Below are 245,937 nucleotides of genomic sequence, written 5' to 3'. Positions count from 1 at the left end.
GCACACAGTTCAGTTCAGGCAGGCAAGTAAATGATTATTATGTAGCGTGGCAATTGAAATAATTTAGGTATAAAGGTATGTTTTAGGTGACATTAGAAGGATGTCAGAATCACTCGTTGTGCCTGGAGGCATTGAGGAACTGGGGCTATCTCCAAAAGGTTGAATTGGTCTTTACTGAGTAAACATCAATGGAAATAACGTTCTAGGCAAAGACAATGGCACATGAACATAGGAGCCCAAAAGACACACTGAACTCTAGGAAATGCCTGCAGTACTGGCATAAGCTGGAAAAGTGGAAAGAGTGAGCCTGTAGAAGTAAGCATGATCCAGGTCACAAAGGAGAGGGATATTCTGCAGAAGAGTTTGGTCTCGATCTATAGATGACAGTAAGCTAGGTGTCTTCTGTCCCTTAGCTTCTCTGATTGTTCCCAGCTCTTACACACCAGAAACATGGATAACGCATAGGAACGGTGACCAACCATCATTCTGGGCTAGCCTCGCTTTCTCCTGTGGGGCTTAGCTAACCCAGTAGCTCTGATTCCTGTGGTTTTGCAACAGGATACTTTGTGCTCACCTGGCTGACTCCACGTGGCATTGTCATCCAGCTCTAAATTGTTTACCTTTTAGCCAACTCTCAGAGCCACCCTACCAAATCCCATCCCACTCCTGTCCCACCTGTGAATCTAGGGAAGAAAATTAGATACCAGTGAAGAGGTGTTCAGGAGGGTGTGACAAGTTCAGAAGTTCTGATAACACTGTGGGGTCATTGGTGAGTTGTTAGAAGCAAGTTGAATGTGTGTCAGCCAAGTGCATATTTGGGAGGACCTGGATACAAATCTGGGGCTCAGGGCCAAGGTGAAGATAGGGATATAGATTTGGAATTCATAGCCATACTGAAGATATGTGGATGTGATTAACCAGGGAGAGGTCTTGAGAGGGTAGAGAAGACGGACCAGACCAAGCCCCGAGGGACCTGATATTTAAGAGGGGAAAAAAAGGAGAACCAGAAAAGAAACAAACACGCAGGTGAAAAGATATGCTGATACACCCATGGCCAAGATACCCAGATACACCCATGGCCAAGTACACTCACAAGGAAAGAGACAGACACACCCAGACACAGATGATATGCAGATTTGTGTTTGGACACCTCCTTCTAGGACACATGGCAGATGGTAGTTCTGCTTCCCCTTTGTGGTAGGTCAAAAGCTTTGAAGACAGAGGACAATGACTCATCTCCATTCCTGACTGGGTGGTTCATCAACTCATGGTCTGTATGAGGTTCAACTCCCCAATCCCAGCCCAGGGCATTCGTACAGGTCCTTCTCTGCTTACAGGAGGCAGCCTAGGAATACAAAATCCCAGTGTTGGGGTGCCTGGGTGGCTCAGTCGGTTGGGCATCTGACTTCAGCTCAGGTCACAATCTCGTGGTCTGTGAGTTCGAGCCCCGCGTCGGGCTCTGGGCTGATGGCTCAAGAGCCTGGAGCCTGCTTCCGATTCTGTGTCTCCCTCTCTCTCTGCCCCTCCCCCGTTCATGCTCTGTCTCTCTCTGTCTCAAAAATAAATAAACATTAAAAAAGATTAAAAAAAAAAAAACAAACAAAATCCCGGTGTCACCCTTCCTGTGAAGACATCCATTCCAGAATGCCTCTGTCATGCTGGAGCCCACTTGGGCCTGGCAGGTGAGCCCTGGAGTTGCTGGTGTAGCCCATGATGCAGGGTCTGCTCCTGGAGCCTTTAGAAAAAAGACAAAGATTTTAGCAGGACTCATCTTTCCAGTCACTCAAGGCTAAATTTTTTTTTTACATTTATTTATTTTTGAGAGACAGAGAGAGACAGTGTGAGCAGGGGAGGGGCAGAGAGAGAGGGAGACACAGAATCAGAAGCTGGGTCCAGGCTCCGAGCTGTCAGCACAGAACTCACAGCCCGAACTCACAGACTGTGAGATCATGACCTGAGCCGAAGTCTGACGCCCAACTGACTGAGCCACCCAGGTGCCCCACTCAGGGCTAAATTTTAATGCTGTCTTGAGATAGTATGTGGGTCAGTGTCCCTAAGGCCATTCTGAGCTCTTTGGTTGACTTCTGGTCTTGGGGACAGACACACCTGGGTTTTTACTCCTCTTTCCTTTTCTTTGTCTGTTGACAAGGGCATCATGAGGCCTTGACACCTAAGTGGATTTCTCTGACTATAAAGCTACCAAACCAAGGGTCTCCTAATGTGGTTCAATACCAGAGATGCCCCAGGAGGGATCCCTGATTTCAATTGGGTGTATGGGATTGGATGACCTCTAACACCCAAGCTTCTAGAGTCCCTAGCTCTGTGAAGTTCAAATGTTTTAGTCAGTCCTATGTTGGGGTCACCCAAGTTCAGCTGTCTCACCAACCTCAGTCCATCACCTTCCCTCTCCATCCAGACCCTACACTCTCAGGGTTGTTTTTTTTTGTGTTGTTCCTTCTTCCTTGTTGGGATGTTAATATGAGGAAGTAGAAACAAGAAAGGAGAGCTATCTGGGGTTTGAGCAAGAGGATAGTCTTTGAAGAAAAAACACAAAAACCCTAGATGATCCCACTCATTAAGCCCCAGAACCCTGAATGAGTAATTATCCCCTTAACACCAGTGCCTGAGGAACAGTCTTAGGGTAACAGGCCAGAGCAGACCCTCCTGTCTCTTCCTCTCAAAGACCCCATCTTCCCAAGCAGATGATGTCCCCTGCCCAGGCCCTTCTTCTGTTACCCGACTCAGATACAACCATTCATTCATGTAACTGGTATTTATTAACCACTTACAATGGGCCAGGCCGTATCTGGGACACAGACATGAACAAAACAGACCTTCCCTGTCCTCATGGAGTTCACAGTCTAGGGGGAACGGCCAACGTAATGACCATGGCCTCAGCTTCCCATTTCCATGCTGCCTCCTCTCCTCAGATCTCCCTAGACCAGAACATTGGGCAGGGACAACAGTGACTGGTTGGACTTTCTCCAGGGGATTCCTCCTAATGGGACCAGGGCAAAGGCAGCGAGGTTGAGGCACCCCGTGCAGGGGCCAGGAGAATTATTTGTGTTACCTCAGCCCTCTCCAAACCCTTTCCTATTCCAGCTCGGCTTCCTGCCCCCCATCAGGACAAGAGAGGGCTTTGGGAGCATGTTGTGCTCATATATTACAATAGGGTTTAGACTGCAAAACAAAAGAGCTAGAATTGTGCCCATGCCCCTCTTCCCACCCCCGACCGTAATGGCTCCCCACCCCCACCCCCCACCCCACTTAGCCAGGCTCAGAAAGGGAGGGAAGGCAGCAGTAAAGTGGGGATGCTGAGCAGTTCTCCCATCCCTGAAAAATCTGCCCATTCTTCTCCGTTACTAACACAGACACACACGGACACATACATATCCCACTGGGCAACAATATCCAAAACTCCATTGTGCAGAGAAGTGTTATGAGTGATCTCCACTTGCTGCAGGATGAGCCAGGGAAACAGGCTCACACTGTAGAAGGAAGACTGCATTAAAATCGGCAGTGCCACATTTAAGGATTTCCAGAACAAGTCTAATTTAAGAAAAAAGGACACTGAACCAGGGTTGCCAATTTTTTATTTTGACGCGTAAAGACTAAAAAAGGGAAAACAAATGCTATCACCATCAGTTTGTAAAGGGAAAAAAAAAAATTTTAACCCTAAAATAAGAAAAAGAAAATCTCAGAATTGAGGCCAATCCTTTAAATAGACTTCAGCTTAGTGAACGGGGCCATATTACTTATATTTTTCCCATTTCTTCTAGGCCAGCAGCAGGCATTTGGGCACCATGAAAAATGAGGCACAGAGAGAGAGAGAGAGAGGCACTGGCCACGGCAGTGTGGATGTCATAGAAGCAGCTCTGGAGGGCAGCAGCGCCACCCAGTTTCTCTTGGGCACACGGTTTAATCTTTCTGAGTCTCCATTTCCTTTGGAGAAATGAGTAGCTCCCTTAGAGAGTTTTTGTGGGAGTTTAATGAGAAAAGTAAATAAGGTACCTGATCTGAATAAGTGCTCGGTATATAGTGCTTACCCTCCTCTGAGGGGCGGGGGGGGGGGGGCATTTATCTGCCTGCAGTGACTTAGGCAACAGTCTTTTCCGAAGAGAAGTGGGACTTCTCAACATTCCCAAGCTTTGCAGTGCATCAGAGTCACTTGGGAAGCTTATTAAACATACAGATGACGGAACTTCACGCAGGAGTTCTGCCTCAGTAGCTTTGGGGTGGGGCTCCGGCATCCGTGTTTTAATGAGCTCCCCAAAGGATTCATATGCACACTGAAGTTTGAGCACCTCTGTGCTGGATACAAGCATAGAAATCAATAAATAGCTGCGGGGACTCGTGATGAAAGAGGCACCAAAGAAAGGGTTAACCGAAGGGTAACTTACACTACCCGCAGCCGCAGCCGCAGATGTCTGAGAAGGTTTCCCAGGGCTTGGAGACTAAGCCAGGTCTACCAGGCAGAACAGTGGATATGTGCAAAGACATAAAGGTGGGACAGAGTGTGACTAGGTACGTCTGGGGCATAGGGTGCCAGGGCGGGTGGTGGGAAATGACGCAGGAAGAGGTGTGTGTCTGGGCTCTGGATTGTGGCGGGCCTGCACTGCCAAGAAGTTTCAAATCATGATCAAGTCCAGGGAGAGCCGTGAAGATTTGCAGATGGGGGTGAACGAACAGATTTTCACTGTAGAAAGCTCATTTTTTGAAAGCAACCAGTATGGAGAGTGGGATGGCACCGTCAATACTGGGGGCAAAGAGAACAATCAGGAAGCTGTCCTAGTAGCTCAGGAGAAAGTTGGAAAAGATGTAAGTCGGAGTAGTGGCAGTAGAGGGTTGAGAGATGATTGTTTTAAATGTTTGTTTATATTTGAGAGAGGGAGGAGGGAGAGAGAGAATGAGAGAGCACACGTGCACATGAGCGAGTGAGGGGCAGAGAGAGGGAGAGTCAGAGGATCCAAACCAGGCTCTGTGCTGACAGCAGAGAGCCCGATGACAGGCTCAGACTCATGAACCATGAGATCATGACCTGAGCTGAAGTCAGATGCTTAACCGACTGAGCCACCCAGGTGCCCCAATGAGGAATCTTCTAAGACTGTGGACATAGGTGCTTGGAGATAAAGTGCTTAGCTGGCCTTACATCTTGGATAACGAAAAGCATGGAGAATACTGATGTGTCAGTTACCGTAAAGTTTCTGTTAAACCTATATTTATTTATATCCTGTCATTATAAACTTGAGTTTTTTGTTTACTATCAAATGACTTTTATAATAGGACAGGTTGGTTTTAATGGTTTCAAGGATTGCTGACTAACAACCTTGAGACCATAAACATATTTATAGGAAACTACTTTTGTTACAATGTTTGTGCTGTGAAACTGGGTTATTTACTCAAAGTTATATACTGTGTTTATCCTAAGACTTTGAATTCACCCCCCAACTTGTGATAATTATCTCCCTATGACTTCTCTACCTTATGATTCTGTAACTTTACGAATAAAGGTGACCGAACTTGTTTATTAGTAGCCTTTGGTATTTGCCCTTTTCACGCCTGTATCAATTTGTTCTTTGTTTGTTTGTTTGTGATAATATTCCATTTATGGCCGTGCTACCATTTGTTTATCCACTCACTTATGGAGAGATGGTTTGTTGTTGTTGTCGTTTTTAAAGTTAATTTATGTTTGAGAGAAAGAGAGTGTGTGTGAGCAGGAGAAGGGCAGAGAGAGAGAGAGAGAGGAACAGATGATCTGAAACAGGGGCTCCGCGCTGAGATCATGACCTGAGCTGAAGTCAGACGCTCAACCCACTGAGCCACCCAGGCGCCCCTCAATTTGTCCTTTCGTAGATGTCATCTCAATTTAAAATCATGAGTGTAATTAATTGGACCTGCTGATCTTCTCCCCGACTAGACTAGAAGTCCCATAAGACTTGAGACCATGCCTGGTTCTGGCCATCGTTGTACCATCAGTTTTTAACATAGAGCCTGGCACATAGTAGGTTCTCAAAAATACTTGCTGGATAAATGAATGAATGAATGTTTGAGTATACATGCCATATAGCCCGTCGGGGTCCCATGGAGGGAGGAGAATTAGAAATGATGAAGGTCAGGGGGAAATGATGAAGAGAGAGAAGGGGAAGGACTGGATATTGTGGCCAGAGGGAAAAACTCCACAGTTAATGAGGCGGTGACGTTGTTGACAAGAATGGAGATGACTAGGGGCACCCGGGTGGCTCAGTCAGTCAAGCGTCCAACTTCTGCTCAGGTCATGATCTCACAGTTCATGAGTGCGAGCTCTGTGCCAACAGCTCAGAGCCTGGAGCCTGCTTCGGATTCTATGTCTCCCTCTCTCTCTGTGCCCTTCCCCAACTCCTGCTCTGTCTCTGTCTCTCTCTCTCTCTCAAAAATAAATAAACATTAAAAAAAAAAAGAATAGAGACGATTGTAAAGTAATGGTTCTCAAACAGTGTCCCTGCAGGACTCCAGGGATTCCTAAATGTTCTGTGAACTGGCCTGAAAGTGGTTTCGTACCACTAAAATAAAATAATCCTGGGCTTGTTCTTAACTGTAATTTTCTCAAATTAAAATTTCAGGTATTTTTCTTAAATTTTAAGTCCTGCTGTCTATTATCATACAAAGACCTAGTATATAGTGGCACATCATGTAACACATAGTTAAAAATTAATACGTCCACACTTCAGAAAGTCGACAAATAATAAGATGACAGTCTGTTTGAAAATACCTGGGGAAGAGGTTTGCAGATAGAAGGATTTGTTTTGAGGTGCTATGGGTAGGGAGACCCCATACTACAGCTCTTCCTAAAACATCTTAGGACTGTGTTGTAGGAGTGCCCAAATATAATGTCCCAAGAATGTCTGCATCTGGCCAGAGGAGAAAGGTCAGCTCTTTTGGTGGCCACATTGCCCTACCTGCTTGGGCTGAACTTGTTGTTAATTAAATCCAAAATATTTTCTTCCAGTCTTTGACTTTGCAACTTTTCCCCTCAAATCCAGGGCTTGGCCTTTTTCCTATTATGTTTAATCTCTGTTAGATTCCTGCCCGTGAAAGCTTTGTGGATCTAGATTCTGGCAATAAGTTCCATAGGTCCTGTCCATCCCCTCTGCCATGGGCGGAATTGTATGCCTCTCCAAGTTTTTCTAATGAAGCCCTAACCCCCAATATGATGGTATTTGGAGATGGGGCCTTTGGGAGGTAATTAGGGTTGGGTGAGGTCATGAGGGTAAGGCTATCATGGTGGGATTAGTGCCCTCATAAGAGACGCCAGAGAGGTTGTCCTCTCTCTCTGCCATGTTGAAGAGACAGCTAGAAGACAACAGTCTGCAAGCCAGGAAGAGAGTACTCAGCAGAACCCAACTGTGTTGGCACCCTAACCTCAGACTTCAGCCTCCAGAACTGCGAGAAACAAAACATCTATTGTTTGCGTGACCTAGCCTATGGTATTGTGTGACAGCAGCCTGAGCTAATTAAGCACTGTCTTCGTCCCAGTATCTCATGACTTCATTATCCTCAGCTGTCAACTTCTTTGTCATCTAGTTGCATCACCAGGTCACATGGTTACTCACTCTCCAGATGCCCTTGCATTTGCTCCACAAGCTGCCCTAGGTCCCACCTGGCCTCCAGCCCCCCACCTCCAACAAAATTGAATATGCCCCACTCTGGGTCCCTCCATCTTCCATAAATCAAGTTATAGAAGGCAGAGAGAACCACTGACGTCTAGCAAATCCATTGAAAACATAGGCTCTGAGGTCGGAATGTTAGGGTTCGTGTTCCAACTCTACTTCTGTTTACTATCTGACCTTAGGAAAGTAATGCAACATAACTGTGCCTTAGCTCATCCCTAAAACCAGGTGATTACATGAGTTAATATAGCTGTGCTACTTGGAATGGTGTCTATTACATAACAAGGACTCAATAATTGTTACCATTATAGTACTCTGTCTCAGGCACAACACCGAGCGCTTCGTATGTTACATCTTATGTAATCTTTAGATCAACTCTGTAAAGTAGGAATTACCATCTCCTTTTACAGATAAGCAGCACCCCAGTCACTCTATCATGTTACCCTCTTTTTATTGTCTTTAATGACACCTACAACCATCCCCACACGACATAATTTATGAGTTTTCCTGTTGTCTGCCTCCCCAACTTCCCTCCACATCTGCTGAAATGAAAGCTCTTGAAGATAAGGGACTTTGTTTTGTCCACTACGTAATTCTATGCCTAGTAAGTTCTCAATAAGTATTTTTAACTAAACGTGTCATTGCATGAATGCATTAATTAATTAGTGAAAATAAGGAGCTCGGGTAGAGAAAGGCCACGTTGCTAGTCTAAGATCACACGGCAAAAACTGGGAGAGCCAGGATTTGATGTCAGGTGTAGATGGTTCTCACACTCCCTGCTTGTTCTACCGCTGCTTCCCAGCGCAGCAGAAATGAGCACAGGCGGAGGAGCTGGTGGGAGGGGTCCGTAACATTCAGCCCCTTAAGCCACAGTTTCCCTCTCTCCTCCCAAAGGTCATGTCATGCAGCTGGTAAAGTCTACACTGACATCCAAGGCGCCTTCAGGACCTGCAGCCCAGCCCCACCTTGTGTATATGACTGGAATGCATGGAACCGGATAGGAGCTCACCAAGTAAAGAGAGAAAACCTCAAGCTATAGTCATTGGCCCCAGTGCAGGTGTCTAAAGGCCCAGGCTCCATTCCGGGCTTAGCAAGTCAACTAACCACTGTGAGAATCCATGTAAGTCATTTAAATTCTCTTGGCCTTTTTTTTTTTTTTTTCCTTTCGGTCATTCGTGCTGATGGCGTGATTTTATTGACCCAAATAAGTAAACAAACTCACAAAAGAGGGAAACTGCTTTAATGGCAATTAATTGTCAGAAAGGCTGCCTTAGTGTTCGTTGTGCCTAAATTTTAAAACGCGGCATTTGGCAGGAATGCTCCAAAATCTAAATGGAAAACATTATGCTTTATGGTCAACTAATTCAGCTCCTCTGAGGACATTTGGGAGTGCATTTTTTGCAAGAAATATAAATTTTTTTCTGATAATTATTGCACCCAAGCACGGTTCTGGTAAATATATAGATAGATATAGATATAGATATAGATATAGATATAGATATATTTTATAAGTTAGAGTACTAGTTTGTGATATTTCGCCTTAACATTTTGGATATTCTCTTTTGAGCTTTATATACACAATTGTGGTATGTCAGCCCTTGTGTCAAACTTTAGTTTCTTCCCCTGTAAAATGGGTCTGATAATTCCTACCTCACAAATGTGTTGAGAAATTCATGTGGAATAAAGTTTGTTGAACACTTGGAAGGAACATGATACATAGTAAGCTTTCAACAAATGGTACTTGTATTAGTTATCTATTTCTGCTTAACAAATTATCCCTAAACTTAGCAGCTGAAAAAGATAGACCTGGATTATCTCACTGTTTCTAAGGATCAGGAATCCAGAAGTGGCTTAGCAGAGATAAAGAAATCTGGCTCAGAGTCTCTCATGAGGTTTTTGCCAAGATGTCAGCTGGTGGCCTGGGACAATAGTCATCTCCATACTCATCACACACTCCCAACCTGTCACCTGGTTGCTGGCAAGTTTCAGTTCTTGGTGGGACAGAGGCTCCTTTTTTTTTCTAGTTTTTTAAATTTACATCCAAGTTAGATATAGTGCAATAATGATTTCAGGAGTAGATCCCAGTGATTCATCCCCTACATATCATACCCAGTGCTCACCCCAACAAGTGCCCTCCTTAATGCCCCTCACCCATTTAGCCCATCCCCCCCCCCACAACTCCTCCAGCAACCCTCAGTTTGTTCTCTGTATTTAAGAATCTCTTATGTTTTGTTCCCCTCCCTATTTTCATATTATTTTTGCTTCCTTTCCCTTATGTTCATCTGTTTTACATCTTAAATTCCACGAGTGAAGTCATATGATACTTGTCTTTCTCTGACTAATTTCACTCAGCATAACACCCTCTAGTTCCATCCACGTAGTTGCAAATGGCAAGATTTCATTCTTTTTGAGTGCCGAGTAATACTCCAGTGTGTGTGTGTGTGTGTGTGTGTGTGTGTGTGTGTGTGTGTGTGTGTCTCACATCTTCCTTATCCATTCATCGCAGGACAGAGGCTTCTTATCCTTGCTATTTGGGCCTCTCCGCAGGGCTGCTCACAACACAGAAATTGGGTTCTCCAGAGTGACAGATCCAAGAAAGAGAAGGAAAGTGGACACTCCAGATGGAAGCCTAAATCATTCATAACCTAATCTCAGAAGTGACATGGCTTCCCTTTTGCCATATGCTGGCCCCGGTACAATGTGGGAGGAAACTAGACAAGGGTGTGAATATCAGGAGGCGAAAGTCATGGAGGCACCTTGGAGACCAGCTATGACCATATTTATTATTGCTCTTATTTCTTCATCTGGTGAAAATTCACTTTCCTGGACCCACCTCTAGAGCTTCTCATTTAGTAGCATGGACGTAGCCATCAAAAAGCCAGATGATTTTAATACCAGTAGTCTGCAGACAGCGAGGAGTTATCCAGTGGAGAGACTAAAGCACAAGGTCAGCAAATAAGGGAAGCAGAAACGTTAGAAAAGAATTTTATGTTTGGTATTTAAAAGATCAGAGTCATCACAATGGGAAAATTCAGAACTTTACTGGACTTCCATACCTGTTTAAAAAAAATTTTTTTAACATTTATTCATTTCTGAAAGAGAGAGAGAGAGAGAGAGAGAGAGAGAGAGAGAGAGAGAGAGAAAGTGTGACCAGAGGAGGGGCAGAGAGAGGGAGACACAGAATCCAAAGCAGGCTCTAGGCTCTGAGCTGTCAGCACAGAGCCCAACACGGGGCTCGAACCCATGAACCATGAGATGATGACGTGAGCTGAAGTTAGATTCTTAGCTAACTGAGCCACCCAGGCGCCCCATATACCTTTTTATTTCTCAATTACTTAAGTGGTAGGAGGTAGAGTCTATGTTTTTCAATGTTTAGGGCCCTGTCTGGAGTATGCACTTTGAGACCCACTGTTCTCATTCTAAACTCTGTCTCCTGGACTAAACTTCTTCCTGTTTCCCTCCCTTAGCACTGCCCATACCTCAGGCCCCCCTGCATTTCTTTTCTTGCTACTGTTCATCTTCTAGCCTCAGTGGCTAAGCTGACCACGAACTCTTCGTGAAATTTAAAATGTAAGTGAGGTCCAAGACTGTGTTAGTTGAAGAAAGGTACTCAGGTGAAAAGAGGTTTCAGGCCCTGCCCTGTGCTGGCCTCACTCACCTAAAGTTTTTATGAATGTCATCTTGTCCTTGAGCTGCCCAAGAAGGGGCCAGTGGGCAAGTCCACCCCCCAGCAGCTTCTTGAGTCCTGAAACTGTGAGCATCTTCCCAGCTTACGCCAAGGGAGGCCAGGCCAGGCGTCCTGGAAACCAAAGGTTTTTTTCTAGGTGTTCTGGACAGACCTGCCCAGCTTGCTACTGCCTGATGACTCACTCCAACCCCAGAGGCTGAGTCCATTTCTTTTTCTTTTTTTTTTTTTAATTTTTTTAACGTTTATTTATTATTGAGAGACAGAGAGAGAGCATGAGCATGGGAGGGACAGAGAGAGAGAGGAGGAGACCCAGAACCCAAAGCAGTCTCCAGGCTCTGAGCTGTCAGCACAGAGCCCGACATGGGGCTCGAAATCACGAACCGTGAGATCATGACCTGAGCGGAAGTCTGACGCCCAACCGACTGAGCCACACAGGCACCCCAAGGCTGAGTCCATGTCTTTCTCCGTCTTATTTTTTTTGGATACTTTTCCTTCTTTCTGTTAGTCTAACACTGACATTCTCTGTTTTTTCAAACTTCTTTTTTATTTTAAATTTCTAAGGTAATACCTGTCTGTGGTAAAGAAGAAGAAGGAGGAGGAGAAGAGTGCACAGTAAGTTTCCTTCCCATCCTTCACCCCCTGCCTCCCTCCCCAGGGAGAACCATTGTGGATGGTTTCTTGGATATCCTTACAAAATGTTCAATGAATTTATAAATCGGTCTCCTCCCTCCCCTCTCCGTTACACACAAACTGGAAAAACTATGTATGATGATGTTCCTCTTGCTTTATTCACTTGGCAGAATATCCTGGAATTCTTTCCTCATCAGTGTATGTGTGCTGCTCACCAACAGATGTATATACCACAGATCTACACCATTCATTAAATGGCTGCATGGTATCCCATTACCTGGATATGTTACCACGTGTTAATCAGTCCCCATTGGGTAGATATTTAGGCTGTACTAGGTTTTGGCTAGTACAACAATGAATGTCTGCGTATGAGCAAAGCTGTTTGATAAATCCCTAAGAAAGAGCTAAATCACTGGCTAAAGGCAGCATGCATTTTTGATTTTGATATTAATCCAAAGATGATGCATCAGTCTCCACTCACATAGTATTTCCTCACACTTTCACAACACTGAGTGTTACTAATCCTTTTGATATTTTTATTTTTGCCAATTTGAGAGGTGGGAAACATCTCATTAGGTTTACTCATTTAATTATGAATGGGATTCAGCCTCTTCTCACGTTTATTAGTCATGCATAAGCTGTTCTTTCTGTGACCTGCCTGTTTCTTCTTTTGTGGTTTGATTTGAGATCCTTGGCAGTCACAAGGCCCTTCCCTAGACCTGCTCTCCACACACCTGTAGTCCCTCCCCCTGTCCTGCTCGGCTCTCTACTGCCGCCTAGTGACAGGGGTTGGATTTAGCACAGTTCCTCCCAGATGCTCCAGTTGCAAGCTCCACGCTGGGGGTTTAACTCCCAGTTGGAATCATGCCCTTAGTTCCCAAATAAAAAAATCAGGACCTCTAGTTAAATATGAATTTCATATAAACGACCAATAACTTTTTGGTTGGTACCTACTTATTACTAAAAACTATGCATGGTTTATCTGAAATCCAAATTTAACTAGGTGTCAGGTAATTTATCAGGCAACCCTATTCTAAGGCCTCCCGCTAAATCTGGGTCCCCATCGTCACCACGCCTTACCTCCTTTATTCTTAGCAAGTTCTACTATGCCACATTCCAACCTGGCAGTTTTCAAAACTATGGTTGCAGGTGATACATAAATCACTGTGGTTAAGACCTGGGCTCTGGATTTGAATCCTGACTCCGGCCACGTACAAGGTGTGAAATCTCATGAAAGTAACATCTTCTCTGGAGCTCAGGTTTCCTCATCAAGAGAATAATAATGTTTTCCTCATTGGGTTGCTTTGATGATTTCTGACATTAAAACTACCATTTATTAAGCACTTTACATGTGTCAGTTCCTGTTATTATAATTAGAGTAAAAACAAAAACAGCAATTATAAAGACACATGAATACTGTGGAAGCATCCAGAAGAGATGAGGGAGGTTGCCACTGGGGGGGGGGGGGATGGGGATGGAAAGGGGTGGGATAAAAGACTGCTTTTTTAAAAGTTTTTTTTTTTTTTTTTGAGAGAGAGGGAGGAGGGAGCGCAAGCAGGGGAGGGGCAGAGAGAGAGGGGGAAGAGAGAATCCCAAGCAGGCTCCATGCTCAGCACAAAGCTCCACATAGGGGCTCAATCTCAAGACCGTGAAATCATGACCTGAGCTGAAATCAAGGGTCAGGTGTTTGAGCCACCAAGGACTACTTTTATTAAAAATAAATTTTCTAGGGGCGCCTGGGTGACTTGGTCGGTTGGGCGGCCGGGCGGCCGACTTCGGCTCAGGTCATGATCTCGTGGTCTGTGAGTTCGAGCCCCGCGTCCGGCTCTGGGCTGACAGCTCAGAGCCTGGAGCCTGTTTCAGATTCTGTGTCTCCCTCTCCCTCTGCCCTTCCCCTGTTCATGCTCTCTCTCTGTCTCAAAAATAAATAAACGTTAAAAAAAATTAAAAATAAATAAATAAATTTTCTATTTAACTTTTATTTTTTTTTAATTTTTTTCAACGTTTTTATTTATTTTTGGGACAGAGAGAGACAGAGCATGAACGGGGGAGGGCCAGAGAGAGAGAGAGACACAGAACCGGAAACAGGCTCCAGGCTCCGAGCCATCAGCCCAGAGCCTGACGCGGGGCTCGAACTCACGGACCGCGAGATCGTGACCTGGCTGAAGTCGGACGCTTAACCGACTGCGCCACCCAGGCGCCCCTCTATTTAACTTTTCAAATGGAATGCATGTTTGTATTACTTGGTAAAGAAAATTTTTTTTCTTAATTTTTTTAGGTATGAAGGCTCAGAGCTCTGACTGCATTTTCTGTGACCTTTATCTTCTTCAGTATGTCAGCTTCCCTTGTGATAGCAAAGTGGCTACAGCCGGGCCAAGCCTCACATTAGCACACTTAACAACCCAGAGCAGTCTTCTTTCCCTGTCATTACTCTAAAGGCCTGTTCCAAGAGAATGCCAAGGCCCGACTGCAGGGCCCATCACTTAGTGTCTAGTAAGACCTCTCTTCCTGGCTTTCAGATGGCCACCTTCTTGCTGTGTGCTCACATGGCCTTTCTTCTGTGTGGACGTGGAGAGAGAGAACTTTTGAGTATCCCTTTTTCTCCTTAGAAGGACACCGGTCCTGTGGGATTAGGGTCTCACTCTTATGACTTCATTTAGCCTTAATTACCTCTGTAAAGGCCCTATGTCTAAATATAGGCACACTATATTACACTGGGGACTAGGATTTCAACATATGAATTTGGGGGGAACACAATTCAGTCCATAACAAATACTGAAGCTTCTTCTTTAACCTAAAAGTTCATTTTTTTCCTTTTAATTCTAGGGAAAAAAATGAAGACATTTTCTTGTCTTTTTTTTTTAATGTTTTTTTTTTAATTTTTTTTTCAACGTTTATTTATTTTTGGGACAGAGAGAGACAGAGCGTGAACGGGGGAGGGGCAGAGAGAGAGGGAGACACAGAATCGGAAACAGGCTCCAGGCTCTGAGCCGTCAGCCCAGAGCCCGACGCGGGGCTCAAACTCACCGACCGCGAGATCGTGACCTGGCTGAAGTCGGACGCTCAACCGACTGCGCCACCCAGGCGCCCCAATGTTTATTTATTTTTAAGAGAGAGAAAGAACACAAGCAGGGGAGGGGCAGAGAGAGAGAGAGGAAAACACAGAGTCTGAAGCAGGCTCCAGACTGAGCTGTCAGGGGCTCGAACCCATGAACTGTGACATCATGACATGAGCCTAAGTGGGATGCTTAACTGACTGAGCCACCCAGGTGCCCCAAGACATTTTCTTAAGTTTTAAAAAGACTGTGGGCCCTAGGCACTGTGCCTACTATACTTGAGGAATACATACATGTTCCTGCCTGATTGGTCTGAGCTTGGATACACAGGGCTTTTGATTCAATCACATGGGAAATGAAGGCAAGGTTGTGCTGATTAGATTATGGCACTCACTAGAGCTGGGAATAGGGTCTGTCCCACCCAGATGGAATTTCTGCTATACAATCGTAGAGGGAAAGGGGCAGATGCCAGTGAAATAATGGAAATATCCATTGCAGATGTGAACAATTTACAGAAGAAGAAAGAGAACAACAAATTATCAATTAGCATATGAAAAGATGCTGGCTAGTAATTGAGGACAGGAAAAATAAAAAACAACAATGAGATATTTTTCACTCGTCACACTGGCAAAAATTTAAGGTTGATAATGTCCAGAGCTGATATATAGGGAAAAGAATGCTCCAGTATATTGCTGGTGGAAATCTAAGTTGGTATGCACATTCTGGAGGACAATTAGGTAGTAGCCATCAAAATTTTAATTGTGCATACCCTTCATCCCAGCAATCCAATTTCTCGGTATCTAACTATCTAACATAGAAAAACACGAGGAATGTTTGCACATAAAAGCATGCACAAGGATATTCACCACAGCATTGTTCATGTTGGTAAAAATGTGTAAGAAGCCTTACAATTCATTAACAGTAGTGTGGTTAAATAAGCTATGCTAAATACATTTTATGGAATATGATGCAGCAGCTATAAAAAAAATAAAGTACATCAATATGTACTGACATGAAAATAGCCCCAAGACATATTTTAAACAAAAAAAAATTACATGTACATATGTACATATACAAGCACATACGTAGAATGATCTCATTTCTGTAAACCAAACTGTGTTTCCAAATACACATATTGGAGATTTGTATTGATATGTAGATATTGTATACGTTGTGCCATATATATATATAATATATATTATATACAATATATATATTACATATATACTATACCTTAGGCATAATTGTGCATATAAAAACATCTCAGAAAAACCCACAGCAATGTGATATGGTAGGTTCCTTTGGTAAGGAACGTGAAACTGAGTGGGGCTGATGGGGCTTTTGTGTTATTCACACTGCATGAAATTTTTTTACATCAAGACTTGTATTCAAATACTGTGCAATACTTACATTAAAAACAAAAAAAGTAACTTGCCTAAGGACACATGGTTTTCCCTCCAGCAGAGCTAAGATAAAAGACTAGACCTGTGATTGGCAAAGACCCAGCTCATCCCATTACTGACTGGTCACACAATCTCTCTGAGTTTGCCTTTCTCCACCCTCATGTCTCTCTCCTTTTCCTCACCAAATTTCTTCAAAGACCATAGTCAGCAGTCCTTTCTCCCCACCCGCCTCCATTAACCGCTAGTCACTCTGTTCTCCCCAAACCACATTGCAGAAGCTGCTTATAAAAGCCTTGCAGTCAGGTTTGGGGTTGCTTAATTACTGGGGGGAGCTCTGCGTGCTGAGGCAGCTAACCCCACAGGCCTCTGCCTCTCACTAAGGATAACAAAAGCACCACTACAGCAGCTCTGCTGGTCCAGAGAGGCCATTCCAGAAGGATGTCTCCGATTGGAGCTTTTCATGTCTGTAAAACGACTCTCCAGAAAGGAGTAAATCAGGCTTTCCTCAAAGACTGAGGATCCAAAAAAAATCATGCACGTGAGTGCACATTATAAAGTGGGGAGAGCTACAAGACCACTGGCTGCCAGGATCCCTTTTTTAAAACCTAAAAAACTTGGCTTGTTTTGAAAAGGCAGTGCATGCACAAGGAGAAAAATTCAAATAGCCCCAAAGGGAATGAGGTGAAAGTAAGCCTCCTTCCCTCCCACTTGTCCCTGACTACTCTCTTCCACAGAATCAACTGTTTTCTGGATCGCCTCAGCACACATCTGTTCAAAGTAATCTTTGTATGTACAAGCATAGATGTGTGTGCATATACATCTATATTCATTTTTTTGACTGCCTTAGTAGCACACGTTGCTCAACATCTTGTTTTCACCTAACCATGTATCTCAGAGACTGATATTGATTGGTTGATAACCGTGTATCTCAGAAATACGCATATGTATAGATCTACTTCATTCTTTGTAAGAGCTGCATAGTTTTCCACTGTAAGGTTGTACCAGTATGGTTTATTTTTTTATTCTTTTTATTTTACAGAGAGAGATAGAGAGCAGGAGGGAGGGGCGGGGGGGGAGGGAGAGAATCTTAAGCAGGATCCACTCTCAGTGCAGAGCCCAACACAGGGCTCGATCCCACCACCCTGGCTGGGATCATGACCTGAGCCGAATCAAGAGTTGGACGTTCAACCAACTAAGCCACCCAGGTGCTCCCAGTATGCATTTAATTAGTCTCTTTCTAATAGACATTCAGATTGTTTTTCAAACCATGCTGTAATTAATAACTTTGTTCAGTTGCCATTGCACACATGTGCAAATATTCTGGTAGAACATATTCTTAGGGAATTTCTGTGTTAGAGTAGCTATATTTTAGACTTTTGACGGAGTGTAGTATAGTAGAACACCGCCTGGAGCCAAGTGTTGGCTCTGCCACTACCAGTTGGGTGAACGTGGACAAGTCCCTTAGCCACTCTGGGCAACAGTTTTCCCCATCTGTCGTAGTACCTTCCTCATAGGGTTGCTGTGAAAATTGAATGAGTTAATACACATAAAACTGCTTAGAAGAGCACCTGGTGTGCAATATACACATAGCACTGGCCTTTAGTATATTACACTGATTATTTGGTCAAATTGCCTTCAAAGAGGCTAAGAATTTTTTTCCCACCATCATGTCTTATTTCCCTCACCCTCACTCCCCAACATTGCTTCTTTTCAAACTTTTTGAAGTTTGTTAACCTGATGGGTAAAAAGGGTACCCTTTTAATTTTAATTTTAATTTTCATCTGATTTTAATTTTCATCTGATTAAGCTCAGTTGCTGAATTCAGTGAGCTTCATGGTTCCTATTCCTACTGAACCTCCTTGGAGCATGTGACATTTGCATTTGAAGACCAGACCTGTTAGGTTGTCCCTTTCTCCTTGGCAAGTCTTCTCTACTGCTTCCCAGAACACTGCACTCTACTCCTTTGGTTCTCCACCTGCCTTTCTAACTGGTCTTTTACTGGTTCCTCTTCCTCCTTCTCTCCTGCCATGGCTCTCAAGATCTTCTCAACATGGCTTCACCTACTTTTCTGGCCTTATTTCCTATTCTTATTTCTTTTAAATACATCACCTACTTATTCTCTGAACCCTTGTAGAAGCTCTCCTGCCTCTGTCTCTGCTTATGTTCAGACTGGAATTCTGTCACTTCTTGGCTTGCCACGTGAAATGCAGGACACCCTGTTAAATTTGAATTTCAGATAAACGACTGTTTCTAGTGATCTTATTGTTTATCTGAAATTCAAATTCAGCTGGGTATCTTATTTTGTTGCTAAATCTGGCAAGCCTATCCCCAGTACTTTGTACCCTAATGCAGTTAATACATCATTGTTACTTGTGTTCATACAAGAATGAAAGCCCTGACCAGGCGAGGGTTGGGTCTTTCCTTTGTATTGTGTGTAGGGCTGAGCACACGGTAGTTCCTCAGGAAATATTTGCTGAATTCAGTGATACACATTTTCTTTTATTTGGGTATGGGAAAACTCCTTCCTCTCATTCCTTATTTCACTCCCACTTCCAGCTGCTGTTCTTGAAGATTCTGAGTAACTATATATTAGTTACCTAATCCAAACCCTCTTAGTTTATCTATAATTTTATCTGTATATATTGACACCAGTTTAAATGGATTAATTGATTTTTTTTCAACGTTTATTTATTTTTTGGGACAGAGAGAGAGCATGAAAGGGCGAGGGGCAGAGAGAGAGGGAGACACAGAATCGGAAACAGGCTCCAGGCTCTGAGCCATCAGTCCAGAGCCCAACGCGGGGCTCGAACTCACAGACCGCGAGATGGTGACCTGGCTGAAGTCGGACGCTTAACCGACTGCGCCACCCAGGCGCCCCTTAAATGGATTAATTGAAATATGAAAAGGTGGTCTAGCATGGTAGCCGATGTCTCAACAGATTTAAGCCTTGGCTTCCCCACTAAGTGTACAATATTAATCCACTTTTTTTCATTTATAAAATAGTAATGAGAAGTGTCTTACTATAGGCACTTGTGATTTAATCAGATGATATCCAGGCCAGGCACTTAGTATATAGTTAGGGCTCAATATATGTTAGCTATTATGACATTGAATATTGAAGACTTTTCATTTAAAGACTCATTCATTTGGTCCCAAAATGTGGAGGCCTTTTGACAGTAGGTCTTTTTGCTTTATTTATTGAGGTATAATTGACATATAACATTAGTTTCAGGTATACAACACAATGATTCAATATTTGTAGATACTGTGAATCACAATACGTCTAGTTAACATCTGTCACCATAGTTACAAAAATTTTTTCCTTGTGATAAGACCTTTTAAGATCTACTCTTTTAACAACTTTCAAATATGCATCGTGTTTTTATGTGGATGAGCAGGGGACTGTGCCAATGATGGGAATAGAAATGGGTAAAATGGGTGTGGTCCCTGTTCTCACAGATCTTACAGTCTCGCATGAGCAATAACCACAGAGTTAGAAAAAAAAAAACAACCCACAAATATGTAATTACAATCCATGAACGATTCCACAAAGTCAAACACTGGGGGCTATAAGAATTTACAAAAGGGGTCCTGACCTAGTTCAAAGAAAGCTTCCTTGAAATAATACCTGACATTTAACGAATACTCAGCATACACCAGTGTATTTGATTGCTGGGGCTACCGTAACAAAGTACCACTAACTGAGTGGCTTAAACAACAGAAACCTATTTTCTCACCATTTTTGAGGCTAGAGGTCTGAGATCAAGTATAGGCAGGGTTGGTTTCTTCTGAGACCTTTCTCCTTGAGTTATAGCCATCTTCTCCCTGTGTTTTCACAAAGTTTTCCTCTGTACCTGTCTACGTCCATATTTCCTCTTCTTATAAGGACACCCATCGTGTCGGATTAGGGCCCACTCTAATGACCTCATTTTAACTTAATTATCTTTTCAAAGACCCTATCTCTAAATATGATCACATTCTGACATCTTGGGGATGTGGACTTCAACATATGAATTTTGGGGGGCACACAACTGAGCCCATAACAGCCAGGTACTAATCTATAGTCCTTACTTGAGTTATTTTACAGCCATCTTATCCTTGTTATTTTCTACATTAAACTGATGTACAGAGTTTAAACCTTGCCTAAGGTCATACAATACCTAGAAATCAACAGAACTGGGGCTTAAACCCTGATAACCACTCACTAAAGGCTTATGATGCTGAAGGATGAGTTAGAGCTGGCCCAGCAGTTTAGAGGGAACATACTAGGCAGAGGGAGAAAGGGGGAAAGGACCTGGAGTGGAAGAGAGCCTGACACATACAAAGAAGTGAAAAAGTAGAGCTGATGATGTTACAGAAGTGGGCCAGGGCAAGTCATGGCAGTCCTTACAAGCCACAGTTAGGATTAAAATTTTGGTCTTTATCCTAAGAACAATCAGAAAACACTGAAAGAGGATTCTACCTGTTGAATAGAGCAAATCACTCGAAGGAAGTTCAAAAATCTTAGTGTTAATTTTTTACACTCGAGGCCCCTGAGGTCTGCTAGTTTTTTCAGTACATTACACTCAAGCTTCTACCTAATCTACTTAAAGTAGGTGGGCATGTATTTGAAAGGAATGCATAGCATAGGTGAGCTGTATGCTATGCTGGGCTCCCCAGAGGGAATAGGGGAATTGAAAATTCCAGGTCTGTCATCAGAGGAAGACTTCATCTTGGTCTGTTGTTTGGGCAGCCTTAAACGGAAAAACGTAGTCAGGGCCACAACTCAGCATTAAAACTTCAGTTGTAAGGAATAAGACCAGCTTTGCCTAATATTTTTAAACATCTGTATTGATATATAATTGGAAAATTCACCTGTTCTAAGTGTACAGTGACTTTCAGTAAACTTACAATCATCACCACAATCCAGTTTTGAAACGGGCTTTCCATCACACTGAAAATATCTGCCCTGTTAGCTGGCAGCCAGTCGTGGCCTGTTCCCACCCCAGGTCTAATTAGCGTTATTTTACTGAATGAGACTTTATAGGCCCCAGATACTCTTAAAAGGAACCCAAGACTGGACTCCAAATTAATATGAATATGGGCCATGTATGTTTCGTTAGTGCGCAAGTATGTTCAGACTGGGACTGTATGTAAAGAGTTCCTTCATTTATCCACTACATGGAGCTTATTATCTAGATGGGGCAAAAGCACCAAGCCTGTGTCTCTATACACGAACGACATGCATGCATCTGCGCAGGAGGTGAGCACACACCATGTGCCAGGATGTGATGAGTAATGTGTACACGAGAGGACTAGTCGGTGCCATGTGCGCCTGCGCAATTTCGCGAGCGCCTAGAAACCGGTAACTGAAACCCCCTGCCCGAGATCCGTTGGTTCAGCTGCTGGGGCCCTGCCGTTTCGGACCTGAGAGCCCACCCGTGACACCCAGCGAACCCAGGCCTGGTAGGTAACCCCCCACCCCCTCGCCTTCCCTACTCAGAGGTCACAAGAAACACCAAGATGGTCAGGTCGCGAGCCCCGGCCTCCAGGGAAGTGGATCTTTCCCTTGGCCACACCCCTCACTTTACTAGGCCGCATCTCCTTGGTCCGTCAAGGGCCTAGTCCCGCCCCTTCGAGCCGACGCCAGCAGCCACGTACCACGTTTCTACGTATCTGGAGCCTAAAGGCGGAAGTTACGCCAGGGACTCGAGAGCTGAGCGGCGGACCTAAAAGAATATAGGCCGCAAGAGGAAAGGGGGCGGGCAGACGGCATTGGAAGGCGCCGGAAGTGGTCGTGGTGAGGAGGGGTGGGAGAGGGGTGGGCCAGGCAGTTCACTTGGCTGTAGCTGGGCGCCTCGGTAAGGCGTACTTTCACTTCTTTCCGAGAGCCTGGCCCAGTGTCTCCGCCTCTGTCAACATGGATTTCAGGGAAATTCTCCTGATAGCTTCCAAAGGACAAGGTGTCAACAACGTGCCGGTAAGTACCAGCCGGGCACCAGTGTAGGAGACCCTAATCTTCAAGTTTGGAATTTCTGGCCCGTGGAACTTCCAGGCATCCGCCTATCGACTCCGGGAGAGGGAAGACCTGGACGCCTTGTTTGCTTTTCTTGGGCGTGCATTCTTGGGGAATGGGTGAAAAGGGGCTTGAGGTGCGAAGTGGCAGCCTTCCGGCGAGTAGGTTTCTCCGGCTTAGTCACCCCTGCAACGTGGACTTTGCAGTGCGGGTGTTTTAGAGTTGTGTGAAGGCTGGTGAGTGAAACCGTGCCTGGTACATGGTGGAATCCAGCGCTAGTAGTTTCTGGCTTTGGCATAAACTTCAGCCCAAAGGATGGAAAGCGTGTACGTTGGGGAGTTTCAGGGGTTTTCGGGATGTGGTCTGATAGCCTTTTGGGTGAGTTCCCGCCTAAGATGGGGTCAAACATTGTGTGATTTCTCGAACAAGTTCTCTGATGAGATGACTAAATTAAAACCTCCCAAAGATTTAATAATACCTTATGTATTGGGAAGAGAAGTTGAGCAGATTCCACGAAATCCTTGGCCAACAGAATGGGTAAGTTATTCAACTTCCGTTTACTTGTGGCCTTCCAGCTTTGCCTTTGTTTGAAATCTATGTCCCATTTGCTCAGTAATTTTGCGAATTCGCCCGTATTCGCAGAGCGATGTAAGACTTTTAAAATCTACACGCTGAAGTGGTGGAGAGTGCCTAGTCTGCGGGGTGTAGCTGTTTTGCATAAACTAATCATTTCTGGATCCTCAGATGGTACCCACAGCACAGCTGTAAACCGACAAATTGCATTGTGATACTTGCGGTTTGAGCAGTGAGGTATAGACCTCGAACAGCTCTCTGTCAAAGTCAGTTCAACTGGAATTTATTGAGCTCTCACTATGTGTTCTGCATTTCTTAGATTTTTGTGTATTTGCAGTGTTTTGTTTTTCCCACTTCTACACTTTTCTTGTCTTCTGAGTCTGGCCCATTCTTTTACCCTTTGAAAATATTGATTTGAAGATAGTAAATTAATTGGTAAATGAAACTGGTATCTGTCCGTTTAATATTTATTAAATTCCCATATATTCATCTTTCATCCCAAGTACGCTGAATAATCATCCCCCCTAAGCCATGAGCCCGAAGATCTGTATGTTGAACTTATGGGCTTAAACCACTGAAACCTTGAACAACCAAATTTATTTTCTGCAAATTATGTACATTTCCTAGACAGGTCAATATTGGATCCCGTAACCATTCATCTTTGCATAATTAGGTCCATATTTTATTCTAGATCTTCCTGAATTTCAGTGGAGGTCAAAAATAGGTAATACTAGCTTTGATACCCAGTAATATTCTGAGGGAGAATCAGAACCAAGTTACTCTAAAAACCAGATATTACAGAGCAGAAGATTTCAAAATCTGTGTATGTTATAGAATATGTACATTATCAACAAATCTATTAAATAACAAAGATTGGAAGCAGAAAAGGTGAATTGGTGAGATCATTTAAAATTTAATAAACGAATATAGGCATATATTTTATGAAAGCATACTTTCTCCTCCCCACCCTCAACTCCCACAAAAAGCTAGAAAGCCTAGAAGTTTGATTTAGTTAGCATTCTAATCCTTTTCTTTTTACGTCAGATGAATGTGTCACAAAAGAAACTATTGAGGAACAGAGCAAGACAGTTAAATTTAATCCATGATCTTGCTTTCACTTAGTTTATCTAATTATTCTGTTACTTTGCTTTATCAGCTCAAAATAAATAAAGCCTCTGAGAGCACACCATCAATTGTGATATATTGTACAGTGTAATAAGCTGTGGCAAAGCAGGTATCCTTGTAAACCATCATTCGAGTCAAGAAACAAGAATTCAGCCATACACATGCACCCCATGTTTGGCATAAGCTGTATTGACTGAATGATGGTCTGAGAACCACAGAGGCTTTGCATCCCACTCTAGTGCTTCGTTCATATTTTCCTTTTAGCCATCTTCTTCCTCACCTTCCATTTCCATCTTATCAGAGCTGATGTTGAGATTTCAGTCTTCATTGTTCCTATGTCAGACTTTGCTACAGAAAGGAGCTATGGTGACTAGCACTGATTAACTCCAAGGAAGGCTAAAATATAAAACACCTGGACAGCCACTTTGAATTTTTGTTTTTTAAGTTTATTTATTTTTGAGAGAGAGAGAGAAGAGAGAGAGAGAGAGAGAGAGAGAGAGAGAGAGAGAGAGAATCCCTAGCAGGCTCTGCACTCTCAGTGCAGAGCCCGACGCGGGGCTCATCTCAAAACTGTGAGATCGTGACCTGACCCAACATCAGGAGTTGACTCTTAACCAGCTGACCCCAGGTGCCCCTCCAGGGCTTCACTTTTAAGAGGTATCTATTGTGTCTGGTTTGAGAAGCAATGAACATTTCTGTAATGGAAACTCTTTTCTGTTGTTTCTTTTCAGGAGAAATAGTTATTTTTATAATGTTTTATTAAAACAAAGGAAGGATTGCATCATGCCTAGCAATATTAGGCATGCTATCATTTCCCAGTGGAAAACTGAATTTAAAAAACAGCTGATCAAGGTGATGTAACCAGTTATCGTCGCAAGCTCTGTTTATATTTAAAGGAGAAAAGATATTTTTGGTAACCTCGCACTTGTACTTAAAATTTTTCTCCCTGGTTCCTCTAGCGAAAACCAAGTATCTTGATTTGATAGAATGGTAGAGCTTAGAATATGGATCTTGTAGGTTGTAAGTAACTAATTGATGACTTATGTGGCTTTCTCACAGTCATACTGTGAAAATCATCCCGGAGAAGATGCTGTCGCTCTGGTGTGATCGTCAAATCAAAAAGTAAAGACGAAGCATTTATGTGGTACTAAACATATGAGGGTTTGGGGGCTATAGCCCCTTGAGGATAAGAATGTCGGTACTGGAAAAGGGGCTCAGGGACTTTAACTGGGGTGGCAAGTTCAGATGTCCTGAGGGCCAGGTAGATAATGTAAGTTCTTAAAGTAGCCTGGATATAAAATGATAATAATGGAAGCTCTTGAAGTAGTCTAGATATAAAATAATAGGTGTCAAGCTCTGCATTCAAAAGAAGCCTACCGTGTGCTACAGTAGTTATATTTCCTTTGAAAGAACAGTATGGGCCAACAAAAACGTTTCTGCAATCACTTTGCAACTTTTGATTTATTGGCTGTAACTGGATTGCTCCCATGCTTGGATCTGAAGAGGAGTTTGCCAGGGTCTGAAGTAGCTCTGAATTGCTAGCCTGGGGGGGTAGTACTATTTAACCAGTGTTGGAAGGAGAGGGTCTTTTAGAAACTCTACCACCAGAGATTGTTATTTTTCTTCCCGTCACTACCTAAGAGAATCTCTTTCTGAATAATAATGATAACAACAACAACTGCCATTTATAATGCTTACTTGGTGCCAGGCACTGTTCTAACCATTTTATGTACATTGATTAATTCAATCACTGTGATGACCATATAGGAAAGGTTGTTTCATGGATAAGGAAACTGAGGCCTAGAGAGATGAGGAAACTTGTCTGAAGTCATTCAGCCAAAAAGTGACAGGGCTAGTAACGGTAGAGCAGAGAATTTTATACAGGCTAACTGGCTCCGGAGTTCTTGCTCTTAATCATGACCCTGTGCTAAGTGAAGAGTCTATTGGATATGAGGACGGTTGTTCATTTAATAAAGCCTGAACCCATCCAGCTTCCTACCCTCAACTCCAACCCAATATATTGCCTTAGGCAATAACTGTTGGTTTTTATGGCATTTGTCAATGTACAGTAAAGTCTGATGGGAGAGAAATTTAAAGGGCAAACCAACAGCATTTGGAAATTGGTGGGTAGAGAGAGACTTACAGCCTGTGGTGAGAGAGTGCCAGTATGGTTGACAGAAATAGTCTGAGGGTGAGGGTGGATAAGATAGAAAGTTAAGTGGTGGACCTATTGGAGGTCATGGCACCATCCAAGAGGCAGATGGAAATTTGGGAAGGGTGTTTAAGATTGAGGTTAGAGGGGCACCTGGGTGGCTCAGTCAGTTAAGCGTTTGACTCTTGGTTTCGGCTCAGGCCATGATCTCACAGTTCATGCGTTCGGCCCTGTGTCTGTCTCTGGGCTGACAGTGCAGAGCCTGCCTGGGATTCCCTCTGCACCGCCCCCCCCCCCACATCCCCCTACTCGCTCGCTCGCTCTCTCAAAGTAAACATAAAAATTGAGGTTAGAGCTGGATGAAAGTGTTGGGATTAACGTAGAAGTAAAACATATAGTGGGAATACTCTTGGACCTGAGTCAGGAGACTTAGATTCTAATTCACACTCTGTTACAAATTGTGAGTGACAACCAGTTAATACACACTTGTGCTTTTTGGGCCACTTCTAACATGGAGGTTGGGCTAGGGACTCTGAGGTACCTATCTGATACTACATTTTATAATCAGGTATATTTTTATAAACACAATAATAGTGAATTTACATTTGACCCTATAGCAATCCTGAATAGCGTGCTTTTTGACTGTTTTATTTTCATTCTCTTAACCACCCAGCTAAGCAAGCCTAATGCAAACCATTCATTTTCCAGGCCTGCATTTATTACCTATGATGTTTTGTGAAATTGTGTAGTATTATTAAACTCAAAGATATATTCTTTGAATATTCCTAACTCTAATAATAAGTCTCTAATATGTATAAAGCCATCAGGAAATTTATATTTTCTACAATTACAACAATATGTTGTTCTCTCCTGAGTAAAGAACAACTTTCAAGAAGGGATTGACTATTGATTCCAATGTAACGTATTTGGTTAACACATATTTCCAGAACAGAAAACTCCTCATTTTCCTTATCTGACCATGACAGTATAATTCCAATGCAAGGAACACATATGTCTTAAAGTGAGTTAATGTTTTCTAGGTCTGTTGGCTTCAGAATTACAAATCTTGGCAAAATCTCTGATACTGTATTTAAATGGCATAAGCTTCACTGCTGTGGATCATTCATTGGGGTCCAGCAGAATGACTGAGTTGGCTTGCAGTATAATAAAATGGATACACTTAGGATAAAAGAAACTCTTGTCCAGCTGCTTTTCATGAAGCTCAAACAATGAAGCAGCCTGGTGCCTTGAATCAGATTCAGAATTGGTGGGTGCATCTCAATGTGCTGCTGCTAGAGCTAAATGTGACCATCTGATGCAGGAGAAAGTGCCAAATAGTTCTTCTGCTTTATTAAATAGAATATAATGTAATCCCGGCCTGAGGCTTTTTATTTTTATGTTTTTAAAAAATCATTGTTCTCTACTGGGCTACCCCTTTGGGTGTAGGGGATTATCTATTACAATATTCTGTTACAACAAATCTCAGATCTTTCAACTGAACAGAGTATGACTGCAACCCCTTTTAAAAAGGTCTGGCTAGCTCAAGGTTAAGAAGATCTATAGCCCTGTACCCAAGAGAAATGATGTTCACACACACAAAAACTTGTACACAAGTGTTCATGGCAGCATTATTCATAATAGCCAAAAAGTAAAAACAAATACCCATCAACTGGTGAACAGATAAAATGTGGTAAATCAGCACAGTGAAATATTCAGCCATAAAAAGAAATGAAGTACTGATCCATGTTACAAACATGGATCTTGAGAACATTGTACTAAGGGAAACTACCAAGATACAAATGGCCACTGTATCAGTCAGGGCTCCCCAGAGAAGCAGAACCAGTTGGATTTATTTTAGGAAATTGGTTCATGTCATTGTGGGGGCTGGCAGGTCTGAAATTTGTAGGGCCAATACCGTCTTCTCTGAGAAAACTCAGTTTTTGCTCTTAAGGCCTTCAACTGATTGGATGAGTACCATCCACATTGTGGAGGGTAATCTGCTTTACCTCAGGTTAGCTGATTGTAGATGTTACCCACACCTGCAAAATACCTTCACGGCCACACTAGATTAGTGTTTGATTTAAATAACTGAGTGCTATAGCCTAGCTGAGCTGGCACATAAAACTGACCATGGCAGCCACACATATTGTAGGATTTCGTTTTGTTTCTTTGAAAGTTTTTATTTGAGAAAAATAAAAAAATAGAAAAGCCAACACTGACATCAAAGTAAAATTACATTATCTCCATTTAAATTTACTTAGGTATTACATAATTGTCATTTTAAGGTTCTAGGTATATTCTATTTTTACTCCAAAAGAGTTAAAATGATACCTTTGCTGAAACTGAAACACTTAATAGTCATAGAAACTAATCGTTTCTTAATTTTCCATAAGCCAGGGAAATAATTATAATTTCTCAGTTCAGTGATGTAAGGAACTAACTTACAGAGCATTCTCTCAAGGATATTTTCTAGGCCTTTGAAGGGGTCTATTTTCAAACTTAATAATAGAGTCAAGTGAAAATTAACAATAAGTGTTTTCAAATTTGAAAAATCTTAATATTTTGTATAATCACTCATATGTAGCCATTTGTCTATGGCCTGTAAATTTTCCCTTATATTGTGATAAATATTATTGTATAATGGTACACTGGGTACATGATTTCATTTATATGAAATGTCCAGAATTGGCAAATCCACAGAAACAGAAAGTAGGTTGCCAGGGGCAGAGGGGAGAGAGAGAGGGAATGGGGAATGACTGCTAAAGGGTATTTCTTTTTGGGATAATGTAAATGTTCTGCAATCCAATAGTAGTGATGGTTGTACAACTCTGAATGTACTAAAAACCAATGAATTGTACACATTAAATGTGTGGATTTTATGTGCCTGGGTGATTTGGTCAGTTGAGCATCTGACTCTTGGTTTCAGCTCAGATCATGATCCCAGGGTCATGATCCCATGGGATTGAGCTACATTGGGCTCCAGACTGACAGAGCGAAGAGCCTGCTTAAGATATTTTCCCTCTCTCTCTCTCTCTCTCCCTCTCCCTCCCTCACTTCCTCCCTCCCACCCACCCACCACCTTTGCCCCTCTCCCCTGCTCACTCACTCTCTCTAAAATTTAAAAAAAAAATTGTTTTTAAAGGATGGATTTTATGGTATGTGAATTGTGTCTCAAAACAGTTAAGAAAGAAGAATATTTCCTATGGAGATACGGGACCCCCCCCTTTTTTTTTCTAACCCCAGATTTCTAGGTTTTGACCTAAAGTTTGCCTAAGAGAATATTTTAATATTTTCCTGGTATCTGCTTTTGAGTGCATCAAGCTACAGCGGATGTAAGAAACTGTTAATTATGACTCAGCTCATGTCAGTGAATAAGATTAAGCCTCATCAAGTTAGGACCTTGCCCTTCTTGTTTCCTAGCAGACCCATGAAATGAGACTTTTAATAGATTTATTGAATCCCTTCTACATCATAGGACAGAACAAAAAGTACTGCAGAGTTGTTGGGGTAAAAGTAAAGTCAGCTTGACAAATACCCTTGAGTATTAAAGGTGCTAAAACAAAAAAGCTGAATTTAAAATTGGCAGTGTGAGTGGTTGAAAATAGGTGGATGCTTTGAAAAAAGCTAAAGTGAACAAATCAGGATTATAGATGCTGGAGAGGATGTGGAGAAACGGGAACCCTCTTGCACTGTTGGTGGGAATGCAAACTGGTGCAGCCGCTCTGGAAAACAGTGTGGAGGTTCCTCAAAGAATTAAAAATAGACCTACCCTATGACCCAGCAATAGCCCCGCTAGGAATTTACCCAAGGGATACAGGAGTGCTGATGCATAGGGGCACCTGTACCCCAATGTTTATAGCAGCACTTTCAACAACAGCCAAATTATGGAAAGAGCCTAAATGTCCATCAACTGACAAATGGATAAAGATGATGTGGTTTATATGTACAATGGAATACTACTTGGCAATGAGTAAGAATGAAATCTGGCCCTTTGCAGCAACGTGGATGGGACTGGAGAGTATTATGCTAAGTGAAATAAGTCAGGCAGAGAAAGACAGATACCATATGTTTTCACTCATGTGGATCCTGAGAAACTTAACAGAAGACCATGGGGGAGGGGAAGGGAGAAAAAAAAGTTACAGAGAGGGAGGGAAGCAAACCATAAGAGAGTCTTAAATACTGAGAACAAGCTGAGGGTTGATGGGGGGTGGGGGAGAGGGGAAAGTGGGTGATGGGCATTGAGGAGAGCACCTGTTGGGATGAGCACTGGGTGTTGTATGGAAACCAATTTGACAAAAAATTGTATTTAATATGAAAAGAAGAAAAAGCTAAAAGTAATCTTTGCACTTCTTTTCTGAGTAAATCTGAGAGCCTGAACACCCCACTCCCTTGTTTCTTCTTTGAGTTCTGCCTTTCCTGTATTTTTATGTTCCTTTTTGGCATTTTCCAAAATGCTGTGTGTGTGTGTGTGTGTTTAATGGTTATATTTTAACATGATTTGCAGAAATGTAACTAGCCCTCAAGCCAATCATTTCATGGATATTATTGCTTGAAGTAAAGCTATAATAATAAGTCATAGTGTTAGGTCTATATATTTTCTTAAAATTAGTAAATAATAGTGCAGATGGTATACTAAAAGGGCAAAAATCATGCAGGTGTTATGCAAATGACTGAAGCTTAGTAAACTGTACTCCATTGACGCCGTTGGTGCCTGTATGCAGTCGTGAGTAGCTTTTCAGCTAGTCATATCCCATTACCTATCCCTTGAAGTCTCAGGTTAGGAAGAAATATGTCTATCCTGAAGTCAAATTAGGAAGTGCTTTTTGCTGTAATATGTAGATAATGAACCAGTGCTGTTCAAGGTAACACTAACATGTATATTGGCATTTGAGGCTGGGCGGGGTTGGGGGGGGGTGCTTTGTATAAGCTTTGATTTGGCAGGTGAACATATGGACTAGGTTGTTGGCAGGGACAAGAAAATCTTAAGTCTTGGCAAAAAAAAAAAAAAATCCATCTTTCCTCTTACTAACTTTTAATCTTACTAACTGGATAGGGTGAAGTGAGTATATGTCTCTGCGTATGAGTCTGTGTATATCTTATGCAACTTGAGTCCTATTCATGGTGGCTCTTCCATTAAGAAAATATAAACTTTTTGTAGATAAAGCTTATGTTTGAGGTTCTTGTAAATGAGGACAATTTATATATAGGCAGTTAGGTAAAGCAGTATTCTCTTTCTCCTCAGTGTGCCCTCCCTCTCCTTTTCTTCTTTAAATATTGGGCTCCAATCCACAATGGAAAGCATCTACAACTAAATTTACAAAGATAGGGACTTATTACTGGGTTTTATGGTGATTCAACCAAGCTGACTGGGAGAGGAATCTGGGTGCTCTCTTTTGGGATTTCTGTCAGGGATGTGTCAGGTCACAGCATTGCTATCGTGCAGGATTTTCATGCTGGATTAGGGCCTGCTTCACTGGTGAACTAACTTAGCTGGAACTTCCAGTCTGTTTCGGATGTCTTGTATTTGGCTAGCCACATAGTAAGCATGGATCCTTGGCTTTCCTCCCAAGAATTTCATGCACATTTGGGGAGTCTGTTTTTTTGGTTTTTAAGTAGCTGGATTTGTGCTCAGGGGGGTTAGTGTTTCCTTTTTAACTAGCACAATAACAGGTTTAGTGGATAAGAATGTCATCAGCCTAACAAAAGAGGGAAAGCATTTAAAAACTTATTTGCTATCCATAGATTGATTTATTTATTTATTTATTTATTTATTTATTTATTTAATTTTTTTATATGAAATTTATTGTCAAATTGGTTTCCATACAACACCCAGTTCTCATCCCAACAGGTGCCCTCCTCAATAACCATCACCCACCCCCCCTCCCTCCCACCCCCCATCAACCCTCAGTTTGTTCTCAGTTTTTAGGAGTCTCTTATGTTTTGGCTCCCTCCCTCCCTAACCTTGTTTTTTTTTCCTTCCCCTCCCTCATGGTCTTCTGTTAAGTTTCTCAGGATCAACATAAGAGTGAAAACATATTCTATCCATATATTTAATGTGCAATAGTCCTTGAGATGAATCATCCTGGTCTGAGTTATTCTGTTTATCATACTTCTCTTATGATAGATACTTATACAATGGAAATGTTTTTCCTGTTGTAGTTCAAATTAACATTACTATGGTTTTAGTCATTTCCCAGTGTAGTTACATAAAAATCAAAACCCAGATTAATATCATCTGCGCCAGGATAAGATTAGTATTTTTGGGGTGATATGGAAACCTTTCTAATTATGTAACAAATATTTAATGAACATAAGAGCTGTGGTTAAAAGTACAGAGAATTGGGCACTTCTTGCTGCTTAGATTTCCTTGAAATGCTTTTTAGCTTTGGTTTGCCACCAGCTTTGCCTATGGTCAAAGTAAAATCTCAGTGTTTTATACTGTAAGCAAAATAACCTGTGTAGCTGTGAGTCTTACTAGAAAATAGTCTGGAATAAGGTATTCAGGAGAGAAAACATTTTATGAGTAGTTTTTTCTGTTTGTTTGAAAAGTTACACTTTGAAATGCTTAGTTCTAAAGGTCGATTTTTTTTTTTATTCAGAATTTTTAAACAGTCCATTCCAAGTGATGATTTCTTTTTAAAAGTCCCCCAGTCCAAGTACCTATTTGGGAAAATAACATAAAAATAGCATTTCTCTGAATTCTTCATGTGTGCATTATTTAGGATGTTACAAAGAAATTCTGTACCTAAAAACAGTCATGCATAATCCTATTTAGACCAAAATTTTATAGCTAAGCTTCCATGTTAGTTATATGATCTCTTATTCAGAATCCGTTTTTCAGTCAGTATGTAAACCTCTCTATTGCTTGGTACAATGCCTTACACCTAATAGCAAATACATTTTTAAAGTTGAATTGCTTTTAACTTTAACTTTTTTTATTTTTAGAAAAGGTATAGTTTGGCAGTGGGGCCTCCCAAAAAAGACCCAAAAGTCAAGGGTGTCCAATCTGCAGCTGTTCAGGCTTTTCTCAGACGAAAAGAAGAGGAGCTCCGGCAAAAAGGTACATATCTATAGCTTTATTGTCAATTTTAAAGTCTTCTACCTTCACAACTAGCTTGTACTTAACTAGCGGATGCTTGTAGTAACTTAATAGGCTAAGGGATTTGTGTGCCTGAGTCAGCTGTATTTAGAGCATATTACATGTGTTCTCATGCTGATCATTTGTATGGATGTTATCTTTTATTTCTTCTTAGTGCTTTTGGGGATAGCGGCCATATCTTGCAATTGGCCACACTTGGTCCCAATAAGAACTCCATTCTTTGACCTTCATTCTGAATCTGCTTCTACATATTTTGTATTTTAAATTTTTTAATTATCAAGAATGCTATCTTAAAGGTTAAAAATAGGGACAATTTTTGAAGACCAGCAAACTTAAACAGTAGTTTTACCTCATGCAAATGACAAGGAAACTGATTTAATACATTTACGTATTCATTTATTCATAGTTAATAATGACTGTGAAGTGGTTCCTACTGTTTCCTTAACTTGGTATCTTTATTTGGTATGAATTATTTTCTATATTTAAAGCTAAAACCCCAGTCTCTCGCTTGCTTTGTCATATTGAAAACCCCATATGTAACCCACTCATTATGTAAAGATGACTCAACTGATACTTGTTCAAAGGACTTCCTCCTTTGATTCCTAGATGTCTTCAAACTGTAACTTGAATGTTGCCTGTGTTTTGGCCACCTACTGATTTCGGATGAACATACTTGAGACCTCCAGACCTTGAAATACTTTGTTCTTGTTTTCTCCATTTTAGCTTTAGAGGAGAAAAGGAGAAAAGAAGAACTAGTGAAAAAGCGAATTGAGCTAAAACATGATAAGAAGGCAAGAGCTATGGCCAAGAGGACAAAGGATAATTTCCATGGTTACAACGGGATTCCCGTTGAGGAAAAGTCAAAGAAGAGGCAGGTGATGGAAAGCCACACTAGCCAGGGAACAGAACAAGAGTATGGGATGGAAGAAGATGATGAATTCTTAGAGTACAATCAAGCAGAGTCAGAGCAGGAGTATGAGGAGGAGCAAGAACCTCCCAAAGTTGAAAGCAAACCAAAGGTCCCCCTTAAAAGTGCCCCGCCACTCATGAACTTCACTGATCTACTCAGGCTGGCCGAGAAAAAGCAGTATGAACCAGTGGAGATCAAGGTAGTGAAGAAAACAGAAGAGCGGCCTATGACTGCAGAAGAACTTAGGGAGCGAGAATTCCTCGAACGGAAACAGAGGAAAAAGAGAGCTGAGACAGATGCAAGACTACCTCCAGCCAAAAAGGCACCTTCTCAGAAAGAAAGTGTGGGCACAAAACTTGGCAAGCACCCTTCCTCCAGGGGTACACCCCTCCCTCATGCTGAGAAGAAATCCAGACCCAGTACAGCCAATGAAAAACACTTAAGTGTGTCTTCATCCAAATCCATGCCAGGAGAGAGGACCAAAGCAGGATCTGGCAATTGCTCCCAGCCCTTACTTCGAGAGGGCCATGACAGACCTGTTTTCAATGGGGCTGGAAAGCCCCACTCCAGCACCTATTCACCAAGTGTCCCAAAGACTTCTGCTAAAGGGCCTCAGAAATCTGCTACTGAGCACAAAGCCAAAAAATCTCCTCCCCATCCTAGCCATTCCAGGCCTGGGCCTGTGGTTACCCCACACAATAAAGCCAAGAGTCCAGGTGTCGTCAGGCAGCCAGGCAGCAGCTCCAGCTCAGCTCCCGGGCGGCCCAGCACAGGGACTGCTCGGCCCGCAGTTAGTTCTGGCCCCATGCCCAGGCGCCAGAATGGCAGCCCCAGCTCAGGACCTGAGCGATCAGTCAGTGGGACCAAGAGGCCAGCCAGTGACTTAAATCTCTCTGGACGGACACTCAGTGGTACAAGTGGCCCTGGGCATCCTGCAAATAGCTCAAGTGGACCTGGACGACCCACCCCTGGCTCAGGTGATTCTAGGAAGTCTTTGGGCAGCTCTGGTGGCCCTGGGCGGCCTGTGAGCAGTCCGCATGACCTCCGACGACCAGTGAGTGGCTCTGGCCCCCCTGGGCGGCCAGTCAGTGGCCCTGGGCGGCCAGTCAGTGGCCCTGGGCGGCCAGTCAATGGCCCTGGACGGCCAGTCAGTGGCCCTGGGCGGCCAGTCAGTGGCTCAGTTCCAGCCGGACGGACGGTCAGTAGTTCAGGCCCTGGAAGACCAGTGAGCAGCTTGGGACCTGGGCGAACAGTTAGTAGCTCCAGTCTCCCCCTAAAACCCAAGTGTACCGTTGTCTCAGAAACAATTTCTTCCAAGAATATAATTAGCCGATCCAGCAATGGACAGATGAATGGAATGAAGCCTTCCTTATCTGGCTACAGATCTGCCCAAGGTAAAACTGTCCTTCACCCTAAGGATATTGACTTGTTACTAGGAAATTGGAAAGAGTACTTTGTTTTACATAAACTGAGACCCTGTGAACCCTTCCCTGTGCCCTTTAATGTACTCCTGTATTGATAGAATCCTGATGCTCTGTCTCTCTTTATGCCTGAGAGTCCCTTTAGTGATCATAACTTGGAAAAGGCTTTACAAAGAGAGTTATCTAGGACCCTCTGTGTTCACCCCTGTAACGTCTCCAAGTGCATGAAACTTGGCTATGTGATTTGTGAGACAGGATGAGTGAATATGCCTTATATGGTTCAATGAATTAATTCATCTTTACCTTCTCATGAGAACTAGAGAGACCTTTCTTCAAAAGTTGGAGTATATTTGTAAACTTGAAGCCTTTGGTGCATTATTTATTCATCAGATACTTTTTAAGTATCCACAATGTACCAGGAACTGCCCTTGTGTTTCTGCTCCTTGTAGTGGGCAGCACATCAAGGCCCTAGCTACTGGTCCTTTATGAATCTACTTAGGTAAGATTCCATGCTTTAACTTCTTAGTTCGGCTAGAACATTGGTTCTCAACCAACGATGATTTTGATGCCCAGTGAACATTTGGCAGTGTCTGGAGACATTTTTGACTGACACCACTGGGCCCAGGGGATGCTACTGGTATCTAGTAGATGGAGGCCAGGGATGCTGCTATTATACTATAGGACACAGGAGAGTCTGCTCACAAAGAATTATCTGGCCCAAAATGTCAACAGTGCAGAAGTTGAGCCGAGCTAAGGAGACAAGCCATGCGTATTAAAAACAACTGTAGATCAATAAAAGGAGTGTCTGTAATCAAGGACTAGAAAGCAGTTGTTCCCAGATGCTGTTCTATTGATCATTGCCTGTCTTTTGCAAAGTTTTATTCAGCCTTTTGGCAAAATGACAAAATAATGATAATGTAGTGATTTTCTTTTAAAGTCAGACTTACTCATTTCAATAATTATCCATAATTCTGGGAATCTTTCATACTTTGTTGGACTTCTAAAAAAAAAAAGGAATGAAATTGTGATAATAGATGGTAGGTTGTTACTTTTGGTGTCTTTTTCATGGCAGAATTAAAAGTTAGAGATCCTGTAAGCTATTTGTAATTTTCTTTTTATCAGTCTTTTAAATCCAGAAGGAAGGCAGCTGTTAGGCTACAAGATGTGACAGATGCTTCTGGTAAGCCCTGGGATAAACAGAAATTCTACTCCTTGTAGACAACATGAAGCAGCAGGGGTGATTTCGTAATGAGTCCATGCTATGGGCCAGTTTGCTGGCTCTGGTTTTTGAGGATACTGTCTTAATGAATTCTTAAAATCTCAGTTTATGTAAAACTTTGTTGGGACTATTTTCAGTTTTAATGCTCCTATAAATAATGACTTTTCTATTCTTAGGTCCTCAAAGGCTTCCCTTCCCTAGTGGTTACAAAAGGCAACGAGAATATGAAGAGGAGGAAGATGATGATGAATATGACTCTGAAATGGAAGATTTTATCGAAGATGAAGGAGAACCTCAGGAAGAAATATCCAAGCACATTCGAGAAATCTTTGGCTATGACCGAAAAAAGTAAGGCTATAGGTGGTTTAGATAAATGATATACTTATTTTGAATGACTCGTGCTATGGGGGAAAAGCAAACATTAATAGCAGAGGCATTGAATAAAATTCTTAATTAGGAACCATTGGATGATTGTTTAAGATTTACTCTTTTGGCACCACCTAACGGTTAACTCAGAATTTTTTGTGTGGTTGCATGCCAAAAAATACCTTTTTAAACTGTTGCCCTTGTAAGATGTATATTTAATGAGAGTGAAGCAGCTTACTGGAATAGAACTAGATTGGCTTTGAACTCAGAAAGCCATCCACAGACCCATGTTGAAAGCTAGTCTGATCTGACATCACAGACCTGTGTTGAAAGCTGGTCTGATCTGACATCTGCTTTTCTTTGATGTAAAAAGCTTTAGTGCTCAAAAGTGTGGTCCCTGGACAGCAGTCAGTATGGGACCAACATCACTGACATCACCTGACAACAGCGTTAAGAAATGCAGGCTCTCAGGCCCTACTTCAGAGCTGCCAAATCTAAATCAGCTTTATACGGTTCCCAGGTAATTCAAATGCACATTAAAGTTTGAGAACACTAGTATAGGTGAAAGATCAGGGTTTGAATAGAAGTTCTACCACTTCCTAGCTGGATAAACTTGAGTAAATTATTTTCAGAATGACATCTGGAAGGATTAAATGAGATAAAACAGAAGGGACATATGTTTTATATGTAAAACAGAAGGGACATAGTGCATATCGGTTGACAGTTGCCCTCTCCTTTAAAGCCATGGATATGAGAAATTAGAAGGCAATCCTGAGAAAAAGTGTTTAAAAAAAAAATTTGGTAAAAAGAGTAGTAAAAAGAATTGGAATAAAAATCAGATTTAAAAATCTAATATTAATGGGGCACCTGGGTGGCTCAGTTGGTTAAGTGTCTGACTTTGGCTCAGGTCATGATCTCCCAGTCTGTGAGTTCAGGCTCCGCATCGGGCTCTGTGCTGACAGCTTAAAGCCTGGAGCCTCCTTCAGATTCTGTGTCTCCCTCTGTCTTTGCCCTTCCCCCTCTCACTGTCTGTCTCAAAAGTAAATAAACATTAAAAAAAATTTTTTTAATAAAAACCTAATATTAGTAATGTCATTGGCTAGTTGTATGTTCTTGGTCAAACCATTAATCTGCCTGCTTCAGCCTGTGTTCTAAAGTCCTTTCTCACAAAGCTCAAATGAGATTAATATGTACAAAATGATTTCCATATATAGTGTGCTTTCAGGATTTTAATATAAACTATTCTGTAACTAGAGGCGAGTGAGGTGAGTAAGCATTGTTGGATTGAGTACCTTCATTGACATTAGATTCAGGAATAATTGCCTTCAGGGAGTAGTGAGGGCTCATTTAATTTGCCTTGACTTCAGAAACCCACTGCTACCTGTCCTCTGCCTCTGTCACTCCTTGCCAAAGAAAGAAGAGTAATCCTGTGTTTTTTATTAGTTATAAAGATACTGATTTTTAAAACAGGAGGATGCAGTTCCTAAATATTTGGGAATTTGGGTGTTTTCCCTAACAACATTGATTTCCTCTTATCAGATACAAAGATGAAAGTGATTATGCCTTACGTTACATGGAGAGTAGTTGGAAAGAGCAGCAGAAGGAAGAAGCAAAGAGGTAAGCACAAAACTGAACACATTTGTGCAGAAATGTCCTAATCGTTCCTTTCTGTTTGCCGCTTCAGTTACACCATTGGGAGCAGAGGTTTGGGGCCCCTCGCTTCTGAATTCCCATCCTGGTTACTTGCTGTGGGACTTTAGACAAATTCCTTAGCCTTTCTAAATCTGTCTTCTTGGGGCACCTGGGTGGCTCAGTCTGTTAAATATCCGACTCTTGATTTCAGCTCAGGTCATAGTCTCACGGTTCATGGGTTCAAGGCCTGCGTGAAGCTCTGTGCTGGCATTGTGGAGCCTGCCTGGGATTCTCTCTCTCCTCTTTCTCTGCCTCTCCCTCCCCTGCTCTCTCTCTCTCAAAAATAAACTTAAAAAAATTTTTTTTTCAATCTGTCTTCTCATGGGTAAAATGAGAATTTACTCTTTTTACCCATTGAGGTATCACATTAAGTATACAAGTTGCTTAGTGCGGTGCCTCACCTATATAGGCACACAGTCAGTGCTGGAGGCCTCCTCTGATCCCATTGTAACAAGTTCCTTGTTTTTCTTTCCCCGTCTTTAATTCCCTTTCTACATCAAACATATCTCAGTCTTGCTGACCTGTACCACTGCTGGCCATAGGGACCTGATGAGGAATATGAAATTCTTTGTCTAAATCCTATTTGGCTACCTGATAATAAAATTCATGATAAGTTCTTAGGGTAGGGTAACAAGAGATTGCTTTGTTTATAGTGTTAACTTGGTAAGATAATTCCCCTCAGTCTCAACCCAGAATATTAAACCTCTTGCCTCTTGCCTTCCCTTCATGTAACTACATAAAATATCCAACTAAGGTGATGCGAAGGGATAAGAATAGAATGTTATTTATTGAATAAATTTTCTTTTATTTCTAAAAGCCATTGTGATAATTTACATTTTATTACTTTAATGGGAATGTTAAGGTATTTTATGTTGAGGTTTTATGTGAGGTCTTTTTTCTACTAGAAGTTGAATCAGTGGCCGAGGCTCCTAGTAAAAAATATTCCTGCTAGTTTGTTTTCAGTGGTAAAGCCTTGAGGCGTTTTTAATGCCTCAGCACATTCCATATGAGCTCCCAGTTGAAATTTCATTCTTAATTTTTAAAGAGTGTGGTAATGTCATGTATATTGACAAGTACTTTTTTTCTTTTTTTGTGCGTGACAGTTTAAGACTAGGTATGCAGGAGGACTTAGAGGAAATGAGACGTGAAGAAGAAGAAATGAAGCGTCGAAAGGCTAAGAAGCTGAAGAAGCGTTAGCTGCTGCTTTTATTATTTTTGTGAAATTCTGGAGACACTCTGCTGCCAGGAGGTCCTGCCTTCAGAATGAAGAAGCCCCTTTATGATTTTAATTTATACTTGGGTACTCAAGGAGAAGGAACGCATACTGTTATTTGCAGGCTGTCATTGGAGCATAAAGTATTTTCAGATACTTTCCAGGGTTAAATCTAATGCAGATGATAGAATGCCCAGTGAGCGTGCTTATGAAGTTAACTGTTCACAGGTGCCCGCCTTGATCCTGATGAGCTATGCACTCTAACGGGGGCTGCTCACTGTCAGCCAATCTTACATTGTTCCTTTGCTATTTTGAAAAGGAAAAAAAAAAAAAAAAAGGATTGCCTCTTCATGTTCTGCTGATGTGTGAGTAGAGCACTGCCCAGCTCCCAATCAAACTTTGTCTTTTAATGAGGAACCTGGCCCTTCCATGAATGTTGCCAGCAATAAAGTGACCTGTCCTAATGTATATGTTTGGATTGAGAACTTGAAAATGTAGAGTAGGCTCTATAATTATCGTATGGATGTCATCTCTGTGACTTTGAAGTAAAAAGTAGAATAAATTATATCGTATTTTACATTATTCACGGATTGGATGCCGAGCATTCTTATTCACTAATTTAGGTGGTAAGGCAATTAACAAATTTTTTTTTTCCAGTTAAAATACAAGTTATGCCATTTAGTTTAAAAATAATGTTTCCAGGTTTTCCTTTCAAATTTACTGTTACATTGGCTTTAGCGTAAAATAGACAAGGTCACTGTGCTGATTGATTTTTATCTAAGAAAAGTCATTTTTATACTGAAGAAAAATGCTTATTTTATTCAAACATTAGATTTGGAAGAGTAATAGTTTAAAAAATAAGGAAGTGACATGTGAGACTCCCCTCCTCCCTCTCTATAAAGATATTTTGGAAAAAGGTGCCCCTGTACCTCTTGATGTTAACGACTGCATTTTATCTTAAATTCTTTAGCAATTAATGCCAAAAGCCAAAAACTAAATTCACGTGTATTGAGAGCACCACCTTCTCTTTTTGCCCATATTGCACTTTTATTTCAAACTATGCACTGTGAAGAGATTTTTTTCCCAGGTAGAAAAGGACGTTCCCTGCTACTGGTGCTTTACCGGGCTGTGGAACTTTCTTCATTCTCACTTTTTTCCAAGTCCTATTTTTACACTTGAGATCTCTTAAGCCTCAAACCCAGGCAATTCCAATCAGGCTGACCTAGGTTCTGGCTGGAGAGAAGCCAAGTCTCAAGGAAAAGTCAGCAACAGAAAATGAGATATGATGACGCTAGAGAGCTTTTGTCCTTAATTCTAAATGTGGAGGGTTGGGGACAGTGGGACATAAGCTTGAAGAACAGTTCCAAAAGTTGTTTTGGTGTATTCCTTTTTATCCATAAAGCTTTCTTTATTCTCCAAGTTTGGGTGGTATACATTACTGTTGTTACCTCCCTTGATGGGACAACCATTTGACCTAGTCCCTTAAGACTCTGACTCATTTCGAATTGAGTTTCACATTTCGAAAGTGCAAGCATTTAACTTTGAAGCTGGATCCTCTGAAAGAGGTCTTCATCACCAGGAGTAACACTCTAATGATCTACATAGAATTGTCACACTGGCAGAAAATCCTGTTGACTGCCTCTCACCCATCTCAAAATATCTTCAGTGAAATTGATTTAAGGGTAGTGTGGTGTTCCACGTAATAAAACAGGTTTGGAACATTATTTCCTTTGCTGTCACTTTTGTGCTTCCTCCCGCCCCACCCCTACAAAAGTTGTTTTCTGGGCTATATTTTTTCAGTATTTAGACTCTTTGAAAATCTATTACAATCAAGTGCTTATCATAGCTGAAAGATTTCTGGTGGCTTAATGTTTACTAGCACTTTACTCGACGTGCAGTTATTTGTACAGAAAGGCACCACTGTGCTAGATAAAAGTTCTAGAACTTCATAGGAAGAGTCAGGTCGTGTCCTTAGGCATCTACCACTTTTGAGTGTATTTCTTCTACAGATGTTGATTATATTATTCCTCGGCATCAACATTATAAAAGGGCACTTCTGTAGCTCATTTAAAAAGAAAGTCCTGAGAAAGTCTTTTAAATTAATCTTGGCCTTGTTTCCAAATCCTGTCTTCCGTTTTGTTCTGCAATTCCTGACGGCTCTTACAAAAAGCTCACAAACCTTTGAAGAAACTGGAATAAGCTGTTATTTTATAAAGGTTTACAAATTAAGTGCTTGGTTTTTAATGTATCCTCTACTGTTTTGATTTTCAGATTTTATTAATTCAATATCTGAAGATGTGCCTTTTATTGGGTAATGTTAATTCACGAATGTAGTAATGTTATTTCACGATTGTAATGTTACATGATCATGGGTGTGGCATTCTCTAACAGATGATGTGAAAAGAAAGTAGTTTTCATAAAACTCATATGGCTCTGATTGCACAGTCCCACTTGCTTTTGATATTGCTATGTCAAAGCAAGGGGCACTCTTCTTTTAAGGCTACTTTCAAAAACTTGTCTTTGTATTTTCTCTAAACTATAAATGCAATTACGTCCATTTGGAGGCCAGGGTACCACATGTCACAGACAGCCTTACATGTGTGCCATGAGAAGGTTCAAAGACTGTTAACAAAAAAGAAAGTCTATAGGAACTCGAAATATCATTTTTTTAATGTTACCCCAAGATTTTCTCCAAGAAATTACTGTTTTGTATTTTGTAACTTAAAAGCAGCTATTAGTACATTTCTGAGATATAGCAGGAGACCAAAACATGTTTGGAAAGAGAATAAATATATGAAGAGAAACTGGTTGGTTTATTTTCAATGTGCTGAATATATTAGACTACTATTTATTTTGTGAGTGGATGTGATAAAATAAATATTCAGGTGTTTAGTGTATGATTAAGAGTGGGATATAGATTTCTTTGAAGTTATTAAATCCATCATGTCTTTTACATAATGGACAAATCAAGTTTAAAAAAAAAAAAAACATTTACATAGTTTAGCTTGTTTTCTGGTGCTGTTGACCTGCAAGAGAATCTACTTTTGCATATACAGGTGAAAGTTTTGCAATTTATGTATAAAAGAAATTGTAGGCATTAAAAATATTTTATTGATATTTTCACTGGTTTGCATTTATTTACCAAAACTCAGATATTCCTTCTTTCATCACCCTGAACATTTTTCCAGCTAGAAACCCCAGTAGACTCATCAGACTTGACATGGGGTGTGCTTCCTTACACACACACACACACACACACACACACACACCTGTTCATTCCCTCTGACGTACTGACCTCTGCTAAACCCCCACAACTGACCCATCTCCCCTCACCCCACCAGCTTAAGAGAGCTACTCTGAAGGCCGGAGAACTGTTTGGAGGTATATTCAGGGAACCAGAGGGAAGAAGAACTGGGTGTATAGTTCCTCTTGTCAAGAAAACAAGCAAAGGTTCTGATCCCCTGTAATAAAAGAGCTTGAAACAACTGACAAGATGAGTCCTTTGGGATATTCAGGAGGCAAGTTGGTATAGCCACGGAGCCAGAAAATGTAGGCACTTAGCTCAATGGGATGTGTTGAGTCTAGGTCATATAAGAAGCCTTATAAGAGATAGTATCCTGGATTCAGGATTCCAGTGTTGCTAATGGATTTTGAATTCACTTTTCTTTCCATAAAAAAAAAAAAAAAAAAGGCAATTCATTCAGTGCAAAGGGCCACTTAAAAATAGTTTAGCAAATGTGTGCTAAATAGTCCTCAACAAAATGTTATCTACATAACCAAAAAGATCTACTTTGGTGGTAAGGATGCACTTCTGAATGATGGAACTATCAGTCATCCCCAAGTAGCCACAGAATGGGAAAGTTTCCATACAGTTTATTTTAGAAGTACTTGTTCTTGTTGGATTCTTCCCCCTCCCCCCCCCCCCAACCCCGTTAAGGTCAGAAAATTCCAAACCACCCCTAGAGAGGGCTTATGAGGAATATCCTAGGGCTGAAACACCTAGATTAATTGCATGGGTCTTAAGTTTCCATACTTGGTCTCAAACTCAAACTGCATCATATTGAGGACTGAGCACTTAGCTTTTGTTTCTATGTATGCATGCTGCCCTGTATTAGCAGTGGTTACTGCTAAAAGAATCATCAGGCACCTTCTTGGCTATTCAAATGAAGGGGGCACTTGAGCCAAGAGATAGCCAAGATCTTGGATATTCCAGTCTCTTGTTTGGCTCTTTTCCTTGGCACATAAAAGTATGCCAAGGAGAAGGCCTGGATCTTGATCTTGACTCCAACCCAGAGCTGTGCAGCTGGTAAGATACTTGAGTCTCTCAACTTCATTTGTAACCTTTTGTTCAATGAGGCTAGTGCCCAGCTCAGAAGCTTATAAGAATTAAAGTAATGTTTAATTTAGTATCTAGCACCTCATATTAAAATGACATCCCTTCCCCCACACAGTGTAAGCCTTCGGTTCTTGATAACAGCTGTGAAAAGGCCACAGAAGGTTGTTGGTAACAGCTGAGAAAAGGCCACAGAAGGTTGTTGGTAACAGCTGTGAAAAGGCCACAGAAGAGTATCCCCAAAAGATAGGCTTAAAGTTGCTGCAATCTCTAGCATTTTCTGAACGTTTTTTTGACCCTGGACCCTGGATGCAGGAGGAAGACTACACCCGGGAACTAGGTCAAAGGAGCTTTAGAGAATTTCTATCCCTAAGGATTCAGAATAGGGGGCAAATTGAACTAGGTATTTTAGTCTAAGACTTTAGTCTTAGAGACTGAAACAGAGGCACCCAATCACGTTCGTCTAACCCAACTACCCTCCCCCATCTCCCTGTTTTGAGCTAACAGAATATCAGCTCTTCATCTTAAAAAGTACGGTAACTTTTTACATAAAATGTGACAAAATAATGTGCAATTACTTTATGCGAAACCAACAACAGGAACTCTACAGCAGGCCAGGTGAGCTTCAGAGCTGCATGACTTCACCAGGATCATCTTTGCTTACTTCCACCGGGGTCTGGGGGGACAAAAGTATGTCAGGTGGGCCTTCTCTAGTGTCTGCCAGAGTGTGCGGCTGAGGTAATTGCCTTCCTTGCCAAAGACAGGCAGAAGTGGTTCTGTCCAATTCTGTCTCTTAATGTCTCTGACCTCCACTGCCAGAGGGGCTTAGCCATGTGGGAGGGGACAAGAGGCAGAGAAAGGACACATATCCAAGGTCTAACAGGAAGAGAGAAGATTTCTAGCACCAGAACCATTTTATAGACCACCCTTTACTTGATGAGGGAGAGTTAAGGGTGGGTTGCTGGTCTGGGCTGATTTAAGAAATGGGACTGAAGACCCCAGCACTGAAAATGGCCCCTGAGCACAAGACTAGGTCACCCATGTCAGACAGCATTGCCTGAGTCTTTACCTCTCTACCTCCAGGTTATATAAAACTGAAAAATGTAAGAGTAAAGACTCTTAGGAAAATATGTATAAAAGAAAGACGTGAAAGAGGGAACTCTCAGCGAGCAACAATAGAGGCAGGTAAGCTACCACCACTTTCTTAATCAAGAAAAGACGATTTGTTTCTAAAGTTGGATTTTGATGCTCAGCTCATGGATCTGGGGGAATAAATTTCAAAGGAGGAACAGAGAACAAAGTTGAAAGCACACTTACCCCTCCTGGGGGATACTTATATCCTTTCCACATGGTTCCTGCAATGAGAAGCAACCATAAAACAACAATCATTGTGGGGCTTCTTGCTCACTGGTGGGATGTGCTGGGGAAAACAGGTGGTTCTGAAAGGTGTGGCGCTCTATTCCTTGAGTCCTGGGAGCTGGGCTGTCTTCATTCCAGACCGGATGGCGGATCGCCCAGCATGATAGCTCCTGGCTGAGGGGCTTCGTGGTCTAGTGTGAACTGAAATGGCTGGCCATGGCCATTTTAGGGGGCAGAGCTCAGACACCAATTGTGACATCAGCTCCTGTGACCTTGGAGGGACCCATCAGATCGAGTAACTATGGGACAACTGGCCAGGGTGCCTGGTGTGTTGGGGCCAAAGAACCCTTAAAAGAAGGGCCCTGTTCTCTGGTGACTCTACACGGTCAGGATCTAGCTGGCATCAGAACTTTATTAACTCATCACCTGTCAAAATATTAACTGTTGCTTTCATGCAATCAGATGCAAAAAGCAGTGCCATGCAAACAAAACAAAACAAAAAATACCCTGGATTAATTGGGAGGATTGGCTAGGTATGCTATGAGCAATTACTTTATAGACTATCGTTAGGCTATTCGCAAAAAACCAAACAAATGAACATCTCACATTTCGCGAAATGTCACAATTAAACCCTCATCGTGTAGGGTTCCCTTCCCTGGAAAGGGAAGAGAGGGCATTAGGCTGTCCTGCTCATTTCAAAGCTGGAGAACCTGAGGCACAGAACATTTCCAGTGGCTTGGTCAGGATCAGGGTAGCAGTGCCTCAGCTAAGCAAGTGCCCAGGGCCTCCATCTACGTCCCCACCCCAACAATGATCTGACCGAGCTGGGTCAACACTTGCATGGAAATTCTGGGGCCGATGGAAAAAAACAAACAAACAAACAAACAAACCCTCATGCCCTGCTCTCAGTGTACCTGGGGTTAGGACTTGATACCACTGCTTTCCAGAGTAGCTTCCCAGAAAATCTGCTCCTGTTATCAGTTCATTACTAAGACTCTCAGAGTAAAGTTTCTTTAACAGTGGGAACACCTTTGAAAAACCAGATCTGAGTGAAAGGGAGTGGGAGGGAAGAAAGCCAGGAGACGGTTGTGAAAAGGATACTGCTATTCCTGTCTCCTAAAGGCAGGCTGGTCTAGTGGAACGAGTGCAAGAGGCTGTTAAGTCCAGAGAACTATGCTCGCATCCCAGCTTCTCAAAGGAATTGATTTGTATGGCCTTGGGTAAATAGTTGAGGTTACTGTCACCACTAAATCTTTGTGGACCCGTTCATTATTTTGCTTGGTTGTTAAGTTGGCATTTAGTAAATGCTTTGCATCAAATGCTTTACATGAATTCCCAGATGCAAGCCTCACAAAAACAGTAAGATACACAGATATCTCCGTTATACAGATGAAGAAACTGAGGTTTAGAGAGATTAAACTTTCCCAAGGTCACGTAGCTAGTGAGTTGCAAAGTTAGAACTTGAACCTGTCTTGGGATCTGCCAAAAGGGGCGCTAAAAACGCTGGTCCGACTTACTACAGAGTTTGTGAGAAAACAAGTTAATAGACAGGAATAGTCTTTGGGAAGAATACCAGTAAGATGTGCTTAACAAATCTTTGAGCCTTGGCCTGCTGTCCAAAGCAGTGCTCACTGAATTCTCTTTCCCCACCACATATCTCAACCCACTTCCCTTTCTACAGTTTATTGTTTCCCAGGGGAATATAAACTTCCTACTGAGATTTCAAGGGGTTGCCATGTTCTCTGGAAAGGGAGGAATTGAGTCCAGCAGACCTGACCACTCACTCATAGTTGTGGTTCTTCATCCAAAGCCAGGCTCCTCAGTCGTGTCTTGCTCTCCTGAACAGGCCACTTCTCTTTCCACTTCAGAGTTGGAGGCTGAGTCAGAAAGAAATTTAAAGGCAGAAGCGGTTCTACTTGTTGGCCTAGCAGGTAATTGCCTCTGTCTGTGACCGTGACTGTTGGAGGTCCCACCAATGCCCACCTTCCCTTTCTAGCCGGCGACCATTGATCCACTTTGCCTGAAATCCACTTTCTCCAGCAAACCCCTTATAAATTTAAAATAAGTAATGTTATGTACCCAAGGGGTGGGTGGAACTTAAAGATAATCCCAGTGAGTTGAGAAGTAGCCTGGGAAGCCAACTTTGTTCCCACTGCACCCTGACCTCTAATTAGTGATGAGGCCTCAACTGTCTTTCCCATTTGGTCAGAAACCCTGGCTGGGAGGTGGAGTCAGAGCCAGGACTGACTACTACCAGGGATTCACAGGCAGGGTCATTACTTACCGTGAACTCTGGAAATGTGCCCATGTAACATGCAAGTCCAACAAAAAGCATCCAGCCAAGCACAATCATGATAACAAGTAAAACAATGTCTGAGACACAATTGCACAGTGAAAGACTATTCACCAAGATCTTGGCAAGGGAGTGCGCTCATGAAACCCTCAGTTGGCAGAGGTCTTGCATGGCAGTTCCAGTCCTTGGCTCCAAAGGATCCGCAACGCCCTAATGGAGAAGATGAAGTCTAGTAGGGCATTGTGACATCATTGGTCACATGGCCCAGACTCATAACATGTCAGAGATATTGCCCCCAGACCAGTGGTTGAGTAGCAAACTAAACTTTTTGTATGTATTCCCTCATAGCAACAACAGGAAGTAGGTATTATTACCAAGTCCATTTTACTAATCAGAAGACTGAAGTGTAGAGACCCTAAGTGACTGGCACTAGGTCACACAGCCGATGCTCCGTGTGAAAGCCCGGACTCAGGGCCCAGCTATCTGTTAGGAAGCTGGGCTCCTTAGACTACAGACAGGGATTCGGTAGGGTGTGTTCCTAGGTCTATGAAGCTGTGAAGGGAATAAACTGAATTCTATGGAAGTGAGACATCTCTTATTTCGGTCCCTGCAAAGCCCTCATCATCTCAAGGGCTCTGTCACCAGCATTTTATACCATTCTTCATTACCTTTGGTCAATAACTCTCTGCTGGTTCTCTTCTCTTGGCCTTCAAGAAGCCACAAGTATCCTCGTCCTTCCCTCACAAAAACCTGCAACTGATGCTGTGGTTCCTTCCTAACCTGTTTTTTTAATTTCCCTTTATGACCAAACTTTTTAAACAATGGCCCACACTCAGAGCCTTTCTTCCCAATCTCCAACTTTCCTCCATATATCACATTATGACTTCTGGCCCCCTCACCACTACTTAGATGCTCTCAGCAGTTACAAAAGATCTTTTTGTCCCAGTCTAATGACCTCACCTTCATCCCTTTGACCTCGCTGTACTATCACAATGGACCCTTCTCTCCACCAGAATTCTTCCTACAGACACACCTCTCTATTTATTATTTTGATATGCTCTTTATTCTCAATACTTTTTTAAAATATGAAAATAACAGGTGCTCATTGTAAAACATGGAACCACCCAAAAGACATATAAGAAAAATTTAACAACCTCCCCATTTTTCCCCCTCAATTCCCACCCCCATCATGTAACCAAGCCTGGTGTGTACCCTTCTGGCAAAGAATCTTCCATCAGCTTGCAAACATCAGTACACATGTAGAGGGATATAGAGGGGTTTTGTTCAGCGTTGCTTTATCAAAGGTGATCAAACTACCTATGCTACCGCGCAACTTGCTTTTCTCCTGTTCACAATAATACATCATGGACAGGCTCTTGAGTCAATGGATAAAAACAAAAAAAATCTAAACACATCCTTTTTTTTTTAAATAATAAGCTTTATTGAGGTATAAATCACATATGATAACATGCATTCCTTTCTAGTGTGTAGTTGATGAGTTTTGAAAAATGTGTCAATCTTGTAACTACCACCACAATCAAGAGAGAAAATATTTCAATCATCTCAACAAGTTCCCTGTACCCCTTTGCAATCAGTCTCCTTCCCCTGACCTCCCTGCCCCCTGGAAACCATTGATCTGCTTTTGCATTTTCCAGAACTTCATGTAAAGAGAATTATAAGCTCATTCACTGGCTTCTTTCACTGAACATAATGCTCTGGAGCTTCATCCATGTTGTACAGTAGTTTGTCCTGTTTTACTGAATGAACGTATGTTCCATTAGCTGGACATAGCAATTCATCAATTTACCTGTCAAAGAATATTTGGGTTGCTTCCAGTTTGGGGTTATTATGCATTGAGATGTTATAAATACTTGCGAAGTTTTTTCTGTGCGAACATAAGCGTCCCTAGGGTAAATACTCAGGAGGGGTATTTGAATCACATGGTAAGTGCCTGTTAAAAAGCCTTTATCACCAGTTGTCAGCAATTTCACTTTGATGTGACTATGTAATTTTCCGCAAGCTTCTTCTATCTGGGGTTCGATGAGCTTCTTGGAACTGTGGGTTTAATGGTCTTCATCAAATTGGAAAAATATTCGGCTAATACTTCTTCAAATACTTTTTCTGCCTCCCTTTCTCCATGACCTCCCGTACACGTCTAGGAGACCAGTAACCAGGACAAACACGTCCCACGGCTTGCTGCTACTCTGTTCATTTTTGAGTCTTTGTTTCTCCTTGTGTTTCATTTTGGATAGTTTCCATTGCTGTCTTTTTCAGGTTCACTCGTTTTTCCCCTATAGTGTCTTAATCTTCTGTGAATCCCATATGATGCATTTTTCACCTGAGGTTGTAATTTTCATCTCCTCAAGTTCAATTTGTGTCTTTTTAAAAGTTCTTTCGTTGGGGCACCCGGGTGCCTCAGTCGGTTGAGCATCCAGCTTCGGCTCAGGTCATGATCTTGCGGTTCGTGGGTTTGAGCCCCACGTTGGGCTCTGTGTTGACAGCTCAGCCTGGAGCCTGCTTCAGATTCTGTGTGTGTGTGTCCCTCTCTCTGCCTCTCTCCCTCTCGTGCTCTGCCTCTGTCTCTCAAAACTAAATAAATGTTAAAAAAGTTTTTTTAATAAAATAAAAGTTCTTCCATTTTTCTCCACATCATGCTCACGTTTCCCTTTGCATCCTTGAGCATTTTTATAAGATTGATAATAAACATTTTAGGGACTGCATGCGCAAATCTATCATCTCTGTCATTTCTGGGGTTGTTTTGATGGTTGGTTTTTCTCCTTTCGTTATGGATGACACTTTCCTGCTTCTTTGAATGCCTGGCAACTTTTGGTTGCATGTTCAACATGGTGAATTTTACAGGGCTATGTGCTGGACTTCGTTATATTCCTTTCAGTAGTGTGGGACTTTCTTCTGGGATGCTTGGGATCAGTTTGATTCTTCTGGGGCTTGTTTTAAGCTTCGTTATGGTGGACAAAAGGCAGCTTTTGCTCTGGGGGTAATTATCCCCACTAATGAGCTACCGCCCCTCTAATGCCCACTGAGCGTTCTCTGATGCTGTGGAATTTTCCACAACTCCTAGCACCTTTGGGAGCTCCCAGAAGTGCTTGGCCTGCTGTTTCTGGGCAGTTCTTATCCTGCCTCATGGAGTTTGAGCCCATCTACGCACCAACTCAGCCAAAGACTCACAAGGACCCCTACGGAGATCTCCAGAGTTCTCTCCCTGTGGAACTCCTTCTCAGGACTCCATCCTGCAAATTCCTGGCACTCTGGCCTCCTGTGTACCCTGCTGTCTTTCTTTACAACTCAGCAAGACTAGTCTCGGTTCAGGTGACCCCACCATGCTGCAGTCTGAAAACTGCTTCCGGGCAGTAGGCGGGGGCAATTTTAAGGCCCATCTCCTTTATTTCTTGTCTTTCAAAGTTCACATGCTGCTGCTTCTTTTGCAAGATCTGAAGACAATTGTTTCATAGGTTTTGTGCAGTTTTCTACTTGTTTACGGAGAGAAGGCAACTCCCGTAGCAGTTGGTCCTTTCTAGGCTGAGGCAGAAATCTAACTTATCCTTTTTTAATTCTTACCTAATACTCCACACTTATTTCCTCTTTCTCCTAACGATGAATAGATCGGTCAAGAGACAGAAACTACACAGCAATTTCCACAGAGAAAGCTTAATAGAGAGAATTATTAACTAAGGAAAAGGTAGAAAGCTCCCCATAATACAGAAATAGTGTTTCTAAGGAGCAGCCACCACGTCTAGGGCTGAGGCAAAGCACCCAAGAAAGAAACAAACTTGGAAGAGTCCCTCACCTCCAGGGTGGAGATCCAAAACTTGTTGAGTATGTGGTGGCCAGGACTAACTGGGTGGTAGAGACATCCAGTCAACTGCAGGCCAGACCTAACAATTAGAGAACGACCCTAGATGCTGGTGGAATTTGCCGGGAGTCTCCAGAGGGGGTTCTGGGAGGTTTGCGGATCCCTGCTGAGAATCTGGCCTCTGGGTCTGCCAGGAGAATACACCACGAAGCCACCCTGTGGGGTGCTGGTGGTGGACCTCAATGGCAAACTGTTTTAGTGGCAGGGGTACCACTGAAACTCAACGCAAAACAGCCCACAGAGAGGCCACTGAAACTCAACAGGGGTGAGCACCACTGGGTACCCCCCTTGTGCCACTGGCAGCCACACAGCACAAGAACAAAAGCACGCTGGAACCAGGAAGAGAAGTTTCTTCCTCCTACAGTATCTCCCCAAGGCCCTCCATTGATAAAACTTAGCATCATGCCCACGAGCAAGGAACAAATATTTACAAGGTCCAGCTCCACTAGAGAAGAGCAAGCAGTGAATGGTGAACTTGGAGCTGAAGGGTGATAAATTCATAACTGACACAATGTACATCTAGGTTTTCTCCAATTTTTTTACCACCGTAAACAATGCTGTGATTGCCAAACAAAACTCCTTTGACAATTTCTTTTGAGCACTGCGGGTTTTTTTACTTGTTAACCAGTAAGGCAGCAAGAAGATAACAAAAAGGGTGTTCCAGGTCAGATAGAGTATGAAAACAGAGAGGATATATAAAATCCTTACAAGAAAGGAACTAGTTTAGGAAAGAAATATGACAACTTCTTTTCTTAAGGTCATGAAAACAGGGCCATAAAAAGATGGAGGATGCCTGTGGAAGGATCGCCCAAGATGCAACATTACGCTGTAGGTCAAAGAACAACAAAAACTCCATGCATCTAAGTAAAGGATACTGGCTTTTGATGCACCCGTTTTACAAATTTTTCATGAGGTCCAAGTTGCCTATTTTTTTCTTTTGTTGCCTCTGCCTTTGGTGTCAATAGCCAAGAAATCACTGCCAAATCCAAAGTCATTAAGTTTTTTTCCCTATGTTTTCTTCTAAGAGTTTCGTTGTTTTAGGTGTTACACTTAGGTCTTTGATCCATTTTGAGTTCATTTTTGTATACGGTGTGAGATAAGGGTCCAATTCATTCTTTTTTTTTTTTTTTTTTTTTTTTTTTTTTTAAGGTTTGTTTACTTTGAGAGAAAGAGAGAATCCCAAGCAAGTCCCATGCTCAGCACAGAGCCTGATGCAGGGCTCAATCTCATGACTGTGAGATCATGACCTGAGCCGAAATCAAGACTTGGACACTTAACTGACTGAGTCCCTCAGGTGCCCCAAATCCAGTTTTCCCAGCACCATTTGTTGAAAAGACTGTCCTTTCCCCCATTGAACGGTCTTGGCACTCTTGTCAAAAATCATTTGACCACATAGGCAAGGATTTTTTTTCTAGGCTGTTTATTCTATTCCATTAGTGAGGTACTTAGAGAAGTCAAAATCACAGAGACAGAAAATAGAATGGTCTTTCCAGGGGCTGAGGGGAGGGAAGAATACGAAGATATTATTTAATGGATATGGAGTTTCAGTTCTAGAAGATAAAAAGTATTATGGACGTGTACAGAAGTCATGGCTGGGCAACATTATGAATGTATTTAATACCACTGAACTGTATACTTTAAAATGGTTAAGATGGTAAACCATCTGTTATGTGTATGTATCACAATTTAAAAAGGGGGGAAACTGAAGTAAATGATAAGGATACATGTGTCTGGTATTTGGAATACCAGTTCATCCCTGAACAGTATGTCTGATAGGACTAATAACTATGAAAACAAAGGATTATGAATAGAGATCTGAAGCAGACCACCAAGAAAAAAAATCTAATTTTAAACGAGCCATTCTTGTGATTTTTCTCAAGCTGCAAACAAAGATGCAGAATATACACTTTTCCCATTTCTTAGTTTGGGGGTCTTTTTTACCCTTTTAATATAATTAATATTTTTGTACGTGCATCTTGTGTACTTTTTTTCCTCTAAGACAAATTTCCAAACGTCAAGTTATAGAGTCAAAGGTAGGTCACATTGCTTTGCCCAAAGTTTGTGGCTAATTATGCTCCCACCAACTACATTTTCTTAAACTAGTGTCCAGGGATGGGCTTCAGTGCATCCATGAACATTCCTGAAATTGAGCACAAAATGGATTGCTTATGTTGGCATTCACATTTTTCTGGGACAAGTCTGTATCTTTCAACAGATTTTTTTTTTTAAGGCTGAAACTCAAATAAGGCTGACAACTAGTTCACTATAACATCTTCTCCCTATGGCTGTGGTCACCCTACACTTTCATTCATTCAGCAAACTTACCAAATATTAGAAGACTGAAGGTATGCATACGTTCAGGCATACTAGGCACTGGGAATACAGAGATAAGTGAGATTTGACAGCCATCTGCCAGGATCTTACAGTCTTTGGGGATAGGAAGCTGGGAGGAGACAGAATTAGTTGGGTATGATAAAATATCCCAGGCAGGCATTAAGGCACAAAGCAAGGAAGATACAATGTGCTTGGGGAAAAGTTGAGTTTCAGCCTGGTTAGGTCACAGGACCTAACAGTGACAATTTCTGGGTGTGTGTGTGGGGGGGGGGGTCCTATCAGAAGTCAGCCAATGTTTGCACTACCCAATCTTCCTCTTATGACTGAGTACCAATAGGTACAGAATTCTAGCTCGCTAGAGATTACTAATCACAAAATTTCATCACAATTTCACACACAGAGAAGCAGCAAAATGCACAGATTAGGGACATGATCTCTGACACCACCTTCTGCAATAATTTAACCTGAGTCTTGGTTTCCCTGACTGTAAAATGGAGCCAATTATACCATATATCCTCTCTTTTAAGGGGCATTCTTTTTCACATTTTAGCTCTTTTCAAATAGGTATAAGTGTTAAAATGGGTATTTATATTTAATTTTGTAATCTTTTCTCTCCTAAAACATTGTCAATACATCTCTTACTCAACAGGATCTCAGAAACAGGGAAATAGGTAACACAACACTAAACCTCAGTTTCCTCACTGGTAGAAATGAGATGATTCTATCTAGGTCATAGAGCTTTGTGAAGATTGACTTTGATAAAGCACATAAAACTCTTAGCGATGTACCTTCCACACAGGAAATGATGGCTTCACACACACACACACACACACACACACACACACACACTGGCATAAAGTGCTCACAGTGTCTATAAGTCATTCATAGTGACTAAACCAGAAGAGAATTAGCTGTTTGGATGGAAGGTGTCTTCCATAAAAGGTTCCTTTATAAAAAGAAGAACGTTGCTCAAACCTCACTTCTAATCCTTGATTAATGGATTTCTGACAAGATCTGTTAGATCCAAGAGGCCCTGGAAGTCCTATTGTTTCCGAGGTTTGTTAGATCTGCCTGAACTGCTCTTACAGGCCTCTTATCTTTCCATCTTCTTACCTTTTTCTCACCTCCTATGGTCTCCTGGCTTCCTCTCTTGCCCCACATACAGTCTCTTCACAATGCAGCAGTCAGACCTATTCTTTTAAAACTTAGATCACATCACTTCTCTGTTCAAAATCCTCCTTTTTCTCTCAGGGTAAGAGCCTTCCTTTTTCTCTCAGGGTAAGAGCCTAAGAAAGAAAAAACTAACCCCTGACATCTGGGAACTGGTCTGACTCATCTAGGAAAGCTCTCAGTGTTACTAGAAGCTGACCTGGCACTCACAGCTACGTTGTTATTCTCCTGATGGATGAAACAATCTCACAGAACACAAACATCAGAGAGGGTCACTCAGACCATGATAAAATGAGACAAAATAAGACCACTTCATAATTCTGTCTAAGCAGAGACAAATCAAGGTCATTGTGCGGCCCATGTAATACTAAACATCCTCTTCTGTCTGCTAGTGAGTAACTGCTACTTCTTTACCAATTACTGCTTTAGCCTTGCTCCAATTTGCCCATCTTATATTTACGGAGATATCCAATCACAGAATTGTCTCTGCTTTGATAGCACCCAATCCAAAGTGAAGGGTCACTTCATTAAACCCTCTCCCAAGTCACCCGAAGCCTCAATCCTACGATAGGTCCCTCTAACACAGCATTACTGAACAGTCCCGATGGTTTTCCATAGCGTCTGCGCCCTCACTGCAAGGAATAATCAGCCCAACCTGTTTAAGTGTGGGTGTGTTCAATGGGCTCTGGCTGGAGGGCAGTGACAAGACAGAGTCACAAATGTCTACAAAGGCACCAAAGTGGTTCTCAGACTTCACCATGCATTAGAATCACCCAGGTTTGTCAAAAATAATTGCTTGAATCCCCCTTCCCCCTAGAGATTCTGATTCTCTAAGTCTGGGGATGGGGTCTTAGAATCTTTCTAGCAAGTTCCAGGTGATGCTGAGGCTGAGTCTGGGGGCCACACTGTAAGAATCACTTCCCTAAACCATCTGTGGCTTCCCCTTATTTCTCTGACTTAGCCTACTACCGTTTCCTCACCTCTTACTTCATTCTACTCCAGCCACACTGGCCCCCTTGCTGTTTTGAACTGAAGCCTGTCTTAGGACCTTGCTTTGAACTGAATGCCCTCTAATATAGAACACCTACTCTCTCACCTCTCAAGGAGACTACTCTGATCTCCTTACCCTGCCTTTCCCCACAACACTTGATTACCTTCCAGCATACAATCTAATTTACTTATTATATGTAGTTTTGCTCTCCTCCTAATAAAAGAATGACAGCCTTAGGACAGGTGATATTTTTGTCTATTTTATTCACTGCTGTATCCTAGGACCCAGAAAAATATCTAGCAAGTTGTCAATGCTGAGCAAAAGTTTGGTGAATGAATAAACACACTGCCCAGCCTCTACTTTATTCTCCTAATTGAGTCACAGCATTCCAGCCTTTGGCTCTTCCTGTAAATACAGTCACCCTCCTGCTTACACACCCTTCTGACAGTTTCAGTACCTATCTTCTGAGACTTTTTAAGCTCAGTGGCTCAAGACAGGGATAATGCAGGAAAGTAATTCACAAACCAAGGACACCAGACAAAGCCAACAAATTGCATCTCTTCGCCCTCTCTCTGTATACACCCCCTCTCTTGTTCTCAAACTCTTTCTGACCTAGCTTTTTCCTCTCTCTCTCCCACCAACAGTTATGGCGCCCCACCTTAAAAAAAAAAAAAAAAAAAAAAAAAAAAAGGCAACTCCTCCCCGCATGCTGCACCAACCTTCACATCTTCCAGTTTTTCGACAAGGCTCCTCCTGACTCCATTTTCCCTTTCTAGCTCCCCGAAATTTTGCTTTTGAAGTTCCGTTACCTCCTCCTTCCTAAATCTAACTACAATTTTTGGTCTTGATCTTTCTCAATACTCTGCTGAATTTAACACACCCTTCTAGAAACTCTCCTCCAAAACAGCGCGAGTTGCTTCTACCTCCTTTACTGCTTCTCCTCGGGTCTTTCCTATTCCTCTCCTTACAGATGTCCCCAAGTTTCCTTCCAGCAAGCTGGGTTGTGACCCCCTGGGCGCTAACGCCTTTCCGACGGCGCTCAGGGTCCACGCTGGGGCGCTGGTTCGACTCCCGGGCGGAGCGGCCGCTGAGCCTGGGCGTTGGACGCGGGCGGACTTTCGAGCCTGGGAAGGGGCGTGGCCTTGGACAGCTCTGGGAGGCTTGGACCTCGGCGGCCTCCGTCCGGGAACCGGCACGGAAGGAGATCCACGGGCTGGGTCGCGCAACCTGGGTCCGGGACGTGGATGGAGATGGAGTTCGACTGCGAGAGTCTCAGGCGGCTCCTGGGAAAGGTGCAGGCAGCCCGCCGGACCGGGTCTGAGGGTCCGGGGTGTCGGGGCTGAGCTATCTCCTCGTGGGGGTTCCCAGACTAGTCGCGGCGATTGGAGCGGAGGCGGCCAATCGCCTGTCCAGAAGCCGGCTCTGGGGAGTGGTCCCTGGGAGGCCGCGGGCTTCTCTCTCGGGAGCCCTACATCCCTCGGGTCGGGGCTGTGGCTCCGCCCACGACTCCGAAACCCCTGCCCTCCACGCGGTGTGAGTTCTCACGCCACCAGCGTTCCGGCGACTTAGCTCCCAGCACTCGCCTGTGCCTTTAACCACGCCTTTCTCTATGTTGAAATGGCCTGCCCCCCTCCCTTTTTTTTTTTGCTTTGCAATCTTCCCTTCTGAGACTCAGCTCAGTTGTTACTCCCTGCAAGATGGAATGACGCCCTTCGCTCCGCTTGCCTTCAGAAGTATGGATTATCACATTGTGGAATAATTACTTATTTACAATTATTTATTTACTCATGCGGTGAACTCTGACGGCAGAGAGGGTGCTGTTGCCCTTCCCTAGCACTGTGCCTGGCCGGAGCAGGGGCTTCTAAATAACTGTGCATTGAATGAAAGAGTTGAGTAGATATAGGAATGGAGACAGGGCTTGAAGGCCCAGAAGAGATCCTCTTAATGTTTGAAGGGTTGAGCGGGAGGCCTGACCCAGAAGTCTAACCTACGTTTCTAGGGCATGACTAGCTCCAGTTTCCAGGTTAGTCCAGGCTCTTGGTCCAGTTTCTTTGGCTTCCCACCAGTGTATTTTCTGAGGCAACCCCCTTTTCACCAGCTTTCTTTCTTTCTTTCTTTTTTTTTTTTAAATATAATTTGTTGTCAAATTGGCTTCCATACAACACCCTGTGCTCTTCCCAACAAGTGCCCTCCTCCTCCTCAATGCCCATCACCCACCCACTTTCCCCTCTCCCCTGCCCCTCCATAAACGCTTAGTTTGTTCTCTGTATTAAAGGGTCTCTTATGGTTTGCCTCCCTCCCTCTCTGTAACTATTTTTTTTCCCCTTGCCTTCACCCACAGTCTTCTGTTAAGTTTCTCAAGATCCACATTTGAGTAAAAACACATGATATCTTTCTCTGACTTATTTCACTTAGCATAATACCCCTTCAGTTCCATCCACATTGCTGCAAATGGCAAGATTTCATCCTTTTCTTCTATCCAGCTTTCTGGTTAAGTGATTCTTAATGCTTCCTTAAAACTTCCCTGTGCAGAAACCATACATGTATGCCATTTTGTTGGATTTGACTTAGCTGGGGCAGTTTGTACATCTGTGCGGGGTTGTGAAGCCTCATGAGTAGAAATGTTTATTTAAGTGACTTGAATGATTTTATCTACTGTGACAGGTGCAGATGTATCATCTTGTAGGAAGAGAAGTATCATCATGCTTACGATTACACCCTTTGTGTCTCCTCTTCAGAGAACCACTCTCTCAAGTTTTTTAAGGAGGGGAGCATGATGTATTTATTGTTCAGTGGGAAGAACTGTTAAAGTTGAGAGTAGAAAAAGAACTTCATAATTTTTCCCTCATTAGATTAGCATAAATTAAGATAATTTAGATGATTTGGAGGATGCACTTGCCTCAGCCACACTGCTGGTGGTTAAATGGTTATTTAACCATTTTGAAGAACAATTGGGTCTTGTTAATTTGATTATGTGGGTTTTATATCCCCTCTACCTCTAGGTGGCTACCATAGAGAATTCATAGTGTATGAAGCAACAGATACCTGCATAATTATTCATAACTACAGAAACAACCCAAACGTACATTAACAGAAGGAAGGATAATTTGTTGTATATCCACACAATGGAAAACACTACTATGTGGCAATGAAAATGACTGAGCTACAACATGGCAGCAATACAAATGAATCTTAGAGACATGATGTTGAGTGAAAAAAAATTGGAGGGTATATGCAAAATTATGTTTTGATAAAGCCAACAAAATTAAAATTAAAAACTAAACAATAAATATGAATACTAAATAATGTGTTGTTTAGGGATGCACGCACATGCATGATAAAACCAGAGGACAAAAGCAGAGGAAAGTGAATATACAATTCAGGGGAGGCAGTTGAGTGGTTGAGAGGAGTAGTCAGACAGATGTAATGGTGTTGGAGAGGTCTGTGCTGTCCAGTATGGTATCCAGGAGCCACAGGTGGCTATTTGTCAAAACTAGCTAAAATTAAAAATTGAGTTTCTCAGTCACACCAGCCACATTTTGTCAGCCACATGTGGCTGGTGGCTACTCTATCAGACCTATCACACATAGATCTTTTCCATCATAGCAGAAAGTTTTGTTAGATGTTACTATTCTAAATCACATGTGAGTGAGTTGGGGCATGCTGTTCATTCTTCAAAATTAGTTTATATGTTTGTGTATGTGTGTATTTATATATATATATGTACATATATACACATACACACATGTGTATATATCCTTTAATTTGTTTTAGATATTAAGTTTAGAAAGATTATCTGGTTCCCTAATTCGTATTTCGCACATCCCTCGTTGGGTTACCTCGGACAGGTAACTTAACCTAGATTTGCTCTGCTCACTCGTAGAACAGTAAGTTGGACTTGATCTGTAAGATACCTTCCTGTTAACAATTTTTTTTTAATGTTTTTGTTTTTAATTTTGGGAGAGAGAGCTAACAGGAGGAGCAGAGAGAAAGGGAGAAAGAGAATCGCAAGCAGGCTCCACACTGTCAATGCAGAGCCAGACGTGGGGCTCAAACCCGTGAAGCATGAGACCATGACCTGAGCTGAAATAGAGTTGGAGGCTTAACCAACTGAGCCACCCAGGCGCCTCCTGTTAACATTTTTTTAATGACATGATGCCACGAAGTATTCCTCAATGTGTCCTACATTTGAACATAGGTCATATAAAAACACTCTTACGTACTTTTCATAAATATAAGTGTACGAAATAAAAATACTGTAGTATAGTAGATAAAGCTAAAATTTTCGTAACTTCTCAATTTTCTCAGTGTTACTGACTTTTATGACAGTATAATTATTTTAGCTTTTGAATCTCACAGGCCAATTTTCCTCTTTAGTGGCATGCCTCCACCCTTTAAGCACATGGGATTGTCTGAGGCACATTTCCTTAGAGAATGTTAGGCAGACTTCTCTTCGGTGTTAATAGGAACAATAATGGAATGTGTGTCTTAATATTATAATAAGAAGATATTCTGTTTCATATATAGTGAAAATGATGTGAAGAAAAATTTTTAGGACAAACAAAATAGATCTGTCTTTTTAGGTGTCAAAAAGGCAAATCAGGGGCCTTCTGCCAAATTTCTTCCTATCTTAAAATGATCCTCCCCCTTCCCTCTCATTTTCTATACTCTTCTAGACTCTAATGCAAATTGTAGACAGCTGTTGCTGGAGGCCTTTCTCTAACTTAGATATGCTTTTTTTTTTTTTAATTTTTTTTAACGTTTATTTATTTTTGAGACAGAGAGAGACAGAGCATGAACGGGGGAGGGTCAGAGAGAGGGAGACACAGAATCTGAAACAGGCTCCGGGCTCCGAGCTGTCAGCCCAGAGCCCGACGCGGGGCTCGAACTCATGGACCGCGAGATCATGACCTGAGCCGAAGTCGGCCGCTTAACCGACTGAGCCACCCAGGCGCCCCTCTAACTTAGATATGCTTTATGTGGATTCATCACTTCCTGTCTGTACTTACTATTGTATACGTTTTTGTTTAATATCTTACTTTTACATATGTTAATCATAAGGTCCTCATACATACCGGTTGCAGTTGGTAGGCAGTGGAGCTGTATATCTTTTGCAAATGAAAAACTTAAGGCTCAGAGAGGCTCCCACTAATCTACTTTCTGCTTCATGGATTTGCCTGTTCTGGATATTCCATATACAAATCATATAATATGTGGCCTTTTGTGTCTGCTTTCTTTCACTTAGCATAACGTTTTCAAGGTTCATCCATGTTGTAGTATGTATCAATTCTTTTATTCTTTTTATGGCTGAATGTTCCATTTTATGGATATATTACATTTTATTTATCCATTCATCAGTTGATGGAGATTAGGATGTTTTCACTTGTTGGCTATTATACGTAACGCTTCTTTGAACAATAGTGCACATATTTTTGTGTGGACATATGTTTCCCCTTTTCTTGGTTCTACACCTTAGTGGTATTGCTGGTCGAACGGTAGCTCTATGCTTAAATCTTTTGAAGAACTGCCAAACTTCTCCAAAACGGCTGTACCACTTTCCCACCAGCAGTAGCTTATGTATACAGGGGTTCTGACTTCTTCACATCCTCTCCCATACTTACTGTTTTCTGTGTTTTTATTATAACCTGTCTTTTAATTATAGTATGCATCCTCCAACTCTTCTGTTCTTTTACAGGATTGTTTTTGGCTGTGCTAGGTCTCTTGCATTCCCGTCTGAATTTTTAAAAATATATTTATTTAAATTCAAATTAGTTAACATACAGTGTAGTATTGGTTTCCAGAGTAGAACCCAGTGATTCATCACTTACTTATGACACCCAGTGCTCATCCCAAAAAGTGCCCTCCTTAATGCCCATCACCCATTTAGCCCACCCCCTACCCACCACCCCTCCAGCAACCCTCAGTTTGTTCTCTGTCTTTAAGAGTCTCTTATGGTTTGCCTCTCTCTCTGTTTTAATCTTATTTTTCCTTCCCTTCCCTTGTGTTCATCTCTTTTGTTTCTTAAATTCCACATATGAGTGAAATTATATGATACTGGTCTTTCTCTGACTTATTTTGCTTAGCATGATACACTCTAGTTCTGTCCACGTTGTTACAAATGGCAAGATTTCATTTTTTCTGATCGCTGAATAGTATTCCATTGCATATATATACTACATCTTTATCCATTCATCAGTCAATGGACATTTGGCCTCTTTCATAATTTGGCTGTTGTTGATAGTGCTGCTATAATCATCGGGGTGCATGTGCCGCTTCGAATCAGCATTTTGGTATCCTTTGGATAAATACCTAGTAGTGCAATTGCTGGGTTGTAGGATAATTCTTTTTTTTTTAATTTTATTTTTTATTTTTTTAAATTTACATCCAAATTAGTTAGCATATAGTGCAACAATGATTTCAGGAGTAGATTCCTTCGTGCCCCTTACCCATTTAGCCCATCCCCCCCCCCACAACCCCTCCACTAAGCCTCTGTTTGTTCTCCATATTTATGAGTCTCTTATGCTTTGTCCCCCTCCCTGTTTTTATATTATTTTTGTTTCCCTTCCCTTATGTTCATCTGTTTTGTCTCTTAAAGTCCTCAGATGAGTGAAGTCATATGATTTTTGTCTTTCTCTGACTGACTAATTTCACTTAGCATAATACCCTCCAGTTCCATCCACGTAGTTGCAAATGGCAAGATTTCATTCTTTTTGATTGCCGAGTAATACTCCATTGTATATCTGTACGACATCTTCTTTATCCATTCATCCATCGATGGACATTTGGACTCTTTCTATACTTTGGCTATTGTCGATAGTGCTGCTGTAAACATGGGGGTGCATGTGTCCCTTCAAAACAGCATACCTGTATCTCTTGGATAAATGCCTAGTAGTGCAATTGCTGGGTCGCAGGGTAGTTCTATTTTTAGTTTTTTGAGGAACCTCCATACTGTTTTCCAGAGTGGTTGCACCAATTTGCATTCCCACCAACAATGCAAAAGCAATCCTCTTTCTCCGCGTCCTCGCCAACAACTGTTGTTGCCTGAGTTGTTCATGTTAGCCATTCTGACAGGTGTGAGGTGGTATCTCATTGTGGTTTTGATTTGTCTTTCCCTGATGATGAGTGATGTAGAGCATTTTTTCATGTGTCGGTTGGCCATCTGGATGTCTTCCTTGGAAAAGTGTCTATTCATGTCTTTAGCCCATTTCTTCACTGGATTATTTGTTTTTTGGGTGTTGAGTTTGATAAGTTCTTTATAGATTTTGGATACTAACCCTTTATCTGATATGTCATTTGCAAATATCTTCTCTCATTCCGTGGGTTGCCTTTAGTTTTGCTGATTGTTTCCTTTGCTAGGGTAATTCTGTTTTTAATTTTTTGAATTTTAAGATCGATTTGTAAATTTTTGCAAACAAAAAGCCAGTTGGGATACTGATAAGGATTGTTGATTATTGAATCCGTTGGGGAATATTACCATCTTAACAATAGCAAGTCTTCTGATCTATTAACAAGGGATGGCTTTCTTTTACTTAGATATACTTTAATTTCTTTCAACAATGTTTTGTAGTTTCTACACTAAGTTTTACATCTTGTTCAAATTATTTCTAAGTAGTTTTTTCTTTTTGATACTATTGCAAATGTAACTGTCTCCTCAAATTTCATTTTGAGATTGATAATAGATTCTTCACATACTTTTTCTTTCCTTCATGTAATCCTCAGCACAAGTCTAGGAGGTGGCTCTCTTTGCAAATGAGGAAATAAGTTCAAAGAAGTTAAATGACTTTGCCAAGGTAGTATTTCTGGGAGTACATCTGGATGAATAAAGAGGCAGTTGACTCAACTTGACTGCAAACTCTTGAGTGATGTCTGTTCTCCCTTTAAAACCCAGGATGCAGTGCCAGGAGGGTTAGGAGGGGAATTCAGGGTGTCTCATTCCTTGAATGAGGTATTCAAGAAGGAGACTTGGATCTTGAATAGTGGTGACAGGGGTGGTGCTCCTGCCCTCTTTCTTAAGCTTTCAGGAGGTATTTGGAAATTTAGTTTGATTTAGTGATAAAAGGCCCAAGTCCAGAGTTTGAGCTCTGGCTTCACTCTTTAACTGTCTAACTCAGCAAGTTAGTTTGCTTCTCTAGCTTTCATTTTCATCTTCTGTAAAGTAGAGCAGTCATAAGCCCTGCTACCTACTTCATGGGGTCATTATTAAAAAGAGTAAATCACATACTATCCATGTTCATAAAACTCAGAGCCGGGGGCCTAGCACATGGTGTTCTGTTCAGTGCTAATTGTAATCGTTCTGCAGCTTGTAGCTTGATTCTTACTTGGTTCTCATCTTTCTCTTTTCAGTACAAGTTCAGAGATCTAACTGTGGAAGAACTAAAGAATGTAAATAGGTTTTTCCCACATTTCAGATATTCCATGGACACCTATGGTAAGAGTCATAACCTCTACTATTAACTTTAGTAAATTGTGAATTATACTTAGCTACAAAATTGTAATTTCTCACTTCTCTCTTTTATCCCCTGATTTTCAACTATACTTTGTGACCTGTGTTTTCTGAGGAAATTTAAGTTAATACAACTTACATTGTATTAGTTTTCTGTTGCAGCCATAACAAATTAGCAAAAATGTACAGGCTTAAATACAGAAAACAAACTGGTGGTTGCCAGAGGGTAGGTAGGTGGGAGGGTGGATGAGTGAAAGAGAGAAAAGGGATTCAGAGTACACTTACCTTGATGAGAACTGAGAAATGCGTAGAATTGTTGAATCATTATATTGTACATCCGAAACCAATATAACATTGTGTGTTAATTATACTTGAGTATGAATAAATAAACAAACAACAACCAATCAGCACAAATTTATTAGTAGCTCAAAAAAGCGCAAGTTTACTATTTTAGAGTTCTGTAGGCTAGAAGTCCAACACTGTCTCTTTAGGTTAGACATTTAGGCCAAAAGCAAAGTGTTGGCAGGTCTTAATTCCTTTCTGGAGGCTCTGGCAGAGAATGTAATTCTTTGCCTTTATTATTATTATTATTATTATTATTAATTATTTAGTTTATGTATTTCTTCTAGTAATCTCTACACACAAGGTAGGGCTCGAACTCACCACCTTGAGATCAAGAGTCACATGCTCCAGTGACTGAGACACCCACGCACCTCGCCTTGCCTTTTTTAGTTTCTAAAGGTTAGCCATATTCTTTAGCTTGTGATCTCTTTCCTCCATCTTCAAAGCTAGCAATGTTGCATGTCTCTGACCATTCTTCTGTAGTCATATCTCTGATTTTAAGGCCCAGTGTGATTAGATTAGGCTTACTCCAATAATACAGAATAATTTCCCCATCACAGGGTCCTTAACTGCATCTAAAATGTCTCTTTGCCAATTAAGATAACATATTCACAGGTACCAAGGATTAGGATATTGGACATCTTTGGAAGCCATTATTCTGCCTACCACATAAATGGTTGAGTCTGAATTATTAATAACAAAAGTTTTAGTTATCTTGTTCACTTATAGTTACCTAAGAAAGATTTTACTTCACTGTCTTTTAAAATTTCTGACCACAAACCACACTTGAAAATGCATTTTAGGGGCCCCTGGATGGCTCAGTCGGTTGAGTGACCAACTTCAGCTCAGGTCGTGGTCTTATGGTTCATGGGTTCAAGCCCCATGTCAGGCTCTGTGCTGACAGCTCAGAGCCTGGAACCTGCTTTGGATTCTGTCTCCCTCTTTCTCTGCCCCTCCCCTGCTTACACTCTGTCTCTCTCAAAAATAAATAAACATTTAAAAAAAAATTTTTTAATGCATTTTATATCCTGACTCCATAGACACATAACTGAAATAGTGTGTACACTCTGGCATTTTCTATTCCATTCCATTTCATTCAAAGACAAATGCTAATTGAGATTCACAAAATTGATTTTAGGACCCACAAATTAGTCAAAACACATGGTTTTCAAAAACTTACTTATATTCCATGGGAATGTTTTATATTAGAATTAGTTAGAAATGTATGTATCTAATTCAGATTTATATATTAGAAATTTTGAGGAGTTATTGAAGTATTTCTTAGGGATAGCTAGTTAATTTCACATGTGGAAGAAATTATTAAATTCTAGCCCATCTGTGACTGGCCTCTCTTGATTAGCACCTCATTATTTGGTGCTGCATAAATGAGTGGGATCGGGGATATGACAGCTACTTTTTATTGAATGCCAGATATGTTTCCAAATGTTTTATCTACATTATCTTACATATTTTTTTACAACCCAAGCTGTGAGTTAAGACAAAATTAAAAGAATAATTTCTAAATGAAACTTAAAGTATAATAATTGTGTTATTTACAATAGGAATCAAAGAGAAAAATGAATGAATTAAATAAGTAAAAAGTTCACAGAACAGACTGTGTGATACAATTTCATATGTAAAAAAAAGTTTATGAACTTTTTTTAATGTTTACTTATTTTTGAGAGAGAGAGAGAGAGAGAGAGAGAGAGAGAGAGAGAGACAGCACTAGCAGGGGAGGGGCAGAGAGAGAGGGAGACCCAGAATCCGAAGCAGCCTCCAGGCTCTGAGCTGTCAGCACAGAGCCTGACACGGGGCTTGAAGCCACAAACCATGAGATCATGACTTGAGCCGATGCTGGACGTTCAACTGACCGAGCCACCCAGGCGTCCCAAAAGTTTATGAATTTTTAAAAAGGCCTTCGGAAGAATATGCTAAATGGTTGTCTTTCCATAAAGGAATTATGGGCGAGTCTTACACTTTAGTTCATGTTTCGGTAACTTAATAGATTTCTACAGGCATATACACTTTTAACGTTAACAAAACCAATAAGATATTTTTTTTCTTTTTAAGTTTTTATTTAAATTCCTGTTAGTTAACATACAGTGTAATATTAGTTTCAGGTGTACAATTTAGTGATTCAGTACTTACATACAATACCTGGTGATCATCCTAGCTAGTGCACTCCATTAAAAAATATCTTACTTATTTAAGCCATAAATAAATTAAAAAAGTGAAACTAAACTGAAAGTTACAGAGGCACCTGGGTGGCTCAGTTGGTTGAGTGACAGACTCTTGATTTCGACTCAGGTCATGATCTCACCATTAGCACAGAGCTGTCAGCACAGACCCTGCTTGGGATTCCCTTTGTCCCTCTCCCTCTGCCCTGGCCTGCTTGTGCGCTCTCGCGCTCTCTCGCTCTCTCTCTCTCTCTCTCTCTCAAAATAAATGAGCTTAAAAAAAATAAAGCTAACTTTTTTTTCTTAATTGCATCTAAAGATTATAAAATTATAAAATCTTAAAATTGTAAAGTTGGAGTCTGGTATCTGAAAATGATTATAACTTTTATATTGTAAGGGTTAAATTGTAGTGTAGGGCTAACGCTTAGCTTGAAAAATAACAGCTTTGTGTTGACACTGAAGGTTAAGAGATAACAGCCTTGCTTTGCTCTTGTAAACTATGCCTCATACTCTTGTAAATTAGGCTTCACCAATTAAGGAAACAAAAGTTCAAAGAAAAGAGCATCAGAGGCAGGGTCAAGGAGATCCACTGGTTGCAACTTAGAGGCAGAAAGTCTAAAATAAACACCTCATTAGGCAGCTGTTTCTAACTCATCTGACAACTGTTTCTAACTCATCTGGAAACTGTTTCTTTGTTCTGTTCCCAGGTGATGATAAAACGATGTGATCGGTTATAAACTCTGTACCCCGGCTGTTCGAGGACGCACTCTTATCAAGAGTGTTGGTCCCGATCGGTCGGCCTTGTCTCTCATTGTAATAAACTTTGTTGTGACTGTCACTGGTGCCCGTAGCATTCTGTTTCAGGAGTCGTGTGGATGCAACAATATGTGACAGTTATTTGATGATGTCCCTGAGTTTTATAGTCCTAAACTTTTTTTTATATGTTTATTTTTTTTTTTAATAATTTTTTTTTTTTCCAACGTTTATTTATTTTTGGGACAGAGAGAGACAGAGCATGAACGGGGGAGGGGCAGAGAGAGAGGGAGACACAGAATCGGAAACAGGCTCCGGGCTCTGAGCCATCAGCCCAGAGCCCGACGCGGGGCTCGAACCCACGGACCGCGAGATCGTGACCTGGCTGAAGTCGGACGCTTAACCGACTGCGCCACCCAGGCGCCCCTTATATGTTTATTTTTGAGAGAGAGGAGAGAGAGTGCACTCTTAAGTGGGGAGGGGCAGCGAGAGGGAGATAGAGGATCTGAAGCAGGCTCTGTGCTGATAAGCAGCGAGCCTGATGTGGGGCTTGAAGTCACGAACCTCGAGATTATGACCTAAGCCAAAGTCATATGCTCCACCATCCAAGCCACCCAGGCACCCCTATGGTCCTAAAGTTCTTAAGTATGTTTTCACATTATCACATTTGATCCTTATGACCACTTTATGATGTAGTCTTGCTTTATTTTATAGATGATGAAACTGAAGGTCAAAGGGATTCAAGTAACAGCTTCAACAGTAAAGCTGCATGTGTCTAAGTGGGGAAAGTAGGTCTAGAATCTGGAGTTTCTGTATCAAAGCCCTCTGTGCTTTCAGCTATCCTCTTGGCTTTCTAAGAAAAGCCAAGTATGTGGTAATTTCCCCTTGTCAACATAGTTACAGATGCCTAGATGATGAACCTTAAAAATTAGGTGTGCTTCTGTATGTGGGTATGTGTGTGCACAAACTTTCATACAGTTTTTTCTACTTTTGAGTGTACATTTTGGGGCTTTTATTTTTCTTCCAGTGTTCAAAGATAGTTCCCAGAAAGACCTGCTGAATTTCACTGGCACTATTCCTGTGATGTACCATGGTAAGTGTGGAAGTTGAGAAAATGTGAGAATTTTGTAAAAGAACAGTTTAACAAGAGCTTACATTTGTTTAGTCCCATAACATTCTCTAAAGTATTTTCACATATAACATGATGTACACAGAACCTTATTGCATATAGCAGAATGCTGTCCCATTCAAGGTGGCCTAGATTAATATCGACAAATTCAATTCAGTTCAAAAAATACTTAACGAGTATCAACTATGTGCCCACTAGTCTGCTAGGTGCTGGGGTACAGAGGAGAGTAAGACAGATGTTGGGGAGGAAGACCTTCCTCTGCCCTGTAGTCCTTCCAGCTGGACTTAGAATCAAATTGACATAAGACAGGTTAACAGGAGAAAATCAAACTTAGTAGGTGTGCGTAGTGGGGAATCCATACAGACATGAGATTCCAAGGACAGTGAGGGAGCATGAAGCTTATCTGAGCTAAGGAGAGGGGAGGGCCCGCGGACACAAGAGGGAGAAAGACCACTAGCAAGAAGGGAAAGGAGATACTTGGAAAAACAAAGGTTGCCCTGTTATGCAGCTAAACTCTAGGTAAAGGGGAGTCTCTTTTAATAGCTCTCTTCCAGGCACAGGCTCTTCCGCCCATTGTAATTTAGGCAGTTGAGAGGGAGGAAGAAAGCTTTTCCTGAATCTGCCAAGTTTTGATTACTTTTAACTCAAAATAATCTTTGTGCCAAAGTGGCCCATCTTGAGGCAGCCTGCCCTGGGCCCCTACACAGAGACAGGCCTGATTTTATGGACAGTTCTCTTTGCTTTCCATAGCAAAATGCAAGGATCACACCTTCTCCATTACATCAATGTTTTGATCCTCTCCGTTTCCCTGTGTATGATGTCCCCATTGTATGGGTGAAACTCAGTCTTAGCCTAGTCAAGCGATTTACCTAAATCCACACGGCTTGTATCAGACTGTAACTTGAAACTCCAGTAGGAAGTTGGGGGCCATTAAAACTCAAAGAAGGCATCATATTTTCAAGTGATCTGCCTGCTATCAAGTGATAGCTAAGTGTTTGCCAAAAAACAAACAAACAAAAAATCTCTAGTTCCCCCATTCTTAACTCTTCCTATTTGTCCAAACCTACTTCTGTCAGTGTTCGAGAGGACTAACCTTTCAGGTAGGTATTATAGGTGATTGCATATATGGTATGATGTGAAGAAAACCAGTGAAGCTTTGGTTCTAATAGATGTTTCTGAAGGGGTGTCTGAAATCCCACCACTAAAAACCTATTCCTGGTCTGTAATCCCAAGAGGGTTAATATCCCAAATCACTAATACATAGTGCTGTGTTTATAGAAAATACTTGGTAAATATTTGTTGCATGGTTGAGTTTATTTGATTACTGACTGAAGGGGCTTAGTAATAAATGAATTTGCTGGGCAGTTGAGAGAGGAGGTAACTAAAAAGGGATGAGGAGGACCTGAAAACAAATGGGGAGAGAATGGTGGAATTTGCTCCTTTACAAAAAACTCAGCACTGTATTATAGAAAGACACTGCCCAAAAGACACCAAGAAGCTGTATTTTGGGGGACTTTTTTCGAAGTAGGTACTTCATTATGGTAGTCCTAGACTGTTAACAAACCCTTCTTAATTTCTGCCCCTCCATGATCACTCACTGCGTGAGGTTCACTCATGTTTTATTCTGCCACTGTTTATGTCCCACTATGACACCTCCTTTGGCATAGGAAATGCATAGGAATTCAGTTTGGTTTGTATTTTTTTTTTATTAAAAAAAATTTTATTTAACGTTTATTTATTTTTGAGACAGAGAGAGACAGAGCATGAACGGGGGAGGGTCAGAGAGAGGGAGACACAGAATCTGAAACAGGCTCCAGGCTCTGAGCTGTCAGCCCAGAGCCTGACGCGGGGCTCGAACTCACAGACTGCGAGATCATGACCTGTACCGAAGTCGGCTGCTTAACCGACTGAGCCACCCAGGCGCCCCTCAGTTTGGTTTTTATACATAAGAATATGGTTCGAGATGGAAGTAGATGAGCAGTGAGCTGGGCTCTGCAGAAATTGCAGAATTGATTTTTATTTTCCTCCTTGTTCCTCTCCTGCCAAACTCTCAGACTCTTTTCTGGCTGCCTAGAAAACTTTACTCAGACCTGTTCCCCATTACTTGTGTTCTGCATTTATTATGATTAGATGTTAGAGAGAGAGAGAATTATTGCCCACCCCAGTGATTGGTTGATTGATTTCATTCCCAATTCTTACCCACCCCAATGATGTCAAGGGTAATTACATATTAACAGAGGAGCTCATCAAGTGAATCACTGCTTAATAGCATTTCGGTTTCAAAGATAGTGTGAGGGGGTAACAGGAGGGCATAAATCTTATTTTAATATCATTGGTAAAATGCCCCTCATTGGCGTTCTGCGTTTCCTAAAGCCGAGGAGTTATTTCATTGATCCTTAAGCTGGATCTTCCAAGGTAGTAATGGTACCGAAGTACCTTTTTTTTTTTTTTTTTTTGCAGTACACTCTTTTTTCTTTGCTTTTGAGTAGAATTATATCAACTCTTTGTGATCCATATTAGTTACTTCCTGCTGATCAGAGGTCAGAATGTTACAATAATAGATACTAACTCCAGAATTTGTAAAATGTTACAATAATAGATACTAACTCCAGAATTATGAGGATTAAGTGAATTGCCATAAGTAAAGCTCTTGGCGTAGTGCCTGGCACATAATGCTTAATCCTGTATTTCTTTCAGTTCTTAGTTTTATTAGTATAATAATAATACATACTTGTGCTAAAAAAAAACAACTTAAAAATTGAGAAGGGATGAGGTTAAGCTTATAACTAACCTCCTACCCAGTCCTATTCCCCAGATGAATCTTCCATTGATATTTCCTTATGTGTATCTGCAGACATTTTCTGAATCATTTCTTATTATCTCTCCAAGATTGTGTGAAGGTTATGATGACACTTTTTATTCATCCACTGTACTTGAGAGATATGTATCATCTTAATAAGTGATACCCATCTGAATTTTATTTACAGCTAACTTAAATTATATTTTTATGATATAATTACTTCAGATCTGAGGACTCTACCAGGATTTCTGACTCTTTGGTAATGAACTCCCAAAAGCTAAGTGGGCAGGGAATGAGGCAGGGCAGTGGCTGACAGAAAAGAATGGGAAAGAAGAAAGGAAGAAGAGAGCAGAACACCAGTAGTGAAATCTTACCAGTTGGACATGGGAATCAGGCTCATCAGTTGCTTTGCCAGGCACGGGCTAGTAAAATGCATGAATGCTGCTGGGGAAGAGCATTGATGGGGGCAGCAGATCCTTGATCAACTAGGAAGATACCATCAATAGACATTTCTTTCCTTTTCTTTAATGTGTGGTACTTAACACGGAAAGCGACACCATGGAGATTTGGCTACTCCAGCTATATTATGTAACAAGAAAATTTGCATGGCCTAGAACAGTGGCTTTCAAATGTCTTGACTGTGACCCACAATAAGAAATACTGTACTTTTATATACACAGCTAGCATACATGCATGTGCACGCACTCATACGTGTACATGTGAGTACATGTGCATTATATGTACACGTAATGTACATATGTACATTAATACATGAAACTGCCAGGGGTGCCTGGGTGGCTCAGTCGTTTAAGCATCTGACTCTTGATTTCAGCTCAGGTCATGATCTCACAGTTTGCGGGTTTGAGCCACACATTGGGCTCTGCACTGACCATGTGGGGCCTGCTTGGGATTCTCCCTCTCCCTATCTCTCTTTCTCTCTCTCTCTCAAAAGTAAATTAGAAAAAAAGAAACACCATAATACCTGTCATGTATTCTATTTTCTTTTCAATTCCATTTGAAAATATTGCTTGCAGCCCACTAAATTAATTTTGTGACCCATTTATTGCGACCACTATTTGAAAAACACTCTCTAGAGAGTATGTAACATTAGACAGAATAATTGCTTCTGGAGAAATTTGATGGTGTCTCAGTACCTGTCAGTCACTTTGTGGTGCTACAGTCACATGACTTTATAATCAGAATTATCTGTGGATCAGTAGCTATGCCGATAGCCAAATAGTAAATACTTAGACACTATGGTGACAGATGTTAACTAGACTTATTGTAGTGATCATCTTGCAATATGTACAGATATCAAATCATTATGTTGTACGGTGAAACTGTTATGTTATATCTCAATTAAGGAAATTTTTTTAATACTTAGACAAAAATAGAAGAGGAGTGTTGTTCTCAGTACTGCTGACATAAAATAATAGACCCACAAGTATTAGGGCATTTCTATAATACTGATTTGCAATCTTAGTTGCACATTAGCATTACATGGGAAGCTTTTAAAAAATGTTGTCCATACCCCATCCCATTGGATCAGAAACTGGGAGAGTGGCATAGGTATTGGTATGTTTCCAAGTTTCTTGAGTGTTTCTAATGTGCATACAGGGTTGAGTATTGTTGTATCCTTAGAGGAAGAAACAAGATGAGAAAAGTAGCTGTCAGTGGAAGGATGACTTTCTTAGCAAGAAAAAGATTTCAGTAGAAAACAATACTTTTTTATTTATACCTGCCCTATAGTTAAACCTTCAACATGGGTTTGAAGTAAATTGCAAAAATTGCCAACCCTTCATGGTACTTACCGTATGATGTACTGTTCTAAGCATCTTACATACCTCAACTAATTTCATCCTTACAACAACCCTATGGGGTAAGAGCTATTATTACTATTTCCATTTTATAGAGGAAGGAATTGAGGCACAGACAAGTTAAATAACTGGCCTAAAATCATAGAGCTAGTAGTTGTGGGTGAAACTAGGATTTAAACGTAGGCATTCTTGGTCCCGAGCAGCCATGTTTGTAAGTATAGTGAAAGACATGCAGTAAGACTGTGAGTGCAGGAATTGACCATCAGGAGATACAATAGATACAGCTAATGGAGTTGATCAGATTTCTAGTTTAAGTTTAGTTTTTACACTTTTATTAGGTCGTAGATTTGGGCTTCCTGGCAACCAGAGCCGTCAGAGGTTTTGGCTCTCAGTAGTCATGACATTACACGTGTGTGGTTGGAAGATCATACACTCAAGTTCCTGTCTGTCAGTACACTGGGCAAGGTGATGCTTAAGGTTCTTTTCAGCTCTAAGTTCTGTGATCTAACCCAGCTTGATGACGGTTAGTGAGTAATTTGCGGGTCAGTATCAAATGTATCCAATTCGTCTTTGTTAATTCATTAATTTTTCATGTGTTTATTCATTCACTTATTCTTATGCATATAGGAAACCTTTATTGAGCAATCAGTATGTTGGGCTCTATACTTGGTGTGGGGAAAATAGAAATGAATAATACCTAACCCTCTGGAAGTTTACTGTGTAAAAGGAGACACAGATCTGTAGGCAAGTAACTTCAGTGCAGAATAAGTATAAAAATAAAAGTGTCCACTACCTTTAAAGAAAGGTACAATAGCTCTGCTTGGGTGGGGCAGAGAGGTTACATAGAGAAGATACTGTATCCCAGACTCCTGGTACAATAGGTCCTGTAAATATTATTGAATTGAATTGGATGAGCTGGCCATTGTCTTAATTAAATTTCTTCAGATGTTATGCTGGTGCTTTAATGGGAACATGAAAATGGAGAAGTAGGCCTCGATTTATGTAAATTCTTTATATATGCACTTGACTACAGGTCTTAAGATGCCACCTAGCTGTACCATAAATATAATGTATATGCTTCATCATTATTTGAAGATGTGTTTATTTTGTCTCAAATAGGTAATACATATAACATACCAATTCGTTTGTGGATCTTGGATTCCCACCCTTTTGCTCCCCCCATTTGCTTCTTAAAGCCAACTGCAAATATGGGTGTCTCAGTTGGAAAACATGTGGATGCTCAAGGCAGAATATACTTGCCCTATCTTCAAAACTGGAGCCATGTAAGATCAATTTGGATTTTCTTGTAAAAGTTTTTTTATTTTTCTGGTGGTACAAATTATTTTTCTCATGGTACAAATAAGTGAATTTTCTTTTAATGACACTCCTCATATGGTCTTTGAAAGTAATTTTAAATTGAGCTCCCTAGAGTCACCTAGGTTCCAGAACCCCAGTGACAGACAGCAGCCTGCATTAAGCACTCTCTCCAGGTCTGGAGCCAACTATTATTTGCTCCCTCTCTTTTTATAGTTGTTTACTGCTTATAAAGTACATGAAAAGCTACTAGCAAGATATTGGGCATTATTTCCTAGTCCCTCCTTATTAGAGATTTTTATGTAATATATGTATTTATTTATAGTCTTGGGAGGGCCTGGGGGAGTCAGTTGGTTAAGTATCCGACTTTGGCTCAGGTCATGATCTCACAGTTTGTGAGTTCAAGGTCCTCATTTGGCTCTGTGCTGACAGTGCAGAGCCTGCTTGGGATTCTCTCTCTCCCTCTCTCTCTGCTTCTCCCTACGTGCCCCCTCTCTCTTTTGCTCTCTCAAAATAACTAAATAAAAACTTAAATAAAAAAAGAATGTATTTTTTGTTTTGCCTGTTTTTGACCTTTATGTAAATTGAATCATACTGTATATAATCTTTTATTACATGTTTTGTTTTAACTGAGCATTAAGTTTTAAAAATGCATTCACAATGATATATGTAATTAGTTTATTTGCTTGAAAGTTCTCACATTATGTAATTTTGTAATGATATATGTAACTAGTTTATTTGCTTTAAATTTCTCACATTATGTAATTTTGTTTTCTGTATTTTTCATCTACCATTATTATATTGAGCATGTCTCATATTAAACAATCTGTTCAAAATACATGGTCTTTAATTGGTTGCCTGATGATCTAGCATAAGGATATTGGCATAATATATTTACAGATTGCTCTGTTGTTAGAAATTTAATGATAAGCATCCTCAGATGTAAATACATATAAGCATAAATGTGTATACATTATAAATATTTAATAATTTCCTAATGATAAATCTCTAGGAATGAAATTACTGAATCAAAGCTTAGAAATATTTTGAAGGCTATTCTTACATATTGCCAACTTGGCCTCCAGAAGGTAGACAAAATGTATTTCTACCATCACTTGAAATCAGTGTAGAATGCCAGTTTTCCAGCACTCTTGCCCTAACCAGAAGATACTATCATTAAAGCAAAACAAACCTTTGCTTATCTCTATATATTTACTTACAAGGATGTACAATATGTTCTCATTTTTATAAGTAATTAAGATCTTTATGAAAAGATAATTTATAATATATTTATATATACCTAGAAAATTGTAGGGCAGGAGGACCAGAGATCCCTGAAGGAGATCAGGAGTATGTTGAGTCAAGCGAGATTAGAGTAAAGGATGGTGTTAGGATTATCACTTTTTGTTTTATATACATCCTGTGAAAAAGCATGCAATTATGGACACGTTTTACTTTGTTTTTACAGTTTTCTCTATTTTTCATATATGTAAAACCTTTAAAAAGAAGAAAAAAATACAAGAAGGGATGAACACCAAGTGGTTGGTAGTGGAGTTTAGGTGCAGGAACATTGACCTTTTACTTTATGAATTTGTACATCATTTGCATTATGTCGTGATTTTATTTAATAGGATTGCCAATTTAATGTGATGAATAGGGCATAATAAAAATTTATCCATTGGAGGGACAAAAATGATATCTTAATGTTTAGTTGTTTGATTATTTGAGAAATTAAAGTATTTTTCATATATTGATCACTTATGTTCCTTTTTAAAAAAATTTTTTTTAATGTTTGTTTATTTTTGAGAGAGAGTCAGAGTGTGAGTGGCAGAGGGGCAGAGAGAGAGGGAGACACAGAATCTGAAGCAGGTTCCGGGCTCCAGGCCATCAGCACAGAGCCCAATGCAGGTCTCGAACTAACGAACCGTGAGATCATGACCTGAGCCAGAGTCAGATGCACAACCGACTGAGCCACCCAGGCGCCCCTAGGTTCCTTCTTTTTTTAATTGTTTATCGCCTTCAGCCATTTTTACCCTTCTTTCCGCCTCCCCTCCCCCCCCCCCCCCCCCCCAGCTATCCTCAAACGATATTTTGACATCTGTTCCCTGTTGTGGGAATTCATCTTTCCAGTTCCCTTTTTCTGGTTTTCATTGGCATCTCTTTTCATAGTTTTGTTTGTTTAATAAATACTTAGAGATAGCCCTATTAACCTAGTTGAGGTTGTATTTGATTTGAGTTCAGACACTATTGATTTCACTTTACTATTCTGAGCCTCTTTATTATAAGCTGAAACTGGTCTTTTTTTTTTTAAGTTAAAACTAGTCTTAAATTGCCCTATTTAAAAGTACTGCAGTAACTTTAAGTTCCTCACGTAGTTGGAATTATAATTATGTGATAGAATTACATAGAATTTTGGAGCTGGAAGGAATCTAGAGGCTGTCTAGGCCAAAGATTGCAGATGTTTTCCCCAAGAAATTCAGTGTGCCGTGTTAGGCTTACAGAGTTTTGTTGAACAGAAAAGTGGGTTTGTTTTGCTCTTAATACGAATTTGAATGCCTGTATGTACACTCCAGTTTGTCACAATAACCATCTCCCCAAAGTTCTTAAACTTGCCAACTTCCCACATTATGTTATCTGCTTGGTCTTCAAAGGTGTTTGAGCTTTTGATCCTAATAGCTTCATCCTCTTAATATATAAGTAATGAATCTCTCAGACTTTGGGAAATTAAATCCTTTTCAAAATAAGCAAACTGCTAAATATTTTCAATACTAATAAATATTTTATACTCACAGCATATGTTTGCATGCATTTGTTTCTCATGATAGCTACTTGGGATTTATTATTCATATTATATTGCTGATAACCCTGAAGCTCAGAGAGGTTAAGTGAATTTCACTAAGGTTGCTTAATAAATTAAAAGAAACAGTACTGGATTAGATAATATTTTATCAGTGTCACTTTTCTGATTTGATAATGCTTACATAGGAGAATGTCTGTTTTGTTTTTTCTTTTAGGAAATATACACTAAAGTATTTAGGGGTGAAAAGGTATCAGATCTACAATTTATTCTCAGTTTGTTCAGAAAAATATGTAGAGGGACACAGACTGAGAAAATATATGTGTTAAAATGTTAACATTTGAGTGACCTGGGTGAAGAGTATATGAAAATTCTTTGTACTATTTTTGTGACTTTTCTATAAGTCCGCAATAATTTCAAAATAAAAAGCTTAAAAAAAGACTGTTCCTGAATATAGGTACTCTGCTAGTAAGCATAGTCATGCTATTTTCCCATCTTTTGGAGAGCTGGATTAGCATTTCTCTAGTTTTCAGGTAAAAGAATTAAGTAACTTTTCAGTTAAAAGTATCATCGAATTTGTATGATAATTTTCAAAAAATAAGAGCATAATGTAAAACTTTCTTTGGGTTAACTCTTTAACAATGCATAGGTTAATAAGGTAGTATTCTTGAGCAAAATCTTTGCATCACTTTTCCCTTTGTGTGTATTCTGCAGCCTAAGTCTGTCATTGTTGGACTAATTAAAGAAATGATTGCCAAGTTTCAAGAGGAACTTCCCCTGTATTCTCTACCATCGTCTGATGAGGCACGGCAGGTAGACTTGCTAGCCTATATTGCAAAAATCACTGAAGGTTTGTATTTTTGTTAATCAGAGAGTTATGAGTTTACAATTTCTAATATCCTTTACTCTCTGCTACTTGCTTTCTTTTTCTTTAAAAAAAAAAATACTTATTTTGGAGCATCTGGGTGGCTCAGTCAGTTGAACGTCTGACTTCGGCTCAGGTGGTGATCTCGCGGTTGGTGGGTTCGAGCCCCGCGTCAGGCTCTGTGCTGACAGCTCAGAGCCTGGAGCCTGCTTTGGATTCTGTGTCTTCCTTCTCTCTCTGTCCCTCCCCCACTCACGCTCTGTCTCTCTCTTAAAAATAAATAAACATTAAAAAAAATTTTTTTTAGATATTTATTTTGAGAGAGAGAGAAAGCACGAGCAAGGGAGGGGCAGAGAGAGAGAGAGAGAGGGAGAGAGAGAATCTCAAGCAGGCTCCATGCTGTCAGCCCAAAGCCTGACATAGGGCTCGATCCCATGAACCATGACAACATGACCTGAGCCAAAATCAAGAATCTGACTCTAAACCCACTGAGCCATCCAGGCGCCTGCTGCTACTAGATTTCTATAAGTAAATATATTCATGTAGCTATGTATATCTGTGTTGAATCAAAAATTTCTACACATTTATCAGTGTGTTACCATATAGTTCCAATGAATATGGTTTCTTAAAATGTAAAAGAATTACCCTTATACTGACAGATAAAATAATTTGTGTTTTGTTCCAAATCATTTGATATATATTAATGATCCCAAACTTTTTCATTATATTTTTATGTGGCTTTTTGCCTCATTCAATATATCGGACCAGAAAATCTATGATTCTCAGTGTTTCTCATTGAACAAAAAGCAAAATCCATGCTTGTAAACTTCAGTAAGGCGTTAAACATTTTTGCATTGTAGACCAGAGCAGTAAGAATCAGAATGTTTTTCAGAATTATGGAAATCCTAGTTTTTAGTCTTATATAATATTTTTTTAAATGTTTGGAAAGGTTTTTTCTTTTTTTTTTTTTTAATTTTTTTTTTCAACGTTTTTTATTTATTTTTGGGACAGAGAGAGACAGAGCATGAACGGGGGAGGGGCAGAGAGAGAGGGAGACACAGAATCGGAAACAGGCTCCAGGCTCTGAGCCATCAGCCCAGAGCCCGACGTGGGGCTCGAACCCACGGACCGCGAGATCGTGACGTGGCTGAAGTCGGACGCTTAACCGACTGTGCCACCCAGGCGCCCCAGGTTTTTTCTTTTTAAGGAGGTAGCCTCTATTTAATATAACATTTAATGAGATTCCTGTCTTGCATTTCATTTGTTCAAGTATTTTTGCATGCTTCTTATAGACTAGCACCATGTTTTCTGTCCAAGTTATTGAAGGTTGGTGTATTTTTTTTTTGATGCTAAAAAAGGTTTTTGATACTATTTTAAAATTCTCATAATAATCCACTTTTATTTCTAGGTGTTTCAGACATAAATTCAAAGAACTGGGCAAATCATGAGCATAAAACAGTCAATAAAATTACCGTGGTTGGAGGTGGAGAACTGGGAATTGCCTGCACATTAGCAATCTCAGCAAAGGTACGTAAGCACAGTGGTTATAAATCCATCTATCATATTGCTACACTTTTAAGCAGTGTGTGTTTAACATATAAGAAATAATGGCTTCATCTTGTCATGTGGGAAAACCTCACTTTGCCTTCAAATATATTTAGTAAGTTGGCAAAAAAAAAAAAAAAAGCTGAAAGCTCTCATCAGAGATATTGCTTCTTAATTAGTACTTAGTCACAGAATAGGCTTTAAAAAAGTGACTTGAACAATCGGCTCATCATCCTATCCAAGGGAAACCTCAATGTGACATTTATCCCACTTAGTCACAAATTCCTTTGTGTTTTCTGAGTCATGCCGCTTTAATTAAACTCTTATTTAATATAATACTTAATTTTAGCTTTTTCTAAAATTAACATTTTTTTTTCCTTGAAGATTGCCTTTTCTGGTGTAATAACTCCACTTTCTCTTAGGATCGTAGTTTCTGAGTGGATATTTTACACTAGTTTGCAATTTGTTTATTTTTCCATCACTCCTTTTTACTAGATCTTTGGTATATAAATTATTTGCAGAAAGGCTTACATTCCATTCCAGAGAGGTTCAGAAGACGCTCCAGGGTCCCAGTATCGTGGTAACAGCGTGTCTGTCATTTCAAGATGTAGCCCACAGTAGAATAGCTGTCCCTCTCTGTTTATTTGGTAGCTGGAGTTTCATTTTTTCTTTTCTATTAAAATTTGATTGTTTGCCATCTAAATTCTTCCCTTCTTATTTCAGACTCACATATGTCTTGGAGATAGGTTCTACTTCAGCAAGTAATTAAAGTGTATCCAGGGAGCTAGAAAATTTTAAAAGCTGGCTGCACAGAATAACATATGCTAACTTTTGACTTCGTTTCATCTCCACCCTCCATGTGAATACACTATTCCCTCTTAACTGGAATTTGAATTTGAATTGTTTTCAGTTCTTTTGTTACTAAACAGAATGCTTCCATAAACATTGCCTTACAAGTTGCTTATTTTCTCCTCTGAATTTTCTTTTAGGTACACATAGTCTCAAAAACAGTACTAGTGAGTCAGGGCACGAATGGTCTTTGTGGGACTTAACTACATATTGCTAGATTGCGCTGCAGAAAGGCAGAACTAATTTATGCTGCTGATAACACTGTGCACATCAACCTGATTTTTGACATTCCTAGCAGTACTGAGTTTTATCAATTTTATTTGGTTTTGGTAAGTACAAGAAGGTCCCTTAAAGTCATGTTCCTTCAGCTGTTAGAAGAGTCTCACTATCAGTATTCCTTTGTCTGTAAGCTGTCTAAATGGAAGTTTTTTCCCATTTTTCTTCATAAACATTAATATTTGGATACAAGGTACAATATATAAAATATTATGATACAATAGTAGTCATAATAGTGTCGCTTGTGGTGGTAGCAGCGGTAACTAGCGTTTAACTGAATGCTTATTGAGTGCCAGGCACTCAGCTAGACACTTGACTTATTTTTTACAACAGCCTTGTGGGTTAGATGTTATGGTTACTGCCAATTTACAAATGAAGGCAGAGGGAGATTATGCAGCTTGCCCAAAGTCACACTGTTAATAAATGGGGGCAGGATTTGAAGTGAAGCAGTCTTATTTATAGAGCCTGTATTCTAAATCTTTACTGTCAGCATGTGACTTTCAGACCAGCAGCATTGGCAACATCTGAGATCTTCTTAGAATTACATTATCTCAGGCCCCAGCCCAGACCTATGGAAGTAAATCTGCATATAACAACCCCCCCCCCCCCCCAGCCACCATGTCCATGTGCTGCACTGATCTACTGAATGCTGATCCCTTAAGGCTTGGGAAGTTCTTCTCTAAACCATTATGTTATACTGCTGTTGTTTACCATTATTGCAATAATGCCATAATAATGCTATAATAATATAACAATACCATTATTGCTGTTGTTGTTACTGATGGACATTTAAGTTGTGTCTTGTCTTTTGAAAACCTTATACGTGGGGTGTCTGGGTGGCTCAGTTGTTTAAGCGTCCAGCTTCAGCTTGGGTCATGATCTCACCATTCATGGGTTTGGGCCCCGTGTCAGGCTCTGGCTGACAGCTCAGAGCCTGGAGCCTGCTCAGATTCTGTGTCTCCTTCTCTCTCTGCCCCTCTTCTGCTTGCGCGCGCGCTCGCTCGCTCTCTCTCTCTCTCTCTCTCTCTCTCTCAAAAATAAATAAACATTAAAAAAAAAAAAGAAAACCTTCACATAATGTATCCTTTTACACATGTACTAATAAACTTGTTGGATAATTTCTATAAATGAGATAGATGGAATAAACAAATTACTATGTTTTTAAATTTTGATAGAACTTGTCAAATTATCCTCCATATCAATTATAACAGTTTATTCTCATACCCACAGTGTGTGAGGATGCCTGTTTTCCCCGCACTTTTGATGTTTAACTTTTGGATCTTTGCATGTCTCATAAATTAAGATGGTAACTCATAGTTTTGTTTTTCTTTTCTTTTTTTTTTTTTTACATTCGTCTTATGAGTGTGGCTGACAATAATAAAATTAGTAGGTACAGTTTAGAAAGGACTGCTCTCTGCCAGCTCTGTGTCACAAAATTAATCTTCATAACCCCATGAAGTAAGGCCAAGTTCAGTGACTTGCCCAGTGTGACAGAGCTAATGAGTCCTATTGCTTTTCTTTTGTCCTTTCTGCTTGATAGTCTGCTGGATCCCTGGGTACTCTTGCTTCTGCACTCTAATATAGGAAAGATCCTCAAACCGCTTACCACTTGAGAAAAAGACCTTTCACAAAGGTAACCTGATTCTGAGGAGTTTCTATGCCATCATTTACATGGTACCCAGGGAGCCATTGACAAGCATATGTAATGTTTTCCTTTTCCTTCTTTCTTTTTTTTTTTTTTAATATTATTTTTGGGAAGGCGCAAGTGTGGGAGGCACAGAGAGAGAGGGACAGAGGATCCGAAGTGGGCTCTGAGCTGACAGCAGCAACCCCGATGTGAGGCTTGAATTCACGAACCACAAGATCATGACCTGAGCTGAAATTGGATGCTCAACTGACTGAGCCACCCAGGTGCTCCTGGACTGTTTTCCACAAGATTTCTGAGGAGAGTTCTACATGATAATAGGATTTTATTTTAGATATATGGCTATTATCCTTTTTTTTTTTTTTTTTTTAGAGAGAAACTTGGCATTAGTATTGACTTTCATGCTAGAAATGAGGCGCTAAAATAGACCAAAAAATCACTCTTAAGTACTTTCAGAATGGAAATTGTGACATCAAAATGAAAACATAAACTCAAGAATGACAGCAAATATATTGAGTGCACCAAGTCATCTTTATTACGCATTGTTCCATCAAAGGAAACCTGCCGTCTGTGACCTCTTAGTTAAGTCCCACTAGATCCCAGTTTTCAGTCAAGCCTAAAGGATTACATTACTCAAGTTCATAGTAATTTCTTGCTTACAAGTCCCTTTTATTGCTGTCGTGTTATTTTTCCTTCATAAGAGAGCATTTTAGGCCCATGCATTCCCCTTTAGCTTCCTTCTAAATGAACTGAAATTGAGTAACTGGCTGTGTTTGTGTAATGCTGTATGTTCTTTTTGTTATTGTACTGTACAGGGCATTGCAGACAGACTGGTCCTCTTGGACCTCTCAGAAGAGACAAAAGGAGGAGTGATGGACCTTGACATCTTTAACCTGCCTAATGTGGAGATCAGCAAAGGTCTGGTTATTCTGCTTAATAGATCTTTGCCTCATTTGCTCTCGTATTTGAGTCCTAGAATCGTTTTAGTATATATATATTTTTAGAACAGTTTTAAGTTCACAGCAACATTGAACAAAAAGTTTCCTGTATATCCCTTACCCCCACACATGGGAAGGCTCCCCTGTTATCAACGTCCCCCACCAGAATGGCATAATTGATAAGCCTACCTTGATACATCATTATCATCCCAAATCTGTAGTTTACATAAAGGTTCACTCTTGGTGTTGTGCTTTCTGTGGATATGGACAAATCTATAATGACATGTATTTACCATTATAGTAGTTTTCACTACCCCCAAAATCCTCTGTGCCTTGAGTCTTAGAATTTTAATGCTAAAAAGCACATTAAGGGGCGCCTGGGTGGCTCAGTCGGTTGAGGGTCCGACTCCGGCTCAGGTCATGATCTTGTGGTCCGTGAGTTCGAGCCCCACGTCGGGCTCTGTGCTGACAGCTCAGAGCCTGGAGCCTGCTTCGGATTCTGTTGTCTCCCTCTCTCTCTGCCCCTCCCCTACTCTTGTTCTGTCTCTCTCTGTCAAAAATAAGTAAACATTAAAAAGAAATTTTATTTTATTTATTTTTTTCAATATATGAAATTTATTGTCAAATTGGTTTCCGTACAACACCCAGTGCTCATCCCAAAAGGTGCCCTCCTCAATACCCATCACCCACCCTCCCCTCCCTCCCACCCTAAAAAGAAATTTTGAAAAGCACATTAAGGTTCATCTAGTTGAAGCTCCTCATTTTACATATTGGAAAACTAAGATTCACATAAATGAAATGACTTACCCTAATTCATACAGAGATTGTAATTGATTAAATTAAAAAGAATTCAGATGAGCAAACAGCATTCTGATTGGTCAGAAGGATTTATTCTTTGTCTTATACTACAGTATAAATTTGTTTTCTTTGATTGCTTCCATTCTCATAATATATTGGTTAAGAGCACTGGATTTAGAGTTAGACAGATAGGAGTTTGCATCCTAGCTCTGCCACATTATAGTTCTGACATTTGTCAGGTTATATAACCTCTCAAAGTTCAGTTTTATCATCTGTAGAGTGAGAATAATACCTACCGCTTGGCATATGGCAAAGTATTAAACCAAGATTTAAAAAAAATTCACATCACTTTCACTAAAAATATATTGTTAAAATAAGTTTTAATAAGAACAAAAGGATTTTGTATCATTAATAAATAAATTTTTAAATGTTAGGAAAGTGTTTTATCTCATCTTTTTTATTTAAACATTTATTTTATAACATACATGATGTATTAGTGCAGACATATATGTAGGTAAATACCATATTTGGGGATGTGGGCTTAAAAAAAATTTTTTTTTAATGCTTATTTATTTTTGAGAGAGACAGAGACAGAATGCGAGTGGGTTGGGACAGAGAGAGAGGGAGACACAGAATCCGAAACAGGCTCCAGGCTCTGAGCTGTCAGCACAGAGCCCAACGTGGGGCTCGAACTCACGGACCACAAGATCATGACCTGAGCCGAAGTCGGACGCTCAACCGACTGAGCCACCCAGGTGCCCCAAAAATATTTTTTTACTAGAGATGCATGATCAAAAAATTTGGTAGACCAGGGTATAGCCAAAGTCAAGTTGTAATATGTTATAATTGTTTGGCTTTCCTTGACAATATTTAAAAAAAAAAAAAAAAAAACTCAAGATTGTGTCATAAGCCTGAATGTACTTAAGAACAACAGTGGGTGAGAAAAGTTGAAATTATCCCTACAGGTTATAAAAATTGGGTGTATTAGTTGGAGTAAGCCTCTGGATCTCTGTAGGGTACAATGAGTTCATTTTCCTTCTCTGGAAAGAGTGCAGTATTTGCATTACTGATCCTTTTGTAGGCTTCATATAGAGGATCCCTTGGGGAGCTGGAAATTCTCTGTCATTTCCAAGTACTAAAGTTCTTAAGGGACCTCTTAACTCTTCCAAATCACTTCAGGAGACTTTAGTACATGGACCCTAGAGGTTGTGAGGCCTTTTAGGACCTCACAATTGTTTCTTCCTGTGTGTCTCATTAACCATCAATTACAATTGTTTCACATAATTGAAAGGATAGAATCCTCGGAGGAGATGTATAGTGTGTGGTGTTTGCCACCAAGTAGGGAATGTCAAATGAGCCCACACCATCTTGGGGACAACTTTCATGTTCCCCTTGTTAATTTGGTTATATATTCCTGATAACACTGAATTTAATCACTATTACATGAAGAATTTTAAATATAATGTTAACTAACATCTCATAAATACATTCCATAATATGGAGAGAAGTATATGAATAATTTTGGGAAATTAAAGTCAATAGTTTGGAAATTTGAGGAATGCTCCATCATGGCAGGTATCGATGACTGCAACTGGCCATCCTAGAGTTGTGCTTTGGCTCCATTTGGACTTTTTCAAAATAGCTATTAAAACATTTGGAGGAGGAATACACATATATACGGGTGAGCATGCAAATACATATGCATATATACACGAACAGTTATGCTTGTGTATGCGTAGACTAACTCTGGAGAAATACAAAGAAATTATTAAGAGTCGTTGCTTCAGGAGTCAGATGGGAAACTGTTCTGCACTTGTTTTAATATTTTTATTCCTTTATTTTTATTTTGTGCTGAAATACATATAACGTAAAATTTATCAATAGTGACATTTAGGGCATTCATAGTGTTCCACAGCCATTACCACTATCTAGTTCTAGAACATTTTCATCATCTCAAAAGGAAACCGTGTACACATTAAGCAGTCACTCCCCATTTTCCCTCTCCCCAGGCTCTGGCAGCCGTCAGTCTGCTCTGTGGATTTGCCTATTCTAAATATTTCATATAAATGGAATCATACAATATGTGGCCTTTTGTATTTCGTTTCTTTCACTTAACATGATGTTTTCAAAATTCATCCGCATTGTAGCATGTATCAGTACATCATTCTTTATATGGCTGAATAATACTCTATGGTATAGATGTACCACATTTTATTTGTCTGTTGTTGTCAGCCGTTGGACCTTTGGGCTGCATCTTTTTGCTGTTGTGAATAGGGCTGCAATGAAAGTTTATGTACAAGTTTTTGTTTGAATAACTGTTTTCACTTGTTTTAGGTATAACCCAGAAGTAGAACTGCTGGCTCGTGGCAATTCTGTGTTTAAATTATTGGTGAATTAATAGTACGCTTTCAAAGATCTTTATTAACAGCACATGTAGATCTAAATAGCTCTATTTCTTTGAATAGCTTCATAATATTTTGTCAGATGGGTATCTATCTCCTGTTGGGAGATATTTAGTTTGTTTTTGTGGGGGTTTTTTGTGCTTACAAGTAATAGTGAAGAGAACATTGTAATGCAAAAATTTTAGTGTACTTCTCTAACTAGCAGGATAAAGTAGAATTACTGGGTCAAAAGATACGTGTTTTTAAAATTTATATTGCTAAAATTGTTCCCCAAAAAGTTGTACCAGTTAATACTCTGGTCAACAGTATATAAGTACTCCTTTTTCCTTTCTCTTGATTACTTTTATCCTGTATTAAATATAGCTAATTGGATCATTGTCCTATATTTTGATCATGGTTATTATGTTTATTATATTATCATGTTTACTATTATGTTTATCTGTTATCTCTTAATAATAATAGTTGCCATTTTTCAAGGAATCAGTAATATATGCTAGATACTTTACATATATTCACACACTGTTACTTTTCTTATTTTATTTATTTATTAAAATTTTTTTTTAATGTTTATTTTTATTTTTGAGACAAAGGGAGACAGAGCATAAGTGGGGGAGGGGCAGAGAAACAGGGAGACACAGAATCTGAAACAGGCTCGAGGCTCTGAGCTGTCAGCCCAGAGCCCGATGTGAGGCTCGAACCCACGAACCGTGAGATCGTGACCTGAGTCAAAGTCGGACGCTTAACCGACTGAGCCACCCAGGTGCCCCATTCTTACTTTATTTTATAGATGACTCAGAGAGATTGTGGCTTAGGACATGCAGTTAGTAAGAGGCTAAATTTAGGATTTCAATTGTAAGTTTGTTACCAGTTTCACATGATTCACTCCAGAAATAGTCTGTGCATATACAAGCATAAATGTTTGTGTGTATGGATATATGCATGCTTATGCATGGAGAAAAAAGTGTTCAGTAGTTGTAAGTTTAAAAATAATGTGTTGTTGGGGCACCTGGGTGGCTCAGTTGGTTAAACATCTGACTCTTGATTTTAGCTGAGGTCATGATTTCACAGTTTGGTTTGTAGGATGGGATCAAGCCCCATGTTGGGCTCTGTGCTGACTGCATGGGGCCTGTTTGGGATTTTCTCTCTCTCTCTCTCTCTCTCTCTCTCTCTCTCTCTCTCTCTCTCATTCTCTCTCTCTGCCCCTCCCCCACTCATGAATGTGTGCATACTCTCTCAAAATAAAAAACATTTAAAAATAAATAAAAAATAAAGTGTTGTTGACATATGCAGTAAAGCAAAATATGCTCAATAGCCAGTGGTTCGTAAAACATGGCTTGTGGGCTAATCTCTTATATCAGAACCACCTTAAAATTACAGATGCCTGGCGTCCACCCTAGGCTGTGGATCCCGAATTTCTAGGAGTGGAGCCTGGGAATCTACATTTTAGATAAGTAGCTCAGGTAATTCTTATACTCATTAAAGTATTCTAAAAATTATAAGTAGTGACATTATTGCAGATTGTGGAATCAGCACAGGGGACTACGACCAGCATTTGATAAAAATGAACTAGAACAACAGAAAATATCAGAGTAGTACTGAGGGTATTTTCTGTAATGTTTTTGCTTTGTATATATACATATGCATATATTATGTCTTGGGTTGCAATAGAAAACGTATTTCATAGCATGTCCATCTCATGGCATGGGTCACAATCAAATTTTTGAAATTCACTGTATTGAAGTAAAGAATCTTGACTGAAGCCCTTTTTTTTTGCCTCCTTTCCCCCTTTACACTTACCTCAGATAAATACTTCTTCATTAGCCTCAACATGCCCTTCATACTTAACCTTGAGTCACCTTTTCTCTGGGAAACCTTCCAGAGTAAGCCTAATGCCAAATCACCTATTACTCTTCATGATTTTAGTATTGATATTGAAATTTATGTTGTGTCATTTTTTTCTCTTCCTGAGACATTTTATCAATAGATATACCTTTTATTTTTAAGAAAATCCTCCCTAAAGATAGAGATATGGCATAACATACTCAGTTCATGGCTTTAGTTTGCCACATATAGTAAATCTTAGAAAGTTTCAGTGTTGTTTCTATAGCTCCAAACCCAGACCACTGTGGCGGTAATTGTTAAAGGCACTCACTTGAACTGGGCAGTGATTTCCTACCTTATTTTTTAATAGGAGTATTCTTGTATAACATTAAGAAAAAAAAGTCTACCTCTATTCATCAGACAAAAATATCCCTTCCAGTCATTGACTGAAATAATGCCCAAAGCTACTGAGAAGTCATTCTTTGGTAGTTCCCTCCCCTGCCAACATAGGAAGATTTTTAGTAGCTATCAACTTAACACAATTTCTAAATTAAGGGTCATCATCATTTCTAAAATTTTGTGTCCTAGAGAAAAATAATTTGAAAGGAACGTATTTTTATGTAATTTTTATTACAGTTAGAATGGTTTAGCAATATACCAGAGAAATGAAAATATTTGTACTGTCTCCAGTATATTCAGACTGATAATACTAAGCTAGAATACTTCAGTGAGGTCTCCACAGCATTTGGACATTGTTATTTGATTGATTTTCCATGGTTTTGAATAAAATAATTCAGCGGTGATTTAAAATCAATGTGTAGTTCATTCATCAACATCATCCTCATAATCTGAGAACAGTGGTATATCGGAGCATGAAATATTTGCTGGGTCTTTTGACATGCTTGATAATGGATTGATATCCCCTACTATAACTAAACAAGCACTGGTCTAGGGCCTGTTGTTTGGGAACCAGTGGCTTGGCAGGAAGGATGTAGTTTTTCTGGGCTACCTATGCAGCTGGGATAGAGGTAAGAGGTTTCTGTCCTGGAGGTCCAGATGCACCCCTGACCCAGGAGGAAACATCACTACGCTAATTAAGTAAGTGGTAAAGTTAGGATTTGGAGCAGGCAATCTCACTCTGAAGCCCTCCATTCTAACCCTTGAGCCCTACTGTATTATATTCAGGGCAAGTATTATATCTAGGGCAAGGACAATATGTCATTAACCTTGTGTTCTTAGGGCCTGGTATAATTATGCTTGGCATGACAGGAACCTTAGCAGAGGTATATGAACTAATTGTTATTGAATAAACTTTTATTATGATCCTTAACCTTGTAAATGGTATCATATCTTCACATAATTATGCTTAAGGTTCTTAACCTTCTTTACAACTGTACAATCTTTTTTCCCCATATTAAGTCAGCAACTTCTTTTAAACTTAATTTTATTTTTTATTTAAGTATAATTAACATACAGTGTTACGTTAGTTTCACGTGTACAATATAGTGGTTCAACAATTCTATACATTTTTTAGTGTTCCTCAAGATAAGCTTACTCTTTAACCGCCTTCACCTACTCTTACATCAAGATAAGCTTACTCTTAACCTACTTCACCGATTTCATCCACCGATCTCTGCTCTGGTAACCCTCTGTTTGATTTTTTTGTTTCTTTTCTTTGTTCATTTGCTTTGTTTCTTAAATTCTACATTTGTCTTTCTCTGACGTATTTCACTTAGTATTATACCCTGTAAGTCCATCCATGTTATAAATGGCATGATTTCATCCTTTTATATGGCTGAGTGATATTCCATTGTGTGTGTGTTGTGTATATGTATGTGTGTGTATAGATATGTGTGTGTGTGTGTATATATGTATATGTATATATGTATATGTATATATATGTGTATATATATGCATATATGTATATGTACGTATGTATATGTATAGACATACACACACACACATATATGTACAATCTTTATCCATTCATCTACTGATGGACACTTGAGTTGCTTCATGTCTTGACTACTGTAAATAATGCTGCAATAAATATAGATCCTTTTGAATTAGTGTTTTCTTTTTCTTTGGGTAAATACCTAGTGGTGGAATTACTAGATCATATGGTAAGTTTATTTTTAACTTTTTTGAGGAAGCTCCATACTAATTTTCCACAGTGACTGCACCAGTTCACATTCCCACCAACACTGAATGAGGGTTCCTTTTTTCTCCATGTCCTCGCGATGCTTGTTATTTCTCATCTTTTTTATTTTAACCGTTCTGATAAGTGTAAAGTAATATCTCTTTGTGGTTTTCATTTGCGTTTCCCTGCTGATTAGCAATGTTGAGCATCTCTTCATGTGTCTTGTTGGCCATCTGTATGTCTTCTTTGGAAAAATGTCTATTCTTGTCCTCTCCCTATTAATTGGATTGATGTTTTTTTTGGTGTTGAGTTGCATAAATTCTTAATGTTTATTTATTTTTGAGGGAGAGAGAGAGAGTGAGCAGGGGAGGGGCAGAGAGAAGAGGGAGACACAGAATCTGAGGCTGTCAACACAAAACCCTATGTGGGGCTTGAACTCATGAACCGTGAGATCATGACCAGAGCCAAAGTTGAACGCTTAACTGACTGAGCCACCCAGGTGCCCCAAGTTGCATAAATTCTTTATATATTTTGGATATTAATGCTTTATCAGTTACATCATTTACAAATATCTTCTCCCATTCAGTAGGTTGCCTTTTTGTTTTGTTGGTCATTTTCTTCACTGTGCAGAAACTTTTTATTTCGGTGTAGACCCAATAGCTTACTTTTGCTTTTGTTTCTCTTACTAGAGGAGATCTATCTAGAAAAATATATCTGTGGCTGATGTCAAAGAAATTACTGCTTATGTTTTCTTTTAGGAATTTTATGGTTTTATGTCTCACATTTAGGTCTTTAGTCCATTTAAAAAGGTTTTTTTAAGTTTATTTTGAGAGAGAGATAGCACAAGTGGGGGAGGGGCAGAGAGAGAGGGAGAGAAAGAATCTCAAGCAGGCTCCGTGCTGCCGTGCAGAGCCTGACACGGGGCTTGAACTCACAAAACTGATTTCATGACCTGGGCTGAAACCAAGAGTCAGACACTTAACCAACTGAGCCACTCAGGCACCCCTGGTCTTTAATGCACTTTAAGTTTGTTTTTGTGTATGGTATAATAAAAGGGTCCAGGGGTGCCCTGGGGGCATGTAGCTGTTGCTAAGTATCTAGATCTTGGAGATGGAAAGATAAGTAAGACAAACAGTCCCTGCTCTCACAGAGCTCATAACATGTTTAATGTAGTAGACAGTTAAACAGATATCTACCTAGCATGTGGTGAGTGAAGTGAGAAACATTCCAGCTAGAAAGAATTTGAGGGGCGCTTGGGTGCCTCAGTCGGTTAAGCATCCGATTCTTGGTTTTGGCTCAGGTCATGATCTCATGGTTTGTGAGTTTGAGCCCTGTGTCAGGCTCTGGACTGACAGCACGGAATCTACTTGGGATTCTCTGTCCCCCTCTCTCTCTGCCCTTCCCTGGCTCATGTGCATGCTGTCTCTCAAAAATAAATAAATAAACATAAAAAAAGAAAGAAAGAATTTGAGTAAAGTTCTTATCGGGAAAGTGAGAGAAACATAGTGGGGAAGAATAGGGACCAATTCTACTTAAGCCAAAGATTTACCTAGGAGAGTACAAGAAATACTAGCTTCTAGGCTCAAAGGAAGAGAATAAAAGGCCTGGGAGCTTAGGAAACCTTATGGAGTAGGAAGCCTTTCTTGTACTTTTGAAATCCTTTTAGACAGCTACTACTTTATTTATTCATGAGGCAACCTTGAGGGCAAGGGTATATGTATCATTCAAAGTAGAGAAAGCTAAAGGGGGAAAGAAAATAAAATGATCCTCGCAAAATAGGTTGGGACCAAATTGTAAGATCATAAATTGAACTGTTCACTGGTAATTTGATAATATAGACAAGTCTCCTAATCTCTGTAGACATCAGTTTCCTCATCTTTATGAGGGTTTTGGGCTCAGTTTCTAAACATAGCATGGTGCTTAACAGTACTCTACAGCCAGGCTGCCTGGGCTTGAATTCTGGGTCTGATACTTGCTAGCTCTACAACTGAGTAAGTTACTCATCTGTGCCTCATATTCCTTGTCTGCAAAATGGGGGCTATGACCCCATAGTGTGTTGTAGATTAGTTTAAATGAGTAAATACATAGAAAGCTCTTAGAATAGTACCTGGCATATAGAAGTGGTCTGGAAGTGTTAACTATATACCTTCCAACTCTTGAGGTTTTGACTCATCACCAGGTATCTACTCTAAACACTAGAACAGGAATTCCAACAGGAATTCCAACAGGAATTATTTAAGAGTACTCATGAAGAACCATAATTAAAATCCAGGACTCAGCTTTTGGATCTCCTATCCCCACAACAGCATCAGAATAGGAACTAAACTTGGAAAGTACATTTCCCAGAGGATATATTGCACAAGTGTTTCCTTCTGAAACTGGTTTAGAGAGATGGCCGTAGGGACTTAATTAAGAATATAAACACTGGAATCTACTCCTTGTCTCCCTGGGGTGCTAATATTAATTTACAAATGTTGACTAATGCCATCTTATTTTTCTGTTGTCTCTGATGCTGATAAAGTCTGGCTGCTGTTTTGACATGTACTTAACTATAGAGCACATTGTGTAATAGAGAATGATGTAGTTGTAAAATTGCATGTTGTGTGCTTCAGGATCAGAGGAGCGAACTCTAGAGAACAGCTTTTCTTAAGTCGTAACAGTTGCTTACCTAGTCCCATTGAAAGAGGAACCTAAAACCAAGGATACTGGCTTCAGTATAAGGAAAAGTCTGTAAAAAATGAGCTAAGACATTTTACCTTGATTTAAAGATTTTCTGACCATTTTTTTCCTCTTTCGAGTAGAATCCTTCATAAGTAAAACAGATACAAGCAGAACTACTCTGCTTAGAGAGGTCAAAGTAAACAGCATGGAGCTGTGCCTACCAGCCTTCTTTCCACTTATTCCCACTCCTTCCACATGGCCTGTGAGTCACTGTCAAGGAACTCTAGGACTCCTAAACTCACAATTTAAAACTCAGTGACCTAATTGATTATAGGTTCATTTTGCCTATAGCACATTACTTATTTTTCGTAGGAAAGTTGTGCATTACAGAAAAAACTTAAGCCCTTGTTTTTAGCTTCTGAGTCCTGTACTTTATATTCTTTATCCCCCTTTGTTGTCTTTCTCCCTTTGGGATACACTCTTGCTCTTAATCACCTTTCTGGAAGCAAACCTCAGCACTCTGTATATTTCTATGGATATGGATTGATCTGGAGGCAAATATACCTAAAGGCTCTCCACTTGTAGAAAAGAATCAGAAAAACAAGAACAAGAACTTGACGAAAACCTAGATCTTGAGCTCAGACTGTTTCTTTTTATTCATTAGATTTGTCTGCCTCTGCTCATTCCAAGGTGGTGATCTTCACAGTCAACTCTTTGGGTAGTTCTCAGTCCTACCTTGATGTGGTACAAAGCAATGTGGATATGTTCAGAGCCCTTGTCCCAGCTCTGGGACACTATAGTCAACATGGTATCCTGCTTGTTGCATCTCAACCAGGTAAATAGTTTTATTTTTAATTAGTCTGATGGTCCAGTGTATCAATATAATTGCCAGTACTGATAAAAGTCATAAAACTAGATTATAAAAGGGCAGCTAGACTATTCAAATTGCTCTTATACCGAACAATACGGTACGTCCGTATCCGGTCAACCAGCTACTTCTTATGACTGGCATTAACTAGAAGCTTTTACCTGAACGATTTTTTGTGACAGATCACCATCATTCTGTTCCAGGTTGTTGGCCATGGCTCCTTCAGTGAGAAAATGGTTAAACACCAAAGAGAAAAATGCAGTGGCTTATATGAAAGATATTTTGTTAATTCTAAAGTGTTGTAAAATGCTAGTGGGCGTGCCACTGTGTTTCTAACTTTTTGTATAGTACAAAGTGTTTTGGGAACTGGTTTACTAAGAAAAGGAAATATTATCAAAGAATTGGGTGGTATCGAACTCAAATTGGTGAACAGAGTTTCTTAATATTCCTAGTATAAGGGTATGGTGTACATTTTGATTGTTTTTCTGTAGTAATTGTTTGAGAGACACTAGTCTCTTTAATTCCTGACATCCCTTTGGCATGGCAGAAAAAAGTAGTTGTGTTTTTGCTTGTTCATAATGTTGCACTGCATAGTGGGAGTATATGATCATTATTTTAATTTAAAAATAGAAATTCACCTTAAGATAGATATAAAAGAGCAGCGCCTAGGTGGCTCAGGGGGTTGAACATCTGACTCTTGGTTTTGGCTCGGGTCATGATCTTGTGATTTGTGAGTTTAAGTCTCGCATTGGGCTCCATGCTGGCGGCATGAGGCCTGCTTGGGATTCTCTCTCCCTCTCCTCTCTGCCCCTTCCCTGCTCACGCTCTCTTTCTCTCTCAAAAATAAACAAACATTAAAAAAAAATTTTTTTTAAAGAAAGGAAAAAAAGATATAAAAGAGAACTTGATTGATGAAAAACAAACATTCTTTTCTGGCTTTCTATACCCAGTTTTCATCTTTCTTACTTAACTAGGAAAATATTTATTTTCCACTCTTAATTTATATTAAACAACAAAGTTATGTAAAATCATGTTGAAACCTGGTTAGTGTTTTTAATATACATTAAAAATGCCTCAAAGTGCATTTAGGACCTAAGAAAAATATGTAGAAGCTCTACTATGCTTATTAAAATAATAAATATTTTGGGGCACCTGGGTGGCTCAGTAGCATAAGCGTCCGACTTTAGCTCAGGTCATGATCTCGCAGTTCATGAGTTCAAGCCCTGTGTCGGGCTCTGTGCTAACAGCTCGGAGCCTGGAGCCTGCTTCTGATTCTGTGTTTCCCTCTCTCTGCCCCTCCCCTGCTCATGTTCTGTCTCTCTCTCAAAGAATAAATAAACATTAAAAAAGTTTTTAATAAATATTTTGTTTATGAGAACTAGACTAGAAGTGTATTTTAAAAATCTTTACATTTTCACCTTGTGTGCAATATTTAGTGGAAATCATGACTTACGTGACGTGGAAACTGAGTGCATTTCCTTCAAATCGAGTGATTGGAATTGGATGTAATCTGGATTCACAGAGATTACAGTACATTATTACAAATGTTTTGAAGGCACAAATGTCAGGAAAACAAGTATGGGTTATTGGTGAGCAGGGAGAAGACAAAGGTAAGAAATATATTTTAATTCGTTATATTGACAACCTAAGTCACCCGAGGCCATGATATTCAGATATATCTGAAGATTCCAGAATAGTTGCACTTACTTGGCTTTTGTTTTATAGGCCCTGTATTGTGAGTAGACTCTTCAAGTATGTCATTCTCATTTATTTACTTTTCTGTAAGTTTAAGATTAGTTTTATATTTTTTAGTTGAGTTTCAGAGTCCAGGATTAATTTGAAAGTTTCATTTTCTAGAGAGCCACGTTTAAAAAAACCCTAAAGCATATATAGAACTCTTTCCTTTATTCTCCCCACACTTCATTGTTGCTTATGTTTCCTAAGTTCAGACTTTCTTCCTAGGTACCACCCTCCCTGTCTGTTTTTCACCTTTTTAACAAGGGTTTTCACCCCTTCTTTATCTTTATGGCCTTTTTCACCAGCCACTTGTTCTCTTCCTACCACAAAAAGCATTCCATTCCTCAGACTGGAAAGCCCCTTTCCTATCCCAAAAGAATACTTTCCCTATTCAACTTGAGAATCTCTTCCTTTTACTCCTTTACTGTTTCCCTTAAGCTATAAAGTGAGGTTGGTCAGGTGACAGAAGTGCTCTTTATCCTCATTTTGTTCATTTTTATTTATTTAAACAACTATATAAGTGCCTGCTCTGTACTCACTACTGTATAGAATGTTAGTATGAAATAAAAGAGGCATAGAGCATGATCTCTTTCTTCATCATACTTAAAAATTATTCTAGAACGGTAAGAAAAATATTTACATGATATTTTAGCTAACAGTGAAAGCATAGGAAAGTATTTCATTAAGTGCCAGAATGAGTATTATAGACTTACAGTGCTTAGCTTATGAGTGAGCATTTAACCTGAATTGAAATGACTGGAGAAAATTCTGTACAGGCCGTTATTGAACTGGACTTTGAAAGAATGATTAGGATTTGAATAGAGAGCAAAGAGTGGGAAAGATATTCCAGGAATGGGAAATCAGAAGCAGACAAAGGCACATAGTATGTTAAGTATGGCATGTGCGTGGGATAAAAAAAAAAAAATCTAAACTAGATGTCGCAGAGAATTTCAACCAGATAAGCCTGGGTGAAATCACATTTTGGAGATCCTTGAATACCTGATTGAAGAGTTGGAAAGTGATTCTCAGGCAGAGGGAACGCATTAGAGGTATTTGAGCATGAGAGTGATATGTTGAAAAGGTAATTTGGGGGCAGTTAATCATTGCTTCATCATTTAAATGACATTACTATTGTTACTATTGCTTTATTTAGCATGTAGGTCCTATGGGGTAGAGCACAATGTGAAAAAGAACTTCTCTGCCTATGAGGAGGTGATCTTTTAACTGGAGATCTAGAAAAAGACCATGCACACTAAAAGTTAAATGAGAGTCAGTCCACAGTGCCACAAAGCAAATCACCTTCTCAAAACTATTTCCTTAGAATTTAAAGGTTCCTATGTGCTTTGATGTCATTAAAACAAAATATTAACAGTGGTTAAAACTGGCTTAAAGGTAACTTTTAAAAATTTGTATTTGTCAGTGTTTTCTAATTTTGTCACTATGGATATATAGTACTTGTATAATTTTTGAGAAAATTTTAGTAAAATACAAAAGTATTTAAATTTGTGTAAATTGGTACTGGCTACCTAGAAAATTCAATACTAGAAAGAGTCAGGTTGTAGAATAAACCTTTACAAAACCCAACACTGTGATTGAGTAGAATGACTTTTCAAGTTCAAAATGCTCCCTGACACTAAACGCTAATCAATAGGATCCTGGAAAAGGATAGCAAGCAAAAACTTGGGGCAGATGACTTAGAGTAATGAATCTCCAGGGCTGCAAACAAACCTGAGACCCCATATTTTACTCAGTAGTACCATTTGAGTTCTGGGCCATGCTTATGTCTTGCTTCTCTGATTCTTGCAGATCTCCCAGTTTAGTTTGCTATTTCCCCTCTTGTCTACCCTGTAAATATGATGCCAAGTTAATAATGATATTAGCCAAAATTGTACTATATGCTTTCATGTGTTAATTCAGTCTTGCTAAATCATACTCCTCTTTTCAAAAACTTTCACTGGCTTCCTCTGACCAAACTATTAAATTCCTTTGCTTGGCATTCAGGATGTCCCAAAATCTAGCCCTAATCTTCTTTCCCAATTATAATTAAGGATGTAGTAATATTATTTGAGAGCTGGAAGGGACCTAACGGATCACTGATTACATTTTGTTTTAGGGACCCAGCAATGGATACAGGGATGGTAAGAGTGACTTGCCCAAGAGCCTATAGTTTTAGGGTCAAAGAAGGGCTAAAACCCAGGTGTTGTGCCTCCCAGCCCCACCCCACAGCTTTGCTTCAGCCCCAGGGAACTTTGCCCTCTTCCCCTCTCTCCACATACTCAAATCTCATCCTTTGAGGTCTAGGTCAAGCCCTCCTTACTCACACTGTGAAGCCTTTCCTTAGACCTTGTTTTACATTGTGAACCCTTTCCTGATCACATCACTCCACAGTGATTTCTTCACCCCTTTGTGCTAAATCTGTTGCTAGCTATATGGTAATTAACCATATAACCAATAAACGTGATGTTTATTCTTTTGTTAAACTGCTGTTTATTCTGATCCAATTTGAGCATTTTGTGTGCATATGTTCTTATTGAAAATGTAAATTATTAAGCTGTTCTTTTAGTTGAAAAAGTCATACAGTCACATTACAAAAATTAAATAGTACAAAAAGATCTATGCAGTAAAAAATAAGTCTCCCTTTGATGCCAGATACTCAGGCTCTCTCCCTAGATTCAGTCACAGTTACCAGTCTCTTATGTAGCCTTCCAGAAATGTTCTGTGCATAGATAAGCACATGTCTGAAATAGACATACATCATCCTGCACCTTGCCCTTTTATTTATTGACATGACGTGGGAATGGTTGCCTAATGACATATATAGATCTCACTCATTCTTTTAAACTACTGGATATGTCAAAATTTATTTAGCCAGTTTCCCTAATAAGTTACAATTTTTTAATGAGTAAAAATATTTCACAATATGGTTATATCAATATTTCAAATTGTAAAGAGAAAATAAAGGATAGTGCAACTTGATAAATAAGCCGAAGGCACAGTGCTGTCTGCTGTTGGAGCTATACAGATGTGTAAGAACCTGACTATATCTTTAGGAAGCTTAGATCTAACACAGAAAATGACTATAATGAAAGGCAGCATTAACTTGCTATGAGAGAAATCCAAGGGAAATAAGATAAAAATACAAGGAAGGGATATGGTAATTCTGTGTTGAACCTCAAATGGGAACAAGAGGTAGAGGGATGTAGGTACACATGCATTAGGATCACTAAAATATAATATTTTGTACTATTTGGCATGTATAAAAAAATACATATGTGTGTTAAAGCATAATAGTAGAATATTCATGAATCTGTGCTCAATTAAGAACATTACCAATATGATTGAAGCTACCAATGTTCTCCCCAACCCATCTCCCTGTGTCCCGTCTAGACACCACCATCAAATCACTTTTTATCCTGTCTTGTATTTTGTTTCAGAGATAGATATATCCATAATAGGTATACTTACCTTGGCATTGAAGCCAGAAATGGATAGAGGCTCCCTCTGCTGGTGTCATGTGTAGACATCAACTGGTTATATTTTTGCATAAGTGGCATCACCACAATAATAGCAATTATAATTTATTGAAAGCCTACTATCTGTATTAAATATGTTGTGTATCTCATTAAAATTTACAAACACTCTGTAAAGGAGATGGGGGTTTTCCAAATTTATGGATGAGCAAGCTTAAGACAATGAAGTTAAGTTATTTGCCCAAGATTACATATCTAGTAAGATTTGCACCCTGGTCTGACTTCAGAGCTGTGCTTTTTCTTTGCTGTGACTTAATTAGATAATTTATCTAAAGCATTTAGTACAGTATCTGGCATAGTGTAAACACTCAGTAAATGGTAGTTTCTGTTACAGCAATCGACAAGACAGTGATGAATAGAAAATTGGCAAAAGGACACGTAAAACTACTCTTTGAAGTAAAGCAGCATTAGGATTTGGAAACAGTTGTAAGATGACAGGTGTGCAAATAAAATGAATTCTCTTTAAGTATTTCAGAGGTAAATGGCAGCTATAGCCTGGGGAAAGAATCCCATGACATACAAAACTCTTTAGGATCAGTTTCTTGCTTCCCTTGCCAGTTTCATCTTCCACCATTCTGCCAGGCCTTCTATGCTAGTCAGGTGGTCAGTCTACAGTTTCCTAAATGATTTGTACACTCTCATGCCTCCTTGCTTTTGCACCTGATTCTTCCTTCCATTCTAACCTGAACTTGGCTAACTCCTACTTACCCTTTCAGTCTGGGCTTGAGTGCCACCTCTCCCAGGAAGGCTTCCCTAATTCTCCAGGTTAAGTAAGTTCATGCCTCTGTTATAACCATTATCACATTATGTTATAACTGCATATTTACCTGTCTGTTTATTCCAGCAGACTATAAAAGCTCCTTGACCTTGGCATGGACTCAATAAAAGTGTTTTGAAAGGAATGAATGATGTTGATACTATCTTGTGACCAAAGATCATTCATATTATGCACCCCCCCAAATTAGATAGTCAGCAGAAATATGCTTTGGAGCTATTTTCAGCTATGATATTAACATCATATGTAAACTGTAAATAACTCCTTCAAATGATGATTAATCTGAGGGTTGGACCTCAGAACAGACTATTAGGTCATCTGCTTTGGTCATCTGTCTTACACAAGGGAAAGAGTCATCCCATGGTCACTGTTCATTAAAATTTGGGGACCAGAGGATTGCTGTTCTTAAGGAATGGAGCCAGAAAGATCAGGATTGATTAGTTACAATATTTGAAAGGGCTCCCTAAAATAGGCTGAACATATATTTAGGAAGTTTGAAGGACTGGGCAGTAAATGAGCAAAAAAAAAGTCCATCTGAACTTAATTGAAAATTCTAATAACTGTGTCATAAGCAAAGTTGAACATAGTGAAGCTCTCCCCTTCTCTCCATTCTTTCCTTACGGCTCTTATAAGTCAGGGCTTAGAGAGGAAAGAATGTGATACTCACTCTCTCTCTCTCCCTCTCTCATAATTAAATTTCAGATTTTTTGTGTCCTTTCTGAGTCTTCTCTTATTCCTCCCTTGCCCCTTTTTTTCATCTCATGCTGAATGTTGAAGTACACCATTTACAGATATTTCCCCAATTTTCTACCTATTGTGAATATACCAATAATGCACAACAATTTTTTAGAAAAAAATTCACATATAACCATTCTGTCCAAGTAAAACATTTTTTTAAAATCCCTTAATCTGTCCACATATATTTGTATTTTTCATGTAACAAATTTTGGTTTTGCTTTTTTTTTAACATAAAAACTTTTAAACTTTTCCGTAGTTTTCGATTTTTTTTTTTTTATTTTTTTTCGTAGTTTTCGATTTAACTGTTGCAAGTATGCTTTCTTCTTTGTTATAATAATGGATTGTGCGTGAAGTCGGTTCTGCATCATCTCCTGTGTATTCTTTACTGTGGTAAAAATGTGTGAGAGGAAACAAAAGAACACATGGTCCCTACCCCCTGCAAGCTTATAATGAGCTTGAAGAAGAGTCGATTACATAGGGTGTCCTTTGTTGCTGACCTGTCGCTAAATGGCCTAATTTTGAATGCAGTTTAGAAGACTTGTATCTTAAACATAGTCTTATATATTCAAATGTATTTTTGTTTTGCCTACCCAAGTACAGATTTGTATCAAATAATTGTCTTCACGCACGTGAGAAATAGATGACCATTAGAAGGGGTTTCAAAATGCTTCTGGCAATTTCTATTTAATATTAAAATGTGGTGTAAATAGTTCATGTGCACAGTTTTGAATTTTTGAATCGTTTTTGTAAATGCTATAGTGGGATGAAATGGTAGCTGAAAAGGTCCTCTTAGCAAATAGGACCCTGCTTCTCTAACAGCTGTGGAAGCCTAGCCAAAATAGGTGACTGAATTATTCCTCACCTGGTGAACGAAATGAATCTCCGTGTTATTTCCAAGTGGAGCAAATGCCAAGTGCTTTCAGTGCAGCCTGCTGAGAAAAGAAAGCTTTCTGCTTGGACAGTACACTGCCCTTGTAGAACCAGGGTTGATGAGAGAGCACAGGTGAGGAGGCCGCAGATAGGCTCAGGGGATCACGTCTTTTGGAGGATTGCAGGCCCCAAGCACTTGGCACAGTAAGCCCAGTGGAAAACTATTGCTAGAAAGGGGGAAAGCGTTTCAAGTTGAATACAGATACCCTTGACTGCAAATGATCATTTATGACATCTTAGTCCTAAGGGAGTTGTTGGCAAAGTACAATTAATTTTTCCTTTAATTTTTAGTGCCCACATGGGGTGGCCAAGAAGAAGTGATGAGTCATAACTCTCAAGTGCAGTTGTCCAACAGGTAACACTGAGCATCAATCTGCATTTACCCAACCGAAAATCACACACTTCGTAGCTCCCATGATAACAACTGTGTACACAGCATTGCTTTACCAGTCTTCCTCAAACAAAACTAGCTAGTATGGACAACTCTAAAGTACAAAGGAGCAGTGCTTTCCCCTCTTTGATTTCTTATCTGAAAGTAGATCTAAGAGTGCTTTGCAAACTTTATTTCGGATATTCAGTGGACACATACAGGGTGGAAGAGGTTTCCTATTTGTAGTCAGTGATTTCCTACTTTGATATGTCAACATCTGAGGATATTAAGAATTTTCTTAATATAGGGATGCCTGGGTGGCTCAGTTGGTTAAGCAGCTGACTTCGGCTCAGGTCATGATCTCGTGAGTCGTGGGTTTTAGCCCCGTGTCAGCTGGGAGCCCAGACGGAGGCTGCTTTGGATTCTGTGTCTTCCTCTCTCTCCTCTCTCTCCCTCTCTCTCTCTCTCTCTCTCTCTCTCACTCTCTCTCTTTCTCTCTCTGTTTCTCTCACTCTCAAAAATAAACATTAAAAAAAGAATTTTCTTAATGTAGAATTTGTCCATACCACTTAAAATTAACATGTGTTAATTGGGAACTAGTCTAATATGAGTGGATAAGCCATATTATAGGTTCAGGCAAAAACAAAAGTGTAATGCATAGATCCTTGTATTTTTGCCTTAGATCAGACACCTTCCAAGGTCCATGCCTTACAGGTTGTACTCCACACACCACGTATTGTATTTTTTAAGTAGGCTCCACACCCAGCGTGGAGCCCAATGCGGGGCTCAAACTCATGACCCTGAGATCAAGACCTGATCTGAGATCGAATCAGATGCTTAACCAAGTGAGCCACCAGGTGCCCCATGCACCATGTATTTTTATGCCATCTGTTTTCCCATCATCACATAATCACATACATTTCTGCAGTTTGAATGGTGTAGACTTTTAGCTTTAAAAAGTTTTTTTTAATGTCTATATTTGAGAGAGAGTGAGCGGGTGCATAGGAGAGGCAGAGAGAGAGAGGGAGACAGAGGCTCTGAAGTGGGCTCCTGAGAGCCCGATGTAGGGCTCAAAGCCATGAACCATGAAACCGGGACCTGAGCTGAAGTTGGATGCTCAACCTACTGAGCCAGCCAGCCGCCCCAAGACTTTTAGGTTTCTAAACCTTCAGCTTAAGGTTTTTAGACTGTCACAACTGGAAAGAGTATTCTCCTACTGAGAAGAGTAGTGTACTGTATAATCCATTCTAATCTGATTCTCTACCTAATCCTGCATATGTAAGGAAGAAATTATAAAAGGAAGAAATTCAAACATGTTTATTTAACGTAAATCATTTTTTATTTTTTACATAGAGAATGTTTGCTATTATAAAACTTCAAATACTGCAGATATCTATAAAGTAGAAAGCGAAAAGCTGGGAGTATCCCATTCTTCAGAGACAACTGTTGTTAACAGTTTAGTGTCCAGGTGTCCAAACATTTTTCCAGTGCTTATGCAAACTATCATTATTATTTTTATTACTTGCATAATGATAAGTTTATGCTATTCATATTATCTTGCAACTTGCTTCATTTCCTTAATAATAAATCTTGGAAATGTTTCCATATTGGTCATATAAATCTACTTTATTCCTCTTCAGGGCTATACAGTACTACATTTGGATAGTGATTTATTTAACGAGTGCTCTTTTGATGAGTTGTTTCCAGAGTTTTTTTCTGTCTCATCCAAGACAAACATGCATATATTTGCATACTTGAGCATGTTGCAGTGGAATAAAATCCCTGAAGGGGAATTTCTAGATCAGTTGTTACTAAATCTTCCTCCTAAAAGACTGTATCACTCAACTGCAGTTAAGAGAATGCCTGTTTCTCTGAAGCTTCTCCAAAAGTAGGTATCAATCTTCTTAAATTTGCCAATTTTGATAGGCAATAGTGGTGTATTGTTCTAACTCGTATGTAGTTGAATATTGGTAGAGGTGAGCTTCTTTCTATGTTATTAGGCCATTTGTATTTTCTCTCTGTGAACTACCTTCCTGACATTTTAAGAAAAATTTAGTCATTAGATTATCTGTAGGCTTTCCTAACAATTGCTGTAGAAGTCTTATTTCTGAATAAAAATACATCTAATTAAGACCTTAAACAATGTAAAACTGTGCATATTTGTGCATTTTCTGAGATTTACTTATTTTTTATTTTTATTTTTTGACAACCTAGAGCCATGGAGGTGTTACGGGTAAAAGGTCAAAGATCCTGGTCTGTTGGACTATCAGTGGCTGACCTGGTTGACAGTATTGTAAATGATAAAAAGAAAGTACATTCTGTATCAATTTTAGCAAAGGTAATTGCTGTTTTTATACTCTACATATGTTAGACTTTTATATTATTAATATAAATTCAGAAAAAGTGCTGCTCAGACTGTATCCCAGGTGTCTTCAATGTCATTAGCTTTTAGGGTAACACACTGGAAGAGACAGTTTGGTCTCAACTCTATCTGCTTGGTTATGGGAAGTCTGGATTTCTACCAGGTTGCCCCTCACCCCCATGTAATTTTGGAGAAGCCTCAAGAAACCTTTATATATTCCATAAAGCTCTTCTGGTTCTTCTGGTAAAGTCATTTATCACCTCAGCCAGCCATGTCACCCCAGACTGATGTGCTAACTAGTTTTAGCTGGTTGGCAGTCTGCTTCTCCAGTTCACTTTGTCCTTTACCACTTTATCCCAAGAATAAAGTCCCTAAAGCACAGCTAAGACAAGGCACAAATGCTTAACCAATTTTCTTGAAAACTTCAGAATATCAGGATGAAAATAAAACATGGAAAGGAAAACTTAAAACAGGTTACTGTATTTGACTGGGCCCCTCCCCAGGGAATCCACTCTGACCATCTTTTTTCTTGGCCCACAGCCTGCTACCCATATGGCAGGGGCCTAGCTTATCTCCACACAAAGTGGCTGTCTCTGACCAGCTTCCTCCTATTTCACACAAATTTTCTGAAACAACGAGTTTAGAAATTAAATAATGAAAGCTTCTGAAGGAAATTGAAGAAGATACAAAGAAATGGAAAACATTCCATGCTCATGGATTGGAAGAATAAATATTGTTAAAATGTCAATACTACCCAAAGCGATCTACACATTCAATGCAATCCCAATCAAAGTTGCACCAGCATTCTTTTCAAAGCTAGAACAAGTCATCCTAAAATTTGTATGGAACCACAAAAGACCCCGAATAGCCAAAGTAATATTGAAGAAGAAGACCAAAGTGGGAGGCATCACAATCTCAGACTTTAGCCTCTACTACAAAGCTGTAATCATCAAGACAGTATGGTATTGGCACAAAAGCAGACATATAGACCAATGGAACAGAATAGAGACTCCAGAATTGGACCCACAAATATATGGCCAACTAATCTTTGACAGAGCAGGAAAGAATATCCAATGGAAAAAAGACAGTCTCTAACAAATGGTGCTGGGAGAACTGGACAGCAACATGCAAAAGAATGAAACTAGACCACTTTCTTACACCATTCACAAAAATAAACTCAAAATGGATGAAGGACCTGAATGTGAGACAGGAAACCATCAAAACCCTAGAGGAGAAAGGAGGAAAAAACCTCTCTGACCTCAGCTGCAGCAATTTCTTACTTGACACACCTCCACAGGCAAGGGAATTAAAAGCAAAAATGAACTATTGGGACCTCATGAAGATAAAAAGCTTCTACACTGCAAAGGAAACAATCAACAAAACTAAAAGGCAACCGACAGAATGGGAAAAGATAATTGCAAATGACATAACAGATAAAGGGCTAGTATCCAAAATCTATAAAGAACTCATCAAACTCTACACCCCAAAAACAAATAATCCAGTGAAGAAATGGGCAGAAGACATGAATAGCCACTTTTCCAAAGAAGACATCCAGAAGGCCAACAGGCACATGAAAAGATGCTCAACGTCACTCCTCATCAGGGCAATACAAGTCAAAACCACACTGAGATACCACCTCATGCCAGTCAGAGTGGCTAAAGTCAACAAATCAGGAGACTATAGATGCTGGAGAGGATGTGGAAAAACAGGAACCCCGTTGCACTGTTGGTGGGAATGCAAACTGGTGCAGCCACTCTGGAAAAGTGTGGACATTCCTCAAGAAATTAAAAATAGACCTACCCTATGACCCAGCAATAGCACTGCTAGGAATTTACCCAAGGGATACAGGAGTACTGATGCATAGGGGCACTTGTACCCCAATGTTTATAGCAGCACTTTCAACAATAACCAAATTATGCAAACAGCCTAAATGTCCATCAACTGATGAATGGATAAAGAAGATGTGGTTTATATATGCAATGGAATACTACTTGGCAATGAGAAAGAATGAAATGTAGCCATTTGTCGCAACGTGGATGGAACTGGAGAGTGTTATGCTAAGTGAAATAAGGCAGAGAAAGACAGATACCCTATGTTTTCATTCATATGTGGATCCTGAGAAACTTAACAGAAGACCATGGGGGGAGGGGAATGGGGAAAAAAAAGTTAGAGAGGGAAGGAGGCAAACCATAAGAGATTTTTTTAAATGTTTTTATTTATTTAATGTTTTTATTTATTTAATGAGAGAGATTGACAAGTGTGAGCAGGGGAGGGACAGAGAGGGGAAGACACAGAATCTGAAGCAGGCTCCAGGCTCTGAGCTGTCAGCACAGAGCCCGACGTGGGGCTTGAACCCACGAACCGTGAGATCATGACCTGAGCCGAAGTCGGATGCTCAACCGACTCAGCCACCCAGATGCCCCAACCATAAGAGACTCTTAAATACTGAGAACAAACTGAGGGTTGATGGGGAGTGGAGGAGAGGGGAAAGTGGATAATGGGCATTGAGTAGGGCACCTGTTGGGATGAGCACTGGGTGTTGTATGGAAACCAATTTGACAATAAATTACATTTAAAAAAAATTAAATAATGAAAAAAGTTTTTAGAAGTTCAACTTGTACTGGAACTAGAAAAGCAAAGGAGCTATCCATATTTATATTAATTTTTTGCAGTGATTTAGCTCTATCATAATCCCTGGGTTTTTTTTCATTTCAGGGATATTATGATATAAACAATGAAGTGTTTTTAAGTTTGCCTTGCATCCTTGGATCCAGTGGAGTATCTGAAGTCATCCAAAGCACAGTGAGGGAAGATACAGCAACTGAGAAACTCCAAAGCAGTGCATCATCAATCCATGGTCTCCAACAACAGTTAAAACTTTGATCCTAAAGTACAGAGTTACCTGAAAGGAAAGGTCATTTAATTTTGCCAACACATACAGGGTTGAGAACTTCTGTATCTTATTAGTTACCCTTACAAACTGCTTGGTTAAGGTAGACGGTTTCCAGTTAGCGCTGTAATTTGAATCCTTAGGGAGTTAGATAAGGCGGGGGAAGAAATCTAATTTTCTTTGTCATTCTTGAGATATCTAAACTGTTCTTTAAATCTATAGAAGATGTAGACATTCATCTACAATCTACAACATGCATCATTTAAATTTATGGATCCTCATCTAAAAGCACATTCAGCACTTTGGGAATATTTTGAAAGTAATATACTTTTAAAAGAAAATTACTCTTTATTACAATAAACATGATAAGCTGAAGGTCCAGTATTGGTTTACAGAATCTGTGCTGGGTGTGCTTTCAAGAGATCCACAGCTTAAGGTATTGTTTCTTCTTTAAAATAAAATCGGTAGTAATAGGAAAGCATTTTGTTTTCCCTCTTTAAATTAATTAGCTACCCCTGGGTGTCTCAGTTGGTTAAGCCTCCAACTCTTGATTTCAGCTCAGGTCATGATCTCCCTGTTCATGAGATCAAGCCCCACATCAGGCTCTGTGTTGATGGTGCAGAGCCTGCTTGGGATTCTCTCTCCCTGCCTCTCTCTCTCAAAGTAAATTTTAAAACCTTAAAAAAAATTAACTAGCTACTGAAAAGTAAAAAAAAGAATTTTATGTGCATTTTAAAATATTAAAAGGGAAGGTAAAATTTTTAATATTTGAAGAAAAAGTGTAATTTCCAGTGGGACTGTCCTTTTTGAAATTTTCTATAACCTCTTCTTGGGATATATAATAGATCTCTAACATCTCAAAAACCAACTATACTGCTAGTAGCATAGAGAAATGTGTATTTAAAAAAATTTTTTTTAAGTTTATTTACTTTTGAGAGAGAAAGACCGAGCATGAGCAGGGTGGGGGCAGAGAGAGACAGAACCCAGAGCAGGCTCCAGGCTCCAAGCTGTCAGCACAGAACCCTACGCAGGGCTCAAACTCACAAACTGTGAGATCATGACCTGAGCCGAAGTTGGACGCTTAACCAACTGAGCCACCAAGGCGCCCCGAGAAATATGTATTTTTAGTGGAAACAGATTATGAGTAAACGCCAAGCAATTTAAGTTTGAAATATGAGGCTTTCCTGAAAACCATTAGTCGTAAGGGGAAGAGGATGGATGGACTGGCTATTCTGAGCAAATCCTTTAACCCCTCCTGAAGAAATGATTCAGAGCACATATGCCTTGGTGATGGGTCAGTAACTGTATCTTCGTATATGAAAGGTAGCATATTATTACAGACATAACACACAACTAATTAGTAACGACTAATACCCAACACATTTCAGGTAGTGTGATGAACATTTTATTATTTTATTGAATCCTAAAAATAATCCACTGAGGTTGGTTTTATCATTTTATAGAGGAGAAAATTGAGGTTTAGTGCCCAAGGTGTCACAGCCAAGAGGCACTTAAACACATAGCCTCTACTTTTTCTAAGCACTAGAAGGAAAAGCCTAACAGCCAAAATAGTTACCACAAGACCATAAAGCTGGGGTTCTATACACTATAGAAGGATTACTTCTATTCTCATGTAGAGGCTGACTTAATTTTTATTCCAACAGAGTTTTTTGAAAGATTGATTCCCTGACTTCCCATACTTGCCCTCAGCAAATAGCAGAGAGGAGTATACAATGAAATAGGCGTTCATTTAATCATTTATATAGTATTGCCTGGAAGCCTACAATACACCAGGCACCATACTGGGCACTGCAAATATAGTGGTGAGCAAACCTGGACTAGGTACAAGCCCTCATGGTCCATACAATCTAGTATGGGAGACATTGTAATCAAATCTCACAAATAAATGTACAATTGCAAGCGTAATAAGTACTGTGAAGAAATTCCCAGTGCTTTGAAAGCATATAATAGGCAAATCCAAAGCTGGTCGAGAGATAGGAGCCCAGTAGGGCAGACACATCCTAGTTAAAAAGAATCAAACTAATTCTGATTTAGTATAGTATTGAATGCTTATAACGATGAGCTTAAATCATAAAGATAAAGTGAAATTATACCCAGTGTCCCATGTTTAAGAATGTAGAAGAGTATTTAATATGTTTGGAAAGATTCCCACCAGAATTAACTGGGATATAAAACCTTGGATGTTTGAAGAGATAAGCATGAGTTCTGTGTAAGTTCACTACATGGGTAGATTATTTTGGTGTCGCTCTTAACAGTGTATTCTCACTATCCTTTTGCACAAAATAGGGAAGTAAGACTAAAAGAACCATTTGTTGTATTTTTTAAACTAGCCTTTTCTAATACCTGTGATCTATTTAGAAATTAGATAATTTCTACTATCTAATTTCTAATACCCTCTTGAACAACAACCTAACTGCAGGATACTGTATAATAGATCAATTACCAGGAGTTCACCATGTTAATTGCAAATTAAGGTCAATGCAATGCAACAAACAATTACTGAGCATCTACTGTTATTCCAAATACTGTGTTAGAATTTGAGTACTCAAAGTTGAATAATAGTCCTTGCCCGACAGAAGCCCTCCTTATAGAAATAATTCTGTCAGTTATTTCCTTAAGTGTTGACTATTAGCAGTTGTGTTGTAGGTTTCATATGTAAGTCAAGAAACGGTACCACCACATTACTTCGCTATGATTTGGTGATAACTGCCAGTCACGGTTGTGATATTAACGTTCACTTCTTAATTTTTCCAAAGTCATGCAGTGTCTTCTTACGATTTTTAGTGGGGCTTGGATTAAAATGCTTCTTTGATTTTATAGTACAGAGATTAATATTTTCCAGTTTACATTGTAGTTTTCCTCAAATATCAAGAACAATGAATAAAATAAACTTTGACTTTAAAATCACCCAAAGATGCCTGATTTATTGAGTGGAAGGAAATTTATGCAGATTGAGGAGAAAGTTTCTTTTATACACTTCATGCAGTACCCAGGATATTTAAGTGGCTTAAGTGCAAAATTAAGAGACTAGCTTTTGTTAATTGTTTTCCAACTTTTAAAAATTACTTTTAGCAAGAAAACTTTTTTTTTAACGTTTATTTATTATTGAGAGACAGAGCATGAGCATGAGCATGGGAGGGGCAGAGAGATGGAAGACACAGAATCCGAAGCAGGCTCCAGGCTCTGAGCTGTCAGCACAGAGCCCAATGTGGGGCCGGAACCCACAAACCGCAAGATCATGACCTGAGCAGAAGTCAGACGCTTAACCGACTGAGCCACCCAGGCACCCCTAACAAGAAAACTTTTTAAACAATGTTGTTACCTGCACCCTCCCAATTGATAAAGTGCAGTTACTTTGAGGGTACTCCTGAGTAAGCTATGGCTTTAAGACCACTTTGGAAACGACTTTGCTTTTAAGTGACATAAACGGTGCAGTGGAAGGATAGACTGCCCTATAATTTGGTTTGACTGGTGCTGTATGTTTAACTAACACATGGTGTCCATATCCAAAACAATAATACCTATTGGGATAGCCTGTGCATGTGTGTGTTGGCAGTAATTTAAAATGATACGTCCACATGGTTTCAGTTATGCCCTCTGTGTTTGTGACCTCACTTAGATGCCAATTTAGAAGAGAATTAAGGGTGCCTGGGTGGCTCAATCGGTTAAGCGTCCGGCTTAGCTCAGGTCAGGATCTCAAGGTTGGTGAGTTCCAGCCCTGCATTGGGCTCTGTGCTGACAGCTTGGAGCCTGGAGTCTACCTCAGATTCTGTGTGTGTCTCTCTCTGCCCCTCCCCGGCTCATACTCTGTCTCTCTCTCTCTCTCAAAAATAAACTGTAAAAAAAAAAAAATTAGAAGGGAGTTAATACCACAGCCTGTTCCTCACTGGCACTAAGCTAAAATCGTCCAAATTATCATACTTCATGTCACCAAACCCGAGCTTTAAAATAGCTTGAGAGGACAACAGGATTACTGGTGGGGTGTTGAGTGAGGGGATGGGCTAAATGGGTGATGGGCATTAAGGAGGGTACTTGTTGGGATGAGCACTGGGTGTTATGTGTAAATGATGAATCACTAAACTCTATTCCTGGTGCTCGCTTCGGCAGCACATATACTAAACTCTATTCCTGAAATCATTATTACACTATATGTTAACTAATATGGATTTAAATAAAAATAAATAATAAATAAATACCTTGAATGACACTGTGTGCTTATAAAACTGGTGGTGAGTGCAATAATGACTAATGTAAATGACTATGAAGAACGTTTATGGGTAGTAGAAATTCAGTTAAGATCAAGCACCTACTCTTGCTCTGTTCAAGGATGAGGATCTTAAGGTGAGCCTGGCCTCCAAGACTTGGGCTCTGACAGTGGCAGGCTAGTATGCAAATATAGTGCAAGGCAGAATGCGGCCTGTATTAGATTTATGCCTAGGCACAGAGTTCTGACTTGGCGGAATGGTTTCCCAGAGAAGAAATCACCGTCTGGGGGGCGCCTGGGTGCCTTAGTCGGTTGAGCCTCCGACTTCGGCTCAGGTCATGATCTCCCGGTTTGTGAGTTCGCGCCCAGTGTTGGGCTCCATGCTGACAGCTCGGAGCCTGCTTCGGATTCTGTGTGTCTCTCTGTGTGTCTCTCTCTCTGCCTCTGTCCCTCCCCCACTCACACTCTGTCTCTCTCTCCTTGAAAAATAAACATTAAAAAAGAAAAAAAGAAATCACCGTCTGGATTCCTGGGAAACCAGGGCTCTGCACTTTGCCCTTGTGAATGTAGTATGAAAGATTTTTAAGCTAACAAAACAAAAACCTGGTAATCAGAGAGGCCCTGGGCATCATGTAATGCTAGCCTCTCATCTCAGAGTTGGGGGAAAACTTTAGCCCCGATTGCAAGTGCACTTGCCTTCTATTCTCACAAGGGCAAGTTAGGCGCACGACAGTTTTAGGATTCCCAAAGCACGTGATTGATGGTCATTAACGCTCACTAGCAAAACCTTCCAACTTCCCCTCCCTGCACCTGCTCCCTTAGTCTAAGGCAACCGTGAAACACCTGATCTTATCCTGTCCCAGGGTTTCGACCCTCGCAACAGGTTTGTCCTGATCACTGGGACCCGACCCGACCTACCGAGCGGAGCCCATCAAGATACGAGTCGGAACCCACCCCACGCCCGGCCACCCGGAAGTGACGTCAGGGAAGCGGAAGAGCTGGCCTGGTGGCCGACTTCCTGTTGTTAGAGGCGGGGGGGTGGGGGGCTGGCTACTAGGTGTGTGATTGTGTGGGGCGGCCTGGGGCGGCCCCGGAGCGGCTGACCCTCTGCCTGCGGGGACGGGAGTCGCCAGGCGGCCGCCATGGCGGTGTCAGAGAGCCAGCTCAAAAAAATGGTGTCCAAGGTGAGTCCTCAGCGCGCCGGCCACCCGGCGCGCGCCCACCACTCCCCTCGGCGCCCGGCGGGGCCTGGCCGGACTCAGCCCAGAGTGCTTCCCCGGCCGGAGGCCCAGTGCCGTCCTCTGTCGCCTTTGCGGCCCCAAGATGCCTGTCGCCTTGTGCCAGAATCCCCGATACGTGGCCAGGGGAGGTTGGGGGGCGGCGACGGTCAACAAAGGCGCGGAACCGAGGCCGCCTGCCACCTGCCGCCCGCCCTCCTCTCTGCGGGTAGAGTTTAGAACAGTCTGTGGGGCAGTATAGTTTTCTTCCTAGTTTTTATAAACACAGAGAGGGGGTTGGACTTCATTCTCGGTCTGAGGCACTCCACTTCTGTCCCGGTGTAGGGATCCGTCAGTCTTCGCCCTTACGTCCCGGCCCCCAGAGATTGTGTCCTTTTCAGTTTTGTCTTTTTCACACAGCTCAGCACCCGACCCGCGGAGGTCAGGAACTGTTGATTGAATCGGTTCAATTATAAGTAAAAACGTCCAGAGAAGCCTAAATACCAGTACCTCACTACCTCGATGGAATAAATAGAATTCCATGACCGCCTCAGAGACTTTGATTTGCTGAGAATAACCGCCTTTAATGAATTGTAGGCTTCTTACAACGCGAACTTCTTTGCTTTGAACTTAATTTCTAATTTCACAGTTCAAGACCGGTGTATTTTTTTTTTAATTCTTAAAAAGTAGATAGACATTTTGTATTTTAAAGCCATGAATTATTTTGATAATTACTTTAAGTGTGGCACCTGATAACAGTGAACTGACTTCAGGTGGGGGTTTTTCTTTCGATTTACTAATTAGGAATAAGGTGTGTGTGAGGGGGTTGAGAGTTGACTCTTCTCCAGTTCAACGGGTTAGCTTTGGAGACTTTTGTCAAAGCAAGAATGGTAGGAATGGAAATAGTTTAAGCAGTTTTCATTATTAACAAAACTCACTATTATGTATAAATTTATTTCTTTGAAAAATGTACTATTCCTCCCCAGTAAAACAGTCCCCATAGCCATTGGTTGAAGAGCAAATAACCTGTAAAGAGAAAGTTTTGGTTTTCAAAATAAAATTTCTCTTGGTTGTCTAATATCTTCTAGGCTTCTTGATTTTCTTTTGATAGTTCTCCTTAATTGCAGAGGACATTTGGGGGAACCCTAGTAGATTATGGCCCAGGTCTATGTTGAAAACATTTATACGTTACTTTAAAAGACAATACATTGTTTTACATACGATGTAACTGAAAAGTATTCATTCCATGTCATTTTTGATGTTTAAATTGCTAGCATAGTCATTAAAGTCACTTATATTCCTTAGCCTGTATCTAGAAATATATAAGGACAAGAATGTTCAAATAATGGTTTTGGATTTTAAAAACCATGATGAATCAAGTTTCCTAAACTTCCTGCAGAGGGACCTGCCTTCAAAGACAGAGGCAGAGCATCTTTAGAATATATTTTGTATCTCCACCTGTCTCCCCCTCCGTCCTCCTCCTTTTTTCCCTAAGAACAAAAAAAGGACATAGAGAAGAGGTGGGAGAGGACATTCTACCTAACTTCTGGTTCTTGGCCTAATATCTGAAAAACTGAGTCTCCTACAAGTGGTAATGTCAGTTCTGAGTATCAACTTCTTTTCTATCCAGCCTATGAATAGAGAAGTAGGAATAGTGAGTAGGATAATAAAAGTAGGGGCACCTGAGTAGCTCAGTCAGTTAAGCCTCTGACTTCAGCTCAGGTCATGATCTCATGGTTTGTGAGTTTGGGGCCACATCAGGCTCGGAGCTCACAGGGGAGCCTGCTTCGGATCCTCTGTCTCCCTGTCTCTGCCATTCCTCTGCTTGCTCTCTCTCTCTCAAAAATAAATAAACATTACAAGCTAATCATAAATGACTACATATTATATGATTCCATTTACATGAAACGTCCAGAATAGGCAAATTGATAGAAACAAAATAGCAGTTGTCTAAGGTGAATTGAGGGGGAGGGGGTAGTTATGAGGGAATGATTGCTAAAGGTACAAAAATGTTTTTTAATGTTTATTTTTGAGAGTGAGTGCAAGTGGGGGAGGGGCAGAGAGAGAGGGAGACAGGATTCCGAAGTGGCGCCAACAGCAGAGACCCGGATGCAGGGCTGAACTCACAAACCCTGAGACCATGGCCTGAGCTGAAATCAGGAGTTGGACGCTTACCCATCTGAGCCACCCACACGCCCCAGGGTACAAATTTCTTTTGGGGGTGATGAAAATATTCTAAAATTGTGGTTGCACAGCCCAGTACTGAAAACCATTGAACTTTGTATAATTCACATTAAATGTGTGAATTATAGGGTATGTATGTGAATTACTGATTATCTCAGTAAAGCTATTATCAACAGAAGGATGGGAGAGGGAATCTATAGATTAAAAGACACCTAAAAGACATCTAAACAAAATAGCAATGTATGGACTTTACCTGGATCTCTATTCAAACAAATATGACCGCGTCTTTGATAATATTAAGGAAACGGATTATTTTACTATAATAATAGTATTGTGGGTTTTTTAAAGTTTGTTTAAAGGTATACACAACTATTTATGGGTGACAGGATATGATGTTACAGTTTGCTGCAGAATGATAAAGGAGGAGGAAAAGGTGAATGAGGTGATAGGTTAAGATTGGTTGTGAGTTGATTATCATTGAAGCTGGGTGTACGATATAGGGCGCTCATTGTACTATTCTGCCTACGTTTGGATATGTTTGAAATGTTCCATAATAAAAAAGTTCTAAAAAGAGAGAATAGGAAAAGAGCAACCACAGACAGCAAATTTAGGGAGCTCTTTGCAAGAGTTGCTATACAGGGGAACCGTGAGAAGTGTGGTTGTAGCTGCTGAGGAAGGGGGCTGGACAGGAGCGTGTTTGTGCAAATAAGATGGTAGAAATAAGAACAGGTTTGTGTGCTAATAGGACTGATCCCATAGCATGGGACAAGTGGTACTTCAGGACGAAAGAAGGCAAGAAATGCTGAAGCGTTTCCTTTCAGTAGACCTTCTGGATTGATTCCCTAATTTTTCTTGTGTTTTCTCCCTTATTGTCTGACTACACTATGTCTTTTTGCACTAATCTCTGTGAGATTTCTTTGACCATATATTCTAATCCTCCTACTGCTTTCTTTCCCAACTGTCACATTTTTTGTGTCCAAGAGTCTTTTCTTCTCCGAGTGTTCTTATTTCATGAATGAAGGTATTAAAGCTAAGTCTTTTTGAAGTTTTCTTCTGCTCCTTGCATTTTTTTCTGTTACTTCTTAATTCCTTCTTTTCTGTTTGTTTTGGTCTCTGACCTGTTTCTTGGAGTCTTTCTTTTTGGAGTAACTGATTGCATGCATGCATTTATTTATTTACTTACTTTCTAACGTGTATTTATTATTGAGAGACAGAGAGCATGAGGATGGGAGGGACAGAGAGAGGGGGAGACACAGAATCTGAAGCATGCTCCAGGCTCTGAGCTGTCAGCACAGAGCCCAACGTGGGGCTCAAACTCACAAACCAGGAGATCATGATCTGAAGCGAAGTCAGACACTTAACCGACTGAGCCATGTAGGTTCCCGCTGATTGCTTCTTTTTAAGCGAGAAGTACTAAAAGCTGATTGAAAGCTTTGTGTGCAAGGATAGAGCTTGCTAGTTGGTGAGATTCGATAATTGTAATAAGATGGAGGTCGCCATCTCCTGTTCTCCTAATCCGTCAAGAATGTGTAAACCAGGTTCTTGTTTTCCTGGAGTGGAGTAGTACGAGGTGAGGGTATGAAAATACAGTACAATAAATGAAAACTTTCAAAATAATTGGTATTGACAATAAATGATGGAGTTTGGAGGAAAGGGAGAGATCATTATGGGCTAAAAGGACATTGGGGAAAGGATTCATTAAGAAGGGGGAGAGAGGTGAAAGCTAGGTTTGAAAAAGGTTAAGATTTGATTTGGTGGAGGGTATTTCCAGTTGGAAAGAAGAGCTAAAATGGAGGTGAGTAAAGGGTTTGAATAGGTTGCTGGAGAGAAAGCTATCAAGGTTCTTTCAGGCTTTAATTAATGTTAATGATTAGTGAGAACCATTATACTTTTAAGAAGAGTGCTATTAAGAAAATAGAATTTTGAAAATTAGGCAGTAAAATAATGTGCACTGGTTTTAAACTAAATTCCTGTGTGATTTTGCTTTTCAGTACAAATACAGAGACCTAACTGTACGTGAAACTGTCAATGTTATTACTTTATACAAAGATCTCAAACCTGTGTTGGATTCATATGGTGAGTTTATATAATAAAAATATCAATTGCTGTCCTTTGAGTTTACTCTTTTCTTTAATAATTGTAGGTTTCCCATTTTCCTCTAAGTTTGTTGGTGTTTCCTTTGTAGGACTGAACCTCCACCTAAACAAGTGTTGGACAAGAAATGACACGATCTAGTAATAACTTATTTGTTTAGCTATTTTAAGTTTTTAAAAAATACTCTAACAGAACTATGCAAATTTAGACCTAGAGGAGATCTTAAAAATAGTTTAGTTTATCATCTACCCAAATTTTATCCACAGTTATGAAGACTGTTTCTTGTGGGGATGGGAGGGATCAGTTTGAACAATCATAAACTAAACAAAATTAAATGGGTTTCTTTGCAGCAAGATTTCTGAGAGCCTATACTCACCAACAGAGAAGAGAAGAGAGTCAACTATACAGTATACCCTAAAGCTGATTAGCTATGGACCTTTTTTTTTTCCTCCCCAGAGCATCTCTTTATATTCCTAGGAACACATTTTGTAAAACAATATTCTGGAATACCTCTTTCGTTTTATAGATGAGGAAAACAGTTTTTTAAATATGATCCTTAATTCTGTAGAGTAGATAGATGACAACGTGTGTCCACTTTCTACTGAGATGAAATAAAATTGCAAGTTAAGTAAGAAATAACAATACCTAGAGTTTTTTTTTTTTTTTCCTTAAAAGGCCTTTTTTTCTTCACCAATCTTAATGTCATCTCTCCAACTCTGTGTCCTTATAAACCCCAAAAATGCCAGGGCCAAGGGAATACCCATGCTGCCTCCTGTCCATTATGAGGCTCTTGGCACCGAGGGCTAAGAGCTGAATTTTGTAGGTGAAACTGTCATTCTAAACTCCACTCACTCCAAGGGCTTTGAAAACATTAGGAGTCTGGTGACAAGAGGTGAGGGTTAACAGAGAGGCAGTCAGTCCTGAATTTTCTGAATAGCAAAGACATGAACAGGAATTCCTCTCCCAAACCGAGGGCATGATTCTCCTTCCTGTCCACATACTGTACTGTTGTACTTAGATCGGGGAAAAGCCTCATATTACCAAAATTAGAGTTAATTTAAAAATGGCTTCCATAAGGGAAAAAAGTGACTGTGGCCAGAACTTTAAGTGTTTGCTTTTTACCGGATGCTAAAGAGTAAATATGCTTACCTAAACTGACAGAGACCCCAACATCACTGAGTAAATTTTATATAGGTTTGTATGGCTGGACCAAGTCTAAACCATTATTATCACCATGCTTTTAAAGTAGTTAAAGCCCTAAATTTAAATAAGGTGGTTTTTAGAAATGTACAAAATCAAGATAAATTATAGCACAGATTGTAATTGTCAATAGTAAGTAAAAGAACTGAGGTCAGCCTTACAGTTCTGTGTCTTTGTACTGCACATTACAGCTTCTCCCCTGTGTGATACGGTGTTAATTCCAAATCATTATGACAGTAGCAGTCCATGTAAAAATATAAATTACGTGCCTTAATTATAATCAATTACAGATAGAAAAACTTACATGATAGGAGAAATGTTTGTATCAAAAGATGACTATATTTGAGAACTTTTTTTAATACTGTGTTTTGATACTACATTCAGATTGAGAATGACATTGAGTAGGCATAAACATCTGAGCAATCTAAAACTGAATGATATTAGATTAACATTTAGTATGGTGTCAATTGATAGTGTTTTTTAAGTAACTTCATAATCATATTAGTTGGGAACCCAGAGCTTATGTTTACCAGGACTGTATTACTCACATTCATTTTTCCAAGTAATTCGAAGGATCTTTTCTTTACTCATTTAAAAACTGATCCCATTGAGTGACTCAACAAGGGATATTTTGTTGTTGGACAAAATGGATGATTAATGGACATTAACAAGTTTGCTCCTTTCAAGGGTAATCATGAGTTTTAACCAGTGTTTCTGAAAGAATAATTTATATGGGAGTGTCTGTGAAGATGCTCATGATTAAATCATTCTTTTCCTTTCAGTTTTTAATGATGGCAGTTCCAGGGAACTAATGAACCTCACTGGAACAATTCCTGTGCCTTATAAAGGTAAGCATCTTAAGTAATTTATGTTTCCAGTATAGATGCATTGCAATTCACCTAGTAGGTTGCCAAAGAGTTGCAAGTAAATTAAACCTACTTTCTATGACTCTCATGATGATACAGATTTTTTTTTTTAATTTTTTTAACGTTTATATATTGAGAGACAGAGACAGAGCATGATCAGGGGAGAGGCAGAGAGAGGGGGAGACACAGAATCTGAAGCAGGCTCCAGGCTCTGAGCAGTCCGCACAGAGCCTGACACGGGGCTCGAACTCACGAACCGTGAGATCATGACCTGAGCCGAAGTCAGACGCTTAACTGACTGAGCCACCCAGGCGCCCTGAAGATACAGATATTTTTAACTTTTTTTCTAATTGAACTTCATTTGGCAGCAGCACCTAATACTTTCACCTTTTCCCCCCGACTTCTTTATAAAGATATGTCAACAAATAAATGCCTCGGTGCACTGGAAGATTTTGATGTTTCATTGAATCAGAGAATCTTATAACTAGGAAGGATTTTTTTAAACAAAGATTTTATTCTTAAGTAACCTCTACGCCCAATGTAGGGGCTTGAATTCACAACCCCTGAGATGAAGAATCACGTGCTTTACCAACCAAGCCAGCCAGGTGCCCCTAGAAAGGGATTTTAGATGCCTTGTAGTTCAGCCTGCCATCCCATCCAGGCTTTTCCAACAGTGGGAAGCTGTATAGTATAGTGGCTAAGGTAGAGGCTTTAAAGTCAGGGCAGAGTAAGGTTTCACTTCTGTCTCTGTAATCCTGTCAGTTTTGTGATGTGATAGTGGACATCGTAACAATTGGATAATAGAACTAACTCAAAAAAACGAATTCATTGTGATAATGTGAAGGACTTAGCACAGAGCCTGGTATGTAATAAATAGATATCAAAAGTAGCTATTATTTATGGCTATAATGTTGGTGATAATGCTGATGATGGATAATTAAGTCTCTCTTAGCCAGTCTCTGCTGGAATACTTACAGTGATAAGGGAGCATTCAGTTTCATAAACGATTGTTCTGTTTTGGACAGTTCTGTGTCTTAATTATTCCTCGTGACTAAGACCTGTGTCTCTGTAATATATCCATTGATTTTATATAGTACCTGTTGTGCATGAGGCATAGGGGATGGGGCTGTGGATACAAAGGTGAATAAAGGATGTGTCTTCTCTGGAAGAACTTACACAGGTAGGAGAAACAGAGGGAATAGTTATTTACAGTGTCCTGTAACTGCTGTATAATGATAAAATGTAAAGGTGCAGTGAGATTACAGAGGAGAATAAGACCATGTGGGAAGATCATGGAGGAAATAAAATTTGAATTTGGTATAAAAGGATGAGTCAACCATTTATATCAGAATGGATGTTCCAGACAGAGAGAAAAAACACTTGAGCATTGGCATTGAATAAAGCAGCTATGATGAATTTAGGAAGGACTGAGTAAAATTCAAAATTATTGACTTTGCCCTCAGGAAGTAAACTTGGGTGGGAGAAATAGTTTATGGTGGGGAGAGGGAGGCAGGAAACTATGGCATAATTAAAGATTATATATATATATATATTTCATGTATATATGAATACATATTATATGAATATGAATGTATAATATATAAATATATATTTGAACATGTATGAAAAATATATAATCTAAACTACCTTTTCTCTTCCCTTACTATCGTTCATATGGCATAGTTCCTAAGCCTAAGTAATTCTGTAAAATTCTTTATTGTCACAAAGCAGAGAATTCTGGGTAACTGAAATAAACTTATGTTTTATGTTAGGATGTATTCTATTGGAGTTTTTTTTTTTTTTCCATTGTAGATGTAGTTTTGAGTAAAAAATAAATCCATAGTCCCACAGCTGTCTGATTTAAGTGCAATTTATATGTATATATTCATGTGAAGTGAAACTGCTTCCAAAGGGGAAAAATGCATCTGAATTATGTTAGGTGATTCAAATGATTATTTGGGACATTGGGCTTTGAGCTTAGTAAGAAAAGGAGATAGCTTATGTTCAGTATGTTAACTGTTGTTCCTTTGAAACACTGTTCAGTTTGACTACACTGAGTCTAATTCCTGAACTGAGAGAGATTCTGTTACCTAAAGCAAGAAACAGGGATGACATTGATTCTGAGTAACTGTCGCTGAAGATACCATAGGGACCGGTCAAGCTGTGGCCACCGATCAACATCTGTTTGGCAGTTTGTTTGGGTCTTACAGTCTGGCTTTTGGCAAGGGAGTTTCAAGTGTAGCTTCTTATGTCACTTTCTGATAGGACACCATAATCCGTAGTCTTCCTTTTATATCCCTTCCCAGTAAACCTTATGAACTGAAATGACAAGACTAAAGTTGCAAGGTTATCCATAACTTGCAAAGAATGTTTTTATAGCAGCAAGCAGACAGTGGCAGAGTAGTGATCAGTTAGCTCCTTAATCCTGCTGATGTATTTTACAAACTGAAAATTTGAGAAACACCTTAAACAAAACTTTGAAACATAAAATATTTATTGTGATTTTCCTTCTAAGTGTTGCTTAGTTGTAGCTCTCTCTTGCTTACCTGCTAAGCCATTATTAAAAAATAATAGAGTAATTGAAGTTTCTCTTTCTCTCTCAGGTAATATATATAATATTCCAATATGCCTGTGGCTGCTGGACACATACCCATATAATCCCCCTATCTGTTTTGTTAAACCTACTAGTTCAATGACTATTAAAACAGGAAAGCATGTTGATGCAAACGGGAAGATATATCTTCCTTATCTACATGAATGGAAACACGTAAGTATTAACAGTCTTCTGTGAATTTATTGCATTTTATCTATTTTGCTCCCTAGAATCTATTTTCTGTTAACACTCAAAGAGGATTCCCAAGAGGAGAGAGAAGTTCACATGAGATACCAATCACTGAGCTGGATGATTGGAAAAGGTTCTCCAAAAGCAATATATTTGTGTAGAGCTTGGTACTTTACAGAATATACATAGTCACTATTTTATTTGCTTGAGCTGAACCTTTAAGAATAGATGGGATTCACATAATTGGAAATGCATTTTAACAAGTAGTGTAGGTGGCATATATTTGTGAAACTGTTCAAATCTCATTACTCAGAGCATTCCTATCAAGTAGGAATAGTAGTACGAAACTTCTGTTTCTGTCTCTGCTGGTATAGCTCTGGCAGACCAATGTTACCATCAAAGACAACTAGAAAAGTCAGAGTACAGACATCTGTGGAAGGCTTTGGAGAACTGTTGTGGCAATCAGGATTTGAGGGGCCAAGATCCTATAGAGAAGGGAACTGCAAAGAGATGAACCAACCTTCTGCCAACTTACCCTATGGGTGTTTACTGATTCTTGATAGAGGGTGAGAGAGACTAAGAATCTGGGTTGGGGGCGCTTAGCTCAGAGGGAAAGAAGCCTACAGAGTTTCTAGCAGTTTCACAGGGTTCAAAAGACGACAGTCTGCTAACATAGCTAGTACTTTAGGAGCCAAGATAATAGGAGAAGAGGAAGCTACAAAGAAGCAAACCAGATAAGCTGAGTTGCCCCCTCAAGCGATAAGCTGAATTCCAAGCTTCAAAGGCAGGTTAAAAAGCTAAGCAGAAGCCTCTGAAAAACCTAGCCAAGTTTTCTGCAGTCCCAGGTTGAAGAGACACTAGGAGTTTGGAACCTTATCAAGGAGGAGGGGGGCACCTGGGTGGCTCAGTCACTTAAGCGTCCTACCCTTGGTATCGGTTCAGGTCATGATCTCACGGTTCCTAAGATGGAGCCCTGTGTTGGGCTCTGCACTGACAGCGTGGAGCCTGCTTGGGATTCTCTCTCTGTCCCTCTCTGCCCCTCCCCTGCTTGTGCATGCATGCTCTCACTCTCTCTCTCAAAATAAATAAAAACTTTTTTTAAAAAGGAGGAGGGGTGTAAGTAAACATCCTAGGCTCCTAGATGATGCCACTGGAGGAACACACTCCAAGAGCCTTGAATCAGCTCAGTCTTGATTATATTAAGGTGATTCTCATAGTATCTGCCTGCCATAAGGTAAACCCTTCCTAGAGAAAGATAGTGTATAGAGCCTCTGTAATTTTTCAGTGTCCAGCATACAATTTAAAATTATCAAGCACGTCAAGAAAGAGGACAAAGAGGGGGAAAGAGACAAAGAGACAGTAGAAACTGGACACCACAACCCCCAGGTATTCCAGTTACCAGACACAGACTCGAAAATGATTGTGATTAATATGTTCAAGGTGGAGAATTATGTTAAAAAGGAACCAAGTGGAAATCTTAGACGTGGAAAAGAGAATAATACAAATTAAGAACTCAACACACAGATTTAGTAGCAGATTGGATTCAGCAGAATAGAGAAGTAATGAACTGATAAATGAATACTTTATATTTTTTAATGCTGATGACTTATGAATAAACCTTACAAAAGATTTACAAGTCCATTATGGAAAAAAATTTTAATTTTATTGAAAGACCTTAAAGAAAGAAGACTTAAAGGAGAGAGAACCTTATTCATGGTTCTTTACACTTTGGTCTTTGTCCTAATAGTTTTTGTTTCTTTGTATATTTGTTTGTTACTTTTGTAAACTTGATAAGCTGAATCTAAAATTTATATTGAGATGCAAAAGATTGAGCATAGCTAAGGCACTCTCCAAGAAGAATAAGGTAGAAGGGACTTGCCTTCCAGATGTCAAAATGTATTATAAAACTAGTAATTAAGACAGGAGGTAAGACAAACTTTTCAGTAATGGAGCTGGGGCAGTTGGATTCCTATTCATAGAATACACAAAAATTTTAGGTAGATTGTGAAAAGCAAAAGGAAAAAAACAGTATAGAAGATTACCTTCATGATCTTGCAGTAAGTTTTTTTTTTCCTAAGTTTATTTTATTTATTTTGAGAGAGGGAGAGGGAGGAAGAGAATCCATGCTCAGCGTTGGAGCCTGACGCAGGGCTTCATCCCACAACCATGAGATCATGACCTGAGCCAAAATCAAGAGTCAGTTGCTTAATTTACTGAGCCACGCGTATACCCCTGTTTTTGTTTTTGTTTATAACAAGACGCAAAGCATTTACTAATGCTTTGGAAAGAAAAGAATAATAAGTTTTACCTTAAACTTATACAAATTGAGAACTTCTATTAAAGACACATTGAAAAGTATGAAAAAACTAACCACAAACTGGAAGAATATATCTGTAATACTTAATACCCTCAGAATAATGTAGAATAATACCATCCAGAATGTAAAAATAACTTGGGAATCATGAAAGAATCCAGTAGAAAAATAGGTAAAACTCTTTTTTTTTTTTTTAAAGACTTAATATTTTTTTAAGTTTATTTATTTTGAGAGAGAGAGAGAGTGGGGGAGAGGGAGAGAGAATCCTAAGCAGGCTCGGAGCTGTCAGCTCAGAGCCAGATGTTGGGCTCAATCCCACGAACTGTGAGACCATGACCTGAGCCAAAATCTAGAGTCGGAAGTTTAACCAACTGAGCCACCCAGGGACCCTTAAATAAAACTGTTGAACAAGTACTTCACAAAAGAGAAATCCTCATTTCCAGTAAACGTGGAAAGATGTTTAACCCTGCTAGTAGTGAGGGAAATATGTAAATTAAAATCACAATGAGATAACACTACATATCCATCAAATTTGTACTACCAATTGACAGTGCTAAAAGTTAGGGTATGGAGAAAGAGAATACCTCAGTGCCACCAGTGGGAGGTAAAACCAGTTTGGCATTATCTAGTAAAGTTATGGGCACACACCCTATGACCTAGCAGTTCCACACGTAGGTATATGCCTCAGCACTTTGACATCATAGGTTGGTTAATTCTTTATTGTGGAAGGGCTATCCTGTCCGTTGTAAAATGCAGGATCTCTGGCCTTTACCCACAAGATGCCGATAGCATAATGCCCAGTCGTGATGACCAAAATGTCTCTTGGCATTTCTGAAGATCCCCCAGGAGGCAAATCTATCACCCCCAGTTGAGAACCGCTGCACAAGAGTAACCCTGTTGTACATACGTACTAAGAAATACAGCAAGAATCGCTATAGCCTACATTCCCGAAGATTGGATGCAACTTTGCTGACCATTAAGAACAGGAAAAGGAATAAGGAAGTTGTAGTATTTTTACTACTGTATACACCAATGAAAACGAGTTAAATATAGCTATACTCTTTAAGAGGAATGTATCTTACAAACATGACTAAACAAAAGCAACAAATCTCAATAGATACACAGCTTTTGGTTAAATTCGTATGAAGTTCAAAAACAGGCCAGTTTAAACTTTAGGAAATCATTCATAAGGTAGTACATTTAAAGTAAAACAAAAGGAATGATTATCCACTAAATCAGAGAAGTGGTTTACCTCTTGAGTAGATAGAGGGGATGCAGTCTGGAGCTCCTAAATTACTGTCAGTCTTCTATTTCTTAACATAGATAATGGTTCCCAGGCATTTTCTTTATGATTACTCTTTAAAGTTACATATGTCATACATTCTGTATGTATGACAGATTTCACAAATCTCACAGAAAAGGCACAACGATGGCTAACTTTATGGTATTCGGGGCTATACCATGAAGTATCCTGATTGTTAGCTAAGGACTTTGTCCTTCAGTAGACAGTTGGGAGTCATTTTTTAGACTTGAACAAGAGTAGTGTATTAGAAGCAATGAATATTAGGTATAATGTCTGATGAAGTGTACCAGATGAATACATTGATTTGCTCTCTAATAGTCACTAACTGCTTTAAAATGTAAATCCCAAACTGCTAAGAGGCTTAATACTGTAGAAGTTTCTTGCCCACGTTATAGTCCACTGGGAGTGTTCCTCATGGCAAGCAGCTTTCCTCTACTTGGTGCCAGGGACAGAGGCTCTTCCCAGTTTGTGGTACCACCATCTTCCAGGATGTAGGAGTCCCCTGCATTAAGGAAGACAAGCATTGAGAGAGTGGTAAAGGAACAACTCCCTTCTTATCCACCTTGGCTTAGAAGTTGTCACTTCTGCTTATGGTCCATTGATAAAACCCACTTGCAAGAAGGGCTGGAGTATATGGTCCCTGCCCAAACAGTTGATTCTCAGCAACAGCTCTCTATTATGGAAGAAGGAGCTTGAACTTTCATAGAAAACTCCCAGTGCTAAGTAAAACTGGAGGCCGCTTGGGAGGCTGCTGCAATAATCTAGCATGACAGAACATAAAGTGGGGCTGCTGTCATTCAGCTTGGTCTTCCTATTGAAATTGCTTATTGATCCTAATCCTGAATATGTATCCTGTACTACTTAGAATGTAAAATCTGACCTTTTCATTGCTTGCTGGAAAAACAAGTAAAAGGGGGTTTCAAGAAGAGAGGCATTTTACATGCAGGATTTTCAGTGGGAAAGCAATTTTTTAAAGGTGTGGTCTATTTCAGTTGGTCCTTAGGCTGCAGTATTCCTACTTTTTTCATATCCTGTATCATTCTGAATTAGTCATTCTGAAATAGTTTGAACTCATGACCTATTGCTTTGCATTATGCCATGAAGCTGATATTAATAATTTTTCTTCCTTCAAAGAATTTTGTATGAGATTAATGGTATGATAAAGAATTAAAATAAAACTAGGTCTGGCAAAACTGGTCATGAAAATACATGAACGAAGTACTGATTCATACTACAACTGGATGAACTTTGAAAATCTTACACTAAGCGAAAGATGTCAGATATAAACGGTCACATACTGTGTGATTGCATTTATATGAAATGTGCGGAATAGGCAAATCCATTGACAGAAAATAGATTAATGGTTGCCAAGGGCTGTGGGTGGGGGTTTGGGGGGGGGGATGGGAAGTGACTACTAATGGGTACGGGTTTCTTTTGGGGGTGATGAAAATCTTCTGGAATTAGATAGTGGTAATGGAAAAAAACACTGAACTATGTGTACTTTAGAAGGTAAATTTTATGGTATGCAAATTATATCTCAATTTTTAAAACGTATGAAGTTATGATTTAGGCTGGGAGTTTTGTTGAGCCAAATAATTAACAGGAGAAAAAAAGTGTCCTCTGTAGCCACGCTGCCTCAGCCAGGTACGATCCTAGCCCATGCCCCTCCGTGCTACACATACTGCACATGCTTACCCCCAGTCTCAGCTTTTACATTCACAGACAAAAGGTATGGGAATAGTGGGAGTTGGCAAGTTTTCACAAGAAGCTTTCTGTAGTGTTATTGTCATTGTCTGTAAGTTAGGGGAAAATCAAACGCAAGAGATGAGTTTGGTGCTTTGGAAAGTTAAAAATTGTTAGTGAACACTTCTATTAGGAGAAGAGAAGGTGTGAAGATGACGATTAGCTGATCGAGACGATTAAGTAATCCTTCCGAACCTGATGAACTAGTGAATGAAGTATATGAGATGAGATGTATGCAAAATATAACAAGGGGTGAAAATGGAACCATCAAATAAGCTGCCCTGAACAACTTTGCCTAGCATAGTTTATCTTCTAGTAGTGGTCGATAGATACTTGAGAGAAAAATTTAGCAACCTTTTGGAAAAACAAGCATTTTTGGAAGGAAAGATTCTGTAACAATTTGTATCTTTTGTACAGTGATCTAGTGATTTTAAGGCAGAGCATACCTATAATTTTAGAGTTCATAATACTGTCTAATGAAAATTAGTCTCGGAACATGTTTCCAAGGTAGCATTGTTATCTTTTAAAGGCCTTAAATATTATTTGTGACTAGTGTTTACATTCATCCTGAATTGGTACCAGAAAACTTAATTTGTCCATAGGAAATATAATAAGTTTTAGTTAGCTGTACAGAGTCAAATGAACAGTACTGTCTGAATTTTGCATTATACTGCTTTGGCTAGTGTCATTTTTATATACATGAAGGAACAGCTTTGCTACACATAAGTGATAAGTGAAAATCACCTAGCTTTATTAAGTTAATTCAGTAGAATTTTCATGTTTGGGGTCCTACAAAAAAAGTTACCAAGCTCAGTTGAAAACAAGTAAGAAATGGCCATTCTTCTCCTTTTTGCCAAAAAGTAAGTCTGTAGCTGACTTAAATTTGTTTTCTGTTTTTAGCCACAGTCAGACTTGTTGGGGCTTATTCAGGTCATGATTGTGGTGTTTGGAGATGAACCTCCAGTCTTCTCTCGTCCTACTATTTCGGCATCCTATCCATCATACCAGGCAACAGGGCCACCAAATAGTAAGTAGAATTAAGATTTGATTTTTAAATTTGTAAAAACAAAACAGAAAACCTTGTAAAAAAATTTTTTTTAATGACTTCACTTTTTAGCTTACCCATTTAGTGGATTTTTTGGAGGTATTCTGAGGCCGCACATCTGCATGTACAGATTGCCACCAAAGACTGGCATTTGGGCTTTCGTTTGTGGGTAGAAATCTAACTATGGGTGTGCTGGATTCCAGAATGGAGGAGAAAGAATGCTGGAATAGAGCTAGAATTGTTAATTATGCATGCCATGGAATAGCCTTATAGGATCAGTTTGGAAACAGATATAAGTTCCAAGGTAGTCTGACCTTTCCTCTGCGACTGTAGAATCAGTGTTGTAGATAAGAATCGATTACAGAATTAACTAAATGATTCACATTCTGCTATTCTGGCTATTACCCAACTGGACAGCTAGCTCTCAGCCTTCTTCTCTTGAGTACAGCCAATTCTTGATTTTACCTGGTGTGGAGAAAGTGGGAGCATGAAGTTAGTACTCTCCCCTAATTAGCGGACTATATCTCTATTATATCTTTTTTTTAAAGTAATTCTTATTAATACTTTCAAATCACCCTAGAATAATTGAGAGTTGGTTGTACTTACTTGTTTTGACTTTTAGTATTGATTTCATTGTGTTTTGAGCTGTGATTTTTTTTTTTTTTTTAACAAATTTTAAGGTTATAATTAAGCAAACTTGTTAGATTGTGTGAACTTTCATTCTTCTCATACTGGGAATTATCCTCTTTTTAGTCCATTCTGTCTTGAGGACCATCTTAATGCACTAGCCTAATGGGATTCTAACAGAAAGAATTTCTGAACCCATTTTCTTTTCCTTCCTTGCCTTTGCAGATTAAGTTTGGTTTTAGATATTAGTAGTTCTTTTACTAAAGTTGTAGTGTGATTCTTTTGTGCCAGAAATTTGTTTTCATCTTAATAAATTCAGTTGACTCTAGTACCTGAGATTAGACACTCTTGCTCATTTAAGTTTCAAATAGCAAATACTTCATAGTTTGTCATTCATGTATATTTGCTCAAATAACATAGCTAGTGACCACTTAAGATAACCTTTTCAGAAGTTTAGGTAGTGTTCTAATTTCCTAAATTTCTTCCAGTTTTATTTATATTGACATTGGAAATGCAGCATTCCAGAAAGAGACCACACTAAAGAGATTATTATTGCAGTTCAGTTTTGCACTCACTGTATCACATTAAAAATCTAGAGCTGATGTAAATAAATTACTAGAAGAGACCAATTTATTGTCCATTGATTCCAGTTTTAATACTTTCTTTACATTTAAACAATATCAATTATTAGCTATGACTGTAAAGAGATGAAGGTCTAAATTCCCCCACACACACCAAAGAATAACCCAGAAATTTGGATATATACTTAAATATTATCTTCTAGTTCAGAAATTGTATACTTCTGTTATTATTACTGAGAACATTTTTGATCTCCTGTTTTAGGATGACTTTGAGCTAGGTATGAGTCACATTAAAACATGTTATGGCCAAAACTCGTTTTTTGGACAACTAACAGTGATAGTCAACATTTACGGAGTTGTTAACTATAACTGTATACTCTTTACAGCTAAGCACTTTGTATTCATTCTTCTTTAATCCCTCTAATAACTCCGTACATTATGTGTATTTGTATTCCATTTTATTCTGGCTGCGAATTTACTTTACCTCATTATCTTCTTCCGTGACACTCTTGGATTCAAATAACATTTGTTGTTTCTAAGAATCAAAATTTGAAGGAATTAGTAGCTTTTCAGAACCTTAGAAAAGGAAAATTGCTTATGATTATGCGGAATTGCTTTTCAACGTTTATTTATTTTTGGGACAGAGAGAGACAGAGCATGAACGGGGGAGGGGCAGAGAGAGAGGGAGACACAGAATCGGAAACAGGCTCCAGGCTCCGAGCCATCAGCCCAGAGCCCGACGCGGGGCTCGAACTCACGGACCGCGAGATCGTGACCTGGCTGAAGTCGGACGCTCAACCGACTGCGCCACCCAGGCGCCCCGCGGAATTGCTTTTAACCATGAGGTGATGGTTTATGTGTACAAGAGAAACTAGCATGGGGGGTCAGTAATTGACTATGTGTGTTGCTGACACTTAATAGAAGCCTCATGTTTTCATGTTCTTAAAGATCAGCTGTGCTCAGGGTGCCTGGGTGGCTGAATCAGTTAAGTGTCTGACTCTTGATTTTGGCTCAGGTCACGGTCTCACAGTTCGTGAGTTTGAACCCCACATCAGGCTCTGTGCTGACAGTTCAGAGCCTGCTTGGGATCTCTCTCTCCTCTTTCCTTTCTCCCTCCCCGACTCTCATGTGTATGCATGCACACGTGCTCTCTCTTTCTCTCTTTCTCAAAATAGGTAAATAAACTTAAAAAAACAAAACAAGGGGCGCCTGGGTGGCTCAGTCAGTTAAGCGGCCGACTTCAGCTCAGGTCATGATCTTGCGGTCCGTGAGTTCGAGCCCCGCGTCGGGCTCTGTGCTGACAGCTCAGAGCCTGGAGCCTGTTTCAGATTCTGTGTCTCCCTCTCTCTGACCCTCCCCCGTTCATGCTCTGTCTCTCTCTGTCTCAAAAATAAATAAACGTTAAAAACAAAATTTAAAACAAAACAAAACTGTGTTTTTGCCCAGGAAGAAAAAATGTCTTATGGAATCCAGCAACTGAGACATTTTGCGAGGTATATTTCCCTTTCTGAAATAGCATTGAACATCACCATCCTAGCTTCATTATACTTAAGAAGAAACTTGCCTGTGATATCTATAGTTCATTCTAACAGGAAGACTATGAACACTGATACTTGTAGGTATATACTCAGCAACTCTGGTAAAGATTTCTAAGGCCCTTGGTCAGAGTCCAGCATACTTCTCCCAGCCACTTAACATTCTGTGCTTAAAAAGTTCATTTCTTGTGGCACCTGGGTGGTTCAGTTGGACACACACACATACACATATATGGCGCTCTATACTTCTCCTGTCATAGTACTTATCACTCTATTATTCTTGCTTTTCTCTCCCACTAGACCATAAGCAACTTGAAGCCAGGAATTCTTTGTTTTTCATCAAATTCCTGGTGCTGGTCACATAGAGGGCACTAGAATATTTATGATTGGATTAAGAGCTAATTCACCATTGTATTCAGTGTGAAAAATTTCACTGAGGATAAATTGATTCTCAGACAAGTCATTTCCAATTAAGGCCGAAACTAATTTTTTCTTCACCTATGTTGATTAGGCTCCTGGCACCACTAACTAGTTCTAGGTCTTTAGTGTTCTCTTTAAAAGCATGTAAATCAGGGGCGCCTGGGTGGCTCAGTTGGTTGAGCATCCAGCTTCGGCTCAGGTCATGATCTCACAGTTCGTGAGTTCAAGCCCTGCGTTGGGCTCTGTGCCGACAGTTCAGAGCCTGGAGCCTGCTTCCGATTCTGTTGTCTCCCTCTCTCTCTGCCCCTTCCCCACTCGCGCTCTGTATCTCTCTGTGTCTCAAAAATAAATTAAAAAAAAAAAAAAAAACATTAAAAAATATATAAATCAGGGCACCTGGGTGGCTCAGTCGGTTGAGCATCCAACTCTTGGTTTTGGCTCAGGTCATGATCTCACAGTTCCTGGTTGAGCTCCAAGTCTGGCTTTGCACTGACAGCACAGAGCTTGGGATTCTTTCTCTCCCTCTCTCTCTCTCTGCCCTTCCCCTGCTCATGTGCTCGCTCTCGTTCATGCTCTCTGTCAAAAATGAATAAGTAAACTTTATATATATACACCATTCCTTAAACTTGCTAGATTTGAACTTTCCCCTAGTATTTCCAAGCTTTTGTTTTGTTTTTAACCAGTCTAGCTGAATATAAATTTTTAAGTTTCATAAAGGACTTCTTGTAGTTAATTTGAACTGTTTGAAAGTTCTCAATCAAACCAACAAAACCAGCTGTGCAAATTGGTCAACATAGTCTTACAAGAAATATGAAAATATTTCTTAGATATAATAAAAAGGTCACTTTATAAGAAGCTGACCTTGGACCACATGAGGGCAGAAATACCTTCCTCTAAATTCCAGTTGAACCAGCTACTGTCTCAGGAGAGTGTCGACAGCTGAGCAGGTTGACCTGTTTGTCAGTTATTCCTTGTTGGGATTGTCATGTGTAAGGTCATAACTCATATTTAATGCTTTGAGAATTATGTGGTTTGAAGATACTTACTGCTTGCAGTAAGGAACTAATATGGATGGAGTGTTTTGTTTTGGTGCTGAGATTTGGATTCTTTACCTGTGTGAAATTTTGCAGTGGTTTGACAGTGATGTATGTCTTATTTGATAGCCTATGTATCCAGGACTATGCAAATTATTTTAAAATGTCAAAAATTATTTTTAGCTTCCTATATACCAGGCATGCCAAGTGGAATCTCTGCATATCCATCTGGATATCCTCCCAACCCCAGGTAATGAAAAATTAATCTTCTGAATAATTATATTAGAAATTCTGTTAGTTCTAGAATCAAAATAATGGGTGCTAGCATAGGGCATCAAAGTAGACTTAGTTTCAGTTTAATGGAAGGTAAAATGGTTTATTGGTGAAATGTTATGGTATGTATATAGGTCAGGATTTTTTTCAATTCTAGATAAGTGCAGCTCCAATCTGTTTACATAGAAGGAAGGCGTGGGATAATGATAATGATCTTGATTGGCTTTGGACCTTGAAATCCTTGCTTGCTACTTCCCTTTTAAGAACTTTATATATTTAGTGTAGATAGCTGAAAGGTTAATGGAATACTAATTCTAATGAATTCAACTAAGGAGAAAAATACCTTAATACCCTATTAAAAAAAAAAAAACCTTCCCTTTTTTGTAAATTACAGGGAATGAATTAATGGTTTACATGATGGGGTCAGTCTTGTCCCCAGGCATTTATTTATTTAATTCATAGACTACATGTACTACCAACCTTTATTTTCCATTTGATGATAACATAACTCAGGTCAGTTAAATTAATACATCAGTCTTATGAGTAAGACACACTAGAAAATCAATGAGAAATAATTATTAACCCATGGTTCACATGTGTACTTGTTTCAGTGGTAATCTAGGAATACATTCCAAAGGTGGTCTTTGGGCTGACTTAAAATGCAAGACTGGCATATACTGGTGCCCAGATGAGATTTCTAGCCACTTTATTAACAAGAAATTTTTAACCCTGCTTAACTCTTTAGCTTCATATAACCCTCACAGATAAATGTAGCGAGCTTTCCTGGCTACATATATATGATGTATGTACATATAAAATATACAGGATTTTATAAGTGAAATTTAGCAGTCTCATTTATTTCTGGGTCTTTCTTAATTTCAGAGACTTGCTTTATAAGATAGTAAGCATTCTGTTACATTAGAGATGTAAACAGAGACTAGATGAACATCTGTCAGGGGCAATAACGATTCCTATGATTGTTGGGGCGCCTGGGTGGCGCAGTCGGTTAAGCGTCCGACTTCAGCCAGGTCACGATCTCGCGGTCCGCGAGTTCGAGCCCCGCGTCGGGCTCTGGGCTGATGGCTCGGAGCCTGGAGCTTGTTTCCGATTCTGTGTCTCCCTCTCTCTCTGCCCCTCCCCCGTTCATGCTCTGTCTCTCTCTGTCCCAAAAAAAAATAAACGTTGAAAAAAAAAAATTAAAAAAAAAAAAAAAATAACGATTCCTATGATTGTGATATATAAACAGGCTATAAGTTTTAGATTTCTTGAGGCCTTTAATTTTCTGATTTACTTCTAGAAATTAGATCTTCTTGTCTGAAGCCTTGAAATTACAAGGCTTTACAATTAATAGTTGCTAATAAGAAAGAACTTTGGACCTGAGGAAATGGTTGTTGGAAGTATAGTAAGAAAGTGGGCTTCTGAACAATAAAGCCATTTCAAAGAAACTCATAGATAAAAATGAAGGTGGAAAATATTACAAAACTGTAAATCTTAATCAGGTAACTATAAAAGTGTCTTTTGTGAGGTTATTTGTAAGAAGTCCTTTTTTAAGTTTTTTTTTTTTTTTTTAATGTTTGTTTATTTTTGAGAGAGGAAGAGAGAATCTCAAGCAGGCTCTGTGCTGCCCCAGCACAGAGCCCAATGCAGGGCTCTAGGTCAGCAACTGTGAGATCATGACCTGAGCTGAAATCAAAAGCTAAATCTTAACCAACTGTGCCACCCAGACACCCAAGAAGTTCCTTTTTGAGACAGCTATTTTTTAGAAATTTGATGGGTTTTTTCCTTTGAAATGTAACTTTTAATCTCAAAATATAAATAATATGCTAATGAGTCATTAAAGGTAACTATATTCAAATTGCCATCTGTTTCTTTCTGTATATAAAAGGTTTTGGCCGAAGAACTTCAGAACCTCTTTCTCTTCTCCCTTTGTCCTAAAGGAGAATTAATAAATCAGTGACTCAAGAAGAATCTTTATCTTAAAACAGTGAATATGAGTCTTTATTCTTGCTATAGAAAGTTGGACTAGATGATCTCTAAGTTCTCTTCCAAAGCTTAAGATCCTTTGAAAGTTTAATTTAGCACCTGCAGCATGTATACAAGGCACCTAAAAGGTATGTCAAGAATAGTTGTTCCAGTTTGGGTATGTGTACTAGCAAGCATGTAATAAGATATTAGGAACCAGTTCCTGGTATCAGAAAAGACAGAAAATGGTAAGTGCTGCGATAAATAGAACTTCACATCTGTTTCAGAAGTGGGAGCTCAGCAATAGCTTCATAAATGAGAGAACTGATTCATGAGGATGACCTTACAGGAGATTCAGGGGCGCCTGGGTGGCTCAGTTGGTTACATATCCAACTCCTGTTTTCATCTCAGGTCACGATCTCATAGTTCATGAGATCAAGCCACACGTCAGGCTTTGCACAGACAGCACAGAGCCTACTTGGGATTCTCTTTCTCTGCCCTCCGCCTGCTCTCAAAATAAATAAACATTAAAAAAAAAAAAAAAGGAAATTTGGTATTTCCGAATACCAAAGCAAAGAGCAGCAAAAAGTTACAACATTTTACAACTTAGGGGATAGTTACCAATTCTCAAGTCCAACCCACTCATTTTATGTAAGCAAAAGTGTGATAGCTCCCCCAAATCCCAGGAAAGAATAGGGAAACACTGTATGTAGTGTGGCTGGAGAATATAGGGTTATGAGTAAAGGAATTAAAGAGAATAAACGTACAACCTTCATAGATATTACAGATCTCCCGAAACCTTCCCTGATCTCTGATAGTGATTTTCCATTCTACATCTCTTGAATTTTTACTTAGCATTTGTTGTTTCCTTGATCCAATCAGGACTGAGGAAGAAATGGATTCATATCTTAGCACCTACACAAGCACTTAGAAACAGTGCCTTAAATATAATAAAAAGTAAAATTTGAAGGAGTATGTCAAGAAAAAGGAACATTAGAGTGTTGGAAAATTCTTTTTAAATACTTAGTTTAAAAAAGGCTCTTTAAAAGTTTGGAAAAGATTTGCTGCCTAAGGCAACTAGTTTAATAATGCACAAAGATAGAAAATAGTACTATTCAACTAATTCTTTACTCAAGAAAAATTATTAACCCTGAACATAGAGAATAACCATGAAGAAAAAAAATGGAACAAACTAAGGGACAAAGGAATTCTTGGAAGCTAATACCTGTAGACCTAGAAAAGTTTTATACCAAGTTACTGAAAAATTCAGCAGTAATCACAGATTGTCTTTAAAAAGGTGCAAAATGGGAGTAACCCCGGAAGAAAACATATTTATCCCAGTTTTTTTTTTTTTTTCAACGTTTATTTATTTTTGGGACAGAGAGAGACAGAGCATGAATGGGGGAGGGGCAGAGAGAGAGGGAGACACAGAATCGGAAACAGGCTCCAGGCTCTGAGCCATCAGCCCAGAGCCAGACGCGGGGCTCGAACTCACGGACCGCGAGATCGTGACCTGGCTGAAATCGGACGCTTAACCGACTGCGCCACCCAGGCGCCCCTATCCCAGTTTTTTTTTAATGTTTATTCATTTATTTATTTTAAGAGAGAGACAGCACCCATGCATGTGAGCAGGGAGGTGGGGAGGAGAGAGAGAGAGAGAGAAAGAGAGAAAGACAAAGAATGAATCCCAAGCAGGCTCCATGCTGTCAGCACAGAGCCCGATGCCAGGCTCCACCTCACAAATGATGAGATCACGACCCGAGCTGAAATCAAGAGTCACTTAACTGACTGAGCCACCCACCCAGGCACTGCTATCCCAGTTTTCAAAACTGTAGATTAAGAAATGTAAGATTGGCACCATTTCCTTGCACCATGGTAGCAGGGCTACTAAAGACTAGAAATAAAAGTACCATTCAGTAGCCTTTGGCATGTATCTGCTAAGAACATAAATGCTTCATTTTTTTCTTCTTTGATTTTGTTTTTTATACTGATAGATGGTATTGTGATTACACTGAATCTTGAACACACTGTACAAAATGTTTTTCTTGGGGACAAGTTACAAAGTGTGAGCTGGTAGAATCTTTGAGCCACTACACTGAAAGGGGATTACTGACTCCAAACTCAGAGCTCTTGCTCCTGAACTGGCTGTTTTTAATCAGTAATTTTAATGGACTTGTAAAAGGCATATTGATCAGAATTGCAAATGCCATAGATCTGGTGACTAATCACAATTAACAGGTAGCTAGTAGTCATCTTGTTTTACTTTTCTTCTCCATCGTAAGTGAAACACTAGCAAACTAGTGAACATTCAGAGGAGAGTGATTAGACCTAAAAATCATGTCCTGTGAAGAATGGTTGAAGGAATTTAAAAGATCACCCAAAGAAGAGAAGACAAGACAGAGGGGGAAATGTTGGAAGTCTCCTGCTATTCAAGTGGTTTTCCAGAATGCAAATTTAGGACCATTAGTTGGAAGTGACATCAAAATGGTATTTAGTGTTGAGTAGAGAAGTATGACCATTTGTCAGATGATCATTTGTTAATGACATTTATAAAACAGTGTTGGATAAAAGATTGGAGGAGAATACTTCTAAGGAAAGTTCCTTCTCTGATACGAATACATGAGTGACACAAACTATCCATAGAGTGAGAAGAAAATTTTTAAAACTTTAAAGAGAATTTTCAGATCAGATATTCACAAAGCTTATCAATGAACCACAGGCAAAAAAAAAAAAAAAAAAAAAAAAAAAAAAAAAAAAAAAAAAAAAAAAATATATATATATATATATATATATATATATATATATATGTTGTTTGCAGTTCTGATACCATTGAACTGCCCTTAGAAATACTCTAGTTGCTTTCTGCTCCTGTGAAGATGACCCTCAAATAACCAGGGCCAAGCAAGAGTATTTTAACCATTTACTTAGGAGTAAATCCAGTGTCGTTAATGGAATTTCTATACCACTTTGCTTGAGAAGACACTCGTAACTCTAAAAGTCATTAACTGATAAAACATCTCAAACTTAACTTCCTGAATGGGATTCTTAAAGATACTCTAGTATCTTTGTCATATTAACATTTAATGTTTTTTGCTCTCTTTTTAGTGGCTACCCAGGCTGTCCTTACCCACCTGGTGGTCAGTATCCTGCCACAGCGAGTTCTCAGTATCCTTCCCAGCCTCCAGTGGCCACTGTTGGTAAGTACTCTTCAAAACTGAATTTCTCCCATAAGGAAAGTCAGAGTCTCCTGTTGTGAAAAGTGCGTTTCACTTTTCCATGTGAAATATTATACTCTTCCTTGTTGCAGGAAAAACTCTTAATGGTCAATGTCCTATAATCCAGAACTTGAAGTAGGTGGTTGATCTATCATTATATAAATGAGCCTTCGATAGAGGCATAAAAATAAATCTGATTGACTCTTTTCACTCTTTGCTGTGGGTCACATATTTTCTTTCATGAACTTTGTGTGTGTTGAACTATTAACAGATACGGTACTTAGATTTCCCTAGCCTGGATATATGTGAAAACAGATGAGCATCTTTTGGAGAAGAAAGTCAGTGGACTAATTGGCTCCTTTATGAAGTTTATCAGAGCATGTACTATCGGCCATACTTGCTTTGTGCCAGGGTCTCTAGGTTTACTTCATATCAGTGATGTCCTTTTATCAGAGAGTGGTTACAGTTGTCTCAACTGTGATTTACCTAAGTGTTTTGAAACTTTGAGGAGACAAAATAACAAAATGAGGTGCTTCTGGCCTAGGACTTGACCCTGAAGAGAATCTGTTCTTTGGACACTTTGGATCTGTTGTTAAGATTCTCATCCTTGAAAGTAATCATGTAATAATTCACACCTTGAGAAAGAGTTCTTTGAATCCATCTATGAAGGGGTAGATGTGCCTTTAGGATGTATGTCGTTAACCTTTCCATTCAAATGGAAATCCATGTCCACTTTCCAAATGGAAAGTTTTACGTTATGTATATGACATAATGTCTCTATTTTAAAAGATGCTGACAAAAAGAACAAGCCTCACATCTTTACGTACAACTCCTTTTGGTATTTCCAACACAAAGAACTACATAAATCTTAAGTATTAGGAACTTTTTTCCCTTGACACACATGATGTGTACTTTGTTTTCCATAGTTTCTTTTTGAGACTGGACAAGTTTATCTTGTCATTCGTCCTATATCCCACTTGGATACCTTTACTCCTATTCCTAACAGAACATTAAGCTACTTTGCAAGGGCTCGTTTCAGAATGTTTTGGTAGAGTTGTTAACTGATCGTAATAATGGCCAATATAAGCTTTGGCCATCCTAGTGCTGGAGAGTCAGTTACGTGTGATTTCTGACCAGCCCGGTTAGCTTCAGTGTCCCCCTCCCCTGTGATATGATTGCATGTGTTAGATCTCACAGCCATGTTTCAAATTCCCCAGCAGGCTAGCTTAGAGTTTTTCTCCTTTAAAATCTTATCAGTTAGTAGCATAAAGCCATTGGGTATATCCTAACTTACTGGTCGCACTTCGCAGCATTTCCTTTACATTGTTCCATTGCCATAGGACTTCAGTTTCTATTTCACAGAGGGGTATGTTAGGGCCCAAATCAGATTTAACTTTGGACTATTTTTAAAGCAGAACATGCAAATACTGTTAATAGTTTTAGCTGTAGCTATTCAGTGTATGCTAACCAAACTTTATTTTTATAATGGATTTTACATTTACAAAACAAAACGAATTTCCACAAAACCTCAAAGCCATAGTTCCCGAGGACTCTTTCCGTTGTCTAGACTCTGTTGAAAAGTTACTTAACGTCACACTGAATTTGTTACATACTTTGGTAGTCAGTAGGTAATGAAGGAAGAAACCTGTTTACATATCAAAAAAGATAAAAAAAATCTAAATGGTAATACGTATTGATACTTACCACAAAGATTTTATTTTTATTTTATTTATTACTGGCAGAGTTAAGATTGGACTCTGTCCATGATACTGATACATGATATAAGATACATGTATATAAGATAGATATTATACAAGATCCTGTATATAGGACATATCCAAGTGGGATATAGGACAAATGACCCATACAAGATCCCTAAAAAATGATGGGTAGGAGCACTAGGTGAGGCATTAGGTGGTGTCTTCCCCCCTACCCCACGCCAGCCCCCCCCCCCAGCCACTCTGTCCCTGTCCAATGCACTGAGGCTTAAAAGTTTGGCACTCCCTCAATCCTAGTCTCAGCAGTGTGAAAAGTTCTCTTTGGAGTTTGATTTATTTCAGCAGGCTATGTAGATGATTATAGTTGATTTACAATTCTGAATACTAGACTTTAGACCCTTTAACATACATATAGTATCATTTTTAGTTTATTATAGTTTAATAATAGCAACATTGGAGAATGCTTATCTCCACCGTTATTTTTTGTTTCTTGTCATCTTTTGGGAAAATGATAGCTGGAGCTATTATTAAACAAGATGCTTAGGAAAATATGTTAAGTATTCAATTGATGATACTCATCACATTCACCCTGATGCCTTTAATATATGAATACCCTTATTATGTGAAATAATTTTGGACAAACTATTATACGTTAGCAAGGTCCAAAGTAGCACACCTACGCAGTCTTATGTAATTCGTGTAATTTTGTCTAAAATAACTAAAAGTATGTCCTTAATTATTGGGTTATCATATGCTATGTGTGACACAACAGGAGGCAATCTGGCCTCCATTCTTTACTAGAAAATTATGAATGGTACCCCTAAAGTTAAAGCCAATACCTATTCTAGAATTTCTTTTGGAAATCTTCCTTAATGCTGTATTATCTCAGCATCAGAATTTAATCATATCCTTTTAAGATTTTGTTCCTAAACTCAATCATAAACAAGGATCAGAAACATTTAGTTTGGTAGGGTACTGTTAAAAGACATTTCAGAAACTGGTTTTGTGTTTGTTAAGTCTTGTTTTAAAATGTTAGGAGCAGAGGGGCACCTGGGTGGTTCAGTCAGTTAAGCGTCCTACTCTTGGTTTCGCTCAGGTCATTATCTCATGGTTGGTGAATTCTAGCCCCACATCAGGCTTTGTGCTGATAGCACGAAGCCTGCTTGGGATTCTCTTGCTCCCTCTCTCTGCCCCTTCCCTGCTCATTCATTCATTCTCTCGCTCTCTCTCTCTCAAAATAAACATTAAGACTACATATATTTTTTAATATTAGCAGAAAATCGTGTAAATGCTGCAGCAGAATTATTTCTACATTTTTCCATTTGTTGTTGGTCCATATTTAATAAAGAGAAAAAAAACTTAAGGAAAATAAGCTTCCTATTGAGTAACATTCCTTTGAGGATTGAGACTAGTAAACATGACAAGGTTTTCTTGACTGTCTTGTCTAATACTGGTCTTCCCTCTCTTGTCATCCTGGATTCATGAGTTTAGCATACAAAAATTGACCTTCCCGAATATGGCACCCCGCTCAATGTGGGCATACTGGTTCACGCTTGTGTGTGGCTTTGGGCACCTCTCCTCCACAGTCTTTCACAGACTGCCTTTGGGAAGACCTGCCTTGTCTTCAGGGTAAAGTAGCATTTTCTTCCCTTGTGGGCAGTCAGTGAGGGCTTGCCAAGGGGCTTGCTGTGCTAAATGTTTAAAATCTTTTCTGCTGCAGAAATCCAAAATAATAATAAATTTTGAAAGCTTTAAAAAAAAGGCCTTTATCTAAATTGATACTGGATTTTAACTTTTTTTTTTTTTTTTTTTTTTTTTTGGTGTATGAAGGGTAGGAGTAGCTGATTGCTGATTCATTTGGCTTCCTGGGGTTCCATAGGATACTTCTAACATTGTAGGTTTTTAAATTGTTCTCTTTCACAAAATAATCTTAAGGAATGACTTTGATTCTGACCCATCTTTTTTAAGGATGGAATTTTACTGTCCTTCAAATTAACTGGCCTTTGTGCTCACGCCTGCTAGTAACGCCTCTCGGTTTTTATGATCATCGAATGATTGGGTAGCACTGTGTCCTTTTGTAGTAGCTACCGCTTTGGTGTTCTACTTTAATGAGGTTCATACCTACTTTCCTCTACTTTTGAAAACTTGAATTTTTATGTAAACTAACGTAAACTTTTCTTTGCGGTGTGTGTTTTTTTTCGAGAAGTGTAAACTGATGGTTTTCCTTAAGTCCACTTTTTTCTTACTGACTGTGGTTACAGAGACTTTCTAGAGCTTAAATAAAGAGTAATGCTCTGACGGCGTTTAAAAGATAAATTGAGGTGCACCTGGGTGGCTCAGTAGGTTAAGCGTCCGACTCTGATTTCGGCTCAGGTCATGATCTCATGGTTCGTGAGATGGCTCCTCGTGTCAGACTGTGTGCTAACATCATGGAGCCTGCTTGGGATTCTCATTCTCTCTCTCTCTCCCCCTCCCCTGCTTGCTCACATTCTTTCTCTCCCAAAATAAATATTTTTTAAAAAAAAGATAAATTGAGGTTCCCTGATTTCTTTGGAAGAAAAGTTCCATAACCCACACAGAGGCTGGTAGTAGTATTAGAAGCTTACATATTCAAAGACTATAAATAAAAGCCTTTGTAAGCAGCTTAATGAATTTGCCAGGTGTGCACTTACTAGCATGAATCAGAATGCCTTTATCCATATAGTTATTTGAATGTTCTTCCTATATCAGAGATTGACCTATTTTTGTGTGTTTTTATTATAAAAGGAAATAATGGGACTTGATCGAGTGATCCAAATGGGCTTGATCCGGTAAAGCACCGTTTGGGATTGCTTAGGCTCCATAGTTTGATCTGTAGCACAGATGCCAAACCAAAGACCATTGTGTGGGACTGAGTAAGTAACATCCTGAAGTAAAAACGCTGTGCAGGTGATTCACTTTTGCTGGTTAGAGTTCAGAAAAGTTTACTGTGTTTAGTTATAAATAAGTCAGAGAAGGACAAATACCATATGATGTTGCTTATAATGTTTTTTACTTATTTTTGAGAGAGAGAGAGTGAGTGGCAGAGGGGCAGACAGAGAGAGGGAGACACAGAATCTGAAGCAGGTTCCAGGCTCTGAGCTGTCAGCACAGAGCCCGATGCAGGCCTGGAACTCCCAAGCCGTGAGATCATGACCTGAGCCAAAGTCGGATGTTCAACCGACTGAGCCACCCAGGCACCCCTATATGATGTTGCTTACTTGTGAAATCTTAAAAATAAATAAGCCAAGCAATAGATAAGCCAGCCAGGCTCACAGATCTAGGGAACAGGAGAGGGGTGGTTGCCAGAGGGCAGCAGTTGGAGAAAGAGAGAAGGGGATGTACTGTTTTTGTTTTTAAATAAATTGAATGTGTTTAAAGTTTACTGTTTAGTTATCTTGTACTTTACTTTGGGATTGCCCTGGATTCTCTAATATAAATGATCTTTTTGAGTTACAGGAAACAGTGATCATTTAGTAAGTACTGTTAGGAGGTAAATAAAACTGATTAAGTGTTTAAAGACAGTTTTAAATCAAGTAGTCTATACTAGTGCACTTTGAAGATACTAGCCTAAATTATTTGTTGAATTATCAGATCTGTCGAGTAGCTTATTGGTTTCCTAATAGTAGAAAAAAAAATTTTTTTTTAATTATGTTGTAATTCCTAAGGATTAGGTTCAATAATTGAATCCTACCTGACATTTAAATGAAGTTTTAATTACAGCTGTTTCTCAAAATCGTTGTTACCTTTTCAATTGCTGCTAATCTGGAATTGTAGAAGGGCACTTCTGAAATCTGACTCTGCATGGGTAAAGGTCACTGTGTGGGGACTTGATGCATGGCGTTTGCCACAAACTCTGTTTAACCCAAGGCTTATTAGAGCAGGTACAAAGAAAATTAAAATTTCTCTTAAGACATTTGAGGAAAAAAATTTTGGTTTGAAAAGTGATCAAGCAGAAGAGAATCTGTCATCAAGTCTCTTTTCTTATTTGTTTAAACAATCCCTTAAAGTGTCAAGGTGCATCGAATTTTGAATTTTAATAGATTTTCTTCTTTGGCATTCATATTTCAGATCTTAATTACAGTTCTCTTCTTTTTAGAAAGTAGGTGGATTTAAATGTTTAAATATACCATATGTAAGGTCTGTGTGTGGCAGAGGAAAGGACGAGGTCTAATCTTGGCATTTCCACCCGCCTCGGGTGAACTGTGACCTTTATTGAAAGCAGGCACCTGCTGCCTCAGCTTGGCTGCCATTTTGAGTGCTCATGGCTTCAGCTAGAGACTTACTTGGATGGCCTTATTTGGTGCTGTATGGTAACATTTGTTCTCGTGTATTTTATAAGAGAAACAACAGAAATTCCAGAATTTAAATGTGTATTTTTAAAAAGAAATTTTAAAACTTCACATCAGTGTAAGTCGGTCCATTTTAGTGTAATAATTTTAACAAAATTTGATGTGTTTGTGTGTGAAAAACCCTGGCTAGTTACAAAATAAGACCCTTAATCCTTTATTATTTCAGATAACTTCTACATAGATGAATGGAACACTAAGTGCTACATATGATTGGCCACATCGCTCTACCGCCTTGAAGGGACATGTGTTGGAAAGGGTGTTGAAAAGCAAACAATAGAGTAAAATATTTCACACTGCACATTTTAACACTCACTGCTTCCATTTACTCAAATAATTTTGGCTGAGCAGCTACCACAATTCAATGCTGAGTCCTTCAGAAGTCAAATTCTTTCAAGATACTGTTCCTGTCCCCAGTGGGACAGCCAAATTTTTACCAGGACATACTGCCAGAATTCAATCTCTCTGACTTGCTTTGATCTGCCATTTTTGCCAGGGTGGTGAAAACCAATTTATGGTTTTGGTTTCTCACAACAAATTGAAAAGGTTAGAAAAAATGCTAATTGCAGTTAAATCTGAAAAATAAGTTATTGAAACAACTTAATACGGGGTGGAATAAACATGTTTCTGTAACAACCTACCTCTGAGTTTCTGACCTAGTCTCTATTGCAACAAAAACAGAAACTCCAGAGTATAGGAATCCCCAATTCCTGGTTTGTAACGGGTGGTGGCCCAGCCCAGATTTAGGTTAGCACGTGCCTCCTTTTCCAGAGATCTACACTGCCCTTCCCATCTTGAAATTCTAGTTTCAGGAAGTTTTTAAAATACACCTTTCTCTTTTTTGTACTCTGGGGTATTTTTAAAGTTCAAAGTATGTTCTTAAACTGATAAATATAGTAAGAAGTATTGGGAATTAATTATGGCGAATAGAGGGAAGATCATTAGTGGAAGTTAGTCTTTTTTTCTTTTTAATCTTTATTTTTGAGAGCGAGAGAGACAGAGTGCAAGTAGGGGATGAACAGAGAGAGAGGGAGACACAGAATCCGAAGCAGGCTCCATCCAGTCTCTGAGCTGTCAGCACAGAGCCCAACACGGGGCTCGAACCCACGAGCCACAAGTTCATGACCTGAGCTGAAGTTGGATGCTTAACCGACTGAGCCACCCAGGTGCACCTAGTGGGGGTTAGTCTTAACCATATTTAATGGTAGAAGGTGGGATCTGATATTTAAGAACATTAAACTGTTTTTGTTAGTTAGAATGACTTGAGAGTTTGTTAGTGAAAGAGGTAGGGCTGGCTATGGAAAAAAGCAGAATCATCCAGCAGGGAAGTAAGTAGAGCACGTGCAAGGCCTTCAGGAAGTTTGCCTTTCATAGGTTGTGATCAGTATAATTTAAGTGTTGTAACAAATGTAGACCATAATTTGGGGGATGAGGTTGGGACATGGTGACAAGGCCGGAAAAATATCTGGCAGAAAAGCAAGAATCACACAGATGGATTACAGCAGTGTTAACCTTTCTTTCTTCATTATCCTCCTCAGGAGCCTTTTTAGACATTTTTTCCCTTAATCATCCCTCCTGTGAACTGTTAATACTGTATATTATACTATATATCTGTTTACATACTGTATGTATATCTCCACTCTGTACATAAAAAGAACAAGAGGTTTTCACTTTCTGAGAACCAGCTTTCATCTTCTTAGAGGAGTAATATCACCTCCCCTTGAGTATGTGTATGGGTTAGAGTGATGCTGGATAAGACTGGCCTTGAACTCAGAGGAAAGAACTAGAGAGAATAGCATTGCAAAGATTGTCCACGGCTCTGGGCTAGGAAGAGAGGTGAATAAACAGACCTTTCCTTAGCCAAGAGCAGAGTGGAAAAAAAGTCACTGTGCTTAGACTAATCAGATTAGGAGGAAGAACAGATGACAGCATAAAAGCATGTGGTCTTTTGGAAAGATCTAGAGGAACACAAGTTGTCTTCCTGTAAAAGGGAAGGTAGTGCTTCTGAACAGTGAGGAGTCAAACCATAGTTCCATAGTTAAAGGGGTGAGGATTCTTGTTTCAAAGGAGAGTGGGAGAAGAGTGGAGAACTCCCATCTGATGGTTTCAGTCCTTTGAAGATGTCCTGAGGATTTTTGGCCGTTGTGGCAAGATGATAAAAGGCTGCTAGAGCTTTAAGAGTCAGAAGGATTGAGGATTTGGATCAGGTTGTGTTTGGCAGGTGAGGCCTTTGGAGTTAGGAGGCCTGGTGGTCTGACAGAATGTGAGAGAGGCCGCCTCAGCAGAGAGCCTACCCATGAGACTGAGAGATGGGCAAGAAGTCAGGGCTGAGGGGAGCTGCTCACAGGAAGCAGGAGTGGTAGAAAGAGAGGTCAAAGGTGCAAGAAGGAATGGATGGAGACATGAATTAGTGAACGGGAGAAAGTTGCTCAAGTCATCCTGGTCTCTGTAGGGGAAGATGTGAATACAGAGGCGGTCAGACAGGAAAACAGCAAGAAAAATTAGGGGAATGAGCCCAGAGGTGGTGCAGTAGTTGGTAAACCGACGAGAATCTTTGGAAAAGTTAGGTATTAAGAGGCCAAGGATGTGGAAAACATCCCCTTCATAGGGGAAATGTGGTTGCCCTCTTGTTTTGCCATTCTGAATTCCAAAGCACAAGTTACCCGAGTTAACACTTTTGCTTTTCAGAAATACAAAATAAGCTGAAATACTCTTGTAAAATGAGAAATGAATTCTGGAAAGTACATACCTTATGGATTTGTATGTTAATAATCAGCCAGAAAGGATTAACTGCCTCTTGCCTCTCTGTGAACCCTGTAAGATGGATACCGTCTGGGCTGTCCTCAGCAAGAGGTTTCTAGCAGGGAAGAGGGGAGGTCCTTGGAGTGAGAAGGAGTGCACACTGCGGGGCTGATCCTGGGCTCTCCCTCTCACTGTGTGCAAGCTGTGTCCTCAGGACAAGTGGATGAAGGACACTCCTAGGAAAACCTGGCCATGGAGACACTGTCTATACTCATTTTCCCTCATAAGAAGAAGAAAACCCAAGTCAGGAAAAAACAGTTCTTCTGTGGTGGAAATAAAAAAAGAAAGAAAAGCAGAACTTAGACTTTTAGACTTAGACTTTAGACTTAGACTCTTCCTTTCAAAACCTATGAAACCAGAGAATGTCCCAATGTTACTTGCAAAAAGCCGGAAAAACATTCAGGGTAACCTGGTATGAACCACCTTCTGTAGGAAGACAGCTTTACTAATTAAAAAGTAGGGTGACCGACCAGCTTATGGAACATCAAGAACTGTGGACAGACAAGGACACCGAAGAGCCCGTGTGGAGCTGGCTGCCTATCATTTGGAAAGCTCAATTTCATTTTAGAAACAGTGCACCTTTTTGGTACTAGGAACAGGCCTATGATGTGAGAACATGAATGGTAAGAGTTTGGATACATTTTGCAAACGGACTAAAGGGGTGGGGTCGTCCCCCCCCCCAACCCCATGGGTGTAACTAATTGTCTCCAAAAATTTTCAGCTCAAAGTGGAAGTGATACTTTGTAAATTAGTCTGTAATCAGTTTTTATTCACTATAGGCAGTGACAGATAAATGTAATTATTTACACATTTGCTGAATCAGGACCCCAATTGAAGGACACTGGTAGTCATGAAGAAAATACATACTTCTGTTATTGGGAGAACCTTTTGAAGCAAGTATCAGAGGGATAAGTTTATTTGATATGAAATATGCAAGGAAATTATAGAAGGCACATTATATAGGAAGGGACATTTATCAGCTGTTGGATTTTCTGTACATCACTCTCTTTTGCTCATTTGTTCTTTCCTGTTCTTTCGGTAAAGAGTAAAGGAGTAAAAGTCTTGAAGGGAAGCCTTATTACCCTTACATCAAGGAAACTGCCTGTTCTCGGTCTTCTTATTGGCCTCTACGGTGGGTTCCTCTCTACTTCAGCTTAGCGAAACCTGAGAATGCCCTTGACCTGAATCAAGTGTTTTTCTTTGGCATAAATTTATCCCATTTGTCCTTTCCTCCCACTTTGAAAGTGTCCACTCATTTTGTCCCACAAAAGGAGTAGAAAGTGCCTGGGAAATAAGCAAGTGGTTTCTGCCTTTTTCCTGTGCAGGTCCCAGTAGGGATGGCACCATCAGTGAGGACACCATCCGAGCCTCTCTCATCTCAGCAGTCAGTGACAAGCTGAGATGGCGAATGAAGGAGGAAATGGATCGCGCCCAGGCCGAGCTCAATGCCTTGAAACGAACAGAGGAAGACCTGAAAAAAGGTCACCAGAAACTGGAAGAGATGGTCACCCGTTTAGATCAAGAAGTAGTAAGTAACTCACTGAATACTTGTGATTTTTGGACATGTACACCTTGGTTACCCTGGACTGTGGGTCTAGTACGAGTTCAGAAAATTAACACGAATTTTCTGGTCGTTAAGAATTTGAATATAGCTTCTGGATAGCTTGTTAGAAATGGAGCCTGTGTTTGCAGTGGGGAGGTAGATGGTATTTAGAGCATTTTTCCTTGTACCTTCACCCTGAGAGATGAGCTTCCGACTCAGTGGAGGATTGTTTCAGTGCTTGATGATGCCCGACAGTTAACCGGGAAATAAGAATTTGAGAGAGTTCTAAGGCATGAAGGAGATCTGCAGAGTGTAGGTAGAGACTGGTCGAGTTCGGAGCCCACAACCAGCAGCAGTATCTTGTAACTAAAGTTCAAGTGTGTGGGGTTCTTTGGGTTCATCCTCCGTGTAGACTGAGGCAAGTTATTCCTCCGTAGCAGCTGCCCACTTATTTGGAAGAAAGACGTCCTTTATTTTCATGGAGGGAACCTGCTGCTGGAAAATACGTTGTGTGATGGCTTAATTTGCAACATCATCTGTCACTGATAAGTGACAAGCTTATCACTGCCACTGGATGTGCTCAGTGTAGTGTTTTCAACATTATTCCGTCTTCACTCGGCATATATTACATCACACCTTTTCCTCTGCCGTTGGCCAATATGTTATCTGAAACATTAAAATCGACCATGTGTTGTTTAAGTATTGCTTTTTTTATTTCGCAAGGCTGTTTCTGTAGAGTTGAGTTGTAGATGCTTGACTGGTAGATGCTTATGTACAATTCGTATGAAGTCCTCATACTTGGACTGTTTTGTTTTCAGGCTGAGGTTGATAAAAACATAGAACTTTTGAGAAAGAAGGATGAAGAACTCAGTTCTGCTCTGGAGAAAATGGAAAATCAGTCTGAAAACAATGATATTGATGAAGTTATCATTCCCACAGCCCCACTATACAAACAAATCCTAAATCTGTATGCAGAAGAAAATGCTATTGAAGACACTATCTTTTACCTGGGAGAAGCCTTGAGACGGGGAGTAATAGATCTGGATGTCTTCCTGAAGGTATGTCTTCCTCACTCTGCTTTCCAGGATCTCAGAACTCATGCTTTAGAGGCACTGACCTTGAAAACCACAAACCAGGAGGGTTTCTCCGTAGGGGAAGTTAAAATCCCTTGTGTTCCCAAAGACAGCAAGTGAGATCTGTGGCTGTGAGCAGTGTGATGTCACCTACACAGGGCTGAGGATCCCCCTGGGAGGGGAAGAAAGGTGGACTAGTGGCTGTACTTCCCATCCCCCAAGGCAGCACCAAGCTGAATGTAGTCATTCCTGCCTGTGTCTTTCCACTGTGCTGCGTGGGTCAGATACAATCAGATTTCCGTTGGTTCTTTCAAGTCATACACCATCTAAAGTAAGATCACTGACGACCCCACCCGTTTTGGGTTCTGTTTTCATATTTCCCTGTTAATTTTCTTAGAGTTGCCTAATTTTAGAGCTGTTTTCCCAGATCGAACAGCCCTGCAAAGTATTGGGCTGCCCTGCTCGTACCAGAGCCCTTCTGAATGAAGGTTGTTTTAGGCTTAATGCTAACGTACAGACGTGAAGATCCAGTGAGTTAGCTTGGCTACTGCTCTCTGTTGGATCGGGGAGTGTGGTTTTAGGAGAATAGCAGCCCTCTTTTAGGGTATTTGATTCAGCTGCTTCAGTGCACACGCGGGGCCGGCTGGCTGCTTGGGTCGCTTGCTGATCTTGCCTCTCTCGCTGTGATTAAGTGGCCAAACCGGTCTTGGATCTGGTGCAAGCACATGAATATCCAGCTAGAAATCAGAGACCCAAGATGAGGCCTCTCTCCCTTCATATGCTGTTCCTGCTTGGGCGGCCTAGCTTAGGGAAAGGTGCACGCAGAGAGGCCCGAGAGGTATGCTGTTGCTAGGCATTGGACAAAAGCTGGTTTATGCTGCTCATTCCTCTGCTTTTTGCCAAGTGCAGGCGGTCGTAACATTTTTAGTAACTTTTGTTAGGATTGCAGTTCTAGTTTCCCTGGTATCTTGGTTAATCTCAAGATGTAGTTCAAACTCCTGAGCCAGATCTTGTAATGTCATGCTTCCCTGTGAAGTAATCCTTTACAGGATCTCATAGCACAACCTGCCAGCATCAATCTAGTTTAAAAACGAGTTTAAAAAAGCTACATGTAATGAAATATTGGTTCCAAAGGACGGTTGATACAAGTTTAGGGTTCTTAGATCGCATCTAAGTTACAAACTGTCTGATACTTCCTGCCTTGGTCAAATCCGTTCTAAACTGTTGAAACTTTTTCCCCCTCCCAGCATGTACGTCTTCTGTCCCGTAAACAGTTCCAGCTGAGGGCACTAATGCAAAAAGCAAGAAAGACTGCCGGTCTCAGTGACCTCTACTGACTTCTCTGATATCAGCTGGAGATTGAGCTCTTCTTAAAGCGTTCTTTTCTTCTCTTTCTTTCTCTTATCAGTAGGTGCCCAGAATAAGTTATTGCAGTTTATCATTCAAGTGTAAAATATTTTGAATCAATAATATATTTTCTGTTTTCTTTTGGTAAAGACTGGCTTTTATTAATGCACTTTCTATCCTCTGTAAACTTTTTGTGCTGAATGTTGGGACTGACTATGCTAAATAAAATTTGTTGCATAATTTTTCTCTTTATTCAACATTTTTAGGAAAAATCAATGAAATCCTAACAAAGCATAATATCCATCAAGTTAAAATTTAGCATTATTTATTCTGTAATCTACAAAGTGAATTGTATTTAATATGGAATATACCATATGGAAATCTAACTTTTGAAATATTTGAAACCGAGGGATGTAAGGGGCTTTTTCTGTTAAAGGTCCTATGTGGTACCCTCCTACCAGTCCTTGCCTAGATCTGTTTCCTTTCTAGGCCTAACCAAACCATAACCGGTCTCACCAAGAAGAAAGGAACAGAGTGGCAAGTGCAGGCTACACACCTGAGAGTTACGTTAATTGGGCAAGACGGTCTGGCCACAGTTTAGGAAGGTAGAGTGCCTCCTTTTATTGTCACATGAAGTCAGTCTTCCTGGTGTGTGATTCTACAGCCACGTTGGGACCACCCAGTGGGCTGTTTCCTGCAGAAACAGGAATTTAAATAGAACAGAATTTCTAAATAGAATTTTCTCTATCAAAATGAGGTAGAAAATTCACAAGATTACAAAAAAAGGAACATTCTAATTTCAAGTGTTTTAAAACGTTTAGGAAGCTAGGCAGCCTACCCTATATTTCTCCCAAGAGAAGAATGCCCACCTTGGTCTCAGTCATCCGTCAAGGGTTTATACAGTTCAGATCTTTTATAAAAATTATCAGAATAAAAGCGAGCAAGGTCAAATCAAGGTTTGATTTAATATTAGTTTTGGAACTAGCATTTTTGTGTGTATGTTCATTTTTATATTGTAGAGGAAGTTGTAGCTTTTTTATAGGGTATAAATGAACATAGGTATCGGCCAGCCAGGACAAAAGAATTAGAACCTCTGTAAACACAGTAAACACACATCATCCATTCATTTTGGACCAAATGGCAAACACACGCTTGCGTGTGCCAGAACTGCAGTCATGTAGCAATTGCATAAACTATCCTCCAACCCCCAGCTGCTAAACAGAGAAGTCACTGTTTTCCCTTTTTCCACTTTTAGGAATTCAGGTTTATTCGGAAGTTTGATACATATCCTATAACCACGGTCTCTTCTTCCATAACTTCAGAATGGCAGCCTTAAGTAACTTGAAAGCTCGAGCCCCTTCTGAATTTCCCAAAGAGTGTCTGCACTCTTTTTCAAACGAGACCCCTCTTCAGGGGTCACCTTTACCTTCCTGAGATCTGTAATACCATTCTCTCCCAGGATACAAGGAACAACAAGGAATACTTCTTCTTTTATTCCATAGAGGCTCTGAAAGTAAAGGCTTGAAAATTATTCCTTTCTTTCTTCTAATAAAGGTCTGCAGTATGAGAAACAGCAAAGAAACGGCCGGGTGAATGAGAATTTAACAGCTTTGTAGTATGAACTGTGGCAGAAAAATAGACCAGTGGGACAGAGAACAATCTAAAACGCGGTTAGACATATTTACTGTTCCGATTCACCAGCCATCTTTCTACACAGGCCCCAGCCTCTTGCCATGTTTGCTGGGAATCACTCTCCTTCTTATCTCCATACCATTCAGGGAATCACTTCAAAGTTCCTATCACGTTATTCCCAGTGATGTAATTCCATTTTGCTTTAACCTGTCACATTCAGACTAGCAAAGGAGTCTTACCCAGGCCTCAACTTCCCCTTCCCCAGGAGACTAACTGCTAATACTTTTGTGACTAGTGCTTCCTTCTTACGTCTCTTCATTGGACGTAATTGGAACTCTAGAGAGCAGTTCAAAATGGAGCAAGACCTACCCACAGTGTTTCCCAGTGTTAACCAGTATAAACATACAAAAAAACACTTATGTACTTGAATCTAATAAATACTAGGACAGAAGTCTACAAAGATAAGTTCCTGTACCACCACCATCCCCCTTTCTCTGCCTCTTCAGCAGCAACAAAGAATAGACTTTAATTGTCCCTTGGGGCCCCTGGGTGGCTCAGTCGGTTAAGTGTCCGACTTTGGCTCGGATCACGTTATCATGGTTTGTGAGTTCGAGCCTCGCATAGGGCTCTGTGCTGACAGCCCAGAGCCTGCTTTGGATTCTGTCTCCATCTGTCTCTGCCCTGTGCATGCATGCTCTCTCTCTCAAAAATATTTTTAAAAAATTGTCTCTCATCAATGTTTTTATTCCTGTTTTATGTTAATGTTAAATAATTTTTCATGCATGCACATCCCTACCTTACTTATGGTGGAAACTGGATGCACTCTCCTAAGATTCTTCAAAATACTTTGTTAAATCAGCTACAGATAGGGCAACACTCCCAAGAAGTATATCCTTTCTTTTTAATCATCTCGTAACTACTGTGGAGAAATAATTGTCATTTGAACATCCATTTTATGGCAGCTGGTATGACAATGCCACAAAACTGAAATATCCCCTTCAATAATTTCCCCTAGAAATATAGCAGTTGGTTAAGATAAACAGTCATGAGGGTAAGTATACAGATACAATAATTAATATGAAATCAATTTTACCACTAACAGTGAAGACTGTATAACAATTTAAAAGAATATATTGTCATTCAACAAGTCATTGCCTACTGTGTTTACAGTTAGGCTCAGCAATGAGTAAGACTCAGTCCTGGACTACTTAAGAATTTATAATCTGGTGGGGCACCTGGGTGGGTGGCTCAGTCGGTTAAGTGTCTCAGCTCAGGTCATGATCTCACGGCTTGTGGGTTCGAGCCCCACATCAGGCTCGTGCCAACTGCATGGAGTCTGCTTGGGATTCTCATATTTTCTCTCCCCGCCCCCCCTCCCCCCCCCCCACTTTCTCAAAACTGAGTAAAAATTTTAATCTGGTGAATATGATCACACAAAAATGAAAGAAGTGCTAATGAAAAGTATGGGAAATGTAACAATGTATACTTAAACTAATCTCATCCCCCTGGCAGAATTCAGGCTCACGTCTAGCTTCCAAAATACTGAAAATGCAAAACTAACGTCTTACCTGGCAACTACTACTTTCTGGACATTCTCCCGCTGCTCAGGATCTTTATCAGTTCCTATATCTGAGTTCAGATCCTTCAGAAGGACCCCACTCCACTCCATACAGGAACTAAGAAAAAAGACATCAAAAGTCCTTTTATTACATGGTATTATATAACAATAGTTTTTTAAACCTTAGCAAAACTGTTACAACTGCCGAGTGTTTTTTTTAGTGTTTATTTTAGAGACAGAGACAGAGTACAACTGGGGAGGAGCAGAGAGAGAGGGAGACAGAATCTGAAGCAAGCTCCAAGCTCTGAGCTGTCAGCACAAAGCCCAACACGGGGCTTGAACCCATGAACTGTGAGATCATGACCTGAGCTGAAGTTGGACACTTAACCAACTGAGCCACCCAGGCGCCCTCCAAGTGGTTTTCAAATAGCAATGTTCGACAGAACTGTCAAAAATTCAGAGTCTAAGTCCTGCCCCAAATCTACTAAACTAAAATCTCCAGGGATAGAGCCCATAATTGTATCATCTCAGTGAAGATTCTCCAAACAAGGAAGTGACAATTTTAAACTTTCAACTAGAGATAAGCTTTAACTTTTATCACTTCAAGTCTTCCATAACCAAGTTTTATATTAATGGATTTCAAGGGTTCTTAGAAAAAACTAAACACTATCATCACAGCACCTCTCCTCTGTAATTTTCTCTGTTAATATTAAGAATTCGTGTTACTCAGATTACAGTACTGACCTTTCTAGAGTGTTCCAAGTTAAATATAAACTATATCATATTACTTAGTGCTGTATTAAGAAAGTCTTATAATCTTCGGGTGCCTTGGTGGCTCAGTTAGTTAAGCATCTGACTCAGTTCCAGCTCGGGTCATAGTCTCACTGTTCAGGAGATCGAGCCCCATGTCAGGCTCTGTACGGAGAGCTCAGAGCCTGCTTGGGATTCTCTCCCCTCTCTTTGCCCCTCACCCACTCTCTCACGGGTGTGTGCTTTCTCTCAAAATAAATAAACTTAAAAAAAAAAAAAAAGTCTTTTAATCTTCCATACATAGGATTGTAATAATGTTCTGTTTTCAAATTTGTGAGTTTTTCTGGTAGATTATTATAAAAATGTGCTTAAATACACTACTAAAAGGGTCTAGAGTGGAATAAAAGTGCTTTTTCCCCCACTCAGGAGCTATTTTACTTTATGATGAACTATCTCTATGATCAACATAGTATAAATATCTTTCAGAGAATGCACAGCTCAGTGGTGCTTTTAGGCTTACCACTCAAGTCTCCATGCTCTCCAAAGACCAATCCACGACAGCTTTCAGAATGGATGCCAAGCCTCTGCCCAATCAAGATACAGAAATGGCCAGTGTCCAGATTATAGTCATTCCCAATAACACGGTTTTGGGGAAATGCACTCAACTTCCAAGCTACCTAAGTTAAGATACCCACTGAGAAGAAAAAGTTAATGTCAGAAAAGTTCTTATCTAAAATTATACATTTTTTAGATTTATCTAAATCTGATGTTTTATCGGAGGGAAAAAACCATGGTTCTTTATTCCAACTCCCAACTGTATCACAATTCCAACAGTAGCTACCCAATAGAAATATATTATGAAACAGTATTTTGCTACTTTGCATAGTCCTTGTGCAGAAACATAGTAGGTTCACTCCATAAAAAATTTTGAGAAACATAAGTGAATACTCTGATCAAATCTCTTACCAGTTTGATGCATACAAAGAGTCTTATTTGAGAGCATGTGCAAGTTAGCAAGGGGCAGAGGAAGAGTTGATCATTATTTTTAAAAAACTAGAACTAAAAAGCTTAATATAAAAACTACAGATGTAGTTTTCTCCTCTTAGCTTCTACAAAAGACATAAGGTTATATATATATATATATATATATATATATATATAACTAATTATAATGCTGTCTTGTTGATTTGTAATATATAGACACAAAATAGCACAAAAGTCAGTGAGGGATTGATGCTATAATGGAGGAGAGTTTCTGTATTTTGTTGGAATTAAATGCAAAAATGTGAGGTAGATCATGGTATGTTAAACTGTATATTGTAACTCCAAGAGCAACCACTGAAAAAAAAAAAAATCAAAAACCATAGTTCAAAATGAATAAAGGATGGGGCGCCTGGGTGCTCAGTTACAACTCTTGATTTCAGCTCAGGTCATGATCTCATGGTGATGAGATCGAGCCCCACATTGAACTGCACACTGGGTGTGAAGTCTGCTTAAGATTCTCTGCCCCTCCCCTGCACACTCTCGCACACTCTCTCAAAAAAAAAAAAAAAAAAAATGAAGGGAATTAAAATGGTACTTTAGAAAATACCACCTTAATGCAAACAAGTCAGTAAAGGAGGAACTAAGGAACAAAATAAAAGACATAAAGAAAGCAAATATAAAAATGGCCAAAATAAATCCAAAACATCAATAAAATATTCAATGTGAATAAACTAAATCTATTCAAAATGCAGAGTTTTTCAAACTGGGTAAAACAAGATCTAATTATATTGCTCCGTAGAAGAAACACACTGTAGATTTAAAGAGATAAATAGCACCTGAAACAAATATCACATTAACAAATTAAAAAATAAAACATATATAAACAAGTTGAAAGTAAAAGGATGGGAAATTACACACCATACCAATGGGAACCTAAGTAGTTCTATTTATACCGATTTTTTTAAGTTACTAGAAACAGATATTTTATAATAATAAAAAGATAAATTCATCAGTAAGTTATAACAGTTATAAACACAGGCACCTAAAATACATGAAGCAAAATTGGCAAAACTGAAGGGAAAAGTAAAAAATTCAGTAATACAATTGAAAACTTCAACACCCCACTCTTGATTCTGGATAGAGCTATTCAGATAATCAGCAAGGATACAGAAGACCTGAACAACCAAATACTATCAACCGATTAGAACTAAGTGACGCAATTTACATGCAGAATATACATTCTCAAGTGAACATGGAATCTTTTTCATGACAGACCATATGCTAGGCCACAAAATAAATCCCAACAAATTTAAGAGAGTTGAAATACAAAGTATATTCTCATGCCAGCACAGAAATTAGAAGTAAACAACATATAAGGAAATCTGAAAAATTCACGAATATTTGAAAATTAAACACCACATGCCCCTAAGTAATGAGTGGTTCGAAACAAAACCTTAAAAAGGCTGTTCCCCCCACTGCCGAGTCGTACAGAGGCGGAGGCTCGGGTGTGCTTAAGGCTTGCCTCCACCTATGACCCACGGCCATGGCCCGGGAAGGCTCTGCTGCAGGAGGCATAGCAGGCACTGTTTCCGTTTCACACGAGGCGCTGAGGACCGCCCTCATCCACAATGGCCTAGCATGTGGAATTAATAATAAAGATGCCGAAGCCTTAGAGAAGCACTAAGCCCATCTTTGTGTGTTTCTCCAATGTGACGAGCCTATGTATGTCAAGTTGGTGGAGCTCCTTTGTGCTGAACACCAGATTAACCTAATTAAGGTTGACAACGATGCGAAACTAGGGTAATGAGTAGGCCTCTGTAAAACTGACAGTGGGAAAGCCCTGTAAAGAGACTGGTTGCTATTGTGTGGTAGTTAAGGACTATGGCACAGAATCTCAGGCCAAAGGTGTCATCAAGGAATACTTCAAATGCAAGAAAAGAAATAAAAAATTTAGCTCTTGCTCCTCAGAAAAGAAAAAAAAAAAATCTTAAGTTTAAAAGTACTTGAGACAAATGAAACAAAAAATATACCAAAATTTATGGGATGCAGTTTTTCATAGCTTAAAGGGACATCAATACCCATTAATCCACACTACAAAGAAGATTTCAAATCATTAACCTAACCTATCTTAAAAACCAAAAAGAAGAGCACGCTAAACCCAAAGGAGAGAGAAGAAAAAAAATAATTAAGATTAGGATGGAAATAAAAATGAAACAAAATAGAAAGTCAATAGAGAAAATTAATGACATCAAAAATGGGTTCTTTGAAAAGATCAACAAAATTGAAAAACCTAGGCTAGCCAAGCTAGATTGACCAAGAACAAAAAAAAAGAAGGAATCAAATTACTAAAATCAGGAATTAAAGAGGGAGCCATCGCTATTGACCTTAGAGAAATAAGATTGTTTGGAAGTACTATGAACAACTATAAGCCAACAAATTAGATAATTTACATAAATAGGTAAATTCCTACAAAGGCAAAAACGACTGAAACCTACTCAAATAGAAAATGTGAGATTAAATCAAATTAGTAATCCTCCCAAAAGCAAAGCCTCAGCCCAAGTGCCTTCACTAGGGAATTCTACTAAACATTCAAACAATACCAGTCCTTCACAAACTTCCAGAAAATGGAGGAAGGAACACTTTACTACTTATTCTATGAGGACACTATTACCCAAAGTTAGACGAAGACCCCTCTGGGAAAACATTTTCCCTCAAGAATATAAATGTGAACATCCTTAACAAAATATTACCAAACCAAATCCATCAGCAATAAAATGGATTATACATAATGACTAAGGGAGATTTATCCCAGAATTGGTTTAACATCCAAAACCCAACTGGTACAATATATTAATAGAATAAAGTAAAACCCCCCCAAAAAAGGTGGTCTCAAGAGACACAAAAAAAGCATTTGATAAAACCCAACACCCATTCGTGGTAAAAATCCTCAAGAAACTAAGAACAGAAGAGGACATCTCTAATACAACAAAGAGGATCTATGAAAAACATACGACTAACGTTACACTTAAATTGGGAAATAAGATAAGGATGCCCACTCTCACCACTTACACAATACTGTATTGGAGGTCCTAGCCAAGGCAATTATGAAAGAAAGAGAGAGGGAAAGAAAGAAAGAAAGGAAAGAAAGAAAAAGAAAGAAAAGAAAAGAAAAGAAAGAAGAAAGAAAGAAAGAAAGAAAGAAAGAAAGAAAGAAAGAAAGAAAGAAAGAAAGAAAAAGGCCATTCTGATTACAAAGAGAAAACTATATTCACAGACAATACGGTCTTGTATATAGAAGATCTGAATCTAAGATCTAATAACCTAATCTAAAATCTAAAAAAGTAGAAGATTTGTACACCAAAAACTAGAAAACATTGCTGAAAGTAAAGAGAAGGTTTAAATAAATAAATGGGAAGGAAGACATCCTATGGACATCAACCAGACTTATTGTCATGATGGAAATGTTACCAAAATTAGTCTACAGATTCAACATACTCATTATTGAAATCTCTGCAGAGTTTTTTTGCAGAAATTCACAAGCTGGTTCTAAAATGTATGTGTAACTGAGATACCACCTCACACCAGTCAGAGTGGCTAAAATGAACAACTCAGGAAACTACAGATATTGGTGAGGGTGTGGAGAAACGGGAACCCTCTTGCACTGTTGGTGGGAATGCAAACTGGTGCAGCCGCTCTGGAAAACAGTGTGGAAGTTCCTCAAAGAATTAAAAATAGATCTACCCTATGACCCAGCAATAGCACTGCTAGGAATTTACCGAAGGGATACAGGAGTGCTGATGCATAGGGGCACTTGTACCCCAACGTTTATAGCAGCACTTTCAACAACAGCCAAATCACGGAAAGAGCCTAAATGTCCATCAACTGACGAACGGATAAAGAAATTGTGGTTTGTATATACAATGGAATACTACTTTCCAGTGAGAAAGAATGAAATCCTGCCATTTACAACAATGTGGATGGTTCTGGAGGGTATTATACTGAGTGAAATAAGTCAGTCAGAGAAGGACAGATAATATGTTTTCACTCATATGTGGATTTTGAGAAACTTAACAGAAGACCATGGTGGAAGGCAAAGGGAAAAAAAAATAGTTACAGAGAGGGAGCGAGGCAAACCATAAGAGACTCTTAAATACAGAGAACAAACTAAGGGCTGATGGGGGTTGGGGAAGAGGGGAAAGTGGGTGGGTGATGGGCATTGAGGAGGGCACTTGTTGGGATGAGCACTGGGTGTTGTATGTAAGCAATGAACCACGAGAATCTACCCTCCAAACCAAGAGCACACTTTACACACTGTATGTTAGCCGATTTGACAATAAATTATATTAAATAAATAAATAAATACATACATAAAATGTATGTGGAAATGCAAAGGACTCTAGAGCCAAAACGATCTTGAAAATAACAAAGTTGGCTCTCTCCCACTCTAACCTCTGTTAAAAACTGAGAACAAACTGAGGGTTGATGGGGGGGTGGGAGGGAGGGGAGGGTGGGTGATGGGTATTGAGGAGGGCACCTTTTGGGATGAGCACTGGGTGTTGTATGGAAACCAATTTGTCAATAAATTTCATAAAAAAAAAAAAAAAAAAGAAAATAACAAAGTTGGAGGAGTTAATACCTCCTTGATTTTAAAACTTATCACAAAGCTATAGTAACTGACACGTCTAAATACTAATATGGAGTGATCTTCATGATGTATTAAACTTAAAAAGAGGATGGAGAAAAGTGTACAAAGAAACAAAAAACTATAAACTAAACAATTTTTAATGGCTACTAATTTTAAAGTGGAGACTAAAGGGAAAAGGGGACAGAGATAGAAGCTAGACTTCCTGTAGCCATGTAAATATTTTATAAAATTATAAAACAAAATTTTAAAAGCATTTCCTCAGTATCAAAATTAAATGAATAAACTTAGGTACTCAGTTTTGGCCTACCCACAGACAAAAACTATTCCAAATGACTACTCCAAATGACAGTAATTTTCCTAAATATCTCAGCCTAGATTTCTGAGCTCCAGATTCAGTTAGCTACCTATTTGATATTTCTTCTTGAATGTCTTTAGATATCTTAAATTTAACATGTCCCAATTGGAAGTCTTGATTTTTCTCCCCTAAACCCAACACCCTCTCCTACTTCCCTCATTGACTCCCACCCCCTTGAAAGCATCCCAACCCAGGTAAATGGAGCCACCATCCAATCAGTTGCTTGAGGAAAAAAATCTAGAAGTCAGTTTTTATTCCTCCCTGTCCCTCACTACACACAATCCTGCACATTTTATCTCCAAAATATATCTTGAATTTGTCCACTTTATTCATGCACCAGTGAGGAGTTGTGCAATTTTGGAAAGTCAGGCAGTAAACTATAGTGTTCCTTTCACTTCTGCACCCTCAATAATCTGGAAACAACTCAGATATGAAAGCCTTTAGAATGTAAACTTTAGAAGTCATTATGATTAAGCAAATTATATAATCATACATCCTAGTGTTTAAGGAAATCTTCATTATAGTACATATACACTGATTACAACTGTGCAAAATACATATTACATTAGCAAAACCGGAACAGATTCTGGTTATATCACTAGTTTCCAATTTAAATATATTTTTCTACCAAGTTACCAAGCCTAACCCCACCCCCCCCCACACACACACACACAAAAATTCTTCACTGAACATTCAGTCAAAACAAGACTGACCTGGACTGGAAACAATAATCAGTTTGCAGCGGTGACTATATTGGGTAATACTGGGAATCATTCATTTAAACATGGACACATTTCGCTAGACTAAATCAAGGTGTGTTTCTCCTCCTTTTATCTGGCGTGCACCTGCTGTGATAATCACTACGTTGGAGTTTACAGTGACAAGGTAATCTGGGGAAAGATTTGAATAGAAAATACATTATGGAAGAAAACATCTGACATTTAGGTACACATTTCCTGTTAGGGCTCAATCACCACACTGTGTTTACTGAAGACTGGGCTCCCTCGGATCTATAATGCCCACAACACTCTTGTAGTTTAGAGAAATGTCACTAAGTTTTACTAAACTTCAATGTTTCTTGTACATTTTTTAAAAACCTAACATACCTCTTGTACTTCATAGAATAAGAGATAAAAATGTGTATGAGTCTGGTAAATGAGAATATTTACTTAGAGAAGTGGTGTGAAAAGGCCAGGGAGATCTTGGTTCATGTATTTTTTCAAATGATTATCTCATGGGTGCCAAGTAAATAAAATACAGTAGTCAAGAACTTAGGTTTTTGAGTCAAACAGAACTGGGTTCAAATCCTTACTCCATTTTATTTAACTTCAGTTCACAGGTGCATCATCTGTAAAACCTCATAGAGCTGTCCTAGGTATTAAATAATATGCATAAAGCGCTTAGCTCTGGCACAAAATAGACAATCAGTTCATGACAACTATCATGATAACCACTGTTACTGCTGCTCAGAGGGACTCAGAGGCTGTAGGAAACCTTGAAACTAAATGAAGTAAAACCTAATGAAATCTGAACAAGAGGCTATGAGTGTACAGAGTAGGGAGCAATCACCTTTAGAAGAACTGAGGAAGTCTTCATAAAGGGAAATAAAGATCCAATTTTCATATTTATTCATGTAGTATTCAAATATTTATAGTATTTAACTATGATATTAACCTTTGCCAGAAACACTGTTTGGCATTTTCATGAAAGGGCTACCATGTTGAAGATCCACTGTCCCACCCATCAGTTTGCCTTCATCAACATCCACAAAGGCAAGCTCATCACTCAAGCCCTAAAAGAAATCAGTCAAAAGCAGGGAGGGAGTAAACTTTCTGATTAAGTGGAGAGTGAAAGAAAACTGTTATACTGGCCATCTGTGTATCTTATATTAGGCTCAAAGAAGACGCAGTATGTTCAACATCTCAGGATACAAAAGCCCCAACTAGAGGAGATACAAGTTACAAAGAAGAACGTTTCAGTTCACAATTAGGAAAAAACAGAAACCGTTTAATAAATAGAACAGTCTCTGAAGGTAGTGAGCACCTCTTTAACTTAAGCTGAGGCTGTACAGTGATAAAGCAGTGATTCTGTAGAAGGAATTTCTCATCAAACTAGGAGCTCCTTGGGGTGCCTGGGTGGCTCAGTTGGTTAAGCGTCTGACTCTTGGTTTTGGCTCAGGTCATGACTTCACGGTTTTGTGGGTTCAAGCCCTGCATCGGGCACTGACGGTGCGGAGCCTGCTTGGGATTCATTCATTCTCTCTCTCTCTCTCTCTCTCTTTCTGCCTCTCCCCTGCTCATGCTGTTTCTGTCTCCCTCAAAATAAATAAACATAAAAAAATTTTTTTTAATTAGGAGCTCCTTGAGAATAGGAAGTGTTTATTCATCTGCGCTCTGGTGCTTAACCTACCTAGCACATAAGAGCTCAGTAATAGTTTTTAAAATGAATGGATTAAAATATAAGGCCCTTTCCAACTCTACAAGTTTATAGTTCTATAATCAGATAATATTACCTGCAAAAACCAATCAGTACTATATATTTCTAGCATGCTACTTTATATGTCAGAAAGAAGGGAATATAACATATTTGTATTTGCAAAAGAAACACTTGAAGATACACAAGAAACTAATTTAAATGGATGCCTGTAACAGACATAGAGGGAGAGGGTTAATGAAAACATGCTTCTCCATGAGTATCTGTTTATATTAGCTTTATTTTTTAACCTTGTGAGTGTGTTACCTCTTGAAAAATGTTTTAAATAACTACATATTCTTTTATCTTTATACTAAAATTTTCACTGAAAAATAAAATGTGTGAGGTGCCTGGGTGGCTCAGTCGGTTAAGTGTCCAACTTCGGTTCAGGTCATGATCTTACAGTTTGTGAGTTCAAGCCCTGTGTCGGGCTCTGTGCTGACAGCTCAGAGTCTGGAGCCTCCTTTGGATTCTGTGTCCCTCTCTCTTCCCCCTCCCCTGCTCATACGCTTGCTCTCTCTCTGTCTCTCTCTCAAAAATAAATAAAAATTAAAAAAGAATTTTTAAATGACTGTGCTAGTACTGAGAAGTAAATGATCAAACATCTACAACTTATTGTTGGATATTTTACTTTATTCTAAATAACGGAAATCCAAAGCCAAGCACTTTAAATTTTAAACATCATAAGTGATTAGCCTAGAAGTCTAAACTCTATCACAAGGAAAATATTGTTGCTTAATGAGATGCCACTGCTTTCTGGATACTTTGAACTATTCAAAGTGATTGGAATTGTATGTAGCAGAATTATACAGTATTGATAAAATTATCTTTGAAAAGCTAGCTTCTAAAATGTACTATATGTCCCGTACCAAAGAACATGCCCAGCATCTTGATTTACATAATCCCATCTCCAATAACAGGAACCAGAGATCCTTAGAAAAAAAGGCTGCTTTGGGCCTGGAGCAGAAAATATACAAGATGAAGAAAGTGCCAGAAAGTAAGGAAGTACTTAAAACAAAACAATGAGATATGTCAAAGGAGCACAGTAGCTAACTGAACGAGCTTCCAGTGTCCAAAGCTGAACAATTTGAGAAACAACATCCATGAAGACATATTGGATTATAACCCAAAACATAAAATAAAATCCAGGAATCCATACTAATATCTACAAATGAATTAACAGAGTGGAAGAAACAAATCTCCCATGTGAAATTCCAAATAATTTATAGAGATACTCCACCCTCAGAGGGAGCATAACTCCCACTCTTTAAGTGTGGGCTGAATACAGAGACTTCCTTCCAAAGAGCATAGTGTGGAAAGGGGGAAAAGAGAGTCACTAACACTACCTCAGCTAGGTGACTGAGGTCAACATCAACCACGATAAATCACATTGACAGTATGTACCCTGGATATGACACAATGAAAATCGCACTTGGCCTCTGTGTTTTCCCCTCTAAAATCCATAACCCAAGTCTAACCATGAAAAACAAACAAACAAAAAAAAAAAAAAAACAAGACAAATTTCAATAGAGGGTCATTCTACAAAATACATGACCGGTAATCCTTAAAACTGCCAGCCATCAAAAACAAAGTCTAAGAAACTGTCATAGTCGAAGGGAGCCTAAGGAGACATGATGACTAAATGTAATGTATCCTGGATGGGATCCTAGAACAGAAAATAGGACAGTAGATATAAACTAAGGAAATCTGGGTAATGTATGGCCTTTAGTTAACGACAATGATTATACATTTACAAAAGCATTTATACATTTGTAACATACTAAAGTATGATGTTAATAACTGGATGTGAGATAAAGATAGAACTCTGTACTATCTTTTCAACCTTTCTGTAACTCGAAAACTATTCTTTAAAAAATAAAGTGTAAAAACAAAGTCTATTAAAAAATATTTTAACTCAGTGTCTCTGGACCTTTTCCATATTTATAAAAATGAAAGTGGGTAAAATATCCACTCTCTGCACTCGTTATCCGGTGCTTTCTCCCTTTTAACATGCAATTGACTTCTGTTCTTTCATTCAACTACTAAGTGTCTATTACACTAGACGTTGTTCTAGCTAGACTTGGGATACAAGAATAAATGAAATAAAGGTGCCTGCCCTTGTGAATATCACATTATAGTAGTGAAAGCTTATGTATTATGGTATAATTCAGTGATTTTCAAAAACATTGCTGTTTCCCTACTAGGTTTATACAATAAATTTCTGCCAATAGAGTACTAAACAATTCCTACTGAGAACTCCTTCCTTATAAGCAAGAAGCTTTTAAGATATCACCACCTCCTTGGATGGAAGAAGTTGCAGAATCTAGGGCCAAAAGAGGGACAGATGAACGGGGGCCTTAACCTGGGACTTTGTAGGGGACTGTGCACTACACCGTCTCAGATCTACAAATGCTGTAATTGTCACACCACACAATTCAAGCTGAGAGCTCGTGCCTATCATCTTGTTTTTTTTTAGGGCTAGGGCCCAAATCCTCTCAGAAAGGCCCTTCAAAGTAGAGGTAATAAATAAATCTTTTACTTCAAGGTTTTCTGTACACTTATGATCTGTATACTTACCTATTCATGCAACTTGAGATAGTCTGTGCTCTTTTTTCTCCTTTACAAAATAGATCTAATAATTACTTTCAGGGTTTTATTAGACAACATATATAAAGCACTTTTTCATTATTATTGACATTGACAACAAATGTATTGGCTTTCACGTATGCACACTCTTCATTAGCAACGGTGCACCGCTGACAAAGGCATTATAGTTGACAGACAAAATGAACCACTGGGAATTCATATGATTGCTAGCAGCAGTAGTTAACAGCAGCTGATGTTCTTAGTGCCTTACAGATACTTCTGTCATCTAGCTCAAACCCAGGGCCAGGACTAAAGGCTATAGAAAGGTAGCTTAGGAAATTTTACAGATATCCCACTAATAAAAGCAAAGCATAGCTCCAAGAGTTTATTATGACTTACTAAAACATTATGGGTTCAGATCAGGGTAATATTCTTAGGAGTGAGAATCTTTCTAGTCCTGTGTCTAGCCATTTAACTGGAAGCTAAGTTTATCTGCTACATCAATGCTAAGAACTAAACACTAAAACTAACCTAATATGGATAAGGTAGAAGGGAAATAAAGACAGAGACAAGGAAACCGGAGAGAGATTTTTAAAGGAAAAAGACTATTATATTTTGTGGTAGTAGGACACTTACCACAACTGACAGGTTGTGCACTTTTTTCTGCCACCTATTTCTTCATTGCACGTGTATGAGCTGTTTCCTACAAAGTACCCCAAGCAAAGGGGTACTTCATACTGTCATCACATGGGGGAAAGAGTAATATCAACATTCTAACACATATGATACCATCATAAATACTAGAAAAACCAGGGGCGCCTGGGTGGCTCAGCTGGTTAAGCATGGGACTCTTGATTTCCACTCAGGTCATAATCTCAGGGTGGTGAGCTTGAGCCCCACGTCACCGGGCTTCCTTCGTGCTGAGCATGGAGCCTGCTTTAGATTCTCTCTCTCCCTCTCCCTCTGCTTCTCCCCTGCTTGCACTCTCTCTCAAAAAACAAAACAAAAACAAGCAAACAAAAACCCAAAACCTAGAGAAAGCAGCCCCCTCTGGGTAGAACAATTAGAAAAGCCCACCTGTGCCTCTGGGCTAAGCCTGCAGGGACTGAATAAGGCCTCTACTCACCCCATTTTTAACTGAACACAACCTGCCTAACCATATGCAGTAGCCTTACATCCAAAGAAGGGAAACTTGGTTAACCCTATGGCACAGAACAGAGAACTTACTTTTAGTAAGATGCTGATTATACAGGCTGTTCCAAGCGATCCAGTTCCTATAATGGAGATCTTATTGTGATGAATGGCCTCCTCTGAAGTGAAATTCTTAAGAAGTTCACCCTTGATAGTCGCCATCTTGGAAACCTAACAGTGAGGAAAAACTGCAAAGCCACTTCCAAATTTGGTCTGCAGTGAGAGTGGGCATATAGAAAACTCCCAGGTCCCCTGGGGGAAGGAGGTGCTGCAGACCCAACAGGGAATGACAAAACTGACTGGCAAAGAAGCTGGGTAGTTTCTAGCCAGCCGCCCAGCATCCAGAGGTAAACCAAGGGAAGGAAGAGGAGGGTGGAACAGTTAAGAGGGATTAAGAATTAGTGAAGGCAAAGGGGCGGCTTCACCAAAAGTGACACCACAGTCAGGACAGCTCTTCCTCCCCTCACCACCCCAGTTTTACCCCTCGCCCAGCTCTTGGCTCCAGAACCCAGCCCAGACTCCATAAGTCCAGGGCCGAGGACTGCCAAGCACGCAGTACTTCCGGCCACATTCACGCGGGTGAGAGGGCCAGCCACCTCTGACAGGGATGTGTGCAGGCTGCAAGGGACACAGAGCCATCCTCAGGCAAAAGAAATTCACTCCCGCGGCGACCACGCTGCAGCTCATCTACAGAACTCCCACAGCCCACCTCATGGCCGCCCCCTCAAGAGGCAGATGAAGAGAATGGAGGAAAACCGCAGAAAAGCTGGTTGAGGCCTCAAGAAGGAAAACCATTGGCTAGTGAGGCTGCGCAAGGCCGCGGGCCTCGTTTTGGTCGTAGCACACCTGGTGCAGAAGCGAGGCCAGAATGAGGGTTCTGGTGCATCATGCCTGGCCTGTGCCCGGCCTGCGCCTGCAGCTTGTCACCTGCACCAGTGGAGGGCTGCCATTTTTGTAGTTGGCGGGTTTCAGGGAGGCTCCTTGGGCTCCTGGGCTCAAAGAGCACGAGGTGCAAAAGATAACAATGAATTAGAGAGCCTCCAGCTATCAAATGGGGTACCACTTGCCCAAAACCCATCCACCAGAAAGCCCAAGTAAATGTATTTCTAACCAAACCTTGTCTGGATGTATCCAATAGGACTTTTTGACTCTCCGTTGCTAACTTTTTCCCAGAGCTGCAGGAGAAAGGGACCTCAGTGCTACTTTTAACCACCCACAAAGCGAATAAGTAAAAATTTTAAAACCTGCTATGCAAAGGGGCTTTTTAAATAAAATATGAAACCCTAAAAACTTGATCAGTGCAGGGCTACTTGACAACAATTTTCACAGGTGTATGGGAAAGCTCAACTCATTTATGGGGTAGTTAAATGCAGAACCCAAAATTCCCCTCTCATCCTTTAGTCTGGGATACACCAAGGCTTTTGTTCTCTTGTCCCACCACGTTCTACCTAATTGTTTCCTAACTCATTTGTGAATCGTAATATATAATACACATCCGACAAATTCTTTTCTAAGAAGTAGAGCAGCTGTTTCTCAAACTTTTTTTCATTCTCTCTCCCTCAAGGGCCTTTTTAGACATTTTCCCCCAATCGTTCAGCTCCACTCACTCCATCATGAAATTAAATATTAAAGAATAAGAGGTGCCTGGGTGGCTCAGTCGGTTAAGGCTCCCACTTCGGCTCAGGCCACGATCTCACGGTTCTTGAGTTAGAGGCCCTGTGTCAAGCTCTGCGCTGACAGCTCAGAGCCTGGAGCCTGCTTTGGATTCTGTGTCTCCTTCTCTCTCTGCCTCGCCCCCCTCGCCCCCCCTCCCCCCACCTGCTTGCGCTCGTGCTCTCTCTCAAAAATAAACTTAAAACTTTTTTTAAATAAATAAATATTAAAGGGGCACCTGGGTGGCTCAGTCGGTTGAGCGTCCAACTTCGGCTCAGGTCACGATCTCACGGTTTGTGAGTTCGAGCCCCGCGTCAGGCTCTGGGCTGACGGCTCAGAGCCTGGAGCCTGCTTCCAATTCTGTGTCTCCCTCTCTCTCTGCCCCTCCCCCATTCATGCTCTGTCTCTCTCTGTCTCAAGGATAAATAAAGATTAAAAAAAATTTTTTTTTAATAAATAAATATTAAAGAACAAGAGGGGCACCTGGCAGCCTCAGTCAGTCGGTGGAGACTGCAACTCTTGATCTTGGGATTGTGAGTTTGAGCCCCAGGTTGGGTGTAGAGATTACTTAAAAATAAAATCTAAAAGTAATAATAATAAGATGTTGTCTGCTAGGGTTGAACTTTAGGGTTTAGAAACCCTTGTAATATCTGTTTTTTCCACCAACCCCATAACCAATTTAACCCTCTTGGGGTGATATTGCCCCCTGTTGAGAATACACGATGTAGAGCAGTTTTACTTCCTACAGTATTCCCACTGAAACTATATTTTGCAGGCTTTGAATACCTGCAAGCATTTACTAAAATGAAGTTTTAATTTGGTGTACAAAGAACAGCTTTTTTAAAAAAAAAAGGCAAAATCCACAGAAGACCCCTCTATCCCTGCTATCCTAACTAAACTCTCTGATGATCCTGTTTGTGCATTCAAGGGAAGAATTGAAAACAAGGAAAAAGAACAAAATATTGGGAAACTAATCATGTTCAGCAGTAGAGGACCGGAATGAAAACTATTCAAACAGCAAGAATAAGAGTATGAACTGTGACTCTCTGTCCAGTGCTCTCCACGAGAGCACACGCTGTAAGTCCTTAGGGCCTGCATATGTCTTCTCATTTTTCGCCCTGGTCCTGTCCTAGTCTATCTATAAATTACTTTGGTCCTGATTTCTTTGTTTTTGTTCAGTTGTGTATTTCTTATAGCTACCTTAAATTGTGAAATCAAGGAAATATTTCATGTATGTGTGTGTGGCATATGCATATATAAATTAGAAATACATGCACTCATATACATATACATCAATAATCAATTAGTTGAGGTGCCCTAAATACTGTGAGATACTTGAGAGCATAAATCATGTCATATTGACCTCATGACCATAACACAAACAAGCGTACCAGAAGTTTGCTCAACAAATGACTTAGAGAATGGTCTAAGCTTCCCGTGTGGTATTTCAACAGAGACACCAAATCAGCTATTTGAGTTCATATGAATTGGAATAATACTTATAGGTTTGAAAACATTTAATTTTGATTATGCCATTGAAGTTTTATTTCTGTTTCTTTCTGTTATACATGGACTTAACGTACCCAGTGCAGATCACACATAGACACACAAAGCTAATGAAGCAATATAAACTGAATATGCCTGTGCCCTAATGGAAGAATGAAATTTCAATGCTAGAAAAAGTGCTGGTTGTTTTATGGGAAGAATCATAAGTTTTATATTATAAAGGATTATTATACATACTCTACCAAACTTGAAGTCAACTCATATATTACATACTTCAGAAGTATTACTTGCATATGTATAGGTTGGGTATCATTAGAACAGAGTTGTAAGAGATTCATAAAGAGGGGAAATATTTTTACCATTTCCTTTTTCTAGCCTTGAGGGACTGAAGTTATGTCATGTGTTTCCAATGTTTTTTTTAAATTTTTTACAAATCAAATGACAATACTTTCAAAATAGAAAATATACAGTCTGATATCTTCTTCTATAAAACAGTGGAACATTAAGAGGCTTTAAAATACCAGCTCTTTTTGGATATTCCAAAGTATGTCTGCACTCTTCTTAAAAAGGGCCTCCTCCTCAGAATTCAAGTTAACTTTCACAATATCTGAGACACCATTTTGTCCCAAGACACAAGGGATACTGAGAAAGATTTCTTCTTTTAATCCATATAAGCCCTAAAAGGCAAAATTAGATTATTGTTCAGTAACCTGATATGGAAAAACAGCTAATGCAAAAGCGCTTCAGAATAAGAGGATACCAGAGCTCAACTAGAATCAGGGGGTGGTAGAGTAATTATCGACAATACAAATCCTAGGGGGGTCTGGGTGGCTCAGTCCGTAAAATGTCTGACTTTGGCTCAGGTCATGACCTCGTGGTTTATGAGTTCAGTCCCGCATTGGGCTCTGTGCTGACAGCTCAGAGCCTGGAGCCTGCTTTGGATTCTGCATCTCCCTCTCTCTCCCTGCCCCTCCCTTGCTCGTGCTCCGTCTCTGTCTCTGTCTCTCTGTCTCTCTCTCTCAAAAATAAATAAACGTTAACAAAAACTTAAAAAAAAACCAACACCCATCCTAATGTCCTATGACTCTGTGGAGTTTGTGTTCAATGAAATAAAGAACCTACCAGAGGCCTTCAAAGGGACCAAGAAAGGCAACATCTACTTCACCCCTTACCAGGTCCATCTTTCTGTCCAAAGGAAAGATACCATCCGGTCCTTCATGATGCCATTTTATCTAATAAGGACTGCAAAATCAAGCAGCCTGTGTTTGGTATAAACTACATCAAGAGAACAGTGAAGGTTGAAGGAGGAAGTGGCTGGGAAGACCGCTTTGTATTAGTTGACCTTTACACCAACAGGCACCATTGAGTTGGACAATAGATGTTACAGGTGACATCTCAATCTTCTAAAGGTGAAGCCTCCAATGGAGCCTACAGATACTCTCATATGCCCAGCAGGGCCTTTGTCTTTCCCCTGCCAATTACAAACAGAATATGCCCTTACCCTCCTGGCTACTTCTATCCATCACCCCCATCTGACTTCTATCCAGAACCTCCCATGATGAACATGGAATAGTTGCAACCAAGGCGACCACCCTATTCTGGGCTTATGGAACCTCCAGCCAGCAGCCCTGATGTTCCCTCTACTCCTGTAGCTGAAGCCAAGGCCACAGAAGCAGCTGCCAGAGCCAGTTACAACCTGGACAACAAACACAATGCCTACATGCCCACAAACCAGTTTCTGCCACCTTCCTACTATCCCATGGAAGATAAGACCCAGTAGACACCTAACACCTCCCTGCCTTCCATCCCTCCTTGCTCTTTCCCATCTATCCCTTGGGGTTGACTTTAGGGTTGGAAGAGGCAATGGGAAGGTTTTGTTCCTTCTCCTTCCTTCCTTATAATTAAACATTACCAGGAACTAGCATGGAGGGAAGGAAGAGGCCCCTTGACTATAGAGTGGTGTTTCCCACAACAGCTCAGAGTCCACAGGTGCTACCCAGCCAAGCTTCCCTCTCACCATCTTTGGGGATTTCCTCAGGATCTCAGGGTGTGCCCCTTGTTCCTATCTCATTCTAATATCCCACAGAGGGCCTCTGGTCACCTCCTCCACCACAGTCCAGCTCCCTCATTTGGGTAGGCATTTTATACTCAACCTCACAAGCTCCATCACATCAGCCACATGTCTTCTTCTGGGGGCCCCAGCCAGGCTATACTCACATTCCCTCCACTCTGGTCTGTCCCTATCCATGGAAGGCCACAGTCCCACCAGACTATCAGCCTACATTCCATTCCCAGCCAGGGGTCAGCTTCAGTTACATTCACCTTCCCTTCCTTTTCCTGTCCTTTGTCATTCTGTTGCCACCTCTGTGTAACTTTTGGAGCTTTAACATGAGTTGCTAGGGATTGGGTGGAATCAGAAACGAGGCCACTGTAGCTGAGGAAGAAGCCCCTCTGTTCCCTATTGGTGTTCTGGGAATTTGTTTCCCTCTACTTTCTCTGTTTCTCTTTCTTCTAGAAGGGGCTTCTAGGACTAAAATTGAAGAATGTATGTGCATCCCATCATGACACTTGGGGCTGTTGAGTGGGCTGGAAATAAGGCGCCTAGCCCGTGGGGCCTGGCCTTGTCTGGTCCTGTGTGATGACCATGACCTGCTACCCAGGCCCCTCTTCTCTTTAAGCTTCATGCCTGGTTGACAATATGACCCTTGAATACACTAAAATTGGCTCTCATTTGTTCCTGGATTGGCCATGAAATGAGGAAATGGCTACTTAAGAAAATTCCCTGTTTATTTGAAAAAAAAAAAAAACCCAGTCAACATATTAATATGAAATAAACTGTACCCTTATTTGTTGAAAATGTGAAGTAATAAAACTGAAGTAGCTGGGGTAAAAAAAAATAAGAGTATATGAATGATTATGCTCTTAATGTCAAATGTTTATTTTCCTATAAAATATAACTTATCCATTGATTTGTTCAGTAAAAATTATGAAATTTCCATATTACTCAATCTCACTCTCTTCTCAGAGCATTTGACACCTCCTTGACTCTTCCTCAGGAGCAACCTCGGGGTAATTAATTGCTTATTCTCCCGCAGCCCCTGTGTATCCTCAAAAGAGGAGGGGTGTGTATCCATTGTGTACTCATTGTCTCTTTCAAAACAGTAATCCCCTACTCTCTTAACATTTCCCCTATTTTTTTGAGGCTCATCTTATTCAACTCTTCTTCCTTAATGATCATCTTCTAACCTCTTGGCTACTCTGTCTCATTCACAAAAGACTGACACCTGGCTCACAATCTTCTCTGTCCCAGTTTCTGTGATTACTCTTGGTGACTTCATTGTTCATGTGGGGAAACTAACCATAAACAATTCCCTTTCCAGTTTCTTGACTTCTTTATCTCACAGAACCTTCTCTTCCCACCCCAAGTATCCTACTGTGGACATTGTTACGGGTTCCTCGATATCCAACTTAGATCCCATGATTCATTCTGTAACCCTTTCACCATATACTAAGACCCTCTGCTTATTTTAATTTTTATTTTATAAATATTTCTTAAATTCCTTATTATTCATTTTCTTTTTATAATTTATTCATTTGTATGTAGATCATATTTGAGGGCAAAGGTCTTGAATTTGTCTGTGACCCTTTAGCAGAAAGTCAAACCTATTTTTTTTTTTTAATTTTTTTTTCAACGTTTTTTATTTATTTTTGGGACAGAGAGAGACAGAGCATGAACAGGGGAGGGGCAGAGAGAGAGGGAGACACAGAATCGGAAACAGGCTCCAGGCTCCGAGCCATCAGCCCAGAGCCTGACGCGGGGCTCGAACTCACGGACCGCGAGATCGTGACCTGGCTGAAGTCGGACGCTTAACCGACTGCGCCACCCAGGCACCCCGAAAGTCAAACCTATTTTTAACATGTATATAAGCCAAAAGCTACACCTCCACCCTTCTCTTCCTCTTTCTCTCCTCACCCCCTCTTTCACACTCCACAAGTAAAACCCACGCCCACATGAATTCAGCTATGCTCTCTCTCCATTCCTGTGCTCAGATCCCTGGAGAAAACTACACAATAAAGTTGATCTTTAACTCACATTACAAATTAATGCACACCAACCTCAAATAAGCATCCACCTAACAGTAATTCTGCTTTTTTTTTTTTTTTTTTTTTTGGTCAACTTCTATTTCTATCTACAAAGACGACTTTAAATCTTCTCAAACATCTGACTTTTCTATACATCCCCTGATTCTCAGCAGCAGATGATTTTGTCTCCTTTCACTAAAAAGACAGAAGTCATCAGATGCATCCAATGCCAAACTTACAAATCTACAGGATTCACTGCCTATCCTCTCTTTATTATCTCCTGTTACAATAGCTGTCTCTCCTCCTATCTAGGACTAATACCTTCATCTATGGTCTGGATCCCACTGCCTCTGCTTATTACTTCTATCTTCAATATCTTCTTTACTATCAGAATTTTTTTTTTAATTTTTTTTTCAACGTTTATTTATTTTTGGGACAGAGAGAGACAGAGCATGAACGGGGGAGGGGCAGAGAGAGAGGGAGACACAGAATCGGAAACAGGCTCCAGGCTCTGAGCCATCAGCCCAGAGCCAGACGCGGGACTCGAACTCACGGACCGCGAGATCGTGACCTGGCTGAAGTCGGACGCTTAACCGACTGCGCCACCCAGGCGCCCCTACTATCAGAATTTATCTTTGAAAAAAGAAAAGAAAAAAAGGCAGGCGCCTGGGTGGCTCAGTTGGTTGAGTGTCTGACTCCTGATTTCAGCTCAGGTCATGGTCCCAGGGTTGTGGGATTGAGCCCCTCATTGGGCTCCACACTGAGTGTGGAGCCTGCTTAAGATTCTCTCTCTCTCCCCCTCTGACCCTCTCCCCCACTCACATGCTCTCTCTCTCACTCTGTCTCTCTAAAGTAAAAAAAAAAAAAATTTTTTTAAACAAAAAACGCAAACTTGCCTGGCCTTGATTTTCCTCTCCAATTATTACTCTCTTTCCTTACCTTCACAGCCAAATACCTCAAAAAAAGCTGTTTATACTTGTCTTAGTTTCCTCAGAGGTTCTCAAGGGACCCTTCCAAGGGACATTTGGCACTATATGGAGACATTTTTGATTGTCAAAAATGGGGAAAGAGGGTATGCTACTGGCATCTAATAAGTATAGGCTGGAATGCTGCTAACATCCCACAATGCACAGGACAGCCCTCCAACAATGAAGAATTATCCAGCCCAAAGTCTATAGTGCCGAGGCTAAGAAAACCCTAGTGTGCTCCAATCAGACTTTCATTCCTATCACTTCATTAAACAGTTCCTGCTAAGGTTATCCATGACCTCTGTCACTTTATCCCCCTGTCATTTTTTTTAAGTTTATTTATTTATTTTGAGAGAGAGAGAGAGACAGTATGAGTGGGAGAAGGGCAAAGAGAGAAAGAGAGAGAGAGAGAGAGAGAGAGAGAGAGAGAGAGAGAGAGAGAAAGAGATTCCCAAGCAGGCTTTGTGCTGCCAGCACAGAGCCCGGTGTGAGGCTCGAACCCATGAAGCTACAAGATCATGACCTAAGCTGAAACCAAGAGTTGGACATTTAACCAACTAAGCCACCCTATCCTCCTGGCATTTTTAATCCTCATTTATATGACTTCACAACATCAACCAACAATAGAAAACCAATTCTTTCATCTTTAAAACATCCTCCTCTCTCTTGGTTACCATGATTCCACGTTCTCTTGGTTTTTCTTTTAATTCTCTGGTCACCACTTCTTTTTGACTTTGTGGGCTCACACTATATAAACTCAACTTTTTAAAAATATTTATTTATTTTTGAGAGACAGAGAGAGACAGGGCATGAGCAGGGGAGGAGCAGACAGAGGGAGACACAGAATCTGAAGTAGGCTCCAGGCTCTGAGCTGTCAGCACAGAGCCCAACGCAAGGCTTGAACCCACGAACTGCGAGATGGTGACCTGAGTTGAAGTCTAATGCCTAACTGACTGAGCCACCCAGGTGCCCCTAAACTCAACTTTTAACACTGGAATTCCTCAAGACTCAATCTCAATCTGTCTTCTCACTTTATTATGCTCTCCTTAGGCAAGTTCATTAACATTCCTGGCTTCAGTTACTATGTGTAAGGCATATCTGTTGTCTGTACCTGTCCAGCTTCTCTTCCTTTGTTGTTGTTGTTGTTGTTGTTGTTGTTGTTGACAGAACCTCTCTTTCCCCTTCAGGAACTGTCTCTCTCCAAACTGACTCACATTTAGAACTCCAACCCAAAACTCTTCTACAAGTTCCAGAAGCTTGTACCCAACTGCCTATTTCCTCTTGGATATTGCAAAACACCTGAAAATGAACTTGTCCATAACTGCAAACATGATCTTTAAACGTGGCTCTCCTTGAGTATTCCCTTCCTTAGTGGCTACCACTATCTATATATAAAGGTGGAAAACAGAAACCCACAAATGGCCTTTCTTTTCCTTATTTCTCACTTCATTCCACTACCAAGTCCTATGAATGTTACCTCCTAAATACAGTATCTACAAATTTATCCCCTTCTCTTCGCCTCGACTACTATCATTTCTATTCTGAGCTACCGCACATCCTCTTGACAAGTTTCTCCATGTTTACTCTTGTCCTTTTCAAATCTGTTCCCTCCACCACAGCCATAGAAATCTTTTTAATATGAAAACTTGAAAAGAAATAAATCCTTTCAGTGGTTTTCCATAGCTCTACGGTAAGGACTCAAATCCTTTTACAAGGCTTTCAGTGGACTAACCCTGCTTACTTCTCCAGCCTAACCATGCACTTCCCTTTGCTGTCTGCATTTCAACAACTGACCTTTTTTTCAGAACTTTAAGTACCCTCTACTTACATCTACCTCAGTTCCTCTGTACATGTATTGCCTCTGTTTAGACTACTAGTTCAGCCTTCCAAATTAACTCCTACTCAATCAGAATAGGTCACATTTACTTCCTTAGGAAGGCTTCCCTTAACATCACCCATGCCACCACCCAGGGTAGCTAAATTCTCTTCTTGTACACTCTTAAGTACTGGGTAATTTTTCATCATAGAATTTATCATAATTTGTTAATATATATTTCCTTTTATAATTGTTTTATTAAGTCCATTTCTTTCATTAAACTCTATGAGATTAGGGCTTCTCTTTTGTTTGTTCACTATATCCTCAACATCTTGCGCAATGCCTGGCACATAGTAGGTACTCAAAAATGTTAAAGAAAAGATGATAAATGAAGATTCGACTTAAGCCTACCTTAACCATAGTAGAAACTGGATGCACTCTCCTCAGATTTTTCAAAATTGATCCTACCAGATCTGTCACAGATAGTCCAATAGCCCAAGAGGTATACCCTTTCAGCTTGATAATCTGATAGCCACTACAGTTGTAGAAAGTAAAAAAATCAAATTTATGGGATGTCAACTTAGAGAACACATATTATTTTTCAGGCATCCATTTTGAAGCAACCTACATGTCAATGCCACTCTCAGAGATTTCTTCCAAAATTATTTACCAATAGCCAATAGAAATTTCTATACTAGTCTCATAAACATTATTTGCTTTAAATAATAATTAATATACCCTTCTCTTATCATAAAGGCAGAATACTAGGACATATGTGCGACTAAAGATGAAACTATTTTTTTTTTAATTTTTTTTAACGTTTTTATTTATTTTTGAGACAGAGAGAGACAGAGCATGAACGGGGGGGGAGGGACAGAGAGAGAGGGAGACACAGAATCAGAAGCAGGCTCCAGGCTCTGAGCCATCAGCCTAGAGCTTGACGCGGGGCTCGAACTCACGGACCGTGAGATCATGACCTGAGCTGAAGTCAGACGTTCAACCGACTGAGCCACCCAGGCGCCCCAAGATGAAACTATTTTTATATATTTTTTATTGTTGTTTAAATCCAAACACAGGGGCGCCTGGGTGGTGCAGTCGGTTAGGCGTCCGACTTCAGCCAGGTCACGATCTCGCGGTCCGTGGGTTCGAGCCCCGCGTCAGGCTCTGGGCTGATGGCTCGGAGCCTGGAGCCTGTTTCCGATTCTGTGTCTCCCTCTCTCTCTGCCCCTCCCCCGTTCATGCTCTGTCTCTCTCTGTCCCAAAAAAAATAAATAAACGTTGAAAAAAAAATTTTAAATCCAAACACAGAATCTGATCATCTTGAAAGTTAACATATACATCTTGCTGACCACTAAAATTATTACTAGGGTGCCAATGTAACTTTATATAATTGTAAGCCAGGTGTACATATTTTTCATAAGAATACATCATTAAATCAACAATATGGGGAAATGTTCATGAAACATTTTCAAAGGAAAATAGCAAAGTCCTAAACATTATGCAATTTCTTATCTCAGTCTTGTTAAAAACATAACATGTTTATAAGAACCTTAGAACTGCATCAGTCCACAAAGTTATTAACAGTGATTATTTTTAAGTGGTATTACAGGTGATATCATCTTCTCTACACTTCTCTGAATTTTCTTATTTTCTACAATGAATATGTATCATACTCTTGCACTGCCACCAACAGATTTGGATTGACAGTCAAAGTCAAAGAACAAAGAGGTTTTAACTTAGCACTGAGTTTATTTAGTTCTCAGAAAAGGATCCAGGACAGGAAACAGAATGTTCAACATCATTATTCATATCAGGGCGTCTTACATCCATGGAAGCACTGTTGCAAGGCCCCAGGACTGCACACAATACACTTGGTAGCAAAAGATAAGACTGATCCCCTCAACACAGAAAAGCTGGGACTGGACTGTACTTACTGTGGTATTGTAATTTGACTATCAATCCAAAACCAGGGCACAATTAGGGGGCATGAGGATTACTGTCAAATTTAGGATTAACTTCCAGACTCTCAATTCAATATGACCAAGACTCTGTGGGGTAAGTAAAAAGGAAGGGAGGGAGGCTCTGCCTAGTGATTGATTGATTGATTGGTTGATGAAATATGAGTTGAAGAAAGCTCTGCAGTAAATAAATGGGGAAAGATCTTACCAGTGGAATCTGGATGACAGATTTATTTTTTCAAGAATCAACAAAATGGATTGACAAAGAGAAAGGGTTGAAAATAGAATAGTTAAATATATAATCCTTTAGTGGTCATTAACCATCCTAATGAAAATAAAACTGCTGCCATAAAAAGAAGTAGGCAAAGTGAGCATATAGAACAAGCAGTTTTAAGCTATTATATTAAGACAAAAACTAATTGCTCTATTGGAAACCTGGAAGGACATCCTATTAAATCATGATGTCATTACCCTACAATCGGTTAGGCACTAGAAAATCAGAGGCTATGACATAAAAGTGGTGAGTTGTTTTTTGATAAATACTAGCAGTATCTCAGGATTCTTTATAATTATAGATCCTTTGCTAAATGACCAAGGGGCAAATAAGTTAATTTGGACACTGCATTATTGAGAGGACTAACTGGAATAAGTACTGATCTGTAATATGTTGCAGTATTTGGCTTTTAAATCACGCAGGACTTCAGTGGAAAAGGTGGTCTTAATCATTATTCCCTTACAGCAACAGTGTTTCAAATTTAACATTCCCTGGGTTACGATGATTAGGAATTTGGTAGACAAAGACTAACACTGTAACATCCCTGTAAGAAGTAGATGGGCTGCTCCATGACACTTGGAAACCAGTATTGGCTAAAACATATTCCTTAGGGCATGGGTTGTGGTTCTGCCTCTGTATCAGATTGATTCCTGAATTTGCTGGGAACTGGCCCTCACTGGCCCCTATATCTAGAAATACATGGCATATGGGTAAGGACACTTGTGTTGAAAAGGGTAGGAAATGATACTGTAGTATTAACATAATTATATGCTAGACATTAACTTAAAAGTGATTTCTAAGTTCTAGAAGTTCTACTAACATGTAACTTGGCTAAAGCATGAGGAAGAATCATGTATGCTATTAAAGCTGATGTATATAGAGTCAGACACTTCACTTACAAGTAAAATTAGCTAACTTCTGATCATCTGATCAGTTTCATGTTTTTTCATCAAATCATTTGATAAACACTTAATAATTTCTAAGTACTGTTCTAACCATTTTACTCTACTAACTCATTTACTCTTCATAATGATTTTCTAAGGTAGGTTCTCCTATTATCCCCATATTAAATATGAAGAAAATTATGTGCAACATTATTTACAATAGCCAAAATATGGAAGCCACCCAAATGCCCATTGATAGATAAATGGATAAAGATGTGGTGAAATATTACACCACAGTGGAATATTACTTAGCCATAAAAAGAATGAAATCGTACCATTTGCAATAACATCGATAAACTTAAAGGGCACTGCTAAGTGAAATAAGACAGAGAAATAGTGATACCATACAATTTCACTTATATGTGGAATATAAATAACAAAACATACAAACAAACGAAAAACAGACTCTTAAGTACAGAGAACAAACTGGTAGTTGCCAGTGAAGAGGTGGGTAGAGGGATGGGTGAAATAAATAAAAGTTATTAATAGATATAAACTCCCAGTTATAAAATAAATAAGTGATGAAGATGAAAAGTACAGCATAGAGAATATAGCCAATAATATTATAATAATGTATGATGACAGATGGTGACTATATCTGCTGTGGGAGCACTAAGTAATACATAGAAATGTCAGTCAATATCAGCATGTTGTATACCTGAAACTAATATAACATTGTATGCTAATGAAACTTCAATAGAAAAAATAAAGATGAGGGAACTGAGCTTTTAATATTTTAAATACGTTCTCAATATCACACCACTAATAAATGGTGAAGCCAGGTTTCAAGCCTGAGCAGGTTTGAAAGCCAGGTTTCAAAGTCCATGATCAAAATCACTGTGATATATTACCCTCAAACACAAATGAGTTCTTATAAAATGATAAACAGATTTTCCTTCTGAAAAATAATCCCCAAAGCTATGCAGAATGTAAGTCTAAATTTGGGAATTTCCAAAAAGTTAGAATTCTTTGTCTCACAAAAAGCAAAGATCAACTATAGACTTTTTGTGAATCTTACTCTTAAAACTGATTATTAAGGCACTGAGACACTGAATGAGTACTGTTACCTTTCAATAACTTGTTTATGGATATTTTTCCATTGGTCCTTGTCTGAATCAGTTCCTAATTTAGGGTCTAGAGTCTTCAGGGCAACACCAGCAACATTCACCCCACTCCATAAGGGCACTAAAAGAAATAGATCTCAGAATAAATTCTTCTTCCCCGTACTGTATCAGTTGTTTGAGTTCAATGGGTTTACATTTTAAAGTTAGGTAACTACCTTACACATAATATAAAAATAAGTTTAAATGGACAAAATAAAGAAATATAAACAAACAAAATTATAAAAATATATTTTTTAATTTTAAAAAATTTATATTTTTTATATTTAAAAAATTTATATTTTTTAAAGTGTTAGAAAGATATGTAGAATTATTTTATATTTGTGTGGTGTAGAAGGCATTTTAAAGCAAGATGCAAATACAGAATCCACAAAGAAAAGGATTGATAAGGAAATATAAAGTATCATAAGCAACTAGAGAGAAAAGAGCAACAAATTAATACTACTCAATAGTAACAAAGAGCTGACAGGGAATAACCGTCAACCTAGAATCTCATATCAGTTAAACTGTCATTCAAGAATGGGGTGAAACTAAAACACTTCTGCATAAACAAAACTGACAGGATATACTTCAAGAAAAAAAAAAAAAGATCTCCAGAGAAGAGAAACACTCATAGACTTTTAAAACAGCTATATGTTACATGCATTGTTTTATGAGAGGTAGCTAAATCCATGAACAGAAGACAAAGTAGAGGAATAGAAAAATACACCAGGGAAATACCAAGCAACTGAAAGTTGTGTAGCTAGATTAGTATCAGAAAAAAATAGACTTTAAAGAAAATACGTATTATTGTAGATAAGAAGTGTAATTACATAATGGTAATAGGTTTATACTTACCACTAGAATCACCATGTTCTCCAATAATCCAACCATGGCAGCTTGTGGGATGAACACCCAACTTCTCCCCAATTAGGTAACGGAAACGGGCAGAGTCTAGATTACAACCACTTCCAATTACACGAGTTGCAGGTAAGCCACTTAGCTTCCAGACCACATATGTCAAAATGTCCACTAGAAGGAAAAATTTGTTAGAAAAAAATTAATAGTAACTTCGTTCTACAATTTGCTTTTCTGAATAAGTAAATGGTCATAAAATCAAATACAGATTCATTACAGAGTTCAAAGTAAAGCAAGTCAACAAAGAAATTAGGAAGGATTATCTCCCATACAGGTTTTTAAAAGGTTAAATTACTCACAATCATAATTAAAAAAAAAAAATCTCTCTTTTGAGATAAAGCATGTACCTGTCTGTGTGTTTAATAATCAGTCAATTAATTTTACCTCCTTAACTACACTTAAATTTCTCCTTTCCTTCACCAGCCTCATCTAATCTATCAGCATCTTCTACCCAGAATAAGGCCACATGCATGACCAGGGTCATATGCAGATGTGAACATACTCAGAAAAAATGTGAGAAGATCCTAAGCTTTAGCCCCATCTGTCTTTGAGGCTTTGTGCAAACAGGAAGTGAAGGTTAAGCCACAGTTGTAAACTGCCAGGCTTAGTGTTGAGGGCATGCCCTAGCATGCACACAGAGCCCTCCAGCAAGGACTGGGAGATATTTTTTGGTTTCAAAACTGCAGAGAGCAAGATGGAATCACTCATGTCAAGCAGTGATGGGCAGTGCAGCCAAGACCAGATATCACAGAGACCAGCACCAGCTGATGACGCACTCAGAACTGATAACCAGCAGAAACAGGAGATATGCAAAGGCCCAAGAGTGATTAAATCATTTTAAAAGGTGAGGATTTTTGCAGCAAACTGTCAGACTCCTTAGACACTGACCCCTCTGTGTCTGATCACTTCAAAAAGGGAGCTGCCACCAAAGGTTGTGCCTGATTGATCTTTGAACAGAACAGACATCCTTTGCTGCTTGAACATAATAAACATTAAACTCCAACAGCTGACCTGGACTGGACCAAGGCCTTATCTCAACTGTGCACCCACAGACTGACTTCCCATTTGGTTTGTTAGCCTCCTACACCTATTCTATCTTGTCTGTTGTGTGACTTGTGCTTTGCTTTGTGTGACATACAAGAAGCCAAGTTAAACATGTGAATGTCATCAAGTCTGGAATCCTGAACTTGCTTTATAATTACATTAACCCTGCTTTATGACTGAATAAAGCTGACATTGTGGAAAGACACAACCCATGTGTGCCTTCATAGCATGTCCATGGCAAGAGCTTTAAGGAAAGTTCTGTTCGAACATCAGCTGACCACCAAACGAATGTATGTGGCCTACGACTACTGTGGCCATGTACAACAAGGAATATAGACCTTACAAAATTAATTTATAAAAGTCATGAAACAAACTACTACAACAAGCATCAACAAAAACAAACTCTGAAAGGTAGAATTTGATTTGCAGTTTATAATTATTATAATATATAATATATATTATTATATTATTATATATAATATATATTATATTATATTATATTATATTATATTATATTATATTATATTATTATAATTTTTTTGGCTTTTGGGTTGGGGCACCTGGGCGGCTCAGTTGGTTAAGCATCCGACTTTGGCTCAGGTCATGATCTCGTGGCCCATGAGTTCAAGCCCCGCGTCGGGCTCTGTGCTGACAGCTCAGAGCTTGGAGCCTGCTTCAGATTCTGTGTCCCCCTCTTTCTCTGCCCCTCCCCCACTCACATTCTATCTTGCTCTCTGAAAAATAAATAAATGTTAAAAAAAATAATTTTTTGCCTTTTTTAAGTTTTTATTTTAATTCCAGTTAGTTAGCATACAGTGTTGTATTAGTTTCAGGTGTACAATATAAAGATTCAATAACTGCATACATCACCTGGTGCTCATCACAAGTTCCCTCCTTAATCCCCATCACATACTTAACTGATTCCCCCAACCCGCCTCCTGTCTGGTAACCATCAGTTTGTTTTCAATTGATGGTTTCAACTAAACCAATGTCTAGTTTTCAACAAAAATTATGAGGCATCAAATGAAACAAATAAGTATAGACAATACAAAGGAAAAGAAGCAATCAACAGAAACTGTTCCTAAAGTACCCCAGACTTTAAACAACTAACCTATCTTCAAGACCACTGGTTCTTTCTTCTGCCTTCTCCATCTATTGTTGGGCCATCTAGTGAATTTTCATTTCAGTTAACTTTTCAACTTCAGAATTTCTATTTTATTTCCTTTTTATAATTTCTATTTATTAATATTTCTTATTTGGTGAGACTTCAGCCTCATATGTCCTTTAGTTCTTTAGACATGGCTTGCTTTAGCTGTAAATATAGTTAAAATGGTTGGTTTAAAGTATTTGTCCACTGGGATGCCTGGATGGCTCAGTCAGTTATGTGTCCAACTCTTGGTTTCGGCTCAGGTCATGATCTCATGGTTTGTTGGATGGAGCCCCGCATTGGGCTCTGTGCTAACAGTGCAGAGCCTGCTTGGGATTCTCTCTCTCCCTCTCTCTCTCTGCCCCTCTCCTGCTCTCTCTCTCTCTCTCTCTCTCTCTCTCCCTCTCTCTCTCTCAGAATAAATAAACTTAAACAAAAGTGAAGTATTTGTCTGGTAAATCTTTGTTAATTATTATGGCTAGAACTTCCAGCACAATGTTGAATACAAGTAGTGAAACCAGGCATCTTGTCTTATTCTTAATCTTAGAGAGAAATATTTCAGTCTTTCACTATTGAGTATGATGCTAGCTGTGGGTTTTTCAAGTTGAAGAAATTTCCTCCTACTCATACTTTACTGATTCTTTTTTTAAATCATGATTGGGTGTCGAATTTTGTGATATATTTTTCTGCATTTATTACCACTCTAATCATTATATAATATCCTTCTTTGTCTCTGGTAACAATTTTTGTGTGAAAGTCTAATTTCTCTGGTATCAGTATAGCCACTCCAGCTCTCTTTTGGTTCCTGTGTATATGAAATATTTTTTCCATCCTTTTGCTTTCAACTTACTGTGTCATTAAATCTAAAGTGAACCACTTGCAATTAGGCAAGAAAAAGAAATAAAAACCAAATTGGAAAGGAAGAAGTAAAACTATTTCTATTTGCAGATGACATGATCTTATATATAGAAAATCCTAAAGAATCCACAGACACACACACTCACAAACTATTAGAGCTGATAAATGAATTCAATAAAGTTGCAGGATACAAGACAACACTCAAAAATCACTTGTATTTCTAGGGGTACCTGGGTGGCTCAGTTGGTTAAGCATCCGACTTCGGCTCAGGTCATGATCTCACAGCTCATGAATTCAAGCCCCGCATTGGGCTCTACACTGACAGCTCAGCCCTATCAAAATTCCAATGATCTTTTTTGTGCAAATGAAAACAAAAATCCTAAAATGCATACGAAATTACATAGGGCCCCAAATAGTGAAAACAATTATGAAAAAGAATAACACAGCTGAAGAACTCACATTCTGACTTCAAAACTTAACTACAGAGCTACAGTAATCAAAACACTATGATATTGGCATAAGGAGAGACATATCAATCAATGGAACACAAGTGACAGTCCAGAAAACCCACTCATATATGGTCAATGAGTTTTAGACAAGGGTGCTAAAACCATTCAATGGGGAAAGAAGAATATTTTCAAAAAATGTGGTTGAGACAAGAGGATATCCACATGCAAAAGAATGAAATTTGACTCTTACCTCACATCATGTACAAAGTTAGTTCCAGATGGCTCAAAGATCTAAATATAAGAGCTAGAAATATAGGGGTAAATCTTCATGACCTTGAATTTGGCAATGATTTCTTAGGTATGACACCAAAAGCATGAGTAACAAAAAGAGAAAAAGATAGATTGGCCTTCACCAAAATTAAATATTTTTATGTACAAAGTACACTATCAAGAAAGCAAAAAGACAATCCATGGAATGGAAGAATACATTTAAATCACAGATCTGGTAAGAGTCCTATAGCCAGATATATAAAGAACTCGTATTACTCCTCAACCAAAAGGCAAACAACCCAATTTAAAAATGAGGAAAGAACTTGGATAGATGTTTCTCCAAGAAAATATACAAATGGTCAACAAGCAATGAAAACATGCTCAAGGGGCACCTGGATGGCTCAGTCAGTTGAGCGTCCAACTTCAGCTCAGGTCATGATCTTGCGGTTCATGGGTTTGAGCCCTGCATTGGGATCACTGCTGTCAGCCTGTCAGCACAGACCCTGCTGCAGATCCTCTGTCCCCTTCTCTATACCCCTCCCCCTGCTGTGCTCTCTCAAAAATAAATAAATACAAAAAAAAAAGGAAAGATGCTCAACATCATTAGGCACTAGGGAAATGCAAATCAAAACCACAATGAGATACCACTTCACATCAACTTAAATAGCTAAAATAAAAAATGTAGAAAATAACAACTATTGGGGTGCCTGGGTAGCTCAGTTGATTGAGCGTCCAACTTCAGCTCAGGTCATGATCTCATGGTTTATGAGATCCAGCTCACTGCCGTCAGCACAGAGCCAGCTTCAGATCCTCTGTTCCCCTCTTTCTCTGCCTCTCCCCTGCTCATGCTCTCTCTCTCTCTCAAAAATAAATAAACAGTAAAAAAAAGAAAATAACAAGTGCTGGTGGGGATATGGACAATGGGAACATTTACACACTGTTGATGGGAATGTAAAATAGTACAGCTACCAAGAAAAAAGCTTGGCAGTTACTAATTAACATAGAATTATCATAAGACCCAGGATTGATTGATTGATTTCTTTCTTTCTTTCTTTCTTCTTTTCAGAGAGAGAGAGAGAGAGAGAGAGCGCGCGCACATGTACGCAAGAGGGAGAAGGAGACAGAAAACCTTAAGCAGGCTCCATGACCGGCACGGGAGCCAATGGGGGGCTCAATCCCACAACTGTGAGATCATGACCCCAGCCAAAATCAAGGGGCAGACGCTCAACCAACTAAGCTACCCAGGCACCCCCATATGACCCAGTGTTTCTACTCCTAGAGATATATGCAGGTGTTCAAACAAAAATTGTACATGAATATTCCTAACATCACTATTCACAATAGCCAAAAGGTAAAAACAATTCAAATGTCCATCAGCTGATAAATGGATAAATGGAATGTGATATATTACACAGTGGAATATTTTCAGTCATAAAAAGTATTGATGCATACCACAATATGGATGAACCTTGAAAACATTATTAAATTAAAGAAGCAATACTTTTACAAAAGGACACATATTGTATGATCCCATTTATATTAAATATCCAAAAGAGGCAAAACTATAGATACAGAAAGCAAATTAGTGGTTGCCAGGAATGGAGAGAGGAAGGAATGAGAAGTGACTATTTAAGGGCACAAAGTTTCCATTTAGGGTGGTAAAGAAGCTTGAGCATTAGACAGTGGTAGTGGTTCCACAAAATAAAATTTACTTAATGTACTTAATGCCACTGAATTACACACTTTAAAATGGTTAAAATGGTAACATTTATGTTATATGTATTTTGCCATGATAAAAAATAGACTATCTCAAAAATTATTACTAGAGACAAAGACATTACACAATGATAAAAGGGTCAACTGATGCAGAAAAAAAGCATTTGACAAAATTCAACACCCATTCACGATTAAAAAAAAAAACTCTCTGGAGTGCCTGGGTGGCTCAGTCAGTTAAGCCCCACTCTTGATTGTGGCTCAGGTCATGATCTCACGGTTCATGAGATTCAGCCCTGCGTCGGCCTCTGTGCTGACAGCACAGAACTTGCTTGGAATTCTCTCTCCCCCTCTCTCTCTGCCCCTTCCCCATTTGTGCAAGCGCTCTCTCTCTCTCTCAGAAATAAGTAAATGAACTTACAAAAACCATAATGCTATTGGAATGACTAAAATTGAGGAGACTGACAATACAAAATGTCGGCAAGGATGTGGAGCACGTAGAACACTCTTAGAGTGCTTACGGGAATGTAAACTGGGATAACCACTTTGGAAAACCGTTTGGCAGCTTCAACAGAGTTAAGCATATACCTACCATATAAGCCATCTATTTTACTCCCATGTATTTACCCAGAGAAATGATGACATACACCCATGAAAATTCTTGTTTACAAGTGTTTCCAGCAGCTTTATTCATAATACCTAAAAACTGGAAATAACCTAAATATCTACCAATGGATAAATGGATAGGAATGGATAAACAAAAAAGGATTTAAAATTATTTAAAAAAAAAAAAAACACTTTCCAGCAGTAAAAAAAGAAAAAAAAAAAGAACAGATCACCAATATACCAAGCTGCATGGATGAATCCCAAAATAATCATGCTGGGTGAGAGAAAACAGACAAAAAAAAAGGCTACATTTGGTATGATTCCATTATATGAGATTCCAGAAAACGGGGCCAGAGGTGGAATAAAGGACGGACTGCAAAGGGGCACAAGAAAAGCTTTGGAGGTAATGGAAATGTACTTACCTTGATTATGGTGGTGGTTTCATGAGTGATTACATCTATCAATATTCACTGTGGAATGATGTCAGCAATACAGCCAAATAAGACATACCTCACCCACCACCCAACCCTCAAAATGACAATCTGGCATCCACGCATGGACAAAACTGCCTTTGTTGGAGCTGTGTGATCCAGCATCATGCACCAAAGAACCCAGAAGGAGACGTGCCTGTCAGGCATGTAATAGGCAAAGGGGCCTCAGTCCCAGCTGTGGACCCTGCAATGGCCCATGAGCCAGCTCTAGCCCCACTCTGCTCAAGTTCAGGAGCTCCTGGAAAACAATGTCTTAGACAATCCACCCATCTACAGGAGAGCCTTTGTGGAAGTTCAGGGTTCTAGCTGAGAAGTCCCGGCACACCACTGGGGCAAAATAATATGAGTTTGGATGTATTGGAGAGGGTAAGAGAAACAGTTTGACTTTACTTGCCTCACTCCTCCCCTGAGATAGAAGAGCTCACTGCTAAAAGAGATCTTAGTCCATGATTTCTCCCACAGATGAAAGCCAGAGTGTGTGAGTAAGCATCCACCTTCACTAGCTAGGCAGACTGCTGCCAAAGAAGCCCATCTCTCTCTCACCCCATCCAGAGTATTGAGTCATGAGCTGTACGACTGAGGAATGAGAAAAGGCTAAGAGTGGCAGACAGGACTCTCATAGGGGCATTATAGGACATAGATCCTACTAAATGTGTTGTAGACTCTATCAGGAAGACTGCCCCCGGGCCACTGGGGATGCCTTGCTAGTGGACTCCCCTATTTAACCCACAGGCAATCCTAGCATTCCACACACTCACCCCTACAGGCCCCCACACTGTGGCTGGCTCCCTGTATGTACTCTCACTGACAAGAGTGAGCATTGTCAAACAGCTAGTGAGCACAGGCAGAAAGCTGGTCTGGATCTGGGGGTCAGAAAGAGACTGCAAACTTCAGCTTAAGCTACAAAACCCCCCCAACAAACAAAAGTCTGTGACCAGATGGCTTCACAGGCAAATTCTACCAACATTTAGAGAAAAGTTAATATCCATTCTTCTCAAACTATTCCAAAAAATAGAAAAGGAAGGAAAACATCCACATTCATCCTATGAGGCCAGTATTACCCTAATACCAAAACCAGATAAAAACATCGCTTAAAAAGAGAACTACAGGCCAATATCCCTGATGAACATAGATGCAAAAGTTCTCAATACAATACCAGCAAACCGAATCCAACAATACATTAAAAACATAATTCACCACGATCAAGTGAGATTTATTCCTGGGTTGCAAGGGTGGTTCAATATTTGCAAATTAATCAAAATGATACATCACATTAATAAAAGAAAGGATAAGAACCACATGATCACTTCAGCAGATTCAGAAAAAGCATTTGACAAAGTACAACACCCATTCATGATAAAACCCCTCAACCAAGTAGGCTTAGAGGGAACATATCTCAACATAATAAAGGCCATATAAGAAAAACACACAGCTAATATAATCCTCAAAGGGGAAAAACTGGGAGCTTTTCCTCTATGGTCAGGAACAAGACAAGGATGTCCACTCACCACTTTTATTCAACATGGTACTGGAAGTCCTAGCCACAGTAATCAGACAACAAAAGGAAATAAAAGGCATCCAAATCAGCAAGGAAAAAGAGAAACTTTCACTATTTGCACATAACATGATACTATACATGGAAAACCCCAAAGAATACACACACACACACACCACCACCAACAACAACACCACCACCACCACCACCAACAACAACAACAACAACAACAACAACAACAACAAAACAAAAAACTGCTAGAACAGATAAATGAATTCAGTAAAGTTACAGGATACAAAATCAACATACAGAAATCTGCTACATTTCTATATACCAATAATGAAGCAGCAGAAAGATAAACTAAGGAATCAATCCTTGCACTTTACAGTTGCATCAAAAACAATAAGATACCTAGGAATAGACCTAACCAAAGAGATGAAAGGCCTCTACTCAAAACACTGATGGAAGAAACTGAATATGATACAAAGAAGTGGAAAGATAGTCATTGCTCATAGATTGGAAGAAAAAATATTGTTAAAATGTCTATACTCCCCAAAGCAATCTACACATTTAATGCAATCCCTATCAAAATACCAAGATCATTTTTCACAGAGTTAGAACAAACAATAGTAAAATTTGTATGGAACCACAAAAGATCCTGAATAGCCAAAGCATCCCTGAAAAGGAAAAGCAAAGCTGGAGACATCATAATTCTGGACTTCAAGTTATATTACAAAGCTGTAGTGATCAAAATGGTATGGTACTAGCACAAAAATAGATACATAGATCAATGGAACAGAATAGAAAACCCAGAAATATACCGAAAACTATACGGTCAATTCATCTTTGACAAAGCTAGAAAGAATATCCAATGGGAAAAAGACTGTCTCTTCAACAAATGGTGCTGGGAAAACTAGACAGCTACATGCAAAAGAATGAAACTGGACCACTTTCTTACACCATACACATAAATAAACTCAAAATGGATTTAAGTCCTAAATATGAGGCTGGAAACCATTAAAATTCAAGAAGAGAGCACAGGCAGTGACCGCTTTGACATCAGCTAGCAACTTCTTTCTAGATATGTCTCCTAAGGTAAGGGAAACCAAATCAAAAATAAACTATTGAGACTATATCAAAATACAAAGCTTCTGCATAGTGAAGAAAACAATCAACAAAACTAAAAGGCAGCCTCGGAATGGGTGGAGATATCTGCAAATGATGTATCTGATAAAGGGTTTGTATCCAAAATATATAAAACTCAACACCCAAAAAATGAATTATCCAATTAGAAAATGGGCAGAAGACATGAGCAGATATTTTTCCAAAGAAGATATTCAGATGGCTAACAGATACATGAAAAGATGCTCATCATCACTTATCACCAGGGAAATGCAAATCAAAAGCACAATGAGATATCATATCACACCTGTTAGAATGCCTAAATTCAAAAACACAAGAACAACAAGTGTTGGCAAGAATGTGGAGAGAGAAGAGCCCCATGTGCTGTTGGTGGGAATATAAGTTGGTATGACCAATTTCTTCAAAAATTTAAAGACAGAAATACCATATGGTCCAATAATTCTGCTATTGGGTATTTATCCAAAGAAAGTGAAAACACTTATTTGAAAAGAGAAATGCACCCCTATGTTTATTGCAGCAATAGCCAAGATATGGAAGCCAGGTAGATGTCCACCAATAGACAAATGGATAAGGAAAAGACAGCATATAATGGAATATTATACAGCTATAAAGAATGAGATTGTGCTATTTGAGAAAACATGGATGGACCTAGAAGGTATTATGTTAAGTGAAATAAATCAGACTGAAAGACAAATACCATATGATTCCACTCATAAGTGGAATCCAAAAAAAAAAAAAGAATAAACAAACAAAAAGCAGAATCAGACCTATAAATACAGAGAATAAACTGATGTTTGCAAAAGGGGAGTGATATGGGGGATTGGGCAAAATGGGTGAAGAGAAGAAAGAGATACAGTCTTCCAGTTATGAAATGAATAAGTCATGGGATTAAAAGACACAGCACCAGGGGAAAAAAAAGATGTGAGATACACACACACACATACACACAATTTATATATACAATTTATATACAACATATAAACAATTTAATATTCAGCTACAAGAAAGAAGGAAATCCTGCCATTTGTGATAGCATGGATGGATCTTAAGGGCATTATACTAAGTGAAATAAGTCTGACAGAGAAAGACAAATACTGTATGATGTCACATGTGGAATTAAAAAAGCCAAACTCAAAAACAAAGAGGTGGTTGCCAGGGACTGGGGGAGGGAGAGAAATGGAGAAATGTCAGTCAAAGGATACAAACTTTCAATTATTAAATGAATAAATTCTGAGGATCTACTATATAGCATGGTGACTATAGTTAACGATATGGTATTATATACTTAAAAATTGCTAAGACAGTAGGGGTGTCTGGGTGGCTCAGTCAGTTAAGCATCTGACTCTTGGTTTCAGCTCAGATCATGATCTCACAGTTCATGAGTTCAAGCCCTGCATCCGGCTCTGCACTCACAGCGTGGAGCCTGCTTAGGATTCTCTCTCTCCTTCTACCTGCCCCTACCCCGCTATCACTGTCTCTGTCTCTCTCTCTCAAAAAAAACAAAAAAACAAAAAAACAAAAACGTTAAGACAGCAAATCTTAAATGTTTTCCCCATAAAAAGGAAATGCTAATTATGTGAGGTAATGGAAGTATTAACTAACACTACTGTGGCAGTCATTTTGCAATATACAAGTATATCAAATCATCATAGTATATATACCTTAAACTTACACATTATAGGTCAATTGTATCTTTTTTTCAGTAGCTTTATTTTTTTTATTTTTTTTGAAATTTATTGTCAAATTGGTTTCCATACAACACCCAGTGCTCATCCCAAAAGGTGCCCTCCTCAATACCCATCACCCACCCTCCCCTCCCTTCCACCCCCCATCAACCCTCAGTTTGTTCTCAGTTTTTTAACAGTCTCTTATGTTTTGGCTCTCTCCCACTCTAACCTTTTTTTTTTTTTTCCTTCCCTTCCCCCCATGGGTTTCTGTTAAGTTTCTCAAGATCCACATAAGAGTGAAACCATATGGTATCTGTCTTTCTCTGTATGGCTTATTTCACTTAGCATCACACTCTCCAGTTCCATCCACGTTGCTACAAAAGGCCATATTTCATTCTTTCTCATTGCCACGTAGTATTCCATTGTGTATATAAACCACAATTTCTTTATCCATTCATCAGTTGATGGACATTTAGGCTCTTTCCATCATTTGGCTATTGTTGAGAGTGCTGCTATAAACATTGGGGTACAAGTGCCCCTATGCATCAGTACTCCTGTATCCCTTGGATAAATTCCTAGCAGTGTTATTGCTGGGTCATAGGGTAGGTCTATTTTTAATTTTCTGAGGAACCTCCACACTGCTTTCCAGAGCGGCTGCACCAATTTGCATTCCCACCAACAGTGCAAGAGGGTTCCCGTTTCTCCACATCCTCTCAAGCATCTATAGTCTCCTGATTTGTTCATTTTGGCCACTCTGACTGGCGTGAGGTGATATCTGAGTGCAGTTTTGATTTGTATTTCCCTGATGAGGAGCGACGTTGAGCATCTTTTCATGTGCCTGTTGGCCACCTGGATGTCTTCTTTAGAGAAGGGTCTGTTCATGTTTTCTGCCCATTTCTTCACTGGATTATTTGTTTTTTAGGTGTGGAGTTTGGTGAGCTCTTTATAGATTTTGGATACTAGCCCTTTGTCTGATATGTCATTTACAAATATCTTTTCCCATTCCACTGGTTGCCTTTTAGTTTTGTTGGTTGTTTCCTTTGCTGTGCAGAAGCTTTTTATCTTCATGAGAGGTCAATTGTATCTCAATAAAGCTAGAAAAAAACTTATTGTATTATATACTTTGAATGGGTGCAGTTTATTGTATATAAATGTTACATCAATTAAGTTGCTTTTTAAAAATGCTATGGAAAGATCATCTTGATTCAGTTAAAGGGAGGATAAAAGACTTACCTGGATTTGAAACAATAAGCATCTTACAGTCAGGACTATGATGGACTATGGTAGGAATGATCGATTTCATAATGTTCACATTACGTTGGACCAGGGCAAGGCGACTTTCTCCCTCCTGCTGCCGCGCACCTGCTGTGACAATAACTAATTTGGAGTTTGCAGATACACTGTAATCTAAAAAGGAAACAAAAGGCAATACTTGGATCAAGAATGCCATAATTACTGTGCCTTACTTCTTTAAACGTGTTTGCAGATGAACTGACTTTCCAGACTTTCCAAGGCCAAGGAGGCCTTGTCACTATGACTTACCAGTTTTCACATTTTAAAAAATAATAACAAATCCTACCAACCCATTTAGCCCACATTCTCATTTCTTATTAAGACCTGAGTCAATGCAAGTCAGCTCCCTCTGGTTTCTTAGAAATACCTTATGAAGCTTAGAACTCTGAGAATTTATGTATCTGTTTCAGGATTCTAAGGATAAGCATGTATTTACTTCTAATTATTATAAGGGATGTGATTTGAGATCACAGAGAAGTTCTTGATCCACACAAGAAAGTAAACTACTTTATAAGTCTGATGACCAGTCATAAAATTGTTTCACCTATTAAATCCAATGATAATATAATATGATGCTCATTATCCCATACTGGACTTTTAAAAAGTTATTATATACCTGGAAGTTATTTTCCATATGGATATAAAAAATTAAATTAACTAAAATCTATATATCCCATCTCTATTGAAATAAAAAACTTGTATGCTTTTTTTATTTGTTTGTTGTTTTTTTTTTAACTAATCTCTACATCCAACTTAGGGCTTGAACTCATGGCCTCAAGATTAAGAGTCACATGCTCTTCTGACTGAGTCTGCAAGGCAATCCTATACTCTTTTTAAAAAGGAAATCTGCTGGGGCGCCTGGGTGGCTCAGTTGGTTGAGTGTCCAACTTCAGTTCAGGTCATGATCTCTCAGTTTATGGGTTTGAGCCCAGCGTTGGGCTCTGTGCTGACAGCTCAGAGCCTGGAGCCTGCTTCGGATTCTGTGTCTCCCTCTCTCTCTGACCCTCCCCCATTCATGCTCTGTCTCTCTCTCTCAAAAATAAACAAACATTAAAAAAAAAAGTCCTCTTCATGCTGCCCTGTTTGATTTTTTTTTTTAAAAAAAAGTCTATTCCTGGACCTTTGAATTTCTAAGTGAATCTTAGAACAAATTTGGTATCTATAACAACAACTGATTTTTTTAGGGTTTTGACTATAGTTGCATATGATCATAATCAATATGAAAAGAATGAATGCCTTACAATACTGAGACTTTTTTGTACAAGGCCTATCTAGTTAGGTATTTAATATTATCCAATAAGGCTGTATTCTTTCCTGTATAAAAGCTCTTAAAGATATTTTGTTAGATATATTCACGTGCACTTTCTATTTTTGAGGAAAACATAAATAATAGCTTTAAATTCTTTTGCTTGTTTTTGACATACATAAGCACAATGGATTCTTTATTAATAGCTTCATGTCCAGCACCCTCACTAAACACTTAGTTCTATATGTTGTCCCTGTTATGTCTTTTTTTCCATTACCTTCTTTTTTATTCACCCGGTATGTTTTTGTAATTTTACTTCTTCCCCTTTACTAATTTAGAAGTTACACCATTTCTATTCTTTTAAAGGTTGTCACATAAGTTACAATATGTGGGGCACCTGGATGGCTCAGTTGGTTGAGCGTTCGACTTTGGCTCAGGTCATGATCTCACAGTGTGTGGGTTCCAGCCCCGCGTCGGGCTCTGTGCTGACAGCTCAGAGCCTGGAACCTGGTTCAGATTCTGTGTCTCCCTCTCTCTCTGCCCCTCCCCCACTCACACTCTGTCTCTCTCTCCTTCAAAAACAAGTACACATTAAAAAAATTTAAAAAAGAAATAAATGTAAAAAAATAAAAATTTAAATTAAAAAGATTAAATAAATAAAAGGTTACAATACGCATACTTAACTTATCCAAGTCCAAAGATAATCATCACCTTTCCACCTTCCCTAATGACTGAGGAACTTAGAACACTACTTCATTCACCACTACTACCTTTCATCCCCAGATTTATATGCTATATTTAAAATTTTTTAATCCCATAAGACATTATAGTCTTATACATTTTACATTTATTTAGATTTGTCCTCATTTTTACCATTTTCTGTGCTCTTCATATTTTGCATCTCAGACCTGAGATCATTTTTCTTTTGTCTTAAGTATATATTTTTGTGTTTTTATTAGCAAGGTTCTGATGGCAACTATCTCAGTCTTTGTCTGAAAATGTCTTTATTTTAACCTTATTCTTGAAAGATATTTGTGCTATGTAGGGATTCTGGATTGACATTTACTCTCTCTCAGCACATTAAAGATACCATTTCAGGGGCGCTGGATGGCTCAGCTGGTTAAGCGTCTGACTTCAGCTCAGGTCTTGATCTCACAGTTTGTGAGTTTGAGCCCCACATCTGGCTCTCTGTTATCAGCATGGAGCCTGCCTTGGATTTTCTGTCCCCTTTCTCTCTGCCCATCCCCTCCCCCATCTCATTCTCTCTCTCTCAAAAATAAATAAACGTAAAAAAATAAAGATAACATTTCACTGTATTCTGGTTTCGCTGTGCTATTGATGTATTAATTACTCTCTCCCTTTTCTGTAGGTAATTTGTCTAGTGACAATTTTTTCTTTTCTTTGCCTTTAGTGTTCTCTAATTTCACAAGAAATGTGTCTAGGTAGGATTTTATATTTATCCTTCTTGAGATTATTTGGCTTGAATGTATGGGTTGTTTTTCATTAGTTCTCAAAAATCAGGGGTGCCTTAGTGGCTCAGTAGGTTAAGCATCCAACTCTTGATTCCAGCTCAGGTCATGATCTCACAGTTTGTGAGTTTGAGCCCCGCATTGGACTCCACACTGACAGCATGAAGACCGTTTGGGATTCTCTCTCTCCCTCTCTCTCTGCCCCTCCCCACTCACATTCTCTCTAAAAAAATTGTACAATCATACTCTCTTCAAATATTTCCTCTGCCCCACTTTTCCAATTAAATGCACATGACACTTTATCCCTCTATCCTGTATGATTCTTAACCTGTCATATTTTCTGCTTCTTGCTGTTGTCTGTGTAATTGCCTTAGACTTATCATTTCTCTCTTCAAATGTATCTGCTCTATTATTAAACCCACTAATTGAGTTTTTTATTTCACTCTATTTAATATTTAGAAGTTATATTTGGCTATTTTAAAATCTGGTGTTTTTTAATAGTTTCCTGTCTTATACGGGTATTTTCAAGCTTGTCCTTTATTTCTTTAAATGGAATAATCATAGTTAATTTATAATTTGTGCTTCATAATTTCAGTATCTGAAATCTATGATGGCCTTTTCTGTTATCTCTGCTGGTTCTTGCTCATGTATTTTCTTTGTAGATTTAATTATTCCTACTGTAAGATGTTCAGGTGGGGGGGGGCGGATTTTACTTGTGGAGGTTCTTTGAGGCCTGAAATAAAGTGGATTTCTTCCAGAGACTATCTTAAGTCCTAAGACTGCTTGAGGTTTTTTTGGAATTCAGATAAGGGCCAGCTGGTAGCTACAAGTTCTTAGCCACTATTTCCCTCCTTTACTAAAGCAACTGACACACTTGATTTTACTGTCAGTCCCCAGAGGTAGGGAGAAAGGAATTATTTCTAGGTCATCCTTATATTAAGGATTGGCAAATGAGGGCCAGCAAGCTAAATCTGGCAGACCACCTGTTTTAGTAAAAAAAAAAAATCTCATTGGAACATAGTCACACCTACTCACACATTGTTGATGGCTGGAATTAGAATTACAATAGCAGAGTTGAGTAAGTTTTCACAGAGACTGTATAGCCCACAAAGCGTAAAATATTTACTATCTGATCCTTCACAAAAAAGTTTACTAGCGGTGCCGGGGTGGCTCAGTTGGTTGAGCCTCTGACTCTTGATTTTGGCTCAGGTCGTGATCTCACAATTAATGAGTTTGATTCCCACATCAGGCTCTGTGCTGACAGCTTGGGATTCTCTTTCTCTTCCCCTCTCTCTGCCCCTTCCCTGCTCGCTCACTCTCTCTCTCTCTCTCTCTCTCAAAATAAATAAATAATTTTTTCAAAAGTTGACTAACTCCTGGTATCCATTGGGGTCCCAGCTTTATGGGGCTACCTCCTATGCAACTCCCCAAATTAAGCTCTGTCTCCAGTCTCCTAAATCCTATGAGACAGTGGAAGCCAAAATTAAAGTTCAGAGTTTGGCTAATGCTAGCTAGTGAAAACTAGCTACAATGCTTGGCCTAACTCTCTAGTTTCCTGACTTCACCCAGTGCCTATCAATTCTTGAAATATTGAAAGGAGTGCTCGCTTCGGCAGCACATATACTAAAATTGAAATATTGAAAGGATTGATAATTTATTTATTTCATACTTTATGCAGGAATTTTATTATTTATAGCAAAAATTTTGACCCAGGTATTTATCTTGCCACATTAGTAGAAAATAAAGACTGAATGATTTTTTTTAAAGTATTTTAATACGGCAGGATCTCTTTTAACCTGACTCCACTGAACTGATTCAGTAGATTTACTGATGTAAAACATACGGACACCCAGGGCACACTGAATACTCTGAACCAGTACATCTCCATAGGGGAGGTCTGTGTACTTCTGTTCATTAGTTGTTACATATCAAGAATTAGTCATGTTTATATCCAAATGTATTTATGCCAATTATAGCTGCTAATTACATAATACAATGTACGTCACCAAAATAGAAGTGTGAATGAAATGCATGGTAAAGGTAACCACTATACTCAGGATTGAGACATGAATAGATGTAACACAGAACATATCAACTGAATTGGTAATGTTTTATTATTTCTTGCTAGCTGTTGGATACACTGATGTTTGTTATACTTAAACTCTTTTTATATGTCGAGTACCATAATTAATTTTTTAAAATAATTGTTTCCTTTTTAAAGTTTATTCATTTATTTTGAGAGAGAAAGAGAGTGTGCAAGCAGGAGAGGGGCAGAGGGAGACAGAGAGAGAATCCAAAGCAGGCACCGCACTATCAGCATGGAGCCAACACAGGACTCAACCTTATAAACCCTGAGATCATGACCTAAGCTGAAATCAAGGGTTGGATGCTTAACCAACTGAGCCACTGAGATGCCCCTAAATAATTGTTTCTAAGAAAATTAAGTTGAGGAGTGCCTGACTCCTCAACAAAGTGTCCGACTTTGGCTCAGGTCATGATCTCATGATTTATGGATTCAGTCCCTGTGTCAGGCTCTGTGCGGACAACTCAGAACCTGGAGACGACTTCGGATTCTGTGCCTCCTTCTCTCTCTCTGCTCCCCCTCCATGCTCTGTCTCTCTCTCTCTCAAAAATAAATATTTTAAAAGTTGTAAAAAAAAAAAAAAGGGGGGGGGCACCTGGGTAGCTCAGTTGGTTAAGTCTCTGACTTCAGCTCAGGTCATGATCTCACAGTTTATGAGTTCAAGCCCCATGTCAGGTTCTGTGCTGACAGCTCAGAGCCTGGAGCCTGCTTCAGATTTTGTGTCTCCCTCTCTCTCTGCCCCACTCATTGTCTGTCTCTATCTCAAAAAATAAACATTAAAAAAATTTAAAACTGTAAAAAAGAAAAAAGAAAATTAAGTTGAATGCCTTGGAAAGACATATTAAAATCAAGTTGTTTAAAAATTGTCCTTTTAGGTGAGAGAAATAAAAATGAAGGAAAACAATAAAAATTTAGAGTTTTGTGACTGTTTCATAAATGTCTTCAAGTTAATTGTAGTACTTTAATGAAATTGGAATGATCACTATTGGTGTGCTTTTAAAAAGATACTGCAGGGGCGCCTGGGTGGCTCAGTCAGTTAAGCGTCCGACTTCAGCTCAGGTCACGATCTCGCGGTTTGTGAGTTCGAGCCCCGCGTCGGGCCCTGGGCTGATGGCTTGGAGCTTGGAGCCTGCTTCCGATTCTGTGTCTCCCTCTCTCTCTGCCCCTCCCCCATTCATGCTCTGTCTCTCTCTGTCCCAAAAATAAATAAATGTTAAAAAAAATTTTTTTTAAATAAAAAAATAAAAAGATACTGCAAAATTCAATTAGCTGAACTATACTCAAATCAGAAAACTAACAAATGAACTTCTAAGTACATTTCCATGTTTTAGGTCAACATAAAATGTCTATGATGTTTGTCTTTTTCTGACTGACTTACTTTGCTTAGTATAATACTCTCTAGCTCCATCCATGTCATTGCAAATGGCAAGATTGCATATTTTTTTATGGGTGAGTAATATTACCTTGTATATATATACTATATCTTCTTTATCCATTCATCAGTTGATGGATATTTGGGTTCTTTCCATAATTTGGTTATTGTTGATAATTCTGCCATAAACATCAGGGTGCATGTATCCCTTTGAATTAATATTTTTGTATCTTCTGGGTAAATAACCAGTAGTGCAATTGCTGGAAAGTAGGGTAGTCCTATTTTTAACTTTTTGAAGAAACTCCATACTTTTTTCTAGAGTGGCTGCACCAGTTTGCCTTCCCAGCAACAGTGTAAGAGGGTTGCCCTTACTCCACATCCTCGCCAACACCCATTATTTCTTGTGTTGTTGATTTTAGCCACTCTGACAGGTATAAGCTGATATCTCATTTCAATTCGAATTTCTCTAATGATCAGTGATGTTGAGCATATTTTCATGGGTCTGTTGGCCATCTGTATGCTTTCTTCAGAAAAATGTCTATTCACGTCTTCTGCCTATTTTTGGATTATTTGTTTTTTCAGTGTTGAGTTGTATAAGTTCTTTATATATTTTGGATACTAACCCTTTATCAAATATGTCATTTGCAAATATCTTCTCCCATTCTGTAGGTTGTCTTTTAGTTTTGTCGATTGTTTCCTTTGTCGATTTGCTTTCCTCCCATTCTATAGGTTGTCTTTTAGTTTTGTCGATCCTTCCTTTGCAGAAGCTTGCTTTATTTATTTATTTATTCAGATTTTGAAGTCATCTCCACACCCAGCATGGGCCTCAAACTCACAATCCTGAGATCAAGAGTCGCATGCTCTACCAACTGAGCCAGCCAGTGGTCCTGCAAGCTTTTTATGTTGATAAAGTCCCAACAGCTTATTTTTGTTCCCCTGTCTGAGAAGATATAGCTAGTAAGAAGTTGCTGCAACTGCTGTCAAAGAGGTTACTGCCTGTGTTCTCCTCTAGGATTTTAATGGTTTCCTGTTCCACATTTAGGTCTTTAATCCATTTTGAGTTTCTTTTTGTGTATGGTGTTAGAAAGTGGTCCAGTTTCATTCTTTTGCATGTTGCTGTCCACTTTTCCCAACACCATTTGTTGAAGAGACGGTCTTTTTTCCATTGGATATTCATTCTTCCTTTGTTAAAGGTTAATTGGCCATATAATTGTGGGGTTATTTCTGGGTTTTCTGTCTACTCCATTGATCTGTGTACCTATTTTTATGCCGGTACCACACTGTTTTAATTACTACCACTTTGTAATATAACTTGAAATCTGGAACTGTGATACCTCCAGTGATGGCTCCTAACACACATTTTTAAATTAAGTAACCACCCTCAGTTCCAATCATGTTAGGTAAGAGGGCTTTAGTAGAAAGTATATCTATTGAATCAGATCACCAAAGAGTGCATTATGCACTTTAGTGTATGATAATTATTTTTCCTAATTCTCTAAGGCTTCTTATTTGGTCAACAGATGATGCTAATGCTAATGGGGCCAAGCTCCCCATTTCCTGTAGTATGGCCTCACACTATACCTTGAAAACTGTTCCTCTATAAACACAAAAAGGAAACCAGGTTAAAGAGTATAGATACGTATATCAACAATATTACAAAAAGTATTCAAGACATAACCTTGGGAAAATGTATAAGATGGAATGACAAGTTTAAAAAGCATTTATCCAGGGGCACCTGGGTGGCTCAGTTGGTTGAGCATCCAACTTTGGCTCAGGTCATGATCTCATGGTTCATGAATTCAAGCCCCACATTGGGCTCCCTGCTCTCAATGCAGAGCCTACTTCAGATCCTCTCTCCCCCTCTCTCTGCTCCTCCCAAACTGGTACTCTCTCAAAAGTAAATAAACATTTTTTAAAAATAAAAAATAAAAAGCATTTACCTAATATGACACATAAAAACAAATGAATAGGAAAAAGAAACAAACAAAACCATTAACAGGAGAGATTTTGATTTTTTTTACATTTAAAAACTTTTTCTTATACATTATAAATACTTTATATTTTCCAAGTTTTCTCAAATTTGAATGGAATGTTCTTTTTTTTAATTAACCCTTTAAGCAAAAATTAACCTTTTAAACTGTATGTCCTAATGAGAGTGGTGCTACTTTTAATTTTATATTTATGAATAGCAATATGGTAAAATTCATTACTCTTTTTTAAAGCTCTGAAAAGAACGCTATAAATTAAAACTAACCAGGGTGCCTGGGTGGCTCAGTCAGTTAAGCGTCCGATGTTGGTTCAGGTCATGATCTCACTGCTGGTGGGTTCAAGCCCCACATCAGGCTCTGTGCTGACAGCTCAGAGCCTAGAGCCTGCTTTGGATTCTGTATCTTCCTCCCTCTCTCTGCCCCTTCCCTGCTCACACTCTGTCTCTCTGTCTCTTAAAAAATAAACATTAAAAAAATTTTTTAAATTAAAACTAACCTTTTCCAGAGGTAATCTTTGAAGTATTAAAGAAAAGACTGCCATGCTGAAGATCCATTGTTTCTCCCTTCAATTTGTCCACTGCAACATCAACAAGGGCAAGTTCATCGGCCAAATCCTAAAATACATCAAAGTTCTGAATAACGTGATCTGAAGAATGTTCCTATTTCAGTTTTAGAAATTTGAGGAAAATTTCTGTGTGGTTACTTCATAATCAAAATAGAATTATATTTTAGTATAAAAATGATATAAAAATGATAGTTTGTGGATGTGCATAGAGTGACCAGAAGTCAAAGTAAGTGATAGAATGTAGCAAAAATTACTAATTGCTTTGCCTTCATATAATTGTTAAGTTTTTTAGAAGTGGGTTTTTTCTACTTCAGATAATAGTTTTAAAACAATGAAAAGTTATTAAATTTTTTCAAAGGACTTTATTATATTTAACCCTTATGCCCAATTTTTAAATTGGCTGAAGTTGTCTTTAGTATGCATCCTTATGGCCAAAATAGAAAGGTGCTCCCCTGTGGGAACCCACATTTTTATGCGGTTCATAACAGTACATTTAATGTCAGACCTCCAACCTAGGGGTAGACAGGAATATAACCAGACCATAGCTCCCAGTCAGCCATGCAATCACAGAGGTAAACAATCAATACACTTACACCATTCTGTTTTTTGCTTTCAGTACCATATTCAATAAATTTTGTGAGATATTCAACACTTTAATACAAAATAGTCTTTGTGTTTCATGGTTTTACCCAACTGTAAGCTAATATAATTGTTCTGAGCATGTTTAAGGTAGGCTAGGCTAAGCTATGATAGGTGGAATAGGTATATTAAATACATTTTCAACTTAGGATGTTTTCAACTTATGATGAGTGTATTGGAATGTAATCTCATCATAAATCCAAGAAGATCTGTACAGTCTCCCTTTTGCTTACTCTAATTTGAATTCAGTTTTACCAAGTGAAACAGAATATGGAACTATATAGAAGGAAAATTTCCCCCCTCAGATTCCAGTGGCTAGATTCCAAAGATGAGCAGTAAGGGAAAGGGATCAAAGTCCCTATTTACTACTGTCCGTCTGACCTTTCTGGAAAACTGTAGATTCTAAAACATACTAAATTATGTGATACACACACACACACACACACACACACACACACACACACACACACATATATATATATATAAAGACTATGAGGAGGATAAGGAGTTTCACCCAGAAGGATCAAATATCACTTCTAAGCTAACTGATAGAAAACGAGATCATGTTCATGGATCCAGTTTTTACATTAGTCCATGTATATGTTTGGGTCTGAACAGGAAAACAGAACCCACTCCAAGCATTTCAACAGAAAGTATTTAATACAGGGAATTGGTTAGACAGCTGCTGGAGGGCTGAAAAGACAAAAAGGGAACATCTGAGGTAACCCAGAGCTAGCACTCACAGTTTGAAGCCACTAGCCCTAAGACTGAGGGAAAAAAGAGAGAGACTAAAGGAGGTACTTCATGGAGCCAGGCTCCGACCTCTGGAAGAGGCAAAACCTGGCTGCTATTGATACCACTGAAAGAGCAAAATGAGGCTGGGCAGTCCAAAAGAAACTAGAATCTAGAACCAACTGCTACCACTGAGGCAAAGGGGACTACTGTGACCAACACAACAAGCAAACAGGAAGAAGGTGGTCATGTTTCCACTCCTACCTTCCAACTTCTCTCTAGTGCCCCCTATTGGCAGAACCTAACAACATGCCGACTGGTAAAAGAGAAAAAGATTACACAGACATCCAGCACCAGCAACACAGAGTAAAGAAAGTTGGATTTGGAGCTGAGTGACAAAAATATAATAACCAACACAGTCTGCTTTTAAATTATATTTCCAACTTGAATTATTTCTTTTCTTAACAAGTTACCAGACAATTCTCTTTTCCTTTTTTTTAAGAGAAAAAAATTTTATTGCAATATAAAATGCACTTATAAAATGTCCATAGAAGGCATGTAATTCTTTACTGCTATATAAATTTACTGGGAATATCTTATTCATCTTTGATTGTTATGATGTCACCTAAAACCTACTGTAAACACTGAGTTATACTCTATAACAAATGCATCACTGATTTTCAGCAATCTTGGTTTAATAATAAAGACTATATAATCACATCTATATTCTGAAATGTCCATTTACTTTCATGTAGTGTAAAATTTAGACTACAATTGCACATGAATGGTACAAAAAGACATTCACTACCAAATTATTTTATACCTTCATGACAGGTTTAACATTCTTTCTGATTGAAAATACAGTTTCAGCTATGTTCTGAAACACAGGTCTAGGATTCTCAATGCAGTAATTTGTGTATATGTGTGTCTATGTGGGCACCCATGAAACAAGTTAAAGTTTATCTTTAGAAAACAAGTGCAACATTACTGCCAGTTATTTTGCATGTTTAAATATTACAGTCTGATTATCTGTAAACAAACAAAACCCCACACAAATACTCTTAACTCTAGAGAAAAATCCTGTCAACCTATAATTATTCTAATATGCTTTACTTGAACACACATGGAATTTTTGAAAGGTGCATATAGTACCTTAGATAATAAGGCATAAAAAGGTGTTTCATATTTATACTATGAAATGTCTATTTCTAATATGTTTTATGCAGCATAAAGTTTAGATGAAGAAATTCTAAATCCTGGATCCCCATAGTTCATTTTTATTTTTTTTATTTTTATTTTTTAATGTTTATTTATTTTTGGGACAGAGAGAGACAGAGCATGAACGGGGGAGGGTCAGAGACAGGGAGACACAGAATCTGAAACAGGCTCCAGGCTCTGAGCTGTCAGCCCAGAGCCCAACGCGGGGCTCGAACTCACGGACAGCGAGATCGTGACCTGAGCTGAAGTCGGACGCTTAACCGACTGAGCCACCCAGGCGCCCCCCCATAGTTCATTTTTAAAAACTCCTCCAAATTACGGCTCTTGCAGCAGGTTCATCAGATTTACCATGGCGTAGTATTCTAACTCCTTCTGTTTCAAGTATCAAAAAAAAAAAAAAAAAAGGCTCAAAATTTCTAAATTTCTGTAGGTTGTAGCTGAAATGCAAAGCTTTAAAAACAGTTAAATGTGTTTTGAAGTAAGATATAAATTGAAATAAGATTCTTACGTGTTTAATTTGTGTTAGGCTGTTAAGTACTAAGACTTTCCAACAATTTTATTAAATCTGAGTATGCTTAAAAGTAATAAAGAACACAATTTGCCTATAAATATGTGGTTCTGGAGAAAAATCAATCTTGATGTTTAAAACTCTTTCAACATTGTTGACTTCAGTTTTGTTTAAGGATATTAATTTAATACTCAATCTGAACATAAATATTTGGCCTCACACTACTTATAAGGAAATGACTTACTTTTGAAAAGGAAATTTTGCAAAGCATTAGAGAGAGAATTTATTAAAGCTGTTCAAATATGTCTTTCAAAGTCATCAGAAATCCTGCAGTATAGAAAATATCTGGTACCTTTAAGGTTTCAGAAATTAAAATTTTTAATGCCACTTTAAAAACCAAAAAAGTCAAATGGAAAAGACTGCTGCCATGAAACACTGTTTCTACAAGTTGCAGACATGACCCCACAGGCTGAGTTAAGCATTGCTTCTCAGAGTCAGCAACTTTCCACCTTTACCCAGGCACACTAAATTCTCAGTTTAGAAAATAATCTAACGTGGTCCTTAACATATTCATAAGTAGTATGAATATTTTAAGGTCTTTCTTCCTTAAGGAAAAAAATTGATGTCTCACTACAGAGCAGTAAGGAGGGTATCTTACTTTGAGACATTAGACTTTCTGGACTTGGCCCAAGTGTATAAAATTTTAAGAATTATGTGAAAGTATGGAATCATTATTAATCTGTGAAAACAGTGTGACAAAAGTAAACATAACTATGTTGAACCCTCTTCTACCTTTAACTCAAAAATAGAAATCATGAGTCTTCTATAGCCTTCATTTTAAAAACACACAGAAGTGAAAAGCGTTATTTTTCAAAAAGTACATTTTTTCCCTACTATGTGTCAACATGGAGTGATTTCAGTTCTCCTGTACTAAACACTGGACTTAAACAAAAACTAGTACTGCGATGCTTAATATAATGATTTTAATCAGCAGTGGCTTCACTTTCAGCTGGCCCCCTAATAAGTCTTCGAATTCCTTTTTCCTGCAGGACCTTTGGGTTTTGCAAAACTTTGCTTATGTGCATGCTGCTTTGGGTGTACTTCTTCATAAAGGAAGTCTGCTGTCAACTCATGCCCATCGTCTATCTCGATCTTTCTAATGACATCCATTTGTAATTGTCTTTCTACAATTTCTAGCAGAGGGCTCTTGCGGCTAGAATGCAGCATCCATTCTCTTATACTGCATGTGTATTCAGGCATTGGGTAAATAAAAACTAGGGACTCCAAACAGTCTCCTTCATGGGAATGTTTATACAGAAAGAAATGGTAACGTGCTGAATCCTTGGGAAACCTCTCTGGCAAATCTTTTAGTTCTGTATTTGTTGTACTGGCCAAAATTATAATTTTATTTTTTATATCTATTTCTAATTGCACATAGTTGAGCTGTTACTTAATTTTTCCAAAGCCTGGAAAGCTTGAGAAATAGGAAATGCTACTCCTTGTAGTGTTTGATGCTTATGTCCACACCCACGTCCGTTTGTACCTCATTCATTTTAATTTGTCATAATTCTTTCTCAGCTGCAGTCCATGGGGCAGGAGATGATGTGATGATGATTGTGAGAGCATGTACTTTTTATATCCATGTAATGATACATCTTCCTTTACTGTTCCAAATACTTGATCTTTAATGTAGCCATCTCCAGACTCCTTTTTCAGAGTTGCTGTTGTTGCTGCATACAGCATTTTTTGACAAACATGAGAATGATCTGGAGATCAAGGAATGAATATCCATAATTCTGAGAATCCAACCTGAATAATATATAGCACGGTTGTTTGTCCGCCAAAGGGGTAAAACAAAGGTATCATAATCCTTATCCCAGGAATCTGAAGGCTGACTATATGAGCCAATCACAAGTTTCTCATTTTCAACAGATATTTTTAGAAGTCTGTATTTTCCATTTCTTGCTCTTGCAAAGAGATCTTTAACATCTTCACTTGCTTGGGTGCCGGTCTGATGGGACATGGCCGGGCCGTGGGCTCCCGGCTCCGGATCTAGTGCAGAGAGCCAAGACAATACTCTTTTCAAGGAAATCTTCCCAGCTCCATTTGTCTGGACTGTCAAAGGCAGAACTCAAATAATTGCAAAAGTTTTTGTTTTTTAAGAATTAACTATGAGTCATTTCTTAAACAGAATTCCAAACAGAGAGTCTGGGTTTGTTTAGCCTGTTACAATCTTTTAAAAATAGTTATTTGGGGGGCGCCTGGGTGGCGCAGTCGGTTAAGCGTCCGACTTCAGCCAGGTCACGATCTCGCGGTCCGTGAGTTCGAGCCCCGCGTCAGGCTCTGGGCTGATGGCTCAGAGCCTGGAGCCTGTTTCCGATTCTGTGTCTCCTTCTCTCTCTGCCCCTCCCCCATTCATGCTCTGTCTCTCTCTGTCCCAAAAATAAATAAACGTTGAAAAAAAAAATTAAAAAAAAAAAAATACTTATTTGGGGGCGCCTGGGTGGCTCAGTCGGTAAAGCATCTGGTTTCAGCTCAGTTTATGATATCTCAGTCCATGGGTTCAGGGGCCCTGTAAGGGCTCTGTGCGGACAGCTCAGACAGGGCCTGGAGCCTGCTTTGGATTCTGTCTCCCTCTCTCTGCCCCTCCCCCATTCTTACTCTGTCTCTCTCAAAAATAAGTAAACATTAAAAAAAAAAAAAAAAAACACCAAGAATAGTTATGAGCATCCCAGGATCTTTTCTCCAGGGAGTTCTAGAATAACTATAGTAAGGTAAGAGAATGGTAAGGTAAAAGTAAGAGAATAAAAAAATATATTTATATCAATCTAAGGAAAACTGCTTTGGCCACTTTATTCTGTACAGGACAAGGAAGTAGGCTGTACTGCTATGCTTTAAAGTCCACCTTTCAATAGGGGTGCCTGGGTGGCTCAGTCGGTTAAGCATCCAACTTCACCTCAGGTCATGATCTCGAGGTTCCTGGGTTCAAGCCCCACATCGAGCTCTGTGCTGACAGCTCAGAGCCTAGAGCCTGCTTCGGATTCTGTGTCTCCCTCTCTCTCTGCCCCTCCGCCACTCATGCTCTGTCTCTCTCTGTCTCTCAAAAATAAATATTGAAAAAAAAATTTTTTTTAATTAAAAATAAATAAGGTTCACATTTCAATGATATATGCAGGTGTCATGGTACTCATTACAGCCCATATGTCCCTTGAAGTCAATAAACTATGTAAATATATATTTTTTAATATCCTTCATCACTTTCCATTTATCCCACAATGTGCATCAATATGACCTGGGTATTTCCAGTGTACTGTGGATTCTAGTAGGAAATAAATGGGCTCCAACAACTGACCTTCTCTCACAATTGGAGTTCTGAAATTCCATGATGCCTTGGAGGAGGCTTTATATGATTCATTGTACTAAGCACTTAATAAATTCTTTTTTTTTTTTTAAGATTCTATTTTTAAATAATCTCCACACCCAACATGGGGCTCTAACTTACAACTCCAAGATAAGGAGTTGCGTGCTCCACTGACTGAAACAGCCAGGCACCCCATTCAATAAATTCTTTATATCTGCAAACTCACACCCTTCAGTTTTATAATTTTATCTCTTGAATAATTTTCTTCCCTCTCTTTCTTTTCGCTTCCTAGAAACGTCCATGAGTGACTGGACTTCCTGATCGTCCTCTAATTTCATCTCTTTTCTGTATTTCATTGTTGACATTCTTCTTTCCAGCAGCCCAGTAGAAGTAAGGGGGATTCTTGCCTCACTGTCCAATATACAGATTTTTACCTGATCCTACTGCTTTGTATAAGATGCCTGTCTTTACTGTCCTTGATGTCTTAAGTGTAGCACATGCCTGATTCAATTACTCCAAAGAATGTACTCCCCCCCCTTGCCTGCTGGGATGTGAGAGGCAGTTACTTGGTTGATAAAGGTGCAGAAGAGAATCTGGTGGTTTTCCTTCTCATTATATAAATTTTTAACCAATTCTCCCATGTTTTTCCCATCCCTCACCTTCACCTTGTGAGACAACTGGTACTTCTGATTCCTAAGCCTTTCTTGGGGTTCTGGAATTTAACTGGCTTGGCTTTTTGTCATCTCGCTCTGCCGGTTTAAAAAAAAAGTCTATATAATATCATAAAGCTTTTAAGAACACAGGATCTGGGGGCGCCTGGGTGGCGCAGTCGGTTAAGCGTCCGACTTCAGCCAGGTCACGATCTCGCGGTCCGTGGGTTCGAGCCCCGCGTCGGGCTCTGGGCTGATGGCTCAGAGCCTGGAGCCTGTTTCCGATTCTGTGTCTCCCTCTCTCTCTGCCCCTCCCCCGTTCATGCTCTGTCTCTCTCTGTCCCAAAAATAAATGTTGAAAAAAAAAAAATTAAAAAAAAAAAAAAAAGAACACAGGATCTGTGTCCAGATTGCCAAGGTTTGAATTCTAACTCCTTCACCTACTAGCCACTTGGCCATGGGCAAGTTACTTAATATCTATATTTCAGTATTTTTGTTTATAAATGGAGATAACAGTACATACCTCCCAAGGTTGTTATAAAGATGAAATAATATCTTTAAAACATTTAGAGAAACAAAAGACTTGTACACTGAAAACTACAAAACATTGCTGAAACAAATTAAAGAAGACACAAATAAATGGAAAGACATCGCATGATCACAGGTTGGAAGACCTAATATTGTTAAGATGTCAACATACCCAAAGTAATCTACAGATTTAGTGCAAACCCCTATGAAATCCCAATGGCATTTTTAAAAGAAATAGAAAAAACTCCATGCTAAAATTAATATAAAATCTTAAAGGGCTCTAAATGACTAAAACAATCTTGAAAAAGAATAAATCTGGAGGTCTCATGCTTCAAAACCTATTGCAAAGCTATAGTCATCAAAATAGTGTGGCACTGGCATAAAGAAATATAAACCAATGGAATAGAGAACCCAGAAATAAACTCTCACAGGGATGCTTGGGTGGCTCAGTTGGTTAAATGCCCAACTCTTGATCTTGCTCAGGTCATGATCTCATGGTTTTTGAGATCACGCCCCACTTTGGGATCTGCACTGACAGCACAGAGCCTGCTTGGGATTCTCTCTTTCTCTGCCCCTCCCCTGCTGGCATGCATGCTCTCTCTCTCTCTCTCTCTCAAAATAAATAAACTTTAAAAAAAAGAAATAAACTCTCATATATATGGTCAAATGATTTTTGACAGGAATGCCAAAAACCATTCAATGTGAGAAAGGAGAGTCTTTTCAATAAATCATACTGGAATAATTGGATATTTACATGCAAAAGTATGAAGTTGGACCTATGCCTTACACCATATACATAATTAAAATGGATCAAAGATATAAATGTAAGACCTAAAACTGTAAAACTCTGAGGAGAAAACAAAAGTGAAAAGATTCATGACATCGGAGCAATGATTTTTGGATATGACACCAAGAGCTCCTGCAACAAAAGTAAAAATAGATAAATTGAACCACATTAAAATTTAAAAATGTGCATCAAAGAACACTATCAACAGAGTGAAAAAACCATGGAATGGAAAAAAAAAACACTGGAAAATAATATAATTGATAAGAGATTAATACCTAGAATAGAAAAAGAACTCCTACAAGTCAACAACAAATACCCTGATTTAAAATGGGCAAAGAATTTGAATAAATACTTCTCCAAAGAAGATATACAAATTGCCAACAGCCACATGAAAAGATGCTGTGTAAACAGAAAGGAAAATTAAAGGACTTCCATTGTTATTTTATCAAGTTGGTACTTGGATAATGAGCATGTAATACTTACAATTTTAAAAAACTTTTTTAAATATAAGCTTCTGGGAAATACGATTTTCACCCATTACTCTTCCAGGAAGGCAAGGTATGGAATCATTTAAACAGAATATTAACGAAATAATGCAGTGTGTCTCCTATGAATAAATTTAAGTAGTCTAGCAATGCCTGGCTAGACCATGTACTTTATCACATGGTAAACTCCAAATAAATGTTTCTTAAATTATGCCAAATTCAGATAAGTGAATATATATTTGCTATCAAAAGATTAGCCCTACAACCCTGAACTCATCAACACCTACAAGACTTCTTACTTACCTTCAATAAGATACAAATAGCACAGGCCATGCCTACAGCACCAGTCCCGACAATGGTGATCTTATTCTGGGAGATCTTCTCTTCCCCAATTAGATTCTCAATAAGCTTCTCCTTGACAGTTGACATGTTGAGAACCTGATAGGGATAATGAAATTTCAGTGGAATCAAACTCCTTAAATTGATCACTGTCATAACTACACTGAAGATCTAAGGACCTACCTTTTGGGTTTGCAGAAAGTTGGAACCAAGGGTGGGGGGTCAAGGGGTGTGGAGAGGTAAAGCAAGGACCAGTCTACCTATCAGTAGTAGGGGGTGGGGAACCCATAAGCTTTTATTTCTCCTTGCCCTCGAGCCACCATTTTCACCCCAGTACTAGACACTCACAAATGCTTTGCCTGGCACAACTTAGCCAGAAAGCACAACACACCGCCTTTAAGGAAGATTAAAAAAAAAAAAAAAACAAAGTAACATCAGAAGAAAAGCATCAAGGACAGCTGAAGTGCGGAGCCCTGTAACGGCTACTCTCTGGACGGCCAACGCACGCACGAACGCCCCCACGCACGATTCCCTTTCGTCAGCACGCAAGCTCCGCCCCCCGTGGGCCCAGGGGCAGGCACCTAGGCAGGCTAACTATCCTCCCCGCCTGTGGGGAGAGGGAGGGGGACTTTTCCAGGTGGCTGGGGTTGAGCCCTCTTCCCTGTGAAGAGTTCTAGGCGTTCTTTAAGAGTGTGAAAGAGAGGGATATTGGGGTATCGTTTCATTTCCCTCAGCCAGCCTAGGCCTGGGAGTGAGTTTAGCGTCGAGTTTTTGGAGACTTCAGGCCCCACTGGGAAAAAGCCCTCTTCGGAGCACCTCATTTTCTTACGTTGGTGCCATCTTAAGACCGCGTCCTGATGACATAGCTTCCAAACTGCTTCCAGATAACTTGCCTCTTTCTGAGAGGGCATGCTGAAAGGACCTGAGCCCCCAAAGACTAAGAATTTAAGGCTGGGCTTGGGAATGACCAACCTGAATTTGACGAGTATTTTTTGATGTGTTTTATCACGCCCTTGTGCATACATTTATTTGCAGGAATTCAAAACATTATTATTGAGCTCCGAAACTTCAGGACAGAGGGCTGAAATAAAGTTTGAATTAAAGTAATAATGAGGGGCACCTGGGTGGTTAAATCAGTGGAGCATCTGACTCTTGATTTCAGCTCAGATCATGATCTCACTGTTGGTGGGTTTGAGCCACAAGTCAGGCTCCACGAGCCTGCTTGGATTCTCTAATTCTCTCTCTCTCTCTCTCTCTCTCTCTCTCTCTCTCTCTCTCTCTCTCTCTCTCTGTCTCTCTCTCTCTGTCTCTCTCTCTCTCTCTCTCTCTCTCTCTCTCTCCCTCTCTCTCTCTCAGAATAAGTAATACATGTATACATACACACATAAAGTAGTAATGGAAAGGAAAAGCCATGTGTAATTTTCTAAGGGTGTTCTTAATTTATACCATGAATTTATAACTCACAGAAGGGGAACCAACCTCCTTGGTCATCTTCTGTTGAGTATTTGCATTTGAAATCCTTTTCCATTTTCTGTTTCAAAGCCTATGGTTTGTTTTTAATGTACTTCAGACCATGCAATCAATCGCCCTGCTTAAAACTCTTCCATGGCTTTCCATTACATTTAAAATAACCAATTTTTACCATAACCTAAAAGACATTCAAGATTTGCCTCCTAAAAAAAAAAAAAAAAAAAAGATTTGGCCTCCTAGCTCTCCAACTTCATCTCAAGACATTCTCTCCTCACTCCCCACCAGCTTTTGGACTGCTTTTTCTTGGCTCCGGACTTTTTGCTGTTCCCTATATTTAGAAAGTTGTTGGGGCGCCTGGGTGGCCCCGTTGGTTAAGCATCCGACTTCAGCTCAGGTCAGGATCTCACGGTTCGTGAGTTTGAGCCCCAAATCGGGCTGTGTGATGACAGCTCAGAGCCTGGAGCCTGCTTCAGATTCTGTGTCCCTCTCTCTCTCTCTCTGCCCCTCCCCTGCTTGCATGCTCTCTCTCTCTCAAAAATAAACATTAAGAAAAAGTTAAAAAAAAGAAAAAAGTGCTTCCCTAGCCCTTCTCAAAGTTGATTTCTCGTTTTCGGTTTGGAACCTAAATGGCACTTCCTCTAGCTTTCCTTAACCAATGTGTGACCAAGGACCACCTCCTCACATCTCTCCTGTTTCTCTCATGGCATTTTTCACAAACTACCAACTCCAAGAAACAGGTTCCCTGTAATAGACAGGAACAGTAGCCATTGTTGGTCCTGTACTACCACTTGCTTGTATGCTTCCTTGCACAGCAACTCCCCACGCTTGCACCTCATTTACCAGGAGGTTAAGAGGGAGACACTGCTGGCGTGGATGATCATCTGGTAGCAGAAGGAGGTAGTGACCAAACTCCTGATCTGGATGAAGAAAAAGGCTCTTCATTCATACCTACCCAAAGTGCAGGGCTGGCCCTTGAGGTCCCCTGCCTGAGTGGGCTCTCTGGGTGGCTACAGTCCAAACTAACTTAGCCATTTTGCTTGATTGTACAGCTTGATTGTGCGGCAATGAAAATACAGGAGGGGCAAGATCTGTACATTCCAACAGCTGCCCTAGTATAAATGCGGTAAAGAATTCTGAAAGAGCATGGCTTTGAAGTCCTGATACTTTGGCAACATGGGCTTCAGTGAAAAATATATATGCATTTTTCTGTCTATATACATATATATGAACATTATTTATGTATACATAATATACATTATTATATATGTATAATAAGGAAGGAAGGAAGGAAGACTATGTTCTGAACATCCCATTTGCTTCCGCACTAACTGGTATCTTCTGTAAATGGAGCTAAGGTATATTTAATCCACTTCCCCAAGGTTATTAAGACTAAAATGAGATATTACATTTAAATTTTAACTCTATTTTTGCGAGAGAGAGAGAGAGAGAGAGAGAGAGAGAGAGAGAATGAGCTGGGGAGGGGCAGAGATGAGGGAGACAGAGAATCTGAAGCAGGCTCCAGGCTCTGAGCTATCAGCACAGAGCCCAACGCGGGGCTTGAACCCACAAACTGTGAGGTCATGACGGAGTCGTAGTTGGATTCTCAACCGAGTCACCCAGGCACCCTGAGATCATATTACATTTAAAAGAATCAAGACTTTGCAGAATTGGTCCATTCCTTGCCTGGAACAGGAAGATACAAGGTAATCCTGAAACACTTTTTGTGCCACAAAGGGAGGAAGCTTTAGAAGATTAAATCTGAAAATTCATGGAAGATTAGGTTAATATATCTTTAAGCATTGACTTTTCAGTCATGTTGGCATTGACTAATTTAGTCTATCAGATATGAAATTAATAAATGTAAATAAATTTTTTTAGACTAAAGTTGCCCCAAAGTTTACAAGAGGCTATAGGCATAAGTACAGGTTTGTTTTTGTAGTAATTAAAAAGTTCTAAGATTAGGTAGTGGTGGAGGTTGTACAACTATGTGAATTCACAGAATTATACGCTCTTTAAAAAAATTTTTTTTATAATGTTTATTTACTTTTGAAAGAGAGAGAGAGAGAGAGAGAGAGAGAGAGAGACAGAGCACAAGCGGGGGAGGAGCACAGAGAGGGAGACACAGAATCCGAAGCAGGCTCCAGGCTGTCAGCATAGAGCCCGATGTAGGGCTCTTGAGATCATAACCTGAGCCAAAGTCGGACGCTTAACGGACTGAACCACCCAGGCACCCCTGCACCCTTTCAAAAGGTGAATTTTAGGGTCGCCTGGGTGCCTCAGTCAATTGTGTGTCCGACTTTGGCTCAGGTCACAATCTCATAGTTCATGAGTTAGAGCCCCGTGTCAGGTTCTGTGCTGACAGCTCAGACCCTGGAGCCTGCTTCGGATTCTGCGTCTCCCGCTCTCTCTGTCCCTCCCCTGCTCGTGCTCTGGCTCTCAGAAATAAACATTAAAAAAAATTTTTTTTAATGTAAATTTTATGATGTGTAAATTGTAGCTTGTCTATTTTTTTTAAAGCCTGTGTAAAAAGCAAATCATATTATAGTACTTGTTAAGACTACATAGTTCATTCTTTTCCTTTTACATTTGACACACTGAAAAAAAAAGCATAATTCTTTCTCTTCACTAGCTTTCAGGAAGGAAACTTTAGTGAAAGATCCTGGAGAAGTGATGACAATAAAGTTGTTCTAGTTAACCTCTGGAAGTATTCGGGCCTGAATAAGGATCATAGTTGTAGATCTGTTTTGAGGAAAATCTAAAAGTTTTTGAGTGGACAAACCACCAAGACTATTTAGTTTAAAACTGTTAAGTACCATCAAGTTACCGGCCTCCAGAGAGCAAAAGTTCTTAAAAATCTGTGTCTCCCTATAGTGACAAAGTACCATTGCCTATGTTGTTAGTAAGTGATATTTTTACATTCAGGTGTAGAATGCCATCTACATGACTTGTAGGGTACCAGTTATGATTAGCCCTATTATCAAGTTATCTCTTAATATCTTGTGGCTTAGCATAGTAAAAGGATTGAATATAATGGAAATGGTACCAAAACAACCTACTCAATCTAGTCATCTATTAATTATATTAAATCATGTTAAAGTCTGATCATTAGTAAACAACACACCTTAAAAATACCACTGTAGTGTTGCCCATGAATACCCTAATGGGTCCCAATAATGTAATGAGTAAGTCGCAGCTTTATTTATCTTAATATAGTAAGAGAGAAGTCACTGTTCAAAGTTTATTTGATATTTTGGTTGGTATGACACTTAGATAGTTGGTTGCATTGTTTATACGTAGATCTTTCTTTTTACATTATATGGCAATGTACACTATGTTCTGACTTATATAGGACACAAAATAAGATCCTTTAGAACAGTTATGCACAATACATGCAATACTGAATTTATACATTGGATCCCAGGAGGTGATTGGCTGGAGAAAAAAAAAAAAAAGGTTGGTCTAGGCATGTTGGGTGAAGGAACCAGAAGTAATACAACACACAGTAAATACACGTCTGGTTTGAATAGCAACTGCAGCATATGCCACATTGGCAGTGGTGTCTCTGAGGTGGTGGAACTATTTTAAGTTAACCAACTTAGGACGCAAGATGGGTACCGTCCAGCATCAGGATGTAGCCGCAAGGTTTTGTGAACCATTCCTATTTGTAACTTAGGAAACTGATGTTTTTCCTAGGCCATTTTTAATATTATTACTTGAATAAGAGATCAGATAATAAGGACAATATACACAACCTCCAACTAAAAATCCTGTTGTAGTCTAGACAGTGAAGTGGTACAACATTAGAAAACGTTAAAACTGCAGCTCTTTTTGGATCCCCCAGAGTGTATCTGCACTCTTCTTCAAACGGGCCTCTTCCTCAGGAGTCAGGGTCACCTTCACAACGTCTGAGATTCCATTCTGTCCCAAGATGCAAGGAACACTAAGGAAGACATCATCTTTTATTCCATAGAGACCCTGAAGACAAAATGAAAGATATTTTATGTTTTGTCTATGCATTTTGGGGTCTCCCAAGACTTCCATGCTCTACAAACATGTATGCTTATTTAATATAACTTGGTAAGTAGAAATTTCTTTCCACATTTTCAGTTAGGATGTGATGAACAGTGCAAATCAACAAAATACTGGCAAGATTCCTGTTGTAAAAGAAACTCTAAACTATTGCTGTTATCCATAGTACTGTCACATTTTTATGGATAACATCTTGGTAACTCTAACTTGAGTAGGACTTCTTTTTTTCTTCAAAGAAAAAATTTTTCGTTCATGGTCGTGCACCTACCCCAATTTATTATTAGTAAGTTACCAAGTATCGATGTGGTGAACACAGTACTAGTAGACATTATTCCTAAAGTGCAACCATGTCTCTCCAAAAAAGGAAAGTTGTTAGTGCATTAATTTATTTCACTTAAATCAAGGACTGATAACTAATCTGCTTTCATAGAAGACTCTTTTTTAAAAACCAGAAAATAATGGCATTTAAATACAATGTATCACTACACAGACCTACCTTAATCATGGTGGAAATTGGATGCACCCGCCTAAGATTCTTCATTATGCTTTCTGCCAAATCTGCCACAGACAGTCCAATGGCCCAGGAAGTGTAGCCTTTCAGTTTGATCACCTCATAGGCACTGCAGGGTACAGAAGGGCAGGGAAGGTAGGAAAAAGTAGGGTAAGAGAAACAAAGAACAACAACGCTTTCACTGAACACAGGCTTCACAGCAAACAATGGCACAAAGTTGCATTATATACCTGAGTAATGATTGCCATGTATACCAGGATATTATGAACAGGGATGTTCACAACAGTATGGTTAGTAATAGCAAAAGCCTGGCAACAAGCCCAGTATTCTCCAACAGGGGAATGGATAAACTGTGGTACATACAGTGAAATATTCAACACAGTGGAATGTTACATAATGGCCAAAAATAACTGTATCTACATGCAACAAAACAAATGATTCTTACAATGTAATACTGAATTTTGGAATATAAATCCAAGATTATGTATGGTATGCTTGACTCAAGATTATGTCAAGTAAGGGATGGGTGGAAGGGTGAGTGGGAGAAGGAGCTCAGAACTCACTCATTTCCAAGTACCAACATACTAATAATTCTAATTCCAACAAACACTACACTTAGTTGACAGCTACTGTCAACGTTTCTTAGGTTTTATTTAATTAAGCGAATACAAAGAGGGCCCCGCCTAAACCAATCATGATTCATTATTCAATTCTATATACCTGAGATCCACACATGACCACATGGTTTATAATAAGTAAATAATGCCACCAAGCATGAAAGCTTCCTTGTTTCAACAATTTCTAAGAGTTAATATTTACATTTTAGTACCATTACAAATCTAGACGTTCCTGGAAACTTTATAATCATTTGAATAAACAAATGTCTCTATTCATAAAGCCCGTAACAGGAAATTGGATTTAAAAGTTCTTATTCCTGGGGTGGGGTGCCTGGGTATCTCAGTCGGTTAAGTGGCTGACTCTTAATTTCGGCTCAGGTCTTAATCTCATGGTTTGTGGGTCTGAGTCCCGCATCGGGCTCTGTGCTCACCGTGCTGAGCCTGCTTTGGATCTCTGTCTCCCTCTCTCTGCCCGTCCCCCACTTGTGCTTGCTCACTCTCTCTCAAAAATAAATAAATGTTAAAAAAAAATTCTTATTCCTGGGGCACCTGGCTGGCTCAGTCAGTGGAGCGTGTGACTCTAGATTTTGGGGTCGTGAGTTCAAGCCCCACATGGGGTGTAAAGACTACTTCACTAAAACTTTTAAAATAATAACAAATTCTTGGGGCGCCTGAGTGGCTCAGTTGATTAAGCATCCAACTTCGGCTCAGGTCATGATCTCACGGTTTCTGGGTTTGAGCCCCATGTCAGGTTCTGTGCTGACAGCTCAGAGCCTGGAGCCTGCTTCAGATTCTGTATCTCCCTCTCTCGCTGCCCCTCCCCCACTCACACTCAGTTTCTCTCTCTCAAAAATAAACATTAAAAAAAAAAAAAGTCACATGCTCTACCCGACTAAACCAGTCAGACATCCCTAGAAAAAAGTTTTCTAACAAGAAGTACTCAAATGCTACTAAACTTCCAACTTTAAAATAAAAATAATAAATTTTAATCTTCTACATTGCCAAACTATGGAATCTATTACCTGTCAACCACCTGTTTGTGAACCTCTTTCCACTTTTCCTTATCTGCTTCAGTGCCTAAGTCAGGGTGCAGATTCTTCAGGGAGACACCAGCAACATTTACTCCACTCCATACAGGCACTACAAGAAATAGCACAGAATACATTTATTTCCATACATCATCCAGCAGACTATAATAGCACTCCAGCCAGCCTTGCTTCAAGTTAACTCGCTCCTTGCTTGCTGACTTAAGACCCTTGATCTTTAACAGAACTAATTTACTTTCTTTAAGATTTGCAGACCACTGGCCTTGGAGAATAAAAGACCAGAACTTTCCCAGGCCACAGAGGCCAGCAAGTCTGTTTGAGGTCACCTCACCTTTCTTTTTTTTTTTTTTTTTTTTTTTTTTTTTTTTTTTTTTTTTTCAACGTTTTTTTATTTATTTTTGGGACAGAGAGAGACAGAGCATGAACAGGGGAGGGGCAGAGAGAGAGGGAGACACAGAATCGGAAACAGGCTCCAGGCTCCGAGCCATCAGCCCAGAGCCTGACGCGGGGCTCGAACTCACGGACCACGAGATCGTGACCTGGCTGAAGTCGGACGCTTAACCGACTGCGCCACCCAGGCGCCCCTCACCTCACCTTTCTGATTAGCCCAGCAATCTTTCAACAAAATGTTTTTCTTTTTTAAGGTCACACGAATGACTTTACTGACCTCCTTTTGTACATCTGTAGACCTTGCCCTCCTTTGTAGAAAGAACAGAGTACTCTTGCACGACCCCTGGGTACCAAGGAACCAGACCTTCTTGCACAACCCCGCATCCCCAGCCCCAGGCACCAAGGAACTAAGACCTTGCACAAACTCCAAGCACCGAGGTAACTCTGTAACTGGCATCATCAAATCTGCATGTAATCAAGAAATGTCACAGACCACTGCATTCCCTTAACTGATTAGACACCTTCAAAAATCTCTGGGCCTGGCAGAAACTTTGGAGTTGACTTTTGGACAAGAGTCTGCCTTCTCCCCACGTGGCCCGCCTCCTGAATAAAGCTCATATTCTTTTTCCAGTCAAAACTCTGCTCTTGAGTGACAGGCCACCAAACTTGGGTTTTGGTAACAAGACTAGTTATTTTGACCCATTTTTCTAATCCTCATTTCTTATCTGAGGAGGATTACCTGCTTTTGGTAGATGGTAAAGACTACCAATGCCCTTACTCTTAGATTTTCATTGATTAGATTATGTGAAACTAAGAATTTTCACCATATTCTGACCTGTTTTCCTAACCGATTGGGATGTTTAATCCTATTTGAAATATAAAGATAGTATGAGATCGTAAGGGGAATTTTCTTGGTATAAGTAACTGAATTCAACTGTGATAGAATTTTTCCATGCACTCCATTTGGATTGGTTAACCTTTTCACAGCCTCACAGTTCAAGTCTCATATAGACAGTTGTGATAGTAAATGACTGAGGTCATCCTAAGAATTATCATCTTAAGTAAAAGAAATTTCATTCCCCATCCCCCATGCCATAAGAGGTCACATAAAATAGCTAAAATCTGAATAATAGATTTTTAGAAATCATTCTACTCTAATGAATGGATATCTAATTTCAGCTCTGATTTAATAATAAAACTTCTATCAATATCTTACACAATCTTTTTGAAAACAAAAATTGAAAATAAGTTATGCTTACCACTGGAGTCTCCATGCTCTCCAAGGACCCACCCATGACAGCTTAATGCGTGAACTCCCAGCCTTTCCCCCATTAGGTAACGGAACCGGGCTGAATCCAGATTGCAACCACTTCCAATAACACGGTTTTTGGGAAAGCCACTTATCTTCCAAGCCACATAGGTCAAGATATCCACTATGAAGAAAACATTTAGGCAAAAATACTAGGTAAATCATTAGATGATGTTTGGCTACTCAAGATACATGGCTCTGTAGGAATCTTGATATTGATCATAACCAATCAGTATTTTTGTCAATATTTTTAAACCTGTATGTATAATATAGCAAATTCATTAAGTATTCAAGAAGTGTAGTATAATGAAAATAAATTGTGCATCAAGAACACCTTATTCATACCCTTTTCCCTTATCTAAGATCTTCTAGGGAAAATAACTAATTTTTAAGTTCTAACTACATTGAGGGGCACTGTACCCCTTCAATATGTTAAATTTAACTATTTTACCACATCCATTCACAACAGGAAAATGAAAAATACGAGAAATAAATACGTATATACAGAATATGACATATGCCATCAGTGTTACTCAAGCTCATCTATTTGTGCAATTAAAGGTCTCACCTGGATTGGAAACAACAAGCAACTTGCAGTTTGGGCTGTATTTTACAACATTAGGAATGATGAACTTAAAGATGTTCACATTACGCTGGACCAAATTAAGACGGCTCTCTCCCTCTTGCTGACGTGCCCCAGCTGTGATAATAACCAGCTTGGAGTTTGCAGTCACATTATAGTCTAGACAAAGGGGAAACAAAAACCAGATTAAGGCCTTAATCTCTTCCATACATTTGTTTTTATGGGCAATTTTATTAGTGTTTTGTTACCTCTCTTACTTCCTTTCACGCATAGGTAAATACAGATAAATGACACTAATGCCACCCCTCCCCCCAACCCATGATTCCTTTAGCTTTTGGTTTTTTCACTGTGGCCACCTAACATGGAGGAAGAGTACATCAACGCCTTCCTTGTATTCTGGTTTAGACTGTGACTTTATATAACCACAGTTGGGAGGAGCTGGAAAGAACCAAGTGAGACATTATCCCCCAATTTTTTGCCACCTGAGCTCAATGCTCAGACTCTTCCATACCCCTATTTCTACTTAATTACTTTACTGTGATCATATCAGCACAGAGATAGGCGTCTTTTTTTTTTTTTTTTAAGCAAAGGCAACTTTACACTTATCAAGATCTTGCTTCTAGATACCCTATGGCACAGGATGGTTAACCCAGCCCATAGATAAGTGGTCAGTGATTTTCAGGTGTCAAAAGAAACACTATTTGTACACATGCCAGGTTTCCTGACTAGGGCTCGTAAGTGTGAAAAGTCTGAACCGGCTCATTTACCTTATTCTCAACCTTGTCTTAGTGTCTGAAAGGAAGTAGGGGAAGTTTAAATTTATATTTATATTAAATTTAAATATTTGAAGCAATGTGGTTAAATATGGACCCGAGAAGCATTACTAATTACATTCTAATTCAGATGCTTTCCACATTATAGACTATTGGGTTTCCATTACTAGAAATTGAAACTTTGGTATAAACAGGTTGCCAATGCAAAATGGCTCAAAGGCTCTTTGCTCCTATACGAAAAATAAATCTTTGAAAAAGGATTTCAAGCCTGATAAAAAAAATCAAATCTAGCATAGATCACAATATAAACTTGTTGAAATCAACCTTTGCCAGAGACAATTTTTGGTGTTCTTAGGAACAGGCTGCCATGCTGGAGATCCATCATCTCTCCCTTCAATTTGTCTTCCATGACATCAACAAGAGCAAGTTCATCTGCCAAGTCCTAAAAGATACAAAATTTTTAGTCAAATAGAAAAGAGCTGCTTCCAAATTTTAGAAAGGGATGCAAAATTTCTATGTTTCTAGCATAGGAGAGCTCTGCCACTTTATTAGTATCAGGACATACCTCAAAGTAGAGGCAGGCCCCCATTTAAAAACAGACTCACGGGGGTGACTGGGTGGCTCAGTCAGTCCAGCATCCAACTCTTGATTGTGGCTCAGGTCATGATCTCACAGTTCCTGAGATTCTCTCTGCTCCCCCCACCCCCTCCACTAGCATGTGTGTATGCTCTCTTTCTCTCTCAAGATAAATAAATAAACTTTAAAAAGTGACTCACAGATGACCCATGCATAGGAAAAAGTACCGATCCTCTCTCTTCACGAGAGCAACTTTTTTTTTTTAATTTATTTTCTTTACATTTATTTATTTTTTGAGAGACGGAGCGCAAGTTGGGAAGGGGCAGAGAGAGAAGGGAACACAGAATCCGAAGCAGGCTCCAGGCTCTGAGCTGTCAGCACAGAGCCTGACACGGGACTCGAACTCACAAACCGTGAGATGACGTGAGCTGAAGTTGGATGCTTAACTGACTGAGCCACCCAGGCGCCCCTTCACTAGAGCAACTCCTGCAAGCACTCCACCATTCAACTGTGTGGTAGCAGAACACTAGATGGCAATGGTTGGAATAACATCCAATTACATAAGACTGCTCTGTTTAGTCTCTCACTCAATTTTACACATTAATTTTAGGCCATTAATCATTACATAAGTGATGTTGACCAGTATTAAGACTTGGAAATTAAAAAGTGATATTCTGGATCATTCCTTTATATGTTTTCCATATATTAACCAACACTAAGTGTTCCAAGAAGATTTGTGCATTTGCAAAATAATATTGGTGAAAAATATCCTTTCAGTTGAATCTGTAAATGTTTATAGGTGCCTCTCAGATCAGGAGCACCAGCAACAGATTTAATACACATGGGGTGTGAACTGTTATAACCAAGTAAGTTATACTAGCTGAGCAACAGATCTACCCCCCCAAGTCATCTGTAATATAATAATCTTATACACACCTGAGTTAGAGGGCATAGGTGTGGAAAAAACAAATGGCATCAATTCCTGATCCAGTGGAAGGCTGTAAAAATTGGTCCAGGTATCCCCTGATTGTCAGAAGTTTGCATTATGCCACTTCCCTTTTATAAAAGACCTAACATTAGTACCTGTTTTCCCTAACTGAAATAAATCCAAAGAGGATTTCTGCCTTTAGGAAATAAGGCAAAAAAACACAAAAAACAAAAAACAGCATTCAGTGTTTGTTTTTTGTTTTGCAGTGAGCCCTTACAGAGGCAGCACATATCCTAGTTACCACCTTGGTTCCTTCCACCTGATGAACCAAGTTCCTCAGGAACTTTACTCAGCATCTCAGCATCAAGATGCCATAGCTTTGAACTTTGTGAGCATCTGTACCTTATCTCTATTTTGTGCATGCATTAGCAAGATGTGTCCTAAGGTATCAGAAAATCCTAAGGTTATTTTTTGGGTCTGGGAATGTTCAAAACTTTTCCACATTAATTAATGGTAATTGCTTCTTTGCTTCACACCAGGCTTCAGAAAGGTTTCATAGGAATGCTCTCCTTTCGGATAGTGGGGGAAACCTTTATACTATGTGGCCCCTCCTAAGAACACATAAAAAGCAGCCTATGTTGTTACACAACCTCTGCATAGCTCATTCTGCCTTCAGTTCCTTATTTCAATCCTTTCCTGTTCAAAACCCAGAATTCATCATTACACTCCCTTATTAGTAACTCCAAATCTAAACTTAAAATATTTTAATATTGTAAGCTGCCTCAATTTCTTTTTTTTATATAAACCAGGCTCAACTACTATAAAAGATATTCTTTATTCATTCTCAAATTATCTTTTGCTATCTAAATTTTAACTCCATAACTGGTACCAAAATTATTATTCAAGGTGAGGGGCACTGGGGATTTTTGTGGGAGAAAGACTTAAGATTCCCCACATTGTGTAATTAAAATTTTTTTTTTAGTTTGAGAGAGAGACAGAGTGAGCGCACAAGCAGGTGAGGGGCAGAGAGAAAGAGAAACAGAATCCCAAACAGGCTCCATGCCATCAATGCAGAGCCTGCCTGACGTGGGGCTCGAACTCACCAACCACATGATCATAACCTGAGCAGAGATCAAGAGTGGAACTCCCAACCAACTGGGCCACCCAGGCACTCTCATGTGATTTTAATTTTACCAAATGTGTGTATCATTTTCAATTCAAAAATTACTTTAAAATAAAGGCATGTTTAACTTAAAGATATAGACTATGTTTTCATTTGTAGGCAATTCATGCATGTTAATACAGCACAGTGAATTTAAGGAACTGTGTCACCAGCCTTATAACTTTTAATGTTTTTAGTACAGATACCCTTTCGGTATAGCATTACTAAAGTTTGTTCCACATAAAGTTCTTCAAATGAATGCATGAACCTAAATATTTGTATATACAATGTAATAATGCAATTCTTGGAGGTGTGGGGAGATCGTTGGGGTCAAGGTATCCTTGGCTTTCAGAGTGATGGGCTTTCACTTACCTTCATTAAGATACTGATGGCACAAGCCATGCCAACAGCACCAACCCCAACAACTGTAATCTTATTCTGGGGGGTATGGTCTTCCTTAAGAAGATTCTGAATCAGTTGATCCTTGAGAGTTGCCATATTGGACTTAGAAGCAAAAGGAATCTATAGGGGGGAAACACACACTGTCACTGCATCCTCTTTAAATTAACGCTCATTAACCAAAAGCTGTTCTAAAAGAGCTTATTTTACTTCCTTTTGGGATACTTGCCATTAAAAAGAGGGAAGGAACAAACCTAAAGATGGCCAAAGGGATACTGAAAGGCCTAAAGCCAGGGTCTGGTCTGGCTAGGATCTTGGTGTAAAGGATCTCACCTTGGCGTGGAAAAATAATATTGACGTTTGGGTGTAAGTATAACTTCCTGAGGACTCACTCATCTTGATTTATTAGCCCCAAGCGGGGCTGCCTTTCCTCACACAAAATCGCTGTGACTGCCTCCCCAAATGTACTCCAATCACCAGTCCTGCAAACCCTCAAAAAATGTGGAGAGAAATGTGCGGAAGGTTCCCGTAAATGCCTCTTGGAACCACCGGGACGCCGTAGGCTGTTAAAAACAACAATAAAAAACCCTCTGCTCATGCGCACTCACTCCTTCCTCCAGCCCCAGAAGATGGGGCGGAGATCAGACCAACAGCTCTGTTGGCAGGGAACCCTCGGGTTTTCCGCCCCTCCCCCACCCAGCCCGGCGCGACACTTGCGCGCATGCTCATTTCGAGCGCTGGGCGGGGACAAGAGTAGAGCCTACAGACCGCGGCTTTCGAGAGCTGGGTGCTGGCGCAGAGGCGCCAGTCTGGAAAGCCCCGCCCAAGAGCGGAAATAATTGGGAACTGTCCTGCTCTTAGGGTACAAGGGAGAGAGCCACGAGGCAGAGAGCCCCGAGGTGGACTTTAGACTTAACTAGTGCCCCAGCTGGCAGCCTCCCTGGCCGCGGGCAGAGCCAGACTTTAAATCGGAATACTAGACCCAAGGAGCTGTTAACCAACAGGGAGGGAGGCGCCTCGTGTGGTTTCTGCCGTGATCCATGTTGCAAAGGCGTGAGGCCCGATATGAGGAAATTTTGTCAGTACAGGAAGTGCAAAAATAGCTGCAGAGGCCTGGAGCCCTAAAGTTAATAGATACTTGGTGGAATCCTCCATTCCCAGTGTCGGGGAGGGGGCCTTCGCCCTGCTAATCCAACCCTGCACTGCATTCACTGGAAAGATTATCACAGGTTGCATCCTGAAGCACCACGTCTGGTCTTGACACCACCCCAAAGGGCAAAAATATCCGAGAGGACTTCCAGGCAGGCAGCCCAGAGTCACTAAGGTGGAATCAGATCTCTCCGTGTAAATCACTGCTATTTCTAGACCTGGCCTCACCAGAATCTAAACCCTGGGATCCAGCGCTCCCTTCAACGTGGGGGCACGGGTGAGGGACGAGCACTGCAGAAAGTGGGTCTACTCCCCCAACTCTGCCACCCACTCTGTGACCTCAGAGATGCCCTAACCCTCTCCCAGCTTTAGGTTCCCCCATTTCTCAAGACGAGGGGACGGTACCAGATAGCCTGCTCTCAAAAGACCATCGGCAGGAGGGCTGAGACTCTTCCTGCTTCATCTTTGCATGCACCGTGCCTTGCGTAGCACCCGATACATCAGCAGCTGCTTAATAAGTGTAATTTGCGCAAAGAGCGCCCTATAATCCGCAGGCAGTAGCCGCCCCATGGAGTCCACCTCTTGAAGAGTCCCAGGGTTAAAAAGCGACCCAAGCAGCGCTCCGCGGTTTTCGACCCCCTCCCTCTATCCCTCACCCGCGACTGCTGAGGGTTTTTAGGCTGGGTGGGCTCTGGAAACCCGACCTCCAGTTCTGCGTTGTTTGCCTATTTTAAACCCGGAGGTATGCCCCACCCTTTAGATCTGTCATTTCCTTGTCTTTCTGCATCCACCCGGGCTTTCAGCCACAGGATAGCTGCGGCCACCTCGGTTCCCCAGCCGGACCACAGGCCATGGTGCCCACTTAGAGCAAAAGCAGAGTGCGGTGACCTCCGAGTCCACGTGCGGATCCTGCCTCCCCCCGACTCCCCGGGAGCAGAGACCCCTTCGGGGACAGCGCCGAGCTAGCGAGCCGGAGGCAGCTCGCTCTCCTGACCCTCCCGCGCAGTGCGCTCGGGGCCCGACCGTACCGGGAGTGCACGTCGAGCAGGCGGGCGTCGGCGGCGCGCGGTGTTGGGTCCGGACTTGGCGGCAGCGGCTCCCGTACTCGGAGCTGGGCGCGGGAGGGGCCTTAAATGGAACCGGGAGGCTGACGTCAGGGGGGTAGCCGGGCGGACGTGCGGGAACCCACGTGTGGGTCGGGCTAGGGGCGGGCTCGAAGCCAGGCGGGGCTGTGGGGAGGCTCAGGCGGCGCGCGCAGCGGGACCGAAGATCTGGGGACAGACCCACGTGTGCCTGGGGACCTAAGGGGCTGCCGGAACCGCGCAGCCTCCGGCCACAAAAGCCCCGGCCCTCTAGAGCCACCAGCCAGTCAAGTCTACCCTCCGGAAAGGCTTAATCTGAATCTTCACCGTTGTTTCCCAGTTGACCGGAAAGAACAGCTTCTGGCCCGTTAGGCACTCAACAATTTGTTGGAAGGGGGGGAATGCCTAGCACGGCATCAGTCTCCTTACCTAGGTCGAGTGGTTCGCAAAACTTGACGCTGCTTCCCCACCCCCCACCCCCCTTTGCTCAGCCTGCCTTCCTCCTCCCTATCTTCTTTAAATCTCACCCATCATCTGGTTTCTCTCTCTCTCTGTCTCTCTCTGTCTCTGTCTCTCTCTCTCTCTCTCTCTCTCTCTCACACACACACACACACACACACACACACACACACACACACACACAGAGTTAGTATCTGCCTTGTCTCTGCATCCGCTGAGCTGTGACTCCTTCAAACTGGCTTGCATTAGACACGTGTGTCACTTTGCTCTCCTACCTGACAGCGATTCTTTCAAGGGCATGGATCAGTCTACTTCCTCCTTTGAACCTGGTACCAACTTGGAGTCCAGTTCTGAGAAAGATCCATAATTATGGGTCTCTTGGTTTTGAAGGGAACAAGCTAACCTCAGCTCCAGAAAAGCAGGGTATCTGTCTAGCATGTTGTAATAGTTTTCCTATTGCTCTAGGAATCCCAGAAACCTAGGCTCTCACCTCAAACACACAGCTGGACAGGCTGAAGGCCAATCACAAATTCTCCGTTGTTTCTCAGGGCAGGGCTGACTGCTCGAGGTTCCCCAGTCTTTGCAACAATATCCTCATTCAGTCAGGGTTGGGCCCCTGCCTTCTTATCAGATGTGACTACAGCTGGTGGCAAGAGGGCAGAGTTCAGAGAATGGAAGGTAGGCTGGGGAGACAGGTAAGAACTCAGGAGGAGGACCTTGGGATGACCTCTAAAAATAATCTGGGTGGAAAGTTTACAGCTCCCTAAATTAAGGCACATAACAGCTCACTCCAAACACAGCTTCCTTCTTCTTATGCAGAATAATATCCTCTACTTAACTCTACAAATGTGAGTAAAACAAGTACTATTTACTGAGCACCCCCTACGTGTCAGGCAGCAAGCCAGGTAATACCTTCACTCTAATTATTTGGAGTAGGCATAATTATCCCCATTTTGCAGTTAAGAAGCCAAGGCTCAGAAAAATTAGTTATTTTGCCAAGGACAGACAACTAATAAGTGATTTCAGCTGGTTCTTTAGGACCAACTGACTCCAACCTCTTATTTTTCCTGTTGTTCCTTCTCCACCCCTCACCGCTGACTCCACAAAAGTCAAGAAATTGTGGTGCAGGGGGGTGCGCCCAGGTGGCTCAGTTGGTTAAGCGTCCGACTTCAGCTCAGGTCATGATCTTACGGCTAGTGAGTTTGAACCCCGCCTCAGGCTCCGTGCCGACAGCTCGGAACCTGGAGCCTGCTTCAGATCCTGTGTCTCCCCCCCACCCTCTTTCTCTCTCTGCCCCTCCCCACTCACACTCTGCCTCTCTCAAAAATGAATACATGCTTTAAAAAAATTTTTTTAAGAACTCATGGTGGGGGCCCAAGCTAGTCCCAGGCTCAGAAAATTTCATTTTCTGTGAGAGCTAGTAGATATTACTGGTTGTCTCTGCCCATCCGTTGAGCTGAGACATCAGTCTTCTCTGCCCTCAGACTGGTACTTCTACTATCCATACTCCTGCTTTCCAGGCCTTTAAACTTGGACTGGAATTTACACCACCTGCTGTCATGGGTCTCCAGCTTACAGATGGAAGATCTTGGGATTTCTCAGCTTCCATAATTGCCTGAGCCAATTCCTTATAATAAATTTTGTTATACCTCCTATTGGTTCTGTTTCTCTAGAGAACCCTGACTAATACAGCCCAAAGAGAAGAATTTCTGTACTAAAGCTCAAGCCGAATGTGGGATCCATGGGATGGATCAGAAAGCACTATTTCAGAGGGCAGAACAGACTTCTCCAAACTAACCAAGTGTTCTTCAAGGATGGCCCCTTTGAAAGGGAACATCTCACAAAAGAGGTGGCTTGACCAGGGGATAGTCTGACCTCAGAGAATGGGTGGTGCTCAACAACCAATATAAGATTTTCCTAAAATGGACCTGGCCAACGAATGATGTCCACCCAAAATACAGTGCTGAGTCATTCCTTCATTTAGTATTTGTTACAGTCATCCTCAAAAAAGTTCAATAGTTCCTCATTCAACAGCATCAAGAATAAAATCCGAATTCCTTGGAAGGCACACTAGATGTTCTACAATACAGTGTCCACATCCCCTCTCTGGCCTTATCTTCTATTTTCCTTCATGATTCCCATATGCCGGTCTCAAGGCTCTTACACTACATTCCCCCGACATGCCATGTATTCCTCCTAGGCGAATTCTTCAACCTGAATGTTCTTTACCTTGCCACCATCCCTGTCCTCCCCAAACCCACACATTCATAGGTCAAGTGCTGTTGCTTGAGCTTTATTTTATTTTTATTTTTTTATATATATGAAATTTATTGACAAATTGGTTTCCATACAACACCCAGTGCTCATCCCAAAAGGTGCCCTCCTCAATACCCATCACCCACTCTCCCCTCCCTCCCACCCCCCATTGAGCTTTATTTTAAACTAATTATTATTGCTGTCCTCTTTTTCTCACTAGACTGTGAGCTCCACATGGACAGAAACTTTCTGCATATTCTCAGCACATATATTTATTTGTTTTTATAAATGTATTTTGAATTACATGCCCGCTATGCTAAATGCATGAGGGCACTATGCTAAATGCTGGGGATATAAAAATGAATAAGACATATTTATAAGCCTTCAAAGACTTTACCATTTAATGGGGAAGGCCAAGGGCATTCCCCTGTTTGGTTAAAATGCAAGACAGAATATAACACTGCCTCAAAAGAGGCAGAAATAAATTACCCTAACAATCATAAGAGAGAAGGGTCCTTTGGCCAGGACTATCAGAGAAGGCTTCCCAGGGGAGGTAGCATCTGAGCTTAGCCTAGAAAAAGACTTCAATTGCTGAAGATCAGGTGTTGAGAAAGCAGAGAATGAGTATGAGCAAATGCGTCGAGGCAGGAAATTCAAAGTGTATCTGGTGAATCTTTAGCTTTAAATGCCAGGCTATGAAATTTAGGTGTTTTTGCTGTTGTTTTTTTTTTTTTTTTTTTTTTTTTTTTTGGTGGGCAGTGGAAGTCAGATGCTTTTGGAGAAGGGGAGAGAGAGAGAGAGTGAAAGCAAGGTAGTTGAGAAGTCTGGAAAGCACAGCGGGGTGGCGAGGAACACACCTTGTTTTGTAATAACACAACAAGAAGCTCGGAACATACGCAGCTCCAACCACAACGGCACAGAACATACACTTCTCTGATATACCCTACACGGCCCTGCAGCACCCCCCCCCCTTTTCTTTTTTTTTTTACCTTTTCCATGTTTGCAAAGCTGATGGCTTTTCTGAGTTTCAGGGCCCAAGATGCAGATGGCCTCATCGGTCTCTGTCCCCAACAGGCCAGGCTCTGTTGTGTACGTGCCAAAGCAAAGGCTCCTCTCTCTGGCAAGAGATCAGGTGCCTGTCCCTGGGACTGCTTCATGTCATCCCCCTAACCCCCTCCATCTCTCACATGATGGGAATGGAAGCCACAGACTCCACCCTGACTCCTCAAGTCCTCCTGGGTGCCACATCTCCTGGTACGCCAGTGCCCACCCTCCCCCACCTCTTTCTCCTCCCCTCTTCCTCCCCTACCTGCCCTCCTATCAGGTACTAGAAGCTGCCTCTGTGTCTCTTTTCGGCTTAGATTGTTATTCCCTCCAGAGTTCATTCCTCCTGTGAGCACCTAACAGAATCCACCTCAGAAACTCTGGATTCCTTTTTCTGTAGACTGAATGTTTGCGCCCTTTCCCCCAACTCATGCTGAAACCTAATCCGTAATGTGATAGGATTGAGATGGGGGAGCACTTAGGAGATGATTAGATCATCAGGGTGGAGCATTCGTGAACAGGATTAGTGCCCTTAAAAAAAAGAGGAGCTCCCTTGTCCCTTCTATAATGTAAAGACACGGCAAAAAGTCTATGAACTTGGAAGGCTCTCACCAGACATCTGCTGGAGACTTGGTCTTGAACTTCCCAGACTCCAGAACCATAAGAAATAAGTTTCCATTGTTTATAAGCCACCCAGTCTGTAGTATTTTGTGACAGCAGCATGAATGGACTACCTTCTTTTCCAAGGAAAAGAAATGAGACCTATGCCCTTTTCTCTCCATCCAACCCTGTCACAGAGGCCTCAAGCTTTCCATCACATTGACAGGTTCCAAGGCAAAAACTGTTGCCAAAATATAAGTGGTTTCCAAATTGAGGGCCCACAAAATCAGTGTGCAGAGGGAGTCCCAAGGTGTCTCCAAGCCAGACAACCCCCAGCATGGTAACATAGTGCCCTTTATCTAATCACCACAGGGGAGGACTGTGGGAAGCTGTGATAGCCTTTCCCTCTAACATCTTGGGTGGCAAGGACAGTGATGGGCATGGCTTAGCAAAGTTGAATGGGCAGCCTACTGGAGAGGAGACACTGACCTGAGGGTCAGGAGACCTGAGTTTGGTCATGGATCTCTGAGTGATGTTGTGGCAGTCACATTCCCTCTGTAGCCCCAATATCCTAGACTAAACATAAGAGGATCTCTGTTCCAGTTCTAACATCCAGGGGGGCTCTGAGTTAACGAATCAAGCCTCCACACACACCTTCATTTTTGCAATTGCTCAGAACTCATAGGCAAAGCTGCCGCCCCTTTTTGGGAACTGATTTGGGCTGCTCCTCATGTGGAATGAGGAGCTTCCAATGTGGAAGCAGACATTCAAGGGGCCTGACTGCACCCATGGCAACGAGAATCTCATGCCTAGCATTCTCTTGTCCTCCATTTTAGTTCGAAAACTGGGTCCAAAACACCCAAGGCACTGGCTGGGTGTTGCATCTGTTAATAAAAAGCCTCACTGGGCTTTGAAAACAAATTACTGATAACAGGAAGCCATCTCTGATTCTTTAAGGAATTCTTTACACCTTGCAACCTTACCAAGTGTGGAAGTACATTCCAAGCCCTAGCTCACGAAAGAAGGGTAATTTCCTATAAAATTCCAAGAGGATCAAAGCAATTGTAACTGTGAATAAAACCAGACAGGTCTATCCGTAATTTCCTGGGCCTAGGGTGTGGGCAAGGAATGGAGGTCTTCTGATTTGTGCCGATGCTGACTGGCAGAACACCCTCGCTGAAATTTGGGTCTGTCGGCTCTGGGGCTTTGTTTAAACTCCTATACACAGCCACTCATCTAGCTACACCTCACAAAGGATGTTCTGCCTGTACTTTGAGCCTGTTCAGAGGACTCTGACCTGAAAAGCCAGCCCCACCTCATTTTTTTAGGGTACTAGAAGGGGTTCTGGCTCCCTGGGGAATGTGGGATTCTGGTAAGAGAAGCAAAGGAGAGCTTCCCGGTACCCCAAGAGGGATCTCAGGCTGTGGTGGGGCTGGTGCAGGCAAGGAGAAGGCTCCCCCTGCAGCTAGATAAAGCTCACTGGGCCTTCATTTGTGCATAGCCTAGGGTGGCTTTCATATCAGTTCTCTAGTGACATTTATACTTCAACCAGAAGAAAGCAGAGCAGGAATTTTTACTTCCATTTTACTGGTGGGACTGTGGAAACCTCAAAACCTGGAATCGCCCCAGGCCCTGCAGCTGGAAAGCAGCCTGGTGGATTGCGCATTCCCAGACCAGCTTTCCTTCCCCTGTAACACTCTGCCCCTCTGTCTTCACAGCCTGGAAAGCAGTTGGCCCTCTGCTCCTTGGATATCAAAGGGCAAATGTGACAGGGCTGCAGAAAGGTCCAGGCGGCTCGTCTGTCCACAGGGCTGCTCCAGGGCCTTATCTAAGCAGCCTCCCTCTCCCTGGCACTCCATTAGCTTGCACAGCCCGCGTGTGTACAGGGCCAAACTCTGCCCTTTGTACAAACACACTTGCAGTGTCAGGCCCTCTCAGAGGATATTTCAACTTAGCTCATCCTCCAGTTTTAGCCACACAAGGGATGAAAGCCCAAGAGGGGCCCTCCCAGCCTTGGCCCTTCCCACCTGCCCCTCACGCCTGCCCCTGCTTTGCTTACACTGCAGGGCCTCTCAGCTCCTCTCTTCTGGCCCACAGGGCAAACATTCGCTGTGGGGAATTAGGGCTCGGTGCAGGGAAGGGAAGTGCTCTAGGCTCCCATAATGCTTCAGTGCTGGTGACTAAGGGCTGGAACCTCCCAACTAGTCCAGTACTTTCTCACTGCAGCAGACACATGGCCTCTCAACCAGCCTGGGCTCTATCTTGTACTGTGGGTGTGGCTCTCGTTGCGTCTCCAAATCCTGGGTTTTTTCCACTGTATCAGAGCCTCTTCCAAGAGCCTATGATTGAGGCTGGCACTTGGCAGTGAGGCCTCACTGTGCAAGAGGCCACACCCCAGCCATTAAAGCTACAGGACTGGCAGGAGGCCACCTCAGCCTCAGCCTTCTCTCCAAGCACCCCCGCCAGCAGTAGACTCATGATATCACAGACCCTCCCCTTAATCTCAGCTAGTTCTGAAGCAACTGCATTTCTCCTCCTCCTTCTCCATCAGCCTCGGGTGGGCACAGACTGTGCCAGCATCTCCATGGTAACCGGGGCCACAGCTTCCTGCCTTGGGCAATAATCCAGAGCCAGCACCCTTGCAGAGCTCCTTTGTAGACGCCAGGATGGCTGACTGTCACTGCAGGCCCCACCACACCTCAGTGCCATCCCTGGGGACAGCCCGGGGAGGCAGCCAGGCTGGGTTGCACTGGAAGACTTTAAACCCATCTGTTCTTTGAGAAAGGTCTTGAAATGGGGTAGGCTGGGAAGCCCACCCCCTCTCCCCCACGTGGAATTGGTTCCTCACGGCAGGCCGTGGGGCTCTGGTGTTAAACTCTCTTCAGGGCAATGGGTGAAAGTTGAAAATTCCACAATATGTTGGTTGGCTTTAGACTTTGCTCTCCATGGCAGAGGGGGTTGTGGTGGTGCAGGAGACAGAGTGCAATAGATTAGGCAATAATCCCAGTTCCTTGCATCCCTCACCCCACAAAATGGCTCCTGGGGCAGGTGAGGGGCTGGCAGGCTCTCAACCAGGGAGGGTGGTTATCAACGGGGAGTCAAAGACTCCAGAGTGAGACAGTAGACAGATCTGCTCCTTGTCAGCTCTCCTAGTGGGGGAGGAAGATGGGGGCTGGCAGCGCACCCCGGAGCTGACCTCACTGCCACCATCCGAAGGACTGGGGAGAGTCTTCAGAGAGGTTCTGTCTCCAGGAGAAAAAGAAATCAGAATGCAGAGTGGAACTGCTCCTGGTTCCTCACGCTTCCCTTCTCAGCCCTCTGTGCACATCTCTGCTTCCACAACAGCACTTCTGGCAGAGGAGAGGAGTGGGCTTGCAATTCAGTTGTATATACACAGTATGTAGAGTTCACAGGGCCATTCCTGTTCACCTTCCCCCCCCCCCCAGTCTCAGAGGGGGTTTGTCTTTAGCTCAACCTGTTCTTTGGGCTTTTTTGATGCGGAATCAAGAGCACCAAGTTGGCCCTAAGACTATACAGGAAGGTTGAGGGGAGAAGGATTTAGGTCTACAGGCTGTTAATCCACGTAATAAAGAGGAAGAAGACACATCTGAAGGGAATTTGAGAGGCAGTGGGGATGGGAGATTTAAACAGAGATGCCTTGACTCTGTGGTCTGTTGAAGGTAGGTGGGCTGCAGAGGAAAGGCGATTCTCAGTTTGTGCTGCTGTGATCCCCACTCCCACTTTGCCGAAAGGCCAGCCTAGGATTTGAGCTATTTTCAAATTCCTTGTGACTGCTGAAGGGTCAGTGCTGGGAGACCAAACCTCGTGGGTCCAGACTTGGTGAGAATTGCCAGAATAATCACTCCCATGTTTACTGAACATTTAATATGTACCTAGCCCTCCTACTAAACCCCTTAAAAGCATTACCTAATTTAATCCTCACAACTAGCCTTTGGAATAGGGAACATCATTATCATCATTTTAGAAATAGGAACTGAGTCTTAGGGAGGTGCTGGCACTTGCCCACAGTCACACAGCCAGATGTGCTGTGGCTAGGCTTCGAAGGCAGGAAATCCAGGTGGCATCCGGGCAGGCTCCAGCGTGGATGTCAGGAGCAGCTACTGCCTCTAACAGCAGGAACAACGGAGAGTTCCTCCCAGTAGGCTCTCTCAAGGACATTGCCAGGCCTTGCTGAAGAGGGCTCTCTCCGGAGCCGCAGACTCTCACTGACCTAATGAAGCAGAAAATGGATGAGGTTTACATGAGTTATTGCTGGTAGATGCTGCTCCCTCACTGATGTGAGCAGCAGGAATGCACCCGGAAGGGTGTGTGTGTGTGTGTGTGTGTGTGTGTGTGTGTGTGTGTTTGTGTGTGTGTGTGTGTGTGTGTGTGTGTGATTATCTGGAGCAGCTCCTGCCAGCCTGTTTCTGTGCCATTTTGCTAAATCCTGAGGGTGGAGGGGAGTGAGGAACACAAAGCCCAAGTGACCTCCTCTGAGGAGGCCCTTTGTATCTTTCCGTCCAGGCCTTTTAGAATATAGGCATCTCCCTCCTGCCCCTTCCATACAGAGAAATGCTTTTCACATCCCCTCCAGGACAAGGAGGCACAAAGAGCAGGGCCTCAATCTGTGCAGCGTTGCTCTAGCTTATATCGAACCCACTATCCTTCAGCAGGATAGACTTAGTGGGAACCTCCAGTCTGGCAGCCACACAGACCTGGGTCCCAACCCTGACTCTATTCCTACTGCCCTTATGTCTCTGAGCAAGTCCTTTAATCTTTCTAAGCCTTATGCAGCTGTGAGATAGGAAAAATAATAGTACCTCTCTAATAGTTTCATTTTATGTTATAAAAGTATCATTATTTTTAGAGAGAGCAAGAGCATGAGGAAGAAGGGCAGAGGTGGAGAGAGAGAGAATCCCAGGTGGGCTCCATGCTGAGCATGGAGCCTGATGAGGGTCTCGATCCCACGAGATCAGGACCTGAGCTGAAATCAAGAGTCAGATGCTCAACTGACTGAGCCACCCAGGCAGTGCCCCCCCCCATAGTTTTTTTTTTTTTCAACGTTTATTTATTTTTGGGACAGAGAGAGACAGAGCATGAACGGGGGAGGGGCAGAGAGAGAGGGAGACACAGAATCGGAAACAGGCTCCAGGCTCTGAGCCATCAGCCCAGAGCCCGACGCAGGGCTCGAACTCACGGACCGCGAGATCCTGACCTGGCTGAAGTCGGACGCTTAACCGACTGCGCCACCCAGGCGCCCCCCCCCCCATAGTTTTAATGCAAGCAAAGGGACTCAGCACAGGGGAATTGCTCAGTATACCATTTCCTTATCTCAGGAAATGAGCTGAGGAGAGGAGGGTTTGTGGTCACCATTCTGACAGTTTGTCATCTATTTTGGACTGTAACTGGTTCACAGAATTATTCTTGGCCCTGTAGCCAAGCCTAGTCTGACCTCTTCCTCAGGTGAGGGCTGTTCCATAACCTGTACATTCTGCCTGCCTTATCCAACTTTGGTTTTTTTTGTTTGTGTGTGTGGACTTGTTTTGGCTTTTTTTTTTTTTTTTTTTTAAAGAGGAACACTTTATTACTTAGAACTATAATAAGTTATATATACTGGGCTAGGCTGGCCAGGGAGGGGCTACCAGTTTCCTAGTTTTTTATGGTGTCTCTAGACTATGATATAAAACACATGGGTGTTCCTGGCCATGGCCATGCTGCCCGGCCATTGCCACACACGCCACATTTCTGCCTCTTGCATGGATTCAAAAAGGCAGCCTCTGCCTGGGAGGTCCTGGCTTTCTGCCGTTTTCTTTTTCTCACACGTTTGAAGACAGACAGCCATGCAATGTCCAGACAGCCACCAAGGGAAGCATGCATCTCCAGGCAACAGGTTCTGCTTTGTGTCTTCCTGTCACTATGGCTCTTTGCTTTGGCCTCATACTACTCTGGGTTTGACTCCTGGCCCTGCCACTTATTAAGAACTTGGACAAGCTACTTGATCGGGAGCCTCTGTAGAATGGGAATGATACCATTTGCATAGACTGTTGTGAGGTTTAAATGTAAAAAGCTCTGGGGCATAATAAATGGTGCCCAATAAATATTAGTTCCCTTTTCTATCCTTTTGGGTCGATCTGGAATGTTGAACTTCTGGGACACTTTCTGGGAAACTCTCAAGAGCCCAATCTAATAAGGGGGACCAACCCCCAGGAGCCAGGAGAGACCTTTGATACCAGGTGTTTCCCAACCTGCACTGCATTGTCTGGGCTGGCGATATGCCAGGGGCAGCAAGACAGGAAAGGAGCCAGTTGCCTTCCCTGAGGCTAAGAACTAAACATTCCAGCTGCCAATTACCCTCCACTCCCATATGCTCACCTTGCATCTCAGGGCAGCAGGAGAAAGGTGCAAAGGAAGGAAGGTCCCTGGGAGCAGAAATACAGCCCTAAGAGGGAGGGGGTTTCTAGGAGGTCTGCTTTGCTATTGTAGTTCATATCCTCTGCACATAGCCTCTCGCAATTCAGAATCAGCTAACTCACACCAGGGCAGAAGCATTTCTACATTCATTCCACAGAATCAAACTTGATTTCTGTGGGGAAGGCCAGCACTGGGCAATCCTTAGTTTTCATTCCAGTTTGGGGACCAGCAGGTAGGAGAAGAGCACACGTCCAGGGCTTTCTGGAAAGAAATGTGCTTCTTCTTCTTCCCTTTTTTTTTTTTTTTAGGTTCACTTATATATTTTGAGAGAGAGAGCACAAGTGGTGGGGGGGGGGGGGCAGAGAGAGGGAGAGAGAGAATCCCAAGCAGCGTGGAGCCTGATGCAGGGCTCCATCCCACGAACCATGAGATCGTGATCTGAGCCAAATCAAGAGTGGGATGCTTAACCAGCTGAGCCACTCAGTGCCCTGAAAAGAAATGTGCTTCACAAGTGTCCTTTCTGGATCATGTAGCACTAGCTAGCTTAACTCAGCAGGATTAGTGTTTACCACCTTTCAGTCATTGGCATATTGTTTGCCACTCCTGAATAGCACCTATGTTATTATTTATTCAACACCTTTCTTTAAATTGACTCGCTGTTTTTAGACTCATCCTTAGCAAAATATGGTCCTGATGTGCTAGTTACATTTTATTTTTTAGTTTTGAGATCAAGAGGCAGAGGCTCTACTAAGAGTGCCAGCCAGGTGCCCCATGCTGGTTACATTTTTAAAAAATATATACAATAAAATACATAACTGTTACAATTACAATTTTGAAATGATCATTCATCTAATACTTAGCCAAGCCCTTGGAGGTATGCTAACCACACTTTAGAAAACACTGGGCTAGGGGCACCTGGGTGGCTCAGTCAGTTAAGCCTCCAGCTTTGGCTCAGGCCTTGATCTCATGGTTCACAAGTTTGAGCCCTGCATTGGGCTTGCTGTCAGCACAGAGCCCGCTTCAGATCCTCTCTTCCCCCCTTTCTCTCCCCGTTCCCCATGCGCACACGCTCTCTCTCAAAAATAAATAAATGTTAACAAAAAAGAAAGAAAACACTGAGCTAGTGAAGAACTCAGTAGTAGAATCATGTGACATGCTCATGCCATGGGAAGAAGCTAGGTAACTGGCTTCCTGTATCACAAAGAGCTGAGGCTACCTAATAGGGGTTTGGGTGGTATTGATTTGGATCAATCACCTTATGGGGCCTTTAGGCATGAACTGATGAGCATTCATCTAGACCTAAAATAAAACATCTCCAAAATTCATCACTAGTGGCTCTCTGGTTAAGCATGGTGGATTGAACTCATACGTTTATCTTAGCTAAACTAAATTGATGGTATAATCACACAAAGATGAAGAGACTGGAAGAGGAGACGACCGCAGGTGACACCTGCCAACAATGTTTCAGAAAGCTGAGATCAGTGTAACTCACACTGGAGTGAAATCCAAGAGCCCACAGAAGGACGCAGTGAAGAGGTGGAAGCTGGTTTACCCTGCAACTAGCAACTGGAGGTAGCAGGTACTGTGGAAGGTAGGAGTAAAATTTGGGACTGGGACAAGGGATCTAAGGGACAGTTAGACTCCCAGACTCCTATTGCCACCCTGTGAAACAAAACACCTGCGTCTTATCTCTACCCTCACTGAAAATGTGAGGTTTATTCTTTGGGAAAGTGAACCAGGACCTAAGCACAGGGAGAGGTGTAGTGAGAGGTACTAAACACAGGAGCGTAAGACAATGTCTACATGCTGAACAGAGAACCTCATTCCCGAGGCAATTCCGGAAAGCTAGCATCTCGGCTCACATTCCCAGGGAGAAACGCGGAGGCACCTTCTCTGGACAGACTGAATGGCCTCAGAGAAAAGTCCCCCAATACGGACACTTGAAGAGTCCTGGGTGGAAAAGCAGGCTTCCCTCCCCAGTAGCCCCTGGGAATCCCTCTACTTGACAGGCCTGCCTCTGCACATTGAGCTTCAAAAATCCACTTTAAAGTATCTCACTCGTATATAAGGGCTAGTTGAGGGGGTTTATAGTTCTTTCACTGTGAAGTACAAGTAACCATAGCATGTTAGAAGATCAGGCAAACTGCAGACTGTAGTGAAGTTTTCCAGGAAAGACAAACAAGTTGGTCAGTGCTAAGTGACATAAGTCAGAGAAAGACAGACCATATAATTTCACTCATATGTGGAATTTAAGAAAGAAAACACACAAGCAAAGGGGGAAAAGAAGAGAGGGAAACAAACCAAGAAACAGACTCTTAACTATAGAGAACAAACTGATGGTCACCAGCGGGGAGGTGGGGGAGGGGGTGGGTGACATAGGTGATGGGGATTAAGGAGTGCACTTGTTGTGAGGAGCCCCGGGTGATGTATGGAAGTGTTGAGTCACTACATTGTACACCTGAAACTAATACAACACTGCATGCCAACTAACTAGAATTAAAATGAAAACTTAAAAGAAAAGAAAAGAAAAGAAAAAACTGGTTGAGAAGGTGGAGGGAAACAGCCCCTAGGCCAGGCCGCAGCGCTAGACTTCTATTTGCCCTGCAGGTCCACTCTCCCCTTCCCCGCTCTGCTCTGGGCTGTGGGGGACTGACCTGAATGACCCACACAGCAGTGGTGTCCCATGCCCTCTGCCTCTGCCTTCACTGGCAGAGACTGGGCGGGGGGGGGGAGCTCTTCCCGTGGGACCATGGGTGGGCTGCGTTCCTTAACTCTTCTGCGTCTCTTCTGTCCTGGTAACTAACGACTCCTTTCCATCACCTCATCAGGCGTAGGCCTAGTAAGTTAGGGTACTGCCCTATTCCTTATGGTTTCTCTATGCTCTGCCCCCACCTTTGGAAATAGTCTCCTTATGAATCCCCTCAAATTACCCAGTTTGAGGGTACCATTTGTTTCCTGTCAGGACCATGACTGAGGCTGTACACAATATTTACATAATCAAAATGTAAGCACTGACTATTGATTATCAAAAAAAACTGTGAAATATTGGGAGGATGCAGAGAGGGATATGGGAATAATGGTATAAGAACACTAAATCCCCAGGGGCACCTCGGTGGTTCAGTCGGTTAAGCATCTTGATTTGGCTCAGGTTATGGTCTCACGGTTCGTGGGTTTGAGCCCTGCATTGGACTCTGATGATAGCACAGGGCCTGCTCCTGATTCTTGCTCTCCCTCTCTCTCTGCTCCTCCCCCTCCTTCTCAAACTAAATAAACATTAAAAAAAAAAAAAAAAAAAAAAGAACACTAAATCCCCAACTACCAAAATAGAAAGTCAGATAATAATAAAATTGATAAATTAAGGGGGCGCCTGGGTGCTCAATCGGTGAAGTGGCCGACTTTGGCTCAGGTCATGATCTCGTGGTTTGTGGGCAGGTCATGATCTCACGGCTAGTAAGTTCGAGCCCAATGTCAGGCTCTGTGCTGACAGCTCAGAGCCTGGAGCCTGCTTCAGATTCGGTGTCTCCCTCTCTCTCTCTCTCTCTCTCTCTCTCTCTGCCTCTCCCCTGCTTGTACTCTCTCTCAAAAATAAACATTAAACTTTTTTTATTTTTAAGAAAAAAGAAAATTTATTTTTAAGGAATAAAAAGACATTTTAATTTTATTTTTAAGAAAATGAAATTGATAAATTAAGAATGGTATATAAGCAAAAGGAGTTGAAAGTGACTGATTCTGTGAAGAAGGAATAAAGAACAGGGAGCAGTGGGTTGGTGGACATAATGTTCTGGTATGTGCCTTTTAGTGCTTTTGACTTTTTAAAATAATGAACAGGTTGGGCACCTGGCTGGCTCAGTCAGAAGAGCATGTGGCTCTTGATCTTGGGTTCATGAGTTCAAGCCCCATGTAGGGTGTAGAGATTAAATAAATAAAAAAAATTAAAAATTAAATTATGAACAGGTATAACTTCGCTTAGAAAACACAATTAAAAAAAAAAAATCCAGTGTCAGGAGAAAACAGGACAGCAAAGGCCCTTTTATTCTTTTGAGGACCTAGCACATAATGGATACTTAGTGGCACCAACAGCAGAGTTCAAGCCCGTGTGGCTATCCCTAGCAGCTTTAGATCCAACAATCTGTCTCCTTCATTGCACATCAGGAGCATGAAGCAGTCTCTCAGCCTTAGAGCCATCTGTGCTTGTCAGTGCGTGGCCAGACAGAAATAAAATAGCTTTCCCTCTCTCCATTATTTATAGCAGGTAGAAGAGAAAGTTCCAGCCTGCCTGAGCAGGGTGGGGAGACAGTGAGTGGGGCAGGGAGAGGTCAACAGTTTGCAGCTACACAGATTTACATTCAAGAACGGCATTTGAATCCGCTCTCCACACCCAAGTTGAGAGTCAGGGGCTTTAGGAAAGTTGTTGCACCTTTCTGAGCCTCGGTTTATTCTTAAGTAAGCCTGATTAGGGCACAATCTATTTTACCCATCATCTAGGGCAGTGCCTTTTCATGATTGGAGACTATAAGGTGGGGACTGTGGACTGACGCATAGTAGGAGCTTGGTAAATAATTGTTGAATGAATCCTAAGGATTAAATAAGAATATATTTATGCACGGCAAATGTTTGGCAAATAGACCTAATAGGTTTCCTTTATTCTCTGCCCCAGCTGCCTGTCTGTGTTGATATTATATACTGGCCTGAGTCAATAAGCTTTGAGCTGAAGTCTGGTGATGATAATGATGATAAATGCCAGGAAGAACAGGTATTGCTTAATGTGTGCCAAGCACTGTTCTAAGCACTTACACTTATTAGCTCATTTAACAATAATAAATCTACAAGTACTATTAGTATGCCCGTTTTACAAATGAGAAAACTGAGGTGTGAAGAGATTAAGTAATCACACCACTTGTAAGTGGCAGGGCTGGAATTTGAACTCAGCTCAACTGTACAGCTTGAGTGTTTAATCACTTTTTTTTTTTCCTTTCTATTCATGTAGAACAGAAAATGGATCACTATTATGCTTTGAAAGAAATTCTCTCTTGCCTAAGCTAGAATTGTTGAGATGTCAAATAACCATATTTAGCTCTGTGGATATGTTCACTGAAGCCTGTTAGTGACCTTGTTTCGCAGAGAAACCCTTTACACCTACTGAATCAAGTTTCAAGGTTGCTCTCCTGATAACTTTTTTTTTTTTTTACCTCAAGTTTGGGCCCAACCTCTTTTTATTTTATGATTATTAGTATTTTATTGTTAAGGAGCCCAATTCTATGACCGTTATCCATTATCCTCACAATCACCTAATCAATGAAGTACTACTATAATGCCCATTTTACAGATGAAAAAATGGAGGTACAAATTAAATTGTTCAAGGTCACACAGCTAGTGAACTATGCAAGTCCACCAAAGTCTGTTCTAACACCTCTGCTAGAATATGTCTCTACTGTTCATGAGGCTGCAATCAATCCTGGTTAGGCCTACGGGAACACTCTTTCTCTCCTCCCTGTATCTGTGGGTGTAAATGTTCTTGGTGACAAGGATCTTGATTGCACATGTAAAGCCCAAAGAATTTTTGTATTCAGGTCAGGCATAGCCTCTTCTTATGGATAACCAGGTGCCAGAAATAGCCCACTAATGGATAGGACCATAATTCACAAAAATTTGGCTTACAGAATTAGGACCATGAATGGATTCTGTAAGATAAGACCCACTGTCAAGGTTTACCTTAAAGGGCATGAATGTACACACAGATATCTCTTACCAGAAATATCTCAGGTTGTAGGTTAGAAAAATAATTCAGTGCATAGAAAAATGTCCCTAAGAAAAAGCACTCTCAGCAGAGTGAGATTTGGGGGTAAAGGTACAGAACCATCTTCTATCTTACATACTTCAGTA

General features: G+C 40.1%; 5 protein-coding genes, 1 long non-coding RNA gene and 3 pseudogenes across 11 annotated transcripts; 5 read left to right on the top strand and 4 right to left on the bottom strand.

Moving 5' to 3' along the window:
- The first annotated feature begins 22,096 nt into the window (after positions 1–22,096).
- SPTY2D1 (SPT2 chromatin protein domain containing 1) lies at positions 22,097–43,311 on the top strand. Its single transcript, XM_030330914.1, has 6 exons — positions 22,097–22,382; positions 33,214–33,328; positions 34,091–35,671; positions 37,094–37,265; positions 38,823–38,900; positions 40,079–43,311. The coding sequence occupies exons 1-6, from the start codon at positions 22,323–22,325 to the stop codon at positions 40,170–40,172; spliced, it is 2,100 nt and encodes a 699-aa protein (XP_030186774.1). The 5' UTR covers positions 22,097–22,322; the 3' UTR covers positions 40,173–43,311.
- A 735-nt stretch (positions 43,312–44,046) lies between these two features.
- On the bottom strand, positions 44,047–57,726 carry LOC115524554. Of its 3 annotated transcripts, none has more exons than XR_003972135.1 (5): positions 57,259–57,726; positions 48,165–48,383; positions 47,665–47,757; positions 45,839–45,876; positions 44,047–45,197 (listed from the first exon to the last, which is right to left on the bottom strand). It is a non-coding gene; the product is annotated as an uncharacterized LOC115524554 (long non-coding RNA). The 3 variants fall into 3 exon arrangements; XR_003972138.1 differs by having other exon boundaries at positions 48,288–48,383; XR_003972137.1 differs by having other exon boundaries at positions 57,463–57,726.
- On the top strand, positions 57,712–111,185 carry UEVLD (UEV and lactate/malate dehyrogenase domains). 4 transcript variants are annotated; one of them, XM_030330915.2, is made up of 12 exons: positions 57,712–57,831; positions 64,883–64,967; positions 69,282–69,347; positions 75,120–75,283; positions 78,826–78,961; positions 80,385–80,503; positions 84,107–84,209; positions 94,716–94,886; positions 96,356–96,529; positions 102,921–102,984; positions 105,214–105,337; positions 108,077–111,185. In XM_030330915.2, exons 1-12 carry the CDS (start codon positions 57,784–57,786, stop codon positions 108,242–108,244), a joined length of 1,422 nt encoding a protein of 473 aa, XP_030186775.1. In that variant the 5' UTR covers positions 57,712–57,783; the 3' UTR covers positions 108,245–111,185. The 4 variants fall into 4 exon arrangements, with proteins under 4 accessions (XP_030186775.1, XP_030186778.1, XP_030186779.1 ...); XM_030330916.2 differs by lacking the exon at positions 57,712–57,831 and adding an exon at positions 58,075–58,562 and having other exon boundaries at positions 108,077–108,548; XM_030330918.1 differs by lacking the exon at positions 94,716–94,886 and having other exon boundaries at positions 57,748–57,831; positions 108,077–108,548.
- Positions 111,186–113,488: 2,303 nt separating this feature from the next.
- Positions 113,489–151,965, top strand: TSG101 (tumor susceptibility 101). The gene is made up of 10 exons (XM_030333135.2): positions 113,489–113,660; positions 117,869–117,953; positions 119,954–120,019; positions 122,641–122,804; positions 129,080–129,206; positions 133,605–133,671; positions 138,762–138,853; positions 149,084–149,286; positions 150,120–150,359; positions 151,622–151,965. Exons 1-10 carry the CDS (start codon positions 113,619–113,621, stop codon positions 151,709–151,711), a joined length of 1,176 nt encoding a protein of 391 aa, XP_030188995.1. The 5' UTR covers positions 113,489–113,618; the 3' UTR covers positions 151,712–151,965.
- A 5,184-nt stretch (positions 151,966–157,149) lies between these two features.
- Positions 157,150–158,850, top strand: LOC115525775 (annotated as a pseudogene).
- Positions 158,851–170,938: 12,088 nt separating this feature from the next.
- LOC115525771 (L-lactate dehydrogenase C chain) lies at positions 170,939–214,429 on the bottom strand. Its single transcript, XM_030333136.1, has 7 exons — positions 213,225–214,429; positions 203,945–204,062; positions 195,231–195,404; positions 183,055–183,228; positions 182,164–182,281; positions 178,332–178,455; positions 170,939–171,730 (listed from the first exon to the last, which is right to left on the bottom strand). Exons 1-7 carry the CDS (start codon positions 213,414–213,416, stop codon positions 171,566–171,568), a joined length of 1,065 nt encoding a protein of 354 aa, XP_030188996.1. The 5' UTR covers positions 213,417–214,429; the 3' UTR covers positions 170,939–171,565.
- Positions 172,055–173,934, top strand: LOC115525774 (annotated as a pseudogene).
- Positions 207,927–209,244, bottom strand: LOC115525772 (annotated as a pseudogene).
- Positions 214,430–217,954: 3,525 nt separating the features above from the next.
- On the bottom strand, positions 217,955–229,334 carry LDHA (lactate dehydrogenase A). The gene is made up of 8 exons (XM_030333137.2): positions 229,231–229,334; positions 227,027–227,176; positions 224,313–224,430; positions 223,201–223,374; positions 222,583–222,756; positions 220,910–221,027; positions 219,256–219,379; positions 217,955–218,705 (listed from the first exon to the last, which is right to left on the bottom strand). The coding sequence occupies exons 2-8, from the start codon at positions 227,150–227,152 to the stop codon at positions 218,541–218,543; spliced, it is 999 nt and encodes a 332-aa protein (XP_030188997.1). The 5' UTR covers positions 227,153–227,176; positions 229,231–229,334; the 3' UTR covers positions 217,955–218,540.
- Positions 229,335–245,937: the final 16,603 nt, after the last annotated feature.

The sequence above is a fragment of the Lynx canadensis genome, chromosome D1 (assembly GCF_007474595.2).
Source record: "Lynx canadensis isolate LIC74 chromosome D1, mLynCan4.pri.v2, whole genome shotgun sequence".
Classification (NCBI taxonomy): Eukaryota; Metazoa; Chordata; class Mammalia; order Carnivora; family Felidae; genus Lynx; species Lynx canadensis.
Note: the sequence above shows the minus strand (reverse complement) of the source record. Positions and strands in the feature narration are given on the sequence as shown.

What these genes read in the sequence shown, in the direction of transcription:
- TSG101 (XM_030333135.2), top strand. Translation starts at nt 113,619, where the DNA reads ATGGCGGTGTCAGAGAGCCAGCTCAAAAAAATGGTGTCCAAG. An exon ending in TCAAAAAAATGGTGTCCAAG is followed by an intron (nt 113,661 to 117,868) that starts GTGAGTCCTCAG and finishes TTTGCTTTTCAG; the next exon opens with TACAAATACAGAGACCTAAC. An exon ending in GGATATCCTCCCAACCCCAG is followed by an intron (nt 133,672 to 138,761) that starts GTAATGAAAAAT and finishes CTCTCTTTTTAG; the next exon opens with TGGCTACCCAGGCTGTCCTT.
- UEVLD (XM_030330915.2), top strand. Translation starts at nt 57,784, where the DNA reads ATGGAGATGGAGTTCGACTGCGAGAGTCTCAGGCGGCTCCTGGGAAAG. An exon ending in ATATTCCATGGACACCTATG is followed by an intron (nt 64,968 to 69,281) that starts GTAAGAGTCATA and finishes TTTTTCTTCCAG; the next exon opens with TGTTCAAAGATAGTTCCCAG. An exon ending in CAAGTGCAGTTGTCCAACAG is followed by an intron (nt 102,985 to 105,213) that starts GTAACACTGAGC and finishes TTGACAACCTAG; the next exon opens with AGCCATGGAGGTGTTACGGG.
- LOC115525771 (XM_030333136.1), bottom strand. Translation starts at nt 213,416, where the DNA reads ATGACAGTGATCAATTTAAGGAGTTTGATTCCACTGAAATTTCATTAT. An exon ending in AAAGATTACCTCTGGAAAAG is followed by an intron (nt 195,405 to 203,944) that starts GTTAGTTTTAAT and finishes TTTCCTTTTTAG; the next exon opens with ATTACAGTGTATCTGCAAAC. An exon ending in CAGTTTCTACTATGGTTAAG is followed by an intron (nt 171,731 to 178,331) that starts GTAGGCTTAAGT and finishes TTTGCCTTTTAG; the next exon opens with GGCTTATATGGATTAAAAGA.
- LDHA (XM_030333137.2), bottom strand. Translation starts at nt 227,152, where the DNA reads ATGGCAACTCTCAAGGATCAACTGATTCAGAATCTTCTTAAGGAAGAC. An exon ending in CCATCAGTATCTTAATGAAG is followed by an intron (nt 224,431 to 227,026) that starts GTAAGTGAAAGC and finishes TGTATCTTTTAG; the next exon opens with GACTTGGCAGATGAACTTGC. An exon ending in GCTTGTTGTTTCCAATCCAG is followed by an intron (nt 222,757 to 223,200) that starts GTGAGACCTTTA and finishes TTTTCTTCATAG; the next exon opens with TGGATATCTTGACCTATGTG.
- SPTY2D1 (XM_030330914.1), top strand. Translation starts at nt 22,323, where the DNA reads ATGGATTTCAGGGAAATTCTCCTGATAGCTTCCAAAGGACAAGGTGTC. An exon ending in AGAGGAGCTCCGGCAAAAAG is followed by an intron (nt 33,329 to 34,090) that starts GTACATATCTAT and finishes TCTCCATTTTAG; the next exon opens with CTTTAGAGGAGAAAAGGAGA. An exon ending in TGGCTACAGATCTGCCCAAG is followed by an intron (nt 35,672 to 37,093) that starts GTAAAACTGTCC and finishes TTCTATTCTTAG; the next exon opens with GTCCTCAAAGGCTTCCCTTC.